Genomic DNA, 235,862 nt, shown 5'->3' on the forward strand with positions numbered 1-235,862 from the left:
TTAACGGGATCTTTGCACGCGACGCTGATGAGAGGCACTTTCCGTGGCGTCTCAACCAGGCCTGTCCGGCTCAGCGACCCAGCATGCCACGTCCAGTATCCCTCTTGCTCTGGCTGGGGCTACTCTTCTGCATTCTACCAGCGAGCCATGAAATATTTCAACACTCAGCACACTGCATCCAGTATACCATCGACCTGAAAGACATCCAGCGAGAAATGTAAGTCCCCGGCATCGCATACGACGAGCGAGGGCTGAAGGCTCCGTCTGGGAAATGGAACGCGTCGTGGGACGTGCGGCTGACTCCTCTGGTGGCTCAGGGACAACGTGACGGTGGGATGGGGGGGGGGGGGGGTTGGGGGGGGACAGTACAGCAAGAAGGTTGTCAACTTCTTCGAATCGCAGGAGTTTGAGTGGTTCACCTCGTTGCGTGTGTGGGGGTTTTTTTTCCGGGAACTCTGGTTTCTGCCCACGTGCAGCAAAAAAACAAAGCTGTACATATCTACCGATTAATTTCTTTATTTTTATCTCAGCATCAGCAAAGAGCCAGACCCTCCTCTGAATGGGTCTTGAGACTCGGCGAGGCTTCCCTGGGTGAATGGCAAATTCTTCTTCTTGTTCCTGCGATTGCTGTGAAGCTTGAGAGTGCACAAGGAAGCGTGGAGGGATGCACGTGTCGACTCGGGCTGGGATGACAGGAAGAGGAGCACTCGGATTAGAAGAACGTAACACACAGCAAAACGCTGCAACATCGACTGTTCAGTAAAGTTGGCGCGGCTTGGGCAGGACGCGCCGCTGGACGGGGAAGACGACGGCCGGCGGTGGAGACCAACGGCAGGGGTGGCAGCCGAAGGAGTGCGCACGCACGCGCCCGAGAGCGCATCCAACGCGGAGACGGAGCGGTGAAATCCTCCCGTGTCCAGTCGCTAGGTGGATTGCAACGCCGCGAGATCGTGAGAGGTGGTGGCGGTGGTGGTGGCGGGGGTGGGGCTTGCGAGGAACCTTCAGCGGGGGATCGATGGTGGCCAACGATGGCGGTGACGACAACGACGATCGCGAGGAGGGTGCCTGGCCCTTCCCCCATGGTGGGAGCCGGAAGGCGGAACGCAGATCGGGGGTTGAACTCGACGACCACGTGGCAGTGAAGCGGCCGAGTGATTTGCCTGTCGCGCTGTGACAGCCAACGCAGGGAGAAGCCCCCACGATGTTGAGGGCTTCAGGGCCAAGTTCCGCTACCCCTCCCGTGCGCGCGTGCGTGAGCCTGAGCGCCGTGAGCCTGTGTGCGTGCATTCGTGCCTGGCCGCTGAAAATTGCTGCCCCTTGCTGCTCTCTGACAGCTCATTCTGCCTCTGTCTTCACTGCCCTGAAACCCCTGACCTTTGATGTTTGACGTTCAGCATCTGACACGCGCGCACCGTCCACGCCAGGAGCGTGGAACATCGCAGGACCGTGACCATGGCCGCCCCCCCCACAGGTTCCTGGGGGCCCGGGGCAGGATGCCACGTGGGGCGGCCCTAATTCCACAATCCGCAAGCTCACCGTGGGGCCCTCTTTCGCGCGAAGCCTGCGGAAAAAAATCCCCCCTTTTACCCCCCATAACCCCCCCCTTGTCAGCGGAAACGCTGAGCGCTGTTGGAGGAATGACCCTTTTGCACTTGGTCGTGGGAAACCGAAAGTATTCATTTGTTCCTGTAAGTCTGTTGCAGAATAGATTTGAACAAAAAGTCCCCGCCGAAGCACAGAACACAACAAAGTATCGCGCGACGCGGTGCGGACCGATGCGGCGTGCACACCCCACCGCAGCCTCGAGCGTGCGGACATCTTTCTCGAACCACAAACATTTCGCGGACCACCACCACTACCACATGCTACGACTAGTTATTTGAAATTGTACATTTTATTGGTGAGGGTTGTGATTATTTTTCTTTTACGCAGACCTCCTACCCCCCTCCATGTAACAGCCTCGCGAGGCACCAGGAGTCTGCGGCCCACTGGTTGGGAACCGCTGCTCTAGAGTGGCGGTTCTCAGCAGCGGTTGTCAGCGTGAGGTCCCCGCTAGCGCCGCCGGTCCATGACGATGCTCCGGGCGGCCCGCGTGGCTGTGATGCATATTCAGGTTGGCCTGATCAATAACGACAGCGTTTATAGCTTTTATTCCAGACATTTATATTTTTGACTCGTAATATTTTATTTAAAATGTATGTCAGGTAAACTACCCCAACTCTGAGATCTAAATGCCCCCCCCCCCCCAAAAAAAAAAACCTTACGGCTTCGTAAAAAAAAAATGCTCCGGTAATTCGATTTTTTAAATATATTTCTGGAATTTCGAGAGAAGTGAAGGCGTTTTATTACTAGGGGTGGTGGGGGGGGGGGCTGGGCTGGTTGGTCCGTGGAAATGTTCACATCGGCTCAGCGGTCCACGGGCCAGCAAAATTTGCGAAACACCGCTCTGGAACGGAACAGCCGGCGTGTTCGCTGCAGCCGGCGTGTTCGCCACGGCGCGGGCATTTGCCAGCGCGCGCTGGTCGGGGTTCGTGCCGCGCGTCGTTCCGCGCGACGTCCGACGTTTCGGCCACCCCGCGTTGCCGGGAGCTTCTCCGGCGTCGCTGTCCTTAAGAAGTTCCCGGCGGCACGGGGCGAGACCGTCGAACGTCGCGCCCCAACGAACGGTGAGCGGCGGCGCAACCCCAGCAACAAGAACAAGAACTCATACTCTTAGGTTTTTTCGGTAAAGTCACGTAGGTAAAAAATTTAAATTAATAAAAGTAAAATAAAATAAAAATTACGACGTTTTGGAGGCAACACAAGCTTCCGTCTTCAGGTGGAACCGTCACAGCACGATTGCTGTATCAAGTAAAGAGAAATTCTAAGAGACCCGACCTTGTATATATACTAGAATTTATCTTTACTTGATACAGCAATCGTGCTGTGACGGTTCCGAAACGTCGTGATATTTATTTTATTTGTATTTTACTTTTATGAATTTTTATTATTTTTTTACCTACGTGACTTTACCGAAAAAACCTAAGAGTATGAATCCTTGCAGTCACGAAAGCTTCAAATCTAGAAAGAACAAGAATGGCAATGTTGGGCAGCTCGTGGAGGAGAGACGTTCGTTTTATATGAGGGGGGGAGGAGGAAAAATAGACGGTGAGGTTAAAGTTTCGATTTAAAGCTTTCGTGACTGCAGGGATTCATCTTCTTGGTTCTTTCGGTAAAGTCACGTAGAAGAGAAATAATAAAATAATAAAAAGAAAACATAATAAAATTATTCTGGCCGAAACGTCGTGAGAATTATTTTATTATGTTTTATATTTTATTATTTCCCTTCTACGTGACTTACCGACAGAACCAAGAAGAGGTTAAAGTTGCCGAGGAAGTGAAACTAAGATGAGCGCCTTCACGTGATGCCACGTGTCCATTCACGCTGAGAGTGCCGTACTTTCGTGTTTTGAATGTTTACATGAAGGGGGTGGTGGGGGGTGGGTGTACGCGACGAGATGAAGCCGCGGGTTTAATGCATCCCTCACTTTTTTTACGTGAATTTTACCCCTAAAAACCGTGCTACCCCCACTCTTAATTCTCGCTTTCTTCGGTGCCGCCACCAAACTCTGCTGCCTTTTTTCCCCACGTCGTCGTGAAAATATACGGAGACGTTCTGCGTATATTGCATCGCGGTCGTCCTGTGGATAGACTCGTCCCCGCCATAGGAATGAGGAATGACCTAACACCGCTGGCTCAGGACCTCCGATGGAAAGTAAGCACCGCCCAACGTTCACTTGCGTATGGAAACACTGAAACTCGTTAAAAACAATTACGTGAACTTTTGATTCAAAGCTTTCGTGACTGCAGGGATTCATATTCTTGGTTCTTTCGGTAAAGTCACGTAGAAGGGAAATAAAATCATACAAATATAAAAACAGGTGATGATGATCATCAGCTGATGATGATTGCTTGTGTTGCAGTCGAAACGTCGTGAGAATTTTAATAGTTTTATATTTATATGATTTTATTATTTCCCTTCTACGTGACTTTACCGAAAGAACCAAGAATACAATTACGCGAACGTATAAATATATATGCACAAGCTTACGCACTGGGAATGCGTCCGTAGCCTGGTGGTTGGTGCACGTTGGGCTTGTGATCCACAAGTCGCCGGTTCGGAAATGGGGCGCGTTTCTCAAATCCACCGCCGCCACTTCTGCCGACCCCGCGGTGCGAATGGATTCAATGCAAGCCAGTTGATCGCCAGGTCTCAGAGGTCGCAACCGAGTACCCGATACCCGTACCCTACCCGATACCCGGCTACCCGTACCCGGCTGGGTACGGGTACGGGTAGCCGTTTGCGACCCTGGTGCGGCCGGGTACGGGTAGGCCGTGAGTCACTGGTGAGTAACCGTTTGTCACTCATTTCGGGTAGGGTACGGGTATGGAACGGGTACCCGTACCCGGCCGTACCCATTTGTGACCCTGGTGCGGCCGGGTACGGGTACAGGTAAGAAATCAAAACCCGCTTGCGACCTCTGCCAGGTCTCCGTGGGGTGGGGTAAAGTAGGCGAAATCACACTCGGGAAGGGGCCCTGTAGGACTTCTTCTTGTGGCGACTGCTAACGCCAGCAGTGGCGTGGGCAAGAAATTGCAGGGGCTGCACCTTTACTCTTTTACATTCGCTGTGAAAATACACACGTGCGAAGATCATGGCAGTGGGATCGAATTACAGCCTCACGCTTCAGATTAAGCCGCTCGTGGCTTAATTTGTCTTAACAACAACAAACGTTTTTTTTTGTCTTCGTCCCATGTGCTTATCAGTGTCACGTCTTCGCCGAACTGCCCGTGGAAGCAGATATCACAGAGCCATTCCTGAGTTCCCATGAGCGGAGACGCTGGACTCACTCCCGCGTGCTCTGCCATGCGGATAAGTTGAATGCATTGCAGTCAAACTGAAAGTTTCGATTGTTGAATTGTTTTGCTGATGCCAAATTACTTGCAGATCAAATGTGATGATGCGTGTGTAGTCAGTCATCAGTGACTGGGCTGAGACCATCAATTGGCTGCACTGTAGACCCCGGTTTAACCAAGCAGATCGCAATAGGAAGGTTGCGAGTTTAAATCCTGGTTTGTGTGGGGTTGACTCAGCCCATCACCATTATCTCTCCCTCCGGGTCAATAAAGTGAGAACCACTTTGCGGGGAAAGTCAACAGCGGTTTTACTAGAGAGATTCGCCCCCCCCCCCTTCCATAGCAATGTGGAATTTCCACCACTGGCTCAGGGCTGGAAACAGGAGATGAGTATTGCCCCAATACTCATTTGAGCAGGAAAGCACTTTTGACTGGTCGACTTTGGGTGGCCAATACCCGGATTCGAACCTAGGTTCTCGGTGATGTTGGCTCGGCGTCTTTGACCTGAGCCACTCGCCCATCTGACAGTCACTCGGGTTACTGTGTTGTTGATGAACATGTGACTTACAACGTGAAAACATGAATACGGGCTTTCTGAATAACCATAACTTGATGGGAAATTCTACTGCTTATGGTCACGAGTAAATAGGTGGTCATGACACGCAGGGAAGGTTGGGTAACAGGGCTGCCCAGAGGTTTCTGAAGGCCCTGGGACAGGATGCCACGTGGTTCCCCTCATGTTCCTGGAGGCCTGGAACAGCATCCCACGTGGTGGCCTTCTTGTTCCTGAATGCCTTTGACAGGATGCCACGTGGTGTCCCCCTTGTTTCTGGAGACCTGTAACAGGATGCCACGTGGTTACCCTCTTGTTCCTGGAGACTTGGGACAGGATGCCACGTGGTGTCCCTCTTGTTCCTGGAGGCCTGTGACAGAGTACCACGTGGTGTCCCTCTTGTTCCTGGAGGCCTGGCACAGGATCCCACGTGGTGTCCCTCTTGTTCCTGGAGGCCTGTGACAGAGTGCCACGTGGTGGCCTTCTTGTTCCTGAATGCCTTTGACAGGATGCCACGTGGTGTCCCCCTTGTTTCTGGAGACCTGTAACAGGATGCCACGTGGTTACCCTCTTGTTCCTGGAGACTTGGGACAGGATGCCACGTGGTGTCCCTCTTGTTCCTGGAGGCCTGTGACAGAGTACCACGTGGTGTCCCCCTTGTTTCTGGAGACCTGTAACAGGATGCCACGTGGTTACCCTCTTGTTCCTGGAGACTTGGGACAGGATGCCACGTGGTGTCCCTCTTGTTCCTGGAGGCCTGTGACAGAGTACCACGTGGTGGCCCTCTTGTTCCTGTAGGCCTGGGTCAGGGCGCCACGTGGTGGCCCTCTTGTTCCACCATCCACAGGCCCCGTTGTGAGGCCCTCATTTGTGTGATGTCCCTGGGCAAATTTGCGCCTCCCCCCCCCCCCCCTCTCCTCTGGGCAGCCCTAAGTTGGTGGACCGCAAAGAGATGGAGCCATTATGTCTCTTGGACGCTCAGCTGCATGACAAAGAGGTGGTTGCTTGCAGAAGGCAGTACAGCAAGTAGGCTACTGAGAGTCCACCTGCGAGGCAGAATTTGAGTTTTCTTCCCCTTGAATGCGCTCGGTTGTCTTTTTTTTACTAGCGCTACGGTTTCCTGGAACGAGGAAGAGAAATCATGCCCGGGGCACCAATTCTGTGCCGCTTTCCGTCAAAGTGTTCAGTTTCATCAGTACGGAAGCTGACGGGGCACTGTTGGGCCAAAAACGAGTTTGCATATTTTGCCAAATGTCCTCTCAGCGCGTGTGTTGCGTCTGCAGGCTCTGCGAGATAGCGCTCCGAACAGCGTGGCCGGGTTTTCTCCAGGGCCAGCCCCAAACGGCGACTCAACTTTGCACCGAAGTTTCGTCTGTAACGGAGCGTCGTTGAAGAGCGTTTATCGTGACCCCCCCCCCGTCCCCCGTGTTGCAGATGGACAGAGCTGACGCATCCACGCGTCCAACCTCGGTTTGGAATTCGCCAAACATCCCAATGTAGCAGGGCCCTCCTGTAAAAAAACGAGTCTTGAGGCTCACCCGTGTAAGCACTCGCTACGATGGTCGTGTATTTATAAGTGGATGTACATATATTTTTAATTTATTTACGATGCTTTTCTTTTTTGTACAAGCCTTCATATTTCAGAAGAAAAAAAATCCGAGCCAATTATTTTTTCATACTCTACATTTAGTAACATATCATGTATTAAATAAAAACTTGAATCGTGCTTTTGCCATCCTTGCATTGTTACATCTCTCCGCGGGCACTGACGTTGCGCGAAGTCAACTCCAGTTTGCACCGATTTCAAGTTTCAAGTTTCATTTATTAGGTATAGCCCTGTGAGCCATTCGGCTCTTGAATCGGGTGCAACCGCAACAAACAAAAAAACAAAAACATGAACAAGAAAACATCTTAAAGTGACTATGTGCAAACAGAAAATCCAATAAAAGACAGCAAAATATTGCAGAAAAAGCACCGTACACCAACACTGTGTGCAAAAATCCCAGTGGGATGCAAGTCAAACTACAACCACAAGACAACTTAGATTAAGGCCATCAGTCTAACTCTGTACTACAACAAACAAACATGGCCAAACCGAAAAACTTTTCACAAATCATCAAAATAAAGAACGGGCGGTGACATGGGCCCAGCGGCAGCATGCTCGCCGCGGTGGCAAATGTGTTAACCACCTCGCCTGGTTTACAGGAGATCATTGGTTCAATCCCGACCCGGTGCCTATATATTTGAGAGTTTGAGTGACCGCGTGGATTTTTGCACGTGTCTTCCGGTTTTCCCCTCCACATTTAGAATCAACACCACGCGTTTAGAGTATTTGGCTGCTGTACATTTCCACGTGGCAAGCCGCTTGGTTGAGCTACGATTTGTGGCCAGGTTGCTTCTGAAAAAGAACTGCACAGCTCAATGGGCATTATCTGGTAAAAACATGTTTTTGTTTTTTCACTGTTCGAATCCAGCTGCCACCCCTGTTTAATACCACGGTGGGCGTATTAACCATGCAATACCACTACGACACGCCGCCGTCTGCTTCACGGTGGATGTTACAGACCCCGTGATGTCGTTCGCAAGGGTAGGCCACTGTGTGTGCCGGCATCATGGTCCAAATTTGCCAAAATGTGAAAAACTACACCGCAAACTACTCGGTTGAAATCTCCATGATAGCGATCATCGACTCAAACCCCCCCGCCCCCCCACACCATCCTGGCCCACCGACTGCGAAAACTTTACTTTACAGAACCCTGCGGGAAAAAATATTCACGAACAAAAATAGTGAAGCGTAATAATCACCCTGACCGCCTTTCCCTCCCCGTATAAATAATCCCGCAGCGATGCATTTGCCTCCATGTAATATTCAGTCGCCCCCCGCGTGAGCGGCTGCCGAGTGCCCAGCATGCATCTGTCGGGTTGAGTTCTCGCCCCCCCCCCCCGCACGCTCCACGGAGGTTGACAGAAAGCAAAAGTGAAAGAAGGAGGCCGCGGAGATGAATCATTAATTGGCGTCACCGTTGCCCTCGCGTGCGACGCAAACGCATCGTGCATCCCCCGGCGTGAGTCGTGACCTCCTTAAACGTTGAGTTTTATAAGGGCACCACGGGGTGACCAGCCCCTCCACACCCAGCCCCACTCCTCCCACCCCCCACCCAGCCCCACCCTCCCCACCCAGCCCCTCCCTGCACGACGGACACAATAATCCCCTGTGGGCTGGTGTAACCAGGAGGTTCCTACCAGTATATGGCTCAAGGACACCCACAAGTCCTCCCCGAGACGTGGTAACGTCGGTAACGTCGGACGTCGAGACCGGGAGGAGCAGCAGCAGCAGCCTGCCGACCGCCTGGGGTGACTCAGCCGTATCCACCGGGCCGCGGGCGATCCACTTCGAGACCCCAACATCTCGAAGTTTGGATCGCCGCCACACACACGCACACCAAAAAAAGCCAAAAGGAAGCCGATCCCGACACTGACAGCGGATGCCACTTCCACCTGGGACCGCGTGGCAGCCCCCACGCCCAAAGATCTGCGGACCCAGAATTGGACTCCTCGGCCACCTCAAGAGACAACCAGCAAACCTGACGGGCGTCAATCCTCGAACCCCGAGGGACTGCCGATGACGATGGCGACGAAGACGATGACGACAACGATAATGACGACGACGATGATGACGACGATGACAACGGCGACACAGACGACGAGGTGCCCTCTCTTTCCGGCCACTCATTCCTCGGCCCTTGCACCGCCCCTGCCTTCTAGATCACTCCACTGTTGTTACCGCTTTATTAAACTTTGTTATAGAGAGGCGCCTGTAACAAATTTTGAATATGACGTAAGAATAAAAATGATCAATTCACGGCTGGGTGCAAAGCCTCCCATGAAAGTCCAGTCGTTGTGAACCGCTCGGCCACCCGGCCACCGCTACGCATTTGTTACGACGACTGCAGCGGACGACTGATTCATCATCATCGTCGTCGTCGCCGTTATCATCGTGCGACGTAATCATTCAGCCAGCGCCTGCAGAAAATATACTTTAGTTCTACTGGTAGGAACCACCTGGTTCCACCAGCCCACAGGGGATTATTGTGTCCGTCCGTCCGTCGTGCATCCAAAAATGGGAGGGGTGGGGCTGGGTGGAGAGGGGAGGGTCGGGAGGGGCTGGGTGGGGAGGGTGGGGCTGGGTAGGGAGGGTGGGGTGGGGCTGGGTGGGGGATGGGAGGGGTGGGGCTGGGTGGGGAGGGGCTGGTCACCCCGTGGTGCCCTTATAAAACTCAACGTTTAACCTACTCACGCCGGCTTGTGCCCACCCTCACAGTCAGCAATATTTGCGGAATACACCACGCCGCAGTTGACCCTGGCCATTGATCGAGCAACCCAACGTTCCTACCAGCTCCCTCCGCAGGAATGTGTTTTATGGCAGGGGGGGGGGAATTATAGAACAAACAAAAAGTACGTGTGTATTTTGAACTTCTTTCGCACCGTACGTAGCCAACCGTGCTCATCGGAGGTGCGGGACTGAAATCACGACGATGACGATGGGCGATGATAATGGGCAGAGCGGCGTCCCAATGAAGGGACGTGTGGCTCGTGCCACGTCCGCCGCTGGGAGACGGAGCGACGACATTGGCCCACGTGCGGCTGCGAGACGGATCTTCGAATCGCGAGACGACGGCTCGGGGAGGCCTCCATCCAGCAGTGGATTGATTGTGTCTGCTGCTGAAGATGCTGCTGCTGATGATGATGACGAATCAATGACACGTGCGCCAAGGGGGAAACACGGCTTCGGAGACCCGCGCGGTGAGTGCCAACGTCACGCGCTCTGGTGCGAGAGAGCGATGGAAACGCGAATGAAATTTGACTTTTGAGATTCAAAAACGTTGGAGTGGGGGGGGGGGAATATTTTTTTGGGGTCAAAATAAAGAAAAATAAGTTCACGCGTGAGACCGTAGCCTTCAGAGTGCACGACTGAAGTGGAAAATGTGACACCTTGTTTTTAACACAACGACGGGAACTTATTTAAAGGCGGCCTCCCGACTCAGTTGAGTTGACGGTTGACATTCGGGTGTCACGTGGAGTCAGAAGGAAGCGCATTTTAAAGGGCACCAATCGAAACAACGAGCATTGAGTCCGCCCGATGAGATGCGGCGTCTTTGTGAGCACACACGGACACTGGCTTCCACCTCGCTCTCAGAAAGCTCACTTAATTTTTTTTTACAAAATTCAATATTAAACAAATCAACGTTCCAGGCGCAGCCCCGCAATTTCTCGCTCACGCTACCGCTGACAGAAGCGGCCTCCAATGCAGGGAGCTCTAGAGGGTCAAGTCACGTTTACTTGTTTACCCTGCAGGATGAGTCTCATTTGCAAGAGCGACCCAGAGTACTTTGCCTACTCTTCCGCGCATGGCCAGATGTCTGAGAAGAGGTGGTAGCGCCCGCGATTGACCCCGCCACCAAACGCGACCTGCCCGATCGACCGTGGTATACCCAGAGGTGGAGGATGTGTGGTGTGTGGGAGAGGATGTGTGGTATGTGGGAGAGGGTGTGTGTGTGTCTGTGTGTGTGGGAGGGCGGATGAGCAACGCTCACAACAACGAGCGGAGCACCGGGTGGCTAAAGCACAGCAAGTTGGCACAGTAGGGGGCACAGGTGGTGCATCAGCCAGTCATCTCGGTCATCTCAGTCAGTCGACCCGTGGCACCTGCTGGGTCTGCCCCGTGACCTCCTGCCAGCGGGCGTTCGACACTTCACGTGGTAGCCTCAAGGTGCACATGGCCTGGCACAAGCGTCGTGGTGACGTCACCGCCACTTAGTGGCGAATGGCGGTTGTTGTTGTGGGGGGGGAGCGGTAGCGTGGTGGTTAGCGCGCTACGCTACGAACCCGGCGACCTGAGTTCACTTCCCGCTCACGGCCAACACCAGTGGCGATTATAACTGAACCTGTCCTGTGCCTCCCCTGGGTCGACTCAGCCTGATATAAGACAAAGGCGGCCGGGCGTGGTGCTGGCCACCCACCCCTCGTGTGCCGTGTCGTGCCGGCCACCATAGGGGCTACCCGCCAACAGCACTTGCTCCAACAATCTGTTACGGCTACACGGGGGGGGGTCTTTTGGTGGGTGGGGGATGGAATTTAAATACACTTTTTCCTATATTTTTTCTATCAACGTCACGTAGATAGAATAATAATAATAATAATAAAGTTTATTATTATTTTTATATACGTGACTTTACCGAAAGAACCAAATAATACGAATTCCTGCAGTCACGAAAGTTCTAAGTAGGAACTTTGCCCCATTGTTTCAGCGGCACAACGTGAACCAAATTCAATCCCATTGTTCTGAAAGTTGAGACGTGGGCGGTTTGACAGCAGACATTGTCATGGACTCGCCCAACAAAAAGAGTTTTGCATGGAGCCAATTTGCGCTCAGCTCTTTCACCGCTGTAACATCGGGCGCCAACGTTTGACCCACGTCCACACGAAACCTTCCACGGCAGCTCGGCCACGGAATGAGGCGGTGAGTTTGTGACCGCCAAGACGCGCTCTTGAACAGAGTTACGTCTCGTTAAAAAAAAAAGTCTATTCCCGTTCCAATCTTTGTGTGGGCAAAGCCACGCGAAATGACCCCATATATGGGCATAAAATGTTAACATAATTTATTATTCATTCTGTCGCGAATTCATTTTTCTGTATCCTGTCATGGCGCTACTGCCGAGTGTGCAGACGGTGAAGCTGAACCGGGGTCCAGGCGCCGGGCTATGAAGGGGGGCTGTGGGGGGGCTGTAGAGGGGGGCTGTGGGGGGTGGGGGGGGCTGTGGAGGGGGGCTGTGGAGGGTGGGGGGGGCTATGAAGGGGGGCTGTGGGGGGTGGGGGGGGCTATGAAGGGGGGCTGTGGGGGGTGGGGGGGGCTATGAAGGGGGGCTGTGGGGGGTGGGGGGGGCTATGAAGGGGGGCTGGGGAGGCATTAAATGTATTTACTGCTTGCATCAGAGCCCATGCCAAGCCACACTAAACCACTGGCGGGACCCTCCTGCAAAAAAAACACAAGGTCTTAAGACTCTGCGAGGCTATTCTGGGTAAACAAACGGCATGATATATCGGCAACTATATAGAGCCACGTGAAATGAAAGCACGTGGAGGTACTCGGCTACATTTATACCGCGTTTACCACGTGACAGGCTTTCGCGACCAATGTTATGCACAATAAAGGTTTTTGGGTTAGATCGCGGAAGTATAAATGTTGTGTCGTGACCCTCCACCACCCGACACAGCCTATCAGTAAGGGATTTGTCACGTGAACAAAACTACCAATTAGTTACTGCTTCAGCCCACCGGTGTGTTGGAGAGTAAATTCACACCATTTACAATTTGTGTAGTACGACGTTTCGCTGATAATTATATCATCCAGTATCATCGGGCGATTTGCCAGAATAGTGGCAAATCCACGCGACCACGGGGAGAGAGACACCGCAAACTCCAAATATACAGCAGCAGGCGTCAGGGTCGGGATCGAACCCACGACCTCCTGTACACCAGGCGAGGTCGTTAACATCTCCTAGCCACCGTGGCGCCCCTTTAATAAAAAAAAAAGTTAAAATTGCATCAGCATCATCATCAGTGGCAGCCGAAAGAGGGAACGCGTCTGAGAGGTTACGACCACGCTGGAGACGGAGCGCTGAAATCAACTCGTGCGCAGGCGCGAGGTGGATTGTGACATCGCAGGGCCCTGAAGGATGTCGACGAAGTGGGGAGGCCTTCATCCGGCCAAGGATTGCCCGTGGGGCTCATGCTGTGATGGTGATCCGCACAGGATAATTTGAGTGTTGTTCCCTCGATTGCCTCCTGGGTATTCTCCAGACGCGTTGGCTTCCTCCCACAAATGATGACGTCCAAGCAAGTGATGGGATTTACCGAACACCACCAAGCAGCCTTGAGACGTATCTGAAGAAAGCATCCCGGTAAACATGGAACGTCAGGCCAACGTTGGCTCGACGTTGCGTGTTTACAGGGCATTTTGGTGATCACCTGGAATTCGGCCGACCTCATTGGGGCTCAGAAGCTAAGTGAAGTTGACCCTGCGTTGTGTTTGGATGGGGCTTTGAGAAATGTGACGTCACATCAAAATGCGCAACTTTAAATAAATATAGACAACACGTTCTACTTAATTAAATATACTTTTTAATAAATGTGTTCTCCTACAACATCAGATTGCAGCGCCACATTAAATACGCACTACAATGACAATAGTTTAAAGCGATTTGAAGCATGTTTTATTTGGGGGGGGCAGAGCTTTGTGACGTCATATTTGAGGGGGGGGGTCTGACTTTTTGTCACGCCGTGTGACGAAGGGGGGGGGGGGGTCAAACATCGTCCAAAATCACGTGACGTCATTTATGGACGACCCCCTACTGAGAACTCAACACAAGCGTCAAGAGTAGCTAAAGCGTGGCCTTAAAATAAATGTTGAAATACAATTCGGCAACGTCCCGGCTAATGTCTCTAGTTCAAACGCAACTCTTGTCCACTTCACCTCCCTGGCAACTCTACGCATGTACTTTGAAGAAGAAGCATTGCCCGAAACGTCGCCTGTTATTACATCCTCTTCTTTGTTTGACTGTGAAGGCCACGGGACGTGTGGGGTTTGTTTTGCTCCGCGTGCTCGTGTACCAAATGTCGTGGCATCAGCTAGCCGACATCGGTGGCATCAAAAAAAAAATTTTCGCTCAAAAATTAGCGCAGCCGGTAAAAAATTAACCCGTAAAAAACAAAGTTTTTCACTATAAATCTTTTATATGCGTGGCATCGGTTTCATTTTATTATTCATTTCTGTTTTTCTTGAGTAAGAGTTTCATTTTTATCACATTGGTATTTTAAATTAAATATGAAAAAAAAATTCCTAAAAAGTAAAAAATGTTGGATATTTTTTTTCACGAAAATAAATTGTCACGCACAACGAGTCTGTGTGCAAAATGTCAGCTCGATTGGATCACGGGAAGTGGGTTAAAAAAACGACCGAAAGAATTGCACGGTCGTAAGCGCGCAAGCAAGCAAGCAAGTGAACTTAATATAAAGGATTTAAAAAGATAAAGCCGCCCGACTCATTCGGAGTGAGACCTCTGCTGTTCAGACCGGAGCCGGTCACCCCTCCCCTCCCGCACCGGGTACTCATTTGAGGCCGAGTCGACCTAGGGGAGGCCCAGATAATAGTCGCCGGTGTTAGCCGTGAGCGGGAATCAAACTCGGGCCGCCAGGTTCGTTACGCAGCGCGCTAACCGCTACACTACCGCTCCCCACTCCCCCACACAAAGACAAAGATCCCCCGTGTAGCCTTAACAGACTGTAGGGGCAAGTGCTGTTCGCGAGCACCTGTGAAGGCCGGCACGGCACACGAGGAGGTGGGTGACCAGCACCACGCCCGGCCGCCTTTGTCTCCCCAGTGACGACTTTAACACACCGCAACCAGGTACTCATTTGAGACCGAGTCGACCTAGGGGAGGCTCAGGACCGGTTCGGATAATCGTCGCCGGTGTTGTTAGCCCTGAGCTTGGAATCGAATTTTATTCTTAGGTTTTTTCGGTAAAGTCACGTAGGTATCGAACTCGGGTGGCCAGGTGGCCAGGTGGCCAGGTCCGGTGCCCTTCACGGCGCTAACCGCTCCCCCACCGCTCCCCCCCCACCCCCCACGCCGCCCCCACAATGACGTCACCGTCACTTCAGCGTCACGCAGCCTCCGCCGTCAGCGCGCGGGCTCCTTGCCCATTCGGGGGCGGGGGGCGGGGGGGTAGCGCGCGCAACGCGACGCGATTGGTCGAGGCGTGCGCGGGGCGGGGGGGTGCGGGGCGGGGGGGGTGCACGCAACGCGACGCGATTGGTCGAGGCGAGGGGGGGGGCGTGTCTATCCGCGCGAGGGTTTTGTAACGCGCGAGGCGGCCGCTTCTCGGTGTTGGTGGCCGAGGCGCAGAGTTGGTGGCGTCGGTTGTGAGGAGATTTGACGAGCCGAGGGATTTTATCGGTGACTTTGAGCGTCCACAACAAAATTAAACGACGAGGAGGAGCACTTGGGAGTCGAGATAAAAAGTTGAGGCGGTCGACGCTGACGGAAGAGAAGTGCGAAAGGCGAGTTTGAGTGCGGCGCTAAACTCCGTTGGCTTTGCGTGCCCTAGGCGAGGCCTAGAGTAGGCCCCTGGTGGTGTTGTGGTCTTGACACCCCTTCGTTGCCGACGTTTAGGCAAACGTTCTTATCGCGATAAATGTAAACATTTATTTGTTGCACGTCGGTGTCAAACCTTTGCGAGTCGAAATGCGGGCGGGGGGGTGTGATTTGTGTTAAGTTGCGGTAGTTGTGTGCTGTCGCTGATGGGATTATACCGTACGGATATGCGGGTTATAGCGCACGAGTCGTATTAGTAAGTTATACGGTAATGTTTAACACAAGTCTACTTATCAACAACATTATTGGGGTTATTTCAGTTTGAGTATACAACGGTATTGTGTATAACCACTTTGTATGCGTTGTGTGCAAAATGCACGTAAACCACGTCACGTACGTGTACTGCATTACCACTTCCCGTATTCTACCCTGGATTGTAAAAGGAACTATTCCCCCAGCGTTTTAAAACCCATAGTTCTCAACTCACAGGGAAATTAAGTTGTCAGGTCTATACGGCGTACAGCCGTTTCAATACGGGCAAAAAAATGTGTCTTATTTGTGTTTACTGCCTTGTGATGGGACTCTATAGGATGAACGTTGAGATTGATAAGGGCACGGGGTGACCAATGATGTCTGAATTGGTATGTTATTAGGTAGGGCACTGATAAGGGGGGTTGACAGGTATGTAGTAGTGTAATGTATAGCAGTGTATAGTAATGTATAGTGTGGTGTATAGTGTAGTGTATAGCAGTGTATAGTAATGTATAGTGTGGTGTATAGTAATGTATAGTGTAGTGTATAGTGTAGTGTATAGCAGTGTATAGTAATGTATAGTGTGGTGTATAGTGTAGTGTATAGCAGTGTATAGTAATGTATAGTGTGGTGTATAGTAATGTATAGTGTAGTGTATAGTGTAGTGTATAGCAGTGTATAGTAATGTATAGTGTGGTGTATAGTGTAGTGTATAGCAGTGTATAGTAATGTATAGTGTGGTGTATAGTAATGTATAGTGTGGTGTATAGCAGTGTATAGTAATGTATAGTGTGGTGTATAGTGTAGTGTATAGCAGTGTATAGTAATGTATAGTGTGGTGTATAGTGTAGTGTATAGCAGTGTATAGTAATGTATAGTGTGGTGTATAGTATAGTGCAATGTGTAGTGTATAGGGGTGTATAGTGTTGTGTATAGGATGAACATATTCTTAGGTTTTTTCGGTAAATTCACGTGACTTTACCGAAAAAAACCTAAGAATATGAATCTTGCAGTCACGAAAGCTTCAAATATAGGATGAACGTTGAGATTGATAAGGGAACGGAGTGACCAATACGGTCTGAGTTCTGTAATAAGTTATAAGTTGGGCTGGTGCGCCTTGCAGTCCGGTACGAGATGTGTGTGTTGTGTGTCATGCCTCTATAATTCTGGTCTCGTCGCCTTCGGGAGAAAGTGAGATTTGTGGTTAAAAAATCACACGCAAAAATGTTGTGGGTTTACTTTCCAACACACCGGTGTGCTGAAGCAGTAACTAATTAGCACGTTTTGTTTACGTGACAAGCCGTACTAGTTAAATGTGTCGGGTGGTGGTGGGTTCAACGACACATTTACGCGATAGAACCCCCAAAACAAACTCGATTTGTGGATGACATTGGTCGCGAAAACCTACGTGCTGTACTGAATCTAGAGTAACAGTGGAATGTAACAATGTTGTCAAACCGCTCATGCAGCACTGGCCTTGAAATCAAGAAGTCGTCAATTCTGGTTCCCCATTACGGAAGTTAAAGCAAATGGTGCAATTTCGTGAATTCCCCATCCCACATCCCGCCGTGGATCTGTCCACCCGGCTATGCAAATGGACACACACCGCTCTGCAGATCGTCGGCAGGTGGTGCGTGTGATGGGGGTTAAAGTGTGGGTACTGGCACCTCTTCGAAGACGTGTGGCCAACGTGGAAGAGTAGGCCCTTCTGGAGAGGAAGGGGGGGGGGGGGCGCTCTCAACCTGTGGTACGCGTCCACGACCCCTCTCATCAAGAGTGAAGTGACAGCCGAAGCGAGAATGCCATAAACGTGCAATCGGTTTGCTGCGTCGGGCGTGTCCATTGCAGGAGGAGGATTGCGTTACGGGGCCATCCATTTAGTAGGTACGCAAAAAATCTGTCAACTTGAGCCTTACCCCCCCCTCCCTGTACGCACGAGGACTTTTTATACCCCCCCCCCCCCACCTGCGTACGTATGATTGACGCCCCCCCCCCCCAATCCTATAGAACGGCCGATATTGAATCCACGCAGAAACGATCAAGGATTAATAATATTAAGCAAACAGTCCATCGCCGGACAATCTAACTAATTTGAAGGCCAATGTAGACAAATTATTATTGAGGCTTCACTGCCTCGCCCCCCCTCCCCCGTTTCCTATGCGTACATTGTCAGTAGACCCCCCCCTATCCCATACGCACGCGTACGCATTTGGGTTAATCCCCCTCCATGCGTACGTACTAAATGGATGGCCCCCTATGATGTTTGACCAACCGTAATATGCTCGTGTTGCCGTCTTTAAAAAATCTACTTGCTGTGCTTCCTTCAATAAACGCCACAGAATGCCCCTACTACGCACGTAGTGGGGGGGAGAGAGGGGGGGTAATGCATCCAACGGTGTCTCCCGTCTTGTCGTGATCCACCAACTGTGTAAGTTTTTTTTATTTGCCTCGCTTTGCCTGTGGACAAATCACTCCGAATTGCGTCCGATCTCGAGCGATCTGGGACGCTAAGCAGGGTTGAGTGTGGACAGTGCTTGGATGGGCGACTCGTCTAAATTGTTGTGGGGCAACGCAGTCAAATCCGTTGTACTGTACGATGCTACAACGTCTATTCCCCCCCCCCCCCCCCCGCGAGCATTCAGTAACCCGTCCTGCCCAGCGTCAATCGTAGTCGAATCCAGCAGTGGATTGACAACAGAAGGCTGAGATTGTGTAATGTTTATGGTCATTGGCAGTGTCCCCGCGCAAACTGCGCAGTTTAAAAAGGGAGCCGGGGCTACGACGAGATGGTTAACCCAAAGTGTGACGCTTCGCTGGGAATGTCTTGAGCGATGTGGCTCAGCGGGAGAGAGGGAGAGAGGGCGCTGCTCGCAATGAGGTTGCGAGTTAAAACTCTGGTCGACTCGGCCCATCAACTCTCCAGGGCTGATAAAATGAGTAACGCCAACAGTGGTTGTCCTATGGACACCCCCCCCCCCCGCCATAGGAATGTGGAATTTCCACCACTGCATCAGCGGCTTTTGACACGAGTTGAGCACCGCCTCGATGCTGCAGTATGTCACGTGACTGTCAGCAAAGCGATGCTTTAATCGAATACAGGTAGTCCCCGACTTGCGATGGAGATGCGTTACGACGACCCCATCGTAAGTCGAAAATATCGTAAGTCGAAGATGGCCTAGCCTACCCAGGAGTCTTAAAGAATGGTGATCATTTAGCAAAACAGAGCAATTTACAGTCCCGTACTGTATAAACTATATACTGTATGTATTTATTAATTACAATACTGCATTGCACAGTAAAATGTAAAGTGAAAAAAACAAGGTAAATTCTTAGCCTACCTATATGAACTGCAATTTCATAGAAAGTATTTGCAGGAAACAATCCTATCTGCTATAAAAACTTTTAACATGCATTGAACGTATCGTATCGTGGTAACCCTAAAATGAAATCGCTAAAGCTACGTATCATACATGCATTGGACGTATCGTAACGTATCATATTGTACTGTACTCACATAGATTCTGAAACACAGAACAAAAATACACGCGCTAACACCGTGACCACTTAACTCCGTCGACTGCTGGTGAGAGTAGGAGGCATCACCACACAAGGCGGGAGATGCGTACAGAACATCCCGGCAGCGTCCCAACGTACAGTATCGTACATCGTACGCTACTGCGTTTGCCTGCCGCGCGAAATGTAAAATATTTTACAATTTTGTCATATCGCTATCGCAATCGTAAGATCGAAATATCGTAAGTCGGGGACTACCTGTATATAGGATTCAGTTCAAACTCGTTATGTTCGTGCGAGCCTTACGTGTGCGCACGCATACAGAGTCCCCCCCCCCCCCCCCGCTTAAAATGTGCAGCGACCACGTTGACAATGTCGATGGAAAGTTATAATACCAAGTGTTGTCTTACAAATTCACCCTCGTTGAGAAACGCACGCTCCCAACTATACTCCAACGTCTATGCTCCCTACAGTCACCAGTGTGGTGAAGTATGGTCAAAAATAACTCTTCACTTGATACAGTAAATTTGGCTGTGACGGTCCCACCTGAAGACGGAGACTTGTGTTGCCTCCGAAACGTCGTGATTTAATTGAGTTATTTTCATTTATTTTATTTTATTAATTTTTACCTACGTGACTTTACCGAAAAAACCTAAGAGTAAAAATAACTCTGACCTGTGTGTGGAAACCCTCGCCCAGCGGGAGCTTGACAAAGGGGCTGTTTGCATGCACAGATATGCCAGGTGACACTATACATATTTTTGTGCCTACCATCTCCTTCGCATGCTCTGAATAAGGTCTGTTGTCTGAAACACTGACACGGCCAAACAGTAAAAAAATGCGTCACGTTTACAGAGACAAATAGTTCACTGCTTTAGCCCACCTGTGTGTTGAAAAGTGAATCAACATCATTTACAATTTTGAGTGACGTTTCGCTGGTAATTACATCCAGTATCATCGGGCAATTTGCCAGAATGGTTCTGTCGTACCAATTTTTTTTTAAATGATGTTGATTCACTCTTCAACACACCGGTGGGCTAAAATAGTGAACTATTTGTCTTTGTAAACGTGACACATTTTATTTTACTGTTTGGCCGTGTTGGGTGGTGGAGGGTTACGACACATAAAAATAACGCATACTAACCCAAAAAATCTTTTTATGAATAATATTGGGCGCGAAAGCCTACGTGTTAAACTTATTATATCATGTATAACTCTATAATGCAATGTTGGAGATGGTGGTAACCAATGCTCGGTCTGTATGTTTAATTGCTCTCAAGACAAGCTGTCAACACAACCTTGGAACGTTTCACGTTAAACCAGTTTAGGGTCGAGTCCTGGGGCTTTGGGTCCTGTCTTAATCTATTTCCTTGACTAAGAGCATAGTTCTTCCATCCAGGTCGAGTCCATATAGCCACAGGATAATTCCCGCCGCAAAGTTGTTATATCATTGTAATTTTTGAGATGTATAACTGCATTGATGGAATATTGATCGGCAGGTCACGTGTGGTGGATTGAAGTTTGGGTAATCCCCCAAGGCGTTTTAGTCGGTGTGGAAGAGGAGGCTAATATACCCTCTTGAAGGGCTCTCCAGAGCTCCCACTAGTGGAGGCTCTTCCTATGGTGGTAGTGGCATGAGAAATGCATTTCAGGGCTGCACATTTACCTGTGTGTGTGGTATGGACATATTCAACTGCATGTGTGCCCTCTGCTATAAGGTGGCTTTGAAGTTTTCGTGACTGCAGGGATCCACCTGCTTTGGTTCTTTCGGTAAAGTCACGTAGGTATAAAATAAATTAAATTAAATCACGACGTTTCGGGCGCAACACAAGCGTCCGTCATCAGGTGGGACAACCACAGCAAGAAACTTGTATAAGGTGGCTGTTAACGAGGCTGTGACGTTGGTTCACAAGAGTGGGTCACTTATTTGCCGGCGGTACATTTGTGTGCCCCCTTCTCACTTTCATACGTGCCTCCTCTTAGTGCCGTGAGTTGCATTTCTGTCGAGTCTTGGAGTGGTGAGGCAATGGTTGACGCACGGCAAAATGAACCTGGCTACCCGAGTGTGGTTCCTGGTCACGGCTAACATCAGTGGCGCGTAATATATCCCGACCCCGACGCCCCTGTATGTTTGTAGTTTGCATGTTCTCCCTCTCCATGGTCGTGCGGATTTTTCTCCGGGTCCCCGTTTTTTTCCACCTCATTTAGAATCAATATACTTTTAGAGTATTTTCCTGCAATACATTGCTATGCGATAAGCCGCTTCGTTGAGCTGAAATCGAACGATACAGCTCGGTGAGCCTTATCTGGTCAAATAAAATTAGTTTTATAGTTTTAATAGTTTATATATAAACGAGTTCTGGCCCCCCACCCAACTACACCAATCTGCACTGACCAGTGTGGTGAAGTATGGTCAAACAATCCCCCATGACGGACTGTAACAAAAATATATATATTGCACCTCCTTTACATCTATTAAGTAATAACTCCACCTTTATTTGTGTCTCCACATAAAATATGTATGGAAAGTTTATACAAACCGCTCGCCGCGCGGCCAGCTGTAGAAAGTCCATCTGATTATCAGCAGAAGGCTGTGCATCAGCTGATGGGATGTGTCAAAAACAACTTTTTTTTACTATGACATTTCTCAGCAGTGACGCTTAACGATTACTTTGCTTAATCATTTACGTTACGTCGTTTAAAACCAGTGCCTTATCGCACTCGAACACGTGTCCTGTGCTTTGTGTGTCTGTTGAATCTTTAAAGGGAACGGCTGGAGTTTTCCCCCCATTAAGTAACTGTTGGTGTGGAACCACGTGTTTCTAGATTGCGTTTAGAATGTATAATCCCATCCACTTCCAGATTATCACGTTTCGATCGCACAGACACGCTGCTGTTGTCAAGGCCGGTGGGTGTTCGTAAAAAAAATGTTTTTTGAGCAACTGGCCAAAAAATGGCTTATTTGTACTGCAAAGGGTGGCAGCTGCTAACAATGCGTTTCCTAAAGCTCCTTATTTCTAGATCACAAATATACGTGATAGCAAGGTCATGGGTGTAGCTCTTTCCTATAATTTTTTTCTGTGAATGTAAAGGTGCTGTGGATTTGTTTCATAGTAGAAAACTAGCAGCAAGTTCCCGGCTTTGCCCGGGGGAAACATAATTCAAAACTTGTCTTCTGTTAAAAACATAACATATGCATACACAAAGACTAAGCTATTGTGAAAGCCCGGCATTCCGCTTGGCTGTCCATTTGTCCGTCTACAGTAGTATCTACCGACTCTACAGTAGTATCTACTGACACTACAGTAGTAACTACCGACTCTACAGTAGTATCTACTGACTCTACAGTAGTATCTACTGACTCTATAGTAGTATCTACTGACTCTACAGTAGTAACTACCGACTCTACAGTAGTATATACCGACTCTACAGTAGTATCTACTGACACTACAGTAGTAACTACCGACTCTACAGTAGTATCTACCGACTCTACAGTAGTATCTACTGACTCTATAGTAGTAACTACCAACTCTACAGTAGTATCTACTGACTCTACAGTAGTATCTACCGACTCTACAGTAGTAACTACCGACTCTACAGTAGTATATACCGACTCTACAGTAGTATCTACTGACACTACAGTAGTAACTACCGACTCTACAGTAGTATCTACCGACTCTACAGTAGTATCTACTGACTCTATAGTAGTAACTACCAACTCTACAGTAGTATCTACTGACTCTACAGTAGTATCTACCGACTCTACAGTAGTATCTATTGACTGTAGTAGTATCTACCGACTCTACAGTAGTATCTACTGACACTACAGTAGTAACTACCGACTCTACAGTAGTATCTACTGACTCTACAGTAGTATCTACTGGCTCTATAGTAGTATCTACTGACTCTACAGTAGTAACTACCGACTCTACAGTAGTATATACCGACTCTACAGTAGTATCTATTGACTGTAGTAGTATCTACCGACTCTACAGTAGTATCTACTGACACTACAGTAGTAACTACCGACTCTACAGTAGTATCTACCGACTCTACAGTAGTATCTACTGACTCTATAGTAGTAACTACCAACTCTACAGTAGTATCTACTGACTCTACAGTAGTATCTACCGACTCTACAGTAGTATCTATTGACTGTAGTAGTATCTACCGACTCTATAGTAGTATCTACTGACTCTATAGTAGTAACTACCGACTCTACAGTAGTATCTACTGACTCTACAGTAGTATCTACTGACTCTATAGTAGTATCTACTGACTCTACAGTAGTAACTACCGACTATACAGTAGTATATACCGACTCTACAGTAGTATCTATGGACTGTAGTAGTATCTACCGACTCTACAGTAGTATCTACTGACACTACAGTAGTATCTACCGACTCTATAGTAGTATCTACCGACTTTACAGTAGTATCTACTGACACTACAATAGTATCTACCGACTATATAGTAGTATCTACTGACTCTACAGTAGTATCTACTGACACTACAGTAGTATCTACCGACTCTATAGTAGTATCTACCGACTTTACAGTAGTATCTACTGACACTACAGTAGTATCTACCGACTCTATAGTAGTATCTACTGACTCTACAGTAGTATCTACTGACTCTATAGTAGTATCTACTGACTCTACAGTAGTAACTACCGACTATACAGTAGTATATACCGACTCTACAGTAGTATCTATGGACTGTAGTAGTATCTACCGACTCTACAGTAGTATCTACTGACTCTATAGTAGTATCTACCGACTCTACAGTAGTATCTACTGACACTACAGTAGTATCTACCGACTCTATAGTAGTATCTACCGACTTTACAGTAGTATCTACTGACACTACAATAGTATCTACCGACTATATAGTAGTATCTACTGACTCTACAGTAGTATCTACTGACACTACAATAGTATCTACCGACTCTATAGTAGTATCTACTGACTACAGTAGTATCTACCGACTCTAGAGTAGTATCTACCGACTCTACAGTAGTATCTACCGACTCTACAGTAGTATCTACCGACTCTAGAGTAGTATCTACCGACTCTACAGTAGCATCTACCGACTCTACAGTAGTATCTACCGACTCTACAGTAGTAAATACCGACTCTACAGTAGTATCTACTAACTGTACAGTAGTATCTACTGACACTATAGTAGTATCTACCGACTCTACTGCAGAGTCAGTAGTTACTACTGTAGTTTCTACCGACTGCACTGTAGTATCTACTGACTCTACAGTAGTATCTACTGACTCTACAGTAGTATCTACTGACTCCACAGTAGTAACTACCGACTCTACAGTAGTAACTACCCACTCTACAGTAGTATCTACTGACTCTGCAGTAGTATCTACTGACTCCACAGTAGTATCTACTGACTCTTCAGTAGTAACTACCGACTCTTCAGTAGTAACTACCGACTCTGCAGTTGTAACTACCGACTCTACAGTAGTAACTACCGACTCCACAGTAGTATCTATTGACTGTAGTAGTAACTACTGACTCTACAGTAGTAACTACACACATTGGAGTGGGGACATCACGCTGTTCAGGATTTATCTCAGTGTTTTGCTTCTGTGTGGTGTTTTTTTTCACCTTTTTGAAGTATGGGAATTGACGGCAGGAACTTCTTGACGGGTAACACACTTTTATTAAATCCTTTAGGTATCACAATACAACGTGTGGTCTCTCTTCTTCCTCCGACACACTCCACTAATCTCGTGTAAGCTCTAGGCCTCTGGCTACACACAATATACTCGACTCGTGTAAGCCCTATGCCTCTGGCTACACAATACATTCGACTCGTGTAAGCCCTATGCCCTGGCTACACATAGTACATTCGGCTCGTGTAGACCTATGGCTACACCCACTACACTCGCCTCTGGGTTACACAGAGTCCCGGTCCCCTGAGGACAGCGGGGCTAGGTACCGCAGGGCTCTAGGTCTTCATCCCCGTCTTCCTTCTTCGCTGGTTACACACTGCCCTTACGCCTGTGTGCATCCCCTTTTATAGCCCCTGCTCACGAGGGACGGAGCTGATGCGGCGTCGACGTGAGCGTCGTTCCTTAATGACCCAATCACGACGCACTCTCTCTACGATCCGCTTTCCCCAGCGCGTGTTAACATTACTCCACCAATCACACTGCGCTGCCACCTGATCACTCCCTCTCAGCGCGTCACCACCTACACAGCCAATCATCACGCACTGTGCATACGATCCTTAATCCCAGCGCGTATCACCTCTACATCACCCCCTCCCACATAGCTTGCAGCCGGCCCGGCTGTTAACCTACAACACAACATAACGCAACGCAGTAATAAAGAACTCCACATCCCAGTGTGCCCCGTAACACAACAACAACAACATAACACTACCTTAAATATGAAGCAATATACAGCCCGACGAACAACACAATAAAAGCGAACACCGTAAAACGAACGCGCCAAGTGTCACTGTGACCCACGCAGTGCCGAGGCGCTCCGGCTGCCTCGACTCCGCACGTGGTAGGTTACACAAAGTAGCGCGACCTAGCGCGAGTCCGTCTGGCCGGTCCGTCGTATGGAACGGGACGTTGGCGACCGTCCGGTGTCTCCGGCAGCTCTAGACGGCACAGGTCGGGCCTGGAAGGACCGGCCCCGCCGTGAAGATCCGGCCGCCGGTGGTCGGCAGCAGTCAGTTCCGAGACACCTGGGAGCGGATCAGGCGGAGACATGTGAGGAGCAGGCAAGGACAATTCCCCCTCAGGGTTGTCGGTCACGTCACATGCTCGGCCCTCACGACACAAGGGGAGGCCATACGGAGGCGAGAACGGTTTCAGTCGGGAGGGGTGGACGTACCAACGGCGTTTCCCCCATTTTATCTGAACGCACTGGGGGCGTGCCACCCGCACGACCTCCACGGGTCCCCGCCATGGCTTCAACAATTTAGGCGACGTGGCCAAAGGTGCCTGAGGGCAATGCAGCCAGGCCTTGTCACCTGGTTCCCAATTGTGCACGGACACCTTCCGTGCCCGCAACCGCTCGTTCGCAATTTGGCGAGCCCGCGAATTAAGCCGTGCGGCCTCCCTTGCCTCTGTCAGTTTATGAATATTAAATTTAATATGCTCTGCCAATTTAGAATTAGTTCGTGGTGCGGGCAGACCCAGCTGCGTTTCCATGGGCGGGTCGGCTTCCCGACCGTACATTAGAAAAAACGGGGAAAACCCCGTAGCTGCATGGGGGGCCATTCTATACGCGGCAAGGACCCCAGGGACCTGCAGGTCCCAATCAACATGCGACTCACACACCTGCTGGCACAGCATAGAGGTCAATGTCCTGTTAAGCCTCTCCACCATCCCGTCCGTCTGCGGGTGGTACGGGGAGGTACGCACCTTTTTGGTACCCAACAGGTCGCACACCTCCTGCAGTAATTTACTCGAAAAATTTTTCCCTTGGTCAGTCAGCAAGCGTTCGGGAGCCCCCTTGTCCAGGACGTAGCCCTGGACAAAGGCGTCCGTCACAGCCGCCGCCGACTGGTTGGCGAGTGGCCACGCCATAGGCCACCGGGTAAAATATTCGACCCCCACCAACAGGTACTTATTACCCCTAGGCGTGACCGGAAAGGGCCCCAGAATATCGAGTGCAACGAGCTCGTTAGTGCGCGAGACCTGAATAGATTGCAGCGGTGGATTAGCTGCCACGGGCGGTGGTTTCCGTCTGGCGCACTCAACACAACCCTTCAGAATATTCACCACGTCACCCCCCATTCCCGGCCAATAATAGTCACGCTGAAGCAGGGCAAGCGTTTTGTTAACTCCCAAATGCAAGAGGCGTTCGTGTGCGGCCAAGACAACCTTCCCCCTCACAGCAGAAGGCACCACAATCGCATGCCGCCGGGACAAACTGTCCCATCTCATCAACAGGCCCTGCTTAAGCTCGTAGGAGCCAGTTCGGTCGTGGCTACCTTCGGAACCCTCCGTCTTTCGGCGCAATGCCAGCAGGGAGCTGTCCGCCATTTGGAGACGGCCCCACTCAATCAACGACAGTGAGAGCAGCGAGTCCTGACCCCCTGGGGTAGCGGGACCATCCCCAATTGGTGTGCTCGCGGTCGCAACCAACGCCTCCCTACCTTCCGTAACCGGAGGTTTACAGCGCGCCGATCCCGATAAGCACGCACATTTGTGACAAGGCAACAACCGCGACAGGGCATCGGCATTCGTGTGTCGCAACCCTTTACGGTACGTAGTCGTGAACTGATAGTCCTGGAGGACTTCCAACCACCGCGACAATTGGCCCGAGGGCTGGGCAACCCGTAATGAATACTGGAGCGCCGCATGGTCCGTCCGGACCGTGAAATGACGACCATAGAGATATGGCCTGAATTGTTGTACAAAAAAAACAATGGCAAGTAGTTCACGACGGGTGACGCAGTAGCGCTGCTCTGCCGGCGACAACACCCTGCTACCATAGGCGACCACCCGTTCGACCCCTCCAACGACTTGGGACAGCACTCCCCCAATGCCCGTGTTGCTAGCATCCGTGTCTAGCAAGAAGGGACTCTCAAAGTCCGGATAGCACAAGGGTGGGGCCCTTACCAAGGCGTCCCGGAGGGAGCAGAATGCAGCCTCCTCCTCCGGTCCCCACCGGAACTTCACTCCTTTTGCCGTTAAAGCGTGCAAGGGCTTTGCAATGGTGGCGAAGTGCTCAACGAATCGGCGATAATACGAAGCAAAACCGATGAAACTGCGCACGTCTGACACTGACGTGGGCGTCGGCCACGAACTGACACAGTCCGTCTTCGCAGGATCGGTAGAAATCCCCGAAGAGTCGACAATGTGACCCAAGTACCTCACGGATTTACGAAAAAGATGGCATTTGGCCGGTTTTAAACTTTAATTTAGCCGATCGCATTCGCAAGAACACCCCTCTCAATCGCTGGAGGTGTTCTTCGAACGTTTTACCGAAAACAATGACATCGTCAAGGTAAATGAGGCACGTCTCCCACTGCAAGCCCGACAAAACCAATTCCATAAGACGCTGAAACGTCGCAGGAGAGGAGTGAAGTCCCATGGGTAACCGGTTAAACTGAAACAGGCCCCCTGGAGTCCGGAATGCAGTCTTAGGCTTAGACTCCTCGTCGAGTGGCAACTGCCAAAATCCGGACAATAAATCAAGAGTCGAGAAGTATCGCGCACCGGACAATGCATCGAGAGACTCGTCCATCCTGGGGAGCGGATATGCGTCGGCCACCGAGATCTTATTCAGGCGGCGGAAATCGACGCAAAATCGCAGGGACCCGTCCTGCTTTTTAACGAGCACAATAGGTGCTCCCCAAGGACTGGAAGAAGGCGAAATAATGTCGGCTTCCAGCATATCGTTAACTGCCGACTGAACATGTTCCTTCTCAGCAGGACTCAGTCGGAAGGGATTTTGCCTGACCGGTGCCGCATCGCCCGTTTCAATGTGGTGGCGTAGCAGGTCCGTGCATCCGATATCATACTTATGTTTACTGAAGACATCCGAAAATTCAATCAGCAACCCGCGCAACGCACCCAACTGTAGCGCTGACAAATCGTCAGAGTCCGCGCACAGCATATCAATCCAATCTAGGTCCTCCTTTGATGGTACGCTATTCGTGGGGCTCGGATCAGCCTGCGCAACCAGCCTCTCCTCCGCAGGGACCCGTGCCGCGTGAGCCAGCACGGTGCCCTGCTGAATGACGGCCGGCCGCGCCCCAGCGTTTAAAACCATGACAAACGGATCCCTGTCTGCCCCAACCAAAGTGTGAGCCACCGATAAATCGAGACCTCCAACAGCCCTATTAGAAGGACCCAAAAGCATGGCCTGTTCCGAGGCCTCCTTCCCCCATGGCTTCCGTAACCGGAGGGGAATCAACATTTGTGAACCCGGGGGCACGTGCACGGTCTGTGTTGCTAACGCCTGAATGGTAGCGCACGCCGTCCGAATTACATTAGGGCTCGTCAAAAATGAAATACGGCGACCCGATGGTAGTTCAATGCAACGCTGATCAATGAGAATTTTGATGGGCATTTTCGCCAAAAAATCAGTGCCCAATAGGCAAGGAACCGCCAGGGAAGATGAAACGAAAACGGGTCCCGACAATTTGATATCACCAATGCAAATGGACGCCCTAATCTGACCGATAATGCCCAACGATCCCCCGTTAGCGGCGTAAAATGGCACATCCACCGGAAGAAGCGGACGACATTGTACCGGGAGAATATTATAAATGAGATCCGAAATAATAGTCGCCGATGCCCCCGTGTCCACTAACACCCTGACCTCGACCCCATCAATCGATCCGGTAACGACGGATGAACCCGCTGAGGCAGCCACTATTCTGTGCCCCAATTCCGACCATTTAATGTCTCCCCGGTCCCGGCCGAACCCCCCTCTCCGAACCGAATCCCCGAACTCTACTCGGCTCTCCCTCGTCGCAACGCGACGACCCATACGTGTCGAGTATGCGGGCCAAGCATGTGAGGTGCCGCGACTTGCCGGGGTTTGCAGTGATGACTTGGGGCCTTGGTCGTCGTCCAGCCGAGGTCCCATGGCGCGCTGACGTGGGGCGCGGCAACCGGAGGCCACGTGGCCACGAAGGCCGCAGTTATAGCAGGTGATGACAGTAGTCGGAGATCTCGGTTGCTCCAGCTTGCGGGCCGCTCGCAGAGGCGAACGACCCCCCGACCTACAGTCCCCCGCTCGTCCCGCGATGAACGCGTCCTCTCGTGGGCTGACGACTTGGGGCACGGTGTCAACCGGACCCGGAGTTGAGGGCACGGCAGCGTTGCAGACGACCCCCTGCTTCCGTTGAAGGACCTCGTGCGCTTGCATGCTCGTGGCGACCCGTAATGAAGAAATATCGGTGTCGTCGGCCGTGTTGATGGGGACCCCCAGGTCCTGCGCCAACTTGAGCAGCTGCTCCAAAACCATCGCATCTTGGCCCTCCTCGTCCATACGAGGGAACGCGGCGTCAGCGAGAGCGAGCAACGCCGTGCGGTAGGCGAGCACGGTCTCCGTGTCCGCCTTCCGTCTTGCGTAGAAATGATGGCGGCACGCCGAGGGAGGACCGTAGACTTTGGCCATGAGAGCCAGCGCATCCTTGAGCGTGGAGCGGTCCGACCTGCGTGCGGACGTGAAGGCCGCGAGCGCGTTGTCGTCCAGCATGGCAGGCAGTGCCCGCAGTGCCGTAGCGTCGGACCAGGCGGACATCTCTTGATGCGCCAAAAATCTGCGCTGAAATTGGCTCCAATCCCCGCCTTCCGCCTTGAATGCTGACAACGTGGGAAGGCGCTGCTGAAAGATAAAGTCGTCCTCCTCCTCGTGCTTCCTCTCTGCCCCCCCGTCGGTGTGTAAGATGGCGGCCCCAGTGGCGGGTGTGTGATGGCGGTCCGCCGCGCGCGTTGGTGACGTCAGCGGCCGCGCATGGAGAACCGCTGCCACGTGGTGATGGCCGTTCCCGCCAAAAGTTGGAGCGGATGAAATGGCGGGAATCGCCAAATCGTTTTGGCGGGAATCTGCAGGGCGACCCTGTAGCACGTCGGCCGCCGTCCCCGCTCCTCCCGACGAGCTGATCTCCGCCAAGATGGACGCGGCGGCGAGCAGCAGCTCCGCCAGACGGGAGTGTGCCTCGCGAAGCACGGTGTCAGTCCCCCGTCGCTCGACCGGCGCCGTCGGTGGATCCTGCCCCGTGGGCAGCTCTTCTTCCTCACCCCCTGATGCCCGCTGGCCCGCGTCGTCGAGGTTGTCCTCGTGGTCAATCCCGTGGGTCCGACGGTTCCTCCTTGTATCCATGCTTGGAGGACCGTTTCACTTCTGACGCCAGTTGAAGTATGGGAATTGACGGCAGGAACTTCTTGACGGGTAACACACTTTTATTAAATCCTTTAGGTATCACAATACAACGTGTGGTCTCTCTTCTTCCTCCGACACACTCCACTAATCTCGTGTAAGCTCTAGGCCTCTGGCTACACCCGATACACTTGACTCGTGTAGACCCTATGCCTCTGGCTACACACAATATACTCGACTCGTGTAAGCCCTATGCCTCTGGCTACACAATACATTCGACTCGTGTAAGCCCTATGCCCTGGCTACACATAGTACATTCGGCTCGTGTAGACCTATGGCTACACCCACTACACTCGCCTCTGGGTTACACAGAGTCCCGGTCCCCTGAGGACAGCGGGGCTAGGTACCGCAGGGCTCTAGGTCTTCATCCCCGTCTTCCTTCTTCGCTGGTTACACACTGCCCTTACGCCTGTGTGCATCCCCTTTTATAGCCCCTGCTCACGAGGGACGGAGCTGATGCGGCGTCGACGTGAGCGTCGTTCCTTAATGACCCAATCACGACGCACTCTCTCTACGATCCGCTTTCCCCAGCGCGTGTTAACATTACTCCACCAATCACACTGCGCTGCCACCTGATCACTCCCTCTCAGCGCGTCACCACCTACACAGCCAATCATCACGCACTGTGCATACGATCCTTAATCCCAGCGCGTATCACCTCTACATTTTTAACGGGAAGGAGATCCTCCCGTCACCGCTCGGCTCGGGGCAACCACGAATGCGCAGATGCGTGCTATGGCGCCACGTTCAGCGTGGTAAAATAATAAATTGTTATGAAGTGTGATTTTATTAGTTTACATTTGACCGATGGGAAAAACGAATAGCGCGTTTTCGCCGGGGGCTTATTGCGTTGTATGTACTTTGTTGAAACGAATACCCAACAGTTTGTCAGTTAAACGCGTTGTAAAGCGTGTGCAGACAGAGAAAGAAACAGACAAAAATGTCTTTTATAGGTATGATATCGTTTTGGAAGGTAAAAAAAACTAATGTGATATGAAACATTTGCAGAATGTGTAAATCAATATTGAGTGTGTCTATAAAAACAGATGGTAAGTACACCAATCTTTCTGCCCATGTTGAAGTCTTCTCATGGAAGATACTAATAGCATTTGTCACCCCAATTGTACCGACCAACCCACTTGACTCGCGGTGCCACCTATTTTACGTGCTCAATGAAAGTGAATTAATGTGCTGACCTAAGGTTGAGAAGCTGCCCTGGTGTAATGTTACTGAACCATTACACCACCATCTCCTGGCGCGCCATTGGAAACAATGGAGAAAATGTCTTCATTCCACCTGCCTTTTTACACCCAGCCATATGCATGGGTTAATCACAGTGCTGGCAACAACTTGTGCAGTGGAAACCTACACAGACTATCTTGCCCATGAATCGTGATGATGATCGAATCACAGTTATTCAATCGGCAGACAGATCTCGTGTGGTGGGGTAAAGTGTGGGTACTCCGGTCCCTTCCGTGACGTCTGGGCAGCGTGGAAGAGTAGGCCAAACACACATTCTAGTGGAGGCACTTTTTCCAGCAGTTGCGTGGACAAGAAATATCAGGGCAGCAACTGTACCTTTACCTAGCCTTAAGTCGGAGCGGTAGTGCAGTGATTAGTGAAACTCCGCTATGAACCCAGGTATCTGAGTTACATTCCTAGCCACGGCTAACAGTGGCGAGTGATAACTAAATGTGTGCTGGTCGCCCCCCCCCCCACTTCACCAACCCGCACTGCACCGGCTGGGTGACGTATGGTTGAGGAACCTCTGTGACCGACACGGCGTGTGGCCAGGCATGGATTTAGTAAGTGTCTGTAAGTTGTTGTTGTTCTTAACAACCTTTTATGTGGTTTTTGCATCCAGATAGTCTACATGCTTTTACAGCTTTTACAATACTGAGGTTGCAAGGTTATTTTTGTTGAACCCTAGTCTCATAGCTCAAGAGACTGGGATAGTCTAATTTGCAAAAAGTGGTATAAGTCTCCATCATTGGGGGGGGGAGGGGGATGTTTGCCTTGCGTATAATCCCAGTTGTGTAATTTGCAGTGTCATTTTCGAATCTGACAAACGTGGACCCTGACGCCGGCACCACGATGGCCTACCCTTGCGAATGACGTCGGGGGATCTTCATCGTCCACCGTGAAGGCGGACGGCGCGTATCGTCATGGTTGTTCCACCCGCCGCAGTATTAACCAGCGCGGCCGCTTGATTCGAACCGCGAAACTGTGCAACAAGTGGCGAACGCGTGACTGCTAGGCCGTGTCAGGTGGTGGCAGAGGGCGGTGGAATATCTGTTACGGCCACGTGCACTGTTGTATCAATTGGCTTCCCCCCCCCCCCCCCTACTGTGATGCGTGTCGTGGTGTGGGCAGTGGTATCGCTGTCAAATGTGTTGGCATTGCAGCTGCACCGGGGTCCCGTGGGCCATATGGGGGGCCAAGTACCAGGTTCCTAAAGAGGAGGACGTTCGAGCGATGGCTGGGGCCCCATTTATTTCCTTGTGCCGGACTTCGACGCCACAACATGCAATGCTGCCAGGTGCATTGTGAATCGTTGTCCTAGGTCGTTGAGCCCGACTGGTACTACCAAAAGGGTTTCGTGTGAAATCAAGAGGCTTGTAGGGCCTGACGGACTACAGCTGCCAAACGGTTTGGTGTTAATTAATGTGGGTCAAAGAGTGAGACTACGGACAAAGATCCTGGCAAATTTCAGTGGAAATAATGCAGAAGGAGGATTGCAAATTGGAAGTGACCTGTTAATGAAGACGAACGAGTTGTAGTACCTGGGTGCAACGATGTGGTGCTGATGGATCACTAGAAGGAGATGAGAACAAGAAGAAGGGCTGGATGGCTGAAATGGCGAGAGATGACTGGTGTGGTGTACGATAAGAAGCTCCCAGTTTGGTTGAAGGGATTAGTGTCCAAGACGGTGGTGAGGCCGGTTGCTATTGTATGGGGCCGAGTTCTGGGGCACAAGAAAGAGGGAGGACCAAGCTACGTCAGTCACAGTGATAAGGATGTTGTGGTCGATGTTGGGTTTAATAAGGAAGGACAGGGTGAGAAATGAAGAAGTGAGAGAAAGACTCAAGGTGATAGAAAGCACAGAGAAGATGAGAGAGAGAAAAGGCTCTGGTGTGGTTCAGTCATGTGGAGAGACAACAGGGACATGTGGGTCAGAAGGTGCAAGTGATGCAAGTGGAAGGAAAATTAAGAAGAGGAAGGCAGAAGAAGAGATGGGAGTGGGGGGGCGATGTGGTGCGATTGGACATGGTGGGCCGAGGATCGGAAAAAGAGATGGCGCAGGACAGGGCAGCATGGAGACGGTTGGCAAGGATAGCGGACCCCTCGTGAGTGGGACAAACGCGTGGAAGAAGAAGAGGGACTACGACTACCAAAGGGTTCTGTGTGAATTCAAGTTCATTTATTAGGTATAGCCCTGTGAGCCATTCGGCTCTTGGATCGGGTGCAACCGCAACAAACAAAAACATGAACAAGAAAACATCTTAAAGTGAATATGTGACTAAGTGCAAACAGAAAATCCAAGAAAAGACAGCAAAAAAAGCACGTACACCAACGCTGTGTGCAAAAATCGCAGTGGGATGCAAGTCAAACAACAACAACAACCACAAGACAACTTGGATTAAGGCCATCAGTCTTACTCCGTACTACAACAAACAAACATGGCCAAACCAGTAAACTTTTCGAAATCACCAAAATAAAGCAATGAAACAGTGATCATAGGAACTGTGACGGAATTTTCACAATAAACGACAAAAAACATGTACTACCAAAAACCCTGCAGCCATAGCTGGCTGCATGAGTCACTCCACAACAGCAGGAGCATCAATCGGAGTATTAAAATTTTTCAATGCACCTTTAAGATCAGCACACTAAATCAAAACACAGGTCATACTTTGCAGCGATCATCCGGAGCGAAACATTGTATTTTAGGCCACTGAATAGCACTGGCAGCTAGGGGTGTACAACTCCTCTAGAGCAGTTTTGAGTGAAGATCTCATAGGTAGTGACTCAAGTTGCAATTTATTGGCGATAGCATTCCAAGAGTTTCATAGAGCCAGACTACGCTCCTCAAGGGTTGAGTGATTCAAGTGGCTTTGAGCTAAAGTAAGGGCTACCAAAGGGATCGGTGTTAATTCAAGATGCTCATAGAGTGAGACTTCAGGCGACCAAAGGGTTTAGTCATTGGCGTAGCTATCGGGTGTGCAGGCAGACTGAGTAACTCCACTGGGACCCACGGGCCAGGCACTGGGAGGGGCCCGGGCGATGGGTTACGAAGATGGACGGGACAGAATTTAACGGGGGGGGGGGGGGGGGTCGCGTTTCATTTCTTGCATCAGGGCCCATGCCATCCACGTTATACCATCGGGCGTGTGTGTTTTACACACACCACCGCACACGATGCTGCGTGTTGCCTGCAGCTGACTTTTGAAGTCCATTGGTTCGTCTCTACGAGCCCCAAGCCTTTTATGCTGGAGCCCAAGAATATTAATATCTTGGCATTTAACCGTTCACCACCCCCTGCTATTCAGTGCATTTGTACAATCTTGGGTGATTCTTAGCTTTATGGATCTATTTTTTTTTAGTTTTGCTAAGTTTGCATCACCGTTTTTAGACTCGCACAGATTTCCTTACCCCATTTGCCTTGTGTTGGTCTGATGTAACGTAAGGTTCGTACAAAACAATACAATTATGAAAAGTATATTTAAGATCACACATTCGGCGTGCTTAAAAACAGCAGCCCGATCCAGAGCTGGATAAGGTTTAGAGCATTATACGTGCAATGCGGCGATCGCATGACATGCATGCCAGGCATGATGGGAGTTGCAGTTTTGTGCTGTTTGTGGCGTGTCGTTGATGCTATTTGTATGCAGCCTGCAAGGTGTATTCTCTTGTGATGGGCTTCTCTTTCACAATCGCAAAAGTGCCCGCCGCGTCGCTCCCGTACACGCACATAAACTTGTTGCACAACGAGGGAATGCATATTGCACATCACCACCACCACCGCCATCACCACCCACACCTATTAGCCGCCACTGTGGTAAAAGTGCGCGCGCGCGCGAGTTTACGGTGGTGATTTGTATGCGGGGATGGGTGTGGACTCGCTTGGTCGTTGCAGTGTGCTCTGTGTGTGTGTGTTATGGGTGTGTGTGTTATGGGTGTGCAATGTGGTGTGTTGTGATGTGTTGTGGGGAGCGGTAGTGTAGCCGTTAGCGTGCCGCGCGCTATGAACCCGGCGACCCGGGTTCGATTCCCGCTCACGGCCAACACAAGTGGCGATTATCTGAACTGGTCCTGGGCCTCCTCTAGGTTAACTCAGCCTCAAATGAGTACCTGGTGCGATGTGTGAATATCGCCACTGGGGAGACAAAGGCGGTCGGGCGTGGTGCTGGCCACCCACCCCCTCGTGTACCATTCCAGCCTTCATAGGTGCTCGCTAACAGCACTTGCCCCTACAGTCTGTTAAGGCTATGCGGGGGATCTTTGTTTTGTGATGTGTGCCGTGTATTTCACGCGCTTTGTACGTGATGTGAGGCAACGTAGCGGTTAGCGCACTGCGCTACGGACTCGGCGACCCGAGTTCGATTCCCGCTCGCGGCCAACATCGGTGACGATTATCTGAACCGGTCCTGGTCCTCCCCTAGGTCGACTCAGCCTCAAAGTATTACCCAGTGTGGTGTGTAAACAATGCCCACTAGGAAGACAAAGACGGCCGGGTGTGGCGTTGGCCACCCACCCCCTGTGCTTTGTGTTGTACTGCCCTTTCACTAACGGCACTTGCCCTAACATTCTGCTGTGGCTATGGGGGGGGAAATCTTTGTTTTGAGTGTTGTTATTGGTTGTGACGGGTGTGGTATGTCGGTGTGTGACGGGTGAGGGATGTGCCGTGCGTGACTACATGCAGCATAGCGACGCTGTGTGCACTGCAGTATTAATAGCAACTGCGGAAATTCCGCTCGCATGAAGACGGGGTTAATTGTGTTGCATAAACAAGCTGCCTTGCTTTCGCTCGCGCGAAAGATCAGCTTCGGCATTGGGGCCGAGCTCGCCCAGAATCTCGCCCATTTTTCCCATCGCCACTGATGCGTCAACGTCGCTCATCGCGTACGCGGACGCTAACGAGACATTTGTACGAACGCTCAAACGTGCGCCATGAAGCGTGGAGAAGTGGACGCCTGGCACTGCGTGGAGAGATTGACAGAAATGCGTGGATGAGAGGACGCACGCAGGTTTGAGACCTCGATTGGCTCAGTTGGCTGCGTACGGTGCGAAAGAAGTTCCACATACAGTAGTAGAAGCCCTCTTTAACGATGGCAATTGGTTCCACGAAACCGGTCGTTAAAGATTTGGTCAACAAGCGAGTATGGGAAAGACATGTTAAAGGCTTAATTCATTCGGATAGCATCAAACGTTACCCATTTTCGCTCGAAAAACTTACTTAATGATCTTCTTGTTTCTTTCGGTAAAGTCACGTAGAAGGGAAGTAATCAAAAATAATAAAAACAAAACATAATAAAACAATTCTCACGACGTTTCGGCTACAACGCAAGCAGCCGTCTTCAGGTGAAGAATGAGACACTACCAAACTAGGAGCTTATATATAAGCTGCATTGGGGGTTGAAGAGCGCCTTAACAAAAAGAATGTGCATGTGAAGAGGGATTTAGCATATTCATGGAAAATGCGTAGGCGTTGGGCGGGGGGGTGTCAAAGTCATATTATGCCCATGCATTATGCAGGATCAGCAGCAACCAAGGGGGGTGCAGGGATTAGCAGTAACAAAGGAAAGGAATGTTAATGATATGTAGCTGCAGTTACTCAACAACCACGTAGAAAACTAAAGTATAAACTACATAAAAAACTAAAGTATAAACTGCATCGCACCATCAGTATACTTACTATACTCTATAATAAGCTGAGTTACTAACAGCAAGTAATACATTACAATTTTACCTCGTAAAAATTCTATAATATGCTTCCATCTAAACCTTATTCTCTTACATCACACGAGCATATACCGTACTATATACTGCCATAGATAAACCCAACATTAAATTATATACTGTATTGCTGTAAACCAACCTATATCTTATACATTTAATATCACACTATGTATTATTCTACACACCCTAATGTGTATCGAAATGGTTTATTACGTCCTTCCAATGATTGCTGAGCCAGAATCCATCTTCTCGGTTAAAGTTGTCTCTGTGTTTGTATATGTGGATCGCCTCATGAACGAATCTCTCATGATAGCCAGATGGCTTGCAGAGAACCTCTGTCTTGGAGAAGTCAATATCATGTGAGCCCACTGAGTTGTAACAGTGATCTGCCACGGCTGAGGTGTTAGTCCTACCGTGTTTCAGGTCAGCTTTATGTTCACGGATGCGGTCCGAGACATGTCGTTTGGTTTCCCCAATGTAACTGCTACCACAGAGGAAACTTAGTTTGTAGACGCCAGGGTACTGTATGTCTGGAACCACATCTTTTACAGACGGTACCAGATCACGGATTTTATGTACTGTGTTGAATCGGACCTGGATCTTGTGTTTAATCAGGATTTTGGAGATCTTTTTTGTGACCCCAGATCTCCAAAATCCTGATTAAACACAAGATCCAGGTCCGATTCAACACAGTACATAAAATCCGTGATCTGGTACCGTCTGTAAAAGATGTGGTTCCAGACATACAGTACCCTGGCGTCTACAAACTAAGTTTCCTCTGTGGTAGCAGTTACATTGGGGAAACCAAACGACATGTCTCGGACCGCATCCGTGAACATAAAGCTGACCTGAAACACGGTAGGACTAACACCTCAGCCGTGGCAGATCACTGTTACAACTCAGTGGGCTCACATGATATTGACTTCTCCAAGACAGAGGTTCTCTGCAAGCCATCTGGCTATCATGAGAGATTCGTTCATGAGGCGATCCACATATACAAACACAGAGACAACTTTAACCGAGAAGATGGATTCTGGCTCAGCAATCATTGGAAGGACGTAATAAACCATTTCGATACACATTAGGGTGTGTAGAATAATACATAGTGTGATATTAAATGTATAAGATATAGGTTGGTTTACAGCAATACAGTATATAATTTAATGTTGGGTTTATCTATGGCAGTATATAGTACGGTATATGCTCGTGTGATGTAAGAGAATAAGGTTTAGATGGAAGCATATTATAGAATTTTTACGAGGTAAAATTGTAATGTATTACTTGCTGTTAGTAACTCAGCTTATTATAGAGTATAGTAAGTATACTGATGGTGCGATGCAGTTTATACTTTAGTTTTTTATGTAGTTTATACTTTAGTTTTCTACGTGGTTGTTGAGTAACTGCAGCTACATATCATTAACATTCCTTTCCTTTGTTACTGCTAATCCCTGCACCCCCCTTGGTTGCTGCTGATCCTGCATAATGCATGGGCATAATATGACTTTGACACCCCCCCGCCCAACGCCTACGCATTTTCCATGAATATGCTAAATCCCTCTTCACATGCACATTCTTTTTGTTAAGGCGCTCTTCAACCCCCAATGCAGCTTATATATAAGCTCCTAGTTTGGTAGTGTCTCATTCTTCACCTGAAGACGGCTGCTTGCGTTGTAGCCGAAACGTCGTGAGAATTGTTTTATTATGTTTTGTTTTTATTATTTTTGATTACTTCCCTTCTACGTGACTTTACCGAAAGAAACAAGAAGATGAATCCCTGCAGTCACGAAAGCTTTAAATCGAAATTTACTTAATGATATTTAATCAATGCATGAAGTAATACTTACTGTACCTACAACAGCCCGCTGTTAACAGGAGAATGGTCGGTAAGCGAACACATTGGGCTCTGGAGGCACTACACTACTATACACTTCACTACTATACACTACACTACTATACACCACTACTATACACTACTACTATACACTAAACTACTATACACTACACTACTACACTACACTATACACTGGGCTCTGGAGGCCTGTCGTTAAGCAATTAATCATTACCAAGGGTGGTCGTTAAAAAGGGTTCTACTCTACACTACACTATACACTACACTACTGTACACCACTACTATAAACGACACATTGGGCTCAATGGAGGCCGGTCGTTAAACGATTACGGTAGTCATCAACAGGGATGGTTGGCAAGAGGGGTTCTACTGTACATACATACGTCTTACTGACTGTTCAGAAAGCGTTCAGTGGGTTTCGGTGAAAACGCGTCGAGAGAAGGGGCCGATGACCGAGAGACCAAGAATAGTGCCGGAGCGGCAGCCAGAGGAGGAGGCCAATCCTGCCGGAGAGGACGTCCACAATGGAGGTGGAGCGATGAAATCAACTCGTACGCCGGCTGCTGGGCGGATTATTACATTGATTGTTTCGTGCGGTCAGCGAAGGGACTTCGTTTCACTGATTCGTTTCTTAAGTGATGTGGCCACCGCAGAGAAGTTTGCGGGCCAGCCACTGCTTTGGAGAGGAGGCTTTTATCCAGCGGTGAATCGATCATGGTGGGTGGTGGCGAACGTGCAGCAATCGTAAACAAAAAAAACAATGATCGTCTATTAAAGATGCGTGGAAGCGAGGGAACGTGTTGAGCCTGGCCGGTGTGTTTGATCGCATACTGTTGAGTCCGGTTCCTTTACTTTTTCAAAGGGATCATGTAATCGTGCTTTAATCTTATTCTGTTAGGCGAATGCCACACTGGGATTCGTCTATTTGCCATCTGTTCCTTCTCATTCAATGGGGAGAGACACCAGTTCGGCTGTCGAGTGATAACTGTATCTTTTCATTATTTGTTTTCCCCTTTCCCCCCCCCCCTTTACCAATTAATTCCGGATTACGCTGTGTCGGTCTCAGGTCACGAGTCGAAGTTATTCACTCGGGACCTCTCGCAGAGAGCAGCAGTGCAGATCATTGTTGGAGAATTGTCCCACATACATCTCACATCCCTTCAAGTGCCACGATGGTGAGATGTTAACTCCCTCGCTTCGTACACAGGATGTCTTGGGTTCGATCCCAACGCCTGCTGTATATTTTTAGTTTGCGGTGTTCTCTCCGTGGCCGCGTGGACTTTTCCCCGGGTCCTTCGGTTTTTTCCTCCACATTTAGAATCGTGCGTTTAGAGTGTTTGGCTGCTGCGAATTTCCACGTTATGATGAGCCGCTTCGTTGAGCTATCAATTTGTGGCCAGGTCGCTTCTGAAAATGAGCTGTACAGGTAAGGATCAAAGTTACAAATCACATTCGCCACTGAGAGTTAACATTTCTGAGGCATGGAATTCAGCCGTACTCAGCGCGGAACCAAATTAACGTGATCATTTTGTTGTTGTTCGTGTACATTCATTGAGGAGCGAGCTGAGACCATCATCAGCATGTTACATTTTGAGAACCCGGTTTAATCACTGGATTCGAACCCATGGCCTAAAGCAGTCTTCTACATTGCAAGGCCCGTGGGCCTGCAGGCAGCCCCTAGTGCGGCCCCTGACGCCAGAGGTCGCAATCGGGTACCCGATACCCGTACCCTACCCGATACCCGGCTACCCGTACCCGGGTACAGGTAAGGAATCAAAACCCGTTTGCGACCTCTGCCTGACGCACCCCATCATGCTGTCTCAAACCCAATGGTTTCACATGTGTGGCGGCCCTCGCACTGATGTCTTATCGGTGAAATTGACCCAAAGCACTAACCTACGAAGCTACCTGGCCACCTCTAAGTATTAACATATCTTACATGCAGCGGGAGACTGGGTGAGTGCCGTAAAACCATGTCCACGATGATTATAGCAACAAAACTATGTTCAGTAAAACTCCCATCATTTGATTTCACGTGGGAAATTATTGCCTTTGCACGGTCTAGTTTTAGAGCAAAATACGTCAAAGGTGCAGCCATCACAATTGCATGCTCACACCACTGCCGACGGGAGCTTACCTTTTCGTGCTGTTAGGTTTTTTCGGTAAAGTCACGTAGGTAAAAATAAATAATAGAAATAATAATTGAAATAAAATAATAAATCATGACGTTTCGGGCGCAACACAAGCGTCCGTCATCAGGTTGGACAACCACAGCAAGAAACAATTGCTGATTCGAGCATCTTGGATGAACAGGTGGCGTGCCCGCACTTTACCCCACCTGCCGATGTACTGCGATGCCGAACCCACTTGCACTGCTGGGTGGGCAGCGGCAGCGGCAGAGGCGGAGTGGGGGGGAGGGCACCATTATTTCAACTGCTGTGCTGGCTGGGTGAGATCTCGAAGCAGTGGCGACCACCAGATTGCGAGTCCCATGCACGACACCCGTTTCACCACGGCGGCATCCGGTCGTACAAGAGTAAGCTGCTCGGCTATAATTAGACCTTCGTGTTGACCCTAGTTGCTGGGTTTTGGTCTTGCTCAGAGATGCACTGCATCTGCGGACACTTGCCTCGTTCTAAGGAAACGGAATAAAGGTCATGCTTTTGAAAGAAGGTTATATCTTTTTGCCTCTCCGCAGATTGAGTGACTTTGTGCGTTGGCAATTCTTGCGTTTTTAAAGGTATGCAGTCGATAACGATTGCAGGGCACATGACCTAAATGCCTATGAGCACACTGTGTATACATCTTGACGCAGAAGTGTTCAGGATCAAACTCTACTGATGGAATAGGTGTATGGCGCTGGTGCGTGGTTACAACCGCTGCACTTACTACGCTCTTGTTTACGTTTCCTGGCATAAAGTACCGGACCCACAACAGGATGTTTTCTGTACCCCCCTTTTGGTTTCACTTCTCTCTTCTGCCATAGTTTCTTCCACTTTTCTCCCAGACGAATTTTCCCGTGAGCGTCACGATTTCCTCCGTGCCAGAAGCCCCCTTATCGAAGATGTACATTGAACTAATTCAACTCATTGCTAGGGCCCATTTCTAGCAGCGTAAACATGTCGCAGTTCACCAAGCGTTGTTTTAAGCAGGCCTGACTGCTGATATGACACTGTCAAAAACCGATCTTGAGTTTGCTTCTGTTAAACAAATGCTGCTGAAAAATATTGTACCAGAAGCCTTGTGTAGCTGATCGGATGTTTAAAAAAAAAAACTTTTATGTGATGAGATGGTTATCGGATGGAGGTGTTTTGTTGTCTGCTTATTTATTGTGTTAACTCATTGCAGGCCCAGTGTCTTCCTCGCCCATACTTTCAGTATAGACCTCTGCTGCTGCACCGTGAACTTTTAGACTGTTTAAGTTGTAAGAATCGATTAAACAAATTTCATTGCGGATGTCGTGCACGTTTCTCCACAGAACGGCACTTGTGAAACAAAATCACAAGTGCTGTTCCTGTGTTCGTGGCGCTCGATGACGAATGGGCCCCGTGCCCCCTCAGGATGCCCTGGGACTTGTCGGCGCTGCCTCGGCTGTCCCTGGCGCTCATTGTCATCGTTGGTACTGGGCTCCACTTGTTTTATCTCTGGCTGTGTCACGGTGTTCTTTTTATCGTCTCTCCTATGTTTCTCTGCCCTGCCCCCCAACGGAGGACGGTAGATGGTGGGCAGGGGGAAGGGGGTAGCTGCCTTGATGTGAATCCAGAATATCAAGGGATGCCGGCCCCTTGCGCTCCGACCTCCGATCCGACCCCGGCCAGCTCTGTTGATGCCGGCATGTCGACCCGACTCTACGAGCCGCGCCAACGCTCGGCGCGACTTCCGCGGCGCCTCCTTTAGAGTGCGAGCGCAACTCAAGCTCCCCCTCGTTGTCCCCACCCCCTGCCTCTCGTCCCCCACCGCAGGATGTAAATAGCGCTGGCGGGGAGGCAGCAGCGCCATGTACAGCGGCATGCGGGGCGGCGGGACCGGCCAGGGCGTGGGGCCTGGCGGGGTGGGCTCGGTGCTGCCGGTGGTGGGCGGGAAGTCGCTGAGCGGCGGTGTCGGCGGCGGCGGTGGCCGGGGCCACCACCGCGCAAGCTTCTTCATCCTGCTCAAGGACCAAGATGTGGACGAGCGGTGCGGGCCCGTGCCCAAGGGCAGCATCTGCTTCACCGCCGACGGGCAGGACATCTGGGATGCGCAGGTGAGATGCAGCGGAGTGGCGGCGGTGCGCTTTCTTGAGCGGGAGACTGCCGTTGCCGCCTTGGTTTTTGCGCTTAACCATTTCCCGTTCCGATGACGTACATGTGCGTCATCAGTTTTTCTTCCAGTTCCGTTACGATGACTTAAGTACACGTGCGGTATCGGAACGGAATCAGAAGAAAAACTAAAATAACTTATTTGGTATCGAGGCTCCCGCAAGGCCATGCGGGCAGGCGTGTGGCACAGTTTGGTGGCAGCTATCATGGGATGTGGGCTTGTCGCTACAATTCTCTGCGATGAGTACGATGTCTTTAAAAAATTAACCCGTAAAAACAAAGTTTTTCACTTTAAATCCTTTATATGCGTGGCGGCTAGAGTCCTCTCGTCCTCTGGCTTGAGATGGCTGCCACCTATGGGTCAGATGATTGCCTGCCACCTTTAAGCAATTGGTAATTAAATATAATTTATTTTTTCCTAAAAAGTGTTAAATTTTGGAATATAAATTGTCACGCACAACGAGTCTGTGTGCAAAATGTCAGCTCGATTGGATCACGGGAAGTGGGTTAAAAAACGACCGAAAGATTTGCACGGTCGTAAGCGCGCAAGCAAGCAAGTGAACTTAATATAAAGGATTTAAAAATGACGGCACAGTGCCTCGCTAAATAAAATTGATGCTTAACCGCTTGCGCGTTCCGAGATTTAGCAGTGAACAGGACACCCACACTGCAACTTACATAATTTTGGAATGGGAAAGTGTTATAAGGTGAACAGGCTCGCTCTCGCTCAGACACAGACCCGCTTGAACACGGGGACAGTCTCACAGACACTACTAAGATGTGCCGCAGGCCCCAATTTTTATTTGAATCTCAAATTGAAACACGCTAGCGCGACATCTGCTGCAGTTACATCTCGAGAATCATTCTATGTGAAGCGGAACTGCGCTGCGATGTTTGTGTGCGCGCTGCCTTGGCTGTCTTCCCCCCCCCCGTTTCTTGACTCCGTGTAAACATATTTGACGCTGTGTAAGCACCGTCTCATTACGCGTTTTTTGCTATGTATTTGTCACTGAACACCCGAGACAACCCTTGCGAACGATATGTTCCATCTCAAGGGAACATCCTGGTGATGGATTTTAATTTGGAAAAATTTAAACCATCGTACGCGTAAGGTGGAGGGGCGGTGGGGGGGGGGCGCGGTACCAGCCTCACGACACACCTGTGCAGCGTGCCCCCGTTAGCCACTGGTGGATGTGAGTGCGCCAAGAGGGCAGTTATCGGCTGACCGACGTCGCCAGCCTTCCTCCCAATTGCATTGCTCACGGACACTCCACAGTGCCATCTGACAAACACCCCCACACATCTCTCTGCCATAAAGAAGGGCCATTGCCCGAAACGTTGCCTATTTTATATATAAGTGTTTCACCTCTTTAGGGCATTGTCTTCGAGCAGGGCGCGCTAACCGCCGCGCCAACGCTGCATCCCCCGCAGCCCAGTTGTACGGGGTGATGCATTCATCGATACCCCACTGATTTCTAGCGGCCCTCTTACTTGCCTCTCAGCAGCTGATTGAATACCGTGAAAGCGACGCCCCCATAGCTCACTAACCGAGGAGGAGGAGGAGGGCGTTGAAAGAGATTTAATGCATCTGTTGAGATCGGTGGGAGACGGCGTAGAGGATTTGAAATAAAATGTCGTTTTCTTGCTCACGGTAACTCGACCGTCCTCTCGATGTTTGCGGGGTAAAACGGATCGCCGTGGGCTTCTACGGAAGAGCGCCCACGCTCCCCCTCGAATAATTAGTTTATCTTTCGCGGCGGCGTCTTAGCTTTACCTGGGGCTCATGCCGTTGTGCCACGGCTTGTAACCGCTGGGCGGTCCACGCACTCTGTGGTTTCCTGGTGCGATCGCACGCCGCGCGGCTACGGGGTATTTTCTGGTACACGCAAACAAAAGCTCGGCGCGAGTGCGGCGGCGGTGTGTATTGGGGTCAGATTGCAAAGTGCACTCCTGGCACGGGTTTTATGCAATCGGATCGGGAGACTTTCAGAGATGTAAATCCGGGCGTTCCTGCGCAGGCTGCCCGAGAGTAGAGAAATGCGAGGTGGTTTTTTTTTCTTTCTGCTCAGTACAGTTTTTTTTTTCTATACAGTTCGGTCATTTGGCCCCCTTCTCCTAGCTTTTGGTGTTGTTTTTTTGTGTGAACAAATGAACCTTATGGCGGGAGCCCGGGGTCCCGAATAAACGGAAGTCAAAATCGTAATTAATAAAAAAAAATTGTTGACTCCGTCGCACCGCGCACATAAACGCCACAACCCACCTGGCGCGGATCATTCTGTTGTCATGTCGTCCAAGCGCAGCGAAGACAAATGCCGTCGTCATGAACAAAACTTTGATTAGCGCATCGTGTAGAGCTCGTCGACAGCAATAGATTGCCGTATCGTTCGCCTTCAACAGACATAAAATAACGTCGCAACGCAGTTTATGCGAGAGCCGGGTGCTTATGGAACCTCGGGGTCCCGCCGTAAGGCTCAAATGCAGAGATGAGCACATGGCCAGCAATCCTGCGTCTCTTATTAAGGACTGCTGCCCCGTGACGTTATTCACCACAGTGCATTGCGGCTCTTTAAATATAGAGTTTTTTTTACCGAATTCGAAAAAAAAAATTGCCTCCCCCTTGTTATTTTGGTTGCCGACCCCTGGCTGAGTGGATCGGTGCTAGATCGAGTGAGAGGGGCTCACTCATCAGGAAAGGTTGCGAGTTAAATTTCTGGTTGGAGGTTGGTTGTCCCCCACCGTCCCACGTCTGGGTTGAATACAAGGAGTGGCACTGTGTGGGGGGGAAAGTGGACAGCGTTCATCCGAAGGGTGTACTCGTCCATGCCATTTTTATAATGACAAATTTCCACCACACCTGCGACTGTAGCTGCAAATCAAACGGTGGAATGCATCAACGGCACTTGTCCACTTAACTCTCGATGTGGGCGGGGGGGGGGTGTAAGGTCTTCAATTGATCTCACCAGAAGTTATCTTGTCAGTACACAACTTGCCTTTAAAGCAACCTAAAAAAACATTTTTAATGTGTCTGTTGGCACACTTTTGTCCCGATTTGTGACTGGCGACACAGTTGCTATAACAATTGTACCTCACGGCAGCAAGAAGGACCTGGGTTCAATTCCCAACTTGAGAATGCCTTTCAACGTGGAATTCAGAATCGGGATGTTTATTTATCCTGGAGGAATCCGATGCGCTATAAAGCTCTTTTTCACAGATGTCCAGTAGTTTGTATGGGTTTCCTACTGGGTGTTCCCGGTTTCCTCCGATAACTAAATTTGTTTTTACTTACAACGTAACCGGTATTCGCCAGACATGTCAATGCTGAAAAATTACCTCTCAGTTGCGATTATACGCAGCAGCAGCAACGTACTCCCCGACTGCGACCCTCCTGAATATAATAGTCTTGTGTAATCAAGCGGAAATAAATAAATGAATTGTGCCAATATCTAGAAAAAACACATTCCTGCGGAGGGAGCTGGTAGGAACGTTGGGTTGCCCGGTCAATGGCCAGGATCAACGGCGGCGTGGTGTATTCCGCAAATATGGCCGACTGTGAGGGCGGGCACAAGCCGGCGTGAGTAGGTTAAACGTTGAGTTTTATAAGGGCACCACCCAGCCCCACCCCCCACCCAGCCCCACCCTTCCCACCCAGCCCCTCCCGACCCTCCCCTCTCCACCCAGCCCCACCCCACCCATTTTTGGATGCACGACGGACGGACGGACACAATAATCCCCTGTGGGCTGGTGTAACCAGGAGGTTCCTACCAGTATAATCCATTTGTGACTCTCACAGAGCAGTGGCTACCCTTTGTATCGGAGAACGGGCCTTGGAAGGGAATACTGCAGAACTACCTCGGAGTTCCCCTCAAGCGATTGATGGTGTACACAGAACGGGGCAGAACTTGTGGATCCGCTCTGCGACCTAGAGAAATGCTCCCTTCATGACCGCCAATTCTCACAACTGGAATGTCGCCAAATTGAGGGCAGAAGCTAACATAACGTGATGTGTTTTTTTGTTGCATCGTCATTGGTGACGTGGGGTGGGGGGGTGCTGACGCCATCAACTCGCCACTCCTCAGAACCCGGTTTAATTGCAGGCGTTGAGACTGTTTGGATTTTTTTTTTTGCCGCTATAAACGTCCGAATGAGAAGCCACTTTGTTGAGCTCTCCTTTGTGGCTGGGTCCCTTTTGACACGTGGCTCGAAGCGCGCTGCGTCAGCATTAACGTAAACCTCAGTGGGCTTGGCCTGGTGGGATGGGGATGCTTTAGTTTTAGTTGTATGTGTTTGGGTGATTTGTCTTGTACTTTGCACTCCTATCGTGTTTGTGTACTGTTTGTTGTAACGTTTGTACCCGCCCTTACTAGACATCCGTGAAAAGAGTTTAATAGCTCATCGGATTCCTCCAGTATAAATAACTATTCCGATTCTGGCTCCTACATTGAGGGAAAAACGTATTTGATCCCCTACTGATTTTGTACGTTTGCCCACTGACAAATAAATGATCAGCCTATAATTTTAATGGTAGGTTTATTTGAACAGTGAGAGACAGAATAACAACAAAAAATGCAGAAAAACGCATGTCATAAATGTTATAAATTGATTTGCATTTTAATGAGGGAAATAAGTATTTGACCCCTCTGCAAAACATGACTTAGGACTTGGTGGCAAAACCCTTGTTGGCAAACACAGAGGTCAGACGTTTCTTGTAGTTGGCCACCAGGTTTGCACACATCTCAGGAGGGATTTTGTCCCACTCCTCTTTGCAGATCTTCGTCGGCTTTCAGTGTCACGGAGAAAATGCCAAACCACACCGCGCGGTACAACTCGCGGAGAGCTTGACCGTCTGTTAATTTGTTTTCATCGATGCTGTTTGCAGTTTAGTTTTTCTGGGAGGGGTTAAACGAAACGGAAAGCTATCCGCGCCTTTTCCGCACCCGCTCGCCCACTCGCCCGCGCTTCTCTTCGCAACGCCGATGTTGACAAATCACCACTTTTGTTTTCCTGTGTCGGAAAACACCCCGAGGCAAAGCCAGTGAACGCGATAAATGGCGAGGCTGCGGGTAGAAAGTGCTATCGGAATCGAATGCGTAATAGCCGCGTAGTCGTTAAATATTAATATTTCTTAAAAACATTCATTACGGAGCGGCGAGCAATTGTGCCACTATGTTTTGTTTGCCCCGCCCTGCCCCCCCCCTCCCCCAATACGATGAGACGTGCGTTTAAAGTGCCAATCCGTTTGTGCTCAGGGACGAACAATGCTTGCTGTGACCTTTGTGGACTACCTGGACACCATCGCCAAAGTGCTTCCAAAGGCATTGAAGTGAGTGTTTGGGTCAGTGAGAGGCTAAGTGAGACGGTGGTTTGAGATTGGGTGGGTGAGTGGATGGTTGAGTGAGTCAGTGGGTGAGTGATTGGGTGGATGAGCGGGTGGGTTTATGAGAGAGTGTGTGGTTGAATGGGTGGGTGAGTGATTGAATGAGTGGGTGGTTTGGTGTGTGGCTATATGACCCAGCGGAAGTGACTTCCTGTGGAAATGAGCACGAAGGCTATGTTCAGCTCCTGTTTACAGCCCAGAGTCGGTGAAAAACAGGGGTGTCACGGTGGCGAGATGTTAGTTACCTTGTCTGGTATGCAGGAGGTCGTGGGTTCGATCTCGACCCCGACACCCGTATATTTGGAGTTTTCCCTCCACATTTAGAATCAACGTGTGTTTCAAGTATTTGGTTGCTATTACATTTCCACACGATGATCCACTTCATTGAGATATAATTTGTGGCCAGGTCGCATCTGAGAAAGAGTTATGCAGTAGATCAACGATTATCCAGCGGCCCAAATTTTTTAAAACGCCAGATAATCACTAATCATGATTTTAAATAGCTTATTTTGGCACATTCTTGTGTAACATGTTTTTAGGTGTTTTGTTCGCTAACGCAATCGAACGCATTGCATTTAAGGAGGAGTCTACTGTTCATATGCTCTTGTTTTACCCATCTGTTCAATCACCGGTGCTCCAGCGTACACTGAATTACATGCACTTTTTTCCGGATCGCACTGTGTGTTTTCTGTTTTTATTAGTTATTAGTCGTGAAACATGTTTTTATATGTGTTGTATTTTTCATGTTTAAATTGTATGTAGTGCATAATGTCATTTCGCACTGAAATCGACCATCGGTACTTTTTTTGTGACGCACGTGGTACCGATCGCCGAACTGGTGTACACCCTTCGGAGCGGTTTTCCGGCGTTGGCCGGATGACATGCCGGTTTCACCGGATCTGCCCCGCACCGCCGAATAATGTTGGAAGCCGGATAATCGACAATCTACTGTATAGCTCAGTGGGCCTTACCTGGTAAAATAAATATAGTTTAAGTAGTTTTACTATTACATCCAATTCTAGAGGGCCGATCGTTGTTGACTTCCCCACAAAGTGGTAGACATTTTACCGACCCAGTTAAGGGATGATGGTCCCGGGTCAACCGCCAACCAGGATTTCAACGAGCGCAACCTTCCGATCGCGAGCTGCTCTCCCTACCTGCCGAGCCGCAGCACGGGAAGGGGGGTGGGGTGGGGGAGACAGACCTTCATCCAGCAGTGGATCGACAGGGGGCCTGGCGGATTTTAATTAAGCAAAGGTCCGTCCGTCGATTTGTTGATTGGGCTCGCGAGCCGGCGTTCCCACGCAAAAGGCCACTCGGGTCCCAAGAAATCGTGGCCGTTTCACGCGGAGCGTTTTGGTCCCGTTATCGATTCCACTTAGCGGCGGCACGTGACCTGCGCAGCGCGCGCCCGCTGGGGAAGAGCCCAGCGGAGCCGATTAATTTCCCCGTGGCACAATCGCTCAAGGTGGTGGTGGGCGGGGGGGGTGGCATGGTGGTGTGTTGGGAGGTTCAGGCATCTGATGGATTTCCTGCTCAAACGAGAACTGAGGCATTGCGCTCGTCTCCTGTTGACGCTGCCAAGCCAGCGGTGGAAAGTCCACATTCCCATGGCGGGGGAGAGTGTATCCGTAGGGCAACCACTGTTGACTTCCCAACAGTGCGCTACTCGTTTTTGAGACCTCCGTAGGGAGGATGGGCGAGTCCAACGCCCAAGCAGGATTTGAACCTTGCAACCTTCCGATTGCGAGCCACCTGGCCGGTTTCTGCACGTGATGCCCTTTTGTCAATCCACTGCTGGATGAAGGCCCCCCCCCCCCCTCTCTCCCCCATGCCATGTCATTTGTTAGGTTTGTTTGACCATACTTCACCACACTGGTCAGTGGGGGTTGGTGAAAGGTTAGCGGGAGCCCAGGACCGGTCAGATATCACTCGCCACTGACGTTTGCCACGGTCAGGAATCAAACTCTGGTTGCCAAATTACCAGCGCAGCGCTCTAACCACTGTGCCACCGCTCCACTCCCAATCATTAGGTCCACGTGTATCACCAGGCCATTCGCCGATCCACTGCTGGATGAGGGCCTCCCCAAGCTGTCCTTGTCCACGGGGGTTATTTTTCCATACTTCACTACTCTGGTCCATGCGGGTAGTTGACGTTGGGGGGGTAGAGCATAGAAGTACATAACAACAATGCATTTATCTGCACTGACCCACCACGTGTCCCTGCAGCCACCTCGTGTACATGGTGCTGTCCAGGCTAAGAAGATTTGCTTAAAATAAAAATGCCGACTAAATAACACCGTTGCCTTCCGCTGCCTTTCAATGTAGTCGTACCCTCCCTTTAACGAAGAATCGGCAAAACGAATGAATGAATAACAAAAATAATTTCTCGCTAACTTTATAGGGCATCATTAATGCCAAGCGCATCTCAAAATGCTGTGGAATCTGTGACACGCGCGGTAAAACAGTTCAACATACATACGTACAAAGACCACAAGCAAGCCGGAAGGCAGCCAGAACCGGCGCCAACAATTACCCGAGCTTTGTGCTCCTATATTTGGATGTTCGTCTAACTCCCCTAATGGGTGTGTTTATATACATGCGGGAGGACACTGGGGTAGCCCCCGGCGGATGAACTAATGAACGAATGAATAAACTGGCGGTGCTGCAGTGAGCTGGAGGAGGACCTGGCGCTGTGCCTCATCGCGATGCCGTCTCGTGAGGACCGCTTGCGCGTCGTCGGTGACGCCGGGCGCCTGGAGATGCTGCGCTCGCTGCGCCCCGGCGCCGTGGTGCGCGTGAACCTGGCGGTGGCCGGGCCGCGCGAGGCCATCGGCGTCGTGCGCTACTGCGGCCCGCTCGACGACCGGCCCTTCTCCGGCACCAGTTTCGGCATCGAGCTGCAGGTGAACACGTCGTCCCGGTTCGCTGCCGGTGGCCGGTGCGGGGTGGGGTTGAGAGGGGGGGGGGGGAGATGGCGTAGGGAGGGGTGATCGAGGTCAAAGCGCGGTGTGCTAATTGCTGTGCCACTGTTCCACCCCACTTCCCGTCGAGTGCCGCTTATTTCATCGCCACTGAATGGGATTTGAACTTATAACTTGACTGTCTTGAGTCGAGCGCTTTAATCACCGAGTCGCCCTCTGTGTGTGTGCCCTTGTGTGTGTGTGTGTGCCCCTGTGTGTGTGCCCCTGTGTGTGTGTGCCCTCGTGTGTGTGTGTGTGCGTGCCATGTATGTGCGGTCGTGGTAGTGGTTAGCGTGCTGCGCTACGAACCTGGTGACCTGAGTTCGGCTCCCACTCACGGCCAACATCAGTGACGATTAATTATCTGAACTGCTCCTGGGCCCCTCCCCTAGGTTGCCTCCAATGAGTACCTGGTGCGGTGTGTAATCATCGCCACTGGGGCGTGGTGCTTGGCCACCCACCGCCTCGTGTGCCGCGCCGGCCTTCGTGGGTGCTCGCTTAACGGCACTTGCCCAGCGACAGTCTGTTGAAGGCTATTACGGGGCATCTTTGTTTTCATCAGTGACGATTAATTATCTGAACTGCTCCTGGGCCCCTCCCCTAGGTCGCCTCCAATGAGTACCTGGTGCGGTGTGTAATCATCGCCACTGGGGCGTGGTGCTTGGCCACCCACCGCCTCGTGTGCCGCGCCGGCCTTCGTGGGTGCTCGCTTAACGGCACTTGCCCAGCGACAGTCTGTTGAAGGCTATTACGGGGCATCTTTGTTTTCGCCTAGGGATATTACCGGGGCAAGGGCGTGACGGACGGAACGTACAGTGGCAAGCGCTTCTTCACGTGCGACGAGGAGTGCGGCGTCTTCGTGCACCTGAACCGCATCGTGCGTTTGGAGAGCGAGGACGAGAAGGACTACCTGTACCCCGAGCGCGTCAGCGTGCTGGTGAGGGCGGCGCCGGATAAACCAAGTGGCAGCACCTTTTTTACACTTTCCCGCTTGCGTCTTTAAACGACGCACGGGCTCGTAGCCCCCCTGCCTCGGCAACATCTTGCGCATCCACCGGCGTGGCACAGTACGGCAGTGGATGTTGCCCGCCGCTGCGCCCTGCTGACGGGCAATGAAACCTCGAAACCGATCACTGCCAAACTTTTAACGCGCAAATGCTTTAGCGGCCAATATGATGATTCGTAATTGCATTCTTCCGGGCAAGACACCTGATGATGATGCTGGATGTCATCTTCAGCGAAACAATATTACGCAAATTGTGCATAATTTTGCTTGCCTTTCAACATTCCCCCCCTCCTCCCATTTGCTGAAAGAAAATAACAAATCAATTGTCATTTTTGCCCATAACGTGACAGCTTGATTCGATTGGTTCCGTCGGGTGGTGGAGGGTTATAGTTACAATACACACCGACGCGGCGATCGAAACCCATGCAGCTGCCGCCAAGAGCGTCAGCCGCGCCTTCCACGGCATCCCGACTCGACCGCTGCAACTCGCTCCGCTCCCTGTTCCCCAACAGGACAGCCTCTCCCTGGACGGCAACAGCTATAATGCGCTGGGACTGGGGGGCAGCGGCGCTAACGGGGGGCCCTCGGCGCCGAGGCCGATGAGGCCCAGGAGCACGCGGGACTTGTCGCCCGAGCACGGAGCCCAACTGCCGACCGTGCATTGTGAGTGTTGCTGTCACCGGGGCTTTCGCTCGCTCGTCTGCTCGCCCGCTCGCCTGCTCAGCCGCTCGTTCAACTGCTCTTTCGTCCGCTCGCTCGGCCGCACGCTCGTCCGCTCGCCCGCTCGCCCGCTCGCCCGCCTGCTCGCCTGCTTGCACGTCCGTTCACCCACTCGCTCGTGCATTCAGTCGCTCGCTTGCCCACTCGCCCGTCCACTCGCCTGATCGCTCGGCCACTCAGCCGCTCGCTCGCCCAATCGCTCGGTCGTCCGTTCACCCGCTCGCTCGTCCACTCATTCGTCTGCTCGCTCGCCCACTCACCCACTCGCTTGCCCACTCACCCGCTCGCTCGCCCACTCACCCGCTCGCTCAGAATCGCGACACCACTTGGATCATGTGTTGCGACGGGCAGGACTCTCACTTGATCACCTCATCACTCGCCACCGATGTTAGCCGTGCCTGACACAGACGTGTAATGGCCTTGCTCTAAAGGACACCGTGAACCTCGACAATCTCGGTATCTTTTTGCCGATCGACGTCGGTCGGCCGGCCCGCCCCTTGCCATTTTCTCCGTGGTGCAGCGGGAAGCCGGTACGCCGCGGGGTCGGACCTGACGTCGCAACAGTATCAGAAGGACCCCTCGCGCAACAGCTTGGCCGTGGGCAAGCGGCTCGCCCACCAGAGCTACAAGGCCATCGGCGAAGGCCGCTCCTTCCTCAACAACCACATGCACAACAGCGGCATCGGCAACCACGCGCCCGACTTAAAACGCGGCCTTGGCGGCAGCCTCGTCGCCCCAGGGGACGGCGCCGCCGACGACTATCTCCCGTCGAAGTACGCCCAATCGGCCGAGACGTCTCTGCAGACGGGCGGCCGCAGGGGCGGCCCCGTGTTCTCGTCGTCGCCGCCGCCGTCGTCTTCGCCGGCGGTGCTTGGGCAGTCGAGGGGTTTGGGCGGCAGGCAGAGACCGGGGAGCGAGCCGGCAAGCCAGTTCTACAACACGCTGGGCGGCACGCCCATCGGGCAGAACTCGCAGACGACGTGGTACTGCGGCTCGCCGGCTGACCCAGACGCCGGTGGGTGGTGCCCCCACCCCCCCCCCCACCCCCCTCCCACACCTCGCCTTTCGAACCGAGTTCCCGGCGCGCGAGCGGTAATGGCGCACGCCATTTTGGCTCTCGTGGCGCTTGTTGTTCGGCGTGCTCTCCGACCTTTCCCCGCACGACCTTTCGCCCACTCCATCTGTTCGCTCTCTATCTTTTTTAAGGGGCGCCACGGTGGTGTGATGTGATCTTCCTCGCCCGGTATGTAAGAGGTCAGGGGTTCGATCGCGACACTGACGCCTGTTGTATATTTGGAGTTTGCGTGTTCTCTCCGTGGTTGTGTGGATTTTTTCTCCGAGTCCTCCGGGTTTTCCCTCCACATTTAGAAAAATGCATTTGGATAATTTAGATTATTTCCACGTGATAAGCCACTTTGTTGAGCTATCATTTGTGGCCAGGTTAATACCTGAGTGGCCTTTTACCTGGTAAGATAAAACATAGTTTAGTTGTATTTGTATATGTTTTTAACCGATTTGTTTACCTTCCTATACTTTGCAAGCCTATCGTGCTTTGGGTATTGTTCTGACCCGCCCCTACTGGAACGTCCTGTAGACAAAGAGCTTTAAGGCCAATCGGATTCCTCCAGTATAAATATATTTTCTCATTCTTATTTTGGTGCCGCAGTGACGAGCTTGGGCGGGCGATTCAAGTCGGAGCTGAGCCTGAAGCCGCTGCGGCCGCACGTGCCGCACACGTGGCCTGACATGGGCCTGCGTTCGCTCGGCGACGCGGCCAGCGTCACCAGCGGCTTGGGCAGCAGCTGTTCCGTGGGCGGTGGCGGCAGTGAAGGTTTTGCCGCCGTGCCGTTTAGTTCGGGGCGGTCTCGTCCCTCGCTCTGCAAGACCAACTCCAACATCGCGCCTTTCTTCCCAGCCGCTGAGATGGTGAGGAGGCGGCAGTGTGGATTTCACGAGTAGGGCCCCGTGTCCCGGCCTCGTGATCCAGGTTTAAAAAAAAAAAATTACACGCAGATTTCTTCATTTGAATGACCAACGGCAACATCACCCCCCTCTACCGACAGACTAATGTTCTCCTGTGGGCCAGTGCCTCGGCATATCTCGTGCTCTACAGGGACAGCTTTCTTCAGGGGGTCCCCTCGGCTAAAAAGAGAATCATAGCTGGGCTGTGGAGTGATTGAGATGTGTGATATAAGGTGCTTTGAGATGCTGGGGCATTTTAAGCACCTAATGAATGCAATCTTAATCTTTAGCCTTGCCGAAAGTCCCTGATGTCAAAATGAGCCGTTGTCTGACCCTGATTGACCGATTGGCGATGGATAAAGCGAATGAAACGGTACAAATAAGATAATTAAAAAAACAGTGCCAACGAGACGGTGGAAACGAGGTGAGGAAATGTCACAACCCCGGATCGTGACGATTCATGGCATCGCCAATGAGCGGCGAACGGTTTCACGTCCAGATATTAAAATAAAAATTCCTGGACTCCCCCAGCGTATAATCTTGAGGCGCGTAGAGACAAACCAAGGCATCTTCAGCATTCGTCGACTTGCCATAACGGCAGTGGTTATTTTTTTAACACGCGGAAGAATGCCGTCACCTCGCCGCGTTTGTCTCCAGGTCGGCGGCCGGACGGCAGGCGAGGGCCGCCCTAAGAGGCTGCCGGAAGACAACGGGCCTGGGCCTCCTGGCGGCCTCACCGATCCCGAGGCCCCTCCGTCGCGTCCCCGCACGCTCTCGGACCCCGCGGCGGCGGTGGCGGCGAACTTAGGCGGCCTCGTCGATCGGTCGCCGGCGACCCCTCCGACCCCGTTGTCGCCCTCGCCGGTCGGGGGCAAATACGAGCTGGAGAAAGGCTCGCTGGTGGAGGTGATGGCCAAGGAGATGCGCGTGTTCGGAGTCATCCGGTGGATCGGCGTGCCCCTGGGCTTGGACGAGACGCTGGCCGGCATCGAGTTGGTGGGCCGTTTTCCTTTTTTTAATTTGTTTGCGCCGTTACGAGGTTTTTGTTGTTGAAGGAATTAGTTTTGGTTTGTACGAGACTCCTCTGCCCGTCACCGGATTCACCCATAGTGTACCACACGTGGGCAGGTTTCGGTTGAGTTGGGTTGAGCCCGGATAGTGTGACCACGCTACTCACGGCCTGTTTATCTTAGGGAGCTGTAAGGCAGAGGGCAGTGTTACGAAATCGACTGTTGTACTGTCCGTCTATACGCCCCCCCCTCACCCCACCCCGTCTATTCTCACCACTTTCACCAACCAGTGGGTTAACAGATGCTTCCGCTTGCTGCAACCTTAGTTTGAAAGCGTCAAGGAAGGCTAACACGTTGGTCTCGTTGTGGCGCGTGCGTGCATCTGTCCGCGCGCGCGCTCGTGCTCGCAGGAGGAGGAGATGCAGGGCTGCACGGATGGAACCTTCAAACAGCACCGCTTCTTCACGTGTCCGCTGGGGAAGGGCTTCTTCATCCAGTTCACGAAGTGCCGTCCGGACTCGCGCTTCATGTCCGTGCCGCACATCGGCCTCGACCCCGTGCAGCGCTGCAACTCGCTCGGTAACCCGGATGGCGGTGGTTGGCGATGGTGATTGTACGTGTGTACGTTGAACGTCTTCTTGGTTCTTTCGGTAAAGTCACGTAGAAGGGAAATAAAAAAAATAAAAAATTTGTATTCTTTTATTATGTTTTATTCTTTTTTATTTTATTATTTCCCTTCTACGTGACTTTACCGAAAGAACCAAGAAGATGAATCCCTGCAGTCACGAAAGCTTTAAATCGAAATTTTACGTTGAATGTCTTTCGCACCGTACGTAGCCAGCCGTGCTAATCGGAGGTGCGGGGGAAGGACAACTCGTAAACTTTGCGGTGGTGGCTGTTTTTCCGGAGGCGCCAATGGTGGCGGAGCTTCGTTAAACGAGGACAAAAATCCTTTTATTTGCCGTCTTTTTCTTCTGATGCATGCTCCATCCCGATTGCGCCGTCGGCGCCGCCGCGTCACGAGACGGAAGAATCCGTTCAGTACACTCCGCCCGGCGCGTTCCAGATGTTTTTTTTTTGTGTCATCGCCGCGACGGCAGCAACGACGATCAATCCGGAACGAGGAGTGAAACGACGTCACCGCCGCCGCGTGTCTCCCCCGCCCCGTTCCCCCACTCCGGCAGCGTTCAGCAACTACCGGAGCGAGCGCGTGGAGGGCGAGGTGCCTCCCCCTTCGGAGAAGGAGGCCACGGCGGTGGTGTGCGGCCGCACGAAGGGCATCCAGGGCCACTACAACTCCTGCTACCTGGACTCCACGCTCTTCTGGTGCGCCCCCCTACTAAACTAAACTATCTTTTAATTTTACCAGGTAAGGCCCCCGCTGAGCTTATAATACAGCTATTTTTTCAGAAACGACCTGGCTGTCACAAATAATAGCTCAACGAAGCGGCTTATCGCGTGCAAGGTCAGTGCAGGCAAATACTCAAGACGCGTGTCTCCAAATGTGGAGGGAAAAACTAGAGGGCCTGGAGGAAAATCCACGTGACCATGGGGAGATCATGCAGACTCCAAATATACGGCCATCGGGGTCTGAATCGAACCCAGGCACTCCTCCGTACCAGGCGAGGGAGTTAACATCTCGCCACTTGAACCCTTGGGTTTAAACGTCTCACGGAATGTTTTCTCCGCTACCTTCATAACGTGGCGTAGGCACATGACTAGCAGCCACAGCCATAGCGAGGGGTATACCGGATACGGTGTGCTAGGCGGTGAAATGTTTTTAATTACCTGACCGCTACATCCTGGCCCATGAGCTGTAGGTTCCCTCAACAGCTTTGACAGGGCATACCTTTCAATTGTTTATTGCCACGTGTGCTGACCGACGCCCCCGTGCGCGCCTGTGTTGTGCGTGTCTCTCCGCGTCTCTCTGCGCGCCAACGTCCACCTGCGCATGCAGCATGTTCGCGTTCAGCACGGTGTTCGACGGCATGTTGCACCGGCCGCAGCGTTCCAGCGACCTCAAAGATTACCCTAAGGTGCAGCAGCTGCTTCGCGAGGACATCGTGAACCCGCTACGCAAGTACGTGGCGCGCGGCGTGGAACCCACGTTATCCCTCTCCCTTTTCCACCGGCACATCCGTGCCGAGACAGCGTGTGAGGCCGGCACGGTACGGGGTGGTTCTCCCACTGGCTATTTTCCATGCAGCGAGGACATCGTGAACCTGCCGTGCCAGTATGCAGCGCACAGTGTGCGTGGAAATCGGCCCCGATACTCGTGTTAACGGAGGGAGGGGGGGTGGGGGGCAGGTGGCTTGGGTGCCTTGGGCGGGGAGGGGCTTACAATGGCCATGTTGGAGCCACTGAGCCACCGTTGCAAAGATCCTGGGTGCTAATCCGTGTTTCAGCCACCGCGAGATGTAGCGATTTGATGGTCTGAGCCCATTAAAATGTGTTCGTGGCACAAATGAAATGTTATTGGGGAAAAAAATCTGAATTTCGCAGTTGGTTTGTCCCTTAAATTTCCATCTTCCAGTTTTGTCAATTAAAGATGTTCATTTCATTGCGTTGCGACAAACACTTTTGGCGGCGCCGATGAAAGGTGCGCCCCGAGCGTGGATAATGAGGCTTATAAACGAGGCTTCGTCGGAAGTTCAGCAGTAGCTCTGCGACATTGTCTTCCGGCGGGGGGCCTCTCCCCAGAGAAAAGACGAGGGTGGTGGTGGTGCGGTGTTGTGTGTGAGAATTCTTCACGGCAACGTTTTCGTCTCTCTTCGTGATGCTTGGCGGCACAGTCGGAATAATAATTTAGAAGAAAACGCACAAAAGAAATCGAACCAAAGTCGTCACCGTTGGCGTTGCGATGTCAACGATCGTGTGACCATGCACGTGACTGCTTGGAAAACTTTTCCCGACAACGTTTACCCAGATGGATTTATTTGATGCGACGCGTTTTTTGAAACACACCTCCTACTTGTATGCACGCGTGCGTGTGCGCACGTGCACGCGTACCGCGCTTCGTGATCTGCCGTTGAACGCTAAGGCTCTCTTACGGTGTCGCCGCGCAGGAACGGCTTCGTGAGCGCCACCAAGGTCATGCAGCTGCGGAAACAGCTGGACAAGATCGGCTACGTCACGGGGCTGACGTGCGAGGAGAAAGGCGAGTATGGACTGGCAGCGCGTGTTCGCGACGGCGCAGGGCCTGTCACGTCACACTTCTACTCACCCTTTCCCGTTTCAATGACGTAAGTGTGTTTGTGTGTGTACGTCATCGAAACGGAACCAGAAGAAAAACTCAAATGAAATAACCTTATCAGTACCGAGGCTCCCACGATGCCGATTAGCACGGCTCGCTATGTACGGTGCGAAAGAAGTTCAAAATACACACGTGCGGCACAGTTTGGCGCCCGCTATCATAGAGTGCGGTCGTGTCGTTAGAGTTTTCTGCGGTGAGTACGATGTCTTTTAAAACAACCGCGCTACGCCTCTCTGAATAAAATTAACACTGAGCCGCTCGCACGTTCCGAGATTCGCCGGTGAATGGGACCCCGCCCCCGCAACTTGCAGACGTCTCAGGAACGGGAAAGGTTTAATCGGCCGCCTCGGGCGGAGGAGCAGGGGGTTTACGACGCATTGTTGTGTACACACGACCTAACCAAAAAACCCAGTTGTGCGCCGTTCAAACATTTGTGCGTGTTACCGCCGTGCCGTGCTGTGCCGTGCTGTGCCCCTGTCCCGAGCTGAGCGTTTAAAATAATCAACGCCCCGTGTTGTCGCTCGCGCAGATCCCGAGGAGTTTCTCAACACCCTGTTCCAGCACGTGCTGAAGGTGGAGCCCTTCCTGAAAATCCGGTGAGGCACGGAGGCATGGCTCGAAGCATCTCGCTCCTTTGACGTCACCTTCCATGGCCCTTCTATTTAAATTTTTTGGGTGTTTAGTTTGTTGTCCTTCCCCCGTACCTCCGATTAGCATAGCTGGCTACGTACGGTGGTGCTTAGCCGCGGGGTTCCCAACGGAAATGTGTTCTTGGTCGCATGAGATGACACGATGCCGCGAGCCCACTTGGAATAGAATTTTAAAAGTGCAAACTGTGTGTGGGATTTAGAATCTGTGCAGAAGGTTGCTGGCATAACTTTTTTGACTGTCGCCCTCCCTTGCTCATGCTGCGTTTACCTCCATACCCTTGGTGTTGCATCTCATCCCCTTATGTTAAGATGTGGTTTGCAGTTTCGATTTAAAGCTTTCGTGACTGCAGGGATTCATCTTCTTGGTGCTTTCGGTAAAGTCACGTAGAAGGGAAATAACAAAATAAAAATAAAACATGATAAAATACAATTCTCACGACGTTTCGGCCACAACGCAAGCAGCCGTCCTCAGGTGAAGAACAGGTCTGTCGGAAAGACAGCGTCAGACGCTGTCTTTCCGACAGACCTGTTCTTCAGACGCTGTCTTTCCGACAGACCTGTTCTTCACCTGAGGACGGCTGCTTGCGTTGTGGCCGAAACGTCGTGAGAATTATTTTATTATGTTTAAATTATTTTGTTATTTCCCTTCTATGTGACTTTACTGAATGAACCAAGAAGGTGGTTTGCAGTGTTCGGCATTTGAAATGCAATTTGCTATATAAAGTAAAATTCGTGTTTATTATTAAAAATGTTTTCTCTCCCTGGATTCGACCATGCCCAGATCTGGAAACAAGGACTTCCAGGACGGCCATTTCTACCAGATCTTCACGGAGCGTGACGAGCAGGTGAAGGTGCCCACGGTGCAGCAGCTGCTGGAGCAGTCGTTCCTCGCCGCCGACCTCAAGCTCGTGGAGGTGACGCGACGCGTCGCACGCCACAGCGCCGCAACCACGCCGCGATAGACACCGCTACGACCACACTGCACCACAACCACACAGCGCCACAACCACACAATGCCACAACCACGGCGCGATAGACACCGCTACGACCGTGCAGCTCCACAACCACACCCAGCGCAACAACCACACAGTGCCACAACCACACAGTGCCACAACCACACAGCGCCGCAACCACACAGTGCCGCAACCACGCCGCGATAGACAATGCTACGACCACACTGCACCACAACCACACCCAGCGCAACAACCACACAGCGCCACAACCACACAGCGCCACAACCACACAGCGCCACAACCACGCTGCGATAGACACCGCTACGACCACACTGCACCACAACCACACCCAGCGCAACAACCACACAGTGCCGCAACCACGCCGCGATAGACACCGCTACGACCACACAGGGCCATGACCACGCAGCAACCGCACACCGTTGCGCCACCGCGCTTGCACCACACCCGCACTATGCCAGGCGGCACTACATGATGTCACGCTACGCTCTGCTACACACCGCCATATTACCGCACACCGCCACCATTCGGCACCGTCATTCGCCACCGCAGCAGACAATACCAAGCCGCACAGAGACATTCCCCACCGCGCTAATACCGCACCACGCTGTGCTCCACACCTATGTCATACATCACCATGCGACAAAGGGAAGGGCGTTGCCTGGACACCATGATGAAGGTAGCAATGGTGTTAAAGTCCGCTACCGAAACCCGTCTGGAAAAGCAAGTCTCAGGTCAGCACTTGCCGCTTCTGCAACACCCAGAAGCACAATGTAATTAAGGTTAAAAGCAGGTAGTTTTTGTTGTTGTTGTATCGTATCTTCCTTGAACTCGAATCTATGAAAAGCTTGCTGCCAGCAGCATGCAGGAGTTAGCCTTTAATCTCGCGTCTGGCTGATCGAAGTGACCTGATAATGCCACAGCAGGTATTCAGTGTCACCTGCCGGAGGGGGCCTTTCTCCAACACCGCTCGCGATGGACCGCAGCTCACGCGTGCCACACCTGTGTCTCTCCCGCAACCGCCCCTCGCCCGTGTCTCTGCAGACGCCCTCCTGCCTCATCGTGCAGATGCCCAGGTTTGGCAAGGACTTCAAGATGTTCAACAAAATCATCCCCTCCCTGGAGCTTGACATAACGGACCTGCTGGAGGACGGTGAGCAGCGTCGGTGGCGCGTGACGAGTGGCCGCAGCCACAGAGAGAGGCATTCTGGATGTGGTGTGCTTTGTGTTCCACCGTGGGTTGTATGTATGTATGTATGCATGTTGAACTTCTTTTGCACCATACATAGCCAATTGTACTAATCGGACGTGCGGGGGAGAGACGCATGCACTCAGTATAATAATCTACTGCTCGATGAAATCATGGTGCTTGTTTGACCATACTTCACTCCGGTCAGTGCGGGTTTGTGTCAGGGGGCGGTGTCAGCTTATAACATTCGCTGCTGACGGTAGCCATGCCGGGGTATTAAACTCAGCTCGCGAGGTTCACAGTGGAGTGTGCTAACCAATGTGCCACCGCTCTCCCCTTGGATGCAACACTGCTACAATCCAAAATAATAATGAGAGATTAGAGAATCGAATCCCGATCCAAAATCACGATAATTCATCGTATCGTGGAGCCGTGTCTCCTTGTGACTCGCTGACCGACTCGATTTCTCCGTACTACCCAACACCTTTACCGCGTGACCGAGCTTCCCTCTCGCCCCCACCCCCCCCCCACCACCTCGCGTTGTGTGTGTGGCACAGCGCCGCGGGAATGCCACATCTGCGGCGGTCTCGCCGAGGAGGAGTGCAAGGATTGCTACCACGACCCAAGGATGGGACCCAGTTGCCTCAAGCAGTTCTGCTCAATGTGCAACAAACAGGTGGGAGCCTGGCACTCTCTCCCCAACGCGGCTGCCCCCTCTTTGTCTCCCCAACGCTTCCGTTCACGCGCCGCGCGCCGCACCGGGAGCTCATTTAATATCGAGTTGAGCTCGGGCACGTGGGTCGGTCGGCAACCTGCGGCTCCGGCATGCCGGCGGGCTCTTGAAGGCTCCGCTTGGCGACGGTGATTTGTCACGGACCACCGCCGTCCGTCTCGCGGTTCACCGCGGCGCATCGCGGCTCTTGAAACAGTTTTTTTTTTTACCGGATTCTAAAAAAAATGGCCGCTCTTGTTGTTTTGGTTTGCCGACCTCTGAGCTACGGGAGGCCCAGGACCGCTTCACATAAATCGTCACCGATGTTGGCCGTGAGCGGCAATCGAACTCGGTGGGGGCACACCGGGTTTCGTAGCGCGGTGCGCTAACCGCTGTGCCGCCGCTTCTCACACGGCGCGCACGCACACAGACACTCGGACCGGGGAGGGAATTACAGTGACGATGTAATTTATTGTTCAGAATCACAATATTCTTGGTTCTTTCGGTAAAGTCACGTAGAAGGGAAATAATAAAATAATAAACATAAAACAATAAAATTCTCACGACGTTTCGGCCACAACGCAAGCAGCCGTCCTCAGGTGAAGAACAGGGCTGTCGGAAAGATGAATCCCTGCAGTGACGAAAGCTTTAAATCGAAATTTAACAGAATCACAATCTTTACTTATCCTGGAGAAATCCGATGAGCTGTGAAGCTCTTTGTCACGGTTGTTCAGTAAGGGGCAGGTCAGAAAGTTACAACAAATGTCACCAAGTCGACGGTTTTATTCCACGAAGTCAGCATGCACGGCGACAGCCATGCTTCTTTTGTCATTGCACTGCCGGATGAGACCCCCACCCCATGCCGTACGGGTCGTGGGGGTCATTTGAGCATTCTTCACCACGCTGGTCACCGCAGGCTGGTGAAGGCGGTGAGCATAGACATCGGAGCATGGTACAATACAACAATGAGGCTTTGTCACACTGTCTTCTGCCGCCCGCGAGTCAGCGTCTTACAATCTCCATCCCACGGTTACGTTTGTTTCTCCTCGCGCGCGCATCAAAACGGTCGCTTCCATCCGAACGCCGACAAAGGTTGTCGCTCGCCCGGCACGCCTGACGATCGCTAATGCGTCGCCAAACGCTTTTGGCCTCCCCCGCCGGAGCGCAGGTGCACAACCACCCCGACCGGCAGCAGCACCGCTCGGTGCGGAAGCTCGTGGTGACGGAGGAGGTGCGCGCCGCGTTCCTGGGGCCCGGCCGTCAGCGTCGGCACGGCGGCGGCGGCTGCCTCGGCGTGGCCCGCGAGAAGCTGGAGCTGTTTGCGGTGCTCTGCATCCAGACGAGCCACTACGTCGCCTTCGCCAAGCACGGCCCCGCCCCACAGTCGTGGCTCTTCTTCGACAGCATGGCCGACCGTGAAGGTGATTGCTGCGTACACTTTATTTTTTTTTTCTTCGTGACTTGCTTACCTTTGCACTCGTGTCACCGCGGTGGCTAGGAGATGGTAACTACCTCGCCTGGTATGCAGGAAGGTCGTGGGTTCCATCCCGACCCCTGACGCCCGCTGCTGTATATTTGGAGTTTGCATGCGCTCGCAATCGGACGGTCACGAGCTCAACTCCTGGTTTGTGGGGGTTGACTCAGCCCATCCTCCTTTTGGAGTCTGTTAATACAATGAGCACCACTGTTCAGTCAAGAGCGGTTGTCCTACCGTTCGACTTGCCCCCCACCACAGAAATGTGGACTTTCCACCGCGAGCTCAGGGCTGTAAACGAGCGATGACCAACCAACCGCCCCGATAACTCTCTTGAGCCGCGAATCGCTTGGAAAAACCAATTCCTCCCGTGGCCTCCCTCACCCGCGAACCCTCCCGGCAGGCGGGCAGGAGGGCTTCAACATCCCGGAGGTGCGCGAGTGCCCGGAGGTGGCGCAGTACCTGAGCATGCGCCCCGAGGAGCTGGATGGCCTGGACCCGCGCGTCATGGAGGGCCCGGCGTCGCGCCTTCTGTGCGACGCGTACATGTGCATGTACCAACACCGCGACATGATGCTCTACAAGTGACCGTTGCCGCCTGCTCGCCCGCCCGATCCGCATCCGCCTGCTCGCCCGATCGCCCGATCGCCCGCCAGATCAACCGCCCACCCAACCACCCACTCACGTCTTCAACTCTCTGTTCTTATTCTTTCCCATCTGAGGGTTCTCCTTGCTCATGCGGACTCTTGGGTCCCTTATGTCCTTCTCCTCCTCCTCCCCCGGTCGATCGGTGCCGCCACCATTGGGTACAGCAAAACGTGCAGTGCGAGACGTTACGGAGAGAGCGTTGAGGCTGTACGTAGCTCTCGATACGGACGAGAGGGAGATGTCGGGCAATAATATCCGCTATTGGTTTTATCGCACGATAAGGTTATTTGCAAATTGGCGATCGTTGACCATAACGGGAACATTTGTAATTTTCCTTCAATTGTAACGTCTGCAATGAAATCGCCACGGTGCCGAATTCACGAAACCCGACGGCCCCTCTCTTGGTAGGTTCCCAGATCGTGGCCTTTCTTCCGGCTCCATTCCATGATTGCTCCTCCGTAGCTTGGAAGCCCCTTCCCCCGGCTGTCCGTGCTGTCGATTCCCTGCCCAATGACTGTCACTTCTCCTACATGTGTGGCAAGAATAACTTCACGTTGGTTTGTGCGGAGAGACTTGCTGCGCACTTGCATTTAAATGCAGTGAAAATTCAAATCCGACTCTGCCTGCTCCCCCTTCTCTCCCTTCTACACCTGCCCAGTCTCTCTCTCCCCGTTGTTCTCTCCACTTCACTGCCCTTCTCTCCCTAAGGATTCTCTCCCCCTCCTCCTCGCACACCCCCTTCTCATTACTTCTCCACTCTTCGTCATCTCCCTCCCTCCCCCTTCCCTCGTTCTTTCTCAAGGGCACTCACAATTTGCGTGGCTGCTCGCGACTTTCAACACTCGGGGGATGGGGGGGTGTGTGGAAGTTTCGTCTCGTCTGTTTCGGGTCATCTTCCCATACCCCAAAGAGATGTGTATACATTTTTTGTTATCTCGTTTTTTGTTTTGTTTTGATCGTTTACGTTATTATTATTATTAATGTTTTTGCATTTATAATTTTTTTTGTTAACATCGGTCATTATGATCGGTTGTCGGAATTTTCTTTTTGTAATTATTGTTGTCGGGGTCTGATTTCTGGTGTTTTTATTGCGTGCAATGTCTGTTGGATTTTTACTCGCAACCCCGTCAGCCGGGACGGGACTGTCCGACGTTTGTAGCCGCGCTCGCGCCCGATACAGCCAGAGAGTGCGAGGTGCCGCCTTCATTCGTTGAGCCTCGCGGGAAAAAAGCTGCGTCCGTGGGCAAGCCACCCGCCGCGGCCGCCACTTTTCCCAAACCTCGCTCGCCACCGTACACCACAAGCAGAACCGGCTGATTGTCGGCGAACAGGCAGCAAGGCTACGACGGTAGTCGCCACCGATCCTGGCATCTGAGCTTCCTTCGCGCCAGAACAGTCGTCGCTCAACCCCGGTGGGCACGCGTGGTCTTACAACGTGGCGCCGCTGTCGCCACTCGATCGGAATCGATTTATCTTAGGAGAAACTTGAGACGCAGCTTTTAACGCCACCTGAACCGGGCTAGGGTTTACTGTATAGGCTGGACCTGCCCCTAAATCACAAGGCCAACGTCATCCCGGCGTGCGTAGGACAGTCCGGGGGACCCCCCTGCCTCCGCTGAGAGTCGAGTGCGCGCGCGCGTGTGATTCCCGCGTATTGTGCGTGGGGTCGAGTTGGCGCGCCGTCACGATGCCGAATGTCGCTCGCTCACCGTTCGCGTCACCGTCGGCGTAGGCGAGCTCGCCCCGCTGTCTTACGCCGTCGCCTTTATCAACGTCAGGAAACCCGCCCTGCCCCCCCTGACCCCGCCCGTCCACGCGGCTGTTTAAACGCTCGGTTAATTTGGCGGCGAAAAAGGAAAAAAAAGAAAAAAAGTTACAAAAAAAACCTCCCCAGTGCATGTTGCTCCGCGGGCGATCGCCACTAGACTCCCCCCCCCCCCCCCCCCGCTGCCGCAAGCCGTGGCGGAGAAGTACACAATACGGTGTGACGCGGCGGTGTGCCATTCGTCGCGTTGACGCAACCCGCTAAGAGTTTTCCCCATCGTCCCCGGGCTGTGCACTGTGGCCATCGTGAACGTTGTGTTTGTGACCGTCGAGGAAAAGCAATGATTCCCTTTATCACGCGAACGTCGCTGCCTCCTCCGCCTCGTTGCTCCCTTATTCCCGTGCACTTAGCCTGTGGCTCGTGTGTGTACAGTTTTGTATTTAATGCGATAACCGCGTAGAACCCCCTGCGCGCGCTCTTGTCGGCTTACGAAGCGCGAACTTGGGTCCGCCAAGCCTGAATGTACCACATCTTAGGGAATCGTGTACCGCGGCTGTACGTTGAATCGTGATACCGGTCGGATTTGTGTGCTGTCAGTATAACGTGACCCGTGCTTTTACTGCTGCCAGCAGCAGCAGCAGCAGCATTTGCAACCAGGTCGGTGGCCGCACGCCCACAGCGTGCGGTCTTACTTTTAAGGCCCTCAAGCGACGGTGCAGTTGTGAGCCCCAGCCAATCACCAGTTTGATTCGCGGCCACGTCTAAAGTCAGTGTCGAGTGATACCTGAACCGGTCTTGCCACTGCCCTACTCCCTTCTTGGTCAACCCCCGACTGACTGGTGTGGTGAAGTATGGTTACGCATCCCCCATGGCTGACAACGCTCGGCCATTGGATTGACCGAGGCTGTAAATTTACAACCATTATTAAATATCTTTGAGCGGGAAACTTGACTTTTAATGGGGGCTCGCAGTGGGGTGGCTTCAGAACCTCTCCACTGCTGGCTTATGATGAGCCACTGCCGTGTCAAACAGAGGCGCAATAGCAAGCCCTGCCAATTTGGAGCACAAATTTATGACAATTGTGAATGGGATCTGCGGGCTGCTCCTTCAGGTGAAGGCAGAAGCGAAATCCGTGGGAATGGCCACTAAAATAAGTGACTGCCTATGACCCTGGATGTACACAGCCGATCCACTTATCGATCCACTGCTGGATGAGGGCCTCCACAGACCACGAGTCATCGTCGAGTGCGATGCCTCTTTCTGCTCCGCAGTGTGTCCGCTGCGCAAGGCCCCAACGGCAGCCTCAAGCAGGCCGTTCGGTTGCCCGCCGGCGGCCACCCAATCATGACAATTTAGGTTCAATCCTTGCCTCGCTTCTGAGATTGGACAAAAATCAATGAATTACGCACGACGTTAAAGTGGCAGATAAGTTGCTACTTTGAAAGTACGTTCCGGTTAAAGCAAGACGCCGATCCATGGCGCTATGTTTGAGGATCACTTGGCCACATTTTCTTCTGCAGAACGATGGCTGAATATTCATAAAACCAAAACAATGTTTTGACCGATTCTCAGCCACTGCCAATATCAGTGATGATAAACGAACCAGTCGGCACCACCTTCACCAACCCCGCACTGTAACCAGCAGAGTCCATCAATCTCCATGACCTCGCCGCCAATTAGCACGGTTGGCTACGTACGGCGCGAAATAAGTTCAACGTACATACATTTGACTGTGCAGCAGCACAAAGCATTCGCCGTTCCCTAACGCGGGACCCGCGGATGAAAGAAACCCGTTGAGGCCGCCTTTGCCAGGGAGGGAGACCTGGGTTCATCTCGCACCCGGAAAGGCTGGCAGTGGGCATGCGACTTGCGTTATACTGACAGCAGAATTCTCCACCGGTACCAGCTCAACTCCTGTCGATTTATTTTCAACAACAGAAATGTCTTCGTTTAAGCAATGCCCGCCGTTGCCCACAAAAAAAAGACAAATGAATGACGACGACGACGACGATGGGAATGTTGAGTAGAGAATGCCGACTGTGCCCGAAGCGACTTTGTGGTCAGTATGGAGTGCTCGTGGGCGCATTGTGCTGACGGCGTGTTTCCACGTGCGGATTGTTTGCATGGCGAGCTGCCAACTTGGTTCGTTTGAATGGCGCGGCCTGCGGTTGTTCGGGTGAAATGCCCCTTGTTAAGGACGCCACGATCTCTTGCTTTGCAGCCAAAGTGCGAGCAACTCCGCGAGCTTTTTCTTCGTTTTTTTACAGGTCACTTTCAAGAACTGAAAGCATCCTTTTTGCGATTTACTGTCCAGGACTTTTTAGCACTTATGTCTGAGTGGTAAAGCCAAGCTAAAGGCCCCCCCTCCCCCCCATGATACTTTGGCAATGGCATGCCAGCAAAATCCCCTCGTTATTTGCGAGGGACACGTTCTTGGAGATGCTCGTGAATAACAAATTGTTTGCGGATGGTATTGCTAATGAATAGCACATTTCACGGATAATGATATTTGGCCTACGGAAACCATTGCATCTTTTCTTTAATGAATTACCTTACGTAAATAAATGAATAAATAAGTTACTTAAATGTATGACAATTATAACATGAAAACTATTTGAAGTGGTTATACTAAACATAAAGTAAATACAAATTAATGTTAATGTATTAAATACAAGTTTATGAATGAACTTACCATATCTCTTTCTCTAATCACTTTAAATGCAGTCGTGTAAAGTGGCAGGTGTGAATCGCAGATTGCCAAACTCGTGGATAAGCAGGTCTGTGAATAACGAGGGAATACTGTACACATCTATTCTGTAAACTTGAGTCCGTTTTATATTTGGCTTATAAACTAATTCCGAACGAACGGGGTATGATCCTGGTTCCTTCCGTGCAGGAGTTTCCTTTTTCCAGATTCCGTGTGGTAGAAGCTGACCTTATCACGTGTGTGGCCTGCAAACAAACCCCACGTTTGACTTTGGAGGGCATTGGCAGGTCCCTGAGAATAGACAGGACCGCCTGTGAAAGGGTTCAAAACTGGAGGCCAATGTCCCCCACATCTGGCCCAACAAGCTGCCCCCCTCACAAACAAAGAGATACAGACCCGTGACGTATGGTGTCACGTGCTTTTCCAGCGGCGCGCTCGTGTTTCGACGCCCCGGGGTTCAATGTCGTAGCTAAAAACCCCGGCATAGAAGGGAACGGGAGTTCGGTCTTGCCAGTGACAAAATACTTTGTTGAAAAGCGTTGTGGGGGGGGGGGGGGGAGGTTGACAATCGACAATTGGTTTGCAGAGCGCACAAAATCTGCGATTGAATTGGAAGTTGCCATTGCCAGTTGCACGCGAGGTAGAAGCAGAGGTCAGATTCGCCGAAAATATACGAGCCAACAGATTTTTTTCGTGGTAGAAAATAGTATTGGCAACTGTTGCCTGTGACGATTGCCTTACAATTGCTCCGGCTGTTTCATGGCCTAAAGCAGTGGTTCCTAACCTTTAATGCAGCCTTGCACCCATTTGGTTCTCAATTGTTCAAAACATGTATAATGGTAATAAATGCATCGGGTTTGATGAAACAGAGTGGTTGTGCTGGCGTGCCCGTGCTTCATTGTTGTGTTTTGATGATTTACCTCCAATGCACCCCAGGTTAAGAACCACTGGTCTCAAGGCAACAACCCACCTTAAAATGATTGTGGATTCATGTTTTTGTAGGCCATGGTGCCCAGACCAAATAGTTGACTTGTTAACACCGCTTGAGATGGCGAAGCTTGAGTGGCACCAACGCATTTAAATCGCCAATAAAAGCGAACTGCAATAATAACCTTAATCGGCGAAGTGCGTAATCGCAAGATCCATTGTTTTATTTGACGCGCGAGGAACGTGGCATGGCTTCACATTTGCCACCGCTCGTGGTACCCACCCCAGGCTTGCCGCCAGGTCTGCGTAAGACGCCGATTCCCAGACTTGTCCGGGTCGGTGTCCAGGTGGTTGCAGGGAACTAATTTGCGCCGAAATCTGTCTGCGGAATTGTTGCTGCATTGCGGGTTGTCGCAGTGAACGGCACAGCTCTTGATGAGAGACCTCATGCTGGCTGAGAAATAAGTCCCGCGACCCGGTCCTCACGCACCACCCTGTGCTCTGGCCAATGGACCCGTGTCCTTCAATTTCCTTTCAAGCCCCCCCCCCACCCAGTCCATTGATCGTCGCACTCGGTTCTCTGTGTTGTTTCGCCAAACGACAGAAAATCACGGGACGTTGCACCCCCTTCTGATTGTGTCACCTATTCTGAAGTTATCAGCTACCCGTAGCACGTGGTCAGGAGCGTGGGGGGGTGGTAGAGGTTTGGCGGGTGAAGGGTCGTAGTGGACGGGACTCGAACGCTGCCTCGCTCAACTCTGGGACGGACGCCTTATACGAAACCAGCACCGTGCGCTCTCGCAGCAGCTCCGACGACTTCAAAGTGCGTGTCCTGTTCGTTAAGACGACCGCCGATTGTGTGCGCGTGTCACACGCTCGCGTGCTGTGCTCGTGTGCTGTGCTCCTGTGCTGCGCTCGCCCAGACCAAACCCTCGCTCCCACCTCCTCGGTTGTCCTTCTTTCCGAAGCCGATTCGTTCGATCCGTTTCCGCTTCAACGAGTTTGCCTCGTCTCGCGAACGATCGTTTTTGGGTTGCGCGGGGGGGGGGGGGTTCCGTGTCAATAAATGACCAATGAGAGCTCTTCACAGGTGCGAGGATGAGAGACTGTTCCTCGCTTATTGACAGCACACCTGCAGCAGAGACGAGGCTGGATTTAGGGTCCCCCCCCCCCCCCAGCCGCTCTCCTTCCCGGACTCCGCAGCGGAGAAAACCCCTTTCCTATCCTCTAGCACGAAGCTTCCTCTTACACGTGCAGACAGTAGTCACTCAAGGTAGCATTGCTGACATTGTTCATATTAAATAAGTTATTCAATTAAATTGTTTAAAATTATGGGTTCCCCCCCCCCCCACCTTCCCCTATGGGCTCCTCTGGAATTGTGGGCCATTGACCATTTGTCTCCTCACCCCAACCCGAAATCCAGCCCTGATCAGAGCAGCAGAAACCTCCTGACAGAGAAAGTACTGCATGTAGGTGTTACCGCCCACTGGCTTTGAATTAAAATGCCGTTTGCTTCGTCGAGTTTTCGTTTCGTTTAGCCCCAGGCGAGAACTTCCACCATCGGACCCACGTGGCGTGACCGCGGCGCTTTTGCCACATCGGCTGCCGAACTCGGCTCGTCGACACTGCTTGCCTGCGCTGGTCACTCGAACGAGGTTGGAACGCGTCAGAGGGGCGCCCCCCCCCCCCCCCCGCCACAGGGAGGGACGGATTGGGGGGCAATCGATTGCGCTGCAAGGTTGCACTGCACAGTTCATGAGCCCGAGCCCTAAGCCCAACTCGCGTGATTACGATTTGTGACGTTGCAGTCAATTCTACATTGTCCAAGGGGGTGTTAGTGGGGTGATGGGTGGGTGGGGTCTGAATAAAATAAAACGAGGATAACGCAAAGCGAATCTAAATTATGCTACGGAGCGTATTGATGAGCTACGTTGTCGAGTGGGGGGGGGGGGGGTGCAGGCATGGAGCCTCCGCCCGTCGTGCCGACGAGGCTGCGGTTCCGCGGGGGGCACGAGTCGGCGGTCCCCCCTGCGAGCGAGAAGCGTTCGATGAGTGAACCATCGCGCGTCGTCGCGACAGCGTTGTCGCGAGCGCGGTTCATCCGCAACCCGCATTCACCGCCCACGGATAACTGAGAGTGGCCTATACACATGTCGGTCTCTTCCACAGAAGTCGTAATTTTGTAACTTTTCCCACCCCCACCGCTCCCCGAACAGAATGTTTTTTGTCCCATGGATGTTGACATCTTTCTTCTGCTATGAAATGGAAATGCTTTGTGGTTCAATTGTGGAGAGAGAATGCAGTGGCTGTTTACACAGGACCGTTTGAATTGGCTATTTCCCGTCAGACTGAGTCTGACCCTGCCTCCCCACAATCGGTTTGAGGTTTCTGACTAGAACCTCAGTGTCTGATTAGTCAGCAACGACAGAAACACAAGTTGAAAGTTAAACTGCGTGGCCGAAGCACCCTCCGGCGCGGGCAGCAATCCCGAATCCAAATCCACAGTCCGACGTCGCATCCCCGAAAATGAGAACGCAAACAACTCTCCTTGATGGAAATGCCCACTCCGATCTGTCACTTTCACAAAGGATGTAAATGCCCACTGATTTCAGTTCAGTTCATGTATTAGGTATAGCCCTGTGAGCCATGCGGCTCTTGAATCGGGTGCAACCGCAACAAACAAAAACAAGAAACATCTTAAAAGTGACTACGCGCAACAGAAAAAGCCAGGAAAAAATCTGCAAAGTTTCCCATAAAAAGCACCGTATATCAACGATGTGTGCAAAAATCCCAGTGGGATGCAAGTCAAGCAATAACAACCATAAGACAATTTGGATTAAAATTATCAGCCTAACTCTGTACTACAACAAACAAATATGGCTAAACCAAAACGTTTTCGAAATCACCAAAATAAAGCTATAAAACAATGTAACAGTGATCATCGGAACTGTGATTCAAATTTACAATAAACGATATACATAACATGTACGACCAAATCTTGATTTGAGGCTTTGGTGACTGCAGGAATCCATACTCTTTGGTTCTTTGGGTAAAGTCACGTAGGTAGAAAATAAAATAAATCACGACGTTTCGGGCGCAACACAAGCGTCTGTCATCAGGTGGGAAAGCTTGGCCTGCTGCTGAGGCAGAGTGCGTTAAAAGGTTTGAAATGGGTGTAGCCCAAGGGTCATAAAGAAGTGGCCGGGGCTAGTGATCTTAATGTGAGAGATTAGCATGATGTTAATGTAAGAAATTAGCATGATGTTAATGTAAGAGATTAGCATGTAACTGTAAGATAGGAGGAGAGCGGCCTCCTGGACGAGGGCACGGAAGTGGCTATGTTAATGTGAGAGATTAGCATGATGTTAAAGTGAGAAATTAGAAGGCACGGAAGTGGCTATGTTAATGTGAGAGATTAGCATGATGTTAAAGTGAGAAATTAGAAGGCACGGAAGTGGCTATGTTAATGTGAGAGATTAGCACGATGTTAATGTGAGAAATTAGAAGGCACGGAAGTGGCTATGTTAATGTGAGAGATTAGCATGATGTTAAAGTGAGAAATTAGAAGGCACAGAAGTGGCTATGTTAATGGGAGGGATTAGCATGATGTTAAAGTGAGAAATTAGAAGGCACGGAAGTGGCTATGTTAATGTGAGAGATTAGCATGATGTTAAAGTGAGAAATTAGAAGGCACGGAAGTGGCTATGTTAATGTGAGAGATTAGCATGATGTTAATGTGAGAAATTAGAGGGCATGGAAGTGGCTATGTTAATGGGAGGGATTAGCATGATGTTAATGTGAGAAATTAGAGGGCATGGAAGTGGCTATGTTAATGGGAGGGATTAGCATGATGTTAAAGTGAGAAATTAGAAGGCACGGAAGTGGCTATGTTAATGTGAGAGATTAGCATGATGTTAATGTGAGAAATTAGAGGGCATGTAAGTGGCTATGTTAATGGGAGGGATTAGCATGATGTTAAAGTGAGAAATTAGAAGGCACGGAAGTGGCTATGTTAATGTGAGAGATTAGCATGATGTTAAAGTGAGAAATTAGAAGGCACGGAAGTGGCTATGTTAATGTGAGAGATTAGCATGATGTTAATGTGAGAAATTAGAGGGCATGGAAGTGGCTATGTTAATGGGAGGGATTAGCATGATGTTAAAGTGAGAAATTAGAGGGCACGGAAGTGGCTATGTTAATGGGAGGGATTAGCGTGTTGTTAATGTGATGAATTAGCATGTAACTGTAGAAAAGGAGAAGAGGTGGGCCTCCTCGACGAGGGAGTGCAACCCAACCCATCGGGTGTAACACAGGCCCTTCGTATTACACCCGTTGGTTTGCACTCCCTCGTGGAGGAAGGCCGCTCTCCTCCTATCTTACAGTTACATGCTAATTTATCACATTAACATCATGCTAATTTCTCACATTAACATCACTAGCCCCGGCCACTTCTTTATGACCCTTGGGCTACACCCATTTCAAACCCTTTAAAACAGTCTGCCTCCGCAGCAGACCATGCTTTCCCACCTGATGACGCTTGTGTTGCACCCGAAACGTCGTGATTTATTTTATTTTATACCTACGTGACTTTACCGAAAGAACCAAAGAGTTTGTACGACCAAACTTTCCAGCCATAGCTGGCTGCACGAGTCACTCCATAACAGCAGGAGTATCAGTAGGAGTATCAACAATTTTCAATGCACCTTTAAAGATCAGCACACTAAATCAAAACACAGATCATACTTTGCAGCGGTCATCCGGAGCGATACATTTGATTTCAGGCGACTGAATAGCAGTGACAGCTCGGGGTGTACAACTCCTCGAGCAGTTTTGAGTGAAGATCTCACAGGTAGTGATCCAAGTTGCAGTTTATTGGCGAAAGCATTCCAGACCCTGGGGGCATCAATAGCAAAGGCCCTTCCTCCAGTATTTGTACGGCAATAAGGAATGTGAAGCTGGTAAATGAGCGTAGACCTTAGGTCACATTTGTTCTTCGAAACAGTGAGGAGATCCAGCAGGTAGTTTGCTGATTTTTTTGTAAGTACATCATGAATAAATACGATCTGATGCACAAGCCGTCTAACATTGAGAGATGTTAAGTTTGACCCAATGTAGAGATTGCAGTGGTGAGTCCTATATGGGCAGTTCAATGCAAATCTTAAGGGCGAGTGATACATTGAGTCAAGCTTCTTCAGTAGCAGTACTTGGGGCTGATTTATATACAATGTCACAGTAATCAAATAGAGGCAGTATGGTAGCTTTTATCAATTCCAAATGGAACATAGGGGGGAAGCAGTGCTTGCGTCGATACAGAAAACCAATTTTTATTTTTGTCTTTTTACCAATATAATCAATTTGATCTTGAAAATTCAGTTTTGAATCAAGGATGACCCCAAGATACTTATAGATTTTGACTTGCTCTATTTGATAATTATTTTAGGTATGTAATTGGGGAAAAATAACTTCCTGCTTTAGTCCTGGTGAGAAGCATAACACCTTGGTTTTGGAGGTATTCAGGACTAGTTTAAGAGCAACTAGCTGATGTTGTAGTTTGTTGAAATCAACATGGAGCTTAGCAATCACGTCATCCGGAGAGCGGCCAGCAGTAATCAGTATCGTGTCATCTGCAAAAAGATTTACCCTGGAATGATCCAGGTCAGTGCCCAAGTTATTGACATAAAGAGAGAACAAGAGGGGGCCGAGAATGGAACCCTGTGGAACCCCTTTTGTTATCTTAGCACTGTTTGACCTCCAGCCATCTATGGATACAGTTTGGGTGCGAGAAAATAGGTAATTTTGTAACCATTCTACTGCGTGTTTGGAGAAACAGAGGCAACTTAGTTTACCAAGCAGGATGTTGTGGTCTACTGTATCAAAGGCTTTGGACAAGTCAAGAAAAAGACTGGCGCAGTACTGCTTATTATCAATGCTACTGTAAATGTGATTCAGAGAGTCTAATGCAGCAGATGTGGTGCTGTATTTTTTTCGGAACCCAGATTGGTTTCGATTTAAGAGATTGTTGTCGGACAGGAAACTGGTAATTTGGTAGATCAATAATTTTTCTAACATTTTCATCAACGGGGACAAGATTGAGATAGGTCGGTAGTTATTTGGATCATCTTTAGGGCCCCCTTTGTGAAGTGGATGAATATAGGAATGTTTCCATTCTAGAGATCCTGATGCTTCTTTGATGGACAGGTTGAAAATATCAGCTCTTGGTTTACAAATTATGTGACCAACAGTTAGCAGAGCAAAGACGGGAATACTATCCGCTCCGGTAGAGGAGGACCCTTTGAGGTAGGACAATTGTTTCACAACATTACTTTCGTGGATAGGCTGGAAACTAAATTCGTTTAATGTTTGGACAGGCGTGTAGAAAATTGCATGAGCAGAGGTGACTCCCAATACATTATTAAAAAGATCACCAGCTTCAGAAAAATTATGGTTCAAATTGTCGACTACTTTTTGTGGCTCTGAAAAATAGTCCCCATTTCAGTTAAGCGCAACGGGCAGATTATCCGTGTTAGATGCCCTTTCGATACATTTGACTTTTTCCAGAAGATCCTGGCGTTGCCATGTGAAAAGTAAGCATTTTTTGTATGCCTTAAAATCCTGTATTCTCGCCAGCCTTTGACCAAATTACTTTTCTGAGCAAATGCCCAAGCCTTGTCCCTAGTTTTCATGAGCTTAGTAATCAAAGGATCAAACCATGGTGGGAGTTGCCTTTAGTTTTAAATCTAACCAACGGAGCATGTTTGCTAAGAATTTGGAGAAACGTGTAACCTGAAGGTCTCACAAGCCGTAGTCAGGTTGGGGATATCACAGACCTTGTCAATATCCGAGTGAAGCACATCATTAGTAAATGCCTGTGTGCTGAAGTGTCTCATGGAGTGCTTATCAACCAATTTAGGGGGGGGGAGGCTTTGGGTCTGGCTGACGATCTCACCCTAAATATGAAGGAGTAATCACTAAGGTTATTACCCAGAACACCAGTAAGTGGGAAATTGTGAGGGGCATTAGTCAATAGGACGTCAAGCAGAGATGACTGTCCCGGATATTTTTGAGGTGTGGCAGATCAGAGTGGGCATTTCCATCCTTTGTGAAAGTGACAGATCAGATCGATCTGTCACTTTCACAAACGTGGGGGAATATTTTTTGTATTAAATTTTAGTTTCTAGCAGATGGAGATGCAATCTTTGTAGCAGACGGGGCTGCGCGAGGCATCTGCAGACTGCACAATGTACGGTGACGTGAAATTACTGCCGCCTTTGCCTGGGGCTCGTTGGGCAATCTTCTGCGTGTCTGTCCGTCCATCCCTGGAACGTGGGCGCAGGGTGGTGGGGATGGAACTGCACCTCGCGTTGACCCGAGTTGCCCCCCCCCGGCCCCCCCCAAATTCTCCCAGAACTCTGAGGCTTGACACAGGCGGCAACTCAAGTTGGTTGCAGACGTGATGTTTCCACCGCTTGCCCAGATGTCCCTCGGGGCGCGTCTCGAGGGGTCAAGATGTCGAAATTAAAAAGTCGAGTTTGCCCGTAATAATAATAATGAAAGTAGATTTTTTTAAAGGTTAGATCGCGTCAATATAAATGTGTCGTTAAACCCACCACCACCCGACTCAACGTTGAAACGTCGCGGGGGTTTACTTTCCAATGCACCGCTGTGCTAATGCAGTAACGATTTATCACGTTTTGTTCACGTAGACAAACCTTACTAATTGGCTGTGTCGAGTGGTGGCAGGGTTGAACGGCACATTGATATATTTACACGATTCTAACCCCCATAAAACCCCTTTTATTATGGATAATATTATTCCTCGAAAGCTTACGACTGCTACGCCTTTGAACAGTCGAGTTTAACGTTTGTGCCGCCCCCCCCCCCCCCGCCTGCGACGTTTCTTGAACGCGGCGCCATTCGACGCCTTTCGTCTCCGCACGAAGTCCGACGCGGCGGAGTCTGTACCACCTGACCACGACCACGTGGTGGTTCTAGAGGGACCCCAGGGTGGTTCGCGGCCCGACTCGAGTCGACCTAAATAAATAAATAAACAATTTGGGGAGAATGCGGCGCAAGGGTTACCGAACCTCGAGATGAGAATAATTGTTTTTGATCCTCGGATTTATATTGCTTTAAATATGGCTCAACGGAATCAACCCAGCATGGCAAATGCTAACAAATGATTATCTTGAAGCGTTTTTAGCTCTAGATCATGCGTGCATACGATAGCAAGGTCACAGTGGTAGCTATTTCAGTAGCTATATATGTATTCAACATTTTGTTTAAGGGTGCCCTACGTAGCTATTGTCCGATCGGGAATATCGTACGGAATTAAATGTTTACGTAATACCAAACATTGCACATGAAAATGAATGGGAAGCGGTGTCTGTAAAACAGAAAGAATGTACGGCGCTAAGCTCTCCTGCCCATGGGTGGACAGCGGTAGCGTTTGTCACCCCAGGTGGTTACCGGACGACTGACCGTCGTGGGCTGCTCGTGGGAACGTGGTACCGGTCCGCACGTCGGCGGGGACTCCGCTGGTAGCGAGCGGCGGCCTGCAGGCCACACCGCTGAGATTCAGTGCTGTGCTGCATCGTAAGAATACAACTACTGTTGTCTGTGCGACCTTGTGAGATTAGGGACGACTGCTTTAATAAAGTACTCGTATTTAAACAGGATGACACGTGGTGTGTCTTTGTATATTTAACACGAGGCTTTCGCGACTAATATTATTGATTAATAAAGGTTTTTGGGTTAGATCACGTTATTGATAAATGTGTCGTAACCCTCCACCACCCGACACGGCCAAATAATACTCTAAATTTTAAATGATGTTGAATTCACTCTTCAACACACCGGCAGGGCTAAAGTAGTGAACTCTTTGTATATTGCTTGGTCAGATTTTTGGCCATCTTTTTTCTCACTTTCTTCGCCCCGCTTTTGGCCGTCGAAGAATTCGTCCGGATGTCTGGCGCGGCTGCATGCGGATATGACAGAGCGGCTTTCCGAGGACCTCTTCGAATTGCCTCTTGACCTATACAGCTGGCAGATGAGGCAGCAACTCTCTAGGTTAATCACAGGCGAGACCGCCTGGATTCAAACCCAAGATCTCTGCGTCAAAATGTAAACGTACAAACACACACACAGAGATTGTTGTGTAGATGCATAGGCTGTTTTGGCAAGTGCCGTTAAGCGAGTTACAGCAGTGAAGGCCATCACATTACATGAGGTGGTGTAGCCAAACCAGGATCACCGGGTACACAGTTGGTTAATACAAACACCAATTGTGTAACAACATCAACAACGAGTGATTACATATCTAGTAAATAGTGGACAGATATGCCACCTTTGTCTCCCCGGGACTGATGTGTCCACACCGCTCCAGGTACCCAAATAAGAGCGAGTTGACCTCAGGGAGGCCCAGGATTGGTTCAGATATTTCACCACCGATGTTAGCCATGGACGAGAATTGAACTCGGGTGGCTAGGTTCATTGCGTTGGGCGCTAACCACCGCTCTACCAAGTCACAAAGACAAAGATCCCCCGTATAGCCTAACACACTTTTGGGGCAAGTGCGGTCAGCAAGCACCAATGAAGGCCGGTACAGTGGACGAGCGGGTGGGTGGCCAGCACCATGCTGCCTTTGTCTCCCTCGTGGCGATGTTTACACGCCGCACCAGGTATTCATTTGAGGCAGAGTCAAGCAGGTCACACAGCATCAACAGCCGCCATTCGCCACTAAGTGGCGGGGGACGTCACCACGGCACTTGTGCCAGGCTAGGTGCACTTTGAGGCCACGTCAAGTGTTGAAGGCTCGCTGGCAGGAGGTCCCGGGACAAACCCAGGTGCACCATGGGATTGACACACACAGTCGGACGCACAGACCCAGACAGAAACACAGTCGCACAGACACAGGCGGACAGTTCTACACAGCGGCAGTCACACAGGCACACACGCGATGAGATAGAAACGCACACATCGAACCATTCCAGAAATCCAAAACTCGATTTAAAGAATAAAAATCCTAAACACACAAAGGGGGGCATTTTTATTTTATTTTAGGTTTTTCTTTCAAAATGCTCAACGGAGAGAAGCGGACGCACGGCGACGACGGCACTAAAAATCTGTAAAAATATATATACTGTACTGTAATTACAAAACGACATCAAACGAAACGACGACGACAACAACAACGTGCTAAAACCAACACGGCGACACCGAAGCACGTGAACAAAGCCGGCCGGAGCGACCGCCCCGCTCGCTCGCGCAACGCACGCACAGACGCACAGACGCACAGACGCACGCACATCAACATTCCCACCGCCTCTTTGCGAAAGTTAAAGATCCTCCCGCCGCGCTTCGCACGCCCGTCACCCCGTTCTGCAAACGGCACAACTCTCGAAACATTCCTCGACGGGGAGCGAGGAATCTCTTGCCGACCTCGCAAAAACCGGGGGCGGCCGCAACGACCACCACGCGCACACCGCCCCCGCCCCCCCACGCCCGTGTCACTGAGCCGTAGCGACGCGCACGCGAGTCAGGTCGAGGCCCTGGCGATGACGGAAGTGACCGGAGGGCGGGTGAGGAATTTGCGCCACGGAGCGGTTGCCGGGTGGCGATTATTCCCCCCCGCGCCCCTTGCCCCCCGGTACCCGATGAGTGCTGCTGACGAGCTCGTGGAGGGAGGTGCGGCGGCGGCGGCGGCAGCGTCCTGTGGGCCGTTTCCGAGTGGGAGGGGCCTCGCGTGGGCCGTGGGGCCTCGAGACTTGAAGTTGTGGGTACGTAGGGTCCCCCACACCCCCCACCCCACCCCTCCACCCCACCCCCTGCTCCTGGTCTAAAATTCGCGACTGTATTGCAAACATTTTCCCATTTTTTTGTTGAAAATTAACCTCGTAAAAATTGTCGTAAGTAAAAAAGAAAGGCATTAAAATAAAAAAAATGCGTTCCACCACCACCCGGGGCCCTTCACCACCAACCACCGATGCAGCATGCTGAAGTACGGTCGTACAATCATCCACAACCTGCACTGCATCGGAGGAGGGGGGGAGGGTTGTGGGGGGGTGGGAGGCCCTCGTCCAGCGGAGGATCTAAAAACGAAGGGCTGCTTTCAGAGTGACGCACGGGGCCACATTGCAAATCCGCAAGATCAAAAACGCCCTTCTCCCAAATGCGCCGGGGCGGAAACGCGGACGGACAGACGCGTCCTTACTGCCGATATCGCGGGCGCGCTGCGAGGAGTCGATTTTTTTATTTTGTTTTGCCCCCCCCCCCCCAACTGCCGGCGATGCCACGGAGAGATGGTGCTCATCGCTCGGCCCGCAAGGCGGAGGGGGGGGGGGGCCTGTCCGCGGGTGGTGTGACGCCAACGAGCGAATTTCACCCCTGCGCTGTAGCCGCGGGTCACTTCACCGCATTTCGGCTGCGAGACCACGGCCGCCCACCTTATTCGCGACACAGAGAAAAGCAAACGCGATCGCACACACACGCACGCACGTGCACGCACACACACACACGCTCGCACACACGCACACACACACGCGCAGGCCCTGTTGTGTGGGGGGGGGGGCACTTTCGTCTCTCCACCCTCCAGGGGGGACGGCCCCGGTTAACGAATCTGACCACGTGCCCCTGGGGGGGGGGGGGGGGGGGGAGGTAGAGCTTTATAGCTCTTCCGATTCCTCCTCCGGTATAAATAAATCGTTCGCATTGTGATTCTGACACGGTGAACGTCCTCAGGGACCACGTTAACGAGGACAGCCGGCGGGGGGTGGCGGGAGGCCTTTAATGTCTGCGGAGGAGGAGGCTGCACGCTTTGGTAAATTCCCCGCATGAATCGCTGGGCACTTGTGGCGACGCGTCAACCTCTGGGCCACGCGGTTATTATTACCCTGTTTCGTTATTGCTCACTGCGATTATGAAGAAGCCAACGTTCCAATTTGCCATTACGTTCACCGCTCACTTAGTCCCGACAGCGCGGAGATTTGGTACGAGCCGAGGTAGCGAAGCTCGCGTAGGACCCATCTCTAGAACTGGCTACGATTGATTTGCCAACGACGCTCGTTTCAAATGGCGAGGCACGCGATTGGCCACGCGGGGTAAAGTAGGAACCACGCGAGCGATGGCCGACGTCAGGTGGTACTGGACGAGTGAAACGCCCGCCCTGGACTCGTGGACCAACTCGCTGCCTCGCGCGAACACGACCAAGACGCCGAGCACAGCCGGAGGCGATGAGGCCTACGCACGGACAAACAGGAACGCAGCCGACCCGGCACCGCAGCGTGGCGGGTCACGCCACGGGCACTTGCGTGTTGGCGCAAAGACAGAAAAAATAGCGTTTTATAACTAAAAAGTGCAACGGGACAGCAGAACAAATTGATGCAACTTTCCTGGTCCCCAGTTCTTTATCTCTATATATTTTTTTCTTTAAAACTTTTGTTTGTAACCGCGAAAGGTTTTTCCAACTGGACCATAAAATCGCGATTGCGTTGCAGCCGCGAAAAAAGAATGCCCGGATCACAAACGTCACGACCAACAGCACCGCCGAAGCCCATCCCTTACGCAGCAGCGCGGGGCACACGGCAAGCGGGCAACTACGCTTAACGGGCCGGACACGCGCGTCCACAAAACGGCCCAAAGAACAACTCCCGTCGGCCTCCGTCGCTGGCGATGTGGCGGCCGCGGGACTCTGCCGCGAAGGTTTTTGGCAGTTGCGCTGCGGGAGCTCCGACGGCCGATGGAAAAAGGATATATTTTAAAAAATAATATAATCGGGCGAGAACACTGGGAGACGTTCGTCGCCAACGAGACCGGCCCGTGAAACGTCCGTGAATAAGCCACCGTCCAAAAACGGCGGTCTCGCGGGGCGTCTTTTTTAACGAACAAACGCAAGAATCGCAGCGAGAGCAACGGCGCGCTCCAAATCACTCGGGGGCGTGGGGGGGGGCAACGTCGTCATCGCGTGGGCCGCATCAAGACCCGCCGAGGGGGGTGAGGTGGGGGGGTAAAGTTCGGGATCCCGGTTTAATCCGCCAAGCCTTCAAAAAGCCTAACACGTGCACCGGCGTCGATTCGGAAACCCGTTCGACGTTCCACTTCCGTCTCTTTAGTGCACAGCATTCCACATCTGAAGCTCGACGTCATTCAAGTTTTGTGCGTTCTTCTTCAGGGTTAAGTGCCGACCCCGTTGTGCATCCACCTAGGCATGCGGCGGTTTTCGCCGGGTACTGCGCGTGCCGTCGTGAACCTCGCTCGCCGTCGGAGCTCCCCCAAGGCTCACGCCGTGGCTTGCCGAGTTGGGGCCCGCGGCAAGCCGGGTACAGGGAGGGAGAATCGCGAGCGCGTGTGCGATCCACCAACCCTCGGTGCACCTCCGCTGGCCTTCCCGAATCGGATCGCGACGATCGCCGGAAATCGTGACGATCCACCGGAATGGTGGCACGGCCACCTGGCCCGCCACCCCTCCGCGGCCGCCCCTCGTGGCTCAGATCGTGGCATAGGTTTCGCCCTTCTCGGGGATCGTCGGCACGGCACGGTCCCCGCTCAACTGCGCGTCAGGAGCAGCGGCTTCGTTTCTTGACAAATCGACCGGCGGCAATCCACGGAGCATCGGCGGCGGGCGGGCAGCCACGCCGCACCGCACCGACGATCCCCAACGAGGGCGAGGCCAGCCCACGGCCGGAGAGGTCACCCCCTTGAAGTAACGAGAAGGCCACTTGCCAACACTGACAAGTGCGACTGGCAACGTGAGGCCCGCGATCCCCTCGCCCGCCCCGTGCACCTTGGCCGGAGCCGCTTGCGAGGTTCCCTCCTCGGCGCGCCGCAAAAATAAAAACGCCGCGGATCGCCGCCGTGAGAGTCCAGAAACAAACGTCGGGGGGGGGGGGGGGGGTCGGGTGGAGAAAACGACGAATCGCAAAAGACGGCGGGAGCGTCGCCATGGGCAGCGTGGCTACGCGGCGCCGACCCTCAACTTGTGTGCCAACCCCCCTTCGTACACCCACGGCAGCATTGCCCAACGAGCCGTGCAGGCGATAGCAGCGGCCCGATCCCTCTCCAACCTGATGCTGCCGCTGCTTCTGGCGCTACACCCGAGCCCCTGGCCTCCAAGCCAATCTCACACCAGACGTAGCCAGGCCTACAGCTGATACTAACCCCAACTCCCATCCCCGAGCAGGAGCATCGAGTCAGCGGTGCACCTGCTCGTGGGCACCTGTGAACAAAAGCTTCACAGCTCATCGGATTCCTCCTGCGGTCAAAGTAAAGACTTTGAGATTCAGAGTCCGGCCCATCCACAGGGGCCACCCCTTTCGCTTTTTTTGATCGTAATATCTCCGTCCGCCCCAATTAGTCATCCGGCACGACTCGTGCTCGCCCCCCCCGCCCCCCCCCGCGGCCGAGGGACGGGCGAGGGGAGCGGCGAGGGAGCCGTCGCCTCTCGCGGGGAGGACGCCGCTGAACACCGCGGGGGCGTTCAAAACATCCGAGACCTTCGAGCGGTGTAACAATAAATAAATAACGTTGGGGGCGGGGGGAAGTGCACGTAGAGATTTTGGGAGGGCGCGCGCCTTTAGGAGTTGACGTCGAGCGATCAGCGACGTCACGTTGCGACGCGAGAGTCGCCCGTGGGTTTGCTGCCACTTTAACCAACTGCCGCACGCCGCATGTGGGAAGGACGCAACAAAAAACACGGCGGCGGCAGGCGGACGTCGCGAGCCGAGCCGGAAACAACGAGCGCTCGCGACGGCCGCGATGAAAACTCTGCCAGCCCCCCCCCCCCCCACCGCCGCCGCCGCCGCCGCCTCTCACGCCCACCGTGCATCGCAAAACCTCGCCCGAAGCTGGCGACTGTCTTAACCAAGGAACTACATGGTCGTGACTTTTTAAAAATATATTATTATTATTATTATCTTATAAACCTGATGGTTGCGCCGGCGACCAACGAACTGCTCCACATAGCAGAGCCCCCACAACCCCCGCGGGCGCCGGGGCGCACGGCGACGGAACGCGGAGCGACGCGAGGGATCTGCGGGCAACGTGTGCGCGCAGCAGCTACGAAATAAAAGTATTTTTTACACGTGTGTGACGAACGACAAAGAGAGCATTCCCTTCGTTAGGCTACCGCCCCCCTCCCCCAGGATCCGGCCGGCCAGACCAAGACCAACGTCAACGATCGGACAAAACAAACAGGCCCTCCCCCCCCCCATCCACAGGACCCCCATGCGCCAATCGATCACAGAGCAATTCCCGCGCGGGGGGCGATGTTGAAAGACGGGCGAGTAGCGGCGGCCGGTGTGGTTTGCGTTGAGCGTTGTCGTCTTTCCCCCGCACCTCCGATGAGCACGGTTGGCTACGTACGGCGGTGCGAAAGAAGCTCAACGTAGGTACCGCGGCCTGGCAGAGTCTGGAGCCTCGGTCAGATCTGACCCGGTGTCTGCCGAGCCGATTTGGACGGATGTGCGAACGGACGCGCGTCCGTCCGTGCGGACGCGCGGACGGACTGACGCGACGATGGACGGACGGACGGCTTTCTCAGAGTCGGCGACCGCCAACACAGACGCGGAGTTTCCGAGAGAAACAAAAAAAACAATCGAAAAGTCCACCGTTCGACGGCGGACCGTCAGCCGCAGCGGAAGCAGAGAAATCCTAAAGCCGAGAGCTCGTTACGACGACGCGGCACCAAACACGCGAGTCGGAGCGCAGACGTGTCGCAGAAGACGAGGGGGCGAGGGGGGAACGTGGCGGCGCAGGAAGATGGTGTGGGGGGGGGGGGAAGGCGTCGCGACCTCGTGACCCGCGACCTCACGAGTAGATGGTGATGACCTCCCGACCGCCGCCTCGGACGAGCAGCACTCGCTCCAGTCCCTCGGTGAGCACCTCCAGGAACTCCATGTCTTCAGGCGGGGTCAGGGGTCAAGGCAAACTGCTGGTGGGGAAGCGGTGGCGTAGTGGTTCGCGCGCCGCACTACGAATTCGGCGACCCGAGTTCGTTTCCCGCTCACGGCCAACACCGGTGACGATTATCTGAACCGGTCCTGGGCCTACCCTAGGTCGACTCAGCCTCAAATGAGTACCTGGTGCGGTGTGTAAACATCGCCACTGGGGAGACAAAGGCGGTTCGGGCATGGTGCTGGCCACCCACCCCCTCGTGTGCCGTACCGGCCTTCATGGGTGCTGCTCGCTAACAGCACTTGCCCCAACAGTCTTTTAAGGCTACACGGGGGATCTCTGTCTTTGGTGCCGCCGAAACAACCGACAGCAATTATAAAAACAACGCGTACAGTTTTAGCCAAGACAGCCGCACCAGTGAACCCAGCCAGTGAACCCAGCCGGTGAACCCAGCCGGTGAACCCAGCCGGTGAACCCTGCCAGCGGCTGCATCGAGGAGACCAGCTCGGCCGCGCGGAACGTCGCAAGGATACAATTCTCATCCCCGTCGGGGTTCTTGGGCGGGCCGGGCATGTTGAGCAGCACGAGGCGAGCGTCGTGCGAGCGGCTCACGATCACCTCGTTGAGCTTCACCGCCGTGTGCATGCGCCGCACGTTCGACTGCGTCCTGCCGGGTCACAGGGGGCGGACAGGGGGGCGGTTGGGGGAGAGGGAGAGAGGTTAAAGTTCAACGACGGAAGGTCGGGGGTCGTCCCTCGTCGTCTTCTGTGTCTGCATGGTGCCGAGTCGAGCGGCGATGTTTCTTTGTTTACGGTTTTCCGGCGAAGACTCGGAGAGAGGGTGAGCCGGCGTAGTGCGAGGTTTGATCTTTGGCGACCGCAGCCACACCCCAGCGCAGTGGTGGGTGTGGCGCGCGAGTAAGACGCGGTGTGGTATCGTGGCGCTGCAGTCCGGTGCGCATGCGGTGCAATGCGGTGCAACGTGATGCAGTGATGCGGTGCAAGGCAGTGTGGTACAGGTGACCCCCCACTTTTACGACCTTTCTTAAAGTAAATCACATCCCCACGGTAACGACCAAAACTCGTATCTACGATCAACTGCTACCGACGTGACGAATCTGCGCATGTCAAGCGCAGACTTGGCGCTGTCTGCGTGTGTACAGTGCAGTCCAACAGTCTCCAGCGAGAGCGAACGCAGCAGAATCTCTTTCGCAAAACCACTTTTTTGTTAATTTTCTTAAAATTTTGAAATGTATTTCGCCTTTCGCTACCGCTGTCCGAGAAGAGGAAATGTGATGCACGTGCAGAGAAATACTTAAGGAATTTTTTAATGTTAAGTTTCTGTTTTTACTCAATCATTGTTTGCACAAGTTATGTTAAGTTACAATAAATGTTCGTTAGGGTTATTGACATTTATCTTCGTCGTCAATTTTGCTACTTTATTGGCATCTAACGGGTTTCGACTTACGACGGCTCGACTTGCGACCTCGTCCAGGGACCAATTAGGTCGTCGGTGCGGGAGTCGCCTGTACAGCGGTGCGGTGCAGTGCGACACGGTGCTCTGGTGCCATGCGGTGGTGCGGCGCAGTGTGATGTGGTGCAGTGATCCAGTGCGATGCGGTGCAGTGCAATGCGGTGCACCGGTGCTATGCAATGCGGTGCAATGCTGCGGTGCAGAAGGCAGTGCACCGGTGCGGTATAGTGCATTGCGGTGCACGGCGGTGCGGTGCAAGGCGGTGCACTGGCCCCCGCGTGGCGCGGTGTGGCGGCGCTCACGGTTTGATGTTGAGGAGGTCGCGGAAGCCGTCGGGCGTCCCCACGCCGGCGGCGGCTCCGTCCTGGGCGCGCGCTTGCTGCGCCGTGGCGGCGGCGGCGGCCGCGGCGTGCCGGTGAGCTCGCTCGTAGCGCTCCTTGGTCCAGGTCATGTGGACGCGCTCGGGGCTCGGCACCACGTCCGTCGCCGCCTCCGACTCCTCGTCCTCCGACACGATGCTCTCCGAGCGCGCCAGCAGGTGGCGGTCCTTCACCATCTGGGCCTGAGCGGCAGTGAGACGTTAACTCCCTCTAGATTTGAAGCTTTCGTGACTGCAAGGATTCATACTCTTAGGGTTTTTTCGGTAAAGTCACGTAGGTAAAAATAAATTAAATAATAGAAATAATAATAGAAATAAAATAATAAATCAGGACGTTTAGGAGGCAACACAAGTCTCCGTCATCAGGTGGGACCGTCACAGCTGAATTTACTGTATTAAGCGAGGAAAAATACAGGAGATCGTGGGTTCGATCCCGACCCCTGACACCTGCTGTATATTTTTGAGTTTGCGGTGTCTCTCTCCCAGTGGTCGCGTGTATTTTTCTCCGGGTCCTCCGGTTTTTCCCTCCACATTTAGAATCAACATCACGCGAGTATTTGGCTGCTATACATTTCCACACGATAAGCCACTTGGTTGAGCTATCATCTGTGGCCAGGTCGCTTCGAAAAAATAGCTACATAGCTCGGTGGGCCTTACCTGATAATATATAAAAAAAGTTGAGTTTTAAGGCAAAGATAAAGATCCCGCCCCCCGTGTAGCCCAAACAGACCGTGGGGCAAGTGCTGTGAGCGAGCGACGCCTTTTGAAGGCCGGCACGGCGCACGAGAGGGTGGGGGTGGGTGGCCAGCACCACACCCAGCGGCCTTTGTCGACCCCAGTGGCGATGTTTACACACTGCACCAGGGACTCATTTACGGCCGAGTCGACCTAGGAGAGGCGCAGGACCGGTTCGGAGCGGGAATTGAACTCGATTCTTTGCCGGGTTCGTGGCGTAGCGCGTTCGGCACTGCGCCACCGCTCCCTACGCGCACGCACCGTGCGTGCGCACGTGGGCGAGCAGGTGTATGAGCGAGTGTGAGAACGTGCGAGCGAGAGGGCGGGTGGGCCTGAGCAGCACGCACAGACACACGTGCCTGCGTCTGTGAGGTTGAGAGGGAGTGTCTTTAGTGTGTGAGCGTGTAAGTGTGTGAGAGTGGTAGAGAGAATGACTGGGAATGGATGGAGGAATGTAGGGATGCATGAGTGAATGGTTGCAAGAGTGAATGGATGCAAGAGTGAATGGATGGAAGAGTGAACGGATGGAAGAGTGAACGGATGGAAGAGTGAACGGATGGAAGAGTGAATGGATGAATGAGTGAATGGATGGAAGAGTGAACGGATGAATGAGTGAACGGATGAATGAGTGAACGGATGAATGAGTGAATGGTGGCGAGGTCTGCTCACCTCTCGCTGCCTCTCAGACTTTGACAGCCTCATCTGGTGCAGCATCTGTGTCCTCTGCTCCATCATCAGGGTCCGCTCGTAGGTGTAGGCCGAGATGTCACTGTCGTTCTGCGCGCCACAAGCACAGCGCGTCAGTAACTTTTTAATTATTCACAATTGCTTTCAAGAAATTAAAAAAGGCTCGGAGGTCAGAGACGGCACATCCGAGACCAGCCGAGATCCTGGGTTCGAATCCAGGATTCAGCCGCCCAAGCCACGGCCGACTGCACCGGCTTCGAGTGTAGCGACTCGGCTCGGCTGCTTTAAATCGGGTAAGACCCATCGAGATGCGAATATCTCCCCCCTCGACGGAGACCCAGGCGAGCCGACGGTCTCTCAGCCTCGCGGCCAAATAGACGCAGCAGCAACAACAACAGCAACAAAAACCCGCCAACGTTACAACTGGTTTCTCTCTCCTGCTCCGAGAAATGAACAAAAACAATTGGTTCGGCTGTCGCGCAGCGAATACCGCTCCCCCGTAGGCGGGCCGAGTGGGGGTGGGTGGCGGCTGCTGCTGCCCCCTCCACCCCCCCGAGATTTCGTTTCACCTGAGGGGGGCAACGCGGCCCCCCGCTAAAGGGTCGACTGCAGACGCGGGACAATGGAGGGGCGGCCGTACCACCACCACCACCACCCGTGGGTTATCAGCTTTTTCCAGGACCTCCACCTACCCCACCCCCCCCCCACGCCCCCTACCACCCCCAGCTCAATTCCGCGGAGCAGGCAGCGAAACGATCGCGTTGAGCAGTTTCGTGGTTGGCGGCGAGCGGCGCGCGAGGCCCGGGCTGGGCTCTCACCAGCTCGACGACCTCGATCTCGGCGTCGAAGCGCAGGTGGTAGAGGAACGTGGCCAGGTCCTTCTTCATCTGGATGCTGTTGTCCTCCAGCTGCGCCACCGTGAAGATTCTCATGCGGCACTTCTTCCACACCTGCGGTGCGCACGAGAGGCGGGGGGAGAGGGTGGTGAGGTGGGGCGGGGGGGGGGGGGGGGCAGGGTAGACGCGACGCGACGCGACGCGACGCGACGCGACGCGACGCGACGCGACGCGACTCGCAGCGATTCTCGGCGTCGATCGTTAGGGGTTGTGCCACACCAGTTGAGTTTGCCATCCTTCCCCCGTACCTCTCATTAGCTACGCACGGTGTCAAAAGAAGTTCAACATACGTACGGACACAGCAACCCTCCACACTGAAATGACACCGTTGATACGCTTAGTATAAGATTAGTACACGCTTAGTACACAATTAGTACACGCTTAGTACACGCTTAGTACACGCTTAGTACACGCTTAGTACACGCTTAGTACACGCTTAGTACACGCTTAGTACACGCTTAGTACACGCTTAGTACACAATTAGTACACAATTAGTACACAATTAGTACACAATTAGTACACGCGTGGCTGCGTCGCGTGGAGGAGGGCTCCTAACGACGCAGATTTGCTCACCGCATTATGCCGAACCCCAGAAGATGTATTACGAAACATTACTACTACTACTGCTACAACAGTGACTGCGATAAGCCGTGTGTAGATTTATACAGCGCCCCGGTGTGACCGCATCCCACAACCGGGACCACCACCCGAGCCATCAGCCGTGCCTCTCTCCACTGTGAGCAACCAGTTGCAGAGACGTCCACACGCAAGCCATTTCACGGTCGCATGCAACCGATTGCTTGGGTGTGGACCACCCGGCTCCAGTGGGAGCAGGGGACAGGCGATCGCTTCGGCAATCGATGACTCAGATGGATAATTAGCGGTCCCATTCCTCGACAAATCAGAAAACACCGCCACCACTGCAACCGCCGCCACCGCCACAAACGCCACCACCACCACCGCCACCCGCTACCACCGCCACAAACGCCACCACCACCGCCGCCCACCACCACCACAAACGCCACCACCACCGCCGCCACCGCCACAAACGCCACCACCACCACCGCCCACCACCACCACCGTCGCCACCGCCACAAACGCCACCACCACCGCCACTGCCACTGCTACCGCCACCACCGACGCCCACCACCACCGCCCCCGTCGCCACCACCACCACCGCTGCCACCGCCACACCTTGTGGTGCCGCAGCAGGAAAGGCAGCAGCATGAGCATGCCTCCGTCGTGCACGATCCACCAGATGTCGATGCTGCCGTCGGCGAAGCGCTCCTGGTTGCCGGGGAAGAGCGCGATGTTCTTGGCCACGAGCAGCGCGTGGTGGGCCGCCGTGGTGATGCGCACCGTTTCTGCACGGACACAACGGTTTAGCGAAACATTTATATTTACGCGATCTAACCAAAAACACGACCTGTATTACGGATGATATTGGTTGCGAAAGCCTACGTGTTAAACCGACGCACACGCGCACACGAGCACGCACACACGCGCACGCACGCGCATACCGATGAAGGTCTTCCACGTGCGCGAGTCCTCGTTCTGCCGCCAGCCGAAGGGCCACCCCATGACGACGGCGTTGGGCCGCAGGCCCCCCAGGCCGCTCGACTGCACCAGGTGGCAGATGCCGTCGCGCACCTTGCAGGAGACCACCACCTGACAGAAGCCCTTCACCTTCTCGATGTCCATCATCCGCTTGATCGTCTGCGGAGCGGCAGCAACGGCGCACCCGCCGAGTCGTCGGACGAGGCACGCGGCAGCGCGTGCGCGACGGGGCCGCCCCCTCGGCCTTACGCAGACCGCCGGCTCAAGGGAACTGAAAGCGCGCGGCCGTTTTGCCGTCTAGGGCGGAGCGGCGTGGCCGTCGCCCGTCGAACGACGCACGCTCGGCGCAAAGACGGCGCAAACGATGACGAGGAAGATAACGGTGACGGTGACGGGAAATCCTCGCCGAACACGGTTTTACCGATCGTATGTTTTGGCCGTGCGCGGTTTTCACGGGAGGGAGGGAGCATAGGACGAGGTGGGAGGAGGAAGAGGACAAAGATGAAGACGAGACGAAGAGGGAGGAGGACAGAGGGAGGAAGAGGATTGAGAGGAAGAGTATGGAGATAGGAGGAGGAGGAGGAAGAGTGGTGGCGAGCGGTGGCTGAGCGGTGGCGAGGGTGGCGAGTGGTGGGGAGGGTGGCGAGTGGTGGGGAGGGTGGCGAGTGGTGGGGAGGGTGGCGAGTGGTGGGGAGGATGGGGAGTGGTGGGGAGGGTGGCGAGTGGTGGGGAGGGTGGCGAGGGTGGCAAGTGGTGGGGAGGGTGGCGAGTGGTGGCGAGGGTGGCGAGGGTGGCGAGTGGTGGCGAGTGGTGGCGAGTGATGGGGAGTGTGGCGAGTGGTGGGGGGGGTGGCGAGGGTGGTTATGGTGGGGAGGGTGGCGAGGGTGGCGAGGGTGGCGAGGGTGGTTATGGTGGGGAGGGTGGCGAGGGTGGCGATGTTGGCAAGGACGACGAGCGGTGGCGAGCGGTGGCGAGTGGTGGCGAGGGTGGTGAGGGTGGAGAGGGTGGCGAGGGTGGTGAGGGTGCCCTCACGTGCTCGGCGGTCTGCCCCTCGCCGCACGTCTCGAGGACGCTGCCCTCGATGACGGAGCCCACGATGGTGAGGCCCTTGCCGGCCTTGAGCTGCGACGCGAAGGTGAGCAGGCGCGGGTTCTTCACGTTCAGGTCCTCGTCCAGCTTGAGCAGCACCAGCAGCTGGGGCCTGCGGGGGCACGGGCGCAAGCTCAGCGGGCGTCGGGCCCGGCCGGTGGACCCGGGACACACGGCCGGAGCCGGCGGCAGCGCACTCGCCCGCCCCCACTAGACATCTGTGAGAAAGAGCTTCATAGCTCATCGGATTTCTCCAGGACGAATAAAGATTCTGATTCCGCACTCGGTCATGGCGACGTTGAAGATGACGTTGACGATGACGACGGTGGTGGCGATGGCGACGATGATGGCGGCAACGATCACGACGATAATGGTGGGGGGCGGCGATGGCAGCGGTGGGCGATGATGACGACGGTGACGATGGTGGCGACAATCACAATGACGATGGTGGCGACGGTGGCGGCGACGATGGTGATGATGGCAACCGTGACGATGGTGGTGAAGATGGTGGCGGGCGACGGTGGCGGCGCTGGGCGAGGCGCTGGGTAAGGGGCTGGGTGAGGGGCTGGGTGAGGGGCTGGGTGAGGGGCTGGGTGAGGCGCTGGGTGAGGCGCTGGGTGAGGGGCTGGGTGAGGCGCTGGGTGAGGGGCTGGGTGAGGCGCTGGGTGAGGGGCTGAGTGAAGGGCTGGGTGAGGGGCTGGGTGAGGCGCTGGGTGAGGCGCTGGGCCACCTCCAGTTCTTGGTGTGCGGGGGCCCCTCCTCGAGGCGCAGCAGGGCGAAGCGCGCGGCGCTCAGCGACAGCCCCCGGATCCCGTCCCCCCACTCCTTCTCCGCCCTGCCGGACGACAAGATGAAGACAAAGACACAGACAGACACAGAGGCACACAGACACATAGAGACACGCACACACACGCGCACACACGCGCACAGGCGTCAAGAGGGTCAGAGCAGGAAACCACCACGAGGACGGGAGAACTCGCGAGGGCAGGGGGAGCACGGTGGATGCGACAGAGGCCACTGGGGTGGAACACGGACACCCCGTGCGGGGGCATGGGCTCACACGGCGACGCCTGGCACTATATACACTTAAAATGACTGTTACACTTACTGTAACATTTTATCTACATAATTACACCGTTCCATACTTACAACGTGTAATCTTATTTGTATTTTTGTATTTTAAGATTGTTTAATACGGCTAATTAACATTTTACATTCGCATTTTATAAGGTCTACTTATTCATAATTTTTAAGATTTTAGCCCTTTGGTATTACTTATACTTTGTAACATTAGTATAGTTAGAGTGTATACCTTTTATATAAGTTAAGATTCCTACTTGTTCAATGTATGCACCGTCCCGCCATAGTGAATTCCTTGTTTGTGCAAACTTACATGGCGATTAAAACCGTTTCTGATTTCTGATTCTGATTTCTGATATAAAGACCCGTAGACCCACACGGAGACCCGTAGACCCACACAGAGACCGATAGACTCACACAGACACCCACAGACTCACACAGAGACCTGTAGACCCACACAGAGACCTGTAGACCCACACAGAGACCCGTAGACTCACACAGAGACCGATAGACTCACACAGAGACCCATAGACTCACAGAGAGACCTGTAGTCCCACACAGAGACCCATAGACTCACACAGAGACCCAGACACACACAGAGACTCATAGACTCACACAGAGACCCATAGACTCACACAGAGACCCATAGACCCACATATAGACCCATAGACTCACACAGAGACCCATAGACTCACAGATAGACCCGTAGACCCACACAGAGACCCGTAGACCCACACAGAGACCCGTAGACTCACACAGAGACCCGTAGACCCACACAGAGACCCGTAAACTTACACAGAGACCCACAGACCCACACAGAGACCCATAGACCCACACAGAGACCCAGGATTGGCTGCCTCTCCGGCTGCGCTCACCCGCGGTACTCGATGTACTTGTAGATCATCACGGCGATGAGCATGGCGACGATGGCGTAGTACCACGACGAGATGAACATGAGCGCCAGGCAGATGCTCATGCCCAGGAAAGACAGCGTCCTGCACTCGCGCACGCAGGGACGCACGCATGCACGCACACACGCACGAGTGTAAAGACACCCCCCGTGTAGCCTACGTAGACAGTCGGTGCAAGTGCGGGGGGGGAGGCTTCTAGTTGATTTTGTTCTATTAAGGGCTGGGGGAGAGGCCAGGATGGAGCCTCATTTGCGAGGTGTCCCGCGTCACCAAAATGGCAAAAGCAAAAAAAACAAAAGCGAGAAATCGGAGCAAAAAGCAACCGCGTCGAACGGGAATTCGAAACACGTTGGACGAACCCAAATCGGTGTTGCATAATAAATTCCCCAGAGTCGGCTCGGTGATGACCGATCACGGCGCAGTTGCAATTACGCTAAACGAAGAACAGACACAGGGACGACCACTGTGCTGACGTGCGAGCCGACGAGGAAACGTTGTCGGGAGTGGCCGGCGCCACGCCCGGCCGCCTTTGTCCCGAGCGCGGTGATGGCGGCGATTGTGGTGAGTGTGGCGAGTGGGGAGAACGCGGTGTGGTGAGTGTGGTGGAAAGGTTGGTGAGGGCGGTGTGCCGAGGGTGTGGTGAGCGTGGTGGAAAGTTTGGTGAGCACGGTGTGGCGAGGGTGTGGTGGTGAGCGTGGTGGAAAGGTTGGCGAGCCCGGTGTGGCGAGGGTGTGGTGGTGAGCCTGGTGGAAAGGTTGGTGAGCGCGGTGTGGCGAGGGTGTGGTGGTGAGCGTGGTGGAAAGGTTGGCGAGGGCGGTGTGGCGAGGGTGTGATGGTGAGCGTGGTGGAAAGGTTGGTGAGCGCGGTGTGGCGGGGTGTGGTGGCGAGCGTGGTGGAAAGGTTGGTGAGGGCGGTGTGGCGAGGGTGTGGTGGTGAGCGTGGTGGAAAGGTTGGCGAGGGCGGTGTGGCGAGGGTGTGGTGGTGAGCGTGGTGGAAAGGTTGGTGAGCGCGGTGTGGCGAGGGTGTGGTGGTGAGCGTGGTGGAAAGGTTGGTGAGCGCGGTGTGGCGAGGGTGTGGTGGCGAGCGTGGTGGAAAGGTTGGTGAGGGCAGTGTGGCGAGGGTGTGGTGGTGAGCGTGGTGGAAAGGTTGGCGAGGGCGGTGTGCCGAGGGTGTGGTGGTGAGCGTGGTGGAAAGGTTGGCGAGCGCGGTGTGGCGAGGGTGTGGTGGTGAGCGTGATGGAAAGGTTGGCGAGGGCAGTGTGGCGAGGGTGTGGTGGTGAGCGTGGTGGAAAGGTTGGTGAGCGCGGTGTGGCGAGGGTGTGGTGGCGAGCGTGGTGGAAAGGTTGGTGAGGGCGGTGTGGCGAGGGTGTGGTGGTGAGCGTGGTGGAAAGGTTGGCGAGGGCGGTGTGGCGAGGGTGTGGTGGTGAGCGTGGTGGAAAGGTTGGTGAGGGCGGTGTGGCGAGGGTGTGGTGGTGAGCGTGGTGGAAAGGTTGGTGAGCGCGGTGTGGGGAGGGTGTGGTGGTGAGCGTGGTGGCGAGCGTCGTGAGCTCGGTGGGGCGGCCGGCGTGTGGCGAGGGCGGTGCGGTCGCTACTCACCAGTGGTAGAACTTGAAGCGCGGGCGCCAGTTGGGCGTTCGCAGCAGCGTCTGCAGGGCGCAGGCGAGGTTCACGAACATGTAGCACATGAGGAAGAACCTGGGGGGTGCACGCAGAGGAGCCGTCACTGCGCCGTCATCATGCCACCGTGGCACAACGTCACGCGTCACGCGTCACGGCCGTCGTCACAGTGACCGTCACAGTGACCGTCACCGTAATTGTCACCATCACCATCATCGTAACTGTCACCGTCACAATCATTGTTACCGTTACCGTCACCATCGCCGCCATCGGCGGTAGAGCCAGCGGTTCATCACCATAAGGATGCGACTTCAGGTCCCCGTTGGGAGGTTGACACGGCCCATCAAAGTTCGGTTGATTACCACGACTAACGAAAGTAACGAGCACCACTTTGAATTCAACGACACCTTTTAGAATTCAACGACGCTTGAATTCCACGGATACATTTGCCCCCCCGCACCCCCCGCCACGCCCCCCCCCAGCTGCCCCCCCACCCGGCCACACCAATTTGGAATTTCCACCACTGGCTCAGGGCTGTCGATGAGCACCAACGCCTCAACGCTCACTTGAGCAGGACATCGCTTTTGTTGCGAATCACGTCATCGTCATCATCGTCATCGTCATCATCATCATCGCCATCATCACCATCATCGCCATCATCGCCATCATCGTCATCATCGCGATCGTGGGGAGGGTTTGGCGGCGGTGATGCTCACATGGACAGGATGGGAGCCACCATGTCGAGCGACGCGATGAGGATGCCGAGCTCGGCGATCCCGGCCGTGAGCAGCAGCGCCCACGTGGGCTCGCCGTTCGCCTTGCCGTGGCCAAACACCTGGGGGGGGGGGGGGGGGGGGGGTGGCAGCGCAGGTCACGCGGTGTGTGCGACGGAGAGGTGGGGGTCGCGGTAAGTCACTGGGCGTCTGTGGAAAAGAGCTTCGGAGCCCATCAGGTTTCTCCGAGATAAATAAAGATTCCGATTCTTGTTTGTTTTTCTGACAGATCTGCTGCCCTCCTCTGCGCCGGGGCGTCCCGGGTGCACACTTTACATCTCACGTAAAAAAGGGCACCCCCAGCAGCAGCTGTCCCTGTGGACACAAGGTGACCGACTCATCACCTGGCTCGCATCGTGGGCATTCTTCTCCCGATACGGGGGTGATGATCGCTCTGTGCCGGCACGCAACGGCCTTCTTCCTCTTGCGAACGACATCGGGGGATCTTTCACGCACCGTAGTCGGGGTAGTATTGTTACGGTTCGTACGCACCGCAGCGTTAAACAGGGCGGCCGATGGATTCGAACCACGAACGAGCCGCCGCTGGGGCCGCGTCACCGTCCCCGTTTTGTCGTTGGCGATGGCCTACCAGGCGGCGCGCCATCACCGTCGCGAGCTGGCGCGCGCCATCCGTAGGGATCTGCTAGGGGTCGCTTGGGTCGTCGCTAATGGTCACTAGGGGTCGCTTGGGGTCGTTGCTAGGGGTGCGCGTCATGCCCGACGGGACGCCAGCGCGTACCCGCAGGAAGGGGATGATGTTGTCCTTGGCGATGGCCTGCAGGAGGCGCGGCGCGCCCGTCAGGCTCTGGAGGCCGGCGCCGCACGTGGAGAAGAAGGAGCCGATGACGATGACCCACGGCGAGGGCCACGAGAGCGTGCCCACCACCAGGTTCCCGCGCACCGCCGCGCCAAATCTGCGCCACCGCCGCACGCACGCACGCACATCGTCACTAACATGGCCACTACCACCACAATCCACCGCTACTGCCACTATCATCATCACTCCGTCCGCCACATTACTAAAAAAAGACAAAGATCCCCCGTATAGCCTAAACAGACTGTTGGGGCAAGTGCTGTTAGCGAGCACCTATGAAGGCCGGCACAGCACACGAGCGTGGTGTTGCCCACCCACCCCCTCGGCCGCCTTTGTCTCTCCCAGTGGTGATATTTACACACCGCACCAGGTTTTCATTTGAGGCCGAGTTGACCTAGGGGTGGTCCAGCACCGGTTCAGATATTGCTCACCGATGTTGACCACGAGCGGGAATCGGTTTCGTAGCGAAGTGTGCTAACCGCCACACTACCGCTCCCCACACCACCATCATCACCATCACCACCATCACCACCATCATCACCATCATCACCACCACGAACCGCTCGGCACTCACTTGTCACGGAGCACCAGGCCCTCCACACAGGCCCCGAACAGCACGACGCACGTGAGGTCTTGACGATCCGGCGCGTCAAGGAACAAGCGACAGCTGGAGCACGTGGACCCGCACAAAAACCTCGCCATCATGAGTGGCAGCACCAGGACAGGGCGTTGCTCGCGTTTTACCGATCCTACAAGGATGTCAGTCATTGCCGAGGATGAGGAAGATCCATGGTGACGACGATTGGCGTAGACGGGGATTGACGATGAACGACAACGTTCGATGATCGCCGACGAAAGACGGCGACGATTGATGGCGATAACGACACTGATGGCGATGCTCGGCGATGACGACGTGACGGACGGCAACGATGACTGAAGAGTCCCAGGTGTTATGGGCTCACGGGGGGGGGGGGGGGGCAGCGAGACCAGCCGATGGCACCTGCTGCACTACCCACGGCGCCACCTCTGCGTCTCACTTGTCGCGAGTGTTGATTATTCACGACGGCCGCCCTTCGCCACCAAGTTGCCACGGTTGTTCGCGCCAGGCATAGGTGCACGTCGAAGCCACGTTAAGTGTGGGAGGCTCACTGGGCAGGAGGTCACGGGACAGACCCAGGTGTTATGAGTTGACTGACAAATGCACCCCTGTCATTTCCCACTATTTTCTGAGCAGAGCCAGATGCAAACCACAAAAAAAACTCTTGCCTCACGAGATATCGGAATCCGACCTCTGGGCCAAGCAGGGCCAGGGGTCAGGGTTCATCGCTTTCATCACACGGTCCGACTCAACTCGTACGTTGCGTGCGACGTCGGAGGCACGGCTCGGGTTCGGAAGTGGAAAAACAAAGAAGCCCCGCATAGCCTCAAAACTGTAGGGGCAAGTGCTGTTAGCGAGCACCTTTGAAGGCCGGCACGGCGCACGAGGGGGTGGGTGGGGTGGACCGCACCACGTCCGACCGCCTTTGTCTCCCTAGCGGCGATGTTTACACACCGGTCCAGGTACTCATTGAGGCTCAGTCGACCTAGGGCAGGCCCAAGACCGGTTCAAATTAATCACCACCGTTGTTGGTCGTGAGTGGGAATCGAACTCGGCTTGCCGGGTTTGTAGTGCAGCACGCTTACCGCTATACCAACGCTCTCCACACGCGCCTACACACGCACTTACGCACACGCTTACGCACAAAGTGCACGTGGCTACGGCTGCGCGCTGGGCAAGGATACACACGAAGGAGGTGGTCGCAATGGCACAGATGGTCCCCACGGGAATGGATTTCTGGCCGTCTTTTAAATCGCCCGATCGGTTGGAGCCGGCCATGATGCCTGAAAATAAAAGAAAACAAATTTTGATCAAAAACAATTAAATGTCATCATCATCATCAGGATCCTCGGCCATGAACTATCCACTGCTGGATGAAGGCCTCCTCCCGTCCTGTCAACCCGTGCCCGTGGGCGCGTTGGTCCCACACACGCCCGTTGAGCGCCGACCTTGCACTCGTCTCTTCGTTGGACATTCATTACCTTCGTTACTTTGATTCATTAAATTGTTTGTTCGTTTTTTTGACAATTAATATCCAGAAGCGAGAGAGACAGCGGGTGGCAGAATGGGGCGATGGGCGAGCCCAGTGCCGGCCGGCCTACCACGCGCTCTCCTGGCTTTGTTTAACAACAAGTCCCAGCAGCCCTTCCCGAAACATCACTTCACCTGCCCCCTAAGGATACCTTCACCTGCAGACAACACCCACCGCCGAACCCCACTCAGACCCCGAACCCTACCCCGGACCCCCACCTCGACCCCCACCCACTCCCGCTCACCGGTGACGGACGGGAAGAAGATGCCGACAAGCAACATGAAGGAGGTGGCGATGTCGGAGGAGATGTAGGGGTGGTTGTCGCCGGGCGGCAACGTCTCCACCGCGTCGTGCTCAGACTTCTTCTCCAGAAGCTCCCCCTTCTGCTGGTACCTGTGGTACAGGTTTTCTGCAACGACAGCAAAGCGCGCCAGCTATACCGAGCGAACGCGAGTCGCGCGGCTCCGGCACCGCAGATATATCCTCCCACGCCGCCGCTGCCGCCATCGCCGCCGCGGCACCTTTGATGATGCCGCTGGCCGCGCCGGGAATGCCGGCGATCTCGGAGACGTTGTTGACCTCGAAGAACTTGTCGCACGTGGCGTTGAGCAGCGGCGAGTCGCAGAACAGCGCCCACAGGTCGGTGGTCTCCGTGCCGTTGGGGCCCTCCACCGTCTTGGCGCACGTTTGGAACGTGCGCTGCGACAGCGCGCGGTTGCCCAGCATGCACACCCTGCGAGCGTGGTCGGGGGAGGGTAGAGAAAGGGGGTGGAGGGAGCGAGCGGCAGATGTGACAATCGGTACGAATGCGCGGGTGACCGTTGCTGTTCGGCCAAGGCCGGAGAGCACCCTCAGGGTCTAGCTGGCGGACCAGGCCGCGTCACGCCTGCCAGTCGCGCCCAGCCCCGTCACGCTCGGTGGCGCCGACTGCTGCTACGGGCGAACAGTCGCCGCCGCCGTCGACAGCTCGTGACCGACACTCACGGGAAGTCTGGCGGCGCGAAGGCCGACTTGATGACGCCGGCGTAGATGGAGAAGATGGAGATGATGACGCAGGCGAGGAACACCATGGCAAACTTGTTGACGTACTTGACCCCCACGAAGACGACGATCGCCATGAGGGTGAGGAAGCACGTGCCGTACACGCGCATGTTGTTCAGCATGTCCGCCGGCGAGCCGCCCCTGAAGATCGCCGCCGCCGGGGCGATGTACGACTGCGGGTCGGGGCGAGGGCGGTGGTGGAGGGGGAAGGGTGGGGTGCAGAGTAACTACGCCTGGCCCGTGGGCTGCAGCTTTCCACGAGGCCAACACGGCTCACCGCTTCCAACAGCTGACTTGCTCACTCGCTTTTTACCGTCATTTCCACCCCCCTCGCCCCCCACCCCCGCCAAATTGTTTACCGCGTTGCCATTAGCGGTGTCGCGTCGTCAGATGCGATGCATGCTGGGAATCGTGAAGATGTCCTTCCCCCACACCTCCGATCAGCAAGGTTGGCTACGTACAGGGCAAGCCCTGGGTGCCACGGTGGCGAGACGCGAGATGTTAACTACCTCACCCGGTATACAGGAGGTCGTGGGTTCCATCCCAACCCTGACACCTGTATATTTGAAGTTTGCATGTTTATGTCGATTTTATTTGCATCCTCCAGTCTTTCCCTCCACATTTAGAAACGTGTGTTTAGAGTATTTGGCTGCTATAAATTTCCACGTGATGAGCCACTTCGTTCAGCTATCATTTGTGGCCAGGTAGCTTCTGAAAAAAAGCTGCATAGCTCAGTGGGCCTTACCTTACAAAAAATAACAATAGTTTAGTTGAATATACATACATATGCAACATTCACCGAGCTGAAATGGCTTCTGGTTGCTGAACGAATACATTACAAGGTCGCACTCATTACACACAAAGTGCTTTTGCTACAAATGAACCACAACACTTTGCTCATCTCAAGGAGCATCGACCATCACGCGAACTCTGCTCATCCTCGCAGCAGCAGCAGCGGCTTTTGGCTCAGCCGTCGAACAAAGACGGCCACCGCATCGCGAGATTACAGATGCACTTCTGTGGCCGTCTGGAACGCTCTTCCTTCCGATATCAGGAAACCACCAGAGCTATGCACTTTTAAATCATCATCTAGATTGACAAACTCATTTGTGTAGAATTGCTTTTAGTGTTAAGTCTGTTGTCCTTCCCCCGTACCTCGGATGAGTATGGTTAGCTACGTACGGTGCGAAAGACGTTCAACAAAGGTACGTATGTACGTGCACAACGTGCATCACGACGTCGCGTCGTCTGTGATTGCGAACGGTGAAGCGCCGGCAAAGCAAATCCTTTGCAGGCGCGTTGGGCACGCGGGGGCTATGGGGCTACGGGGCTACGGGGGCTACGGGGGCTACGGGGGTCACCGTTGGGCGTTGGGCACGTGGGGCTACGGGGAGTAAGCCGGTGGCCAAACCGGCGGGCGCGCGCGATAGAAACCGCAACTCGGATGACTCGCGGTGGTGCTGGGGTAGGGCTGAGGGGGGGTTGGGGGCGGCGGGGGGGGCAGAGAGGGGGGAGCGCGTCCACCTCACCAGCAGGATCTCGACGGCGCCCAGGATGTACATGGCGGCGGCGAAGGTGGTGCCCAGGTAGAAGCAGAGCCCCACGGCGCCGCCAAACTCGGGGCCCAGCGCTCGCGAGATCATGTAGTACGAGCCGCCGGCTGCGGGGCGAGCGGCGGTCAGTCGGCCTCCATCGGTTCTCAACCGGGAGACGAAAATCGAACGACCCCCGCCGAGGACGAGCGAAATGACGACGTCGCCCATGCGTCTCGGCGTTTTCCCCTCCCCCACCCCCCCGGCAATATATATAATATTTATTGATTACTTTTTTTACGTCACACAGCAAATCGATGGCGCAGACGCCCGCTTTTGCCAACGCGCACCGACGCGTGAAAAATATATACCGCAAACCTACCAAACACGTTTGTGACAAAAAAATCCGTTGAATCCAAAAACCATCCTCTCTTGCCCCAGGCAGTCCCTCCAGAAAAACGCGGAGTTTTTTGGTGATTGTTGCGGGCAAAAATCGTTGATTATGCAGCACGTTTTCTTAAAAAATGCGATAGAATATGCGGGATATTTATGCAATTTTATGCGATTAAATTGCGGGAACTTGCAAAAACTGCGGTTTGATGAAAAAGAGAAAAAAAAGTGATTCCCCCAACACCCTATTCACTAGGCTACTACTTTAATGTAAAGAGTCATTTCTTATTACTTCCTATGATAAGCAAGCATACTACATCACAGAAAGTGCTGGGAATATTTAAGTTCTCATCTTGTTTTATTTCAGACCTTAACAAACAGATGGCTCAAACTTACAAAACATTGAGTCGAACAAGTTCTGTAGCTTTACAAAATGAATATGCTACAACTTCTGTAAAAATGAATAAATAAAATATTAAAAAATAAAATGTGTGCTTCCTGTTTTACAGAGGTAGCTATGCAAAATAATTTGCCCCCACTGTCATGTAACACACTGAGGAACTGCTTTGCGCGGTCTTTTGCGCTTATGTTTGTTGGCAAATGAGAAAGATTTGCGGGCTTCATCATGGTTTCATTGGCATCGCGGGGTTTACAGCTTTTCAATGATGTCGCGTAATGAGTGACGTCACTTCATAACGTTCCCATGGCAACAGGGGAAATGGCTGCGCTTGTGTGAAGTAAACGCAACATTTTTCAACTTTCTGCTAAGATATATGTGACTTTTTGCAACGAAAATGCGGGGATTATGAAATCATGCAAGCCCGCATATTTTGCGCGCGGAAATCTGCAATTTATGCGGCGAAAGTGCGGCGTATTTGAAAAAACGCGCCCCCCGCATAAATATGCGGACTTTGGCTGATTTTGCGTGAAATCTTGCGATCGCATAATCGCGTTTTTCTGGAGGGACTGCCCAGGGACAGCCAGGCCCGAATATATCAGGGAGCGTTGGGAGCGAGAAGATCACCACCCCGTGTCAGAGAAAAGGCCCCTGTAAGGAGGGCGAGAGAGAGAAGCGCCGGGGGCGCGCGCTTACCTGGCACGACTCCGTTGGTCGCGATGGCGCTCATGGAGATGGCCGTGAGCATCGTCTGCGGGGGGGCAGAGGATCCGAGTCATTGCCGTCGGCTCACCGCTCACGGTCAGAGCACTCGACCTACAGCTTAGCCGGGCCACGAGTTCGAACGCACTCGGCACACGACCAGGAGCAACGCCCAATCCGCACCTCCGATTGACGCGGTTGGCTAAGCGCTGCGAGAGAAGTTTCGCGTGCATACGTAACCGCTGGTGAACGGCGGTTAAGAGAATCCACGCGAACGCACGAGGTCTCGTTTTTTTTTCGCCCATCGTTATTCAGAATCAGCATCTTTAGTTATACTGGAGGAATCCGATGAGCTATGAAGCTCAGATGTCCAGTAGGGGTCGGAACGTGACAACAACAAACAATACAACAAACACGATAGGAGTGCAAAGTATCGGAAAGGTAAACAAATCGCTTAAAAATATACAAGTAAAAATACAATATTTTTATCTTACCAGGTAAAGCCCACCGCGGCATTCACTTCTTGTCTCAGAAACGACCCGGCCACGAACGACGACAGCTCAACAAGAAAGCGGCTTATCATGTGGAAATGTACAGCAGAAAAATAAAATCTGGAAATTATTGAGAGTGGCGGCAGTGGCGGCGGCGGTGGCGCTAGTGGCGGCAGTGGCGCTAGTGGCGGCGGCGGCGCTAGTGGCGGCAGTGGCGCTAGTGGCGGCGGCGCTAGTGGCGGCAGTGGCGGCGCTCACGCAGCAGCAGCACAGCAGGACGATGGCGAAGGCCTCAAAGACGCCGGCGGTGCCCACGACCCAGGTGAGGCGCAGGAAGAGGATCACGCCGAAGATGTTCTGCAGGCACGGCAGGTAGACGCCCATGAAGGTGCCCATCTTGGGGGACTGTGGGGAAAGGAAAGGAGAAGAAGGGCGGGGGGGGGTGGCGTGTCAAGGCATGAGGGGGGGGGGGGGGGCGGGGGGGGGGGTTGAGGGGAGCACTCGCGCACGGCTCCCGGCCTCGCGTCTACGAAGCGAGTCCGACGGCGGCTGAGACGACCGCCAGGCACACGCCACACGCCCCATCTCGTCGGGTTCGCCGCGAGCTAAGCGGGGTTCAGCCCGCTGGGCACGGGGGGTGCACCAGCGGGCAAACGGACGGAGCACCGCGTCGTCATCATGAAGCTTGGTTGTGCAGAAATAAAAAAAAGAATAGACTATGCCTCCGTCCCATAGTTGTATCTCTAAAGTGTGTTTTTTTTTAACCAAGGTTAAGAGATGATTGGAAGGAATTATAAAGCGGAGCAGTGCGAGGGAAGATGCGGAAATAAAACTGTTTTGACGTGCAGTGTGGTGAGTGGGTGAGTGTGTGGGTGGGTGAGCGAGTGGATGAGTGTGTTGTGACATGGAGTGTGTGAGTGGGTGAGTAGGTGGGTTAGTGAGTGAGTGTGTGGGTGGGTGATACAGTGGGTGAGTGTGTGGGTGGTTGAGTGAGTGAGTGGATGAGTGTGTTGTGACATGCAGTGTGTGAGTGGGTGAGTAGGTGGGTTAGTGAGTGAGTGTGTGGGTGAGTGTGTGGGTGGGTGAGTGTGTGGGTGGGTGGATGAGTGGGTGAGTGTGTGGGTGGGTGAGTGTGTGGGTGGGTGGATGAGTGGGTGAGTGTGTGGGTGGATGAGTGGGTGAGTGTGTGGGTGAGTGTGTGGGTGGGTGATACAGTGGGTGAGTGTGTGGTGGTTGAGTGAGTGAGTAGGTGGGTTAGTGAGTGAGTGTGTGGGTGGGTGAGTGTGTGGGTGGGTGGATGAGTGGGTGAGTGTGTGGGTGGGTGAGTGTGTGGGTGGGTGGATGAGTGGGTGAGTGTGTGGGTGGGTGAGTGTGTGGGTGGGTGGATGAGTGGGTGAGTGTGTGGGTGGGTGAGTGTGTGGGTGGGTGGATGAGTGGGTGAGTGTGTGGGTGGGTGGATGAGTGGGTGAGTGTGTGGGTGAGTGTGTGGGTGGGTGAGTGTGTGGGTGGGTGAGTGTGTGGGTGGGTGGATGAGTGGGTGAGTGTGCGGGTGGGTGAGTGAGTGGGTGGGTGGATGAGTGGGTGAGTGGATGAGTGGGTGAGTGGGTGTGTGTGTGAGGGTGTTGTGCTGAAGCTCACAGGAACCACGGTAGTTATAGCGACGGAAGAATGACATATAAAACTAAAGGAGCAGCCTTGCAATTACTTGCGTGGCGTGGTGGTGGGGGGCAGGTGGAAAGGGGGGAGTTGGGGGGGGGGGGCCTGGGGGGGGCCCTCATCCGGCAGTGTGTGGACCACCGGCCGAGTGGGCCCGAGTGCGGCCTCACCTTGATGGCCTTGCGCTTGTCCATGTTCTCGGCCTCCTCGTGCTCGCGGGCGCCCTGCGGCAGGTTCGTGTAGTTCGCCAGGCGGTTGAGGAGCGACGACACCATGGGCCTCGTGTCCATCTCCTCCTGCGCTCCGCAACACCGCGCACACGCGGAGAGCTCGTTCCACCGGGAGGGGAAACCCAAGAGGCCGGGGGGAGAGAGTCTCGTGTGCGGGAGGGAGCCTGGGGGCACGGGTCCGTTGCCCGTGGCGGGCGGCGGCGATTGCTGCCGTGTACGGCCACTATCGATTATATTCTTGGACCCAGACCCTGGCACACGATGACCGACTATTGCGCACAACGACGTCGGGAGATCTTGAACGTACGTTGAGAAGCGGAGGGCGCAGATTGTCATGGCTATTACACCGGCAGGATTCATCGGGGGGGGGGGGGGGGGGGGGGGGGGGGGGGGGGGGGGGGGGGGGGGGTGGGGGGCGGGGAGCGCCTACATGGGTGCCCACGCTGGTGCCCACGCTAAAAGAGGGGGACGCTCACCTCGAAGAGGGCCATGTTCTTGTCGTAGTAGGAGTTGGCCTGCTCCATGTCGCCATTGTTGAGGAGGCTGTTGTCCACCTGGCCATCACCTTTGGTCACACACGCACACACGCACGCACACACACGCACACACACGCACGCACACACACACGCACGCATGCACACACACGCGGGCACACGACACAGGAGGAACCGGCGAGCGAACGTTTTCGAACGCCAAAGCGCTATTCACGCAAACTGCATCGCAAATCGCCGTCGAGTTCGAAACGCGGCGCGCTTTGCCGCGGGGAGAACGGCAAGGCAGCCAAGAATCACCCCAGCTCTGTGGTGTATTGGCCAACTCTGTTAACGAGACGTTTACACGTGTGGGAGTTTACCGGAGTACCCGGGAGAAAACTCACGCATGCGAGGGGAGGTAACACTCAACCCCCGTACAGGTGAAAGTTGGCGAGTGGCAGCAGCAGCAGCAGCGCCACGCAGCACCCAATGCTGAGCAGTGTGCCGTGTTTTCAGTGCATCGCTTTGGAAACCGGGGTTGCTGGATCACACGGGTTTGTTAAATTCCCAATCGCACCGGCTGCAAGGTGGTCGGGAGTTGGACCTTTGAGTGTTAACTTTGCAATTGCCGGCTCGCATCACCTCCGTCGCCATGTTCCTCCACCAGACGGAGCTCCAGAGAGCCTCCCGTAGAGGGTATTTGGCCTACTCTTCCACGCCGGCCATACGTCTCGGAAGTGGCGGGCGCACCTGCACTTTACCTCCACCACGACCGACGCCCAACCGATGGCGAACCCAATTGATACCCGCTGGGTGAACAGCCGCAGCGGCGAACCAGGGGATCAAAAGTCCGGTGTGCGGACCGCCACGGCAAGGCCGTGGTGATGTCCCCTCGACTGCACCTTTGTATCTATCCGTGGGCTTTTCTCGGCAATCCTCCAGCGAGAAGCAAAACATGCCGAACATCCCAACGTGGCCGGGCCCTTGCCGGCGAAGAATCCCGAAAGTCGGCGAGGCTTTCCCGGATAAAAGAAACTCAGATTTACGATTTTTTTGTGAGAATATTAACGAGGGCCAAACTCAAGAGCAGAATTAATCCCAAATCCCGCAGCTAAGATGCTTAACGCTAATCGCAAACGCATTATGGATGCACCGTCACATAGAATTAAGTGGATTAACTTCACTCTCGCATTAGCACACAGAGAAAATCGAAAGTCAAAATAATAATCTGCTCTAAATGAGCATTAAGACGGCGCTCATATCCCGTTGACAGCACCGAGCCAGTGGTGGAAATTCCACATTTCTATGGTGGGGGCACGTCCATCCAGAGGGCCTCCAATTAGCACGGTTCCCTTACGTACGGTGCGACAAAAGTAAAAAATATGCTCATACAACCAGTTAACTTCGCCACAATGTGGTACCCGTTTTATAGACACCGGAGGGAGGGGATGATGGGCCGACTCAACGCTGCCAATCGGGATTTGAACTCGTATCCTTCCACCGGCGAGCCGCCCCTCTCTACCCGCCGCGTCGCCGCAAAATCCGCGACGGCAACGACCAATCGACGTCCGTAAGAACCGACTCGGTCTTCACCGCTCGCTCCCATGGTGCCAACCGCCTCAACCCCCCCCCCCCCTGGGGACTGCAGCCCAGCAACCGGAAACCTCTACGTAGGCTCCATCAGGACAATGAGAACCACCGTGGGGGCACCCATCCAAAACAAACCCCCAACAGCTGATTTTTGCCAACGGTTATTTTTGTCGATTGTACACAACGTACTAACGCCGGAATAGCTCGCGTGCAGCCTTTCCCAGACCGTTCGGTGGCCCAGCGCTGTTAGCGGAGCACCCGTGCAGGGCAGCGCGGAGCGCGAGAGGGTGGCGTGGCCAGCGCCACGCCCAGCGCTGATGTGTCACGCGGCTGTGCCGCCAGGTACGCCTTCAAGGCAGAGTCGACCTAGGGAAGGGCGTCCCCAGGACATAGCGTTCGGATTTCACCCGCCGCCGATGTTAGCCGTGGCCCGGGATCATGGCACGAGCGTGCCCACCGCTACGCCAACTCCTTCAAGCAATTCTTGAAAACTCACTTCCTTTTTTTGCGTAAAAATTTGTTGTGCTTCTCCCCCGCACCTCCGATTAGCACGCTTGGCTACGTACGGTGCGAAGTACACACACAAAGACAAAGATCCCCCGTATAGCCTTAACAGACTGTATGGGCAAGTGCTGTTAGCGAGCACCTATGAAGGCCGGAACGGTACACGAGGGGGTGGGTGGCCAGCACCACGCCCGAGGGGAGGCCCAGGACCGGTTCAGATAATCGTTACTGATGTTGGCCGTGAGCGGGAATCGAACCCGGGTCGCCAGGTTCATAGCGCAGCGTAGCGCGCTAACCGCTACACCACCGCTCCCCACACAGACACGTACAACGCGCACGCGTCGCTGCACCACCACCAACGCACCGCACGGACGTACGCGTCTCGCGCGTTACCGTATAGGAGGTGGCATTCGCAGACGCGTCGGGTGGTCATAGCGGGCGGCCCTGTCGACTGTTCTCGCCCGCCCTGCGTGCTTGCCTATAAAACGCCCCCCCCCCCCACCCCTGTACACCTACTACACCTGCGGGCCCCCCCCATTTTAATCATTAACCCTTTACTTGTTCCAGGTGGTTCCGTTGTTTTCCCCTGGAAATCTCGAAAGGAGAAAAAAAACGTGACGACAAATGCAGAGAGAGAGGAGAAAAAAACAACCACACCAACAATTCGCGCGCTTAGTTGAACCAGTCGAAGGAATGGAATCGATCGGGAAGGAATTTGACATTTTTAGGGATAAAGATTTGAGCGGTTCAGTGGCAGCGTGTGTTGCGCGCGCGGCTCGCAGTTGGAAGGTTGCGAGTTCACACCCTGGTCTGGTGGCGGTCGACTTAGTACGTACGTATGTTGAACTTCTTTCGCACCGTACGTAGGTGCGGGGGGGAAGGACAACAAACTAAACTCAAAAAAGCAGCTCTAAAGAAATGAGTTTGTCAATCTATATTTAATAAAAGTACGTAGCAGCCCGGTGGCGTCCTAATATCAGAAGGGAAGAGCGTTCCAGACGGCCGCAGAAGCGCATCTGAAAGCGCCGCGCGATGCGGTGACCACCAATTTTGTTCGATGGCCAGCCATAAACCGCCGCTGCTGCTGCTGCGAGGATGATGACCGGAGTTCACGTGATCAAGGTTTATCCTCCTTGTGCTTCTCATTTGTGCCAAACGCTTTGTGTGCAACAAGCGCGACGACTTCATCATTTTTGAGGCCGCGCGACCAACACGTTTCGCGGGTTCGTGGAGCTGCGCCGCCGCTCCACCTGCGAGGCACCAGCCCACGGCAAATCCGAGCGCGCAAGTAGCAACCCGCGGTGCCGGGCACCATGCGCCTGCCAAAGCTACAGCCTTCAAAAAGATTTTGCGGCCTAATTTTAACCGTCGCCGTTGCCCCGCGGACAGAATGTGCCTTTGGCGCCACCGAAGTTAACCGATCCTGTTTCCCAATAACCACCGCGCGCACGGAACCCAGCAAGCGCGTGGCGATGACAAACCGCGAGTCCGCTCGTGACCTCTCCTTACTGGAAATTCCGTGAAAAAGAGCTTCATAGCTCGTCGGATTCCTCCGGTGTAAATATTCTGGTCCGATTCTGATTATGAAAATCGGTCGCCCCGCTGCATCGGTTCACCCGGTAGTATAAATTGGGTTCACCATCGGTTCGACGGTAGCCGGCACACGGCTGGCAACAAATCCCGCCCGCTGCATTCCCCAACGCTCCTTTCCCTGCGTTCCCATCGGACGTCGTAGTGACCCGTGATGTCGGCAGGTCGCTGGAAGCCGCGGTGGCGGGGGCCGGCGGTCGGGAATAACAACTGGGTGGCGGCAGCCAAAAGGTCGGGAACGCGCCCGGGGGAACGTCCGCCGCGGAGATGGAGCGGCGGATTGTTACATCGCTGGGGGGGTCTAATATACCGCTGGATGAAGGGAGGGGGGGCATTCATCCAACAGTGGATTGTACGTATGCATGCATGTTGAACTTCTTTCGCACCGTACGTAGCGCTAATTGGAGGTGCGGGGGAACCACAACAAACTAAATACAAAAAACAGTTCCCAAGAAATAGATTTTCAATCTAGATGATGATTTAAAAGCTCCCAGTAGCTTCCTAATAGCTCCCAGTAGCTTCCTAATATCGGAAGGTGGCCGCAGAAGCCCTTCTGAAAGTGTGCAACGCGGTGACCATTGTCTTTGTACGATGATTAGTTGATGGTGGTGATGATTAAGGCCAGCCCGGTGAAAGAGGATTTAGTGTGGCCAGCACCACTCCTGGCTGGCTGCCTTTGTCTCCCCAGTGACAATGTTGGCAGAATGCACTCGGGGAGTCGACAAATCCTCACACCGCTCGCCACTGATGTTCGTCGTGGCCGGCAACCGAACCCAGGGAATGGAACCCAGACAATCGAACCCAGGTCCGCCAGGTTCATAGCGCAACGGCGCCAACCTCTCTGCCAGGGAGAGCTCGCCGTACATCTGCTCGCGAACTCTCGCCCACGCCGCCGTGTCGGCACGCACACGCAGACAGACTTGGGATCGCTAACCAAGGCTGTCCCCCCGCCAGGTCCGGTCTGCGTTGGTTTGTACCGGATTAACATCGACCTGCGGGCGCTGCATTGTTTAGAGAGCGCGGTGCCTGGGGAGGGGGGGGGGCTGGCATAGGAGCCTCGCTTCCCCCTGGAAGCGGGGGGTGTCCAGCTTCAGCCAGGAGAACAATTCCACAATACCTGGCGAGGGTTTTGTTGGCCCCGCCGCGCGCGTCACTTTCACGTAAACAACTCACGGCGGCGTCCGCCCGGGCTCGCCGCTCCAAACTCTCACGCAAGCCAAGCAGCTGCGCGGGAGCCACGTTACCGGCCCGCCCGCTGGAACGCACGCACGGGACGCACGCACGTGGGAAAATCCGCGCATTAGAGGGCCAAGCTGTGGCGCCGTTTGTATTCTGTGCGTGCGACCGCATAGCCACAAAAGCCCAAACAACAATAACAACAGAGGCACGCATTCACTCACTCACTCGCTCGCTTGCTAGCCTGCTAGCCGGGACACGGAACTGCCCCACTAACGTGGAAACATCTTCCCAGAGGTGCACGGACAAGGGCCCCCAACGCCGTGATCTATTATTTATTTTTCTACCTACGTGACTTTACCGAAAGAATCAAAGAGTATGAATTCCTGCAGTAACGAAAGCTTCAAATCAAGTTTGAAGTGCAGAATCACTGAGCCGGAATTGATAGCTTGAAAGCATTCAGCGCGGGACCCTTGAAAGAGTTGGGCCCGTAGCTACATATGTAGCTACTTTTGCTACTAGGATCATCCGGCAGTGCGTACACCCACCTCCACACGACCGAATACAGGAGGACATCTTCATGCTTCTGGCAAAACGCACAATGAAGCTGGTCGTAAATCACCAGCGAAACGACGTTAACTCAATTATAAACGTTGTGGCTTTTGCAAAAACTAAGTGACACGTTTTGTCCACGTGACAAACCTTACTAATGGGCTGTGCCGGGTGGAGGTGGTGGGTGTGTACAGCACAGTTACATTGACGCGACCCATCCTGCAAAAACGTTATTGTGAGATGTTCCATCTCATGGGGATTTATCTGGAGTGAAACATTTGAAAATCATTCCGATTATGTCCCGATGGCTTCCAAATCTGGCACCAGATACCAGATACCAGATGAAATCACCCTCGTACAGATGTCAACCCATACGGTTTAGCCCGCATTCTTGTACGGGGAAATTGAGTTCAGGTCCATGCGGAAATTGAGTTCAGATCCATAGGGCGTACAGCTGTTTCAATACGGGCAAAACAAAAAAAATGTGTCTATTCTTTTGTGTTCCTCCCATGTGATGGAACTTTGTAGGATGAACGTTGAGCTTTATAAGGGCACGGGGTGACCATTAAAGTCTTAAATGGTCTGTAGTAAGGTAGGACATTGATAAGGGGTTGACAGGTTTGTGGTGGTAAGTGTAGTGGCGGCGAGTGTAGTGGTGGTGAGTGTACTAGTGGTGAGTGTACAAGTGGTGAGTGTAATAGTGGTGATTGTCTATTTGTTTGTGTTTCTCGCTTGTGATGGAACTTTGTAGGATGAACGTTGAGATTTATAAAGGGGCACGGCGTGACCAATAAGGTCTGAATTGGTCTGTAGTAAGGTAGGGCACTGACAAGGGGTTGACAGGAATGCCCTCACACCCCCTCTCTTCAAGATTCCCCATGGACTCATCCCCTGCTTTGCTCTCCCCTCTCAACAACCCCGCAGCGGCGGCTTCTGACTGCCCATCCAACGACAAACACGGATCACCACATCATCGCGCGGCACTTTCACATGCGCTCAGACGGCCGTCTGGAAAGCTTTCGCGCCGTACGTAGCCAACCGAGCGAATCGGAGGTGTGGTGGAAATACAACAAACTAGACACAAAAAAGCAGTTCTAAAAAAAAGAGTTGTCAATCTAGACGATTTAAAAGTGGCATAGCCCCAGTGGCTTCCTAATATCGAAGGGAAGAGCGCGTTCCAGACGGCCGCAGAAGCGCATCTGAAAGCGCCGTGCGACGCGGTGAAAACGATGACGGATGATGATGATGATGACGGGCGATGGAAGAGATTCGCAATGGAATCACAGCCCAAAGGGAGAGGGCTCGCCGGACAGGAAGGCACCGTCGGAGATGGAGCAACGAGATCGGTTCATGCGCGGGAACGAGACGGATGGTGGGCATCGCAGGAGCACGAGAAACGGCGAAAGCAGTGGCCAGCCCCTCGAGCAGCAGTGGACAGAACATGGCCGATGACGGCGTGCGGCAGTGTTGCGTGCGCGGTACCTAGAAGCTTGCTCGACTCGTTCCCAAACTGCCGGCTCGTTTCTGCGAAAGAGAAAAACGCGCAAAAGCAACAGCGTTAGGCGGATTCCCACCGTCTTTTTCCACCCCCCCTCCCCTCCTCGTTGTACAGTCCCTCCACCGATTGCACTCCGAGCGTCATCTCAAGGACGATCCACAGGGAAATCTCACTCGGCAGAGCAACGTCCCCGTGCCAGAGAACGGCCGCAGAAGTTGGCTATCAGAGAGCTAATTCGGAGTGCCCTTCAAGCGACCTTTTTCCTCCAAAGAGTACCGCGCTGTCCAACACGCCCTGCCACCGAGGGAAATGGATCATTTGCACGACAGTCGTAAAAGACGTTTTGTTGGAATTTTTGTTTTTGCCAAAATTAAATCGACGACCAGAAATTGACGCGCACGGCCGGTTTTTTTCTTCATTCGCAGACTGCGCAAAGCACGGGGAAAAAAATTCCCTTCAATTTGCCGCTTGTGTTAAACTTTACACCACAGCAGGGGGCGCACTTACCCCCCCCCACCACCAACACACTGCTACACGGGAGGCTCACAAAGACAAAGATCCCCCGTGTAGCCTTTAACAGTGTTGGGGCGAGTGCTGTTAGCGAGCACCTATGAAGGCCGGCACGGTACACGAGGGCATGGGTCGCCAACACCACGCCCGGCCGCCTTTGTCTCCCTAATGGCGATGTTTACACTCCGCACCGGGTACTCATTTGAGGCCGAGTCGACCCAGGGGAAGCCCAGGAGCGGTTCAGATAATCGTCACCGGTGTTGGCCGTGAGCGGGCATCGAACTCGGGTTGACGGGTTCGTCAGGGCAGTGCGCTAACTGCAACACCCCCGCTCCTCGCACAAAGACAAAGATCCACACTCACACACACTCACACACGCTCGCGCACGCAAATCGCGCTCTTGTTTGCGTTGTAGGTCGTCGTGGAGACAAAATGCGCGTCGCAAAGTCTCCTTCTCCACCCACCCGACACAGCCAACTAACACGTTGATAAGAAGAGCGAATTAAGAAAAAACTATTCACGCGACGCGTTTATTCATTGGCCGTGTCGGGTGGAGGAGGGTATATGGCACTACATTTTATTCACACGATGAAACCTATGATGAATCATGCTATGACACCAAAAGAAACATTATGGATCATGCTATGATACCAAAAAGGAAACCTGTGATAAAACGTGCAACATAACCATTTGTCAACAGCCAAAACTAACAGGATTTAGTTTCTTGATATTCTCGGAGCTGGAATGTGACAAAAATTAAATACACGTAAGGCCCTTTCATCAAATCAACTGCCGGATGAGGGGGGCATCTCCCCATGCCGTGTGGATAGTGGGGTTGTGGTTAGATTATTTGACCAACTGAGGTGCCAAACCGAATTCAATACGGCGGTAGATGTCCCAGTGCCCAGTCAGTGGTGAGACTTTGAGCGGAGACCAAGAAACTTGACCACTGAACTTGCTAACTCAAATCGCGTCTGTGAATGACGAGCAGAGGCGGACCGTCAGGACCAGTAAGGACTTCTCTGCTGGCCTAGAGATTGTCAGAATCAGAAAATTTAGTTTTTATAATGTAATATATATTTGTATTAATGCCTTATGTATTTCACAAAGTTCGTTCCCATCAGTCAAGTTCAAGTTCATTTATTAGGTATAGCCCTGTGAGCCATTCGGCTCTTGAATCGGGTGCAACCGCAACAAACAAAAAACAAAAACACGAACAAAAAAACATCTTAAAGTGAATATGTGACTGAGTGCAAACAGAAAATCCAAGAAAAGACAGCAAAATATTGCAGAAAAAGCACCGTACACAAAAATGTGCAAAAACCCCAGTGGGATGCAAGTCAAACAACAACCACGGTCTATTAACGTCATAACATTGCTACTCTTTCCCTCAGTTGCGCTGCTTCCAGTGCAGCTCATAAATTTGAGCTTTTCTCCAATCAGATTTTCCACCTGTGCCGTCTACGCCTCTGAGTGAAAAATCTACCGAGGCCTTCAGAATGTCGAGTGAATCCCCTCTGCTGTTGACGCAAATGGGGACGATGCTGTTGATTGTCATCTTCTTTAACCAATCAGATGTCGAGTTTGCCATGTTGGGCCTATTCTTTGACACGCCGGAGCCTTCTAGCTGGCCTAGCCGCCTACGTTAGCCTTGTTCGTGTGGCGTGATCGGAGGGCCAGTTAGCTAACTGAAGTAAAACGAGCTAGCACGTAACGTAGCATCATCTAAGATTTATTTAAACGTTCTCTTGTGATGTTTAGATTTTTAGACGAAGTGCTTTAGATTTGTTCTGTGGGGAAGCCGTTGAATCCTGATTGTCTTTATTTGTGTTTTACGGAATTTTTGCTTGCTTGGTGGTCACATGAGTAAATGTGACTGGTTGTTGCGAGGTTGTTCTTGTTTCTTTGGTAATGACATTGATTTGGGCTATGCGATGTCTATATCCTGCCATACTGCGTAATAGTGGTACATCCTTGATGGTTTCAGTCACCATGCATTCATGTCTCTGCAATTAGTGTATTGTAACTCTCATTAGGTGTTGAGCCTCGTGTTAAACCAATTTATTCCACTCGATAAAGGTTACTGTCACTGTGAATATGGGGTGGTTACGTCGAATGACAAGAGCCTATAGCTCTAGTGCCATGGTGAGGATATTCGCAATAACCGCAAGTTTCAAACTCGTGCAAACACACGTCAGCGTCACTCGGCCTCTCAACTGCTCGTGTGCGGTTTCGCACCTCCGATAAGCACGGCTGGAAGTTCAACGTACGTACGTTCACTTGCAGCAACGAGATTACTGTAATGGGCGAGTCCTAAGAATGACAGAACTAGGAATTCAGGAAGGACTTGCACTCATCCGGGGTGTACCATGCACTATCATTCTGGCTCCGAGTCGGCGATTAGTGAACCCGTTCCACATGGCTCTGTGGCTACGTGGGCTGACGTCCACTCACATATAAACATTGGCAAACATTTGTGGTTTTTCTTGCATATCTGGCCCTCTAACTACATGACAGTCACGCGTAAGAGCGCTCGCGTGAACTAAACTGCGGCAGCACAGCGCCTTCACCAAGTATCGACTCGGAGAGGTGGGATGACAATACAGAGTTCCAGAACCTGATCGACACGTCGGCTTTTGCGACCAATATCATCCATGATATAGGTCTATTGGGTAAATATTTACGGCGATCGAACCCAAAATCCGATATCGTGAACCTGATCGACCGTTTGCCCATTAGTCGGTTCACACGCAAGTCAAACACGGCTCACCGCTTCCAAACAGCTGACTAACTTCCTTTTTTTCCCGTCATTTCCAACCCCCCTACCCCTCCAATTGCTGTCCGCGTTACCGCCAGCGGTGGTGGCGTCGTCTCACGACCTCGGGGCGGGCCAGCGCACCGCCGCCCTGAGCATCGAGACATCCCCTGGAAGTTCGCTCGTCGCTCAGCGGCTGCCGCTAAACGCCTACGGAATTGCGATTTGTGCAACAGCAGTGTGGGGGGGGGGGCACGAAGGGGGGCGGCGGCGGGGGGGTTGCGGGCACCAACTGCGGCACGAATACCGTGCAGGAGAAATTTATAATGCACGCGGGAGAGCGTCAGCGCCACGGTACAGCGCCAGAAAGGCACGAAATGCACAACGTGGAACGAAAGCCTTCCACGACACGAAACACTTGAATTCTAATGCCTTCCAAATACCGCGTTGCCTAGGAGGCACGGACACGTGATCTCCGTGTGTATCGTTGTGGCCTCAGTAACCTGGGCGGGGAGGGGGGCGGTGGGGGAGGGAGGTAAGGGGACGCAGGGCCAGCGGTCTTCGAAGGCGGGGGGCCGCCATGCCACAGTGGTTGAGAAGCCGTGCTGGGTCGTCGTCACGCCAAACCCACGGTACAACCCAAAACCCATCGGAGGGCTCCACTCATCCACTCACTGCATCCATGCGAGAGGCCCCACGAGACGAGCAATGCATTCGGATCTCTAGCGCAGCAGTGCAACCTTCCCCCACGTTTAAGAGAACAGGGCGCGCAGAAGCGGGTGTCACAGAGCTACTTCAGAGTTCCCTTCAAGCGCCATCTGATTCATGCTGGGGGGGGTGGGGCCGGGAAGGAAACACTTTTCCACACGCCCTGCCACGGAGTCATTTTCCGTGGCATGGTGGTCAAACTTATTTCTAAAAAAACAATTCTTGGATCTGGAATCAATCCAAATATTACGCAATGTTTTTTTTATACAGTCATTTGGAGATCGGGCTGCAAGCATCAACTCGCTAATAGACTCTTGAGCCCCGTATTAATCACTGGCTGTCGTAACCTGAGCTGATATTTGGTTCACAACCAGCCCCCCCTTCACCTCCTTTAGGTCCTTGGGGCTCACAAACTTTGCTTAGTTTGCTCAAGTCGAGCGACATCAATTCATTAAATTTCATCATTCATCGAATCGTACCCAACAACAATGTTAATTTCACCAGGTAAGGCCCACCGAGCTATGTGGCTCAACAAAAGTGGCTTATCATCATCGCGTGTAAATTTATAGGCTCTAAAACGCGTGATGTTGATTCTAAATGTGGGAGGGAGGATCCGGATAAAAATCCACGCAACCACTGGGAGAAAGACACCGCAAACTCCAAATACACAGCAGCAGGCGTCAGAGCAGGGATCGAACCCACGACCTCCCGCACACCAGGCGAGGGAGTTAACATCTCGCCACGGTGGCGAGATGTTAACTGCACGTACGGAGTGAAGTCGAGCGTGCTCGAACGCGCACCAACTGCTCGTCGCCCCCTGTCCTCACACGCGCCAACCGGCTCTGCGAGACTATAATTACGCGCGGCATTCCGTCGCACGTTCTACGGCACGCCTAAAACAAACGCTCCGCGTTTACATGTGGCGGCGGGCCCGATTGCGAAACCTGGCAGCCGCCGACACATGCCGCTGTTCGCCACCGTGCCAGTGGAGTGCAGGGCTCGTTCAGGCCCTGGACCCGCGACCTTCCTGGCTTGCCCAGCCACAAGAGAGTGGGGCTGTAAGATCCTCGATTGCAAGATCCTTGGCCAACTCCGCACGCGATTGCTTTCGTCACTCGTCGTGTGCATATCCTCGTCCCCGATTGCACACGTCGGTCACAATGGGTGAACCCTACATCGGATTCGTTTTTCTAAAACTGTTTTTTTTTATCGTGCTGTGACTTGCGTTGGAGGGAATTTATTGCGTAACGTCGCTCTGTGTTTGTGCAAACAATGTCGATGCCTCATGTGAAGCGACTGTTTTTGCACCGATTTCTATTTGTGCTTCGTTGTTAACTTTATTTTATTTGTGAAGCTTTTCTCGTTTTTGGTGACCCAGATCGGAAAGACTCTACCCTGGACCCTTGAATTCCCACCTGTACAAACAAAATTAAATTGAAGCTTTTAAGAAATTTGCACACAGACTCAAACTCACGTCGCTGGGATCATGAACAACAGGGCATTGATGCCTTGGCGAATCTCCCTCCTCCAAACTCTCAAACATCTGCCAGCTCTCACGCAGCTCCCACCCAGCTCCCAGATCCTGAGCTTCAAGTAATCATGAAAGCAGATCCTTACGTATACATTTTATGAAGTGTAATATATTGCATGCTTTCCTCCTTGCCCACTTTAATGTGAATATTCCATGGTTCAAGTCCCCCCTAAGAGTCTCTATTTGTAGCCCCATACACTCTGCTTCTCACCCGTGGTGGGGGGGGTCACAATCTGACAAGAGACTTGCAGACAACACAGATCTCACACACACAGACACCACAACGTCAACAGCCACTGTTCACCGCAGTGCATTTTCCAGGCTGGGTGCACTTTGAGGTCATGTGAAGTGTGAAAGGCTCGCCGGGCAAGGGGTCATGGGAGAGACCTCCCGTGACCTCCGCACCTCCGATTAGCACAATTGGCTTATGTACAGTGCGAAAGAAGTTCAACATACATACAGCTAGCTCAGAACCAGCTCGCAACCCAGCCCCATTTGTTTGTTCGCTCCTTAAGGACGCGGAACTCTTCTCTGCAGTCTTGATGTTTGCATCTTTTGCTGTTGCTGCTGATGCTGCTGCTGCTGTGTTCACGCAGCACCACGGATCTCCTCCGCGTGGAACAGCCAGTCGAACAACCGTGGATGGTCCGTGTAACGAGCTGGATAAACTCCCTCATTCCAAACTCCCGATGCCAGCCGTTCCCAAACCCGTGGTTCCGTGAGGAAGTGGCGGCCAAGAAGCTGTTTGCGGATTCCACGAATTTTGGTTTTATTTGTTCCCGACAAAACCACCGGATTTTGTGACCGCGACATCGCACGGCGAATTTACCTCGGTCTAGAACACACAAGCGCTCCTCGGTGGTGCGTTTTATGCGCGCGCGTGCTTGTGCGTGCGTGTGCGTGCTTGTGCGTGGTGGCCACTCGACGAACGTTTCACAAGCGCTCGCTTTTCCGTAGCAGCGTGTTTCCAATATTTTCCAAAAGATAATCTTATCGCTGCCCGCGAGAAGAAATAATAAATAAACCCCGGCACAATTTGAGGATTGTCAGCGGGGTCCCCGGCGGCGCGCGGGGAAGGTAGCGGACGGCCGACCCCAAATGCCCCGATGAGCTACCCGCGCGCGAACAAAAGAAAGAGAAAGTTTCGATTGTGGGAAGGCGTTCGGTCGGGCTCTGTCTGAGCGGCCGCACTGACAAAGGAGACCCCCCGCCCCAACACCCCCCCCCCCATCTGCTTCTCAACATCCACCTGGCGTGCAAGGGAGGAATAGAATTAGCATGCGATTAGACGCATGCGACCCTTCCTCCGGGCCCGCCTCGCTTTTGTTCGGAGAGAAAGGGAAGAGGCCAACAAAGGAGAAGAGATGACGAACGTTTTTTTGTGACCCAAACTTATTTATATTCTTATATTCTAAAGCGTTTAATGGTGGGGGGGGGGGGGACATCCGTAACATCGGTGCACTCCTACGGAGGATCGCCACCGAGCATGGAATCGCACCGAAGCCAGGACTGCGTCGAGCCTACTTTACAGTGTACAGTATTTTCACGGTATTTGTATTTTAGCAGGTAAGGCCCACTGAGCCGTGTAGCCGTTTTTCAGAAGCGCCCTACTGACCATCACAAATGATAGCCCAATGAAGCGGTCCATCGTGTGAAAGCTCACAGCAGTAGCCAGATACTCAAAACGCACAATGATTCTAAACGTGGCGGGGAAAAACCGGAGGACCCGGAGAAAAATCCACGCGACCACAGCGCGAACATGCAAACTCCAAATACACGGGCGTCACGGCCGGGATCCAACGCTGACGCGGGATCGAACCCACGACCTCCTGTATACCAGGCGAGGTAGTTAACATCTCGCCTCCGTGGCGCCTGGCGACCATCCGAGCACCGAGCGGTTTGTTGCTGTGGGCCGCTGTGGGCAGCAGAGGGCACAGCAGCAAAATCCATTGTTGTACTGTACTTCCACGCTCCTGCTTCTACGCCACCTGCACTCTACCGAACCCGCGCTCGCCAAGCGACCGGCGTGGTAAGTCGGCCCTCGTCGAGCAGTGGAAAAGAGCTGGGCTAGGCCACGACGAATGATTAATATGGCTCGAGCAGGGTTCAAGGGCCAATCGGAAGATCATTGGTGCTGGTTGCAGCTTTATTGTTGGTAAAGCATCTTGCCGAGTAGATAAGCCACGTCAAGCCACACTTGGCTTGCAGATTAGGAGCCCAGGTTAATTGTTGATAGCAATGAAAAACTAAACGAGGTTAATCATCTGAAAGTATTTTGTCACATATGCTTGCTCCTTTGCCCATCCGCTGGTGGACAGAGGCCTCCCCACGCCGTATTGGTTATGGGGGTTGTTTGACCATACTTCACCGCGCTGGTTAAGTGCGGGTTGGTGAAAGAGAGAGGGACCCCCCCCCCGCCAAGGATAGTACATTGTGCTAAGCACCCCACATCCTGTAACATAAAACAGAGGATTATGGGTAATGGACAGGAGTCCACACATAAGCTTAAACAAACACCGCTGTTAAACACTTGCTAAGAAAGTAATTATTTTTTAACCAGACGGATATTCTTCGTCCGCCGTATTTATTTAGTCTGCAGGAGGAATCCGATGAGCTCTGAAGCCCCTTTTATCACAGGGGGTCAGCGAGTTATGACGACAAACAATACAAAAACAACGAAAGGAGCGCAAAGTGGAGAAAAGTTTAGCGGCTCACGAAAATTAAAACACGAATAAAGTACACGCCGAGTACTAATTACGTAAGCACATACATTCCTGACGATGTTTCAACGCTAAATGCCAACTTGGGCAAGGCAGCAAATCAACAACAACATCAGTCCCAGATCACAACGGCACAGCAGTCCCTCACTAACACTGTCCCCCCTCGTTCGGCTGCACTGACCGGCGTGGTGAAGTATGGCCAAACCCCCCCCCCAACCCCCATTCAGCATGAGGAGGCCTTCATCCAGCAGTGGATTGACGAGCTGTGGACGATTCTAAATCAGTATTCTTATAAACAATGAGGAATTGTCGTTGATCTTTGTCAAGACGGCACTTTGTAACAAGGCAAGGTGACTTTCGCCAACGCGTGCCATGAAGAAGGGCCATTGCCCGAAACGTTGGCGTTCTTTTGTTTTTTTTCAATGTCGGGGCCACGGTGCGTTGAGTTTTTGTTTATTTGCACGATATAAAAAATGCGCCGACTGTCACTGTACACAAACAGAAAGGGACCCAAACCTGGGGAGCTGACACGCAAACACCACGGGCTGCCGAGCAGAACGCGGTAGCCTGGATTTAGCAAAAACAAACCGAGATGCCAAACAAACTGAGCCAAAGATAGAAAACCCCTGAATAATTAAATCCACGTGTCAACGTGACGAACAGTGGATCATTGTCGTAGAGGTGGACGTGCGTGTCTTTGTACACACGTACGGCTGTGCGCCTTTTGGCGTCATCTGGTCCAACACCATGTGAGACTCGGCTCTAAGGAAAGCTGTCTCGGGTGTGGACCAATCAATTTTAAGGACAGTGCATGCATTATCAGAGTTATGTTTTTTGTTTGCATTCCGACTGCAGGTATTGTGGTCAATACAAACATGACTCCTTGGAAAAAAAGTGTCAGTTTTGTTGCCAGATAAAAGGGTAAAAAAACAATTATCAACGTACGGTGTGTGTGGTGCTCGCTAACAGTACTTGCCCCACAAGTCTGTTCAGGCTATGGGGAGGGGGGTGTGGGATTTGTCTTGGTGTGGATGTGTGCAGTGCCGACCATCAAAGGTGATCCCGAACAACAGCACTTGCCCCAATGGGCCATTAAAGACTACACACGAGGGATCTTTGCCTTTGTGAACAAAAGCCCCCCTCCACTCCCCATGTAGCGAGCGAGTTGGGCCGTCAGGAGTCGTTTGACCGTACTTCACCACGCTGGCCGGCACGGGACATCGCTCGGTTCGGACCGTCGCTCGGCTATCGCTCGTCACCAATGTCACCCCGGGGGGGGGGGCCGGGAACCGAGCTCGGCAGCCGCGTTCCGATTGCAGCGAGCTCAACCATTGAGCCACCGCTCCCCAAAGACAAAAAATCCCCCGTATAGCCTGGAACAGACTGTTGGGGGGCAAGTGCTGTTAGCGAGCAGCGCGCCTATGAAGGCTGGAACGGCACACGAGGAGGGGGTTTGGTGGGGTGGCCAGCACCGCACCCGGCCGCCTTTGTCTTCCTTGTGGTGGTGATGTTTACACACCGCAGCAGGTACTCATTTGAAACCTGGGGCAGGCCCAGGACCGGTTCAGACAATCGTCGCCGGTGTTGGCCGTGAGCGGGAAATCTAACTCGGGTTGCTGGCTTCGTAGCGCAGCGCGCTAACCGCTAACACCACCACCACGATGCTCCCCACATGCACCCATGCACGCTACGGCTGCACCCTGCGGCGACAAACAGACCGACCACAACCACCACCGCCACACCGTCTCGCAGAGGCCTTCTCCATAAGGTTTCTGTTTGTGATTTCACACAAAGGAGCGAAAGTCTGTCTGGCTCTCAAGCCAGAAGGCACAAAGACAAATATGCCCCCCTTCCCCACCCCCTCCTTGGAGCCTACATAGACTGTTGGCGCAAGAGCTGTTTGGTGAGCAGAGGCCGCTGGTTCGAGTGAATGCGGAGAAAGTGTGGGCCACCAGCCCCATGCCAAGCCACCTTTGTTGTCTCAGTGCTGAGATTTACGCCGCTGCGTCAGGTCCTCAAGAGACAATTTTTGTCACGTGTAAAAGAGACAAAGATCCCCCATATAGTCTTCAACAGACGTCGGTGGAAAGTGCCGTCAAGCGAGTGTCTATTGAGGCCAGAACGGCGCACGACGGGGGTGGCATGGCAGCCACCGTGCCCAGCCACCTTCGTGTCACCAGCGCTAATATTTACACACCGCACCAGGCCCGAGACCAGCGAGGACATGACTTGGCGCTCGCATAGTGGCCAGGTTTGGTCGCATCGTGGCGCCACCACTCCCCCTGAAACAAATACAGAGAACCCCTGTGTAGCCTGCGTAGGATTTTGGGGCAAGTGCTGGTATGGAGCGGCTATTAAGGCCAGCGCATAGCGCAGCAGGGGAAAGGGAGTGGCCAGCACCACGCCCGGCCACACACACTACGAGTCTACCACGGTGACTCGTTTAAAGGCAGAGCCAACAACCTGGGCATGCACACACGCGATATGAAGAGTTATTATTATGCAGTAACGACGTCGCATATCTGACCGTCACATATCCGCCCTGACCAATTGGACCCCGCGCGATGTTTGCGCGCAATGTAACCGTCACTCTCTGCTGACGTTTACCGTCAGCCATTTTCAATCCACTGCTGGATGAAGGCCTCCCCCACCCCCCCCCCCCCCCCCCCCCCCCAAAGCCGCCACCACCAACACCTCTCAGAATCAGAATCTTCATTTTATCCTGGAGGAATCTGACGCGCTACAAAGCTGTCCCGGACGCGTTCCTCTCCCTCGGCCGCCGCTCCCTCGTCTTGAACGCCGTCCACCATCCCTCCTGGCCGTGGACGCGTCCAAGCCCAAGCCCCACTCGTTTTCCTTCATTGTCGCAGCGACTCGCAGCGTAATTCCGTTAGTCTTGACCGTCGTCCACCATCCCTCCCTCGGTCGTCCTCGCAGCAGCGGCAGATTCTGGCTGGTCGTCAAACAACGCCGGCGGTCACCGCATCATCGCGTGGCGCTTTCAGATGCGCTGCTCTGCGTCCGTCTGGAACGCTCTTTATTTCCGATATTAGGAAGCCACTGGAGCTATGCACTTTCAAATCATCTAGATTGACAAACTAATTTCTTTAAAACTACTTTGTGTTGAGTTCGTTGTCCTCCCTGCCCGCACCTCTGTTTCGCACAGTTGGCTACGTACGGTGCGAAAGAAGTTCAACATACATACATCATCCCTTCGAGCCATATCCTGCTCAAGACTTGCTTGATTTTTTTAATACCGCCAAGATGATGTCTCCAATGTGCTTTTGTTCTCTGTGTTCTGCTCGCTGTCTCTCAGTTGTAGCTCCCTCCACGCTTGCCCGAGCACTGTTCTGAATTGCTTTCAATGATGGCCATGCTCCCGGTCATTAAAACGCACTTGCATAACCCAAGAGAATAATAATTACATTGATACTTATAATACATTACCGTTCATATATAAAGTGCTTTTCTAAGAAAGGCATTCAAAGCACTAGTAAATCATTTTATTTTACTAGATCAGGCCCACCGAGCTCTATAGATCGTTTTCAGAATCGACCTGGCCCGTGGAAATTTATAGCACCAACCAAATACTCTAAAAGCAACGTTGATTCTAAATGCGGAAGGAAAAACCGGAGGACCCGGAGAAAAATCCACACGACCACGGGGAGAAAGAAACACGCAAACTCTAAATAATACAGCAGCAGGCGTCAGGGTGAGGATTGAACCCACGACCTCCTGTATCCCAGGCGAGGTAGTTAACATCTTGCCACCGTGGCGAGACAAGGATGGCGGTAAAGCAAGGGCAGGGGAAGGAATTAAATATACAAAGAGGGGACCGCCCCCCACCAAAAAAACACAACAACCCCACAGGGCCCCCCTCAAACGTAAACGTTGCCCTGTGTGACCTGCACGAGAGGGGTTTGAGTTGTGGGGGAGGGAGAAGGCACAAGACTGGGTGGGGGTGGCCGTGTGTGCCCAGTCACACACACTCACCACACTAAGCCCCTGTGTGTCAAGGGAGGCTGCTGCGTTGCAGTTAAAAGGGGGCTTAACAACGTGTCCCCTTCAGACCCCCGTCGGAAAGTATGATCCCCTAATAACGTGCACGTATAGTGCGTTATTTTTTGAGTTGTACGCCTTTTGGCGTCATCTGGTCCAACACCAATGGTTTCTAGGCTCTAAGAAAAGCTGTCTCAGGTGTGGACCAATCAACTTTAAGGACAGTGCATATAAATATCATTATCAGAGTTGTTTCTTTTTGTTTACATTTTGACTGCTTGTGTTGTGGTTATTGCAAACATGATCCCTTGTATAAAGGTGTCAGTTTTTGTACCAGTTGAAAGGATAAAAACCTATTACTATAACTAGGGCCGAGTTTTTTTATACAGCGTATATATATGAAGTACACTCCGGTATTTGATTACCGCGATGATGGTGATGAGTGGAGGCACACGCAACGTTAAGAAGAGTCAGAGCGGGGCGTTGTGGTGAAGCGTTCATACCCCGGGCAAGAGAATTCCACTCAGGATTTGAGAGACGTGAACTTGAACAGAGGCCCACGGACTGCACAGCCCGCAGCAAGGGTTCAGACTCGCGCGTGATGCATAATAACCACGTGGAGTGAACGGTGGCACGCCACGGTTAAAACGTCACGCGGTCAAGAATTTGAGAGGGATGACGAGTGGGTTTCAGAGACGTGTCTGGGGATATGCGTTTGATGAACAGCAGCATAATAATGATACTTTTCTCGTTATGTTTGTATTTTTTTCTCTCGTTATTTACGTATTTCTTTTTGTTAGTTAAGATTTTCTCAGGGCGAGTTTTGTTTTTGTATTGCGTGTGTAAGGGACTGGCTAATTGATGTTGCAGGTTTGTGGGATGCAATTGCATGAATGACGCTGCATAAATAATAACAACAATTTCATTATTTTAATAATTGCACTATTTCATTTTATATAGCGTCATTTTATATTACATTTTCAATTAAATTATAATAAATACATATTAAATGCTCTCATTATTATACTTCACAATAATTTTATTGCATGAATGACGCTATATAAATTGTAATCATTATTAATAACAAATAAATAGTTGGACTTGTGACGTACACGTCATTCGCTCGCTCAAATAGAAAGAGAGAGGACGACTCAGAGGCGCGAGGAGAAACACCACGAGGGGAAAAAGCGTCAACCACGTGGTCAACCACGTGGTCAACCGGCGGCAAATCACCCCCCACCCCAAGCTCTACGGTCCTCTATGCATTAGGGAATTACTGGCTCATGAATAAGCGCTCATATCAACTCTACACATCAAGCAGTTGCTTGGCTCATTAATGCGCGCCCATGCTTGCGGGAGCAAACCGGAGCACGCGGAGAACACACACGCGTGCGAGGGAGCAACACACTATCCCTCCCACGTGTCTGCTGCACCACATTCTCGTGTCGAGACGCGGCAAGAGTTGCCTCCTCCTCCTCCACGACGCCCAAGGGAGTTTGACAACATTGTTGTGCGATCCGCCAACAAACAAAAAACATCGCCGCTGTCTCAAACAGTGCGGAATTACAAGCGGCCACCACCAAAGACAAAGATCCCCCCCCCGTATAGCCTTAGCAGACCATTGGGGCAAGTGCTGTTAGCGAGTAGCACCACCTCTGAAGGCCGGGACGACACAACGATGGGGTGGGTGGGCCAGCAAAGCACACCCCATCCACCACCGGGACGATTGGCCACACTTGTTAACGCTGTTAGCCACCGTCATTAAGTGTTGCAGTATACATCTTCTTGGTTCTTTCGGTAAAGTCACGCAGAATGGAAATAATAAAATAATAAAATATAACATTATAAAATAATTCTCACGACGTTTCGGCCACAACGCAAGCAGCCGTCCTCAGGCCGAAACGTCGTGAAAATTATTTTATTATGTTTAATTTTAATATTTTCATTATTTCCCTTCTACGTCACTTTACCGAAAGAACCAAGAAGATGAATCCCTGCAGTCACGAAAGCTTTACATCGAAATTTGTTGCAGTATAATTGCTCGTCCAGGACTGAAGCGCGCCCAGTTAGCGACATCACGTCTGCCCTTGCTCAGAACACAACGCAGTGTTGTTGTGCATAACGTTGCTGTCCTAAGGGGCCGTCCATAAATGACGTCACGCGATTTTGGGCGATTTTTGACGCCCCCCCCCCTCGTCACAAAAAATCAGACCCCCCCTCAAATGACGTCACAAAGCTCTGTCCCCCCCCTCCCCCCCCCCAAAAAAACATGCTTAAAATCGCTTTAAACTATTGTCATTGTAGTGCGTATTTAATGTGGCGCTGCACTCTGATGTTGTAGGAGAAAACACTTGTTTAAAAGTATATTTAATTAAGTAGAATGTGTTGTCTATATTTATTTAAAGTTGCGCATCTTGATGTGACGTCACCTTTCTCACCCCCCCCCCCCTCGTCACACATCGTCACAAATGTGACCCCCGCCCCCCCTAGGTGCGTGACGTCATTTATGGGCGGCCCCAAAGAACACTAAATCTGAGCCGGCCGTGTCTCCTCTCTCTGCCCGTCGGGCAAATCTGCCCGAAACGTGCCGGCAAAAATCCAACAACTTTTTTTTCCCTTCAAGGGCTAAACCTTCAAAAGTGTACAACTAAATTCGGCTTAAACCAGGCCACCGACGAAGTTAGTCCGGAAACAATGCCCCAATAAAACTACAGGGCCCTTCCGTGGCACACGGCTAAATAACGTCTGACCACCACCACCACCCGGCCTCCTCCAACACCACACCACCCCCTCCTGGGGAGGACCTCATCCGTCGCGCCATCTATAAACTATTGACGCTCGCTCCCAGCTGCTTGGAAGCCAGACAAACAGGGCGCTGTGCCATGCCAAGCCCGGCCACTCACCCGAAGTGAGTGGCCAGGCCAGGCCACTCACTCACTCAGCCGACGTAGTGGCCAGGTCAGGCCACCCACTCACTCAGCCGACGTAGTGGCCAGGTCAGGCCACCCACTCACTCAGCCGACGTAGTGGCCAGGCCACTCACTCAGCCGACGTAGTGGCCAGGTCAGGCCACCCACTCACTCAGCCGACGTAGTGGCCAGGCCACTCACTCAGCCGACGTAGTGGCCAGGTCAGGCCACCCACTCACTCAGCCGACGTAGTGGCCAGGCCACTCACTCAGCCGACGTAGTGGCCAGGTCAGGCCACCCACTCACTCAGCCGACGTAGTGGCCAGGCCACTCACTCAGCCGACGTAGTGGCCAGGTCAGGCCACCCACTCACTCAGCCGACGTAGTGGCCAGGTCAGGCCACCCACTCACTCAGCCGACGTAGTGGCCAGGCCACTCACTCAGCCGACGTAGTGGCCAGGTCAGGCCACCCACTCACTCAGCCGACGTAGTGGCCAGGCCACTCACTCACTCAGCCGACGTAGTGGCCAGGCGGGGCCACTCACTCACTCACCCGACGTGATCGTGCTGTTGGCGTCATCGTGGGCGTCGACTCGCTGTCCCTGGCCGTAGTCGACCAGGTTGATACCCTCGATGCTGTCATACTGCGACTTCTCCTTGTCGCTGAGTGGCACCACGGTGAACGTGGGCATGTCGGACACGGCCTCCCCCTCTCTCGTCTTCCCTGCCCTGCCCCGCTCCTTGGGGAGAGTCAATCTCGGGCGACCCCCACGAGCGTGGACACGGCCTCTCGCTGCTCAGCACAGGACCTTGTTCAGTCCGGCCCCCCCGGTTAACACAGACACTTCGCTAGACACTTCGCTAGACACTTGCTCGGACAGACAGGCAAGAACACTCCTTAAAACACCGCTCGCTCTCTCTCTCTCTCTCGGTTCCGTTCGCGCAGTTAACAACAAATCTTTCCGGCGGCGTAAAGTTCACTCCCTGCCTCTTCCTCCCTCCCCCATCCCCCACATGTCCCTCTGGCTCTCCCCCCTTTCTCCCTCTCCGCATGCCAACGTCATGCGCTCACTGCCCATATTAGGGCAGCCGGGGGCCGGCCCCGTTGCGCTCCGTGTGACGCCTTCTTCGACGCTGCCCATCAACAAAGACAAAGGTCCCCCGTGTAGCCTGCACGGAATTTTATGGGGTGGGGCAAGTGCTGCTAGCGAGTTAGCGCGCCTATAGAGGGGAGTTGGTGGGTGGCCAGCACCACACACCCGGCCGCCTTTGTCTCCCCTGCGGCGACGATATTTACACACCACCGCACCAAGTGACTCGTTTGAGGCAGGGTCCGACCTATGGGATGGCCCAGGGCCGGTTCGCATAATCGTCTCTGGTATCGGCCGTGAGCGGGAATCGATCCCGGGTCGCCGGGTTCGGAGCAAAACGCGTTAACCGCTGCGCCACCGCTCCCCGTAGCCCTGTCCACCTCCTCCCTCTGCTCCCCACTCTCCTCCCCCGATGTCGGCTGTGGCAATGGACAGAGGAATGTCGGAGCAGGAAGCGACCAACTTCTTGCACAACCCAGATTTTAACTCAACGTCGGCGGTCATTCGCCCCCTGATCACGCTGCTATCGCTACGACCATGGTTACTGTTCACGCGAACTTCAGACGAGGAGGATTCCTTCCCCTCCTCCTGCCGAGGACTCGTCTCATGCACAGGGTGTTCAGCCACCAACCCGGCAGGGTTACAACTCACCCACCCACTAACTCACTCACCAACCCACACACTCGCTCATCCTTCCACTAACTCACTCACCAACCCACTCGCTCGCTCGCTCACCCACCCACCAACTCACTCACCAACTCGCTCCCCCACCCACCCACTTGCTCACCAACCCACTCACTCGCTCACCCACCCACCCACCACACTGCAGGGTTACAACACACCCACCCACCCACTAACTCACCAACCCACTCACGCGCCCACCCACCCACCCACTAACTCACCAACCCACTCACTCGCCCACCCACTAACTCACTCACCAACCCACTCACTCGCCCACCCACTAACTCACCAACCCACTCGTCACACTGCAGGGTTACAACACACCCACCCATCAACTCACTCACCCACTCACCCACTCGCTCACCCACCCACTAACTCACTCACTCACCAACCCACTCACTCGCTCACCCACCCACTAACTCACTCACCAACCCACTCACTCGCTCACTCACTCGCTCACCCACCACCCACCACACTGCAGGGTTACAACACACCCACCCACTAACTCACTCACCCACCCACCAACTCACCAACTCACTCACTCGCCCACCCACCAACTAACTCACTCACCAACACACTCGCTCACCCACCCGTCACACTGCAGGGTTACAACACACCCACTCACTAACTCACTCACCAACCCACTCACTCGCCCACCCACTCGCTCACCCACTCACTCTCTCACCCACCAACTCACTCGCTCACCCACCCACCCACCACACTGCAGGGTTACAACACACCCACCCACTAACTCACTCACCATCCCACTCACTCGCCCACCCACCCACTAACTCACTCACTCGCTCACCCACTCACTCGCTCGCTCACCCACCCACCACACTGCAGGGTTACAACACACCCACCCATTAACTCACTCACCAACCCATTCACTCGCCCACCCACCAACTCACCAACCCACTCACTCGCCCACCCACCAACTAACTAATTCACTCACCAACACACTCACTCACCCACTCGTCACACTGCAGGGTTACAACACACCCACTCACTAACTCACTCACCAACCCACTCGCTCGCTCACCCACCCACCAACTGACTCACCAACCCACTCACTCGCTCACTCACCAACCCACTCACTCGCCCACCCACCAACTAACTCACTCGCCCACCCACCAACTAACTAACTCACTCACCAACCCACTCGCTCGCTCACCCACCCACCAACTGACTCACCAACCCACTCACTCGCTCACTCACCAACCCACTCACTCGCCCACCAACTAACTCACTCACCCACCCACCAACTAACTAACTCACTCACCAACCCACTCACTCGCTCACCCAACCACTAACTCGCTCACCAACCCACTAACTCACTCACTCACCAACCCACTCACTCGCTCACCCACCCACCCACCCCACTGCAGGGTTACAACACACCCACCCACTAACTCACTCACCAATCCACTCACTCGCCCACCCACCCACTAACTCACTCACTCGCTCACCCACTCACTCGCTCGCTCACCCACCCACCACACTGCAGGGTTACAACACACCCACCCACTAACTCACTCACCAATCCACTCACTCGCCCACCCACCAACTCACTCGCCAACCCGCTCGCTCGTGGGGGATTTAAAGACGCTTCGCCAAATTATGCGGGGAACTTCTGCCGATGTCGACCGGGACGCGTCACGGCAGTGGGAAAAATCCTCGCATTTTTATTTTCCAGCTGCTATTCTACGCGTGGGAAAGAATGCATCATTCCCCGTATTCTCTCAGAAAGCCACATTTAAGTAAATAACCTAGTTGTAATACAGTACTGTATCTACACATTGGCGCGGGGGGGGGGGGGGGGGTGGCGACTCAGCCCATCATCCCTCACGGGGGTCGATAAAACGCATACCAATTGGTGGGTCAAGACAAGAGAAAGAGCCGTTCGTTATTTCTCAATCCGCTTGTCCTGGTGAGGGTCGCGGCGGCAGCGGCGTGTTGAGTCATGGCGGTCCACACCTCCCTGGCGGCAGACTCCAGCACTACATCACTACTATACACTACTATACACTATACACTACTATACACTATTATACATTACTATACACTATTATACATTACTATACACTACTATGCACTACTACACTATACACTACTATACACCACTACACTATATACTACTATACACTACACTATACACTACACCACTATACACTATACACTACACCACTATACACTACACCACTATACACTACACCACTATACACTACACCACTATACACTACACCACTATACACTACACCACTATACACTACACTATACACTACACTATACCACTATACACTACTATACACCACTACTACACTATACACTACACTATACACTACTATACACCACTACTACACTATACACTACACACTACTATACACTACTATACACTACGCGATCTACTGCACGACTATACATTCCAATACTATACATTACACTATTATACACTATACACTACTATACATTACTATACACTACACTACTATACACTACGCGATATACACTGTTATGCACTGCTATACACGCCACTACTATACCACTACACTACCATACACTACCATACACTATACAATACTATACACTACACACGACTATACATTACTATACACTATTAAACACTATATACTACGCGATATACTGCACGACTATACACTGCTATGCACTGCTATACACTCCACTACACTCCACTACACACTACCATACACTTCACTACTATACACTGCTATACACTACTATACACTAGACTACACTATACACGACTATACACAGACTCCCCAGATGTTCCCAGGGCAGCCGGGCGACATCGTCCCGCCGGCATGCCCTGGGCCAGGAGTGGTTGCTCTATGGATGTACTCGCCCAACGCCATAGGAATGTGGAATGTTTGACGCATTGGATCCACTGGCGTACGAATTGAAATCCCAGTGTGGGGACGACTCAGCCCATCATCCTCGTGGAGGAAGGGTCGATAAAATAGATGACGCTTTGTAAGGTAACCGAGGTCGCGGTGTCTAAACTCACCCCCCCCGGGCCGTGGTAACTTTTGGTCTTTCCCTTTGATGTAGACTCGTCCATTGTGACTGTCACATGGGGAGTGGGGGGGTGAATTTTGCTCAACCCACCACGTGGCGGCGTCGCAGCGACACCACGAGGGAGCTCCCCAAAGTGCACCCCAACGCAGCGGAACCCAGTGATGTCCTTTTACAAAGTGCACCCAAAAAGAGGAGACTGCAATTATTTATTACTCCCACATGGTGGCATCACAGAGACAGAATCATCGTAGTTATTTATACTGGTAGGAACCTCCTGGTTACACCAGCCCACAGGGGATTATTGTGTCCGTCGTGCAGGGAGGGGCTGGGTGGGGAGGGGAGGGTGGGTGGGTGGGTGGGGAGGGGTGGGTAAGTGGGTGGGGAGGGGTGGGTGGAGAGGGGCTGAGTGGGGAGGGGCTGGGTGGGGAGGGGCTGGGTGGGGAGGGGCTGGTCACCCCGTGGTGCCCTTATAAAACTCAACGTTTAACCTACTCACGCCGGCTTGTGCCCGTCCTCACAGTCGGGCATATTTGCAGAATACACCACGTCGCCGTTGACCCTGGCCATTGACCGAGCAACCCAACGTTCCTACCAGCTCCCTCCGCAGGAATGTGTTACTATAGGAATCCGATGAGATTTAAAGCTCATTTTTTCACAGATGTCCAGTAGGGGGCAGGTCAGAACGTTATAACAATACAAAATCACGATAGGAGTGCAAAGTGTAGGAACGGTACGCGAGTCACTTAAACATATACAAATACAACTTTTTTTTACGTGAAAATTTATCGCGTCAAAATAATCTAAATAATTTTGACATTGGGAGCGAGCTTCAGACGCACGTGTCAAAGTGCACCCCAAACGAAGTGCAGTCATGCACGTACCGGTATTCATTCTAGATTTGAAGCTTTCGTGACTGCAAGGATTCATACTCTTAGGTTTTTTCGGTAAAGTCACGTGGCTGTGACGGTTCCACCTGAAGACGGAGGCTTGTGTTGCTTCCGAAACGTCGTGAATGTTTTAATTTGTTTTATTTTACTTTAATTAAAAAAAATTTACCTACGTGACTTTACCGAAAAAACCTAAGAGTACCGGTATTCACTCTGTCATATTTTGACACACACTTTTATTGAACTTGCCCTGTTGTCCGTTTACATTGTTGCAAATCTTTGACGCTTAACATCGTCGGATCTACGAAGCCCAACGAGCTGACATTTTCTACACAGACTCGTCTCGCGTGCCAATTCAAGATGTCATTTGAATTGAATTGGGCTGTGCTTGTCCCACCTGATGAAGATCGCTTGTGTTGCGCCCGAAACGTCGTGATTTATTTTATTTTATTTCTACCTACGTGACTTTACCGAAAGAACCAAGAATATGAATCCCTGCAATCACGAAAGCTTTAAAACAAAATTCAATCATTCATTGTACAGGTTCTGTTCTCGCCGCTGTCATAGTTGTGTTCCTGAAGAATGCCGCGTTCTCGAAAAATCGCCTTTTAATCTCCATCTCCATATATATAAATAGCAAAGTTGTGATTGTGTGTGTCTGTTCAAAATGTTTAGCGTACTTCCCGACATGCAACAAACTTGAAATTTGTCATGTGGAAACTTTCCAGACTGTACACCATGCAAACATTATAAAAATACACTTTTGTGTTTTTTTGGGGGGGGGGAGCTCAATAACGCATTTTTTGCACGGCAAGTGAGCTGTGACGTCACATCTGTCACGTGACCCGCGCACGTGGAAGCGTAACGCATTGTAGTGTAGCGGGTAGCGCTACGCTGCGCTACGAACCCGGCGACCCGAGTTCAATTCCCGCTCACGGCCACCACCGGTGACGATTATTTCAACCGGTCTTTGGTCTCCACTAGGTCGACTCAGCCTCAAACGAGTAACTGCTGTGGTGTGTGAACATCGCCATTGGGGAGACAAAGGCGGCCGGACGTGGTGGATCCAAGTCCCGGGCGAAGCCGGGTAGTACAGCTAGTCAATAATATGGGGTAAAGCACAGTCTGTGATTACACGTGGAGATGCGTAACGCAGGGCTGAACAAAGACCGTGGCGCGTGGGAAGCATCTAGAAGCATCCAGCAGCATCCCAATGCCTTTGTGTGATGCTACCACGAGGCAGCCGCAACGTAGTTACGTCCCCTCGATCACGTTCGATTCAATTCGCAGCCGCGTTATAAAGTAAGTAATATATTAAAATACTTTTTTTTAAACACGCTTTAATGAAATGTACCGTACTCGTAATGGCAGAACGCCACGACTCCAGGAAGTGGCCCCGAAGCTTGCCACAACGTCAGGGACCGTGGTGATTTACAGCCAACGTGAGTTGAGCGTGGACAATTAGACCCAAGCCGAAACATAACATATAAAAAAGATTGTTGAAAAATATCTTAATTTTAATGATAGAATATAGTCTTGTCATCAGTATGACATACGTATACCAAGTTTGCAGTCGATACGACATTGGGAAGACGGCTAAAATTGAGTTACAAGCTTTGAGCATACGACAACAGACAGAGTTGAGGATACAACAGAGTGAGTTAAATAAAAGCGTATAAATTTAAAAAAACCTGTTCCAGAATACATCCATCGCGTTATCAAAAACAACATGCGTTATACGAGAACAGGCTGGGTAAAATGCTGACGGTCCTCCCTTGTACTCTCGTGGCAGTGCCTTACGCCTTTCCGCAATAATCCGATCGATTGTGAACTCAAGGAGCCGAATTGGCGGCGTTTTTTTGTTTGTCCGGCTCAAGTTTACGTTCCGAGTTACCCGTGGTGAGAAACGCACGCGAGGAAGGAGGGGAATACCTCATCTGCAAGAGTGATTTTGCCTGCTGGCGTGTGCCAGGCCAGGGGCAAGGCATGCCAGTACACGACCCCCCCTTACACGGCCGGGAGAGCCCGTGGTTAAAACACAACTTGCCCTTGCCGCTGAACTCTGTCGACGATGGGGGGGACGCTGCCTCGCGTCACGGTGACTTGGCTGTTTTTCTCTCCTCGCCGATGCCCCGTTCACTCGATCTCGCACGTTCGTTCGCGCGCCCACGTGCGTCCGCTCACAGCAACAAACACGGAAATATTGCAACATGACAACAGCCGCCGTTCGCCACCAAGTGACGGTGACGTCACCACGGCACCTGTGCCAGGCCAGGTGCACTTTGAGGCCACGTGAAGTGTTGCAAGGCTCGCTGTGACAGGTCACACGACAAACCCAGGTGCCATGGGTTGACCGACTGAGATGACTAGTAGATGCACCAGCTGTGTCCCCTTTGTACCAACTTGCTGAATTGTATCCATCCGGCAGTCCTCTCATTGTTGTGAGCGTCACTCCTCTGCCTTGCGTTGTTGTTGTTTTTGGGAGGCTAACTACCTCCAACTGCCCAGTAGCATCCTTCAGGAGCCTCCTCCAAAGAGGCCAATCTTGACACTGCTAGTACCAGTCTTCGGCAAAGTCCACTTAGCTCCACGTCCTCCTGCACTGCATCAGTCTCATCTCTTCTCCAGCCCGTGTCGTGCCCGCTTAGCCCCCTTTATCCGGCCAAAACAGAAGCTGCTTGGGCATGCGGTGGCTGGGCATGCGGGATACAGACCCAGATATTATAACAACCACAAATCACCACCATCATCATCATCGTCGTCGTCATCATATTGACAATGTGGATCGTCCGCATTCTTGACGGGCCTGTGCATTATAATGCGAGCAGTGTCTTCGTTTCATACCCTTTCAGGCCATTACTTTTGGCACGTCACATCCGTGAGAAGAATATAATGGTACAATACAGTAATATAAGATTATTATCAATGGGCTTAAGTTGCACTCTAGTGATAGTGCCTCATGTCTTGCCATAATCTTATATTATTAGTAGTATTGTTGATCGACCTAACTTGCAATCTAGTGGTAGTGCCTTACTCCTTTTCTAGAAATAATCGTATACTACGGTGAGCATTATGGACAGGCATATATTGGTTGTATTCTAGTGGTAGTGCATCACACAGACAATCCCTACTCCATACCAGCATAAAAACACGACTTGGATGTGTGTACACGTGTGTGTACACGTGCAGCCCCATTGTCAATCCATTGGTACCGGGATTGAGATCATCCCCTCGCTGGACTTGAGGACCCGGATTCGAACCCAGGAACCCAGAATTGTCGGGTTCATCGCCTCGGGCCTGCGAGCCACCGGGCCTCCTCCTTGTTCACATGCATACCATGTACTCTAAAGGTGTCAGGAACTGAACTCGCACAACACAGGACGGTTGCTTTGTTATACAGCGGACAGCTAAACATGTATACAAAAAAACAAAGATCCCCCGTATAGCCTTAACAGACTGTCGGGGCAAGTGCTGTTAGCGAGCACCTATGAAGGCGGACACGGCGGCACACGAGGGGGGGTGGGTGACCAGCACCATGCCCGACCGCCCTTGTTTCCCCAGTGGCGATGTTTACACCGCACCAGGTACTAATTTGAGGCTGAGTCGACCTAGGGGAGGCGCGGGACCGGTTCAGATAATCGTCACCGGTGTTGGCCGTGAGCGGGAATCGAACTCGGGTCGCCGGGTTCATAGCGCAGCGTAGCGCTAACCACTACACTATCGCTTTGTTATACAGCGGACAGCTAAACATTTATACACGCACTGCTACACACACATATATATAACCGGGCTTTATAAATAGCTTATTGAGCTAATGCTCTGAAAACACCGTGTTTTTAAAAAGGTTCACCCTAACTTTAGCTTTAACTGTGAAAAATTAAAAGAGATTTTTTTACATGTCATGACATTTTTTAATAAGTATAACCCGTAAAAACAAAGTTTTTCACTATAAATCCTTTATATGCGTGGCGGCTAGAGTCCTCTCGTCCTCTGGCTTGAGATGGCTGCCACCTATGGGTCAGATGATTGCATTGCACCATTAAGCAATTGGTAATTAAATATAATCTTTTTGTCCTAAAAAGTGTAAAATTTTGGGAAAAAATTTTCACGAACATTAATTGTCACGCACAACGAGTCTGTGTGGAAAATATCAGCTCGATTGGATCACGGGAAGTGGGTTAAAAAACGACCGAAAGATTTGCACAGTCCTAAGCAAGCAAGCGAACTTAATATAAAGGATTTAAAAAGACGCCACCACACCACTGGAAAGAGCCTGTGACCAACTCACCCAGAATGCATCGGACCTCGATGGATTACCCAGAATGCACCCGATCCATAGATCTTGGATGCTCAGCAGGTTTGAGCCTGGATAGGCCCTTGATGGGTGACCGCCGTGTACACACAGGTTGCCTGGGGCGGCTGCGGGCTAACGTGGCGAGCAGCACGCAGCAGCAGTACAACAAAACCCATCGCCAGACAGCGCTGTGCTGCCATGATCCAACCCTAACCCACTCCGACCAGTGCGAGGGGTGCGCCACGGTAGAGAGATGTTAACAACCTCACCCGGTATACAGGAGATTCTAGGTTAGATCCCGACCCTGACGTCTGCTGTATATTTGGACTTTGCGGTGTCTCTCTGCCCCTGTGCTCGATTGAATGTTTCTCTAGGCCCTCGAGTTTTTCCCTCCACATTTAGAATCTAAGTTTGCGTTTAGAGTATTTAGCCGCTGTAAACTTCCACGTTATAATGCACTCCCGTAGAGTGATCATTTGTGGCCAGGTCGCTTCTGAAAAAGAGGTAAATAGCTCCGTGGGCCTTACCTGGTAAAATAAAAAAGTGCAGTGAGATACGATGTCAACTTTTCCGCCGAATCAGTTTAACTACAGCGCCACTCCGCCGCACACGTGATAAAATAAAAACTAGAGGGCAGCCCGTCCTATGCACGGGGTGACGCGACACTCACATGGCACGCACATGACCCTTGCCAGACATTCTAAACTAAACTTTTATTTTACCAGGCAAGGCCCACTGAGCTATATCGCTCTTTTTCGTAAGCATCCTGGCCATCACAAATGATAGCTCTACGAAGTGGCTTATCACATGGAAATTTATAGCAGCCAAATACTCTAAACGCATGTCGATTTTAAATGTAGAGAGAGAAAAACCGGAGGACCTGGGAGAAAAAGCCACGCGACCACGGGGACAGGGAGAATATGCAAACTCTAAATGTACTACAGGGTTGGGATTGAACCCACGATCTCCTGCACACCAGGTGAGGTAGTTAACATCTCTTCACCTACACACAACGAGCCTGCTCGGTAGGGGGGGGGGGTGGAACAGGTCGTTTTCCCCGGGTCTTACACAAGAGGACCCCCCACATCAGGACTGGTTTTTTTTTTATCCCCCACCCCAAGTGGCATTCTGTCCCGGGCTTCCAGGAACAATTTGGGCAGCGCTGCTCTCTAACTCGCCAACAACTCCCCAAACCCTCACCATACTGTTCAATAAAGTGGGAAGCACGCCGAGATTCGACGGCTGCCCCACTCCCACACACACACCTCATCCACAGCCGGCACAAACGTGGAAAGTAAGCGGAGCAACCCAAAGAAAACCCTGGCATGAGACGGAACATACGGTCCGAAGTCGGCAGGGCTGCTGCACCGGCCACCTCATGGCCCAGCAGGGTGCGACTGTGAGAGCCAACGATCACCTCGGCACAGCACACTGTCCCCGCTTCCAAGTGCAACAGCGGCAAAGCTTCACAGCCGTGAACTGGAAAGCTTCACAGCCGTGAGGCCACACATCCGCAAAGTTTTCACAGCCACGAAGCTCCACCGCGCCCGCCACTTTTCCCTATGCGCCGCAAAATGTAATTTGACCCGGTGCTCCATCGATCTCGTGGAGGTGGCCGGGTGGCTTGGAGGTCAGAGCGCCGAGCTGGTTTATTTACTCATGATTACTACGCATATTTTACCCAGGAAGTCCTAACGGAATCTGAGAAGTAATTTTTCAAGAGGGTCCTGCTAAGCTTTTCGCAGTAGGTGGGCGACGATTGCTGTGCGTTTGCCAGTCAAGTAAATTTGCAAGCAATTTGTCAAAATTCAGACCCCGATGCCGGCACACGATGGCCTGCTCTTGTTGGAATGACATCCCGGGATCTTTGAACGTCCGCTGTTAAGCAGACGGTGCGTAGTAGCAGTATTTTTCGGTTATTAATACTCCCGCAGTATTAACCAGGGCAGCCTGCTGGTTTCAGTACGTGAAACTCTGCGGACAAGCGGCGACCGCTGGGGGCCACGTGACCGCCCAAACCTGGATTTGAACGGAGCTGTTAGCCGCCCGCGATTACACCCGGTTCTCAATCGCATCAGCACGCCGATTGGTCTAGGCCCCATCACCAATTAAAAACGCGCGAAAAACGATCACGTGAAATTCGTACAAATTCTAGGTCTGAATATATTCATTAAATCTATATCCGTTTGACAGTCGTGCGATTAATCTTGCTCTTTGAGGCAGGGCCGGTGGGGTGAAAGCGCTGCCTCCAACTATGTGGGCCAGAAGGGAGACTCGGCAGGGATCTCCGAGGTACCTCCACGACATACACTTTCGCGGGCCGTTCTTCTCACACGAAGAGGCCCGCACTGCTGTGCGCGAGTGCCAAACGAACGCTTTCCACCTTATGGCGAGACGCCGAGGGCACCATCGGGATACAATTTCGGGGGAGGGTGGCCGGCATAAGGTATTCCAACGTTTTTAAGGTAATTTTGGGGTGCCGATTCCAAATCTGGCATCAGTTTTTATCTATCACATCAGGTTTTTGAGATATCAAATATTTGCATTTTCAATAAAAACTGTAGAAAAAAAATATTAAATAAATGTGGATATCTACATAAAATTACATTATAAACACACTATCCTAAAAATACAGCACCATGTTTTAACACTAAAGCAGTCACTGACTCGCAACAACTTGCAATCATAAGTGACAGAGTTAATTTCTGGTAAAATCAATGAAAATGGGGTATGCCGATAGCATAAAAATGAGATGTGAAAGAGCAAATCTGAGATCAGATTTGGAATCGGCACCCTGAAATTAGTCTAAAATAGCTGCAAAAGTCCAGGCCAGAAAAAAAAACATTTTGTTGACCAGTGTTATCATAAGCGACCTGGTGCGATGCTCGGGGTCAAACCAGCCGGAGGGGTCCACGTTCACGCGCAGGGTGGCCCCCGACCGACGAAGGCCCATCCAGACCCTTCCCCTCTGCCAACGTAAAGAAAGGGGGGCGGCGGGGGGGAGGCAAGCAACAAAAATGCCCAGCACACGCTGCCCGGGCCCGTAAATAACGCCGTCGTGTTTTCTGTTCTCCCAGTTTCTTATTTTTCCGAGTGCGTTGATGATAATCGGTTGCCACTAGACATGTTGTTGTTATCGAACCCGCAGCCCCCGCTCCCCATCCACTATCCTCATAATGGTTCCATCCAATGGTCACGATTCGTGGATGGCAATTCCGTTCGGGAACGCACAGTTTGGTTTTACGCGTTTAAACCGTCCCCTCTGTATTTGTTTCTCGTTTGTACAGATTATTGATATATTTCTTCGACTCATTAAAATATTTCACCCGGATAGTCCCGTGCGACGAAACATTCCGTCCGAAAAAGGTTTCCAGAGCGTCGATTGATACACGCGTATCATAACCGTAACCAAAACGCACGCAAAAAATGTAATCTGGAACTTATTCAGTCCCGTATAAATATATATGATGGACAACAGCTGCCATTTGTTGTCGTCGCCACGGTGATTGTGCCAGGCCAGGTGCACTCCGAGGTCACGTGAAGTGTCGAAGGCTCGCCGACAGGAGGGGTCACAGGACAGACCCAGGTGCCATGGGTTGCCTGAGACGTCTTCCAGATGCACCGCCTGTGCCCCCTACTGTGCATAGAGAAATACATGTATTATTATTAAACTACTTTCACACCGTACGTAGCCAGCCGTGCTAATCGGAGGTGCGGGGGAAGGACAACAAACGGAGCCATGTAGCTCTTTTTCAGAAGTGACCTCGCCGTCACAATTTACAGCACAAAGGAAATTGCTTATCTTCATGTGGAAATATAAAGCAGCCAAATATTCTATCACTGCACGCTAAAATTCGAAATGTGAAGGGAAAAGCCGGAGGAACCGGCAAAAAATCCATGCGACCACGGGGAGAGACACGCAAACTCAAAATATACAGCAGCTGGCATCAGGGTCGGGATCGAACCCACGACCTCCTGTATACCAGGCGAGGTAGTTAACATCTCCTAGCCACCGTGGAGCCTCTATGTATATGGGTTCATATATATATATATTGATTTGTTCATATACATAGGTTCATATTGGTAGAAACCTCCTGGTTACACCAGCCCACAGGGGATTATTGTGTCCGTCGTGCAGGGAGGGGCTGGGTGGGGCTGGGAGGAAGGTGGGAGGGGTGGGGCTGGGTGGGGCTGGGTGGGGCTGGGTGGGGAGGGGCTGGTCACCCGTGGTGCCCTTATAAAACTCAACGTTTAACCTACTCACGCCGGCTTGTGCCCGCCCTCACAGTCGGGCATATTTGCGGAATACACCACGCCGCCGTTGACCCTGGCCATTGACCGAGCAACCCAACGTTCCTACCAGCTCCCTCTGCAGGAATGTGTTACATCCGGACTGGGAATTGAACTCGGGTCACCAGGTATCACCAGCACGCCGCGTTACGCACCGGGCCAGTCCAGCAATGGATAAAAAATTAAATGGATTCAAAGTTCCACCGCTGCACTAAGAGCTTCCAATCTCGGGGTCTCCAACACCTGGCACTTAGCCAGACTCAACAGAGTGTAGCCTCCCCGACGCGGCGAGCTGGGGGAGCGTTGTTCACCGTGCCAACCGGTGGGAGGACGGCGAGCGTTCGGGGGCGAGTGTGAAGGCCTGCAGAACCCCTCGCCACCCACAAAGATCTCCCCCCACACAGCCTTCTGGCAAGTGCTGCTAGCCAACATTTATAAATGCCGGCACGGCGCAACAAGGAGGTGGGTGGCCAGCATCGGCCAGCTGCCTTGTCGTCGGCCGGATTAGTCTCTCCCGGTGCCAACGTTGTCCACGCCGCACCCGGTGATCGCGTGAAAAGGCCGAGTCGACCTAGGAGAGGCCCAGGACCAGTTTAAACATTCGCCGCTGTTATTGGTCACGAGTGGGAGCGCAGTGCGCCAACGACGCCGCTGCCGTGGACAGAAGAGGAGGCGGGAGCGCGCCAAGGTCTCTACAGCTGAGAAGGAACAATGCCAGGTTTAGAAAGCTTCTCTCTACAAACAGTCACATGTTATCACACGTGGCGTGTACAATGGGGGAGCGGTGGCACAGCGGTCAGTGCACTGCACTGCGCTATTTAACCCGGTGACCCGAAATTGATTCCCGGCCACGGCCAACATCAGTGGCGAGGGATTATCTAAACCGGCACTGGGTTTCCCCATTCACCAAATGTGCATTGATCAGTGGCGAAGTGTGGTCAAACACACCCCGTGACCAACAGAATTTGTGGAAGCCTTTATCCAGCAGTGGGATTGACAAAGGGCTGTAAATGTTTAATTTCTAAGGCATACAATGTCCGCCACTGTGAATGTTTGCCTCTTTTATTTATTATTACTCTAAAACTACGCAAGATAATTCTTCAATTTCTACCACACGAATTGTTCAGGGTTCAACTTAAACTAAAACTAGTTTTATTTGACCAGGTAAGGCCCACTGAGCTATGTAGATCTTTTGCAGAAGCGACCTGGCCACAAATCATAGCTGAACATAGTGGCTTATCGCGTGGAAATATATTGCAAGCCAAATACTCTAAAGCGCACGTTTATAAATATGGAGGGAAAAACCCCGAGGATCCGGAGAAAAATCGACGCGACCACGGGGAGAGAGAAAACGCAAACTCCAAATATACAGCAGCAGGCGTCAGGGTTGGGATCGAACCCACGACCTCCTGTATACCAGGCGAGGTAGTTAACATCTCCTAGCCACCGTGATGATGATGAGAGAGAGAGACACGCAAACTCCAAATATACAGCAGCAGGCGTCAGGGTTGGGATCGAACCCACAGCCTCCTGTATACCAGGCGAGGTAGTCAACATCTGGCCACCCCGGTGCCCCATTAACATCGACATGTGCGACTGCATCTCAAAAATGCTCCCGTCAGCGGCGATGGCGGCAGTAGCAACGGTGATAGCGGTGGCGGTGGCAGGACCCTCTTGAAAAACAGATGCGTGGAGGAGAGGGGGGGGGGTCACGCACTTTGGTTATTCTTAGCGAATGGAAAAACATCGCGTTGCCAAAGTTGACGCCGACTCCAGCAGGCAGCACGAAAGGGATGAGATGTGAAAACCCCGCGCCCGACGGAACCAACGGGAACATCCCCCATACACCACGCAAACTCGCAGCAGTGAAATATTTCCAGCCGTTCCCACGGGCAATCATTTGCTCTCATGTCGTGTTTTTTTGCAAGTATGTTTTCCTGTGATCAGACTTTCTGAACCCCGGCACCTGCTGGACATGTGCGAAAAAAGAGCTTCACAGTTCCTCGGATTCCTCCAGTCGAAATATTCTGATGATTCTGATCGTTTGGTGAAGGCCACGTGGTTCACAGGGGGGGAAAGGGGGGCTGGGGTTCCTTTGACCGTACTCCGCCACGCTGTCCGATTGCGGGTTTGGTGAAGGGACGGAGACGGGCAGCAACAGCGCTCACCGCTGACATTGGCCGTGGCCGTGAGTCGAACCGGGAGTGCCGGATAACCGGGGCGGCCGCTAGGTGCGAATCAAGCAACAACGCAACGGAGCACGGGGTCGCTGTGGTAAACACGGCGCCTATTCTGGGCTCGTGGCACAGATGCCCGGGCGCGCAAAGATCGTCGCGCTCGTCAATCAGCGGTGGAACACAATAAGAAACAACGTGAAGACAAACGAGGGAAATAAAATCGTGCCTGCCGCACGGAAGATGTGACGCTTTCGCAACGCGCGTCCGTGTGTCTTCTGAAGCGATTGGTTCGCGGGGTGCGCGGCAGCTGTCCGGGCAAAATGCATTTTCGCTTATTTAGCAAAATTGTGCTTCTCGTAGCGCTGGGTTGCTTCCGCGAGCTCTGGGCGGCAACGAGCCAATTTTCTCAAGGGCGAGTCCCCTGAGTGGCGACTCGAACTTGACGCTTAAATTTCGTTCGCAGCAGGATCGCCGTTACTGAGCGACTATCTTGCCGTCGACGCCCGGACGGACAAGAGCTCGCTCCCACAACAACCTTCGTTGGAAACGTATGCCCTCCCCATGACAGACAGGCGGTCAGGTCACAGTGACGTACAGACAGCCGGAGAGACGGACAGATAGACAGACAGATGGACAAACAGGGTTGGTCAGAGGGATGGACAGACAGACGGTCAGGCAGAGAGACAGACAGATGGTCAGATAAACATGTCAGATAAGTGATGGACAGACAGATGGTCAGGCAGATAGGACTGACATAGACAAATGGTTAGACAGATAGAAGGACTGACAGACGGACAGACCGATGGTTAGACAGACGGACAAGACACAGAGCAAGCGCGTCAACGCTTTGTCAACCTTAGTGGGAAAGCGTTTCAAATGGAACGAGAATGCCAACACCCAGAGGAGGGCGGCCGGACGGCTCGCGTTTCTGACGCTGACGTTGGCACGGCGAGACGCTGGCACGGAGGAGCGCAGCCCCTCGCGATTCCCGCTGGGAAGGGGGCACAGCGCGCCAATTTCCACGGCGTCACCGTGACGCCGGCGCGGGGAGGCGGTGGTGACAGCAGCGGCCAGATCTGTTTTTAGCTTCTGCTGCAAATTGGCCACGGCAACGCAATTGCGGCCGCGCTATTGAGAAATAGAAATAATCGCGGCAATTCATTTTATTTTTAAAGCTACAAATTCCGGGAGGTGGCCCAGTGGATCAGAGTCGGAGCGAATTCCTGTTTACAGCGCTGAGCAGCCTCGGTACATATTCCACTTTCGTATGCCAGGGACGAGTCCATCCACAAAGTGGCGCTCGCTATAACGACTCCGCGCAGTGTGCTTAAAGCCCCGTTTACAGCCCCGAGAATCTCTGGTGCAAATTCCACATTACCAGGGCAGGGAAGAGTCCAACCGTAGGAGAGTCCCGAGAGCTGTTGACTTTCCCATAAATGTGGTGGCTGTTACATCGTCCCCCCTTAGAGGGACGATTGGCCGAGCGATGCGATTTCGCAAACCTTCCGCCTGCGAGCCGCTTGCTCCGCCGCGGGGCCGCCTGGCCCGGTCCGTTGGAGTGGCCCCGACAGAGACGCAACCACCGCAGTTCCGACGACCCGAAGGTGCAAATTGACCGGTATTCGAAACAAGCGTCCGTCTTTGGTCGCTTATTTCCCTCCACGACGACGCCGCTGCCGCCGTTGACTTGCCTTGCGCTACGTATTTATACACCGCTTGGCGTCGTCTCACCTGTCAACATCTGGCAGTTGAGCAGCGTCGGTTCAAGCAAAGCCTGGACTCTGCTGACGACACTGAAATGTGGAAACCGCAAGGGAGCTTTGCTCGTGTTGAATCAACGCCTGCAGAAAAAAATATTTACTCACAGCAGCCCGTGTGGCTGATGGGATGTGTTAAACGCTACTTTTTTTGGTTTTACGTGGCAGATACATGTTGGAAGGCGAAGGTGTCTGCTCATTTATTGCCACTCCGGTCATCCTTGCAGCAACAGTATCGCAACAGCAGCGGCTTATGGGCTCACGATAGAACAAAGGCAATGGTCACCACGTGACGCGCTTTCAGACGCGCTTCTGCGGCCGTCTGGAACGCTCTTTCTTCTGACATTAGGAAGCCACTGGGAGCTGTGCGCTTTTAAATTTAGATTGAAAACCGATTTCTTTAGAACTGCTTTTTGTTGCATTTGGTTTGTTGTTATTGCATTTAGCTCATCGGATTCCTTCAGCGGTGTCAATACATATTCCGATTCTAAAAGGTGTCGGCGGTGGCTTGGGTGGGGGAGTTCTTCATCCAGCAATGGATTGAAAATGCCCCATCCGTAGAAAGTGATTCTGATGTGGAATAAACAGTTTGATTCTGTGTGCACCGATACGACGTGATGGTGCGCTGTGCGCGAGCGAGCTCCCCCCCCCCCACTTCTGCGACGACCCGATCATCGACAGGACCCGGGTGGGAACTTATGAATCGGTGATGAAAGCGGGGGGGGGGGGGGGAGTTGGGGGTGGGGGTGTATAAAAATAAAAATAAACATTACAGAACCGTTCATCGGCGGCCAGGACCAACGCCCCAGCTCGTAAAAACCAAACCCGCGGGGGGGGGGGGGGGGGGGAGTGAAATTTCGTCGCGATCAACGCGGAGGCGTTATGGGAGCTCAATGAGGCGCTCTCTCTTTTCGTCAACAGCGCGTGGGTGGGGGGGGCTGGGGGTTGCTCTCTTTGCGTCCTAAATTCCGTAATCGAAATTAGACACCGGAGGACATTTTTAAGAGAAGTGTATTTTCGAATCTCGGCAAAATCCGCCGCCGCCGCCACCGCCACCCCCGGCGGGAGAGAGAGAGAGAGAGAGGCGGCGATCGCTCAAAGCTGCTTTGTGCCACGCGGGCCAGAGTGAGGGACGCGCGGACAGGCAACGTTTTCACGAACCTTGCGACGACTCCCCCCGCCCCAAGTTAGATTCCTGGCCGGGGCTGACATCAGTGGCCAGTGGACATCTGAACCGATTTTTCGCCCCCACCCCGTTCGCCAGCCCCCCCGCCCCACCGACCGGCGTGGTGAAAGTACGGTCGAATAGACTACGCAGCAGCTGATGATGATGATGATGTTGGCGATGTTGACCATGGTGGCGTCGACCGTTCTGTGCGAAAGCCTTCATCCTCGGACGGGACAATTATGGCTGCGGTTGTACACAGCGCAGATTCTGCCGAGGTTGGACGCCTGCTGCTGTCATTACATCTGGGGTGGAGCGCCCAGTTGCTGTCTCATTGCTGCACCCAATAGGGTTAAGAGTGGAGCAGCAGTCCAGGCGACGATGCACTCACTCACCCAGTCACTCACCCAAGCCACTCGTTCATTCACCAGCGGTCAGTCGCCTCCTAATCCCTCTTCTATCGCTACTACTACTCCTGCGGTCACTGTTACCGGGAACTTCACTCGTCGCCGTCGACCTCGGGCGCGATGACGTAAAGCGCTCAAGCGACGCCCTGGCGTATAGGATGGCGCTATTATAAATAAAAATTAAAAAAATTAATCCCTATCATTGTCATCGTTCGAGCTTTCTTGCCAGCCGCTCCGAGCGAGCGCCGGCTGAAACCCGCGTCCGTTATCGGGCGCAGCAGATGCCATTTCCTGTGCCGGCAGCGCTGAACACGAAAAAAAAGAAAGGGGGCAGCGCTTTCAACGGACGCCGCGGTCGCTCCCGGCGCCGCCGCGCAGTCCCCGACGCGACCAAGGCAGTTGGCACTTCACCCTTTCCCACCCGTGTACGTCATCCTATGGAGTACGTGTACATTGTCGGAACGGAACTTCAACGGAACCAGAAGAAAAACTACAATAACTTTATCGGTACCCACAAGGCCATGCGGGAGGGCGTGTGGCGCAGTTAGCTGCCGGCTATCGTGAAGTGCGGTCGTGTCGCTACGGTTCTCTGCGGCCAGTACAATGTCTTTAAAAACAGCGGCGCTGCTGCGCCTCTCTAAATAAAACTGACGCAGAGCCCCTTGCGTGTTCTGAGATTCAGCGGTGAACGGGACCCCACTCTGCAACTTGCAGACGTCTCGGAACGGGAAAGCATTAAGTGCCCGTAAACTCGCTCCTTGCTCCATCAATCATTCTGTGTGTTTTTTGCGTGGCTAAACTAAAAACTAAACTTAAATATTACCAGGTAAGGCCTACTGACCTCCTGTATACCAGGCGAGGTCGTGAACATCTCGTCACCGTGGGCCTCTCCACTAGAGGGAGCTCTCATGCTGGCCAGACGTCCTGGTAATTCTTCTGTGGAGGCCCACACAGACTCGCGTAGAGGCCCGCAAACTAGCGTCGAGATCGCAGCGATTCACCACGATGTTGGCGAACGGTCCGGCCAAGTGTTCACGCAATCACACGCCCGCGCGCGCTTGGCGTTTCCACTTGTGAAGGGTTACGCGATGGCAGATTCTGCAGAGAGACCCGCGGATCCGATCGACGTGGGCGAGGTTTGCAGGGTGGCGCTGGCCACGCCGCACGTGGCCGCCCGCAATTCCGCGCCGTGGAGGCAGCGGCGAGGGTTGGTTGGTGGATCGCACCAAAACGTTGCCAAACTCCCTTCCCGTGGGCGTCGAGGGGGAGGATGGAGGAGCCCGTGCCGCGTCTCGCCAAGAAAATGTGGCGCAGCAGACACGCGGCTTGGCTCACTCCTCTTCGTTCCCTGTGGAGCATAAGGCCGCAACAAGCCCACGCCATGCCGGACAGTCTTCAGAAGTTTTCTCTGGGCAGACACGTGGGACTCCACCTGTTTCATCCGTGTGGGATAGAGTGTTGCCCCCTCGCATGTGTGGGTTGTTTTTTTTCCGAGCACTCCGGTTTCCTTCACATGTATACACACTCATGAATTGCCCAAAAGCTCCTTAATATATATGTAGAGGACAGCAGAGCTTGAAGGGGAATTTGGCACCTGCTCATGCTCACTTAAAGACCAGTGGGATTTAATAATATTTAATTGAAGTGGGATCGGCGATGACCAGCTGCTCGTTTGGAACACTGTCGTCCACCCAAATCTGCGTGGACAAGAGCTCGCGTGCAGTGGCGCATCTCCGCGTGTTGTTATCTTCACAGCAAGAGACGACGCCGTCACTGAATTTTACTCACAATCATTTAGTAGATCAGTCCCCTCACCACCCCCCCACCCCCGCCGCCAGAAGATCCCCCGGAGGTTGGAGGCGTCGAGCCTTCTACCCCCCCCCCCACTACCTACGGATGGTTATGAAGCACCGAAAGTCCCCGCCCCCCCCACGTTTTTCTGTCCCTAGAAACCCATCGGTATGCTGTACCGGGCTGGTGTTCTTCCCCAAAACATATTTTTTCAATATTACGCTTGTTTACCCACAAAAGTGTCACCGAGACTCGTGGTTTTTTTCAGAATGGTCCTGCCACGATTTCGCAGGATGGATGGACGGTTGCCACAACGCAGATTCCAAATCGAGCAAAATGCGGTGTCGCTCTTCGACAGTTGGAGACTTCGAAGCTCCTTTTAATCCCAACGACGTCGCGGGAACCTCCGAACGTCCGCCGCGAACTGAGGACGCGCGACAGCGCCGTCGCCGTCAATTCGCGCGCCGCAGTGATTCAATCGGGGCGATTGCCAAACCGCGAACAACCGCGCCGCTGCCGCCGCCCGCGCCTCTCTCGTGCTTTCCGTTTTCCGTTGCGATGGCTTCTGTCGCCGTTCAAAGAGATCTGGATGGTGCCGAAAAAAGTGGCCGCTCGCCAAATACCGCGAGGCCACCGAAGCTCGCGTCTGCCAGGACGCGCTGCTCTGGCGTGGCGGTGGCGGCGGCGGCGCCGGTAGGATGGCCGCGCTGGCCGCGGCGTGCCAGCCCGCCACGTAGGCACACCCGCACGCACTGGCGCAGTTCCACACATTAGGCAACCTCGGTCGCAACATTTCAACATCACGCTCATAATGCATTGTGCGGCGAGCCCGCTGCTGGTTGAAGGCGAACCCCGAAGCTGTCGCGGGGGTGCGCGCGGTGGCTGCTCGGCCATACTTCACCACCGCTGGTCAGCGTGCGTTGGAGGTGGCGGGCAGGCGGGCGGAGATGTGGGGCCACAGGAATCACAGTCCGGCAAATGTATTTCATTGCTGCACCGACCATCCCGATGTCTGCCACCGTTCAGCCGCAGTCGCCTATAACTCCCGCACGTTGCACGGTGGTCAGGGATAAGCCCGATCCGGTCAGGCCTCGGAAGCTAAGCAGGGTTGAGTCTGGATAGTGCACGGATGGTGACCACCATGCAATGAAACAACAGGTGTTATATGGGCGTTGTAGGCAGTAGAGGACAGAGCAGCAATGTGCATTGCTGTTTGGCACTTCTCCCACCGTCGCCAACCCGCACAGACCAGCGTGGTGAAGCATGGTCCAACAACCCTCACGACCCACCCGCACGGCATGGGGAGGCCGTCATCCAGCAGCGGAGTGACAAACACGCCGTACACGGGCCAAGCTGTTCACTTTCTTCTCCACGACCCGGTTTTATTAATTCACAATTTGGTCGTTATAACTGAGAAACGCGTATGAATGTAAGCTGAACTCCGTTCGCACCGTACGTAGCCAACCCGTGGCTAAATCGGACGTGCGGGGGAAGGACGACAAACTTAAAACGCACAAAAAATCAGTGACAACCGAATCATCGCCGTGGGGAAGTCGGTGACTACCGCGGACGGTGGCACCAGACGCACGCCGTGGTTGTCCCAGTCGCAGGATATTTCTCCGTAGAAGCCGAGCGCGGCGGGAGGTCAAACGAGTTTGCGCGACCTCGCCCGACCTCGCCCGAGGGCGAGCCAGCGGAGATCGCTTGACGGCGTCAGGACGCGTCTCTCTCTCCCTTGTGGGGAGGAAATTTTTTGGAAAAACCCCCGCAACTTGGTTGTGACACGATGTGCTGCTTCCTCCTGCCGCGCGCACACACGAGGAGGAGGAGGCGGCCGTCCGATCATCGGAACAGGCGGCGTTTTCTCCTTAAAATTCTAGATTTGAAGCTTTCGTGACTGCAAGGATTCATATTCTTAGGTTTTTTCGGTAAAGTCACGTAGGTTAAATTTTTTAATTAAAATTAATAAAATAAAATTAAAATACATTGAAACAGCAATCGTGCTGTGACGGTTCCACCGGAAGACGAAAGCTTGTGTTGCCTCCGAAACGTCGTGATTTTTATTTTATTTTACTAATTTTAATTTTTTACCTACGTGACTTTACCGAAAAAACTTAAGAATATGAATAGGCGAAACGTCGTACTCAAATTGTAAATGTTGTGGTTTCACGCTTCAACACACCGGTGGGCTAAAGCAGTGAACTAATTGTCTTTTGTCAACGTGACACTTTTTTACTGATTGGCCGTGTCGGGTGGTGGAGGGTTACGACACATTTATAAATAACGCGATCTAAACCCAAAAACATTGATTATGAGGCGTTTTCTCTGCCCGCTAACGAAGTCGGCTCTCGATTAGCACGACGAAGGGGAAGGGAGGGGCGCTCCTGACGAGCGGAACGGACAAAGGCGCAGGACCTGCAAGTGCTCGCTCCCTGCCGCAGCTGGTGGCTGCGTGCGCACTCGAGGGCAGCTCTGGAGATTGCCTCCAAACTCCAGAGGGTATTCTCTGGCCTACTCTTACACACCGGCCAGACGGTCTTGCAAGAGGTGGGATTACGCGCAGGCTACCCCACCACACGCAAACTAAACTGTGCAGTAGCCATTCATCCTCTTAGGTGGGCAGAAGGCGGGAGGGGGGGATTTTCAGAAACTATTTATTTTAAAGTAAACAATTTTACATTTTTACCAGGTAAGGCCCACTGAGCTATATAGCTCTTTTTCAGAAGCGACCTGGCTATCGCAAATATAGCTCAACGAAGTGGCTTATCACGTGGAAATGTATAGCAGCCAAATACTCCAAACGCATGTTGATTATAAATTTGGAGAGAAAAACCAGAGGACCTGGAAAAAAGTTCACGTGTCCACGGGGGGGAACATGCAAACACCAAATATACAGGCGTCAGGGTCGGGATTGAACCCAAGACTTCCTGTATACCAGGCGAGGTAGTTAATATCTCGCCAAGAGGGGCACCCACGTGAAATTCTGCCCAAGGCCTCCGTGAATCTATGGGTGTCCCCTGCCACCGACTATGTGCAGACTTGGCGTTATGTTGATTCGAAATGTGGGGGGGAAACCGGAGGACCCGGAGAAAAATCCACGCGACCACGGGGAAAGAGGGAGTAAGACATGCAAACTCCAAATGTACAAGCATCAGGGAGTCAGGATCGAACCCACAACCTTCTTTATACCAGGCCAGGTAGTTGACATCTCGCCACCATGGCATCGGCGACCTCTGGATCGCAAGTCCAGCGCGCCGACCAGTTGCACCGCGTATCCGTTCATAACGAGCGGATTCCGCAAGCAAAACAAAAACAACAACAACACCGCCGCGTCCATTCGGAGCTCTCGGCCCGAGCAGCGCACTGCCCTGTGACTTTGGGGACGGTGCGCAAAAGCGGACACAGAAGCGGACACCGCAGAGCCGCTTCCAAGAGCCCTTCGAGAGGCCTCTCGCCCACGTTTCAGGCTCATTGTGTGAACCGACCGGGGCAAAAACTCAAGAGACCGGGGAGATGAGTCTCGTGTGCAAGTGACGCAAGCTACCGAAGTAACTAAAGCAAAAGCAAATTAAATATGGTACAACAATGAAGCATGAGCACACGGCAGACGCGTGCAAACACCCTTTAACAGACTGTAGGGGCAAGTGCTGTTAGCGAGTCGCACCTATGAAGGCCGGCACGGCATACGAAGGGGGCGGGTGGCCAGCACCACGCCCGACCGTTTCTGTTATTCCGAGTGGCGATGTTTACACACCACACCAGGTACTCATTTGAGGCCGAGTCGACCTAGGGGAGGCCCAGAACCGGTTCAAATAATCGTCACCGGTGTTGGCCGTGAGCGCGAATCGAACTCGGGTCGCCGGGTTTGTACCGCAGTGCGCTCACCGCTACGCCACCGCTCCCCCTTGTACAAGCACACGTACAGAAGAAACTTAGACACACACACACAAACACACACACACGCGCGTGCGGTCCAATTGCCTCCTGTCTATCGGCACCGCAGTGTAAAATCTACCGACCGTACGCCAAACGCTTCACACCAGCAGTGCCGGTCGTTGCCAAAATATAAATCTCCAAGTGCCCATGGGGCGCTGAGCCGACCGTGAAACATCAGAAATTACGGGAGATATTGGTTCCCGGCTCGCGGAGGTTAATAAACCCCTCGTCCCGCCCCAGGGAGTTCGGGCGAATCAGTTCGATTCGCGTTGATCGGATCCGTTTCCCGGCCACGCTTGTTTGCGTTGTTTGTGTTGTCTGTACTCGTGTGTGTTTCTCTCTCTCTCTCTGTTCTATATAACACGATTTTCATGACAGCGTCCGTCTTGTTTGGGATATTGATCACCAACAGTGTCTCGGCGGGAGAGGGCGCGGCACGCAATCGCGAGGTTAACGAAGGTCAAATCCCTGCTTCGTCCCTCGACTGGCCCCATCATCCTCCTCTGGGATCGATAAAATGACTACCGCTTAGGCGGCGAAGTCTATGTACACAGAGTCGCTCCCTGCGTGAGAAATGTGGAATTTCCACCGCTGCATCAGGGACGAGAAAATCGCTTTGGCTTTTTACACTTTGATGTTAACCGCAGCCAGGAATCGACCCCCTGGGGTTGATTGGCTTCGTAGCCGAGGGGGCGCCACCAATCCACCGCACGACTGCCGCACACGAACATCGTGACGGAAGGCGCTCCTACACCACGGCTATTCTGGTCAGGAAAGACCTGCGCAGACTTCATAATAATAATAGCAAACTACAGGCTTAGGGATTACACGGGGACTTAATTAAATGTTTCGTTTGCTTATTTTACAACCCACATTTTCCACACCCCGCCCCACTTTGCACGGTGCACGCACCGCAAGTCCTTGACCTTTGGGGGGGGGTCACTCGTTCATTTTTCTTCGTTACCGATGAACACGAGGCCCTATTTACAAAGCGTGCTCACTTGAGCTGGGCCGGCGATGGTGGCGCACGTGGCCACGCCTGTAACCCAGCGCTGCAGAGGTGGCAGTGGCAGCAGCAGCAGCAGCGAGGGTTGGCGGATCGCCGTGCGAATGTCGTGAAAATCCCTTCGCCGCATGACACCCGGTTGAGAACCATTGGGATCGAGCGTTTTCCCCCCTCGCATGCGCGGGTTTCCTCCGGGCACTCCGGTTTCCTCCCGAATCTAAATGTTCTTTAAATTGGCCAAAAACACCTCGATATATAGAGGTCCACAGAGCTTGGGCAGTTATTGGTGCCGGCTCACCGTGTGCCTGCTACCACACGATTGAATAATAAGTAGCCAAATCCTTCTAAGTGTTTTTTGTTATTACGGGTCTCATGAAACATGCCCACAGCTCAAAGAGCATGTGACGCGTGCGTGCGTACGACATACATGGCTTGTCACTGACTTTGTACCCAATAAAAATTTGACGCAACAATAAGCTGAAGACTCACCATATAGGAAACTCCCTTACGTACCACACATACCCACTCCCTTTTTTATGCCAACTATTTACCAACCGCGCGGAGTTGGCGTATCAAAACAGCCGAGGCAGCAGAGGGGCGCCTACCCCACGAAAGTGCAAAGCACACACACCCAGCACCATACACACAGGGTCGGCCACTCACAACCCAACCACCCGAGTTGGATTCCCGGCTGACATCAGTGGCCAATGAAAATCAGAACCGGTCCTGGGCCCTGGCCACACTTACCCCCACTTAATCCAGCAGTGGACTGCCGGAGAGCCTCTAGAATACGGGGCTATTTTTAGGGCGATTGTGAAATTTTTACCACGATGTTGTTTCCCGATTTGTGAAACCGCGTGGCCCAATTATGGCCGTGCCGTGGCAGTGCCACGAGGGGGAGGGGGGGGAGGGGCTGTGGGTGAGGGGGCGAAGTGGACGACCTCAATGCCTGCCCGGTTTCTGTTACCGAGTTAAACTTAGGGTGCAAGGTCACGGGCTGAGCGAGACGGGGGGGGGGCGGGGGGGTGGGGTCAAGTGTCAGGGCTATGAATGGACGGGGGTCGCCACCCTCCTTGCCGGCTGAGCGATGGCCGTTTCACTTTTCCCACACCGCATCCTCGTTACTATTTTTCGATGCTCGCAAACAAAACGCTACGTCCACCGATTTGACGAAAGCGCTACGGCGTCGTCGCACAGGGCCCTGACCAAAACGTTCAGATTCCCCGGCCACTATTCATTTGTTATGATTTTGCTGATGATAATAATAATACTAATTCGTGATCCACATGTCCAGGGCAGGTAGTACCATCCACTGACTGAAAACTTTAATCTTCAGGTACATTGCTACGTTCCGTTCCCGGAATCTTGGAACGCGCAAGCGGGTTCAGCGTTTATTTTATTTAGAGGCGGCGTAGCGCCGCTGTTTTTAAAAGACATTGTGCTCACCGCAGAGAACCGTCGCGACACAACTGCACTCTATGGAAAGGCCGAATAAGGTGGAGTGTGATGGTGAGTGAGGGTGTGATGGGTGCAACGTGGATGAGAGGCATTGGGGTATGGGGCACGTGCGTTAAGTGGTAAAAATGGCATGGGTGAGGGTAAGTGAAGGGTGGTAGGGGTATTGTTAAAACAATGTCAAGAAAATAAATACTCCCAGAAGGCCGTGTGGCTGATGGGACGTGTAACGCGAAACACTTGTATGCGATACGTAGGGAGACATGTCAAGAGGATTTTTGTTGAACCAGAAGGTGTGCAAGAGGTTGTATACAGTGGTCCGATTATTTATTCCATCGACTTTACGGACGTCCGCTTGGCCGGCATGGGACTTTGGCCGGGCGGGGGAGTAGTGGGGGGGGGGGTGAGAAAGAGCTCTGGCAAACGCACACGGCTCGCGGATGACGACAACGACGAGCATTCATTCCCCGTGCACAATAACGAGCCTCGGCACTTTTGTGCCGAGTGAAACCGGAGAAGGCCACGGGCCACCCCGCCTCATTAGGAGGCGAGCATCCGTGAGCGGGAGGCTCGTGTGCACGGCTAATGCTGGCACGTGAGGTCACGGGCGCAAGGAGCCCGCGATTTTGCCCGTCACATTCTTGGGCCCCCCCCCCCCCAACCGCAGCTGCACCGCGGCGTGGTCGAGGGGCGCGCTGCGGTGGGTAGAAGAGTGGGTAACCCGTCCGTGACGCGGCCGGTTCAGACGCCGCTGGCCTCAGGGTCATAAGCTCGGGGAATCAAAGTCGGGCCATCGGGTTCACGGCGCGGTGGGTAGAAGAGTGGGTAACCCGTCCGTGACGCGGCCGGTTCAGACGCCGCTGGCGTCGGGCTCATAAGCTCGGGGAATCGAAGTCGGGCCGCCGGGTTCACGGCGCGACGCGGCCGACGCCGGCGACGCCGCTCCACCGCGTTCACATCGCTCAGCGTGAAGAACTGTGGGTACAGAGAATCGGCCCAAGCCGCTCGTGGTGGTGGTGAGCAGCAGTGTAGCGGTCAGCGCGCTGCACTACGAATCTGGCGAACAGAGTTCGATTCTCGCTCACGGCCACCAACACCAGTGACGATTATTTAAACCGGTCCTAAGCCTCCCCTAGGTCGACTCAGCCTCAAATGAGGACCTGTTGCGGTGTGTAAACATCGCCACTGGGGAAACAAAGGCGGCCGCGCGAGGTGCTGGTCACCCACCCCCTCGTGTGCCGTGCCGGCCTTCATAGGTGCTCGCTAACAGCACTTGCCCCAACAGTCTGTTGAGGCTATACGGGGGGGGGGGTCTTTGTTTTTGTTATTTGGTGGCAATGTACAGGTTTGCTGCCATCTCATCTCCCCCCACTGGAGGGGCTCGCTAAAGCTGCCTCTTGCGGAGTGGCCGCCGCTCGAGAGAATCACGCGGGGCGCATAGGAGGTAGAGCACACTCGGCACAACGACGGAGTTGGCTACACTGCCCACTGCCGAGCAATGCGCGGCACATGCACGATTCTTCTCCTTATCTGTGCATCAGCTCCTTCTGTTGGGAGATGCTGCGGGCGATATGGGGACAGCGCCTCCTAAGGCCAGATCGCCCTGGGTGTGCCTGACCAGCGAGAGTTGTTGAGGATCCAGCACTGACCAATTCACTCCGGTCAGACGCGAAGACTCGGTGCAGCAGACTCACCATACTGCAGGTCACAACAACAGACACTCACCCACCCTCTCACCAACTCACCACCCTCAATGTGTGCATGTATGTTTAGCTCATTTTGCACTGTACGCAGCCAACTGTGCTAATCGGAGGTGCGGAAGGGAGAGCGTTCCAGACGGCCGCAGAAGCGCATCTGAAAGCACGATGCGGTGACACTGCAGATCACAACACTTGTCTTTCCGCGCTGCTCGGCTTTGGAATTCTTATGATAACCTCGTTCAATTCCAGAAACATATTAGCTCCTATATATAATCACACCTTTAATAGTGCCGTTTATTGCTGGCCGCTTGGCATATTGGAACTTTGTGGCTGTGCCACGGCAACTGCAATTTGAAAACAAAACATCTGAGAAGCTAAGCAGGGTGTTGTTTAGGGCCTGGGTCACACTCAGGATGGGAGGCCACCACGCACGCCACAAATCTCTGCGATCAACACGTTGGCAGCGGCTTATGAAGCACAAACCACAAAACCTCACCGCACGTCCATCACGCGACACTGCCCCTATGTGAAAATGCAAGCGTACAATGGCCGAGGTTTCGGGCAACGGGGCCTTTCTTCATAACGCGCGGGTGCGTGCCAACTCGCCGCAGGTGGCCGTGGGGGGGGGGGGGGTCGGGGGTGCTGTGCCGCCTACGCGACGGAGGCAGGAGGAGGAAATCGGCGGCGGGCGGCGGGGTCGCGACCTTCAGGGGAGGCGTTGGCACGAGGCCGCCGGCGCGGCTCGCGTGACCGGCAGCGGCTCGCGAGCGGGCGGGCGGGCGAGGCGACGGGGGAGAGGATGTTCCGAATGAAATGCGCGCCAATCGATACGGTGCCTCGTCGCTTCAGTGCGAGCTAAATAACTGTGGGCGCAATAATCACCGCGGTGGCAAACACCGCAGTCAAGTTTTGGCACGGTAAAAATGTTTTACCTGCCCTCCCCCACAACCACGCGAGATGGCGACGGCTCAGTCGAGGCCTTCATCCAGCAGTGGATCGATCGCAGCCGATTTACGGTGGATGCCAGTGGCCTTTGCCGACGACGAATCGGTTTGGCCAATGCCGGCGACGGCTGCACAACGCCCCTTTATCCCCTCGTGCATTGTGCACAGCGGACCCTCACCCACCACCCCCATAGCCTGAACAGACTGTTGGGGCAAGTGCTGTTAGTGAGCGCCTATTAAGGCCGGCACGGCACACGAGAGGGCGGGTGGCCAACCCCATGCCAAGCCGTCATTGTCTTGCCAAGGAGCTCATGAGGCCGAGTCAACGCAGAGGAGGCCTAGGAGTGTTTCAGAGATTAAACTATAGACTATTAAACTATAACAATGTTTTATTTTACCAGGTAAGGCCCGCTGAGCTATATGGCTCTTTTTCAGAAGCGACCTGGCCACAAATGACAGCTCAAAAGAAGTGCCTTGTCATCACGTAGATAAGTACAGCAACCAAACACTCTGAAAATCACTTTTATATTCTAAATTTGGAGGGATAATCCGGACGAAAATCCACAGGGAGAGAGACACCGCAAAACTCCAAATATACAGCAGCAGGCGTTAGGGCCGGCATGGAACCCACGACCCCCTGCATACCAGGCGAGGTAGTTAACATCTACTAGCCACCGTGATGATGATGATGCGAGAGAGACACGCAGACTCCAAATATACAGCAGGCGTCAAAGCCGGCATCGAACCCACGACCTCCTGCATACCAGGCGAGGTAGTTAACATCTCCTAACCACAGTGGCGGCCGCAAGTGGCAATCAAGCTCAGGCTGCCAAGTCCGTAGCGCGGAACGCCAACCCCCACACTACCGCTCCCCACGGGGAGGAGACGGGGAGGTTCTCACACAGAGTGCCAGACAGCCGCAGGGCGAGAGGCGACTAACGAGGCAGCCGCCGCAGCCCCTTCGTCATCTCCCCAATAATCCCCAGCGAGATGCGTAAACACGCGACGACGCCCTTATGCAACATCTGTTGGCAGGCATCATCAGCACACATGCGGCGGCGGCGGCGGGGAAGAGGAGGGCGAGTGAGTGGGTGGGAACGAGGGGGGGGGAGAAAACAAAGTCATATTCTTCTAAGCCGGCAAGACTTCCCAAACTCCAGGCCTCGCGGACTCCCACCACCACACTACGACGTCTTTCCGGGCTTACCAGATGTCCTCACCGCCCCCCCCCCACATTCAAATAACGGACCAACTCGTTCCATGCTGCACGCGCCCGACAAGTGCCGAACCCGTACCTGCGCGACGCGCTAAGGGGCCGTCCATAAATGACGTCACGCGACTTTGAACGATTTTTGATCCCCCCCCCCTCGAATATGACGTCACAAAGCTCTGCCCCCCCCCCAAAAAAAATAAAACATGCTTCAAATCGCTTTAAACTATTGTCATTGTAGTGCATATTTAATGTGGCGCTGCACTCTGATGTAGGAGAAAACATTTATTAGAAAGTCTATTTAATTAAGTAGAACGTGTTGTCTATATTTATTTAAAGTTGCTCATTTTGATGTGACGTCACATTTCTCAAACCCCCCCCCCCTCGTCACACATCGTCACAAATGTTTGACCCCCCCCCCCTAGGTGCGTGACGTCATTTATGGACGGCCCCTAAGCAATCGACGCTGTCTGTGTCACGTGGAACACGTGTGTACTCGCGCGCGCGCGCACACACACACACACACGTGACCGCACGTGTGTGCTGAAGTTCTTTCGCACCGTACGTAGCCAACCGTGCTTATACACACACACGGAACAAGCACGCGCGCATGCACACAGAGCTCTCAATCTCAATTTGAATCGGCGGTCACACCACCCTGTTGTAGGTGGGCAGCGCAAGCCTTAATAGGTGCTCGCTAACAGTACTTGCCCCAACAGCCTCTGTAAGCTACACGAGGAATGGTGGGTGAGGGGGGGAGGCAGAGGTGGTCCTTGTGTTTTGCGGTCGTCTGGTTTCGTCTCGGGCAGCGGCTGATAAAAACAAAAACATTTCTGGGAAACGTATGTTTGCAGTGCAGCATCCCAAGGAGGAGCTGAAAACGGGACAGGGTATAAAAAGTCCCGGGGGCTGTCGGGGATGACGTGCGGTCAGCGAGCGCCCAACTAAGCACGCTCGACTACGTGCGGTGCGAAAGAAAGTTCGACGTACGTACGAGGCAAGGGGCTCATCGCCACCACAGCCGGGCCCCCCTCGATCTCGCCACGTTCTCGGAAGCCAAGGAAGGGCTGAGCCAAGATCACGCTTTGATGGGTGACCACTGCACGTGGCAGGGGTTGTTCCAGGCCCCCCCCCCATTCCGCCAAGGTGGCATCGTGGCTCTGGGCTTGAGCCCGGAGTGAATCCTCCGTACGCAATCACATACATACATACAACAACCACTAAGTGGTGGTGACGTCACCACGGCGCTTGTGCCAGGCTATGTGCACTTCAAGGCCACGTGAAGTGTCGAACGCCCACTGGCATTCAGCGCACCGCTCGCACTCGTCAGTGGGACTTTAAATGTATCGCGTTAATTTTTTTAATCGTACATTTTACGTTTCAAGTTCAGTTAAACGTGTTTCCTTTCATCGCCGGGGCCTTTGGCGGCTCGCACAAGACGACCCCGCTGACACCAGAGGACTCGTTCCCCCGCGCGCCTGCAATGAGGCTGGCTCGCTACCCCCAGCGCGACCGCCCCCCCGGCAGGCGACGTAATTGATGATAATTGCGATCTCCAGACATCCCGGCGCTGACTTGCCACCGATCTCAGCCTTTTGATCTCCGCTTTGTATCTGTTATTTTTTAAATGTTAAATTGAGCGAATTATTGCTTTGTGTTTTTTTTAGAACCTTAAGCCGGTGGGAAGGGAGGGGGGCTTGTTGTGGGGATGGGAATATTCGTGACGTGGAAGGTATGGGGGGGGGGGGGGTCGCCCTCGAAGCCGCGATGGATTTGGCCGCATGTAGCGAGGAGAGACGAGGACGATGGGTGGGGGAAATGTGCCACCGCCGCAAGTCTGAAAAGCGTCGCAGAGAAGCGCGGAGGGGAGACGCTCGCTGGTTGGACTTGCAACGAGCGATGGGAGGAGGATGGGACGTGGATTGGTGAACGTACGCAGGGGACTTGAGAGGCAACGCAGTTGTGGCTGGCTGTCAAGAGAAAGTTCACAATCAGAATGTTTGTTTTACACTGGAGGAATCCGACGAGCCACGAAGCACTTTGTCGCAGATGTTCCAGCAGGGGCGAGTCAGAACGTCGAGGTGGGCCTGGGCTGGACGTGACGCAAGATGAGACGATGGCCAGGATTGGCAATGGGCTCTTCGTGTACAGCACTGTATCACAAAACATGTGTATGGAGTTAACTCATGGGCCGATCTGATAACATCATAATATACCAGTTTCATTAAATGTGCGTAACTGAGGGCATTTGACCACTTCAGTCGACGAGACCGAGAGAGAGAGACGCGCGAAACTAAATCCACGCACGGGGGACGTGGGTCAGATTCCGCCGGATGTCATCGACTCGGACGAGCGCAATGACTGCGACGGAAATAACGAATGCCGACCAAATTATCATCCCCGCTTTAAGCTTGGACACAGAGTTTCCCCAACTCCAGTGCTCTCCTCGGTCCACTACTGCCCTACGACGTCCTTCCACGCTTACCAATGTACTGCCCCCCATTAAAGCACAAATCAACTCGTTCTCCCCTTTGCTGATGTTTACACAAAAGCCGCACCAGGTACTCCTTTACGGCCGAGTTGACCTCGGGGACACGGTTCAGATATTCGTCACCGACACCAGCTGCAGGACGGAGTCGAACCCCGGCTTCGTACACAATGGCCTACGCGTCGCCATTGGTCCGTACGTAGCGCAGTGCGCCCACCACCGCATCCGCCACGCTCTGCACGAGGCACGCGCTTACACTCGCGCAAGCAGTCGGCATGGGCGGGGAGAGAAAAGCGAACGGCCGAGGCTGCCAACCTCAAAGTGTCATCACGTCCGCGTCCGAGCGACGATTACACAAGTCCCCGCGAGTTCCCTCGGGTCTGCCGGGCACTGTGAGGGCGGGCGATGGGAAGGGAACAGTTGTGTCACCGCGATGAGACCAAATTCAACTAATAAAGGGGAACTTTAGGACAGAATTATCGCCAAGTCTGCACATAGTGGTTGGCAGGGACACCCATAGATTGCTGGAGGCCCCAGGCAGAATTTCACGTGGGTGCCCCCCTTGGCGAGATATTAACTTCCTCACCTGGTATACAGGAGGTCGTGGGTTCGATCCGGACCCTGACGACTGCTGTATAATTCTAGATTTGAAGCTTTTGGCTCTCCAACACACTTAAGCGGTTGTGCTTTCGCTACGTTGTCCCCACCTGAAGAAGGACGCTTGTGTTGCGCCCGAAACGTCGTGATTTAATTTAGTTGTTTTCATTTATTTTATTTGTTTACCTACGTGACTTTACCGAAAAAACCCAAAGAGTATGACTGCTGTATATTTGGAGTTTGCATATTTTCCCCGCAACACGTGCACTTTTTTTCCGGGTCCTCCGGTTTTTCCTTCCACATTTACAATCAACGTGCGTTTAGAGTATTTGGCTGCTATCAATTTCCACGTGAATAGCCACTTCGCTGAGCTATCATTTGTGATAGCCACGCCTGCTTCTGAAAAAGAGCTATATATAGCTTAGTGGGTGCCTTACCTCGTAAGATAATAAAAATATCGATGTAAAGCTTTCGTGACTGCAAGGATTCATCTTCTTGGTTCTTTCGGTAAAGTCACGTAGAAGGGAAATAATAAAAATAAAACATAATAAAATAAGACAGCGTCTTCAGACGCTGTCTTCCCGACAGACCTGTTCTTCACCTGAGGACGGCTGCTTGCGTTGTGGCCGAAACGTCGTGAGAATTATTTTATAATGTTTTATTTTTATTATTTTATTATTTTCCTTCTACGTCACTTTACCGAAAGAACCAAGAAGATAATAAACATAGCTTCGCTTTAGTTTTACCGCCAGCAACACATAATCAGGCCTGCTGCCATTCTGCTTGTGCGGCCCTCTGTTGTTGCAAATGAGTTCCCAAACTCTGGGCGGCCCCAGATTTACCGCGACGGATTTACCGAAACGAGACGCCGTGGCGTGCACGCGATGATGCCTTGTGTCAAAAATTTCAACGCCTGGAGGCAGGAACATCGCACAAAGATTGCAATAAGGTTGACTCGACCTTAAATTAGTACGTATCATGAACTGGATACGTACGCGCGTGTGCGAGCGTTGTTCTGCTACCGCTGACAGTTGCATTTTGGAGAATAAGATTAAAAATTAAATTCTCCCAAATGCAACTGTCAGCAGTAGCACGTGCCAACAAGGACACTCAATTGATTTTGATAATGTTGAAGTTTCGTGCAAAACTAGCTACTACTGGCCAAGACTAATTCGAGAATCTATCGAAATTTAAAGAAATCAAAATAACTTTAACCGTTCGGATAGCTACCGTCTTGGTGCGGCGTGGAAGCGAATCATCAAATAATACAAAGGGCAGCGTACTTCAATAGGGATTACCGTTGGTAGGGCTATATTAATAAACACAATAGACAGGAAGGACACAATGCACGTTGCCTCAGTAATCCACCCCCCATCATTGTGCAAGAGCGCAGAAGGGTGGTCAACACATCTACGCCTCTATATAAGGAACGAAACAGTAAGACTTCTCCACAAATCTGGCCGTCGCCTGACGAAGTTGGTTGTAATTACCGGCTAAACGTCGTACTCAGATTGTAAATGTTGTGGCTTGGCTCTCCAACACACCGGTGTGCTGTACTAGTACACTACACTATACACTACACACTAGTGCTGTACTCGTGACGAATTGGCCACGTTCTGTTTACGTGACAACCCTCACTAGTTGGCCGTGTCGGGTGGTGGCGGGTTTTAACGACACATTTATCTAACCCAAAAACAATCTAACCCAAAAACATCTATTATGGAAAACGTTATGCACATAAAATCAACCAACGTTCATTGCTGTGAACTTTTGTTCAGTCAACAAAAGGCAGGACGTCGGGATGGCCGAGACTCCTGGCTACAAGCAGACGCTCCCGTGCGGTGTGTTCGGCTCGGCTCGCTCGCGCACCGCGAGTTACGCACGGCGAAAAACAGCGGCCGCGTCGCTATGTTTTATCTTCTCCAGGACGACAACGACGACGACAACGACGACGACACCGCCAAACGGAGGATAGCTGCCACCAGCAGATGACGGTGGCGCCGAAATTAAAAGCGGCCGCTCGCGTTTGTTTGAAGAAAATACCGCGGGCGCGCAAATTGCGTTAGGTGCTCCGGGACCTGTCAACATCGCGCCGACTTGTTTATTCACGGTTCCCAGCGAGAGTGTGCCGTGTGGGTGCACGTGCGTGGCACGGAGGGCATGGGGAGAGGTGGCGCAGCGGTTAGAGCACCGCGCCACGAACTCGGCGACCCAAATTCGTTTCCCCAACAGTCTGTTAAACGCTACGAGGGGGATCTTCGTCTTTGTTTGTACACGTGTCCACACGTGTGTCTGTACGTGTGGCATCGCGTTTGGTGCACTGCGCTACAACCAGAGTTCAATTCCCGCTCGAGGCCACCAACACCAGTGACGATTATTTGAACCTGTCATGGGCCTCTCCTAGGTTGACTCGGCCTCAAATGTGTATCTGGCGCGGTGTGTAAAACATCACCACTGGGGAGACAAAGGTGGACGGTCGTGGTGCTGGCCATCCACCCCCTCGTGTGCAGTGCCGACCTTCATTAGGTGCTCACGAACAGCACTTGTCCCAACAGCCTGCTAAGGCTATTCTGGGGGATCTTCATCTTTGGCATGAAGGTGGTGGTGGGGGAGGGAGCGGTAGTGTAGTGATCAGCGCACTGCACTGTGAACCCGGTGACCCAGGTTATAGCTCTGCACTTTTAAATCTAAAATGAAAACTAATTTCTTTAGAACTGCGTTTTAGTGTTTAGTTTGTTGACCTTCCCACACACCTCCGATTAACACGGTTGGCTACGTACGGTGCGAAAGAAGTTCAGCGTACACACGTACACATTCCTCGCCGCGGCCAACATCTGTGGCAATTACCCGAACCGGTCCTGGGCCGCTCTGCCTCGGCTGTAAATGAGTACCTGGTGTGCTGTGCAAACATCCGCACCTAGGAGACAAAACAATTTAATGTGTCCGAGTGTGTGCCTCGGTCTCCGAGTGCGTGTTTTGGGTTAGGCGGAATGCCGGCCAACAGTGCCTATGGCTACATGGGGGATCTTTGCCTTTGTCTCAGCGGTGCGGTTCGGCACCGCACGGGGCCACTTAACATCGCGGCACGGAGCTTCCTCTTGGTTGCCGAGAACTCGCTGCCGCGTGTCTCCGTCCGCCTACCTGCGCGTCTCGGGCGTTACATTTTGCCAAATTCAGAAACTACACCGCAAATGTCTCAATCGGGATCGCACACACACACGCACAACGCAGCAGCAATCATCGCAGCACCCTGCCGGCTGGCAGACCGATTCCTCCAGGTCACTCCTGCAAACGAGACTCATCCCGGCTGCTCGAGTTAAATCGCCAGGTTCAACTAAAATCATCAAACTTGAAACTGCAACTTGAACTTTAAGTGGGGGAGAAAGGACGGGGCAGGCGGTGGAGGGGCCCCACTTGCCCCACGTTTTCTGCAAACAGGCACCTTCGCCTCCTACTCACCACGGCTCCTACTCACCACGGTGCGGTCATCAGCGGCCAGAGCCCCACGGGGAGCACTCGCACTGTCGACTCGGCCCATCGCTCGCTCACCAGGTGAGCGAGCGATGGGTATCTGGACCGGTCCCGTGCCACTACCCCCCATTCGCCGACCGGCCACTGAGCAGCGTCGGGTGAAATAAGGTGAGACCTCCCCTCCCACCACCCCTCACCCCCAGGCCCCCCCCCTCAGTCCACACAACCGACGACGCCAACCTCGCCTACGAGCGACACGCCGCGACGATGCGTTCATCCAGCAGTAGATTGAGAAGGGGCTGTGAATTGGGAGTATTCAAGGTGCATTCAAAAACCGGTCATCGGCCTCCCCTAGGACCGGTTCACATGTGTAAACATCGGCACTACGGAGACAAAGGTCATGATGCACGCTGGTCACCCTCCTCCTCGTGTGCCGTGCCGGCCTTCATAGGTGCCGCAAACAGCGTTTGCCCCAATAGTCCGTTCAGGTTACACGTGGGATCTTCATCTTTGCGTATCGCTGGAAAGTGTTGTTCTGACCGACCGAATTGTAGGGTCTGTTGCGTCAACAGAACCTGAATTGCCGCATGCATGTGCTCCCACACAAAGACAGAGATCCCCCGTGTAGCCTCAACAGACTGTTGGTGGCAAGTGCCGTTAGCGAGCACCTGTGAAGGGCGGCACGGATAAACGAGTGGGTGGATGGCCAGCAGCACGCCCGGCCACCTTCATCTCCCCAGGGGCGATTTTTACACACCGCACCGGGTACTCATTTGAGGCAGAGTTGACCTAGGGAGTGGGGGGGGAAAGCCCAGGATCGGTTCAGATAATCGTCACTTGTGTTGGCGGCCGCGAGCGAAAATCGAACTCACGCACGAGCGTGTAGCGCGCGTGGGCCGGGGTGTCAAACTCTGGCGGGACGCGCTCCGTCGTATTTAAGCAACCGACACGGAAGAGAAGCGCGACCCGGCTTCAAGCAGAAAAAAAAAACGCCGCGCAAATTTTTACAAAGAATAATGTTGTATTACCACGGTGCAGGGCCCCCCCATGGAGCGTGTATGGGGCCGGGGGAAGGGTGAGGGGGGGCAATTTTCTCCCCGGGCCTCGTACAAGCGAGGCCCCCCCCCCCCCCCCACAGCGGGGGCCCGCGTGGTTTCCGTCGCTAATGAACAAGGAGGCCCTCACCCACCCCCTCAACCCCCACGTGCTCGCGTGTCCCAGGCCTCCACGGACCACTGGGCTACAGACTGGATGTTCTCGTCATCACCACCACCATCATCATCAGTTGTCGTCGTCATCGGGAGATAAAGTCTCGAGGTCTATTTAATCATCACCACCACCATCATCGCCGTCGTCGTGACCTCAAGGTGCTGTCGAAGTGAAGAGATTGCCAATCACCATTGGTACCTCATTTGCCAGTAAAAAATATGATAATTGTTTTTTTACCCGTTTATCAGGCAACAAAACTGACACCTTTTTTACGAGGAGTTATCAGATTGCCAATCGTCGCGGTCCCTCATCGCAGCCACGCTGCTCACGCCTACCAACCAGACTCGCCGTCTCTTCATCGGCGGTCACGCTCCATCCACTGCTGGATGATGGCCTCCCGCCAAGCCGTCGCCCATTTCTCTCTCACAGCCCTGCGTTGTAACTATAAACCCAATTATCAGCGCCCCCCCCCCCCTAAAAAATCTTTAAATTGGGAAAATGTCCCCGCCCCAATCGTGTGGACGAGCGCAGGTTGACAGTCACCGACATTCGTCAGGCTATTTCAGTTTTTACGACCTTATTTTGTTTGCCTTTCCCACGTGCATTCACCGTACATACAGAGAGAGAGAGGACAGTACGACCGCATGGAATGGAATAACTATTTTCTGTCGACTGCTCGGGGGCAGGGGAGACGGGGGAGCAGGGAGTGGGGGGGGCAGCCACGGAGCCATGGTGACCAGACACCCATGCTCTTGCTCACGGTTGCCTGGGAGGCACAAAATCTCCCCGGGAATCAAGCGGCGACGCTAATCAGCGGCACCAGCCATCGCAGGTGCCAGCCAGGTCACGGGTTTCACTTCCAGAGCTCGACTATCATTAGCATCGTCGTCGTCGTCGTCGTCAGCCACGAGCAATCCGCTGCTGGATGAAGGCCTACCCCAGGCCGTCGCCATCGTCTCTCGCGGGCCTGCGATGTAACGAACGACATCGCGAATGCTCACGAGCCAGATTCCATCGCTCCATCTCCTCCCAGAGCAACAGACATTTCTACATTTTGGAACGTCAGACCAGTTGCACGATGCTCGCGAAACTTATACGAGACATTTTCCAAACTTCCCAAGGCAGGACTCTCCTGAGAACGGTGTCTCTTGTGATTCTCCGAGACGATCCTGGAATAACATTATTATTCACGGCTAACATCAGTGGCAAGATATTTCTTAACCAGTCCTGGGAAATGCCCCTTCAAATAACTCCCACGACCCACACAGCGTGGGGAGGCCCCTCATCCAGCAGTGGAGTGACACGGGGGGCTATACGTGTACACGGGCACTGTCCCTGTACACGTGGTACGATGATTGACTGCAGATGGTGAAGAAGGCTTTTGAAATCAATGCCAACACTAGGCAAAAAACGCAAACCCCCTTTAACCGCATTCAATTGACAGAGCCTGTCCAGAGGTGGCAAGCCCACATGTTGACTGCCCGACAATTTCCTTTTCTTGACGCGATACGCATGCGATTATATAGTTACGTATATATTTTTTAAACGATTCAAATTTATTTCCAGCGACTGCGCCGCTTGGGCGGTGATGCGAGGGTGGTGCTCGGTTCAACGCGATGGCCAAGGCCAGCGAGCGTGCGACATCCGACCCGTTTCTGGTCTCCCCTCCTCCGCCAGCCGGCAACTGCCCGGCGTGGTGAGGAATGGTCAAAGTACGGTCAAAACGGCGACGGGTTTTATTTCTTCCTGTTGGTTCAGCGAAGCGGCGAACCTACGCAAAATAAAAACTCACCTCCGCCCAAACACAACGCGTTATAATCCGCAGCACTGCGGCAATGCAGCACTGCAATTGATGTCGTCATCATCATCGGCCATGGTCAATCTACTGCCGGACGAATGCCTCCTCAATCTGCTACCAGCATTTGACTGAGTTGACAAACGACTTGGAAAGGGCCGCGCATTATTAGACGGTGTGATATATATATTATAGGCAGGGCTTAATCTCTCACTCGATATTTTCTGGAACACCGCTAATCTGGCCTGGGATTAGTTGGGATTAGTTGGGAGTAGGCATGATTATTGGCGTAAGGCGTTGCCACAGTAGTAGAACACACGCCGTCCGTGATAATCGGATGTTACCATACCCTATATTCCTGCATGCCACCGCGGCATCACGAGGACAAAACAAGACGAGATGGGGTGTGACGTGATCAAATAATTCTCAGATGGCGTTCCGGGCTGTTCCGCCTGAAATCAAGCACTGCAAATAGGGGTTATGCATGTGATAGAGTAACGATTTTTTTTCCCGTGTATATATACACAGGGTGCTTTAAAAAAATGTTAACACTTCTGAGAATTTACAAGGATACCACGAGAAATGTGCCTCCTGGGTCTGGAGACCACCTGGGAGAAGATTCCTGGCACGTGTTGACAATGATGGCGAACAAGTGGAGACTCTGACTTTTTGAAGCTATTAACATTACACTTGCTATCATGTTACAGTGTATTATTATCCGTTCCTTTCCCACACCGCTGGACCGATTCGATGCCGTCCACGGAGCGCGACGCCGAGACGTCTGGCAGAGCGTGACGTCCCCAAACAATCACAAACCCACAAAAATGCATTGCATAACAAGGGTGCAGTGAAACGTATTCCACGTCGTGCGTTCAGAGCCCCCTCGGCGATGATGCATCAGGCGCACTGGCACCGACAACGTAAAGACAAACAAGTGAGTTTGTGCGTCGATTCAAGCCCGCTCACGTATGTATGCAGAACTTCTTTCACACCATACGTGGCCGAACAACACGTGCCGGCGTTGTTCGGCGTTTAAGGTTCGAACAAAGCAGGTCTTACTTCATGGCCTCTCTCATTATCTCCCTCTACGCTGAAGCAGCGCCATTGCCCTGAATGTCAGGATAACGTTATGGAGGAAGAATAATACTATTTCTATTTTACCAGGTAAGGCCCACTGAGTCTTTAACTCTTTTTCAGATGCGACTGGGCCACAGACGATAGCTCAACGAAGCGGCTTATCGTGTAAATATTTATAGCAGCAAAATACTCTATAAACGCGTGATATTGATTCTAAATGTGGAGGGAAAATCGGAAAACCTTGAAAAAAATCCACGCGACCTCGGGGAGAGAGAGAGAGATGCAAACTTTAAATATATGAAGAATATAGTCAGAGGGTTTGTCCCCTCTATATTTGCGCTAAAGAGAAGCGTTGCATCAACTTAGAGACCATGAGGACAAGTGCTGTCATGACGTGTACCGATATCACAAAGGCCCTCTCCAGTAGAGCCTTGGCTGTCGAGGCGGCCGCTGTTAGCGAGCACCCGTTGAGGCTGTACGGCGCACGAGGGGGTGGTGTGACCCGGCCGCCTTTGTATCCCCGATACGGATGTTTATACTGAACGGCGCACTGGGTACTCGTTCGAGAACAATTCGTCCCTGGGGAGTCACAGAACCCGTTCAGGAATCGCTCGCCACTCATGTTAGCCATGGCTGGGAATTGAACTTAGGTGGCTACGTTCATAGGGTAGTGCGTGAACCACCGTCCCACCACTACCCCCCCCCCCCCAACACTCACGAAGACCTCTCATCCAGCCTTTAAATAGCAGTGAACGTTCTGTTAGCAGGCACCTATTACGCTAAATTATTTATACTGCACACAAGCTAAGTACATTACTATTTGTCACATCTGACAAATAATAATTATAATAATAAAGTGGGTTTATGCGAACCTTAGTCAAACTTGCTGATTGCTTCACTTTGTCATTTCTGCATACGTTTTACGGGGGGGTATATAGCGATCACGCGACACGCTGGGATCGCTGGTGCAACGTTAACGTTGGCACGGGGGGGTCGGGGAGAGCGATGAGTGACTTGTGAGTGAGGGGACCGCTGACCCCGCAGACTGCCCTGGGACCGGCTGTTGGTGCCGAGTCGCCCACGTTGCTTCACGTCAGCGTCTCTCTCTCTCCTCTCTCTATCCCACGTGCTCCCATCTCCCTCTTCTCCACCGTCCCACCCCACGAGATGCGGTCGCGGTTGTGACACTCAACCTTTCCGCTACTTCGTGTTTTCACGTCTTGTTTGTTGTTGTAACGTTGTGACCCCGTGCCCCTACTGGGCATCTGTTAGATAAAGAGCTTCATAGCTCATCGGATTCCTCCAGTATAAATAAATATTTCGATTCCGTTGTTTTTGTTGGTACACTGGCCACCGAGCTATTTTGCAAAGAGTTAAATCCCCGTTTCCTACGTGTCCATTTGACACACGTTGTTTGGCAATGACAGCACAGTTGGTTCTTATCAGTCAGCTTTTATTATTTAAAATGTATTATTTATAGTTTGTATTTAATTTTATTATCTGTTATTTTTATTTTCTATCTACGTGACTTTACCGAAAGAACCAATAATATAAGCTTCTTATCAGTCATCCCCTTATCAGCAAGCAGCCTTCCCCGCTGCTATCGTCATCGTGACAAAGACGAGTTCTAGTGTTCTAGTGGACACAAACACAGAGAGCTCCCCCCCCCCCCCCCATATAGCCTGAACAGACCTCTGGGGGCAACTGCTGTTAAGCGAGCGGCCACTTATGAAGGCGTTGCAAGGCACACGAGGGGGTGGGTGGCCACAGGACGCCACGGTGGCTATGAGATGTTAACAACCTCGCCTGGTATGCAGGAGGTTGTGGGTTCGATCCCGACCCTGACGCCTGCTGCTGTATATTTGTAGTTTGCAGGGTCTCTCTCCCCGTGGTCGCGTGGATTTTTCTCCGGGTCCTTCCGTTTTTTCTCCCTCCACGTTTCGAATCAACATCACCCGTTTAGAGTAATTTGGCTACTGCTATAAATGCGATAAACTTTGCACGCGATAAGCCACTTAACCGTTGGGATGTCATTTGTGATAGCCAGGTAGCTTCTGAAAAATAAAGATCCAGCGGAATATGAGCTCAGTGAGTTTTACCCGGTAAAAATCTAAATAGTTGAAAGTTTTAGTTTGTTACCAGAGTCGCGCAGCATTTGCCGTGACACTCGTCAAAAGCCGTGGCGGCGTTTGTGGTGGTGATGGGAGGAGGTTTGGAACCAATTGTGTGGCCCCGCTTTCAGCAGCAGCCCGAACCACCACCACCACACCCACCCCACCCGAATAAGGAACTTAGATCGTGATGTTAAAAAAAAAACAACTTCGGCCACCCACCCCTTTCCTCGTGTAGATTGTTGTTCCTCTTCCAAAATACGTTGACAAAGATCACCAGTGGCACGGTCGGCAGACCGCCCATCGCGTTCGAGGCATCGTCCGGGGCGACTGCTCATTGCAACGCCTCCGGAACGGAACGGATTACGACGACGACGACGAAAACGACCCAAACCGGTGGCCGATTTGACGGCGAAGAGAGTTCAGAGGCAAGAGAGAGAGAGAGGAGAGAGAGAGAAACACGCCGGGCGAAGCATGACCGCCGTGGAGGAAGAACATTCGATGTTGCGCGCTCTCACGAGTACGGTGCTTTTTCTGAAATATTTTGCTGTCTTCTCTTGGATGTTCTGTTTGCACATAGTCACGTAGCCACTTTAAGATGTTTTCTTGTTCATGTTTTTTTTATTTGTTGCGGTTGCACCCGATTCAAGAGCCGAATGGCTCACAGGGCTATACCGAATAAATGAACTTGAACTTGAGTCCATCACTGCGTGACGGTTAAGGGACAGCCCGCGTGCAGGAGGGGGGGGGGGGGTCATGATGAATTTTTGACGTGACGGCACTCACTACATGGGATGCGCGTTACCTTCATCCAGCAGCCAATAGAGCCGGGGCCGACTGATGATGGCCAACGCTGCTAAATTACAGGTGTGCAAATGGGGAGTCACCTGCAGTTGCTGTTCGTTGCATTGTGCGGTCGCAACAGCGATGCCGGCGTGTTAGTTTACATAGGGCAGGCACGAACACCCCCCGTCACATGCTTGTGCTTCGGGCATGGCACATCAAGGACCGGTATGTCATCGCAACGTCTACAAGTGCGCGGTTGACAAGACGTCCATCATCAACCATCATCATCACCGCCACCTTTCCCACCCCGCACCTCCGATTAGCGCGCTCGCACGGTGCGAAATAAGTTGAACACACAGTGACACACAGAGACACACAGATACACACCACACACACAGTAACATACGACACACAGACACACAAAGACAAAGATCCCCCGTGTAGCCTGAAACAGACTGTTGGGGCAAGTGCTGTTAGCGAGCACCTATGAAGGCCGGCAAGGCACACGAGGGGGTGGGTGGCCAACACCACGCCCGGCCGTCTTTGTCTCCCCAGTGTCGATGTTTACACATCGCACCAGGTACTCATTTGAGACCGAGTCGACCTAGGGGAGGCCCAGGACCGGTTCAGATAATCGTCACTGGTGTTGGCCGTGAGCGGGAATCGAACTCCGGTCGCCAAGTTCGTAGCACAGCGTAGCGCTAACCGCAACACTACCGCTGCCCACACAGACACACACACAATGACACAGTGACACAGTGACACGCGCAGTGACACAGTGACACGCACAGTGACACAGTGACACAGTGACACGCACAGTGACACAGTGACACAGTGACACGCACAGTGACACAGTGACACAGTGACACGCACAGTGACACAGTGACACGCACAGTGAAACAGTGACACGCACAGTGACACAGTGACACGCACAGTGACACAGTGACACGCACAGTGACACGCACAGTGACACGCACAGTGACACGCAGTGACACGCACAGTGACACGCACAGTGACACAGTGACACGCACAGTGACACAGTGACACAGTGACACGCACAGTGACACAGTGACACAGTGACACGCACAGTGACAGTGACACAGTGACACGCACAGTGACACAGTGACACAGTGACACGCACAGTGACACAGTGACACAGTGACACGCACAGTGACACAGTGACACAGTGACACAGTGACACGCACAGTGACACAGTGACACAGTGACACGCACAGTGACACGCACAGTGACACGCACAGTGACACAGTGACACGCACAGTGACACAGTGACACGCACAGTGACACAGTGACACGCACAGTGACACAGTGACACGCACAGTGACACAGTGACACGCACAGTGACACAGTGACACAGTGACACGCACAGTGACACAGTGACACAGTGACACAGTGACACAGTGACACGCACAGTGACACAGTGACACGCACAGTGACACGCACAGTGACACAGTGACACACACACGCACAGTGACACAGTGACACACACACGCACAGTGACACAGTGACACACACACGCACAGTGACAGTGACACAAACACGCACAGTGACACAGTGACACACACACAGTGACACACACACGCACAGTGACACAGTGACACACACACAGTGACACAGTGAAACACACACAGTGACACAGTGACACACACACAGTGACACACACACGCACAGTGACAGTGACACACACACGCACAGTGACAGTGACATACACACACAGTGACACAGTGACATACACACACAGTGACACAGTGACATACACACACAGTGACACAGTGACATACACACACAGTGACACAGTGACTACACACACAGTGACACAGTGACATACACACACAGTGACACAGTGACATACACACACAGTGACACAGTGACATACACACACAGTGACACAGTGACATACACACACAGTGACACACACACAGTGACACAGTGACACACACACACACAGTGACACAGTGACACACACTCAGTGACACAGTGACACACACAGTGACACAGTGAACACACAACACAGTGACACAGTGACACACACAGTGACACAGTGACACACACACAGTGACACAGTGACACACACACAGTGACACAGTGACACACACACAGTGACACAGTGACACACACACAGTGACACAGTGACACACACACAGTGACACAGTGACACACACACAGTGACACAGTGACACACACACAGTGACACAGTGACACACACACAGTGACACAGTGACACACACACAGTGACACAGTGACACACAGTGACAGTGACACACAGCGACACACAGTGACAGTGACACACACCACATACACAGAGAGACACACACCACACACAGAGAGACACACACCACACACAGACACAGAGACACACACACAGTGACACACACACAGTGACATACCACACGCGTACACACACACACCACCGGCATCTCATCCGGCTTCATTCGGTCGCTGTCAGTCGAGTCTCTCGAGCCACGCGTCAACAACAACAACATCATCAACAACATCAACAACAATGTCAACAACAACATCAACCAGCGCACGACGCACGCGCGGCGCATCTGGCTGCAACCACGGGCAACGGCGTGGACCGTCACGGCGCGTGGCCCCGCCGTGAACGGCGAGTGGCGATTCTCTTCCACGGAGCTCTCCCGCCACGAGAGAGCGACAGAGGCGAGGGCCGAATGCCGCCGCTACTCACAGAGACACCACCCACCACCCCCACCACCACCAGCCAACACAACAACAACAACACAGGCTGACAGCTCCTCCGCCTGCCAGGCGGCCTAGGCAACCGGCACAGCCTACGGTCTCGCCTGGAGCCACCGTGCCGGGGGAAGGGGCCCGCTGCCCGGCCTCACCTGTCGCGTGCGGGCCCTTGCCGGCCTCGGCGGCCTCCTCCCCGGGGTGCGACGTTTCGGTGCGGGCACCGTCACCGGTACCACCCGCGTGGTGTTCAGCGGCGACCTCGACCTCCTCCTCCTCGTCCTCCTCATCATCATCATCGTATTTCTTGCCTTCGTGAATCTTCGTGGGGGTCACCACGAAGCGCACCGGCATGGCTCCGTCTCGATGCGTGCGCTCGACCGCGGGCAGCGAGAGAAGCGCGCGCCGTCTCGAGCGGCGGCGTCTCGAACTTTTAAACCCGGGGGAGGGGTCACCCCCCCTCTCCCTCCCTGCCCCGCCCCCTTAACCCCCCCCCTCCTCCTCCTCACTGCCCCGCCCCCTTAACCCCCCCCCCCTCCTCCTCACTGCCCCGCCCCCTTAACCCCCCCTCCTCCTCCTCCTCACTGCCCCGCCCCCTTAACCCCCCCTCCTCCTCACTCCCCCGCCCCCTCCCCCTCACGTGCCCTCCCCCTCACACCCCCTCCCTTCCCCCGCCCTCTTCCACCCTCCCCCCACCGCCCCCTTACCCCCTCCTTCCCCCGCCCCCTTACCCCCTCCCCCCACCGCCCCCTACCTCCTCTCTCCCCCGCCCCCTTACCCCCTCCATCTACCGCCCCCTTACCTCCTCCTGCCCCCTCACCCCCTCCCCCTCCCTCCCTCCCCCACCCCCATACCCCCACCCCCTCCCTCCCCAACCCCCTCCCCCACCCCTGACCCCTCCCCCACCTCCTCCCTCCTCCCCAACCCCCTCCCTCCCCCACCCCCTTACCCCCCACCCCCTCCCTCCCCCCTTGCCCCCACCCCCTCCCTCCCCCACCCCCTCCTTCCCCAACCCCCTCCCTCCCCCACCCCCTTACCCCCACCCTCTCCCTCCCTCCCCAACCCCCTCCCTCCCCCACCCCCTGACCCCCACTCCCTCCCACCCCCACCCCCTCCCTCCCTCCCCAACCCCCTCCCTCCCCCACCCCCTTACCCCCACCCCTCCCTCCCCAACCCCCTCCCTCCCCCACCCCCTTGCCCCCTCCCTCCCCCACCCCCTTACCCCCACCCCCTCCCCCACCCCCTTACCCCCACCCCCTTACCCCCACCCCTCCCTCCCCAACCCCCTCCCTCCCCCACCCCCTTACCCCCACCCCCTCCCTCCCCCACCCCCTTACCCCCACCCCTCCCTCCCCAACCCCCTCCCTCCCCCACCCCCTTGCCCCCACCCCCTCCCTCCCCAACCCCCTCCCCCACCCCCTGACCCCCACCCCCTCCCTCCCTCCCCAACCCCCTCCCTCCCCCACCCCCTCCCCCCCTTTCCCCCTCCCTCCCCCCCTTGCCCCTACCTCCGGACCGAGTCACCTTGTTCGGCGTTGATCTCCCGCCTCGGGAGCGACGCTCGAACGGGGGGGGGGGGGCGCGCGCGTGGAGCTGGGGGCGGGGCTGGCGTGCGACGTGGGGGTCATTGCCCCCGGGGTGTTTTACGTTTCCGAACCCCCACAACCCCTCCCCCCTACCCCCCCTAACCCCCATACCCCCCTAACCCCCACACACCCCCACCTACCCCCACCCTACATACCCCCCCTACCCACCTCACACCCCCACACCCCCTACCCCCCCTAACCCCCACACCCCCCTAACCCCCACACACCCCCACCTACTCCCCCCTACATACCCCCCCTACCCACCTCACACCCCCACACCCCCCTACCCCCCCTAACCCCACACCCCCCTAACCCCCATACACCCCCACCTACCCCCCCCCACATACCCCCCCTACCCACTTCACACCCCCACACCCCCTACCCCCCTAACCCCCACCCCCCTAACCCCCACACACCCCACCTACCCCCCCACAACCCCCCACCTACACCCCCTACCCCCCCTACCCCCCTAACCCCCTACACCCCCACCTACCCCCCCCACATACCCCCCCTACCCACCTCACACCCCCACACCCCCCTACCCCCCCTAACCCCCACACCCCCTAACCCCCATACACCCCCACCTACCCCCCCCCCACATACCCCCCCTACCCACCTCACACCCCTACACCCCCCTACCCCCCTAACCCCCACACCCCCCTAACCCCCACACACCCCCACCTGCCCCTCCACATACCCCCCTCCCCACCTCACACCCCCCTACCCCCCGATCCCCCCAAACCTCCCCTACCGCCCCTACCGCCCACACCCCCCACCCCTCCCGCGCGCTGACTCACGTGCGTGGGCGGCGCGCCAACCCGATGGGGGGGGGGGGTTTCCGCGATGTGATTGGTTGTGGTTTCAGTGGGGGGCGGGCTTTGGGTGATGTGGGCGGGGCTTGTTGCGGGGTGGGCGTGGCTACAGCCGCGGGTGGGCGTGGTTTGTACAGAACCAACGAGAAGACGTTAAAACCAATAAAAGAGGTTTTTTGGGGTGAGAGCGCGTAAATAAATGTGTCGTTAAACCCGCCACCACCCGACACACCCAATTAGTTAGTTTTAGTGTCATGTTAACAGAGCGTGCCAATAACGAATTGACACGTTCTGTTTACGTGACAAACCTATATATTTACACGATCTCACCCCAAAAAACCTGCATTATGGATGATATTGGTCGCGAAAGTCCTACTACGTGTTAGAACGTTAAAAACCGGTTAAATATAATGCTGTAAACCGGTTTTTTTAAGATATATACTGTTACTGTGTTGTCAATGATGCCTGCCAGGTGAGTCCAGCAGGTTGCGAGTTCGAATGCTCATTGGGTGTTGACTCAGGCCATCATCATCCCTTCGAGGTCGATAAAATATCTACCTGTAACGCGCTGTATCCACCCCTTTGGAGCGCAGCGCGTGATTCCACTGTTGCTACCGCTTTTGTGATGTTTTTTTACGCGACTTTACCACTGAAAACGCAGTGTCGTAAAAAAAATAAACCGACTTTGCTACAAAGTAACGAGCTTAAATGCAGAAGCGGGATACGGAGTGTTTATCGATCGGCACGGAATGACGCACACGCCACTGGTTCCGCGACCTCTGTTTTCTGTTCGATATATATCGTGCTGCGTTATAAATTGTGTCATCAATGAATAAGGTACAATTGACCAGGGGGTGAGTTGGTGTTTTTAACACTGTGACAGGAAACAGGTGATACATTACCACCATTCTTCAGGTGGTTAATGTACCAGGTGAACCCACGATACCTCGCTGATCTCGTCAAGGAGCATAAATCCATCACGCGAACTCCGATCATCCTCCCAGCGTCGGCTTTTGGCTCAGCCATCGAACAAAGGCAGTGGTCAACACATTTCAGATGCGTTCCTGCGGCCGTCTGGAACGCTCTTCCTTCTGATATTAGGAAGCCATGGGGATATATGCACTTTTAAGTCATCATCTAGATGGACAAATGCATTTATTTCGAACTCCTTTTGGCCTTTTGCTTGTCTCCCCCACGCCTCCGATTAGCACGCACGTTTGGCTACGTACGGTGCGAAAGAAGTTCAGCATTGTACATACAGGGGTGGCGACACGTTCCTAACAGCCCCTTGAGTATTCTCCTACCCGGTGTTAGGAGACGCGTGCAGGGTGCTACGTCAATCCAAAAGAGGTTTTTGCGTTTGATCGCATAAATGTGTCGTTAAACCCGCCACCACCCGACACAGCGGGTTAGCAAGGTTTGTCGCGGAAACAAAATGTGCCAATTCGTGACTAGTTCTGCACTCACGAGCGTGTTGGAGAGTAAACCCACTACAGAATTTACAATCCGAGTGCCGTGACGTTTCGACGGTAATTACAACAACCAGCATCATCAGGCGACGACCAGAGTTATGCAGAAATCCTGTTTCGGTCTTAAATATTTCTCCGTAACTCTGGCTGTCGCCTGATGATGCTGGTTGTTGTAATTACCGGCGAAACGTCACGGTACTCAGATCGTACATGCTGTAGTGGGTTTACTCTCCAACACGCCGGTGAGTGCGGAAGTAGTCACGAATTGGCACATATTGTTTCCGCGACAAACCTTGCTAAGCGGCTGTGTTGGGCGGTGGCGGATTTAACGACACATTTATATTTACGAGATCTAGCCCAAAAACCTCTATTATGGATGACACTGGTCGCCAAAGCCTCCCACGATGACTGCGTGTTCAACTGCTACGTCATTATTGTTCGAATCGATGGTCTCGGGTCTTGTTTCACGCTCTTGTCGTAAAAGGCATCGTTGTTCAACAAAGGTCGAGGCGAGGTCGATGTCTCGGCGCTCTCCAGGCGGAACAAACGGGCGGCACTTAACTCCGTCGGAGTCACAGAGGGCGCAGAGTGGGTTGGAAACTCCACGTTGCCATGGGGAAGGAGCCAGTCGAAGTGCTCTCTCGCTCTCTCTCCATGTAACAGCCATTACGATAAAGTGTTAAATTCGTGATAAAACATACGGGGAAAAGCGCCGACAGCAGCATGTCTAGCCCAACTGTGTTCTGTATCGCCAAATGTCAATTATTAAATTCATACGCAAAAACTGACTTCTGGATTTGAAGCTTTCGTGACTGCAATGATTCATATTCTTAGGTTTTTTTCGGTAAAGTCACGTAGGTAAAAAATAAATAAAAGTAAAATAAAATGAAATAAAACTCACGACGTTTCGGAGGCAATACAAGCCTCCGTCTTCAGGTGGAACCGTCACAGCCACGACAGCCGTATCAAGCAAATGAGAGATCACAAGAGCCACCACTCCGCATATATAAAAAAAAACTGACTTCACAGACATGATGCATAGCATGACATCACCGAACACTATGTACAAACAATGCAAACAGCCTTGCTTGAGATCAACCCGCTTCAAGAGTCAAAACATTGTGCACATTTCAGAATTCAGACAGCTGCGGAACAATGCGACAACTGTAATGAATGGGGTTTTTAAAGTGTTGGGAATCATCAGCACGGTGTTATCCATCATTGTGCGTCAGGAGCTTCAGATGTGGCGGGCGACTCGGAAGATATTCGGGGAGAAATTAAGTCACGGTGAGAATAATGTCCTAATTTTAGCACTTTCTGCAAGACGACGAGACCACTCATCCGACAGAAAAGAAAAGTGCTTGCATGCTGGAAACAAAGCGGCGGGGGGGGGGGGGGGGTAATTTCGCCTAGGACATCTTAGGTGACGGAATCCCCGGTGGAGTTTTGACGAGCCAAAATACACCCGGCAAACAAAAGTGCTCGCTTTGATACGGATACGCGGCACTCTCTCCCTCCGGACAGGTTCTACTTTAAACAGAATGCTGCCCCCCCCCCCTACCCTGGCCAACTCGCAGTACTCACGCCACCCAGGCTGGGCACAGACACAGAGAGAGAGCCAAACTCTTTTACTCTCAAACGGAACCCCGTGCCTGAAAGCGTGCGTCAAGGCTCCCCCCCCCCTCACCAGCCCCCGATATGCGGACACGCACCGCGCTGTCGAAACCATTAATAACCTCTTCATTCATCAGTTTTGGAAACGAGAGTCCAAAGCCGGGAACACGTTTGTTTATTATTTGTTTAAATATTCTACTTGTTTTTTTTTATTTGGGATTCAGTTCTTCTGTCGCAATGAGAACAAAATAACACATCCGCATGCAATCACGGCCCAGGGCTTGGTTCTATTTTCTCACAACAAACAATCGGAAACAAACACGAACCAATGATATTGTTACTTAGACCGAGGCGTGTATAGATATCTGGCCGCGATGTGCCATGTTTTCCCGATTAGAAAGATGCTCCGGAAAGTGAAAACGCGCTCAAAACGTGTTCCCGGTGTCAATTAACATTATTAAAAACAAAAATTGAATCAGGTCACACACACACAGCTACAGGATTATAAGTAGTTCAAGTTCATTTATTAGGTATAGCCCTGTGAGCCATTCGGCACCCTCCCACCACCATAATACAGGTTTTATTTGATAACACAGGGGGTTGAACGTGCGTCTTATAATCCGGAGACATGGCGATCCCAGCAAAGCACATCGCAGTAGAAACGGAGCAGTTTTGTTCACTTTTATTTAACTTAATGCCGCAGTACACTTAAGCAACCATAAACCACAACCCACACACGTGACACAATGTATGCCGGTAAACGAAACATTCTTAACCCTCGGATCCAGACATCCCCTTCCCCTCTTTGCATCCAATCCAAACGGTTGGCTCCGGTTTGATCCTCCGAATGCAAACAGGAGTCGCTGTTCACCCCCCACAGGGAATCTGCCGTGAATAACTGAAAGCAAAATGTACACAGCCGCGGGTTTAAAGTGCTCCAAAATAAAAGAAAACATGACTGCGACTGGAAGTTACACGTGATAATCTGTGAATACTCTAGCGTATACCTACAAGCAACAATCTATTAGGCAGAGTTAATTGTACCAGCACCCAAAGCGCGATTTGACAAGAGGCGGGGTGGTTTGTCTAATAGTCGTCCCCACGTGCATGCGTGCCAAGTCCATGCGTATCAACCACACCGTGGGCTTTAGGCGAAGTTCGGTCAAACTTTGCCGACGCTTGACGTCGTTATTTCTGTGTGTACGTTCTTTTTTACTGGATGTATGCACCGATCACGTGACATGCTGGTCATCATCGCTTCTGCAACGCTTCACGTTGGCGCGGGGAGAGAAGAGAGGGACTGGCGCTACGAGATCTCGACCGATTGGAAGCCACCCACACACACACACAGGGCACGACGGTTCACACTGAACACGAGGGGCATGCTTCTTGCACGGAGCCCTGCGGGCGGGGAGATCAGAGCTCGGGACGCACGGCAAGGCGATCGTCCCGGCACGGGTGCTGTGCTCCAGGAACGAAAGTTGCACCTAAACCGCGCAGCACAGAACGTGACTGTCGCCTACCGCTGTCACCCCCACGTTTGTAGAAAAAGCTATGTACAGCCGTGGGGGGGGGGGGCTTTAATCAGTGGCCAAACGCTGCGCAATGCCCCTGGTGGTATCCGTGCGCGCCTGCTGTCCCGTCACGTAACTTTAACCCGGTCAGCGAGAAACATTGAACGTTGCGGTGCGAGCAGCTTTAGCGAATGTAGATGGGGACAGGACATGGCACTGCATTCGCCCTCGCCCCTTCTCCCCCGAACCCCATGTCGAGAAATGTGAAACGCCCAATAAAAGATGCGCCACGCACTCATTCAATGGACCCGAGCGGATAAACTTGCCTCGACCACGTGGGAGCGGTCGTGTTCCTGTAGAGGCGTTAGCGCGACGACGCCAACTAAAATGACAACACCTTTTGCACCCCCCCCCACCCCCCCGATCAATGGCATTTGCGAATGTTTTCCAGCAGCCGCGATCTTACATAACCTGACAATGGGGCGGACTGCCAAGCAACAGTACAGCGCAGAAACTATCTCAATTTAGAACCATTTGGAAATGCGGCTGTTACGCAATTCGACAAAAACCAGCGCCGCGCTTCCTAATAGAACACACACGCACCGAAAATCATGGGCCGCCGGGCTCGGCATCATTCATTACGATCGGGGACGATTCGCTGCTCCCTTTGGTAGCTGGTGTCCTTTAGCCATGACGTCGGCTTCAAACTCAACGTTAATTTGAGGGCCAATTATTATGGTTGGTTGGGGGGGGAATTGTGATTTAAAGTTGGACGAAACAGCCTTGAAAAGCAAAACCGATTCTAACACTCTCAGTAACTGATGAGACTCTCATCTGAGAGAACAGCACATGCAGGTTGGAAACGAACAAGAGGAATAAAGCCGAGACATGGAATGGGCAACTTATAGGCAGCTAAAAGTGCGATTGTGATGTTGGATCGGACCAAACGTCGTGCCTTGCGTGTCATGTGACATGCCCATAAATACCCCCGAGGCAATGATGACCACACTGCACTGAAGATAGCTAGCAAGGCGTTACACTGGTGCACAGAGAGGCTCTAAAATAATATGGCCACAATTTTGACTCGTTTCGAGTCGGTGGCCAAACACACAAGGCGAGGTGAAAGCCTGCACACAATATGGTCACGTCACATGGCATGCAAGGCATGGCAGGTCGACCGATCCAATGGCCACAATCGTGCCTTTCGCAGACTGCACGTCACATTTTCCGCGTGTCATTATCCTTGAGCGGAGTCCGAGAGACACGGGTCTCGGCATTTAACGGCTGCACGGCTCGCCCCGGCTAAGGTCGAGGGCTGCCGAGGTCCACGGGGAGGCGTGGGTGGAGACGTCTTAGGGTTTGAGGCGGCTGCACTAGACCGACCGACACGTGAGCGCCCATCATCGGCAAATGTGGTGCAGTGCTCACACTTGCGCCTCAGGGCAAAAATGATTCCATTCCCGAATTTGCCGCTTTCCTGTGTGGCATTTGTATGTTCTACCGCTCTTCTCCATGCGATTCCTCCCAAAGCTAAACACGCACACAAACACAATGTCATTGGTGTTGGCCACTCATCCCAATGTCGCGGGACCCTCCTGAAAGTCTTCGGACTCCGTGTGACCGCCACTGCTCATCCCCCACCCCCCTCCTCAAGAGTGGGAGAGGTGTCAGGCCACCCAGCATGTAAACCTCGCCCTGTGCCGCAATCCACATTATATTTCCACAATAAAGTTTTTTTTGGGGTAGCTCTAACTCAAACAACCTATGTTATGGATATTGGTCGTGAAAGCCATACTTATTTGTCTTTCTCCATTTTCATCCCAGTTGTGACATCGGCCACACGTCACACGAGACGAAGCGGTTATTATTTGAAAACGTCACCAAATAGTGCGACGACCCCCACCCCCGCCCACTTGAAGAGAGCGGCCGTTGAAGCGGACATCACGGAGCGACCACGAAAAGATCCCTTTCGAGCCACCGAGAGCGACGTCCATCAAACCGATATATTTTTTTAATTTTCAAGAGGTAGAATGGAGCCGAAACTTAACGCAAAACCAAATTTAATGCGAGGGGTATTTATGTGCAGTCGTTGGCCGTGGGCATCATCTCATTACGGACAGTCGCCTGCATTAGAATCCATCTCAGCGGTCCCAGCTCAGCGTTCTGATCTCCCTCGCCACCCGGCCATCGTCCCTCACCGTGGCCCTGGCATCGCCATAGCATGCGCACTGCCACATCTGGCGCTCTATCTGGCCGTGCCGTGAGTTGGGCACTGGTCGCCAGGCTCCGTAGAAAGCTCCGGCGCCTTCTGTTGCTCCCAGATGGCAAGAGCGCAAGTTTGTTCCTCCGCAACGGTGCGGCCCAATGTCTCGCTCATCCCGGCAATGCGTGCACGCCGGCGGCCCAAGTCACCCACAGTGCACTTGATCTCGTCACATCTTGGAAGCTAAGCGGGGTTTCAACTTGGATAGCGATTGGATGGGCGACCACCACGCTAGAAACCGGGCGTTGCAGGCCGCTACGGGGCTACGTTGTCAGAGGGCAGTGCACCAACATTCACTTTTGCACTGTACCATGCTCACAACGTACGTGCTTCTCGCCTTGTCAACCCTGCACTGACCAGGGTGAAGTGTGGTCAGTATAACCCCCATGACCCGCACGGCATTGGGAGGCCCTCATCCAGCAGTGGACTGACAACAGGGCTGCACATGCATGGGCGTATTCATAACTTAACGTGTTCAGCGTTATATCCTGCGCTGCAAAAGACTGCGATGCTGGGATTTTAAATGCGCACAAGGGGGCTATCGGTCCACTATGACGCTGAAAAGCGCCAGCTTATTTCAAAATTCAACTCCATGCACAAACTTTACCGCGAGCAAAGTGGAAAATGAGAAAGTTTTAACAGTAAAATGGGGAGGGGGGGGAAGCACAGATCACCATGAAGTTTTAAGTTTTTAAAACAGTTTGCAATAAACGAACGCTTTTAAAATACAGGAAGCAATTGAATAATATCTCGCGGTATCTTAAGTTTAAAGTAATATGCAACGATTTCAGAAAGAATGTCACTTTTAAAACCTTTACCTGTGCAAAGCATCATATTTTGGTAGGTTAATTTGCTTAACGGGCTCTTGCGGCTCGCGTTGTCGAATATGAGGCGCGTTCGTCGCGTACAATAAGCGGGTGATAGATGCGGTTCAAACGCCTTGACGGGACTAGAAAATCGGGCAACTTAAAAGCTACGAGTGAACAAAAAGAAAAAGGTCACTGCGAGGAAAACAAAACTCGACAGCGACTTAATACGAAGCAGATCGTAAATAAACTCGACTACGGAAGAAAAAAAACACAAACACAATTTAGCTATCGCTGGTGAAAGAATGCTACACGTTTTTTTTTTGTACCCAGCAACAACTGGAAGGTGGTAAAGGCAAACAAAGTTCTTGCACAGGTGCAGCCGATGTAGTTAGTGAACTTAAAACAACAAAAAAGCCTCTGGGCGCCTCTCAACTTCCCAGCATTTCTTTAAAATAAAAAAAATGTCCCCCCGCGCTTCAGAGAGCAACGCGGTTGATCCCGGGACGTTGAAAACGACCGTTGGAAACGAGACGCGGTCATCCCCCACAGGGCGGGCAGCACGCTGTCGTGGTAGTTATCGACGGCGCTGCTGGTGATATAGTAACGCCATTGCCGAAACGAGCCAAGGTGAGCAATTTGCAAACGGGAACGGTTTTTGAAAAGCCTCAGTTTACGGGTTTCCATCGTTTTAGTCACGGGAACACGATGACAACTTGGTGGCATCGAAACATCCTTTGATAAACCTTCATCGGGGAACTGCGTGGGTACAAGCGAGGGGAAAAGCATGGCTGCCCGTTTGGGCCAATTAAACGCGGCGCCAATCGCATTTCGGGCAGCATCACGACTCCCCGTTTCCAACGCGCACGGCTGGTTTGTAATGTACCAATTTACATTTCCCGTGTTGTAAAAATGTACTCGCGCTTGCAATTGTTGCTAATTCGCGCGTTTGCCACGTTGTACACGCGTTGCTATCACAGTGTCGGAGTTATTATCCAAAGTTCCCCAGTTGGATCATTGCAAATTTTGTGGGGGGGGGGAATCACTATGGCTGTAAGCCCTGCCGGTGTTCAGGCCTCCGTGGAGAGAGAGAATCTTGCCTAGGATCACAAACAAGTGGCCCCCCGTGTATCCACGGCTTGAGGATACAGAGTCCACGAAATGTCAACAAAAGGCTCCTGAAGAATCGGCCTGAATTGTCAGTCGTTTGCAGCGGGTGGCACCCTCGGAACAAGCAAACCCGCTGGGGCAGCCAAGTCAAGATGGCACTACCACTGCCAGTCTAAAAAATAAAAACATTATAATTAAATTACATAGCTGCCAACTTAGGAAAGTCAAAAGGGGAGCTAAGCATGCTCCAATTTTTTGCCGTCAAAAAAACAAGAGCATGCCATGATATTTCCCTAATTCCTTACAGCGCAGAAAACGGAGCAGGTGCTCGTCAGGAAGGGGAGCAAACGAGAGGTCATAATTAGCAGTGGTATGCACGCGCCAACCATGAGCTGCGTGATATCTTAGGCTTCATATTAACATCCGACATTACGACCGGACGCAATTCCAAGGTAATTGTCAGGTTTGCCATCCCGTTTCGCTTCAAAACAGAGCACGGTCAAAAATAAAAAAAAACTGGTAGGCGTGAACGGAGAAACGTACAACGGTCCATCAAATCAGAACATTGGCAGCTATGAAATTAAACAAAATGCGAGGTTCGGAGGAGGACAGTGTGCCGGGGGTGGGAGGGGGAAGTGGGGCAGGTTGGCGGGATGACGAGTGGGGTGGGGGAGAGGGATGGAGGGAAATAAAGAGGCGGCGATTAGTCGGGGTCGTGGCGAGAGTCGTAAGGACGCACACGGCGGCGAGGTCCGGGCGCGGCCGTGTTGAAAAGTCGTCGGCTGAGGATCGGATCGGCTCAGAAGCCGAAGGTCTCCTGCGAGGCGTAGACCATGTAGAGGAAGCCGTCGTCGTCGCGCTCCTGCTCGTACACCTCGCAGATGGGCGCCGCCACGCTCACCATGCTGCGCTGGTTCACCAGCAGAAAGAACGCCTGGTTGGGGTTCAGCTGCAGACGGCGCCTGCGACACAGAACGCGACGACGGGAGAACGATCGACGTTACAGAAGCAGCGGTGGCTTACGCGGCAAATTGTTCTCCTACCGATGATAAATCGTGAAATGCTGGAGGTGCGGCCCTCCGATAATTACTTGATCACGCCACTGCTGGTGGACAGGCCTCTACGACGGGGAGCTCAGGAAAACCCTCATGGTAGAGGGTAACTTGGCCTACTCTTCCACACTGGCCAGATGCCTTGGAAGAGTACCCACGCTGTACCCCACCCCGTGCGACCTACCGATCGACTAACCGTGGTGTACCCAATGATGTTAATGGGAGCACAGACAGAGTGGGGCGACGTAACAAACGTGCCCATTGTTTCTCAACTGCCGTGCCGGAAGATCGAACCGGTGACCTATGAAATGCAAGTCCAGTGGGCTCCACATTACACGAGGGCAGAATCTCCCCCTTACTAAGAGTGCCAAGTCGGGAAAACGTTTCCCCAACTCTGTTGAAACTTCAATTTGAAACACCCCCATTCCTGAATGCTCATGCGTAGCTGCGTTGTGTTCAATACGGCAATTATTGAGTCATTCACACATTTCATTTCACAATTATTACAGCTATGTGCAACGTCGTTTAAAAACATCAAAGAGGTGGGCGGGGTCGGGGGGGGACCTGCCCTTTTTGACCCCCCCTCACTATCCGCTCAGGTATGTCTCTGAATAAGCAGTAACATAACAACGAAGTGAACGATAACAACGACAGCATGCGCTAGATGGACGGAAGGGCTCAGAGGTCACAAGGCGACGGTGACTATCCACAACAGGGCTGGTGAATTTCCATAGCGGTTCTAAATGCCGCAGGTGCCACTGCATTTAGCCTTCTCGTTAGATGTGGACGCGCCCCCTTTGCATACAAAAGAGGTGGATTTCCCCTGGCTCCATACGGGTTCGCTTTGTGCGATTTGGCGCACATGCGGCTAGCCTATTTCTACCCTATATTCACTCGACTGCGGTTTGAATTCACTCGTGTGCAGCGATGCGGTTGGATGTGGGAGAACGCAGTGTGCGCTGTACGCGCTACTCGGCAGTTCAGTTTCAGTTTCATTTATTAGGATTTACCCTGTGAGCCATTCGGCTCTTGATTTGGGTTCAACCGCAACAAACAATAAAATTACAAGATACACCTAAAATTCATTGTACACAAATCTAAACATCACATACGTAAACAATTAAATCCTACAGAAAAAGCACAACCCGTCCATGCTGCGTACAAAAAGTGCAAAAAATTCCAGGCAACTGTCGCGTGCGGTTTCGCCTTGCGCGCACTTTTTTTGGAAAGCATCTACTACCGCATAAAGCGAGGGAACCCTGTAGTGTAATCAGATGAAGAAAAATAAGTGGTCAAAACGTGGGGCGCATTGTTATTCTTCTTACTAAACAGGCATGATTATCACTAAAAAGGCAAAACGCAGAGTAAACAGAGGCGCACCAACCACTACGGGCAAACCACCGAGTGCAGATTCATCTGAACTAGGGAAATTGGGCGAGTTTTAACACTTGCAGAATGTATGCGAATACTCTACGAACGCAAAACATATTACCCATTTAACAAGGCGACCACACACAAACCCGCTGCTGGTCAGCATGGTAAAGTATGGTGAAGTATGGTGAAGTATGGTGAAGTATGGTGAAGTATGGTCAAACGTCCATCGTGACTGACATGGGGAGGTGTTCATCCAGCAGTGGAGTGTTTCAGGGGCTCCAAGTAAAGCTTGTGTCTGACTCTGTATAACAGAGCATACTAGGACAACACCACTAGAGGGCAGAATTAGTTATTTTTACCGTTTTAGATTTCTGACAAAGGTATTCGAATCGGTCACGTAACATTCTAATGATGCACTAGATGAGTGGATCTTAACCTGGGGTGCACGCACGCACCCCCTGGGGGGACAGGATGCCCTTTCTGGGGGTAGTGAGACATAGCCAGATTTTTTTTTAGAAGGTAAATCATCGAAACATAAATTAAGCAAGGGCACGTAAGTACAACTTACTTTGTGTTCTTGGTTATTTCGGTAAAGTCACGTAGAAGGGAAACTATAAAATAATAAAAATACAAAACAATAAAATTATCACGACGTTTCGACTTCAAACACAAGCAATCATCATCAGGTGTGAAAAACACAGGAAGTAATTTTGAAAAAAGTGGCGGGTTTTCAGTTTTTGATAACGTTAAGAAAAAACCGCCACTTTTTTCAAATTTTCTTGCCGTGTTTTTCACACCTGATGGTGATTGTTTGTGTTGCAGTCGAAACGTCGTGAGAATTTTATTGTTTTATATTTTTATTATTTTATTGTTTCCCTTCTATGTGACTTTACCGAAAGAACCAAGAATAAGAATCCCTGCAGTCATGAAAGCTTTAAATCGAAATTTACAACTTACTTTGTTTCATCAAACCCTATGTATTGATTACCATTATGCATTTTTTACGATTGACAAGCCAAGGAGTGCAAGGCTGCAGTAAAGGTTATGAACCGCTGTTCTCGACGAGCAAAAACAACTTATACTTTAGTAGTGACATCTATTGCTTACAACTAAAATAACCCTAAAAGTACTCAAGCACTCCAAACTCGGAGATACAAAACATTATTAACTTTAAAAATGTTTAACCTAGGCATATACAAATTGGTATCTGGAGGTTTTAAAGGGTGCTGAATACAAATACTGTATTCTTTAACCATAAGTTTGAGACTAATGAAGAAAAAAAAAACCTATAATCCCACTGCTGGTTGACTCGTAAAACTTGAGTATAGTGACTCGCAAAACTGTTATGTATTTATTTCAAAATAGTGATAACTGAGAAAAACACATTATGAATGGATAGAAAGAGAAAAAAATCAACGTTAAGATGTGGACCAGCTTCTCAACGATGTGACATTTAAAAAAGAGAATGTATACAAAACTCTTTGGTTCTTTCGGTAAAGTCACGTAGGTGAAAAAATATAATAAAAATATATATAAAATACAAAAAAATAGAAATAACAATTTTTTTTTACAATTTTAGATTTTAGTGTATTCTTATTTTAGTGTTTTATTTATATTGTATTTATTTTTATTATATTTTTTCATCTACGTGACTTTATCGAAAGAACCAAAAAGTATGGATCCTTGCAGTCACGAAAACTTAAAATCTAGAATGTATACAAAACAACAAGAAACCCTGCAAAGATGTCACGTAAAACTGCCTAAATTAAGCAAGAAAAACTCTTAAAGCTCGTGTGATTATTCAAAGAGGGAAATAAAAGTCAACACATGACACACATTACTTAAAAAATTGCGAGCAATTAATCAACTGCTGGATAAAGATCTCCACACATCATATCAGCCATGGGGGTTGTTTGACCATATTTCACCACCCCCCTGCTCAGTGCAGGTCAGTGAAGAGACAGTTGGCAACACGTCGAACATAGATCCCTGGGGTTATCGCGCAGTCCACCCACCCACCCGTACCTTACGCCCACAGGCAACACGCACGGCGATCAATTAAACACTCGCGGAAGTGGAAATAGAATGAAAAGGCGAGCCACACAGGATGGACACCCGTTCACGACGAGACCCCCCCTCCCTCCAACCATGGCGAGCACTATTCTTAGGTTTTTTCGGTAAAGTCACGTAGGTAAAAACATTAAAATTAATAAAAGTAAAATAAAATAAAAGTGTGCTGTACTTGGCCCTTCCCCCCTCTCCAACCATTATATAAACGGAGTGGTAGCTCCTGCAATCTCTCATTTACTTGATAAAGCTGTCGTGGCTGTGACGGTTCCACCTGAAGACGGAAGCTTGTGTTGCCTCCGAAACGTCGTGATTTTTATTTTATTTTACTTTTATTAATTTTAATATTTTTACCTACGTGACTTTACCGAAAAAACCTAAGAATATGAATCCTTGCAGTCACGAAAGCTTCAAATCTAGAATCATGGCTAGCACTGTCAAGCCGAGAGGGTCTGGGTGTGTCCTGCACTACGGCAGGTGGTAACCATCACGGACTGAACCGTAATCCTTTCCTAAACCACCGGCATGCGCAGGCTGGGGGTAGAGAGTACGCCCTGAGCCACAGCCGAGTGCAAATCACTACCAACACCTCTATGTGTCATGCGTCCAATTTAGTTTTTACCGCTTTCCATCAGTTGCTGGAAGCTTTCATGTCTGTATATAATGATGGGTGGGGGAGGGGACTAGGATAATTTTCGTAATGATTGAATTCTAATAATTAAATGTAAATTTGAACCTAGTGACAAAGACCAACGCTAAAAGGATTTTGCCTTGCTGGCCCTAGGTGCTGTAGAGATGATCGTCGCATGGCAATCAAACTAAATGTGCAATTCTCACGGTGGAAACTATTGCCAACTTCTGTGAAGACCAAGATGAACGACTGTGGTTGTGCAGTCATCGGGGCCGATAACATCGGCTCAATGCAAGTGAGAACTTGTTCCAATCACTGCGGGTTGGCTGCCCGGGTTCAAACCCAGATCTCGGCGGTGCTGGCTCACTGGTCTACTTTTGTTTTTAATTTCACTTTTTTGTTTTTTTTTTACAGTTGCCCAAGCATAGACACGACAGTTGAAAAAAAACCTGCAGCTTGGCTCTATTGGAGAGATCAACGACAGAACTGATACGAAGCAAGATTTTGTATCATGCGGTGTCAAAGTTAACGAGCCGAATTCCAAACAAATATGTCGCTGGTAATGAACGGATGGTTAGTTCAAATGCAAATGCTGAAATAAGAATGTGTTTTTCCAATTGTTTCGCTCCACTGCTGCGAGAAAGCATGCCTACCATGCCGTGTTACTCTCGATGATTTGTTTGATCAAACTTCGCCAAACTGGTCGGTGTGAGTTGGTAAAGTGGGTGCCGAGAACCAGTCTCATATCTCTCGCCATTCATGTTAAACTCAAGTTCATTTTTATTTTATTTTACCAGGTAAGGTCCACTGAGCTGTGTAACTCGTTTTCAGAAGTGACCTGGCCAACAATGATAGCTGAACGAAGTGGTCTATTACACAAACATTGATAGCAGCCAAATACTCTAAATGTGTGTTGATTCTAAATGTGGAGGGGGAAACTGGAGGACCCGGAGAAAAATCCAGAGGACCACGGGGGAGAGATACGTGCAAACTCCAAATAGATAGGCACCGGGGTCGGGATCGAACCCACAACCGCCTGTATACCAGGCGAGGGAGTGAACATCTCGTCACCGCGGCGCCAAGTACCAAGCGTAGAGCTCACAACACACCACACAAACATTACGAAAAGTCAATTACATTATGAACAATCGTTGAAAGTATGAAAAGTATTACGATGTATATTTCACATGTTGACACTTTCATTTATGCCGAGTGCAAAACAGCATGAGGACTCCATAGCTGTACAAACAAATCTGATGGCATGAATTCTGGGAAACAAACATCGTGCAATTGGCACCGTTGCGTAATATTTTAAGCTTCTTGGCCGGAACAGAATGTCCACGTAGTAATCAACCCGTCCTCTCGAACACACCTTGAGAAAAATGACTTTCAACACAACACTTCTTTGAGAGGGCAGCATTGAGAGTGGATAAGCATCCGCGTTTAGCAACACATTTTATAAATAGCCACAGCCCCGGCAGCCGTGCGAGTTAAGAGGGGGGGGGGGGGGGGGGAAATCGCCGTCGAAGCACCAACAAGTTAAAATTTTACCCAATTACGAGCGCCGAAATGTTTTTCTCCCCAAAATTTCGGAGGACAAAAAAATACACAAACAAACAACGGGCCAGACTTGTGTGCGCTAAAGCGTTGCCGAGACCACAAAAGGACATCATTCATCAGCGGCGGCGAGAAGCGAGAAGCTGGGAGACTGGAGTGCTGTCAACATTCGCGAAACATAAAACATGCGGTATAATTAGAAAGGGATCTCACGTGTGCCATCGCCGTACAAGCCGCTCTTGTTCCCGCGCATGCCCTGTCCGATGCGTGATTACGGTTGGGTTCTTAGGGGCCCCCAGGTTTGTAATTGACCTTTACCGGGGGAACTTGGTACTAAATGATTGACCAGCGTCGCAAAGTATGGTCAAACGAGGCATCTATACCCCTCACGCAGAGGCCGAATCAAGTACCAATTTCTTAAAAGTTATATCGGAACAAGCAAATGCACGTGTGCTCTGAATGGAAGCTTGAGCAATTTCTCTTTTCCATTTTAATGCTTTTTTTCTCTCCCTTAGATGGGATAAAAAGGCAAAAAAACTCCCTTTTCACAAGAGTAGGACGAACTGCTGCTGACAACACCCCTCACCCGACCCCAGCGGATGACTAATGCACATTAGGAGTGCGGCTGCCACACTATCATGAATAGCCTCTTAAGATACGGACAAAAATGTTCAATACTGCAGTCGCATAATACACACATTGTTCTTTCGATTACAGCACTGCAAAATGAAAATGACAAAGTAAAAATGAGAACTCATAGAAACCTAGGCATTACAATTTCTATCAAACTCAAATAATAATCCAGGGATGGCGCAGCCTTGCCGCTGTAATTGGCTCACTGCGCTTTGAACCCGGCAAGGCGAGTTTGAATACTACCCAAGGCTAACGTCGGTGGTGAGTGAATCCTGAACTGGTCTGAGCCCCCAGCTTATCCCACCCACAATAACTCGTGTCGAGTCAAACACCCCCCCCCCCCCACCGTGACGACACAGCGTGGGGTGGCCTTCATCCAGCAGTGGCTTGACAAAGGGCTGTATGTTCAGCACCATTACATTAATATATTCTCACTTCACATTTAAACGTTGCCCACATCAGTGGCTGATAACTTTGTGACCCGTGGTGTATGCTATCAGCCCGTAGGAGCCGGTAGGAGTACCGACCGACACACAATGAGCCACCCTTTACCGTATAATCTTGACAAGCTCGCTCATGTTGACATGGTCCGGCACCAGAAACTTGGTTTTGTCCAGCATTGGCAGCTGCTTCTCTCCGCGGTATCGCTCAATGATAACCTGCGTTCACAAACATCGTTATCATCATCAGCAACCTCGAATCCAGCTCTCTGCTTTCAACTGGGTCAGTTGATAAATAACATCCCTCCATGCATTCCTGTGTTATGTCTGTCTCAATCATTCTCCAGTACTGTTTCTCTCTCTTTCCAACACCTCTGGAACACAACTGTTCCCCCTACTTCTCCCTTGATTTGCCTCAAAAATATTCTTTTGTCGGCGTGTAACTTAAAGCAACGGCTTGGGAGTCGTTCGCGAGCAATTGCATTTTATTTCGATCGCGACAGCTTGCTGACAAGCGCGGCGAGTTTACTCCGAGCACCGGCGGTCGGAGGGGAATGAGGTGAGGGGGGTTCGTGCGAAGAGAAGGGGGTGAGAGCGGGGAGGGGGGTGAGCAGAGATAGATGAGGCGGGTGAGCAGGTCGGGTTAGTTGCGTCTGCTCTCGGTACAACGCTGACAACGTCGCACGACAGCCAAGGCCACGTGTAAGCTCGCCCGGGGGCTAAAATAACCACGGCTCACGAGGGGGCAACACACAACACCTGTTGTGGGTACACCGTGATGTTCAACATGTGGCCAGCGTCTCAACAAACCACAACTCTTTGAGAGCACATGCACTGTATATTTTAAGATGCCCAGCTGCCATAACGCATGTACACATCGATTGCCCACCAAATGTATAGTGGATTGCCAAGTCTACTGATGGGCAGATAGCTGGCTTATAATGGCGCATCGATTACCGAGGGGTAACGATTCTAAAGTTCATGATACATACGTTGAAATGTTTGGGCATCATTTGTTAACATTTTATCACATTTTGTAGTTTTCTCCATAATACTTGCCTGATGTTTTTATTTTAATTTCCAGAACTTTATATTTGTATGTTGAACTTCTTTCGCACCGTACGTAGCCAACCGTGCCAATCGGAGGTGCGGGTAATACATTTATTATAAATTACATTATTATTAATACGTTCAGCCGAGATTTGTTCAATTTTAAATGTTCATAAAATACGCGTACTTAATATCACTTAACAAGACCTAGGCCGCCGTTGGGAAACATAAGCATTGGGAGTATTTCATACACTGGTTAAATAAAGGATACAGACTGAAGCACTCAGTCTTGCCTTCTGTTAGCAGGCTGGTTATTATTTCACTGCTCCCCACTCAATGACTCAAGTGATCGATTACTTGAACAATAAAAAAAAACAGCCTACGTCTTGACCCCCCACTACCTTTGCAAGCAAATACATCCTTAAAGCCTCATTTGCATATGTTTTGTATTTTCCTGTTTTATCCAGACCACCCCTCTACCCACCATTACCCTGGATGAGTTGACTATTTATAGTCCATAACCATAGATGGTATTTTGGGAAGTCAGCGGCATTTTGGCTAGTCATCTAACAAAGACGGCGCTTTAAAACGCGCTTTTGCGGCCTTCTGGAACGCTCTTCCTTCCGATGTTAGGAAGCTACTGGAGCTACATGGACATTTAAATCATCTCGATGGAAAACTCATTTCTTTAAAACTGCTTTGTGTTTTAGTTTGTCGTCCTTCTCCCGCACCTCCGATTAGCACGGATGTCCACGTAACATGCATGTTGTATACAGTGGCCTTGTCTTAACCACAAATTCCTGAAGGTTCATTGTATTTTACTGCTAGAGTTATACTCGGCAATTCACAATCTGTAACAAAGCCAACGCATTCAAAAGGTCCCAGTTGGGTACAATGGGTCAAAGTGCAAAACAAGTCTACCGGAACATAGCACATGGCTTCCAAAAAAATCTGCTCTTCACTCCTCCCAGCAGTCAATATATTCAAATACTCCTAATTTTCACCGAGTTGTAAATTGAGCCGCATTTACAAATCGACAAAACAAAATCAACTTGACAATTCGCCCCCATTGTTGGCTATAAAGACAAAGGTACACACCGTAAAAAAAACGTTTCAACTGACCAAAATCTTAATCGGAAACAGATATGTTTTACTGCTCACACTTACTTAGTAAGACTGCCACTGTTCAGATCCAGGTTCAAGACCTCTCTTCCCTTATCCTCGTCTGCCTACTATTAGTGACCGCTCGTGTTTTTCTATAAAATAACTTTCTGTACAGCGTTTTAATTGAGACAGCATTTAGACGCTACATACATCCACTGTGCATTGTATAATCAGCTAAATCTGGGGCGTAAGGGTTTTGAGTTTTAAATCTCCTGGCTTAATTTGAACGAGGACACCTCGAGCGCGAACGCTTGTTGCGTTGAGTGCCGCCACCGCCGCACTTGCCGGGATTTTGTTGGGGTGCTGAGAGCGGATCAGCTCCACGTCCTTCACCCTCTCGGCTGCTCGGGAAGAGAAACACGGAGAGGGGGCAGGGGGGGGGAGCAAGAAGCACACACAGGAAAGGGCGAGCGATAAATGACTCTCGTTAGTACGAAGACCTAAACGAAAAAGGGCACCCGTACGAGAGAGAGACTGTTGCACTTAGCGCGTGAACGAATTTAATCCCCGACAGATTACAGTGGGCTGGCCTTCAACATCTGTGCTCGCTTGTTATGCAATTATGCCTCCTAGATTTAGAACAATGCCTTTTCCTGGCTGCAGTATCTGCAGCAGCAGCAGCAACATTAAACATCTGTCGTGAAAAAAAAGTCTAATTAAGTTAAGAGCCTCCCCTGGCGAATGGGGTGGGAGCTCGTCTCTACCCCTAAACTCTTGAGGCTTATGGTGGAAATTCCACATTATCATGGCCGCGGCCAGTGTCTGTCCGAGTAAACGCCGACTTGTTGAACAGTGGACTTATTTGACTGACCCTGTAAGGATGGGTAGGCCGAGTGAAATCTACTCCGGGTGGGGGGGGGGGAGTAACTTTAGACACAAGCGATAACACGGGTAAGCATATACACACTTGGCGAATACAAAGGAACTCGTGCTTAGAGGCCATCGTTTCGGTTCGAACCGCGTCGCTCTCGACAAGCCATAACAATAACAGCGGGATGACGTCATTACATTTTTTTTTAAACCCATCACCAGCGGGATGTATCTCACGTTCGATCTGCGCATTTGCTAAAACCTCGACTCTGTCGACTACTTTACCGTCGCCGATGTGAAACGTCTCGACACAACCCACACCACCATCACAATCGTAGTCGTCATGTTGGCGGGGGGGGGGTCAGTATAATTTAACACACGATCCGGTTAGCGCCCGACGGTAAATTGTCATGGGAAGCCAACAGCAGCAGCAGCAGCAGCTGTTGTTGTTGTTTATGGCGACCAGCCGGTAATGTGCCATCGGAACGCGACATTTCCATCGCCACTGGCTTTTACACAGCCCACCCACCGTATCATCATCAACAACAACAACCGTGTTTACAACTATGTTTACAACCATGTTACACAACAACTGCCCGACCATACTGCTCGTGGCTCGGCTTCACGACATCAACTTTATTGTCGCCCCTCGTCTACTGCTGTATGAAGGTCACTCCACGACTATCAAAGTAACTGTGTATCCACTACTGGATAGAAGCCAGCAATTGTCATAATCTACACACTTCGGGGTTAAGCCTCCCACGCCATCGCTCGCTTTTTTCGACTTTAGGAAATCTTTAAAGTCTAAAGCGATGTCGCCAAGATTGAATACGCCTCTCTCCTGCAAATGAAATACGACTTCGATCTTTGCCGCTGCTGTTGATGGGGGGGGGGGGTGGAAATTCGTCGAACAGTGGATAGACCATGGCGAACATGATCTTCCATCCACAGCAGTGTGTACACAAAGGCCGAGAGGATGACACACAAAGGCCGAGAAGACGACGTTATATAGCCTCTGTCAAGTAGTGGCGGACACGACTAGGAAGGCTGACGATGATCGGCGAGACGACTACGTTTGTGAGATGACGACAACGACCGTCGGTGCTTGACGGTGTTGGCCTCTTGTCAAACGGTGCCAATAATGACCGACGTCAAATAAACATCGCGAAGCCCAACCACGAGGCGAGAACGTCCGATGAAAACGGACGGTGATCATCATCATCATCGTCAAGATGCAGCGGATCACACCGACGATGTTTTGGAGCTTGACAATCGCCACCGTGAACGCTGTTCCGAATCAAAAGCCCACCCACCCCCGTAACGATGACCACACAAAGCGGCTGCCATTTCTCCCCCACCATCATCATCATCGCCTCCCCACCCCTCCTCACCTCAGCCAACACCGCGGTTTTAAACTTCGCCAGTTATTGTTCTTAATTTACTTCACAACAACAACAACAACAACAAAACCCGACTGACGCCTCGAACACATATCCGTTACGTTTAAAACAAACACACGCAAACAACACGAGTGGCTATTACAATAGACGCGAGATTTAAATCGCTGCGAGAGAGAGAGAGAGGGCCTATCGCCGAGGCCCTGCGAAACAAAAAGCCTCGAGGTCGCCCGCCGCGGCCGCCGCCTTCGCTCACTGAAACTCCGCCGCTGCTTGAAGGACTTCTCCGACGGCATCGCTCCCTCGGGGCCTCCTCGCGGCTTCTACTCGTCCCCCTTTTGTTTACGACAATAACTTTGAAGAAGTCGCTCGGGAAACTACAAAAGCGGACAATAAACGAGTGGAAAGCCAAAGGGCTGTATAGATATATATTTTTAAAAACTACACGCGCAATGTGCAACTAAAAAATTAAGAAAATTGAGGCGACACGACGGAGACGCGGAGCAGCAGCAACAACAACAGAAGCCTCTGGCTCGTACGGGCAGATTGTAAACACTGGCGCGTCATGCCCTCCTGACGTCACCACGCGCGGCTACGCGGTGACGTACGGTTGACGTCAATGCACGCGGCTACGTGGTGACGTCACCACGCGCGGTTACGTGGCGACGTCACCATGCACGGCCGAGGCGGAGATGCCCCCCACGCGGTGACGTCACCGCGCACGGTTAGGCGGTGACGTCATCGCGCACGGCTACGCGGTGACGTCACCGCGCACGGCTACGCGGTGGCGTCACCGCGCACGGCTACGCGGTGACGTCACCGCGCACGGCTACGCGTGACGCGTGGTTACGCGAAGAAAGGCGCGCGTCATTGCGCCGCGGTGCGTGATTGCGTCCGTTTTAACATTCGAGGAGGGCGGCAACGTGCAATGACGTCACTACGCAGCAACGCCCAATTACGTTGGTTCGCCGCCCGTTAACGAGGACTCCTAAGCGTGATGACGTCGTCACGCACGGCAACTCGATTACATGCAATACGTGAATTGGGATTTCACGCCCGGAGACGTCATTACGCCGCAGTATGTGGTGACGTACGTTGTCTGTTAGAAAAACGTCAACGCGTGTTGACATCATTACGCCGCGGTACGCGATTCGGAAAAGAAGCTTCAATCGCGCGCTTTGCGTCATCACGCATGCCAGCGCGATGACGCAACGCGACGTGATGACCTCATAGCTTGAGGTCAACGTCAACACGTCGGGTAATGCGATGACGTCATTGATAAATTAGTGATGTGACGTGACACGAGCACTGCGACGTAACGAAGTTCGGGCAATGCGATGACGTCATCACTAAATTAGTGATGTGACGTATCACGAGGCCTGCGACATAATGACGTCATAACTAGCACAACTCAGCGGTCGATCGATAATTGTCGGATGTCGTTGCTACTTGTTGTCGTCATCACGCACGATTACGTGATGACGCACCTGCACGTAAATGCTGTTGTAAGCCGACTTTCGCGGTGACGTCACCGTACTGGTGACGTCATCACGCCGTGGCCACTCTCCAACTGAGGCGGGATTTTTCAGAATTGGTGAGGTAAAGTAAAGCGAATACTCCAGAAGACAAGTTTAGGACAGTATGCTGCAAGTTATGTAAATTTATTTAAGGACGCTGAGGGAGATCGTGAGGTAAATTGTTTTACTCGGATTGAATGTGGCTTCGATGCCTTGTGATATTATAATTTTTTGACATTTACGTTTCTTAAGTACCTGATTTACATCAAATATATAACACGTAACAGTTTTATATCTGCACAAATCAAGTGTGTCTCGGCCTATTGGCTTTCCAAATCGCCACGGTGGCTATGAGATGTTGACTACCTCGCCTGGTCTACAGGAGGTCGTGGGTTCGATCCCGACCCTGACGCCTGCTGCTGTATATTTGGAGTTTGCGTGTCTCTCTCTCTCCCCGTGGTCGCGTGTATTTTTCTCCAGGTCGTCCGTGTTTCTCCTCCGCATTGAGAATTTACATGCGTTTAGAATATTTGACTGCTATAAATTCCCACGCGATAAGCCACTTTCGTTGAGCTATCATTTGTGGCCAGGTCGCTTCTGAAAGAGAGCTCCATCATAGGTCAGTGGGCCCTTATTCTTTGGTTGTTTCGGTAAATTCACGGAGATAGAAAATTAATAATGAAAAGAAAGTGAATAAAAATGATTTTAAAAAATGAAATAATAATAAACAAAAAAACCCACTAATGTAGACTGTAGCCTAATTCCATACTCTTTGGTTCTTTCGGTAAAGTCATGTAGGTAAAAAAAATAAAAAATAAACTGCGGTAACTAAAGTCGTCGCTGATTCTCTCTCTCTTCCCCCCCCCCCGCGCATCTCCAGCCCCCTCAACCTCTCGCTTCTAGCCCCGCCCACTCCCCCCCCCGCGCATCTCCAGCCCCGCCCACTCCCCCCCCCCGCGCATCTCCAGCCCCCTCAATCTCTCGCTTCTAGCCCCGCCCACTCCCCCCCCCCGCATCTCCAGCCCCCTCAACCTCTCGCTTCTAGCCCCGCCCACTCCCCCCCCCGCGCATCTCCAGCCCCCTCAATCTCTCGCTTCTAGCCCCGCCCACTTCCCCCCCCCCGCGCATCTCCAGCCCCCTCAACCTCTCGCTTCTAGCCCCGCCCACTCCCCCCCCCCGCATCTCCAGCCCCCTCAACCTCTCGCTTCTAGCCCCGCCCACTTCCCCCCCCGCATCTCCAGCTTCTAGCCCCGCCCACTTCCCCCCCCCGCGCATCTCCAGCTTCTAGCCCCGCCCACTCCCCCCCCCCCGCGCATCTCCAGCTCCCTCAACCTCTCGCTTCTAGCACCCCCCCCCCCCGCGCATCTCCAGCCCCCTCAACCTCTCGCTTCTAGCCCCGCCCACTTCCCCCCCCGCGCATCTCCAGCCCCCTCAACCTCTCGCTTCTAGCCCCGCCCACTCCCCCCCCCCCCGCGCATCTCCAGCCCCCTCAACCTCTCGCTTCTAGCACCCCCCCCCCCCCGCGCATCTCCAGCCCCCTCAACCTCTCGCTTCTAGCCCCGCCCACTTCCCCCCCCGCGCATCTCCAGCCCCCTCAACCTCTCGCTTCTAGCCCCGCCCACTTCCCCCCCCCCCGCGCATCTCCAGCTCCCTCAACCGCTCGCTTCTAGCCCCGCCCACTTCCCCCCCCCCCGCGCATCTCCAGCCCCCTCAACCTCTCGCTTCTAGCCCCGCCCACTTCCCCCCCCCCCGCGCATCTCCAGCTCCCTCAACCTCTCGCTTCTAGCCCCGCCCACTTCCCCCCCCCTGCGCATCTCCAGCTCCCTCAACCGCTCGCTTCTAGCCCCGCCCACTTCCCCCCCCCGCGCATCTCCAGCTCCCTCAACCTCTCGCTTCTAGCCCCGCCCACTCCCCCCCCCCCGCGCATCTCCATCCCCCTCAACCTCTCGCTTCTAGCCCCGCCCCCACTTCCCCCCCCCCCCCGCGCATCTCCAGCCCCCTCAACCTCTCGCTTCTAGCCCCGCCCACTTCCCCCCCCCCCCCGCGCATCTCCAGCCCCCTCAACCTCTCGCTTCTAGCCCCGCCCACTCCCCCCCCCCGCACTTCCCCCCACCCCGCACTTCCCCCCACCCCGCACTTCCCCCCACCCCGCACTTCCCCCCACCCCGCACTTCCCCCCACCCCCCACTTCCCCCCCACCGCACAGTCTCACGTCCCAGTCCCTGACGTCCACACTTATAGAAACTCCTTAACCTCGGTATTTTTCCCACTTTAGTAAAACATTTCTAGCTGTGATTTTCACACCTGATGATGATAATGATTTATTGTGTTGCAATCGAAACGTCGTGATTTAATTTAATTTACTTTTATTTATTTTTTACCTACGTGACTTTACCGAAAGAACCAAAGAGTATGGATTATTTCAGTCACGAAAACTTCAAATCTAGAATGTAGCCTGGTTCTTAATCGGATTGAGTGAACTGGCAGTCTATAGTGTAGCCTGGTTATTAAGTTTGGTGAGTGTACTGGCCGTCTATAATGTAGACTGCAGCCTGGTTCTTAACCTCGGTAAGCGTACTGGCAGTCTATAATATAGACTGTAGCCTGGTTCTTGAGTGGGCCTTAGCTTGTAAATGTTTTCATTCAATTGCACATTGCAGCAATAAATTAAATACTAATGTCGATGTCTGCCGCCGCGAGAGGGCTTCAGGAGGGAGTGGTTCATTACATTATCCATACTCTTAGGTTTTTTCGGTAAAGTCACGTAGGTAAAAAATAAAAATAATAGAAAAAATATTGAATTTTATTATTTATTTTTACCTACGTGACTTTACCGAAAAAAAACCTAAGAGTATGAATCCTTGCAGTCACGAAAGCTTCAAATTTAGAATTACATTGTCCATAGTTTGAGTTGCGGGACCACAGTTGCACTGTGGTCTTTAATGCATCTCTTTGTATTTCTACATCTCTTAGTATCTCCGTGGGTTTACTATATGTTTTGGTTAATTTAACACGTAGGCTTTCGCGACCAATGTTATTCATAATCAACGTTTTTGGGTTTAGATCGCGAATTGCCCGATGATGCTGGTTGCAATTACCAGCGAAACGTCGTACTCAAATTGTAAATGTTGTGGCTTCAACACACCGGTGGGCTAAAGCAGTGAACTATTTGTCTTTGTCAACGTGACACTTTTTTACTGATTGGCCGTGTCGGGTGGTGGAGGGTTACGACACATTTATAAATAAACGCGATCTAAACCCAAAAACGTTGATTATGAATATATGTTTTGGGTTTACATAGAAACACATAGATAGTGAGATACAGAGACTCGTAGACATTAAGAGAGATGCATACTCATAGAGACAGAGATACATTGAAAACAGGTCACAGTGCGACGTGGCCATGCATCCCAAAACTGTGGACCTCATCGTTAAACCTCTTGTCGTCTGTGCTCCTTCAAGAACAAAAATACACGGACATCGACTTAGGAATTTAGCTCCTGAACACATTGGGCGTCACGGTGGTGAGATGTTAACTCCCTCGCCTGGTAAACATGCCAATTCGTTACTAGTACAGCAACACCGGTGTTTTGGGGAGTAACACCCGGTTTGATGACATAGTAACGAATTTTAATGTTCTGTTTACATGACAAACCTTAATAATTGTTTGGTGACGGGTTTAACGATACACTTATATTTACGTTATCTAACCCAAACCCCCATTATGGATAATATTAGTCGTGAAAACCTACGTGTTAAACATATAGATCATGTTTCGACTAAGATAATTGGTTTTTAAATCCTTTATATTAAGTTCGCTTACGTGCTTGCTTGCTTGCTTACGACCGTGCAAACCTTTCGGTCGTTTTTTAACCCACTTCCCGTGATCCAATCAAGCTGACATTTTGCACACAGACTCGTTGTGCGAGACAATTAATGTTCGTGAAAATGTTTTTCCAAAATTTTACACTGTTTAGGGAAAAAATTGTAATTATTTAATTACCAATTGTTTAATACTGCAGACAATCATCTGACCCATAGGTGGCAGCCATCTCAAGCCAGAGGACGAGAGGACTCTAGCCGCCCCGCATATAAAGGATTTAGAGTGAAAAACTTTGTTTTTACGGGTTATACTTATTAAATCCTTTATATTAAGTTCACTTGCTTGCTTGCTTACGACCGTGCAAATCTTTCGGTCGTTTTTTAACCCACTTCCCGTGATCCAATCGAGCTGACATTTTCCACACAGACTCGTTGTGCGTGACAATTAATTTTCGTTAAAAAAAATTTCTAAAATTTTACACTGTTTAGGGAAAAAAAAATATTGAATTAACAATTGCTTAATGGTGCCAGGCAATCATCTGACCCATAGGTGGCAGCCATCTCAAGACAGAGGACGAGAGGACTCAAGCCGCCCGTTTCATGATGACGCAAATGTTGACTAACCACATGGCGTGAAATCCTTGCCCCCACGCTGTACAATGGAGACTATTTATAGAGCAGTTAAATTGAAGCCGCCAGGTTCATGAAAGTGGTAAAACGGGTCAACGCTAGTGCCATCGGGAATATATGGGGCATGTCAAGAGGTGATCTTACATATAAAGGATTTATAATGAAAAACTTTATTTTTACGGGTTAATTTTTTTACCCTTTTATCTGGCAACAAAACTGACACCTTTTTTACGAGGAGTCATGCTTGCATAGACCACAATACCTGCAGTCATAATGCAAACAAAAAACATAACTCTGATAATGTATGCACTGTCCTTGAAGTTGATTGGTCCATCTTTTGGCGTCATCTGGTCCAACCCATGTGAGACTAGGCTCTAAGGAAAGCTGTCTCGGGTGTGGACCAATCAACTTCAAGGACAGTGCATACATTATCAGAGTTATGTTTTTTGTTTGCATTATGACTGCAGGTATTGTGGTCTATGCAAACATGACTCCTCGTAAAAAAGGTGTCAGTTTTGTTGCCAGATAAAAGGGTAAAAAAACAATAATTATCATATTTTTTACTGGCAAATGAGGTACCAATGGTATGTTTCGACTATTTTGGGTCTCATCAGCAAAGCCAGGCTTATTACACGAACACTGCTGCTGTTTACCAGATGTTTGGAAAGATTACTCCCATGCAAACGAACGATGGTGCGCCCAATATTGTATATAAGGGTTTTAAAATATATTACAGTTACTAAACACCTTATTGTGGAGAATTATCTGTACAATTTATCTAAAAGTTAGCTGATTGGCTGATTTGTTTGATTTACTTGTGGAGATACATAACTAAGTTCTGGTTATACTGAATATTATTTTAGCTTAATAATTGACTACTGAAAGCTTAATTATGATTGGATGGTGTTCATACTTTTTTGCTGGTGCTAAGCCACTGGTGGAAATTCCACGTTCCTAAAATAGCCTGGTCTCGTCATAGAACGGCCACTTTGACTTCCCACACAATGAGCAACATTGTTGCGACAAGTCTTAATAGGTTTAGTGTTATCTCAAGCAGGTCTGACTGCTGACGAAACTCTGAATGTTGAAATCGGTCCAGAGTTTGCTTGTATACAAACGATGCTGCTGATGAGATACCTCCTGGAAGGCCATGGGTTGTGTAAAAAATACTTGTTTTTTTGTAGAGAGACATGGGAATTAGCGTTGTTTATCATATTAATAGGTTTAAATAGATACAAAACCCATCCAGGGGAGGGATTAAAGAGCAAGTTTAAAAGTTATTTTAAGATAATAATGATGTAGATGCTTACCCCGAGCCCTCATTACTTTGATAGTGCATTGTCTTTGAGCTGTACGCCTTTTGGCGTCATCTGGTCTAGCACCAATTGAGACGAGGCTCTAAAGAAAGCTGTCTCTGGTGTGGACTAATCAGTTTCAAGGACAATGCATATAATATCAGTGTGTTTTTTTTGCATCTTGACTGCAAGTATTGTGGTTAATGTAGACATGAATCCTTGTAAAAAAGGTTTCAGTTTTGTTGCCAGAAAAAAGGGGGAAACCCCTATTATTAAATTTTGGTACTGGCAAAGAAGGTCCAATTATGATATTATTTTACGTTAGTTTGTTGAAAATGTTGTACAAGCACAGATAACAATAACTCACCAACATTTGTCAATAACACTGTGGCCTTAAAAGTTAAATATATATGCGGCATGTCAGGCAATGCTCCTTCATAGCACATAAATGTTATGTTTACGGCTCGATTTTCAATCCAAGTATCGGAACAGAACAAATGATGTGGGAAATGACTCGGTCCTTAGGTCAGATTAATATAATTAATTGAACTGGAAACAACTGTCAAGCTTCTTGGTTCTTTCGGTAAAGTCACGTAGAAGGGAAGTAATAAAATAATAAAAATAAAACATAATAAAACAATTCTCACGACGTTATTTTTATTATTTTATTACTTCCCTTCTACGTGACTTTACCGAAAGAACCAAGAAGATGAATCCCTGCAGTCACGAAAGCTTTAAATCGAAATTTAACTGTCAAGCTGTTCCCTTCCCTCAATGCCTACTTACGCCTGCAACAACGGTAGGGGGCGGCGTACTCCAACTTGTCATCAATATAAATTTGTTTCTGCTGCTGTGTGCGTAATGCTGTTGTTGCTCCTTCACAGCCCCTGTGTGCTTGGAGTTATTGGGTCCAATCATGGCAGACTGGGTCCACTGCAACGTCTGCTTCCTGCAACCAGAGCCCAATGGCTGCAGTTTTATTCTCGCCAACTGTGGGCACATCATCTGTCATAACTGCAACAGCAAAGGTTTTGCTCATGACATGTGTTTATTCATAGAAACGTACTAAGGGTTGTCAAAATGTATGACAGTGTATACATTTGTATTACTCCACAAAGTGGTACTCTTTTTATCATTGCTGGAGGAATGGTAGTCAACCGCCAACCCCGGATTGGAACTCCTTTCTATTGCGAGCCGCTTATTACCACTAAGCCACCTGTAATACAGCACATTTTTTTATCAATATTAAACATGTAATACAAATTTAAATCATAATTTATATGACAATGTGTTAACTTCGATATTTTTTTTTATAAAATCCTCTATAAAGACCAATTAATGAATCTTGAATATCAAAGAGAGAATGATAATGGAGGTCATCAGAAAGGAGAAATAAGAAACTGTATTGGACACATTCTACAAGGGAATAGTTTAATGAATGATATAACACAAGAAGGGCAGGGTAACTTAAGAGGACGGCCAAGCGTTTGTTTGTTTGTTGGAGGAGCTAAAATAATGACGATACGTGGAAATGACAAGCAGAAAACAGAGAAGGGTTGGAGACCATGGGAGCCCAGGACCTGCCATTAAGGCAGAGCAACAAAGAAGACGACATCCTCTGATTGGATGTCAGAAGTAATTCTGTGATGTCCACTTCTGTGGACCGTTCTCTTAACACGCAGGGTTGCACTGCCCTACGAGAGATTAGACGAATTTTTATTCTCGTTACTACACCGATAGCACAATCAAGATAATGTGGAGGGAAAATAGAGTTAAGAAAAACATGTTCTTATTTAAGTTGAACTTAGGTTCTTCATCCATGCATCACATTTCATGTGTGACAAAATATTTATTTTCAATGCATAGATCCAATGAATCACGTTTACCAATAAATACAAATCTATAAGAGGATTTATTTGAATCTCAAACACTTATTGAATTGCTGTGAGGGTTAATTGTTAAACCCCTATTTGCCACAGCGCATAACTAATAATCATTGTTTTTGCTGCTTATATTAATTTTAAGAAAGATTCTCCTTTAGCCAAGAGAGTAAGTAAACCCATTCAGGTACATGAAGCAACATTGCCCGTTTTGCAAGGGTGACAGATTAAGTGTTATAAAATGTGTACATGCATTAAGCTCGCATTTATTTTCAATTTTGCAGTTACAGTGGACAAATGCGGCATCTGTGACGCAGCTTGCAAAAAAATTCTTGTCTCTAACAAGGTAATTGATGAAAATAAATGCACAGCCATACAAACACAACAAAGATCGCTTGTTTAATCTCTGGTTGGGGCAGGTCCTGTTAGCAAGTACCCAAATAAAGGTTGATACAGCACACGAAGGGGTAGTCTGGCTAACACCTTACCCAGCCGCCTTTGTATCCCTGGTGCTCATGTTTAAGAAAAAGAGGTAGTGATGACAAAGACAACTTGGTGAAAATACGGAGTATGATATATATTTTATTTTTTAAAAAATTATAATACACTGATTTATATATTTCAACGCTTTATAAATCCATACTGTATGGTATACATTTTTTTGTAAGTGTAACTGCTAATGAGTAAATATGTACTTAAAACATGTTAATGCATTGCACGAAGTAGTTAACAGTTAATATATAAGTTAAATGGATGATAATACATTACATGATGCGTTTACATACTTTATAAAGCTCTATTAAACTGTATAGATTTTACTTATAAATGCGTCTGTTAATCATCGTATTTTTTTTCTCTAAACAGATGGCAGAAAAAGAAAGATTGTTTTTTATGGACCCAGCAGACACAGTCAAAACATGTCTGATACAAGTTACGCAAGTATGAATATACATTTTAAAAATACCATGTAGGGGAGGGGTGGGGAATGATTGTGAGATTGCGGTGGACGGCGATATCCATGGGGGCCCCATGTTGAGTAAGCTTGTGGGGCGAACTAAACTGGTTGAGGGGACATAAGCGATTGGCTTCCATCCCATTGTATAAAAGTTGGGTAGCCAGCTGTTCTACCCCACCCACTTTGTTTGACTTTTAAGAGCCGGCAACCAACCTTGGATGAATGTCATCTTTTCAAGAGGTCTGACAACAACAACAACAAAAAACGACTGTTGAGTTGATACTTGTTGCCGCACGCGAGTAATGGCAGGCGGTGTGTGACGTGTCACTGCGTGCACTTTTGTGCGTGAAGCATGCTTGATTCTCCACAAGCTCGTAAATATTAAACCACCTTGAACATGTTCTTGTTTTTTACATGTAGATAATGGCATTTCAGAAAACTCAAAGGTGTAAACTTTTCATTCACCAAAAACAGAAGGTAACATTGACTTTGTTTAAATAAAAAAATACCCTATTGTTACATACAGCTCTCCGACGTGCTTTTGTGTTGTGCCGCGCGTTGTTCAGCATGGTGTTCGACGTTTCGCTCCACATGCCGGAAACTTCTTCAGGAACTGAAATGTCGGATGCCATGGTTGAACAAACGCAATACAACCTGAAAACACACTAGTGAGCTATACAGCATAACCGCATAATCCGACACGGGTGTAACACTACTTTACATCTCTGATGTAAAGCAAAATGCGTAACCAGGACAGTGGGTGTTTCTTCAGATGTCAAGACTGGAATTGGCACAAACGCAAATGACCAATAAAATACAGGAAATGGGAAGGTAAGCAGTACATCACCTTCGTGTCAGTGAAACAGAGTTGCCAACTTACTTGTGAAGTAACTGCATCCTTTAAGCACACACTACAATGAACATTACATTAGCAGTTCAGTTCACTTATTAGGTATAGCCCTGTGAGCCATTCGGCTCTTGAATCGGGTGCAACCGCAACAAACAAAAACATGAACAAGAAACATCTTAAAGTGACTACGCGCAACAGAAAAATCCAGGAAAAAAACGGCAAAGTCTTCCAGAAAAAGCACCGTATATCAACGATGTGTGCAAAAATCCCAGTTGGATGCAAGTCAAACAATAACCACCATAAGACAATTTAGATTAAAGTTATCAGTCTAATTCTGTACTACAACAAACACATTTTGCTAAACCAGAACATTTTCGAAATCACCAAAATAAAGCTATAAAAACAATGTAACAGGGATCATAGGAACTGTGATTGCCATTTAACAATAAACGATATACATAACCTGTACGACCACACTTTGCAGCCATAGCATCATGAGATGCGTATTACGACTAACGAAGGCGGCGTCTTTGCATAGACCTGTACTGACGAGTGGTCGTAAAAGTACAGTGGTACCCCGGAGATCGAACTTAATACGTTCCAGAAGGCCATTCGAACACCGATTTCTTTGAACACCGAATTAATTTTCCCCATGAGAATTAATGTAAATGACATTAATTGGTTCCAGACACAAGAAATATCTCTATAAAGCATTTTTACACGACGTTTACAGTAATTAAATGCATGAAATCATTAAAAAGCAATAAACATATGTAATAAATGAACATTGAACTTCACTTTACCTATAGTAAGGAGAGTTGATGGCTTGAGTGAAAGGTGGTGAGGAGGTGGTGGTGTTATTGTTTGGAAGGGGAGTCCCCTTCCATAATAACGTCGGGTAACTGCCCTTCTGGGGTTTTTTCTCTTTTGTGCCTCTTTTCTGCCGCTAACTGTGAGTCACTTGAGCTCTTTCTGACTAAAAACTTATCTAAAGAGGTTTGTTTCTGCCTCCGTTTTAGGATGTTTCGAAAATGACACATTGCATTATCATTGGCCTATCACTACCACTAACCTTCTTAGGAGACATTGTGTATGGATGAACACCAAAAAACACTAAAATAAAGGAAATTTACGAAAAAGTTAAGGAACGATGTTTTGCGAGTCTGCACCCGGGTGAGAGTTACGTGTTAACTGAGCCTCTCACACGGTAAAAACTTTGTCTGGGCAAGCATCATGACGCTGGCCATACGCATCTCAGCTGTGTACAGGTTCTTTCAAGTCGCGATTGCCCGTTCGACCTCCGAATTTCGTTCGGTTTCCGGGGCAAAAAATGTTCGGAAATATCGTTCGAACACAGATTTGTTCGAGTTCTGGTGCGTTCGATCTCCGAGGTTCTACTATACTAAAACGGGCGAGGAACATTTTCCTTACCGAGGGTCGAATAGGACTTAAATACCTTTGGTGGATTACACAGTGATACACGTGTTAACGTTATCCAATGATACAACATAAATAATTCGGGATCACCTATGCCACAGTAACAAAAGAGGCTGAGCTCAATGAAATTATAATCACAACCGCTGTGAACAGGTTAAAATATTCCCCTCTAGTATCACATTAGTGTCCGCAAGATGCAGCGATGAACAAATAATGTTTTGTGGGCCTTTTCAAAGTGATAGGCCTCGTAGCCGTAGGCCATACAACATTAAATCATGGGCCAGATATGGCCAATGCACTATCGGTGGCCCACCCCTGTTTGAATTAAATTATGATGCGGTCTCTTTTTACCTGAATTTGTATTTTTTTGTGTCTTATATGTTTAGTTTGTTTGTTTTTTCCATTAGGCTAAGTGTAATGTTAGATAATTGTCATAACACTTTTGTATTTAGTTTGTTATCCTTCCTCATACCTCTAATTAGCACGGTTGGCTACGTACGTTGTGAAAGAAGTTGAACATACATCTATAACGTTTGCATAAAATATAAATAAATCCGAAATTGTATGCATGTATTTGGGGATGCAATAAGTCGTTTTAATTGGTGAATTGATGCATCATTTCATGCATAGCGCACATTAAACACATGTATTAATGACTGGTGCCAAATTAACAAACACCACCATATGCCTTAAACTTTGTGTGTTAGGGAATGTGCCATGCTTAGGAGAGAGAATGCAGAGCTGAGAAATGCCGCACAAATGGCAAGAGTAAGCACCATTACAATCGCAACATTTATTGCAATGTATTAATAGGTTTACATGCATTCATTTGGTAAAGTGTAAAGTGACACATTCTAATTCTGAATCTTCTGATTTTTTTAGGGTTCCCCTGCAATGTATGGTTTAAGGTTGGTATGAATTTTACAAGTCACACCTTTGGAATGACCGTGCAAGCTGCAATTTCCCAAATAACATTATTTATAATGTTCAAACTGGTTTCTAATAACTTTTTGCACTTGCAAATGTAATTTCTCAATAATCATTATGCAAAATACCTTGTTGGTTTTTATATCCAAATTGTGATTATTTATTAATATGTAATTGTACAATGGTATCTTGATACATATTGCCCTATGTTAAATACAATTTATTATAGGCACCAATATAATTAATAAATGTTGTCCTTTCTTAACACTGCTAGATGAAGGCCTCCTCACCTTGTACTGGCCATGGAGGTTTTTTTTACCATACTTCAAAATGATCAGTGTGGGAGAATTGTGGTGTTTTAAGACCAGTTAAGATATCACGCGTATATCAGTAGGATGCATTGTGGTAGTGCAGGCCCATGGGGCATGGCGTGGAAAGGTTTTAATTCGACAGTGAATTGATATTGGCTGATGATGATGTGGGGAAATACTCCGTCACGTGGATGCCAACGTATACTCCCTGAAATATAACTTGTCTCTAATTGAAACACCCTTGTGAATGTTCGTTTTATTTTTAAATATACATTACACGGCAGACGGAGCTATTTCCTACAGCAGTGGACAATAAAGAGTAGCCCAAAGTGTGATGGTGGTCACCAATCTAAAACTATAGACTGCATCGTAATTCTACCGCCCGCTTATACCAGCAAATGGCAGAATTTCGGATAATTACCGCGCTACTTCTGGAGCAATCCTAATGGCTCAATCACCAACCTCAATATTAACAAATAAACATTGCAGATCAACTCTCCAGTTGACACATATCCTTGTCTGTTCACATGTAGGTACAATGGTCCCTTTATGTCTGTTTAATGTTTCTGTAGCTTTGGTAATTGTACTATCTTTTCTTATATATAAAAGTCTCCGCGCACTCGCGCTTGCGGGGGATTTGGCTCTCGGACGGTGGCCTTAACGTAGAAAAAAATTTGCCGGGCGGCACGCCCTAAGCGCCGCGGTGGGAATAGGCTATTCCGTTTTCCCATCCGTAAAGTTTAAGCAGAGCCGGCGAAGCCACTAAGCGACCCTTGCAATTGCAAAGGGCCCCGTGGCCAGCAGAGGGCCCCCTAGAGTCACTGCTAGTTAGTGACTGGTATAAAATGAATGCCCAAGCAAACTTGCGATTCCTTGTGTTATAGTTGTTTTTGCTTTTCATTTTTATTTGTGATCCAGGTCATTCTTGCGAATTACAACTTCCCTGTTCTCTTGAGTTCTCACCTGGTTAAACAAAAATCAACTTGAGCTCCCCACCATATGAAAGAAGATATACCGTATTCTCCTTTAACTTTATATATTTGTGTTTCAGCTTGAATACAACAGGAAACAGACCACGCAGTTTTACACCATCTGCTATGCCAGGGCTTGGTAAGTAGCATGATTAGTCAAGTGAAATACTGTATTTAGATTTAAAGCTTTCGTGACTGCAGGGATTCATATTCTTGGTTCTTTCGGTAAAGTCACGTAGAAGGGAAATAATAAAATTATAAAACAATAAAATTGTGTTGCAGTCGAAACGTCGTGAGAATTTTATTGTTTTATACTTTTATTATTTTATTATTTCCCTTCTACGTTACTTTACCGAAAGAACCAAGAATCTAAAATACTGTAGTCGGCATCCCATGACACGCTTGAATGAACTGGTTGGCAGCAGAGGGCAGACCAGCATAGTCCATTGTTGTACTCTACAGTACTTCTGTGCCCTTGTATTTTTACTCTCCACCTTCACCGATCAGTTTCTCTCAGTGGTGTAGTTTTTTTATTCATTCACAATTGAGTTTTGGGTCAGATCACAACCGAACAAAGTTGTAACGTGAACAAACGCACCAATGTATTATTGCTTTAGCATGTTGATATGTTGATGAGCAGTCTACAAACTTTTAACAATTAGCTACGATGTCTCGCTGACAGTTGAAACCAGCATTATTCAAATGCCAAACAGCATTATCATCCCCTTTCGCCTTGGGACTGATGTGATGTATCAGCATGCCTCCAAAAGGGAGGGTAAAAAAAAATCTATTTGGCTGTGTTGGGTGGAGGGTGTACCACACAATTGGTGTTTCACTCATGCACTTTGACCCAAAATCAATTATGAAACAAAATATTAGTCGTGAAAGCAGCCCACGTATTAAATCACCATCATGAACAATATAATTAGTACTCTTTGGTTCTTTCGGTAAAGTCACGTAGATATAAAATAAATCACGACGTTTCGGGCGCAACACAAGCGTCCGTCATCAGGTGAGCGTTCCCACCTGATGTGTTTCGCCCGAAACGTCGTGATTTATTTTATTTTATACCTACGTGACTTTACCGAAAGAACCAAAGAGTATGGATTCCTGCAGTCACGAAAGCTTCAAATCAATATAATTAGTGAAGATACCTTGTTGTGAACATTAGTTTGAAAGAGAGATAATTTGGCTTCAGCCTTAACCAAAATGGTGAAAATGTCTTCATTTTCAGCGACACCTCAACACAGTCACGGTGCTGTGTCTCCATTTTGTCGGAATAAAAGATCCTTCTCAAACACGTGAGTTGTTCACACATGGCTTTGCTTTTAAGTACTTGATTTCTCGTCAGCTACGGTCACTGCAGTTCATATCTGTGTTCATTTCCCCCTGAGCCACGAAAGATAATATGTTGACACTAATAATAATAGTCAATGACCTCTGAGATGACCGGATGACTGAGGTTAGTGCGATGAGCTGGCGCCACTGAAAAAATTAGTTTAAATCCAGGCACGCCAGGTGTGATTAAACTAGGTTCACAAGTGTAATGAGTTGATGGTCTAAGCCCGATTACAAATGACCGCGCACAAAGATCATCGCATTCCAACTTGGTCCTGCACTTAATTGGACTAAATTCCAGCGCTGAGGATTAACAATATCGGTTTTACTGTCATCTGATGAACATTGTTCTCGGTGGGAGGCCGGATGGGAAAGTGCTGCCCCCTTACTCTGCGGACCAGAGGTTACTGGCAGAGAATTCAGAAGGTGCTCTGTTATCCACTTATGTGGGCTGTTCTCCAACATAAAGGGTTGTACTCTCCAAAAGATCCACATTCATCTCATGACATGACACCAGTTGCACAATAAATATTGGGAAAAACTATATATTTAAAGTATCCTTTTGGTACAACATGTTATTCGTGTACTTGACTTTGGACTGCTGTTCGATAAATAAGCATTACCAAGAGGCCAGCATGGATTTACCACCGGAGAAAAGTAAACATTTTAATTGTGTTAGTTTCTTCCACTTTTGTATGCACATGCATCATTGAAAGACACTGCTCTCAATGTATTAGGGTGCCTTGAGACATTAGTGGAAGGTGCCTTCCAAATAAATGTTAATTATTATCATTAGAAGTCTGACACTTAAGCAGGTCAAGAAAATTTTGTGATATCAGCTAAACCGTTTTGGCCACTCCTGATTAAAGAATTATCAAAAGAATGTTCAGTCTTTCAAAGACTATGGTGTTAAATAACTAAACTCCGTTTGCACTCTCCCAGTCCTGAAGGAGGAAACTGTGGTAGTGTCAAGGGAACACGGGCTAGGCCTTCACCGGTACGCCTCTCAAGAAACTCAACACTTTTCTTTAATTTTTTCCCATATAAATACATCAAAGTTTGATTATAAATGTGCTGATTCAATGGAATGTATATTTCGTTGACCACTTTTTTTGGTCCATTCATATCCGAGTGAATAGTGCTGTGTTGATGGTCAGCCCGACATTGTTTGGCAGAATGCCATGCTATCCACGCCACAGACACCTTCAGGGTCTTGCCGAGTATCGATGAGGAACCCTCCAGCACAGGGCAAGATGGGTGAGGCTTAGCACACTTAAACATGAAATAACTCAAAATACCTCAATGGCTAAATCACTTTAAACTGTCATAATATTTGCACGACATAAGCCAAACGAATTAAGAACAGCTGAACGCAGGTCACTGACTTCATGAAGCAGTTCAATATCCACTGCACCAGTACCACCGCTCCACTGCTCGCCGACTAGATTGGTACATTAAAATGTCAATGCTGCCTCTTGAGGCCTCTGACTAAAGTACCCTGGTATTATCCAGATATCGTCACATCCCAGAAGCTAAGGCAGACTTAATCCTGGAATGTGCTTGGTTAGGTGACCACCATGCATTCCTGGTTGTCATAGGCGGCTAAGGGCCTGTGCTTTGTCATGATTTGAAAAGGACCATGTAGCAAAATCTACTGTTATATACTTCTATACTTCCATGATTATACTCCCTGCCTTAAACCCGCATTGACCAGCCCTTCATCCAGCAGTGGATTTAAAAATGGCTGTAAAATGATTCACTTTCAACACCGAAATATTTAAGTTTTGTTAACTGTAATTATTTTATCTATTTGACAGGAACACCATCTCAAATGCAAAGTCAAAGCACGATGAGGTAATATATTATTCTTTGTCTCATACATATGCAGTGTCCTCCTTTCCCGAGGCACGCGTATGGCGTGCGGCGCACACACTCCGTCGGAGACGTGATGGTTGCTGGAGGCACCGTCTCTCTTTATTATCTCGTTCAACTCTACCAACTCCGGCCCCCTCTCTCGCGACCATGCTGCCCTACTGCCCGGCCCAGACACGACCCTATCCGCGTTGCACCGACGGCAACGACCGAGACAGCCAACTACTGTCCGGCCGCGTAATGATCGGGCGAAGGCGGCAGCGACGAAGGCGGCGACGGCGACAGTGACGACGAGACGAGTCCACTCCCAGAACCGACAGCCCGAAGCTCTCGCTCTCCGCTGCTTTTATTCCCCTCGGCGTGGCTTGGCTCCGCCCTCGCCGCGCCCCACCAGAGGGTTCCAGGGGCCTCCGTATAAGGTCTACAGTGACCCTTGTCCCAGTTCCTCCGCCGTGCCGGTACACCCGTGTATATGCTCAACGGCGTGTGCGCTGTGTCCACCTGCAGTTGCTGCTGCTGTACAGCAGTCGGCGCTGTGTCACCACATGTATTCAAGTCGAAACGAATCGAAACATAACACGATTGAAATATTCCTTTGTTTTGACTCCACCACTCAAGACCACATCATGCAAGTTTATTTATAAAAAATATATATACACCACTACTTCCTTCAAGAAATAAACAGGGCACAGTGCCCACAACGATCTAAAACAGGATCCAGAGACGAGAATTACTTTCGGTACCATAGGAATGGCGTAAGCTCGGTCAAAGATGCGACTCGTCGCACTCCCAAGTAAATCGGGAAGTTATGACATTGGGCAATCTCAAGCGACTTCTGTTACTGCGAAAGGCCCTTGCAGTGACGGAAGTGAATTTGTGTTAACGTGTCACCTGCCAAAGGTTTTTTGAAAGTCTGATTCAGCCCTCAGTAGGGAAAAGGTTCCTGAGCCCCTGCTTTAAGAAGACGCTTGGGACTAAGCTTGATAGGCTTCACAGGCTTTTTAAACACTTTCCAACTCAGGTTGAGACGGTGAGTGCGTTGCCTCTGTCACAACTCTCAGAAATTATCCAACGTGAATTAAATGTCAATGTAACATTGTCTTGCTATGAGGGAATTACCCGAGTTAAAACCGAGCCACATTGATTAAAGGGGTTGCACAAAACTTGCCGAGACCCAAACCAGCGTTAAAAGGATTCGGCTTGCCGGCCAAGACGATGAACGTCGTCTAATTATTGCGGCTCGATGAAGCTAACATTACCATTGGAACACTCTTGAAAACACACGTTGGAAATCGCGAGAAACAATCCGAGTGTGCGTGCAAGATCCGTCTGTGAAGCGCCATGGTCGCTAGGAGATGTTAACTACCTCGCTTGGTATGCAGGAGGTCGTGGGTTCGATCCCGACCCTGATGCCTGCTGTATATTTAGAGTTTGCATGTCTCTCTCTTCTCGTGGTCGCGTGGATTTTACTCCAGGTCCTCTGGTTTTTCCCTCCACATTTAGAATCAACATCACGCATTTACAGTATTTGGCAGATATACATTTCCACGAGATATGCCACTTCGTTGAGCTTATCATTTGTGGCCAGATCGCTTCTGACAAAAGAGATACGTAGCTCTGTGGGCCTTACCTGGTGAAATAAAAAAAAAACACTTTGTAGTTTTTAACATTTTACTTTCACATGTGGTTAACATTGCAGGCTCGGAAGACACCCAGGAATGTGTTCAGGTCCAGTGTGTTCTTCCGACTGGTCGAGCAGCCAGGGCAGGCCTGAGGGCTCGCAGTTCAGGAGGATTGCAAAGAGCAACTATCCCCCGACCTTCCAGACGCCGTTGGCATCGCCCAGCACTCGGCAGATGCACGGCGTGTCCTCGTCTCGCTTCACAGGTGTGTGCGCTGTTGCCGTGCGCTCTTACGATGTTACACGGTGGGTGCCATCGTGATCCAAGAGGCGACGTGACGTGCGCGTGCGGCCCATTCTTGTGAAGCCACCGTTTGGACTGGCGCCTCCCCCCAACGCCGTGCTGGTTGCCAGGGTCATTTCGCATTTCAGCGGTGGGTTCGTGAAGCAGAGGAGCACAGACGTAGATGCGTATAGATGTACGGCATGGATTTTGCTACACTGCCCCGCAGCGATATATGCCTATAACACCTGTCGCGCATGGTAGTCATGCATTTCATGCACTGTCAAGGCTCAGCTCTCCGTAGCTTTCAGAGATCTGCCGCATTATGGCTCCCCAGGGGTAACACTGAAGTCTGAATGTCTCAATCTAGTAGGCAGTGGCGGAGCAGCGTGCAGTGGTTTTGCGAACCACAGCATGATGCTGGCTACTAGATTTGAATTTCTGCCCGTGGCTAAAGTCGTTCGCGAGCGACGTCTGAACTGGTCCTGAGCACCGCCGCTCAACCCACATTGACCAGCATGTGGTGAGGATTTCATCCAGTAGTGGATTGAAACAGAATGTTTACAATTTAGTAGGCAAGTGTCAATTAAATGCTAATTATAGGCTCATTTACTTTTAGGATGTTAAAATAATACATAAGGCAGCAGACCATGTGACTATTTTTTCAAAAATATTGATTCTTAAATTGAACATAATCGATTTTTGTTTTGGTGAATCATATAGGATAAGTAGTGTAATACATACCTATCGATGTTATTGATTAGCCTTTGAGGTTTGAGAATGTGATGATCTCTGAAGGGGATTGACATTCATCTTTCGTATGGCCAAGTACAGAGCAAACATTTTACGCCTATGTTGGGGTTGGTGGGCCAGTTGGGGGCTACGCAAGTGATGTTGCCATTTGTCTTGATCATGCTGCCAGGGAATGAGCAATTCTGGCATTTTTGGACGAGGGTGTTCCACGTTTAGGCTTGATAGCCACGGGGGCGAGATGTTCAGTACCTCGTCTGGTATGCAGGAGGTCGCGGGTTCTATTCCGACACTGACGCTTGTATATTTGGAGTTTGCATGTTCTCCCCGGGGACCCGTGGATGTTTCTCCTTGTCCTCCGGTTTTCCCCTCCACATTTAAAAAGATCCGTTCAGAGTATTTAGCTAAATAAATGTTTCATGTGATAAGCCACTTTGTTAAGCTACCATTTGTTACCAAGTTGCTTCTGAAAAAGAGCAATATAGCTTAGTGGGCCTTACCAGGTAAAATAAAAAAATTGTTCAGTTCAGTTGATTCAATGTCAGCTGGTTTTAATCTTCCAGCGATTTAATGGGTGGTTGCACCTGCCGTGCCACGTTCAGATGTGGTTCAAAGCAAAGCCACATTATGGCAATGAAATTACGTACTAACCCTCCAAACACTGTTGGATCTCATTCTTTTTTTAAATCCTTTATATTAAGTTCACTTGCTTGCTTGCTTGCGTGCTTACGAACGTGCAAATCTTTCGGTCGTTTTTTAACCCACTTCCCGTGATCCAATCGAGCTGACATTTTGCACACAGACTCGTTGTGTGTGACAATTTATTTTCGTGAATTTTTTTTCCAAAATTTTACACTTTTTAGGAAAAAAGAAATTATATTTAATTACCAATTGCTTAATGGTGGCAGGCAATCATATGACCCATAGGTGGCAGCCATCTCAAGCCAGAGGACGAGAGGACTCTAGCCGCCACGTATATAAAGGATTTATAGTGAAAAACTTTGTTTTTACGGGTTAATTTTTTACCATGTGAAAATGTATCGAGACATTGAAGTTTTTACTATAAATCTTACTCAGATATTACGTTTCAACAGGTACAAACGTATCATCCAGCCAGGCCAAGACACATATTCAGGTTTGTTGTTTCATACAATGTTACATTTTTACTCATCTATAAATAATTATATGCGATCACGAACATTATAGTTGGGTATACTCATTGGCTAGCATGACTGATGGAGAAGGGATTCCATTCTTTCCTCAGTTTACACATCCAAAGATTTGATTTCCCGATGCTCTATTATCAGGTGAGCCCTTGCCTTATCTCTTTAAGTCGTGTTATACATCTACATTAAAGTACTTAATTGTATTGTCCAGTATGCTTTGTTACAACATTGACACTTTTTTATTCCCCGCTGCAGCTCCAAGATGCAGCATTGAGAGAGAAACCTGTTGGGACCATATAACGTTACAGCGCATTGAACAGATTAACTTCTTACATGAAATGGCCTCTTGCAGTTTAAAGGCTTCATTGCTACAGGAGTGTGGCTTTGTTTTTTGTTGTTGTTCTCGTTTGAATTACAATAAAGTTGTCAGTTAACATGTTCTCAAGGGTCGCACTTAATTCTTCCAATTGTGGGCGTCTATATCATATATAGGACCGGTAACTCTTGTACGCAATGACTGTCCTTTCCGTCAGAATTGGGTGCACGATTTCTAGATTTGAAGTTTTCGTGACTGCAAGGATTCATACTCTTTGGTTTTTTCGGTAAAGTCACGTAGGTAAAAAATTTAAATGAATTTAATCACGACGTTTCGGGCGCAACACAAACGTCCTTCTTGGGGTGGGGAAAACTTAGCGAAAGCACACCGCTTAAGTGTGCACGACGTAGACAATGAAAAGCCTCATCTCCAGTGGCAATGTGGATTGCATTTGGCCCAGGTGCAACGATTGAAATGGAGCATCTCCTGTGCCTGGGTCCCTCCGCCACCTGGTGCCCCCTTGTTTAGTTCCACCACCTGCACACTCTTATAATGATTAAAATAATATCTATGGGATCTTTTTCGCCTGTATCAGGCCAATCGGTTTCAAAGACAAGTAGGTTAATGCCGATTTGATACCTTGAAAAAGGTATCTATTTGGTGTTTGAACATGTTAAACCTGCTTTATTGCCAAAAAAGGTTAAACCTATTCTTATCTTTTTTATCAATAATAATATTTACATTTGTGTAACGACTCCAGAGACGCGGTCTTGTGAGGGTTCTTTTATTGAAGATACGTCCACTTGACAGCGACGACCCCGAAGACGCTAGATCATTCCCCTGTCTGTCCCTTAACCTGTCATTACCCCTTGTGACCTCTAGTCCCCTTCATAAGGTGAGAGAAATGAACACTGCAGTTGAACCTTTTGACATTTTTTTAAAATTCTAAAATGATCAATTACATCTTTAAATGGTGTTTATCACACAATCTCATTCTCAATAGACAGTAGTGGAAGGGAAAACAAAGCGGCATTGTTGTTGTCCTATGATTGATCGGAGACAGTTTTTTTTAAATCAATTTTAGCCTCGAAAAGGAACGCTTCCATTCACAATTTGAAGTTCGCGTGAAGCAAGCGAGTGACTGCGGTGGAAGTAACCATGGGGCAGCAGCAGCACCGACTGTGTAAAGTTATCACTCAACAAGGCCTACGAAACGGAAGTGCATAGGGCCTACAAGAACCTTAATCCGGCCCTGGAGGAGATCCAACGAGTTCGGAGGGGAGCCGGATGAACAAAGATGTTTGAGAGAACAGAGGAGCCGAGTCAGCAGGGAAGTGGCACTCGTGAGCAAGGGGAGAATGGGACGGGACTTCTCTGATAGACGTCAGGGGAATGGGAAGTAATTTTGCAGAATGAAATGCTGTGCTTAGTGGACAGAGCAGGAGGGGCAGAGGGACATTAACGAGAACCAGTGAATGATAAAAGAAAACCCTGGATCCATGACAGTCGGTTAAATTGTTGAAACCGCTGCGAGAGCACGCCGGGGCTAAAGTGAGTCCGCCAGAGTGAGTGGGCATTTGGATAAGGGGCCGTCCATAAATGACGTCATGCGATTTTGTGACTAAGGGGGGGGGGGGTAAGCTTGATAAGCTTGATGAGCCACGTGCTGAAAGTCTTCCTGAAGGTGATCCAACAGCGCATACGCTCCACATGCGAAAATGCATTGAAGAACACACAGTTTGGCTTCTGTAAAGGACTAGGCACAAGAGAAGCAATCTTCTGTCTACAGATACTACTACAGCGATGCTACAAACATCAGAAAGAAGTGTACATCTGCTTCATATATTACGAGAAAGCCTTTGACTCAGTCGACCACGACCGACTAGCAGCTCTATTAAAACAACTGGGACTAGATAAAAACGACAACTTCATCATTGCTCTTTATTGGAAGCAAACAGCCCAACTCCGATATGACAACGAATTGACAGACCCAACACCAATACAAAAAGGTGTACGACAGGGCTGCCCACTTTCACCCAGTCTTTTCAACATCTACTCGGAGCAGATTTTTGATCGAACACTAGCAGATAAAAACATTGGTATTAAAGTCAATGGACAATACATCAACAACATCAGGTATGCCGACGACACTGCACTGCTGGCCGATTCAGAACAAGACCTACAACAAATCTTGGACGAGATTGCCACAGAGAGTCAAATATGGGGCTTACGAATTAATAAAAAGAAAACAAAGGTTATGAAAGTCAGCCGAACTACAAGCGAAATAACAATCAAGCTGGGCAGCGAAAAATTGGAACAAGTACACCGATTTAAATACCTTGGTGTAATCATTGACGATCAGTTGAACCATGAAGTCGAAATCAAGAGCAGAATTGAACAAGCAAGGCAAGCATTTATTAAAGGAAAACACTCCTTGCAGACCGCAACTTGAGTATACCACTGAAACTGCGCACACTAAAATGCTACATCTGGTCAATTTTGCTGTACGGAGTAGAGACGTGGACACAACAGCAACAAAAAGGCTCGAAGCTTTCGAAACGTGGCTGTATCGAAGGATGCTGAAAACCCCATGGACAGCCAAAACCACCAATACACAAGTTGTGCAAGATATGGGCACTGACAGGCAACTGCTGAAGACCATCATTAGCAGGAAGTGTTACTACCTAGGCCACATAGCCCGAAACGACCACAAATACCAGCTATTAAAGCAAATCCTGGAAGGAAAATTCGAAGGGAAAAAACGACCAGGACGGCCAAAAACGACATGGCTCAGTAACATCAAAACATGGCTACAATTAACAACAGCACAAACTCTACACGCCGTGCTAGATCGGGACCAATATCATCGTGAAGTCGCACACGCCGTTAGGCCGCACTAAAGAAGAAGATAAATGCCGTCATGCGATTTTGGACGATTTTTTACCCCCCCCCCCTCCCTTAGTCACACGGCGTCACAAAAAGTCAGACCCCCCTCAAATATGACGTCACAAAGCTCTGCCCCCCCCCCCCCCCCCCCCAATAAAACATGCTTCAAATGGCTTTAAACTATTGTCATTGTAGTCCGTATTTAATGTGGCGCTGCGCTCTGATGTTTTAGGAGAAAACATTTATTTCTCAAACCCCCCCCCCCTTCGTCACACATCGTCACAAATGTCTGACCCCCCCTCCCCAGGTGCTTGACGTCATTTATGGACGGCCCCTAAGCTGGATGAAGCCGAAAGAGTTGAGAATGGCCAAAAATCCCTTGCAAAAGGTCTAGATGTCTAGATGGGGCGTCGACATGTATAGTGGATGTGGGGGGTGCCGCGGTGGCGAGATGTTAACTACCTCGCCTGGCATACAGGTTGACGTGAGTAAGGTAGTCATGGGTTCAATCCCGAACCTGACGCCTGCTGCTGTATATCTGGTGTTTGCATGTTCACCCCGTGGTCGCGTGGATTTTTTTCCGGATCCTCCGGTTTTTCCCTCCACATTTAGATGAATGCGTTTTTGGCCGCTATAAATGTCCACGTGATAAGTCACTTTGTGGCCAGGTCGCTTCGGAAAAAGGGCTATATAGCTCAGTGGGGTCTTACCTGGTACAATAAAAAATAGTTTAGTTTTCATATTCATAATAAAGGTTTATGGGTTAGATCGCATAAGTATAAATGTGTTCGGAATCTGGATGTAATTGCCATCGGGCGCTTTGCCAGAATTGGGCAATTTGCCATTCTGGCATGATGCTGGATGTAATTACCAGCGACACGTCGTCCTCAAATTGTAATCGTTGTGGATGTATTCTCCAACACACCAGTGGACTGAAGTGGTAACTAATTGGCGCGTTTTGTATACGCGACAAACCTTACTGGCTGTGTCCGATGGTGGAGGGTAACGACACAACATTCATACTCACGCGATCTAACCCAAGAACCTTTATGAATATTGCTCGCGAAAGCCTGCCACGTGTTGAGCTGAGTTGTATAGTTTACTTTAACCCCAGGGCACCTCGACAGCCAGGCCCCCCCCCCCCCTAATCAGTGGCTGCACATGGGGTGTGATGGGTCAACTACGAACGATGCGGACTATGAGAGCGCCTCGTAAACTTGGCCAGTCATCACCCGCCCTCACCTCTGGCCACAACCGCAGGGGACCGGAGGCTGTGAGAAAAGTACAACGCTCCTGCCTTACCGCTAAGTCCCAGACAAATCTCCCCCCCCCCAAAAACCCAAGACTCTCAGGACATCAAGATAACTCGTTACAACAACAATCAGAAAGCTGAATTATAAACCTAAATAACTCCAGCCCCGCAGGACACACAATATGAGTTGGCTATCCCCCCCCCTGTTTTTGTTCACCATCATAACACCCCTGCAATTAATACCACCTCATCACCACGGCTCTCAGATTACGTTAATAAACTCAGTACACAGCACTTATACTGGCAGGAACCTCCTGGTTACACCAGCCCACAGGGGATTATTGTGTCCGTCCGTCCGTCGTGCAGGGAGGGGCTGGGTGGGGAGGGAAGGGCTGGGTGTGGAGGGGAGGGTGGGGAGGGACTGGGTGGGAAGGGAGGGGAAAGGCTGGGTGGGGAGAGTGGGGCTGGGTGGGGGATGGGAGGGGTGGGGCTGGGTGGGGAGGGGCTGTGTATAGCAGATTGTATAATAATAATAAATAGTATAAAAGTGTAATGTTTAATATAATGTATAAGGTAATATATAGTATCGTAATTGTATAGTGAATATACAGCAGTGTGATATACAGTAGGGTGGGTAGAATAATACATAGTGTAATATTACAATGTATAGTCTAAGGTATAGGGTGGTGTATAGTAATACAGTATATAATTTAAGGTTGGGTTTGTCTATGGCAGTATATAGTACGAGGTAGACCCGTGTGATGTAAGAGAAAAAAACTTTAGCTGGAGGCATATGATATATTTTTTGCGACATAGAATTGTAATGTATGACTTACTGTTAGTAGCTCAGCTTATTGGAGAGTATATTTAGTATACTGATGTAGTTTATATTTTAGTTTTTTACGTGGTGGTTAAGTTGCTGCAGCTCCATACTATTAACATTCCTTCCCTTTATTAATGCTAACCCTACTCCCTCCCTTTGATGCTGCTAATCCTGCATAATGCACGGGCATATGACTTTGAAACCCCCTGCCCACCCCCTACGCATTCCACAAGTAGTGACTAATCCCATATCTGCATTTCCCATAAATATGCTAAATTACTATTGATATGCAAATTTATTTGTCAAGGCTCTCTTCCCCCTCCAAACCAGCTTAAATATATGCTGCCAAGCCTGGGGCGTGTCATTCAGACTCTGTCTTTCCGACAGACCTGTTCTTCACCTGAGGACGGATGCTTGCGTTGTGGCCGAAACGTCGTGAGAATAATTGTATTGTTTTATTTTTATTATTTTATTTCCCTTCTACGTGACTTTACCGAAAGAACCAAGAAGATACAGCTTACTTTGTTTCATCAAACCTATATATTTATTAACTTACATTTTTTACGATTGAGAACCAAACAGATGCAGGCTGCAGTGAAGGTTAATAACCACTGACCTAGACTCTCACCTTTTGTCCAAATACAATTCGTCTTCTGAATAAATAAAACTAAATCAAAGTCTCCCTCTTCCACTGATTACCATTCAAACAGATATCCGAGGATTAAATGTTCCACTATCCACTCCCATTAATATCTGTCCCTCCAATTCCCCTTCCATTTGATCTGCATCCCTCCAGGTTCGAGGGCACTGTTGGTAAGTTGCACCCGCTCTCACAACTTCAGAACTCACCTCTTTGATTGCCTATTCCTGACGTACCTGTTGCTCATTGGAAAACTTTTCTGCATTGGGGCCCTTTGCCCTTCGCCTCTTCAACAAGCCTCTTGAGACCAATATTGGTTCCCACCAATTTTAAGACGGCTGCAAGTCATCCCACTCTTGCAAAATCTCGGTCTTGATCCAAAGCTTCCCAATAACTGACGTCCAATTTATAATCTTCCTTGTTGCATCCAACATCTTGGAATGTGCTGTGGCCTGTTGAGTCTGCGAAATCTGTGCTTGTCTGCATCGTTACGATTGGTGAAATATTGGTTGCAGCTAAATTGTATTTGCGTAAATTATGACAAAACTGAGACGGAGATGCAATAGAAGCCGGATATTTGATTATTACACGCTTTTATTTAACTCATCCTCAAAAAAATCTTATAACTAAAATTTTACCCACTTCCCAATGTGCTATCGACTGCAAACTTGAACTACCTGTCATACTGATGACAAGACTATATTATATATAAAAAAAAATCCGAAACATTTTTAAACATTTTACGCACTTTTATTTAACTTTTGTGTGTTGTCGTATCCTAAAATCTTGTAACTCAATTTCAACAGTATTCCCAATGTCGTATCGACTGGAAACTTGGTATAGGTATGTCATACTGATGACAATACTATATTCTATCATTGAAAATGAAAAATATATTTTTAAACAATCTTTTTTACGGCTCTAATTGTCCACGCTCAACTCACGTTGCTTGTAAATCACCACGTGGTCCCTTACGTCACGGCAAGCCTCGGGGAGCCACGCCGGGGGGCGGGGGGAGGGGCAGCTCAGACAGTACATTTCATTAAAGCGTGTTTAAAAAATATATTTTTAAAATATTTAATTTATTACACGCTTTCTTTTAACTCACTCTGTCTGTTGTTGTTTTTTCCTCAAATCTTGTAACTCAATTTTAACCCACTTCCCAATGTGGCATCAACTGCAAACTTGGTATACTTATGTCATACTGATGACAATACTATATTCTATCATAAAAAAAATATTTTTTTTTAAACATAATTTTTTATACGTTATGTTTCGGCTTGGGTCTAGTTGCCCACGGTCAACTGACGTTGGCTGTAATTGCCCACGGTCCCTTACGTTATGGCAAGCTTCGGGGCCACTTCCTGGAGTCGTGGAATTCTCCCATTACTAGTACGGTACATTTCATTAAAGCGTGTTTAAAAAAAAATTTTGAATACTTATTTTTCCTTTCATTCCCACTCTGCGATAAGATCAAGGGTTTGGCCCACACAATTTTCGTGTCATCGTTTTGCTGTTTAGCCGTTTGGACGTGGGTAGACACCAACATCAGGGGGCGATGTCATTCCTTAGTCATTACCAAGATGCCGTAACGCACCGCCCAACCTTGGCGACAAACAGAACAAAACTCGCCATCCATTCCCTTGCTTTACCGGATAGCTTCGTCGTTTTCATAGATACAAATGTATAATTAATATTTGTTATTGCGTTTATAAACATTGTTTTGTGAATTGTGGCTCTTTAATAGTCTGTAGGTGGTTGATTGTAGAGCAGAAAGCATCACAATCAAGCAGAAATGAAAAGTTAAAGTTTAGAAACACCTCCCCACGAAGGGGTTGAGAATATTATTCTGATAGCCCTAGAACCCCCAACCCACCACCCACCACCACCACAACTATTAGGGTTGAGAATCAAGAGCTCTAACATGCGATGTTGGGAGCTAGTACGGTTGATCATCGATTATCCGGCACCGCCTGATTATCCGGCTGCTGCTTCCAACATTAGCCGACAGTCCCGGGCCGATCCGGCGAAACCGCTCCAAAGGCTGTAACCCAGTCCGGCGAACGGCAACCATGCTCGTGCCAACAACAAAAAGTAGCTATGCTTGATTTCAGTGTCAAATATTAGATACATTACATGATACACTCAATGGCGGAGCCAGGATTTTCAGGTAGGGTGGGGGCAACTCCAGCGATGAAAAATGATAGAGGAGTTGTTAGTAAGTAAGGAGTTGTGAGTAAGGAGTTGTTAGTAAGTAAGGAGTTGTTAGTAAGTAAGGAGTTGTTAGTAAGTAAGGACTTGCCCCTTGCTTTTTATTCGACGCGTGTGCGGCGATGGTGCAGTCATCGATCGAGGGTCGAATTCGAACCGTGTCGTGTGATCGGCATCGCGCTCGCTGAAGGTGTTAATGCCTTCAGGGAAGTCGTGTACTCTGTATAGGCAACTGCGCATAATTCTGTGAGTCGCTTATAACCGCTTTGCCGTTACTTATTGCCAATTATGGACTCAGACTATTGTCCAATCATCTCATAGAGTCCCTGGCACGTAATACTATGCTACACAGTGGCAGTGGGGGTCGCAAAATGCCGATTTATTACTAATAAACCCCAATGACCCAATCAAAATTTAGGGCTTTCGATCGGATCATTGGGGGGGCACGTACCCCCCACTGGCTCCGCCAGTGGAAACATCATTACACTCATATTGTTTGGGTCTTTCGGTAAAGTCACGTAGATAGGTTCAAATAAATAAAAATAAATAAAATCTACGACGTTTCGATCGCAACACAAGCGGCCATCATCAGGAAAAGGGGGGTTAGTTTCTAAAGGCAAACTGTTTATGAAGGTTTTAAATGGGCATGGCCCAAATGTCAGCAGCCAAATGTTAATGTGAATGGTGGGCAGCAACTGCGGCGGTGGTGGGTTTTCCACCAATCAAAGGGCTGCCAGGTAAAAATTAGCATGTTAATGTAAGATCGCCGAGCATCCTCCACAGCAAGCGTGCCAAGGTGGCTATGTTAATGTGAGAGATGAGCATGTCAATGTGAGAGATGAGCATGTCAATGTGAGAGATGAGCATGTTAATGTGAGAGATTAGCATGTTAATGGGAGATCGCCGAGCAGTAAACTCGAGGATGGCGCGCGAGGTAGCTGTGTTAGTGTGAGAAATTAAATCTGTTAATGTAAAAATCGGAGAGCCGAAAATAACAACGAACATCGGAAGGTGGTAGGATGGGAACATCACAGCCAGTTATGACCTAAACTGGTTGATAACGCCCTTCCAATGATTGCTACGTTTTGTACCCATCTTCTCGGTTGAAATTGTGTCTGTGTCTATATATATCGATGGCTTCATGAACGAATTTTTTTTGATAGCCAGTGAGTTTCCAAAGGACCTTCGTCTTAGAGAAATCAATTTCGTGTGAGCCCACCGCATTAAAACACTGATCGTTACACTTAAAATTAACAAGAAACATTGTGCATTTGCATGTAACACGATGTAAAAAAAGACTGTATTGTAAATAAAACATTAAATTAAGCAAATAGAAACAAATCTTATATTTTCACTTCCCTTGACTCCTGATGCAAGCTTGCTTGTCGGAAAGGGGGCAATGAGTAATCACAGTTGCACGCACACACACACACATAGACCAATACCAACAACCTCCATTTGCCACGAAATGGCGGTGACGTCATCACGGTGCCTGTGCCAGGCCACGTGCACTTTGAGGCCACATGAAGTGTCGAAGGCTTTCTGACAGGTCTCGGGACACACCCAGGTGCCATCGTTTGGCTGAGATGACTGGTAATTGCACCCAGCTGCACCCCCAACTGCGCCAACTTGCTGTATTTTAGCCGCCCGGTACTCCACTCGTTGTTGTGAGCATTGCTCCCCTCTGCCCTCCGTTGTTGCTGGAGGACGACTGCCTCCAACTGCCCAGTAGCGTCCTTCACGAGCCTCCTCCATAGAGGCCGATCTTGACACCGCTGGTACCAGTCGTCGGCAAGTCTATTCAGCTCCACTTCCTCCCATACCACATCACTCCATCTCTTCTCCAACCCGTATCTTGCCCGTTCAGTCCCTTCTATCCGGCCAAACAAAAGCTGCTTGGGCATGCGGTGGCTTGGCATGCAGGCTACATGACCCAGTCACCGCAGGCTTTGTCTGCTGGAGGAGCTCCACCGATGGGAATGTGTCCAGATCTTTCAGGGATTTGCGAGCTCGTCACACAGCACGTAGGTTAAACCCAGGATGGATCGTAGGCAGGCCAGCCTGAATGTTTCTAACCGGCGGAGATGTTTCATTAGAGGGGTCCACGTTTCACAAGTGTATTGCGAGCGTAAATGGGAAGGCCGGATGTGACGATCCGAGAGGGAGGAGTCAGGGTCACGTGGGAGAGAGGTTATAGGAGGGAGCCCGGAAGAGATCAGGGCCAGTTGCTGGAGTGAAAAGGCGGGACCACGTTGGGTGGCCGCCGCGCCATCAGCCACGTGGCTGATGGGGCTTGGGACACCGTCAGCCAGGCGCACGGGGCTAGCGGAGTGGCTAGCGGAGTGCACGGGGCTAGCGGAGGGGCTAGCAGGGCGTGCGTGGCACGCGAGAGGAGACGCTGGTCCGAGGAGGAGGCCAGCGGGGTGCGGAGGAGAAGAATATAAATAAAGGACCAACGGAGAGCGACATCTTGTGACCGAGTCCTTTATTACACAAGCATAGAGAAGGGAGAGCATGACTGTTGGCGAGAGGACCTGAAGCTTTGTGCGAAGCGGGACCGGGTAGCTTCCACACAGCATTACGCAGCCGATGACATGCCACCCAACCTCTGCTGTCAAACCGGAGCTGGTCATAAGCACACTACCTGGGTATGGGAAACTCTCCACTCTCTCCACGACTGCTCCATCACCAATGGGAAGCTGAGGGGGTGGAGTGTTTGGTGGCATAAAATGCCCAGGCAGATGCTTATTTTTGATAGGGATGATGGTAAGACCGACTCTTAAGACACATTAACAACAACCGCCATTCGCCACCAAGTCACCACAGCGCTTGTGCCAGGCTATGTAAACGTTAAGGCCATGCGAAGTGTCGAACGCCAGCTGGCAGGAGGTCACGGCACGGACCCAGGTGCCAAGAGTTGATGGCCGGTGTACCACCTGTGACCCAATTGTGCCAAATTGCTGTTTCCCACCACTGGGGGTGGGGTGGCACGTGCCCGCCCCCCCCCAATGATCCGATCTTAATCCCTAATTTAGGGATCGAAATCCCTAATCTCGATCGGATCATTTGGGTTTATTAGTAATAAATAGGAATTTTACGACCCCCACTGCCACTGTGTAGCATATTATTGCGTGCCATGGACTCTATGAGATGATAGGACAATAGTCTGAGTCCATAATTGGCAGTAATGGCAAAGCAGTTATAAGTGACTCAGAATTGTGCGTAGTTGCGTATACAGTACACGACTTCCCTGAAGGCAAACACCTTCAGCGAGCGCGATGCCGATCACACGTGGTTCGAATTCGACCCTCGATGGATGGCTGCGCCATCGCCACACACGCGTCGAATAAGAGGCAAGGGACAAGTTCTTACTAACAACTCCTCACTTACTAACAACTCTATCATTTTTCATTGCTGGAGGGGTTGCCCCCCCCCCCTGGCCTCCACCATCGTTTCCCACACACACACAAACCCTTACTCCCAGCGCCAGGTCGGCTCACTACATCTCACGGAGGAACGCTCATCTGAACAAAAGAGTTTGCGTGGTTCAGTTTGCAAATGCGAGTTCGGGTTTTAAGTCAATATTTTATATTTCATGGAAGTTGGTTCATAAGTCCGGTCATTGGCAAGTCGAAGTCTGCCTGTGTTGGGTTTCTCAAACTGTTCGCGCCACCATGCTTGGCCCTTTGTACTCCTCACATCTAGAACTATACTGTGCAGGATTTCACCTTTTCCAACATGTGGTAAAAGTCCCCGGTCCCCTCCACCATCCTAGCATCACATTCCCTCCTGCTCACAACCGCGGTGTAATCTTAAGACCCCTCCCTCTCCAACCACATCTTGCCACAACCAGCACTTTGTTTTCACATTCCATCAAATCCGTCCCATCTCACTCCGCTGTGAAAGTCTTGAATCACTCCCTCGTTTTCACTCACCTTGACGACTGCAAATCTCTTCTTCTCACCCTTCTTGCTTACACCTTTGCGCTTTTAACGCATATGTAGTGACATAGCAATGTTGTACAG

The 235,862-nt window shown here is 51.4% G+C and overlaps 4 protein-coding genes across 7 annotated transcripts; 2 read left to right on the plus strand and 2 right to left on the minus strand.

Annotated features, from left to right (window-relative positions):
• The first annotated feature begins 15,367 nt into the window (after positions 1-15,367).
• Positions 15,368-71,627, plus strand: LOC133355779 (ubiquitin carboxyl-terminal hydrolase CYLD-like). 3 transcript variants are annotated; one of them, XM_061573125.1, is made up of 19 exons: positions 15,368-15,568; positions 44,018-44,298; positions 49,600-49,673; positions 52,387-52,633; positions 53,466-53,627; positions 54,209-54,359; positions 54,937-55,431; positions 56,083-56,342; positions 57,036-57,374; positions 57,799-57,967; positions 58,573-58,714; positions 59,346-59,468; positions 60,454-60,545; positions 61,171-61,237; positions 62,073-62,205; positions 63,307-63,415; positions 64,009-64,127; positions 65,332-65,584; positions 66,041-71,627. In XM_061573125.1, exons 2-19 carry the CDS (start codon positions 44,053-44,055, stop codon positions 66,223-66,225), a joined length of 3,366 nt encoding a protein of 1,121 aa, XP_061429109.1. In that variant the 5' UTR covers positions 15,368-15,568; positions 44,018-44,052; the 3' UTR covers positions 66,226-71,627. The 3 variants fall into 3 exon arrangements, with proteins under 3 accessions (XP_061429109.1, XP_061429110.1, XP_061429111.1); XM_061573126.1 differs by having other exon boundaries at positions 52,399-52,633; XM_061573127.1 differs by lacking the exon at positions 54,937-55,431.
• Positions 71,628-81,708: 10,081 nt separating this feature from the next.
• Positions 81,709-179,146, minus strand: SLC12A7 (solute carrier family 12 member 7). 2 transcript variants are annotated; one of them, XM_061573118.1, is made up of 25 exons: positions 178,891-179,146; positions 115,515-115,556; positions 108,624-108,712; positions 108,088-108,213; positions 106,520-106,666; positions 105,765-105,819; positions 104,279-104,409; positions 102,693-102,922; positions 102,230-102,441; positions 101,953-102,117; positions 101,362-101,460; positions 100,154-100,211; positions 99,505-99,679; positions 98,709-98,827; positions 97,972-98,070; positions 96,341-96,460; positions 95,116-95,220; positions 94,329-94,497; positions 93,260-93,455; positions 92,934-93,103; positions 91,662-91,793; positions 90,826-90,933; positions 89,345-89,604; positions 88,103-88,236; positions 81,709-87,574 (listed from the first exon to the last, which is right to left on the minus strand). In XM_061573118.1, exons 1-25 carry the CDS (start codon positions 179,087-179,089, stop codon positions 87,483-87,485), a joined length of 3,432 nt encoding a protein of 1,143 aa, XP_061429102.1. In that variant the 5' UTR covers positions 179,090-179,146; the 3' UTR covers positions 81,709-87,482. The 2 variants fall into 2 exon arrangements, with proteins under 2 accessions (XP_061429102.1, XP_061429104.1); XM_061573120.1 differs by lacking the exon at positions 178,891-179,146 and adding an exon at positions 131,216-131,644.
• Positions 179,147-184,883: 5,737 nt separating this feature from the next.
• LOC133355851 (microtubule-associated proteins 1A/1B light chain 3B) lies at positions 184,884-202,642 on the minus strand. The gene is made up of 4 exons (XM_061573257.1): positions 202,341-202,642; positions 200,163-200,218; positions 197,776-197,882; positions 184,884-190,871 (listed from the first exon to the last, which is right to left on the minus strand). Exons 1-4 carry the CDS (start codon positions 202,378-202,380, stop codon positions 190,709-190,711), a joined length of 366 nt encoding a protein of 121 aa, XP_061429241.1. The 5' UTR covers positions 202,381-202,642; the 3' UTR covers positions 184,884-190,708.
• Positions 202,643-203,533: 891 nt separating this feature from the next.
• LOC133355820 (RING finger protein 212B-like) lies at positions 203,534-224,128 on the plus strand. The gene is made up of 17 exons (XM_061573217.1): positions 203,534-203,775; positions 210,233-210,376; positions 211,513-211,574; positions 212,093-212,167; positions 212,604-212,660; positions 212,956-213,014; positions 215,178-215,238; positions 215,353-215,378; positions 216,760-216,818; positions 217,914-217,980; positions 218,960-219,014; positions 219,193-219,274; positions 219,835-219,871; positions 221,589-221,776; positions 223,638-223,678; positions 223,808-223,850; positions 223,965-224,128. The coding sequence occupies exons 2-16, from the start codon at positions 210,265-210,267 to the stop codon at positions 223,826-223,828; spliced, it is 1,002 nt and encodes a 333-aa protein (XP_061429201.1). The 5' UTR covers positions 203,534-203,775; positions 210,233-210,264; the 3' UTR covers positions 223,829-223,850; positions 223,965-224,128.
• Positions 224,129-235,862: the final 11,734 nt, after the last annotated feature.

This window comes from Lethenteron reissneri, chromosome 52 (assembly GCF_015708825.2).
Source record: "Lethenteron reissneri isolate LAM-NWPU_2019-01 chromosome 52, ASM1570882v1, whole genome shotgun sequence".
Lineage (NCBI taxonomy): Eukaryota > Metazoa > Chordata > Hyperoartia > Petromyzontiformes > Petromyzontidae > Lethenteron > Lethenteron reissneri.

Bases quoted from the DNA above. Each gene is read 5' to 3' on its own strand.
- LOC133355779 (XM_061573125.1), top strand. From the start codon at position 44,053: ATGTACAGCGGCATGCGGGGCGGCGGGACCGGCCAGGGCGTGGGGCCT. The intron at 58,715-59,345 runs GTGCGCCCCCCT...CTGCGCATGCAG, and splicing joins CTGGACTCCACGCTCTTCTG to CATGTTCGCGTTCAGCACGG. The intron at 61,238-62,072 runs GTGAGGCACGGA...GACCATGCCCAG, and splicing joins GAGCCCTTCCTGAAAATCCG to ATCTGGAAACAAGGACTTCC.
- SLC12A7 (XM_061573118.1), bottom strand. From the start codon at position 179,089: ATGCCGGTGCGCTTCGTGGTGACCCCCACGAAGATTCACGAAGGCAAG. The intron at 106,667-108,087 runs GTGAGGCCGCAC...CTTTCCCCACAG, and splicing joins ACAAGCGCAAGGCCATCAAG to TCCCCCAAGATGGGCACCTT. The intron at 93,456-94,328 runs GTGAGGGCACCC...GCCGCTCCGCAG, and splicing joins AGGGGCAGACCGCCGAGCAC to ACGATCAAGCGGATGATGGA.
- LOC133355851 (XM_061573257.1), bottom strand. From the start codon at position 202,380: ATGCCGTCGGAGAAGTCCTTCAAGCAGCGGCGGAGTTTCA. The intron at 200,219-202,340 runs GTGAGCGAAGGC...CTTCCCGAGCAG, and splicing joins CAAGCAGCGGCGGAGTTTCA to CCGAGAGGGTGAAGGACGTG. The intron at 197,883-200,162 runs GCAAGTGCGGCG...TTGTGAACGCAG, and splicing joins AGCACCCCAACAAAATCCCG to GTTATCATTGAGCGATACCG.
- LOC133355820 (XM_061573217.1), top strand. From the start codon at position 210,265: ATGGCAGACTGGGTCCACTGCAACGTCTGCTTCCTGCAACCAGAGCCC. The intron at 211,575-212,092 runs GTAATTGATGAA...TTCTCTAAACAG, and splicing joins AAATTCTTGTCTCTAACAAG to ATGGCAGAAAAAGAAAGATT. The intron at 213,015-215,177 runs GTAAGCAGTACA...TTTGTGTGTTAG, and splicing joins AAAATACAGGAAATGGGAAG to GGAATGTGCCATGCTTAGGA.